At 45.5% G+C, this 288358-nt stretch overlaps 1 protein-coding gene and 1 long non-coding RNA gene across 3 annotated transcripts; both read left to right on the forward strand.

The window, feature by feature from the left end:
- The first annotated feature begins 15233 nt into the window (after window positions 1-15233).
- On the forward strand, window positions 15234-226729 carry MID2 (midline 2). Of its 2 annotated transcripts, none has more exons than XM_083484726.1 (10): window positions 15234-15625; window positions 66265-66983; window positions 171210-171305; window positions 185010-185117; window positions 191787-191935; window positions 195754-195881; window positions 200482-200625; window positions 213954-214115; window positions 220794-221001; window positions 222491-226729. In XM_083484726.1, the coding sequence occupies exons 2-10, from the start codon at window positions 66321-66323 to the stop codon at window positions 222891-222893; spliced, it is 2061 nt and encodes a 686-aa protein (XP_083340852.1). In that variant the 5' UTR covers window positions 15234-15625; window positions 66265-66320; the 3' UTR covers window positions 222894-226729. The 2 variants fall into 2 exon arrangements, with proteins under 2 accessions (XP_083340852.1, XP_083340853.1); XM_083484727.1 differs by lacking the exon at window positions 15234-15625 and adding an exon at window positions 55083-55248.
- A 22888-nt stretch (window positions 226730-249617) lies between these two features.
- Window positions 249618-261698, forward strand: LOC310698096. Its single transcript, XR_014521299.1, has 3 exons — window positions 249618-250265; window positions 259222-259290; window positions 261147-261698. It is a non-coding gene; the product is annotated as an uncharacterized lncRNA (long non-coding RNA).
- Window positions 261699-288358: the final 26660 nt, after the last annotated feature.

Genomic DNA, 288358 nt, shown 5'->3' on the forward strand with positions numbered 1-288358 from the left:
TGTTCTGTATGCTGTACCTTCCACAACCACCTTGGTGTGTTCTGGGATCTGCAGCTGCTTTCCTTGCTCCTCTGGTCCAGAATCAGCATCTAAGGTGAGGGGATGGAATAATTTTTGCAGCCCCAGAGACACAAATTGGCTTCTGGCAGTCCTGTTTTTTGTGACATGTTCCTCCAGGGGTTCACCTCCTGAACTGGGTGATCTTCCTCCTCCCTAGAGGCTGATCTTAATATCTGAGAGGGTCTGTGGGGAAGGAGACAGGCTTTATGCAGATGATGTAGCCCTCTGTGCTCTGGGGGTGTTCTGCTCTAGACTTTTATGTCAAGGTGCAGATGCAACTGAGGTTGCTTCCAGAGTTGGCGAAGGAACGTTTGGAACAAGTACAATAAAGTAACAGCAAATAATGGGTGTGATTGAAGGTTTTGTTCAATTAGAATGACAGGCTGAAAACTGACGAGGGCCCTTAAGAAGTAGAGTCCTTCTGGGTTGGTTGCAAGCTTTAGATAAACACCCTTAGCCTTATGGATGCCAGAACAAGCTCAGAAAAGATGCACTACAGTCTTATAAGCAGTATGTCATCTGATGCAGGAGGGAGAACGTAGGCAGAAGATTGTATGATTGAATGCTTCACAACACTCTGCCTTAGCCTAGTAATCTCCGCAAACAAGGCAGGTACATTCAAACACACAACATCCCTGCCCCGCAAGTCATATCCTGAGAGCTGCATTTTGAAGGAGCACAGTTGCAGGAGAGTGTTCCATTTGCTTTCCCCCCACCCTTGAATGTATATATTGGCTGAACAGTATAGCAGAAAATGCATGCTAATTGATAACCATATCATTTTAAACCAGGGAATAAGAAAACCAGTGTGGTGTAGTGGTTAGAGTGCCAGATTAGGGCCTGGGAGACCAGGGTTCGAATCTCCACTCAGCCATGATGTCCCCTGGGTGACCTTGGGCTAGTCACTATCTCAGCCTAACCTACATCACAGGGTTGTTGTTAGGACAATGGGAAGGAGAACAACTTGAGCTCTTTGGAGGAAAGATGGGGAATATAAGTTTCACCACACCACCCCTCCTTTCCTCCTTCTCTTCTTCTCCAACCCTACACTGAATGCAACACTAATGACTTATATCAAACGTAACTGATTTGCAGAAAAGACTTTACAGGCTGAAAAAGAGACAATGCACGTACTTTTGTAAACCAAGAAAATCTTTATTTTTTTCCTAAATAAATAAATAAAATACACAGTAAAAATAAATAAAACCTCTGGCCCTCTACGTGTTGCTGTATTACAATTCCCTGAGCATTGGCCTTGCTACCTGCTGGAAGCTGCATTCCGACAATATCTGGAGGGCTACTTGGTGGATTAACAGCCTCCAAGTCTGAAATCACTTTAGATAAAACAGCACAGTTTGGGGATAGGATGCAAATGTATGTTGAGCAGAGGATGGGGAACCTGCAGTCCTACAGATGTCATTGGCCTGCACTTCCCATCATCCCTGACCTTGGATAATAGGGTTTGCTGCTGTCTGGGAATAGGAATTCAGCATCTAGAGAACCACAAGTTCTCCATCCGTATGCAAAAGGAATGTGACATCTTCCTCCACACACACTTATTTCACCCCCATCCCCATAATAAGAGAGTAGCAGGCTTGAACTTTGCTAGACCTCACCCCTGACATTCACAACCCAGATGCTGATTCAAATCAAAAGGACAAACTAAACAGGGGCTGAAGAGATTCTCAGTCCAATTGGGAACATTCTCTTGAAGAGATCTTGTTCCTCCTTTATCATTCTTTTGGTGGTGGGGAGGAGGGAAGGCACCTGGGCCCAAAATGCCTGCAGCATTGATAAGCTGCCAGAGGATCCAAACTTCGCATTTTTCCATCCTCCCCTCTTCCAAATCCTGATCACTCAGTTTCCTGCCTTATAAAGGCTTGAGTTTAATCCAAACGAGAAAGGAATGAAAAAACTGGGGCACTGGAAATCCATTCATTGAGCAGCAACACAACAAGGCAGAGAGCAACTGCAGTGATTCTGAACAGCGCTGCATAGTTTTGGCCTCAGGCATCCTAGCCCACCTGCTCCAGAATTGCCAACACATTCTACAAACGAAGCTGTGGTGGCGGCTGGAGTATGTGTGTGTGTGTGTGTGTTTGTGTGTGTGTGTGTGGTGAGTTGTGCAGCTGTCACTGTATGCCGAGTTAATAACTGCATGATGGCTGTTGTGTTGTGCTTTCAAAAAGGGAGTCATTGACACTAAGTCCTTGCAGCCATGACATTGAGGTTGCCTACACACCGTATGTTTAAAGCAGTTGGCTTCCTTAAAGTGTCCTGGGCCTACATTTTACCCCTCAGCAGAACCACAATTCCCAGAACCCCCTTGACAAACTACATTTCCCAGGATTTTGGGAGAGAAGCCATGTGCTTTAAAAATAGGGTATGGATGTGACCTTCGGCTGCTTCCAGGTTGTTGATATTCTGCAGGTGGGATTCAGTCATGTGGGCAAATTCGAGTTGTGCAGTTAAAGTGGATTTGGGCATCAAACTTGTTTCCCTTTACCATTATTATCACCATGCCAAACCCTGCAGCTTTTGGAGTCAGAAAAGTGATGGGAAGATGCATTGGAACATGTCAGGCATCGGTTGTTTGACTCAGCCTGCTGTAACCTCCCTGCACACAAATCAAGGTGAATGCTCAATAAACAGGTCAGCTGGAAACAACCTCAATCCCCAAACTGACATGCTGGTTCCAGGAAGCCAGGCATCCCCATGGGAAAAAAACCCACAACAACTTGAAATAATGTCCATGGTGGTGGTCACTCATCCCCTCTGCCACACACCTAAGCCAAAGACCTCCCAGTCTCTGCAGTGTTTCTAAAGAAATATTTGGGCAGTGAGGGGGGAATGGAGAACTATACAGGTACCTTTGTTTGCAGCAGGACTGGTGTCAGCAATGTTGGTAGCTGTCAAAACCTATGCCCCAGAGAAAGCACACTGCTTGTCTTAGGAACCTCCTGGCCCCTGCTGGGCTGCCAGGAGTAGTCTGAAGTGAGCCAGGAACCAAGAACATACAACATGGGAAGACTCAGGATTGACCACACTGACTGGCTGTGGTTTGCAGGTGTTTCAGGTAGGGCTTTCCCAGACCTAAGTAGAGATGCTAGGGATCGAACTTGGAATTTCTTGGGATGCATTTGTTGTTGTTGTTTAGTCGTGTCCGGCTCTTCGTGACCCCATAGACCAGAGCACACCATACACTCCTGTCTTCCATTGCCTCCCGCAGTTTGGTCAAACTCATGTTAGTAGCTTCAAGAACACTATCCAACTATCTCATCCTCTGTCGTCCCCTTCTCCTTGTGCCCTCCATCTTTCCCAACATCAGGGTCTTTTCCAGGGAGTCTTCTCTTCTCATGAGGTGGCCAAAATATTGGAGTCTCAGCTTCAGGATCTGTCCTTCCAGTGAGCACCCAGGGCTGCAGGTGCTTTTACTACTGGGCTACAGCTTTTCTATTGCACAGAACAAGCCAGAGAATAAACAAGGAAGCAGGGGCAAATAGACAAGAACATGCCAGAGCTCAGAAAGACCATGCTATTCAAGCAAAGCTGATCTGGAACAGGAAGCCCTTTTATACTTTTTCCTGCTCAGGAAGACTGAATGGTCCACAGCTCACCACTGGGGGGCAGCTGCACACAAATCCATGCAACTCTTGAACTGGATTTGGAAGGAGCAGGGACTTCTGTATGCCGTGTCATGTCCAACCCCCAGCAGCGCATGGAATCTTGCCCGCCACTGTCCCTGGGTAGGTTCAAACCAGCAACCTTCTAATCAACAGCCAGAAGCACCGGCCCATTGCACCACAGTGCCTTAGGGCAATGTTGAGGATGCTGTAGTTCTAGATTCCCTGAACGAAGCAGGGAAGTTGGACTAGGTGGCATACACTCTTTGATTCCCAGCTCTATGATTCTTTGTTGAAGAATGTCATCACCTGGATTGCAGTAGGGCAGTGGTTCTCTAAGGGTGTGGAGCACCATACTGGTGTGGCAGGAGAAGATGGCAGGTGTAGATTCAAGGACAATCAAAGAAATATTTAAACATTTCAGTGTAATACAGTGTGTGTGTGTGTGTGTGTGTGTGTGTGTGTAGAATGTGGATAGATATATTTTCAAAACAAGAGCAAGAGCACCAAGAATGTGGGAATGATTCGTGATCTTATGTATCTGCATTGCTTTATATTTGCTGGATGTCCCTTGACCCTCTTATAAGATAGTTGTGTTCTGTTACATAACAAGAACTGCTAGGAGCTGTTTCCTTTGGTTTTCTGATCAGTGAAAAATTTGGTGTGGCTCAAGGAAATTTTTATTCTGAATGTGTGGCCCAGATAAAAAGAAAAGTTTGAGAACCACTGCAATAGGGGGACGAATGGAAATTTGTCAGACATAGAAAACCAGGCCTCCAAAATTCATATAAAACTCAGAAGCCAGGAGGTGGGAAGAAATCGTGTATTTGTGTGCATAGCATTTGGATTTTCTGCCTCGGGCATCAACATTTCCTTGGCATCTCTGCAAACGTGCGCTCACAGAACTTAAAAAGCTGCCTTCTACTGAGTCAGGCCAGTGGTCCATTTAGCTCTGCATTGCTTACACCAGGGGTGAGGCCCCCGTTGTGTTGTTGGACTTCAGCTCCCATCAACCCTGACTATTGCCCAAGTGCTGGGGCTGATGGGAGTTGGAGTCCAACAACATCTGGAGGCTCATCACCCCCTGGGTTACACTGGTTGGCATCAGCTTTCCAGCATTTCCGACATGGAAATGGAGAGACTTGAACCTGGGACATTTTGTATGCAAAGCACATGCTCCACCACTGAGCTACGATCTCTTCCCACTCAAACTGCAAGTTTTAATACAATGATTTCCATATACTGAAAAGCACTCATTGATTTTTTACAGGTCTGTACAAATATTTCAGAAATAAAAACTCTAAAGAAGTTAAGACATGCACAGAGAGAGAGAGATCATAACTGAGTGCATTAATAAGTGGAACGGATGGTTCTAGGCTGGCAGACCTTTCTGCAGTTGCCTACATGCTTCTAAAAATGTATTTACTTGGGCTTCTTCATGGACTGAATTAATGTGGGCTTGGAGAGGAGAGGAATGCCTGTGATGCAGGGCTATCTTACGTCAAGAAATACTCCATATTCATTTTGCATTTTAAAAGTGTTCGTTAAAAATTGATTTTCTCCTTAGCCCATCCACAATTTACAATTTGCATTTCAAGCCATTTAAAATATTTAAATATATTATGAAATGGAGTTCAATTATTTATAAGATCATTAAAATGTGCATTAGAAATTATGTCAGGCCAGGCAAATGATCACGGCCCCTTCCAACGTCAAAAGCTTCTCCTCAAATTTAACTTGCACGTTTACCTCTTCCACCTGGTTCCCAAATAGATGTGCATAAATGATTTCTAAGGACTCAGTGACTGAGGGCTTACCCACACTTAACTTTCCTCTGTGCTTTCCAGGCACAGTCTGCAATTCAAAGCTCCATATCTGAGTGCCCCCCCCCCTTTTTTTTACTCTGGAGCTTTCTCCATGAAAACCTCTTTCAAGCTGAATCAGAGCAAGTATCAACCCTTAGAAAACCTGATTTGTGGTTCATAGTGCTTCAGCCTTAAAGAGAGGGTTTGGAGGAGTTGTGAGGTGATGGAGTTCAATATTCAATTGGTCATTCTCACATGCAAGATGCGGGAACTCATTAAGTGCCAAACACACATGTGTGAACCGGCCAGTTTGCTGAGCTGACAACTACCTCTTGTGCTTCTGCAAATCTTGAGCAGTTATCTTGGTTGCTTATCTATGTTGCTGGTGGAGAGCATTAACAAAATGGCTCTAGTATCGCTGATGCTACTTTGGAAATACATTAGTCCTTTTCTGAAGTTGTTGCTCATAAGTCCAGTGTGGTCTGAGAGCATGTGATCCATCCACCTTACCGATGGCCCTTAGAAACAAATAATGCAGGCGTAGTGAGCACAGCAGCTCTTTCGAGCAGGTCTTGCTCCACCGAGGCAGTTGTGAGGAATGAAGGTCTCCGCTTTCCCACAGCTCTCTAAGTCTCCTCCTCCTCCATGCCCTTTCGAAGAAACCTGATACTTCTCTGCCTTGCCTGTCTTTGCTCTGCCCTTTTCATACCTCTGCGGGTTCTGGGGAACCAGAGGAAGGGGAGCTGGTCTCAGCAGCAGGGGAAGACTCCCTGGCTTCTTCAGCAGACTGCCTTATTGCTGCCTTGTCTTCAGCCTCCTTTTCTGCCTCTGATTCTAGACTGCTGTCTGCCCCAGCCTCTCCCTGCTCACTACACCCTGTTACCTCTTCAGCTTCTGACACCTCCTCCTCCCAGTCGGCTCCTTCTGACCACTCATCATGTTCCCACCACCCAATCCCCTGGCTCTTGGCCGTCTTCCCTTGGGGGGTCCCCAGTTGGTGCCTCTCACCCCTCTGCATCCAGCCGGTTCCACGACATAAACACATTTCTGTAGATTTTTTTTTTTTTTTGGCAAGTGATTATGCCTTAATAGAATGTATTTGTGCACATTATTTTCATGAATATATGCATTTTATGAGAGAACAACATGTTTTACCTTAATGAATGCCTTTTTGTAAACACTGTTTGCTTGGACCGCTGCATTCCAAAATGCGGGGGAGCATGAATTTTGAAGGATAGATGTGCTTTTGGTTCACATACTCTTTTGGAAACTGCAAACTTCACCTTTAAATTCATCTTTAAGTGTGAACTGAACGGGATTTATCTGCCTCCCCTAACTCTGAGTAGAACCTAGTTGGATACAACCCTAAGTAAATATACATGTGCATGGAGGTGCAATTCAGGCCCAACATGACGTATGCCTGCAAAGTAAACCCAGAAAAGTTGGTTGTCTGCAGAGCCTCTGTCTACACCCAGCATCGAAATTTGGGCTACTAGCCTTTTAGCAGGCTAGCAAAAGGAGGGGGGCAGAAAATAGCAGAGAGAGAGAGACAGAGTGATCTGTCTCCTCTTCCATTGCGGAATTCCTGGTCGCCCATGGCATAACACAAGGCTGGTCTGCACCTACTGCTGTATCTGCTGAGGCTTCCATGTCACCTGAGACTCATCCCCAGCATCTCCAGGTTGGGATAGGAAAGACTCCCGCCTGAAACCCTGGACAACTGCTGCCAGTCAGTGTTGACAATACTGAGCTAGATGGACCAATGGTCTGACTCAGTAGAAGGCAGTTTCTTATATTCCTAATATTTGGCATTCTAGCCTTTTTCTTCCGTCTCCTCTTGCTTAGTTTTGGATTTGGATTCCGTTAAATAAAGATACATTTCAAATAGTGGTTGTAGCAATGACCCAAATTTATCCAATAGCCTTACTGCAATGCATTAAACTGCACAGAACATATTTCCTCACTTTCAGAAGTTAAAATATAATCTCATCTATTTCTGATAGGCTTATTGCAAAGAAATTGAATTGGAACTCGTAAGTTTTCACCTACGCTGCAGTGATGAATAATAACAGACTTCATGGATCTCATTTTAAAGTCTCGCCTTGACATATATAGCAAAATGCTGATGGCTTCCTTTAGAATTTCCACTTGCCTTTGTGAATAAGGAAAGCCGTCCTTTAATCAGAGGGCTTTCCAAATTATTAGTCTGCCTTCCCTTTCCACTGGCATGTACTGGGTGGGAACAGCGTGTAGTTTCACTCGGGGATATGCCTGAGCTATGTTAATCACATGATCCTTTTGAAAACTGTTGCTAGAGGCAGAGCCTTCATAGTGGTGGTGTCCTGTTTCTAAGGTAGCCTCATTACAGTGGGGACAGGGGGTGGGGCTTCCAGCCCTCAAATTAATTTAATGTGACCCTGTGAATACTGTCTTGTGAGTTGAAAGGAGGGGGAAATGGAGAGAAAGGGGGTCGGTGGCAGAAAGAGAAAAGGCAGAGTGAGAAAAGGGGTTGGCCCCTCCCATGTTTGACTCTGACTCCGCCCACCTTTGACCCTTGCTCTGCCCACCAGCAGTAGGCAGCCACTAACAGAATACAGTCATATGTTGGATCCCGAATGCCTTGGTACTCGGACGTTTTGGCTCCCGAACGCTGCAAACCTGGAAGTGAGTGTTCCAGTTTGTGAACGTTCTTTGGAACCTGAACGTCCGGCGGGGCTTCCGCGGTTTCTGATGGGCTGCAGGAGCTTCCTGCAGCCCATCAGAAGCCGCGCTTTGGTTTATGAACGTTTTGGAAGTCAGAGCAGACTTCCGGAAAGGATTCCGTTTGACTTCCAAGGTACGACTGTAATGTGGGCCTTGGCTGAGAAAGATTCTCTTTATTTCAAGTACATCTGTTAAGGAGCCACGATGGGCTGCAGCTCCCATTCAAGTGACCGCTCAACAACAACCCCAGGTAATGTGCGAAGCAGTATTTATTCATCATCTTGGATAACATGCAGACACAAAATGTCTGCGTTGGGATAGAGGGCAGGGAATTGTTTCGATCCTACTACTGAAAAGCAGGAGCTCATCCAAATCTGTGGAACTTAAAAAAATCAGCAAATCTATTATGTTTGTTATTAAATATATACTTAATTGAGCATATGGATGTTCTGGGAAGGAGTAAGGCAGAGAAGAGTAAAGCAGCCTTTTAGTCTTTTCACTTTAACAGAATCATCTCAGCACCTGCCCATCCTTGTTCGTTGCTCGTTGCCCCCGGGCTTAACAAAATTAAATCCTTTGTGTTTTGCTGATAAAGTTACAAGCAGAGACAACTGACACCCCCCTCTTCATGTTCAGTAGGTTACCAACATTTGTTAGGGGAAGGTAAGTCAACAACCCTGTGTTGTCCAGCAGAACAAACATTTCAAAATGTAAATATAGGGTAGCAGAAGAAACAAATAAAGTACATTTTAGGATTAGCCAACCTGTGGTCCTCAAGGTGTCACTGGACACCAACTCTCACCACCCAGTCAAGCATGGCAAAGGTGATGGTACTTGCCATTTTCTGACATAACATGCTCTACTCATGCAGCAGAATCAAGGGGTAAAGCTTTTCTTGAATTGTATCACCTCTGCCTGCTTCCATGTTGGATGGTGGGATTTTCTTGCATATATATATATTTTAATAAAAATGAATAAACAAGGATAACAGAATAGGCTTAAGCTCTCACTCTGTTGCACTAATTGTCTATATGTGCCCCGGTCTTCATCAGGTGGCTTGGGGTTCACAAATGGGTCGCAGCAGTGCTGCCACCACCATTTTGTTTCCTGAAGAAAGGCATCTTTCTCCCACCTTTTCTTACTTGAAATCTGAGTACTGTTTCACCTCCTCCTCCTGGCCTGGAGGAGATTTAAGTAGACTTCATAGAAGTTTTCAGGCTGGTGTTAAAGTTGAGGTTGACTCTTCATAGCAGAGGTGGGAAACCTCCAGACTGGAAGCCAAATGTGGCCTCCAGGTCTCTCTTTCTGGCCCTTGAGACTCTTCCCAGGCAGCTCCCCCATCACTTTACTCGCCTTCCTTAAGTGTTTTTGCCTGGCTGGAATGTGCCTAGTTTAGACAATAATGATGCCACTTGCTTCCTTGGTCCCACTGATCATTGACATGTGGCCCCCAGAAGGGAATTTGGCCCTTAGTCTGCAAAACATCCCACAGCCCTGCATTGTTGGGAACTCTTAAACTAGGCATGTGGAACCTGTGGTCCTCTGGATGTTGCTGGACTCCAGTTCCCCAGCTCTAATACCTGCAAAAACAAATCTCAGTTGCACATACACAAAATAGTTCATTTTCTAGGTAATGACAAAAGATTTCCACATGCACACAAGCACACAGTTATAAAAGCCCTGTCTTCTGTGGAAAGCCTAATTTTCCATGCTTGTGGGTGTTTTGACATTTTGCTAGTTTCTGTTGTCACTTGTATGCTTTCAATCAGGTAGTTGAAAGGGGGGGGGGGAAATAGCAAGAAAAGAATGCATAGGAGGAAAATGCTCCATGCACCATTTCATGTGGCCTTCTCAAGCTATCTTGGAGCTTGTTACACATCAAGAGTGTTCAGAATATTGCTTATTGTTCCGAAGGAGAACCAGCATGGCTTCCACAAGAGTCACGCCTGCCTCACTAGCCTTTTAGAGTTCCTTGAGAGTGTCAACAAGCATACAGGTAGAGGTGATCAAGTTGACATTATGCACTTAACACTTTCAAAAAGCTTTAAGTTGTTCACCGAAATAAGTCCAGCAGTCATGGAATAAAAGGAGGGTCCTCTTATGGATCAGTGACTGGTTAAGAAACAGGTAGGAATGTATGGACAGTCCTCCTAATAGAGAGATGTAGATAGCGGATTCCCCTGCGGATGGGTAGTTTTTAACTTGTTCATAAATGACCAGTGGCGTACCGTGGGGGGTGCAGGTGGTGCCGGCAGCACCGGGCGCAACATCTGGGGGGGCGTGCGCTCGCACTCGCAGCTCTCTGCCCCTACCTGGCTCACTCACTCTCTCTCACTGCAGTGCTGGCTGTGCGAATCCGATCTGAGCCGCTGGGTCACCGCCCACTGTGGAGGAGGTGGGTGCCAGGCGTGTGGTGCGGAGAGAGAGTGAGGGACTATCTGGGGGAGGGACAGTGCAGCGGCCGCCCAGCGCAATGCTGAGTGCGGGAGAGAACCACACCAGACCAGACCAGACCAGGCAGCAGCAAGAAGCTGGCAGCAGCAGCAGGTTAGGGGTTAGGGGGCGCAAATTACTTGCCTTGCCCCGGGTGCTGACAACCCACGCTACGCCACTGTAAATGACATAGCATTTGGGGTGGGCAGTGAGGTGGTCAAGCTTGCTGATGACATCAAATTGCTCAGGGTAGTAAGAACAAAAAAGAAATTGGAGGGATTCCAAAAGGTTCTCTCTAAACCGAATCAACAAGCATTAAAATTAGGTGAATATGAATCAATGTAACTAAGTATGCACATTGGGGCAAAAATCCTAATATATATATATTCACTTATGGATCCAAACTGGCAGTGATTGACCAGGAAAAAGACGGGATCATAGTGGATAACTCTTAGAAGGTGCTGATCCAGTATACAACAGCTGTGAAAACAGTGAATTCCATTTAAAGGATCTTGAGGAAAGGGATAGAAAACTATAACTGTCAAAATCACAATGCCATTACAGTGGTACCTCAGGTTACATACGCTTCAGGTTACAGACTCTGCTAACCCAGAAATATTACCTCAGGTTAAGAATTTTGCTTCAGGATGAGAACAGAAATTATGCAGTGGCGGCGCGGCAGCAGCAGGAGGCCCCATTAGCTAAAGTGGTGCTTCAGGTTAAGAACAGTTTCAGGTTAAGAACGGACCTCCAGAACGAATTAAGTTCTTAACCTCGGGTTACAGACGCTGCTAACCCAGAAATAGTACCTCGGGTTAAGAACTTTGCTTCTGGATGAGAACAGAAATTGTGCGGCGGCAGTGGGAGGCCCCATTAGCTAAAGTGGTACCTCAGGTTGAGAACAGTTTCAGGTTAAGAACGGACCTCCAGAACAAATTAAGTTCTTAACCCGAGGTACCACTGTATACAACATTATGATGTGACTATACTTGGAATACAGTTCTGGTCACCATTCTACCTCAAAAAAGGAGGCTGCAGAGCTGGAAAAGGTTCAGAAAAGGGTAACTAACATGATCAAAGTACTGGAGAAATTCCCTTTTGAGGAAAGGGGGTTTTGTGTGTGTTTACATTTGGGGCTTTTTTTGGTTACAAAAAAGTGAAGTGTAACAGAGATGCATAAAATTATGCGTGTGCAGATAAAGTGGGCAGAGTTACGTTTCTCTCAGTTTCTCATAATACTAAAATCCATGAAGGAAGTATACATCACATAGTTCAATTATGGAATCCACTAACACAAGACCCAGTGTGGCCGCCCACACGGATGACTTCAAACTACGCTTAAAATTAATGGAGGATACGGCTATCTCTTGTTACGAACTTTGTTATTTGTGCTAAAGGCAGAATGCTTCTGAATACCATTTGCTGGGAGAGAGCAGTTGCACTCAAGTCTTGCTTGTGGTCTTCTCATAGTCATCTGGTTAGCTATTGTGAGAACGGAATGGAAGACTTAGATGAGCCATTGGTCTGATGCAGCAAAGCTCTACTTAAGTTCTTAAGCAGTATTTTAGAATTAAGGGTTGTTGCTTTTAATTACTGTGTAATACAAATCTGCTTTCAACCACCCATAAATTTGCCACATTGTGGCTTGGATGTGGTCTGCCTTAACTCAGCCTTAACTTAGGGCAGCCAGTGATGTACAGCCATTATTTGGGAATGTGAGCAGAGGCAGAACGGTCCACTGCCTGCTAATTTTCCTTTCTGGATATTGGGATATTAAACTGGGCAATGGGCAGGCGCTAGCTATAGAAATTCATCGGGTTGGAAGCGGCCTTGGAGGTAATTTGCCCCAGCCCTTTCTTTAATGCCTGATGTGCAGGATTCAACCCTTGGGGTAAGGACAGGGATCACCAGGGAACAGATTTTCTCTCCTTCCTAGGATTTCTACTTGATCAGCCAGTCAGTCAAAGAACAGAGCTCGGAAAGGCTCTCAGTGCCAACTACTCACAATGGTGATGTTTTCCTTTTACTCTTGGATGCAGTATCCCTCCAAATACCAGCTAATGGAAACTGCAAGAGGGGAGAGTGCTGTTGTGATCAGATCCTGCTTTCGGACTTCCCAGAGGCATCTGACTGGCCGCTATGATAACAGGATACTGCACCAGATGGGCCATTGGCCTGATCCAGCAGGCTGTTCACTCTTATGGAGGTGCCCTGTCTCGATTGGCTTTCCTTTTGTGTCTCTTGCATCTACTTTTATTTAAATATTGGGCAGGGATGTATCCTTTTAACGTGCACAAAGCACTTACAGTGCAACCCTGTGCCTGTTTACTCAGAAGACTGACATGCAAACTGTACTCCCTTCTTGCCAAGTGCTTTCCAATATATTTGCCCAAGCAGGCATTTTCTGATCAGTAATGTAGAGAAGCCATGGAACATTTTCATCTGCCCGAGCTGCAACAAAACATGTCTCTCTTGTATCGGTCTCTGCAGCCACAGCAGGCACTGAAACTTTCCAACGGTTTGACCTCACCCCACCCGCAGGTACACTCATCCATTGCCTCTCAAGACAGACGGATGCCAACAATGCAGCCTGCACACACTGCTGTCAGGTGAAATAGCATATGCATCACTATTTTATGGTATTATACTGATTCATTGTCTTTGTTCTTTAGCATAATGATTTGCTGTATACCAGCTTGGTTGTTTTTTTTAAATAAGGACTGCTGCCCCTACTCGCCAGCGTTACATACCCTTCTGTCCTTCCCCCTGCCTCTGACCAAATCCTCCCCCTTTAAGCCTCGCCCACCCCCTTGCCTATCCCACCACAGCCACCCCAAGCCCCTCCCCTCCTAAGTCCCTTAAAGGAGGGGGATACACCTTACAGAGGAGCCCCCTTAAACCTTCCTGCATGCATGTTTAATAGAGGGGTAGAAGCAGAGGGATTCTACATGGTGGTTTACTAAATTGCTATGGGAAGGGCCTCACCCACCACTGAACTTTGTTGCAGGCCTGTTTAATGGGTTGGGGGTGGATGGGGAGGCACTTCACAACACCTCCTTATCTCGTTAAGCAGTTTGCCTGGGCCTGCCTGCTGTTTCTCACACTGTTGCTGACACACAGCGTGAAGGCACTACAGTGGTACCTCTGGTTGCGAACGGGATCTGTTCTGGAACGCCGTTCGCAACCTGAGCAGAACACAACCCGCATCTGCGTGTGTCGCAATTCGCCGCTTCTGCGCTTGCGCGTGATGTCATTTTGAGCGCCTGCGCATGCGCGAGTGGCGAAACCTGGAAGTAACCCTTTCCGGTACTTCGAGGTTGCCGCGTTACGCAACCTGAAAATGCTCAACCTGAAGCAAATGCAACACAAGGTATGACTGTATATATTTTTTAGCATGTAGGAAGATAGAGCAGCATATAAATATTTTTAAATAAATAAAAAAAGTCTCGAATGGGACTTAACGCCCTAGCAATAGTGTTTAGGATTGGAAGCCAACAGAACGATCCTATAAATGTCTGCTCAGAAATCCATTGAGTAGAGAATTGCAGCCTTAGTTTAAGAACTGTACAAAATTTACGGCCACAGCTGTTGATACTGGTCACTCTGGTTATCTCATATTCACTTGAGCCCATAGGCAGAAGTTGCAGATTATTGTGCCTTTTCCATTTCATGGTCATTTGGCCCAATTGAAGGCAATACTTTGTTGGGCCTGGTTAGCCAATGATGAGAATCGGTGTGCTGCAGTTGTTAGTACTGGACTGGTACCTGGGAAACGAGTGTCCAAATCCCCACTTGGCCAGGAAGCACACTGGGTGACTTTGGGGCAGTTGTAGGCTGCATAAACGCCATACAGTCGTACCTTGGAAGTCGAACGGAATCCATTCCAGAAGTCTGTTCCGACTTCCAAAACGTTCGGAAACCAAAGTGCGGCTTCTGATTGGCTGCAGGAAGCTCCTGCAGCCAATCGGAAGCTGCAGAAGCCCCGCTGGACGTTCGGGTTCCAAAGAATGTTCGCAAACCAGAACACTCACTTCCAGGTTTGCGAAATTTGGGAGCCAAAACATCCGAGTACCAAGGCGTTCGGGATCCAAGGTACGGCTGTATATTTAAACTAGTTAACCTTTCGTAGAGCCACAATTTCCAGTAGACAGTTCCCAGGATTCTTAGGGGAAGTAATGTGCTTTACACGTATGGTGTGCTCACAGCCAGAGTCTCTCTACCTCACAGGGCTGTTGTGAGAACAGAATGTAGAGCAGAACTATGTAGGCCACCTTGAGCTGTTTGGAAGAAAGTTGGCACATCAATGTAATAACAAGCCCTTCCTGCTTCTGTTGGACAGGACTCCAATATAGGAAAGGCTTATGCCACAATTCATCTGGCACAAGGTGGTGAATCTTGCTTGTCTCTAAAAGGTGCCACGAGACCTGCTTTATGTGTAATTATGAAAGGGGGCCGCCTCCTCCGCCAGGTCGTGCTACCGACTGATTATGCGACGCGAGTTTGATTTAGGATTTGACGTCGCCGCCTCTGCCGCGACGAAGGGCTCCCGGTCCGCTGATTCTCTTCCTCCTCCTCCTCCTCCTGCGGTCTCCCGAAGGCCCTCTAGCGACGGCTGCCGTCCTCAGAGCCAGCACGTGGAGGGCGGCCCCTCAGCCGGCTCCCCTGCTGCCATTGTCCGTCGGCCGGTGCGCGCTTGGAAGTGGACGGTCTGCGTCTCGCCTTCGCTCGGGGGGGACGCTCCGGCCAAGAGGAGGGAACAACGGGCAGGAGGAGGAGTGCGCGGCTGTGGCTCCGGCTTCCTTCCTGCCCTCCCTTTCTCCTCCCATCGGCCGGGCCAGCCTCGCCTCCCTCCCTCTCTCCCTATCTTCCCGCACACGCTCCCCGACCGGCAGCTCCGCGCTCTCTGCGCCGGCTCCTCCTCCTCCTCCTCTCCGCGCTTCCAGCAAGATGACAGCCGGGCGGCAGCAGCGGCGGTGGCGCGGAGATTCCTCGCACCGGCTGGTAAGTAGAAAGGACGCCGCCGCCGAAGGAACGAGCCCTGGACGGGCGGGCGGTGGTCGCCGCCCCGACGAGAGGGCTCGCGCAGCGCGGCGCAAAGGAGGTGGCCTTTGCGCTCCAGCGATCGCCCCAAGAGAAGAGCGGAGGGCGTGCGGGGTAGTGGTGGGGTGGTGGTGGGGGGAGGCTGGGTGTCGCGGACTGGCGGGCCCACTCCAGAGATGGGAGAGAGGTGTTGAACCTCTTGTGCAGGCAAGAAGGGGTTAACTGAGGGGGGCATAACCAAGAGCGGAGGAAGTAGGTTTCCTCCAGGCGGGCGGGGAAAGGATCGGCTCCCACGGGTTGTGAGTACTTGGATTTGGCTTGGGAGAAGCGGAGGGAAGGAAGGGGTTAACAGCCGGTCTGCAGGAATGGCTAGTAGGGCGGCGCGCGCGCGGGGTGTGTGTGTGTGTGTGTGTCAGTTTTAGGTTGCACTGTTTGAAAGGTAGAGAAGTGCGTATTTTGGAGCGTGGATGTGGTGCTTTGTGATGTGCAAGGATGTGAGCGTGAAGTGGCCTGCGCCCCCGCCTTTTGGCAGAGGGGCAACCCTCTCCCGGCCCCCTCCCGCCCCCGCTTCAGAATTTTCCTCAGTATTTTGCAGAGTTGAGTTTTCTGCCAAAGAGCTGAGGTGGTGGTAAGGTGGCCCCTTCCTTTGCCACCCCACCAATCCCCTTTGGCACTGCAGACTTCGGAACACTTGTGCCTACGCACTTCTGACATGGTGGCAGGTGTGTGTCCCCAGCCATGGCCCTGCTGACCCTGAGCTCCCCTCTCCTGGCTGTGGTTCCACATCTGAATTCTTCTGGCTCTCTTCCAGGTGCATACCTGACTCTTGGGAGCGCAGCAATATTGTGGGTGGTTTGCCAGGGGGGGATTAATGGAGCTGCCAGCAGAGCCGAGCGGGAGGGCAGGTGCACCACCAGGTAACACCAGTTGAAACAAGTTTTCTCTCCCAGGTGCTAGCCTGAGACACTGAAGTTGGAAGGGGTGGTGGAGAAAGATAATTGCACGCCATCCACTGGTTGGTTTGCTTCATCTCTTGCCACCCTTAGCTAGCGGGCTGCCCCTGTAGAGGAAGGACAGCATCCTTGGGTTCTTTCTCTGCTTTTTCCATCCTGAGTAGAATATGTGGTTGCAGCATCCTTCCTCTGCCCTCCCCACTTCAGATCTAATCCTGTCCTCTTTCATTTGCAAGTTCCCAGTTGCGTCACTGAAGCAAGGTCCACGGTGTCTTAAGATTATTGTTCTCCTGGTTTGGGTAGCAAACTGAACTGCAGCTTAACTAAATTCTGCAGTTTTGGGCAATGTGAAATTTTCAGGTCGGGCTGAAGTTTAGACAGCAGGTTCTTTTTCTGCTTTGGCACTGCATTTTTTGTCTGGACAGAGGAAAGCACGGTGGATGTATGAGGCTGTCGTGGAGGACTTTGGAAGAATCAATTTCTGGGTCTGTGGCTTGATGACAATTGAGAAGATTTAAGCTGTCGCCTTCTAGGGATTTTGCTTGCACTAACGGTGCCAATGGCTTTGGCACGTATCATGTTTTCTGTGGGCTAAAGACAGAAACTTGATACGGTGCAGAATATTCAGGGTTTAACCTAAGAGCTGGAATTCTCCGAAGCTATTAGGTTTACTTAGGCTTGAAACAAAATATTTACCTGTGATGTGTTTCACTCCACATTTTATATTAGTATTTAGTGACAGACATCTCTGATATTGTTTGCAGCTCAGATGCTGTGGGCTGTTGGATTATTTAGATTCAGCAACCTTGGAGAGAGGTTTGCATGTTAGAGCTTCTGTCTGCCACTCAGTGGCCTTACCTGACCCCAGCAAAGAGGGAGTTACAGTGTGCTAACCCCCCCCCCAATCCCTCTTGCCTTTGTATAATTTGCCATTGTCTTCCCTGAACACATCTTTACATCAACAACTTTGGAATTTGCAGTCTTCAGTGGATGGTGACTTAACTTGGACTTCACAGTCCAAAATAGCAGCTGCAGCTTGTAAGGAGCTGGATATCGTACAGATTTCTGCGAGCCTCAAACTGCTTTGCATTCCTCAAGAGTGCAGTGTCCAGAGAGTTGCTGGTGCTGAGCATTTGAACTTTGGTCCAGGGCCTAACAAGAATCCTTTCATCATCATCTTAACTCCCCACCCACTGCAACATTGCTGACCCAAAAGCATTTTTTGAGTTGAGTCTTCACAAACTGCAGCATTCACTAGGAGTCTTGTTGAAGTTCAAGGGTGATTTCGCAATTATTTTGACTGATCGGAACCAGAATGCAAGCTGTGCTGTTGTGATGTACAAGTGATATAGGCTAATGTGTGTCCAGTGCTTTGCTCTGTGGCTGCCTTTACAGGAAGCCTTTATGATGGCAGGTGGAGTCTTAAAGTGGCACTGGGGAAGATGATAAATAACTTTAAAGTGGTGTGTCTGTATGATTAGCCTCTGCCAACCTGGGTCTTCCAGATGTTTTCGACTGCAGCTCTCCACCAGCCCTTACCGTGGTGAATTGTAGACCAATATATCTGGAGGACACCTGGCTGACAAAGGCTGTGTTAGATTTACTGTTAGATTTTTCATGTTGCCTTTTCTTATCATTCCTGAAACGCGAACAGAACAGAGCTGGAGAAAGGTTGCCATTCTGTCGGCTGCGTAAATTCCTAGGCATTCAAGGGGAGATTAGGAAGAAATCATTGTGCGGAAATTAGCAAAGACCAGTGTACTTCCAGAGAATTGTCTCTGTAACTCCAGCAGCAAGTAGAGTCACTCTTTTTCGTAGTGTATCCTAAGATGCTTCCTCTACTTTTCATGAAAGAGTCAGGTCTGTGGCTACAGCAAGTCTCTCAGTGAGGGATTCTGTGATAAGTTGTTTAGCAAACCTGCTTTTTTAAAAATAAAATAGTTGCTATTGATAAGTATTCTTAGGGACATAGGAAGCTGTTTTATACCAAGTCAGGTTACCGGTCTTTCCAGCTATTGTATTGTCTGAATTGACTGGCAGCAGCTGTATAGGTTTTCAGAATAGAGCTGTTTCCAGTCCTACCTGGACACACCAGAGATGGAACCAGGGACCTCCTACCTGCAAAGCAGGTCTTCTGCCACTGAGCTATGGCCCTTCATTTGCAACATCTCCCTTGGAACATTTCCCTTTGCCAAGTATGATGGAAACCTCCTTGCTTGGCTGACAGGGATGGGCGAGGTGACAGCTGGATGGGTCTTGTGTGCTGCTATTGCACGCCTGTGTCTTGGGACGGAGATGCATGCTTTCTGAGCTCCTGTGGTTGACCCTTGGCTATTTAAAGACCCGGGACTGTCATGTCAACAGCAGATGGTGTAACACGCCTGTTCTGCCTTGGCAGTTGTGTGCTCCCAGCTCGAGGCAGTTGATTTGCTCAATCAGGCAGGGTTGTAAAGAAATTCTTCTGGTCCCTAGTGGGGCTTTTGGTCAATTTTGATGGGGGAAGACTTGAATTATCCCAGGAAGTAAAGTGGAACCTCATGCAGTACTGACAGGCCTGAGGCAAGATTTGCTGACAGTTCCCTCCAGGCTGTGGTTTCCAGGTCCTGGATTTTCCAGGAGAGACTAATGCTCTTGATTGTGAGTGCTTCTGGTTACACTTGAAAAAAATAATAATGGTGTTTTCTGTTGATACATGTAGAATCTCACCATTTGCTGAAGATCAAGTCCCAAATGAAGCTGTGGAGTGAATTCTGGCTTGGAGGGGGGAGGGAGTTCCCCAGAGCACCACTTTTTCTTTGGTGAAGCATATTTAGATTTTCAGGCAAAGCCAAGCTTTCCTTCATTTTGGCTTCCCATAACGGCTCCACTCATGGTGCTAATGGCCTTGCATTTGTTGATCGGGGAATGGGGAACCTGTGGTCCTACAGCTGTTGTTGAACACCAGACCCTGCCAGCATGGCTAGTGGTCTGGGATGGTGGGATTTGTAATCCCAAACTTGGGCCTCCAGCTGCTTTTGGACTACAGTCTCCATCATCCCTGAAGACTGGTCCTGCTAGCTAGGGATGATGGGAGTTGTAGTCCAGAAACAGATGGAGACCCAAGTTTGGGAAACTCTGATCTAGATGACTACAGTTCCCTCATCCCTGCTGAAGATGAATCTGAATGGGAACCCAGAGCCGTAAAGGCAGTCTCTGGGGCGGGCGGGCTGTTTAAAACCTTCTAGCTTCTCTCCTTGATGCCTTCTTGGGTGTTAGATTCTGGGGATAGTCTTCTTATGGGGGCAGCAGAAGCAAAGAAGCCCACTAGGTTGGAGGTAGAATCAGACATGTTTCAGAATGATTTCAATGCAGATACCACCTTTTTCTTTTCCTTCCCCGTCAGACTTTGGTTGGGGTCACCAAGGCTGGCAGAAGCAGTTGTGATGTAGTGGGGAGGAGGACTGAACTTGGACTGGAGGCACCTGGGATGAAATCCTTGCTCAGGATTGGCGTGCCTACCTGTCAGTTGCCTAATGATGTCAGGTGCAAGGCACTGCTAAAATGGAGACATTTCCACCCCCTTCAGTTTAGCAGGAGTTTCCATGCAAAACTTCCTGAATAAGTGGATTCTGATGTAAATTTCTTCCTGAGGTTAAACTTCCATTTAAAGTTTTAACTGGAGGTGCTCAGGGCTGTACCTGGGACCTTCTGCATGCAAATCTTGTGCTCTACCACTGAGCTGTGGTAGCTTCTCAAAAGTCTTCTTGGAATTGCCTAGTTTAGTGTTGTATTCTGGCAAAAAAATGGCTCAGGCCATGCTCCCCAGCTGAGAAGATATTGGCTCCTGTGCTGATTTTGAAGCCAGTAGACATTTGAACCAGATGGTCTTTCAAGCCCCTTGCAATTCCCTGAATGATAGAGAAGCTTGGGTGTGGACCACAGCCCTGCCCTCCTCAATTCATTGATTTGTAAGCCTGGTTGCAGCATGAGTTAGTGTTTTGTTTTCTTAATTTTTTTTTCTCCTAGAGAGCACTCATACACTTCTGGCTTAATGAGGGCTCTGGCTTATTCTGTTTGAACGAACAGCTCCATTAAGTTGTGCTGATTAATGAGCAGAAAACCCAGTAGGGAAGGCAGAGGTCTGAGCTTCCCGTATGTGTTTATGGCTGTGTCTTGTATGCACAGCACGAAAACATAGCTTGGGAACTTGAAGCCTGCAGATGGGTGGGTGGGAATAGATGCATGTCAATGTGGGGAAAGGAAATCTGGCACTGCAATCATCCATAGATGTCAGGGATAGGGTACACTCACCCAGATCTTTTGAAGGCCCCTGTGATGGTTTCTGCCACAATCCTTTCATGGCAGTAAGAAAAGATGTGGGAAAAGGCTGCCCCATGCTGAATTTCTGCACCTTCATTTCCTGGTTAGTGCACTGTGTACACATACTGCTGTGTGCTGGGAGAGGTGTTTGATGTGCAACTACTAATCCTTTCTTAGTGTTACTTGTAAGGGTGCACTGTGAGTTGTGCTTTGTGCACACAGTGAAGGCAAGCAACTAGCTTGCTGCAGGCTGGAGTCAGCATAGGCTAGCATTTTCTTTCTGTCTTCCAGGCTCATGGGTGTTTATGAGAATAGGCTTTGTGGACGGTTGCACCCACACAGAAAGACCAGCGTGGGTGCTACGCACAGCATTGCTCAGGTCTCGGCAATTGAATGTGGGCCTCTGTTTTTAAATGTGAGTGTTGCAGAGAAAGATTGAATCTTCTCCCCTTTGCTTTATGATGCCAGTTGCATCCCTGTGCCTGTCACAGATCTTCACCAGAGCTGTGTGCAGAGACAATAAAACAGTAAGATTTTGCACCCACAGAACGCAAATCTCCAGTAAGAAAGATGACTCCTGAGCTCCATGTAAAGGTAAAGGTACCCCTGACTGTTAGGTCCAGTCACGGACGACTCTGGGGTTGTGTGCTCATCTCACTCTATAGGCTGAGGGAGCCGGTGTTTGTCCGCAGTCAGCTTCCGGGTCATGTGGCCAGCATGACTAAGCCACTTCTGGCGAACCAGAGCAGCACACAGAAACACCGTTTACCTTCCCGCCGAAGCAGTACCTATTTATCTACTTGCACTTTGACATGCTTTCAAACTGCTAGGTTGGCAGGAGCAGGGACCGAGCAATGGGAGCTCACCCCGTTGCGGGGATTCCAACCGCCGACCTTCTGATCGGCAAGTCCTAGGCTCTGTGGTTTAGATTACAGCGCCATCCATATCCAGTGCTCCATGTAAGCTATACAAATTGAGCTAATACACATCATTCTGTACTTTGCACAATCCTGGTCATGCAAGAGCTCTGTGTGGCATTAGTGTTCCTTCCCAGCTAACGGAGAACTTAGGATCAAACTATACATTGTGTGGAGCACCTCCTTACAACTGTCTATACCTTGCCTAAAAAGCTGCTGCCACACCCCACCACCAGCCAGATTGGATTGTGGCACGGGGGAAGGAGTAAATAACGCTTTTCTTTCCATACTGTTGAAAATTGCTTCCGATGTTGCTCTTTCTGAACATTATGCACAGCTTGACCCTTGGTGAGCAATAAGCTCTGCAAACCATTTTTTATATCAAGTTCTGGCAATTTGGTTCTGATTCTTTTCACATGGAGCCTGTCCCTTTTGTATAGACTTGCCTTGTCCCATAATGGCTGCTTGCCCTGCTCGGGAGTGGGCAGCAGCTGTGACCTATCACAGGCTTCCCCTCCATCCCTGGGGGGTGAAATTCCTTTTGGTGTGGCCAGCCATTGGACGGCTGGATAGCCCACCCACATCAATATTTGAATTGGCCAATTGGGCATGCTGGGAGGTGGAGCATAGTTGGAGGACCAGAGTCAAGGAGTGTTCACTCTGGTCCACCGACTGGGAATGAAAGCCGGCTGCACCTGCATCACTTAGCACAAAGATCATAATTGTCCCTTAATGTTTCCTAGTATCTAGCAGATCTAAACCTGTTCTCCTGGCATCACTGTTTTGTCTGCCATTTGAGGCTTCTGAGCTCTGCCTGTCCTACTGGCCTTGCATGCAAAACAGGTAGTATTTCTTGACAATGCTAACATGGAGGCCCTGGATCTTAATATCCTATCCAGCAACTTAATTATTTTACATCCAAGAGCACGCCATTCATTTTTTACTGATGCTGAAGCTTAGATGGCTCCAAAATCTCCTGAATCCCTCTGTTACTTACTTTTATCTGCCTTTATTCTAATGCTTTATTGGTTTTAGGTTGCATTTTGGTCTTAATGATAGCGATCTTTTTTTTAAATACGGTACACAGCTTAAGCGTATTAAGCAGTTTATAAATGCCTTATACATAGTTTAGTCTATACATAGCTTAGTTTAATTAAAAACGTTTATTAACATTTATGTATTTAATGACAGCAGCACGAATACTGTAATTCCCAAAGATGGAAAGGAGGAGAAGTCCCAGCAAAGGAAGAATGGCTTTGGAAAACGTTGGAATACACGGAACTGGCAAGATTAACAGCAAAGATTAGAGACCCAAATGATGAAAACTTCCTTGGGGACTAAGGAACTTTTATAAAGCATTTCAAGTGTTGCTAAAGCGAGATGAAAACGTGAGCAGGACTTGAAATATGAGCGTTAATTTTTTTAAAGATAAATAGGTTTAAATGGATGTATTGAATAGTGCAGGTTTCAAGGGTAAATATGGAAAGCGTGGAAGGGGAGGACGTGAAGTCAACTGATAAAATAACTTACGTTTATGTTAAAATTTGTAGAGTTTTTTTGTTTTTGTGAAAAATCAATAAATAAGTTTTTTTAAAAATTAATTAAAATAAAATAAAACAAATGAAAGTGAATCATAGACAAATTCACCAATGATAAGTTTACTGGTGACAACAAGGCAAGATGGTTATTTGCCACCTGAATGGCCAGTTGCTGGGGGACAGCAGAGGGAGAGGACTGTTGTCCTCATGTTCTTCTTGAGGGTTTCCTATCCAAATATATTTTATTGCCTGCTGTGGTAAACAGGATATTGGAACAGAAGGTGGTTTGGTTTGATTTGGCAGGGTTCTTACAATGCTGACTCCTCCCCTTGCGCTGTCTGGATGATGCAAAGATAGGCTGCAAGACTTTGCAATGTGAGGGCTGCTGTCTTCTGTGGGGCAGTGGACCGCCCTGCTCAGTATTCTCCCAGTGTGGCTAGGAGAATATAAAGACTAAATCCACAGGCTTTTCTGAGTCGGCCATTTGGGTCTGTGGCCACGGGTGGCGGAGAGCTGTTTCTTAGCTTATCCTTGGAGCTTTGTAGGGTCTCTGTGGTCAGAACATAGAGAGGTGCCTTGTGCATAGCCAGGTCAGTGGTCCATCTAGCTCACTACTGTCTAGGTAAAGGTAAAGGGACCCCTGACTGTTAGGTCCAGTCCTAGACAACTCTGGGGTTGCAGCACTCATCTCGCTCTATAGGCCGAGGGAGCTGACATTTGTCCGCAGACAGCTTCCGGGTCATGTTGCCAGCATGACTAAGCCGCTTCTGGCAAACCAGAGCAGTGCACGGAAACGCCATTTACCTTCCCGCTGGAGCAGTACCTATTTATCTACTTGTACTTTGGCGTGCTTTTGAACTGCTAGGTGGGCAGGAGCAGGGAACGAGCAACGGGAGCTCACCGTTGCGGGGATTCGAAATGCTGACCTTCTGAATTGTATGTTTTTTTTAGGATTTACCCTATTCTTTATGTGGTAGATCATAGAATCATAGAATATGCAGCTGTCCCACACGGGGATTGAACCTGCAACCTTGGTGTTATCAGCAGCACCCTCTAACTAACTGAGCTGTGTCATCCCATTTAACTGATTTTTGTATTGTGTCGTTACATTCTTGTAACCTGCCCTGGGTTCTTAAGGTGAAGAGCAAGTAGGAAATCTTAACAAATAAATAGCCAATAAAGTTGGGGTGTTTTTTGTTTTGTTTATTTCCCACCTGCCTAAGGCCAAGGTCTCCTGATATTGTAAAGGATTTTTTCTACTGAAAGATTCAGGCCCCAGATTCTGTGTATTGCTGCTCGGTTTTATTTATTTATTAGCAATATTATTTTATGCTGCCTTATATGCATGACCGAAATATAAAGGCCAATCACAAAATAAAGCATCGAAATGGTTAACACACCAAGCAGAAAGCTTTGGAATACAGTATAGAGAAAGCTGCAGAAAAAAGCATTTTCCAGAGGTGTTTTTAGAAGTAACTACTGTTGCAAGCCACTGCAACCTACTTTATTGACTGTAAGAGAATGATTTGGTCAAGCCTAAATTAAGTGTGTGCCATGGTGGTGGTGGGGACCCTGCAGGCACGAGCTAAGGCCTCTATGGGCTCATATGTGCCTGCAGGCATTGCATTGGTGATCAAGATTATGGGGAAAACTGATCACAGATGTTGTGAAGCAGTAGAGGGATGCTCAAGGCAGTAGCATTAATGAGACATAGATTCATGGAATTGTAGAGTTGGAAGGGACCCTGAGGGTCATCTTGTCCAACCCCCTGCCATGCAGGAATCTCAACTAAAGCATCCGTGACAGGTGGCCATCCTTCATGGCTTGGCTTGATTTACAGAGCTCTCCCTGCAGACCTCAGGAAGGGTCGTTCTCAGTGGCAGAACATCTGCTTTGCATGCAGAAGGTCCGGGTTCAATCCCTGGCACCTCCAGCTAAGGGTGGGGGAGACCTCTGCCCTGACACCCTGGAGAACCGCTGCTACTCAGTGCAGACGATACTGTGCTAGATAGGCCAGTGGTCTGACTCGGTGCAAGGCAGATTCCTTCATTCCAGACCTGCCGCTCTGGACGGATATTACATCTCTTTAGTAGGCATGTCTTCCCCCCTGGAAGTTCTTTTCTGTCCCTTCAGGCATCCTCAGCGATGCAGTCTTCATTGGAGATTGACTGCACCTTATCTCCTTTCATTGCTGCAAAGGATTAAGCATACCTGCCTGGCTCTCATAAGCGTGTGAGCTGTTATAACGAACTGAAATTCATTTTTAATAGCAAAGTTAATCGCAGAGTCCACTCATTGATTCTCTATTTTGCAGCTGTATTAGCTAGGCTGTGCTGCTGCTAATGGTCTAGAAAATCGCCTTTTAATAAAGTCAGGCAGAGGGTGTGTGTTTGGCGGAGAGAGAGAGGGAGAGAGAGAGAGAGAGAGAGAGAGAGAGAGAGAGAGAGATCTAACTAAAAGTACAAGCCAGGATGGCTAAAATTGGAATGCTTCGGAATCAGCCGCGTAAAAGGATGCTGGCAACAGCTATGCATTGAAGCAAACAGAAGCCGTTCAAAGGCTGTTTTCTCACATGCAGGCTTATCACTGAATGACAGTTGCAGCTTCCAGAGAGCTTTCTTTGATACCTTTTGCACTTGCATCCTTTTGTTTGCACTTTTGGTGCAGAGAACAAGTTTGTACTATGTTGAGTAATTTGAGAGGATAGTGCTTTGTTTGCCATAGCTGTCAACTTACAGATTTGAAAATAAGGGACCAGCAGCCAAAATAAGGGGCCTGCAGCCTCACCTGTTCCAGGCACTCCAGTCTTCCTGTCCTCCTGCAGTCTGGTCAAACTCAGGCTGGGTAGCTTCGAGAACACTGTCCAACCAACTTTGTAACCAGAGGTTCAATTGAATAGAATCTGAATCACATGCCCCACAAGGCTTATGCAGCCTCAACTTAAGATGGCTCACCGGCCTGGCTTCGCACTGCAAAGTTTGCAGCAGCACGTGCAACAAAATGGCATCCAGCATTCAAAAAACCCCTCAGCTTGCATTAACTAGCCACACACAAGGCATGCAAGCTCCACCCCCCAGTCGTTCTTTGACTTCTTATTGGGTGAGCAACACAGCCAAGCAACACAGTTGGAGCCTCCCTCATCCCTGGCCAGCAGGGAGGGAGGGAGAGGAGCTGCTTCCTTTGAAATTTAAGGGACATCATTTAAGGGACATTTAAGGGACATCCATCAATAAGGGACAGCAGTGGGACATGGCGCTGGAATAAGGGACTGTCCCTTCAAATAAGGGACACTTGACAGCTATGTTTGCATCCTGATATTTGAGGAAGGAAGACAAATTAACTGAGGGCTTTATTTTGCTGTCTCTCCAGACTGAGGAAAGATTGCATATGCTGATGGTGGAGCTTCTATGTTAAATTAAAATGCAGAGAGGTTCAAAACTTTGACTCTCAGGGTTGGGTGAATTGCCGTTTGCTGTCCTCAAGGTATGTGGTGATTTTCTGCGCAGGCCTTCCTTCCCTCTTTGTCCTATAACTACATTTCCCTGCTTCTGTTTAACGTGCTTTCGAAAGCTTTGCGTATATCTGGATCTCACACAAATAATCACGTAACGGTTTCACCATGTGCACAAAGCAGAACTCAGCCCTCATCCATTCAAACCGCAATGCACAGCCATTTATAGGCAGCAAGAATTGTTTTTTTGCTTGCCCAGTGTGAGCGGAACAATGGTTATATTTTCGCAGTAAGAAGCTTGTGCTGATGAAAGCCAGCGTGGTGCTAAAAGCAAGAAAAGCCATTCTGGATTAAGCCAGTAAGGAGATACCACAAATACATATATTTGTGATAGGTTTTCGCTGTTTGTACAGTAATATTTCCCTGCATAAACACTTCCCTGTATTTCACTGGGGATGTAAAACCCAACCATTTTATATAATCGCATTAGAACCAATTTAGCGCGGCTGGGATTGCTTCTTGCACTTTACAGGTGAAATTCTGCTGAGGCTGGCAGGAAATGGTCACTTCCCTAGCTTCCAAACCTTACATTTGCTCCCATGGTGTGGACTGTAGCTACAGGATTGTGGTTAGCTAGGCTGGAGGACTTCAGATGGTAGCTGCGTTTGCATCTATTGGTACAACACACTTGCTGGCTTATCTGGCACGGGCAGTGTGCTAGTGCAGGCTGCCAATCTCTCCCACTTTGTTCCTTCCTTCATGCAAAGCGGATCAATAAACTAATAAGTATTTGCTCCAATTACGCCTTAACCAGGGTTGTAGTTTATTGTTCTCTAAGAAAACATGGTTGCTAGTCAACCAGAGGACATGATTTAAAGTTGGTTATTTATTTATTTATTTATTTATTTATTTATTTATTTATTTTGTTACTTACTGCAGATAACGTTTCAGAGTAGACTCATGGAAAGGAAGGGACCTAAATTAGCCATGTCTATTAATTTCCATGGGTCTACTTAGCGCTGGATACAAACCACATAATAACAACTTCAACAGGATAAAACAACAGTATTGACTAAAAATGCTCATCCTGCAGTATTATAAAATACAAGGTTTATATTGCTCTTAATGAAACCTTCTAAGCGGCTGGCATACAACAACATGAAATACTGATTAACAATATTGATAAAATAAAAAACAAATTGACATACGAAGTACCCAGGTATGGATAAAACCAGCAGTTTTGAAAGAAATATATCTAATAAACCTGGGAAGGCTTGCCTAAAGAAAAAGATTTTTAGCAGGTGCTGAAAAAGGTACAACCAAAGCATCTGCCTAATATCAATTGGCAAGGAGTTCCAGAGCATAGAGGCTTCCACACTAAGGGATTGATGCATTGCAAGTGTGGAACAAGCATTTTGCTCTTCCATAGTTCCACAGATGAAAATGGATGATAGGGCATATACCCTTGTGCAAATTAATTGAAACAAAGCATGTTTTGTATCTTACTCGTAATCCTGTACTCAAAACAAACATGAAAAGTCAGTTGATCATTATGGTGTTGGCAGCCTGCAGCCAACAGAAGGAGTGATGCACTCGCTGCAATATATTGAGGTTCTATGAAAGAGAGTTATTCCAGAGCTGGAAAAGATGTATCCTGACAGTACTGGGATATTGCAGCGGGACCTAGCCCTCTGTCACACATCGAAAGTGGGGAAGAAGTTCATGACAGAGCAGCAAATACAGGTACTTGATTGGCCAGGGAATTCGCTGGATGTAAATCCCATTGAGAATTCATGGGCTATATGCAAAAGTCGCTTCCGTGCTGTAGACTGTATAACTATGGAGAAACTCATTCAGGCGCCGATTCAAGTGTGGTACAGGGATCTGAAAATCAACAGTAACTGTTTGAAACTAGTAGACTCCATGGCAAATCGTGTTCAAATGCTGCTTGAAAATAGCAGAGGTCATATCCGTTAGTAATGTACGTATATGTGAGTTTTGTACAATAAACTACATTGTTTGTTTCAAGTAATTTGCACAAGGGTGTGAATGGAATAAGGCAGTCCTTCAAGTAAGCTGTTGATGGCTTTTATTGGCTTCCTGATCATGACTTTGGAGAGCAGCAAACCGTGATCCTGGTTCAGATATAATTAATTAATATACCGTTTAATGCCAAAACAGCTTCTAAATGGCTTACAAAACATAAAAAACAATTGCACAATGTTGTTCAAATATGGAATAATTAAATAACATAACAGTTCCAGGGAACAATAAAACAACCCCATTAAACCATTTACAGTATAAATATCCGTGATTTTAAAATGCAATGAAACATTAAAACAGCACAGCAATTAAAACAGGAAACTTGGGTCAAGAGATCAAGGGAACGCCGGTGTAAACAGGTGCATCTTCAGAAACTGGTGGCATGCCAATATGGTTGGGGCATTTCATATTTCAATGGGCAGTTCATTCTGCAATACTGTTGTCACAGTACTGTCACAGTGCTTCTTGATTTGTTTATCCTGCTTGCAGAAGAGGAGCAAAGTAAGAGTGATCAAGAAGCGTGCATGGGCATGCTGTTTCTCCAGATAAATCATGGTAAGGTAGGCACTCTGGCTTGTTGTGTGAATGCAGCAGCTTGTCACCACACTGAACTGCAATGACTAGAACAACAGAGGGAGTATTGCAGATGAAATCTGAACATTGTTGAAAACTGATGCTATTATTTTCTGGGTCTTTTAAATAATGCATCAGATGCATAACCCTGAAAACTGGTTTTCAGTTCTGCCAATAATATTTTGGTGACCAAGAGTAGCTAATTAGACTGCATTCACAGGCAACTGGAAAGGCTAATAATGGTCCTGAATATTTCTGCAATGGGTTATTCATGGGGCATACTTTACTGTCTGTGCTGCCCACGTTCCTCTTGCATACAGAAATAGATCTCCAGCTCTTTCACTATAAGTGATATGAGAGTTCTTCTCTCCTTGTTGTTGAGCTGTGGTGGGTTGACTTTAATCTCACAGTCTAATTTAAAAATAAATCCATGTGGTCTTCCAGTCTGCATTTTTCACCGGGAATGCATGTGCAGGATCAGTTAAGGGGTGACAATTCTGTTTTAAGAGATTCTTGCTTAAGAGCATAAGAATTGCCTGGTTGGGTCATGACCATGATGAAGCTTGCTCAGCATCTATCCTCAAAGGTTTTCAGTTCACCATAATGAGAACTGCTTCCTTTAGGGCGAACCGGAAGTAATTCTACTCTTTGTGGCAGAGCTTTCCAAACTTTTCATGTTGGTGACACACTTTTTAGACATGCATCATTTCACGACACAGCAATTCAGTTTTACTAGCAAACCAGAGGTTAAACTAACCCCTTTCCATTCCTGGGAGGAGCACAAGGAGCGTGCTCACCATTAGCGTGACACCATTACACACTGCAGCCGACACACAAGCATGTCACAGTTTGGAAAGCTCTGCTTTATGGCATCGGGCATAATAAAAGTTATTGCTGAACATGATGTGCTTATGACTCCCAAAGCTGTACTGCTTGAATGCTAGAAGTATATGATCCTTGATGAAGATTTGGAGGTACTCATGTGCTTATTTCAATCAAGACTGTTGCATCCTGCTGGAGAATCCTCAATATTGTTCTCTAGAAATATTTGGGTGGGGTTTCAGGGTTTTTTATTGGTATAATATTAAGCTAGCACATTACAAAACCTGCGGTTCTCCAGATGTTGCTGGAGAACAGGCAAATCCACGTCATACATTTAAAGCAGTTTAAATGGGAACAGTAGTTTCATCCCCACTGAGCTGCAGTCCCCGCCAATAAACTGTAGTTCCCAGGATTCTTTGGGAGGAAGTCATTAATGTACTGAATCAGCTTTAAATGTCTGGTGTGGATGTCCCATACATCTCGCATCATCCCTGACAGTTGGCCATGCTGTCTGGGGAAAGGGCCATATAGGTTCTTCATCCTTTTTATAAAAAAGCCACAGATGTTCAGGGGTGAGGGATCTTTTTTCTTTTTTCTTAGCCCAAACAGCTTATCCCCTCATGGATGACCTTTTGGGGTCTTTGTGACAAAAACAGGTGGTGCCAGATGCAAAACTGGGTGGAGTAAGAGGTGTGACTCTTATCTTCATACATTAGGCTGTATTCCAATTACAGTACCCCCAAAATCAGAGGTTTCTACATGCGCTCAACCCACCACCTCTCTTGTTTCATCTAGACAAGCAAAAGGCATTGTCCACAATTGTAGCCAGTGCTGTTGTAGAAGGTGCACCATTGAGGGGGATAGGAAGCTTGGACTGAGACTGGTCATGACCTGGGAACAGTCCTGAAGGACTGATGGAGAGCCCTACAGGGCTGCTTTCAGCGGCCTGAGGTTCTCCCACCCATGAGATTCAGTAACAAAATGAGTTTGTCTGTCAGCATAGCTGTCAACGTTTCCCTTTTTTAAAGGGAAATTCCCTTATTCTGAATAAGTTTCCTCACAAGAAAAGAGAAAAGTTGACAGCTGTGTCTGTCAGTCATTACAGTTCAGAATTTCATGGTTGTGTATATCCATCTATGCTTTCTTTTTTATGATTATTATAATGTTTGTCCTAATATGCAGTCTTAAATGCAGGTAGAGACCACAATTTGCCCTTTTCTCTGAGAAATACCAAAACTTTTCTTACATCTCCTTACGTTCAGTGGGTCTGCTCTAAGCATGACATAATTCTGGCTCTTTCCTATGGACTTAAATTGAACTGTGTTTTCCACTCTGTTTTCCAATGCAGAGTACAGAGGGCTTTCAGTTACTATAGAGGCACCAGGTATACAGCAATGCCAGACTTCACCCTTAGAGAACCAAGGCCGATGGCAGCTTTCAATCTAACACCAGAAATTCAGACTGAAACCCACTACGACAACCAAAGCTGATTAAAAAAAACATCTATACAAATAAGAGAGGTCTTACAGATTGTGCCCAACTAAGAGAGGACACAAGTACCCAAAACTCATTAAATTAAGGGGCGAAAGCCTTGGTAAAAGGCAAATTTTTATTATGCGTGGATGTGCTCTGAGTAAAAATTAGTTGGATACAACTCAGGAATTCAGAGAATTCAAACAAATAAAAACAGAGTCTGATCTTGTGGAGCAGGGAAGGCCTGGGCAAAAAGACAAACCTTTACAAAACATCTGAAGCAAGTGAAGGTTGTTGCTTTTGCATATGACAAGGGGATTCTATAGTACAGGGGCAATAGCAGAAAATGCCCATTTTTGGTTCACCACTCTGATATTTTTGGGAGTGTGGTGTTGTGAGGGGAATTTCCACAAATGATTTAAGTGATCTTGGCAGGGTAAGGCCTCTGCAGGGGGCAGATGGTTTCATGTAACCTGGCTCCAAGTTGCATTAAGAACTTTGTATGCCAGCTGCCACACTTTGAACATGTGCCCCGGAAGCTGATCAGTGGCAGCCAGCGCAGTTCATAGCTGAGAAGGGCGGAAGAAGATCAAACTCTGAGAAAATGATTTCTATGCAGAAGATGAGCTGGAGGAATATTGGGTGAACACAGACTGCTCTACACATCGCTTGTGTTGGGCTTCCCAGAATGGGCCTGGAGCGACAGCAGGTGGCCCGTGTCGCTGTTGTAAGATGGAGATTAACACACTCTCTCGTCTGCATGAGAGCATTTTGTTTATGCTCAGGCATCTGACAAGTACTTAAAGCTCCCACTTTAGAGCCTCTCAAATTCTTCCAAGGCAACACTCCCTGGAGCAGCGTTTGCTCACATTGTCTCGCTCCTAAACTTTATATGTAAACCTTGAAAGCTCATTTAGTCGAAGGCTGTGAAGTATCCCTCCCTTTTATTGGTTTGCCTGAGAGCTGGCTTATTTTGGTTCCTTTCTGTGAGAATCTGACACAGGCAAAATGCAAGCCTGGTTTGCTTCCTCTGGAGCGGGGATATTTGTGCCAGAACTTTTAAGGAAAAACCCTCAGTGGCTAGAAAGTGTGTGACACACTGCTCAGAAACTTTCCCTCTGCCTGTTGCTTCTAACATGCTGGGGCCTGCCCTGTACAAAAAAGGATAAGGGAACAAGCTGTGAGGAATTCCATTTGCCAAGCCAAGTTGGCTGCGGTGTTTCAGGGAGGGAGGGTCTGGCAGGCAGGTTTGGTTCTGCTCCTCGCAAGGCCTGCTTGTTTTTCTTCAGGAAAACGTCTTCTGACTTGGTTTGGGGAGATTTTCAGTTTTAAACATTGCGATAATCTTACAGACATTTTAACGTTTCAAAACTTGACTTCCTTCCCCCTCTTTCTGCGGTTTTTAAAATTTATTTTTTAATATTTTCTGCATATCCAAATTAATTTGTTCATTAATTCATCTACTTTAAATATACAGTCATACCTTGGATTACAGACGCTTCAGGTTGCGTTTTTTCGGATTATGGACCCGCCGAAACCTGGAAGTACTGGAACGGGTTACTTCTGGGTTTTGGCAGTCGTGCATGCGCAGAAGCGCTGAATCGCAACCCGCACGTGCGCAGATGTGCTGCTGCGGGTTGTGAACACTGCGGGTTGCAAACGTGTATCTCACACGGATCATGTTCGCAACCCGAGTGTCCGCTGTATACTCTTATGAAACTGCAGGTAATTACAATCATCCTGCCAATGTTCTTATCTGTTTACAGCTTGTTTGTACATATTCAATAAATCTTTTCCATTCTTTTATAAAACATTTGTTATCTTGATTTCTTATACTTCCCTGGCTGAAAACAGGTGACCCTGCTTGGGGATAACATCTTTTGGGGGGGTCAGATTGAGGCCTTTGCATGTTGCCTGACTAGAAGTTCAGATGCTCAAACTTCTATCTTAACTTCATAACCCGCCTCTGCTCCCATCCTGGGTACTACTCCCATGTCCTTGGTGGGGACAGCACAAGTTCAGCGGCAGAGTGAAGTGGCAGTACAGGATCTAGGATTTGCAGTACAGGATCTAGGATTTGTATGGGGGGGGGGAGAGAGACAGGGTCTAGGGGAAGCAGTTATCAGTGGTGTCTCCCTCCCTGAGTGTGTCCACACATCCTCCTTGTGACTCTTGTGACTGTACATCTGCTTGCCTTTCCCTCTAGCCAAATCTGCACCACCTCGCAGAGGAACAAGTCACGGTGTGTGGTAGGGATGTTAGAAGGCATTGCTTCCTTTTCTGTCCTGTATTCATTGCATGCAGTGTCGCTTCCGTTCTGCTACAGTTCATCTTCGGCCAAAAACCCCATTATTTGTCTCATTATTCATGGTAGTGAAATTACATAGCTTATGTAATTTCTGCGATCTATTACATCAATTAGGCAGGCTATATTGCCGTCATGTTATTCCACCCCATTAATTTCAGTGCAGAAGGAACACTATGAAAATTGGGGAGTGACATAATCTATTATTATTATTTTACCCTGAAAGCAAAAACCATGAAGACTATGGTAATTATATTTGCTGGATTGATTTCTGTACCAGACGTGGAACAAAGAAGCGAACATTGGCAGTTTCCACACCTGTTTCTGTTTTCATTGTAATTCTGTAAATCCTTAGTGTGTGGAGATTGTTGCTCCTTTTTCTAGCACTTCTCACTGGTTACTCTAAGAGGGCAGGTAAATAGACCAGTGCTGCGCTAAAACCTGTCATCCAATTTCTCAAAAGCTTTCTTCCGCTGTGAAGGAGACATTTTTCTGCCTCATTCTCTCTGGGAAATTTTCAATTTTTCTTTAGCCTTCTGGTCAGTGCAAGGTTTTGAATGCGCTGTATTGTTGCAAGGTGACAGAGAGTGCTGTGTGTGTGAATGCACACTCTTGCTTTCTTTCCAGTGACTATTTCTCTGGCACTTTGCAGCTTCCTCGGCTGCCCAGATCAGGTTCTGATCTGAAAAAAGCCCCATGGGAGGAGTTCCTGTCCACCCCTGGACTTTAATTGGAGTGTGAGAATGAAAGAAAGGAGACTTGCTAACACCCCTTGGCTGCCTCAAAAGTATGGCAATCACAATAATAACCACATACCCCACACATGAGAAATTCACCAAATTTCTCTCTCTGTGTGTGCTTCAATTCATTGAAGGAAGGTGGTTGGGGAAAATGCAGGAGAATTTTTTTGGCACAGATAGCAACTGCGGGGAGCACCAGCAGCGGGGCAGGGGGCTCCAGGATTTGGCATAGATCCCCCTACTCGGTCATAGGTCTTGTCTGGCATCAAATGATGCTGACAACGGGCTTTGAAAACCCATTGGTTGCTTGGCTGGGTTCCACACATAACATACAGGCTTGCCTTAATTATTTTTCAATAGTTATTTCTCATAATTACCGTATTTTTCGCCCTATAAGACGCACCTTTTCCCCTCCAAAAATGAAGGGGAAATGTGTGTGCATCCTGTGGGGCGAATGCAGGCTTTCGCTGAAGAGAGAGGGAGAGCTGCGCGGCTTGCGGAGAGCTGCCTGCACCCTGAAGCCTAGGGCGCGCTAAGCTCAGCACGTCCCAGGCTTCAGGCTTCGCGCAGCTCTATGCTAGTCGTGGGAGAGCTGCGCGAAGTTGCGCAGCTCTCCCACGGCTTGCGGATAGCAGCCTGCTCTGGGGGCTGGGGCTGGGGAAACTCGAGCTTCCCCCGCCCCAGCCCCGCACCTGGGGGAAAAATATTTTTCCCCCTTTATTTCCCCCCCCCCCAAAAAAAACTAGGTGCGTCCTATGGGCCGGTGCATCCTATGGGGCGAAAAATACGGTATTCATAATGAAAAGTACTGATGAAATTTTCCAAAGATACAGTGAAATTGAAAGCTTTTAAAAATTCTTCTCCCCACCCAATACTGGAGTGACCTTGTGCATTTTTTGACAAACTACCAGTGCATAAAACTTGGAAATAGACAGAGCATTAATATCTCTCTCTCTCTCTCTCTCTCTCTCTCTCACACACACACACACACACACACACACACACACATATACACACTCTTGTGTGTATTATTCCTCTCCCTCTCAGTTCTCATGCACACACCTTCACACATTTCCTTCACGCAAAATGAATTGAGAAGGCTCTTCAAAACAAGAACCCATTGACTATTTTTCCAGAAAAACAAATGATCTTGCTAAGAAATTCAGATTTTGAACTGTGTAGGCAGCTGAGCAGAAAACAGGAATTATAGGCTTGGAGAGGAAGAAGGGTCGATTTTTTTCCAGGCTGTGTTCTTTCCACAATTGATGGTAAAATCATTAATGGTGAGGTTACAGATCGGATGGCAATGCAAGTTGCCAAAAGACATCACTTCCCCATGGATCAATGAAGTTATACACTGCTCTCTTGTAAGCATTATTGTAGAGATATATGGTGTCTTTCTTAAGAAAGAGTAGCCATGGACCCAACTGCATATTTTCTCCCTGTGTTTGGGGTGTGTGTGTTTGTAATTGTTTTAAAAAATATATATTTATATTTATTATTTATAAAATTTCTATACCTCCCTTCATCCGAGGATCATAGGACGGATTACAATATAAAAACACAAACATGCATACTATAGTAACAAATGAAAAGAATGCGCCCATAGTTTAAAAGGCCATAGATTACTTAATTAGCCAAAGGCCTGGGGGAAAAGGAGTGTTTTTGCTTAACATATAAAGAGATGTAATGAAGGCGCCAGGTGAGTCTCCCTGGGGAGAGCACACCCCAAATGGGGAGCCATTGCCGAAAAGGCTCGTTCTCATGTCATGCCAACCACCCAGACCTTTCATGGAGAGGGCAGTTGAAGAAGGGCCTCAGAGTATGGGCACAGGGTCTAGGTTGTTTCATATGGGGAGGTATCCTTGAGGTATTGTGGTTTTGAACTGTTTAAGCCTTTATATGTCAAAGCCAGCACTTTGAATTGGACCCAGAAACTAATTGACAGCTAGTACAGTCGGGCCAGAATTGGTGTAACATGCTCAAACCATCTTGCCCCAGTGAGCAACCTGGCCACTGAATTATGCACTAGCTGAAGTTTCCGAACTGCCTTCAGATGCAGCTCCACGTATAACTCATTGCAGTACAGGTTACCAGAGCATAGACCACAGATGTTAGGCTATACCTGTCCAAACAGAGACACAGCTGGGCAACCAGCCCAAGCTTGATAGAAGGCCGCCTGAGGTTCAGGCTACGTACCTGCTCCTTCAGAGGGAGTGTAACTCCATCAATACCAAAGCCCAAAGAACTGTTTCTTCTGTGAGGTTTCTTCATTTTCCTTTATTGGGTTTGCAAAAGGTAGATTATTTTGTCTTATTTTTATCTCCTACTCCCCCTGCGAAGTTCATTTTTATATTTGTGTGGGCAGACTCAGAAGTGGTTACATGCCTAAGCCCATCCAATAAAGAGTTGAGCTTGGATTTGAACCCATGTATTCCTGGTTCAAGTGGAATGCTCTGTATCTCTATGCCTTTCCTACATATTTCCCCCTGAGACTCAGGATGGATGATAGTCAGTGCAAAATATCAAATCATAACATACAGAAATAAGGGAGAGAATCTCCTGTACTTTCCATCATAATGTGTGCTCTAGTTTTGTTGTTTCTTGCAGAGAATAACCAGACTCTGACTTCAATGTCATCCAAAGCCAGATATTATCCACCAGGAAATGGGACTATGGGGAGAGCTATCACTGGGTGGATATAATTGAATTCTGTTATTTGACCAAGCTGCTGCTGTTCTCCATCCAAACTTAAATATGCAGGAAGCTGTCTTATAACAGATCAGACTTTGTCTACCTAGGCTAATATTATTATTGACTAGCAGCAGCCTTTTGGAGTCTTGAGCAGAGGTCTTTCACATCATCTGTTATGTCAGTGGTGCACCAATAAAACAGCCAGCACATTGGCAAAGCTAAGTAGGGTCTGGTATGGTTTCAAGTTGGATGGGGGACCACATGTTGAGATTGCTGCATTGCAAGTTCAATTAGATAACCCTCAGGATCCCTTCCAACTCTACAGCTCTATGATTCACTCTGAAACTTATACACCACCCTGATGTTTTGTGAGAGGGCAGTGTTTAGATACTTTTTTGATGTTGATGGAATTATGCGTGGTGGGGGTAAGAGAAAAGTTTTTCTTCCTCGTAATATTAGAACTTGTGAACATTCAATGAAGTTGAATGCTGGATGATTCATGAGAAAGAAAACAAGGTACTTCCCCACACAGGGTGCATAGTTAAACTCTGGAATTTGCTCCCACAAGATGTGGTGTTCACCACTTACTTGGATGGCTTTAAAAGAGAATTTGACAAATTCACAGAGGCTGTCAGTGGCCAGTAATCCCGATGGCTATGTTCTACCTCCACTGCTGAAAGTAGTAGTAGTAATAATAATAATAATAATAATAATAATAATTATTATTATTATTATTATTATTATTATTATTATTATTATTATTTATACCCTGCCCTCCCCAGCCAAGGCCAGGCTCAGAGCGGCTTACAAGCAATAATAAAAACAAGTTGAATGATTACAACTTAAAAACAAAATTAAAATACAACATTAAAATATTGAAATATTAAAACATTAAAATGTAGCCTCATCGCAGGAGGAGAAGGAAAGGAAAAAAGAAAGAGAGGGAGGGAATCAAATTGGCTAGGAGCCAAGTGGCTTCTGGGACCTGGCTTCTGGGTGCTGAAACACCGGGGGGAGGGGGTCAGCAACATGTTTTATTTATTATTTTGATAAGCATGAATTAATTTGCAAGTTACATAAGTGACACATTGTTAATATCACATTTTAGCAGAAATTATTAATACATGTTTAATTTGGTGTTGACAATGAAAATATTGGTACCATATTTCAGTTTTCAAAACACTCCACTCTCTATTCTTAAACTCCTTAATATATTGTCTATCCTTAACATATACAGTACTTCAAGGCTTGAAAGCACTATACATTACAGTAATTCTTCCGCGTCAGCCAGGCGCAAAAAATGGCACCCAGACTTTTAGAGGTGCTCGCAAATGGAGAATCTTTAGGTGCAAAATATGCCTGGCACCCTGTTAATTTTGAACCCTGATAAGAAGGTATCATTTCCTGTAATGCCCTGTATTTATTGTGTGTTTCCATTTCGCTGCAGTTTGTCCTCCCATCAAAAACTACATTATTTGTCTTGCTGTCTGCAGGTTGTGTAATTCATTAGATATATTAATTATTCTACTGCATTCATTTCAGTGCAACAGACACACAATGCAAAGGGGTGGGGGATGCAATCAGTTACAAATCATTTGCAGACACAAAAGCGAATATTGATCATGTTCGCTGGATTGATTTCCATTCTGGTTATGGGATGAATTGGAGAACATCTGCAACTTCTGCTATCTTTTCCATTTTCGTCACAATTCTCCAACATTCTCCACCTGCCACCAAGGGACAAATCATTCTCCTGTATCCTCTTCACCACCCCAAAGCTCTGCTGTTCTGGTTTCCCTTGATCACATCTAGCAGTGTAGGGAGGGAATTTGGAGATGGCTTGTCTCTGGGGTGAGCCGAGGATTGTTTGTTGTTGTTTAGTTGTTTAGTCGTGCCCAGCTCTTCGTGACCCCATGGACCAGAGCACGCCAGGCACTCCTGTCTTCCACTGCCTCCTGCAGCTTGGTCAAACTCATGCTGGTAGCTTCGAAAACACTGTCCAACCATCTCGTCCTCTGTCGTCCCCTTCTCCTTGTGCCCTCCATCTTTCCCAACATCAGGGTTTTTCCAGGGAGTCTTCTCTTCTCATGAGGTGGCCAAAGTATTGGAGCCTCAGCTTCAGGATCTGTTCTTCCAGTGAGCACTCAGGGCTGATTTCTGAGAATAGTGCAATGGAAAAGGCAGGAGATGGGGGTGGGTGGGAATGGGACTCTGCTGCCCCCTCTCTCACCATTTGCCCTCTGGAGCTCTTTGGCGAGCGGCGGGTGTTTTCCCCCTTCTTCTTTCCCATGCCATCATCATGATTCTGCTTCCAAATGATAATATTTTTTATGATACTGCTTCTAATCCGTTTCTAGTTGCAGTGTCCTTACGCACAGCTGGATGATTTACAGGCCTGTTTATAAGCCTCTCTCCCTTTTGGCAGAAAGGAGTTTCGAGAGCTGCGATTTGTTTCTGCCGCTTTCCCATCCGGGAGACAAACGGCCGATGTAAAAGACAACGAGGAAAACAATAATAAAAGGTTGTGGTTCTTGGCCAGCTGGAAGCAACAAGATCCTCACAGCTGGGACCAAGGGGTGCATACACCCTATAGGAGCACTCGCTTACACTCTCCATGATTCTGCAATTGCGTTGCTTCAGTGCAGGCATTTGGCAGTGGGCCTAGGACTTGGGGATAGATCATGTGTTACCTTACATGCATGACTGCTACCACATCGTATCCCACCCCCTGACATTTCCCTGATATCTCACGTGATGTGACATCATGAGTCTCAGTGTTTCCCACCTCCACTCTGCTTCACTGTCTGCCAGTTTTCTCTCTCTCTGTGTGTGAGTGAAGTGAGCAGAATGACATCATGTTACGCATCATTTTTCAATTGTTTCAAGGGAGATGCAGGAAAAGATGTAGGTCAACAGCAGGCATGAGTTCTACGTGTAGTTTAGTCCCGTCTCGTCCCCCACCGAGTCTAGTCCTTAAGTTTGCAAAAAATAGCAATGCCGAGTGAGTTACAGATGTCAGAGGGTGGGTAGAATCCTGTGTTCAGAGGGGGTTATTCAACTAATACATATTCTGTATTTAATGATTAAATGGTCATTTAATTCATGTGCTGCACCTTGGTGAAGTGGAGCTGGTGGGAATATGAGAAAAGTTCTTTTGGGTGCCAGGGTCCAGATAATGGAACTCTGCCCTGAGAGATTCATTTTGGCCCTTCACATATGGTATTTCGCCTTTCTGTGTGAAGAAATGTTTGTTTAGGCAGGCATTGGGCACACCTGTTTGGATTGCTTTTACCCCCCCTGCTCATAGAAACATAGAGTTGGAAGGGATCCCAAGGGCTGTCTAGTCCAACCCCCTTGCAATGCAGGAATCACAGCTAAAGCATCCATGACAGATGGCCATCCAACCTCTGCTTAGAAACCTCCAAGGAAGGAGAGTGTACCCTGTCCACTGTTGAACAGCTCTTGTTAAAAAGTTTTTCCTGATGTTAATCAAAATCTCCTTTTTTACCATTTGAATCCTTTGTTTTGGGTCCTGTAGAGCAGCAAAAGCAAGCTTGTTCCATCTTCCATGTGACATCCCTGAAGATCTTTGAAGTGGAATATCATATAATCCAGGGGTTGGCAAGGTTTACCTTGCCTGGGCTGGTTCACTCCAGTGGAAATCCCTCCGTGGGCTGGACCTTGTGTGTGCCCGCGATTTCCGGCATCTGCGCAGAGGCAATTTCTGGCATCTGCACAGATGCAATTTCCGGCGCCCCGGAAACGAGTCCCCATGCTGCACTGCACCAGTTTAGCGCAGCGTGTGGGGACTTGCCAAGCGGGCGGCTTGGTTTGTGGGCAGTTTGTGGGCCAGTTAAACAACCCCCGTGGGCCACTTGTGGCCCATGGGCCTTAGGTTGCCGACCCCTGATATAATCTCTCAGTCTTCTCTTCTCCAGGCTGTACATCCCCAACTCTCTCAGCTGTTTCTCATACCTGGTTTGGTTTCCAGACACTTTATCATCTTGGCCACTCTACTCTGCACAGGTTCCCACTTGCCAATATACTTCTTTAAACTGTTGTGCCCAGAACTGGACACAGTACCTCGGATGGGGTCTGACCCGGCGGTATAGAATGGGACCATTATTTCCCTTTATCAAGTACTTCTGTTGATGCAGCCTAGAATTCCATTAGCAATTGGGTGTGTTCTGTGCTTTCTCTGCTGCTGTTTCGTTATTTTAGCATACTCTGATTGTTAGTGTTTCGTTTGTTTGGTCTTAAAAATATTGCACAATGGCTTGAGCGCTTCTGCTGAAAGTCAAAAGCTGGGGTATTTGGCAAACAAATAAGATTATTTCTTCAGACCACTTTATGGGGATAATGGATACAGCTCATGCGTGCAGAAAGCTGCTTAGTTAAAATAACTCCAATTGCACTTGTACAATTCAGCTTTCCTTGGTACAGGATCTGTGCGCAATTTTGAGATTGTGTGGTTCCTTCTAAGTTCATAATTTACAATATCTGGCTTGTATTCCTTGTTAATGGACTAGCATGTTAGACTTAAGGGAAGAAGACCTGGGTTCAAGCACCCACTAAGCTGCAAAGCTTTCCCTGCTGACCTTTAGACAGGCCCTATCTTTCAGTTTAGCCTACCTTACAGGGTCGTTGTAAATAAACACCCCTGGTCTAATACTCTGGAGAGTCACTGCCACTCAGTATAGACTATACTAGGCTAATTGAACCAATACGTAGTCTGATTTGGTACGTATTTGGTGATTGGTTGATTGATTGATTGGTTGATTGCATTTGTATCCCACCTTTGCTCCAAGTAGCTTAGAGTGGTGTACATGGTTTTCCTCTTCCCCATTTCATCCTGAGAGATAGATTAGGCTGTGGGAAGATAGTGTCTGGCCCAAGGTGACCCAGGGAGCTTCATGGCCAAGTGGGAATTTGAACCCTGGTCTCTGAGGTCATAGACTGACACTCTAACCACTACACCACCCCTGGCAGCTTCCTGTGTTTCTTTAAAAACAAACTGCTGCTATTTAAATTTGTGTTGCTTCCCTCACCCTTTTTTTTTTTTTTTTGGAATAGCAGGTAAAATGGTGAACTGGAGCTATCCTTCCTTCCTTCCTTCCTTCCTTCCTTCCTTCCTTCCTTCCTTCCTTCCTTCCTTTATATCTGTATACCCTGCTTCCTCTTTTTTTATAGAAAACTCCCTCGCAAAGCAGCCTACTACTAGCTCCAGTAAAAACTGACCCTACTTAAACAATAAAATATAAAATACAGTCACAGATCAATAAACCAGCATGAAGTTTGGAATTGCTTTATATATATATATATATGTATAGAAATAAATGGAATCATTTTGTTTTTAATTTGTTTTTATTCCTGGTGTTTTGTCACTGTGAAATCGCTTCAGGATATTTTATGGGAGGTGATTCAGAAATGGAATTGAATAAATGATAAATAAGTGGCTTGAAGAAATGAAACTCTTCATGTTATAACAGGAATCATAAAGGCTTTATGAAGACGTAAAAACCAACGAGAATTAAGAATTGCAGAAATAAACATGATCTGAGTTCTTGTTCTAATGAGCCTAAACAGCCCAGCTCATGCACAAGATCATGGGTAGGCAAACTAAGGCCCGAGGGCCGGATCGGGCCCAATTGCCTTCTAAATCTGGCCCGCAGATGGTCCAGGAATCGGTGTGTTTTTACATGAGTAGAATGTGTCCTTTTATTTAAAATGCATCTCTAGGTTATTTGTGAGGCATAGGAATTCGTTCATTCCCCCCCTTCAAAATATAGTCTGGCCCCCCACAAGGTCTGAGGGACAGTGGACTGGCCCCCTGCTATAAAAGTTTGCTGACCCCTACAGGAGAAACCTGTAGTTGGGAGGCTGATTCATTGGGGTGAGTGGAGCTCTGTCCTCCCCCAGGAAACCCCCACCTGTCTACCTCCTCACTTATAACCTGTTCAGAAGGTGGTCCTGGTTTCCAGTGCCCTCCTTGCCTCAGTGTTAGTGTTGATTTGGTAAAACTCAGCTCGGAGGAGGATGGAGAGAAAACCAGAACGAGTTAGTTCTGTCTGGCTTTGGCTTTGGCTCTGTCCCCTGTGGACCTTCCTGCCCTCCTGCCCTACCTGTTGCATCCTCCTCCACTGGTTCAGCAGGTATATGGGCACTGGTTCAGCAGGTATATGGGCACCTGGAGTTCTGCAAAAAGTCCTAAAAAATAACCTTAGGAGGAAACAATCCCAAAGGGGGGAGGCAGAAACTCAAAAACATCCCATGAGAACTGAGCATTTTCAATGGGTTTGGGAATAGTGTGTGTGTGTGTGTTTGTGTGTGTGTGTGTGTGTGTGAGAGAGAGAGAGAGAGAGAGAGAGAGAGAGAGAGAGAGAGAGAAATGGAAACCTATGTGGGTGTGTTAGGAGAGGAAGAGAATGTAACATACTGGGAAAAGGCATAACTGGCTGAAATTCCACATTTTGTTGTAGGTCCAACTTGTATGCACCGTTTGGTGTTAACTGGATTTATATAAAATGGTACCTCTGGTTACGTACTTAATTTGTTCCGGAGGTCCGTTCTTAACCTGAAACTGTTCTTAACCTGAGATACCACTTTAGCTAATGGGGCCTCCTGCTGCCACCACGCTGCCGGAGCACGATTTCTGTTCTCATCCTGAAGCAAAGTTCTTAACCCGAGGTACTATTTCTGGGTTAGCGGAGTCTATAACCTGAAGCGTATGTAACCTGAGGTACCACTGTATTTGAAAACGTGTGTCTATGTATATACAGATATATATCTTGTGTGAAGCAAATGTTCCTAGAAATAATCCTTGCAAACACTGATGTGCAAATTGGTATCAGTATTTGTATGTTCCACATCCCACAACATTGAAATGAATCCAGCCTAAGACTGCAATCCTAACTCTACTTTCCTGGAGGTAAGCCCCTTTAAATTCAACAGGACCGCTGAATAAACGTGGTTAAGATTGCTTTGTAAATTAGTTGAACTCAGATCCTTCTGAGATCAATGGGGTGGGTGCAAGTTAGCAACTTAGTCAGGGTGCAAGTCCATTATTTACAGCTTTCATGTTTTTGTTTTGAAAGCAGAACTTGGCAAAAAGACTTTAAAGTATTTGGATTGCTTTTTTGAGAGTGTTAGGTGGGAGAGGAGGGTGACTGAGTTTAAGTGTTTAGTAAGCGGACGGAGTAGCAGCCATGGAGCAGTCTTTCAAGAGCCAAATGAATTGCAATGTTGAGAGATCTGTGGTTTGGAACTTGGGATTTGAAATTTTCCTCTTCCCTCCCTGTCCATTTTACCTTGTGTGTCTTTTTTATTATTATAAAGCTGTGAGCAGGTATCATCTAGGCTTAGTGGTATATAAGCCACACCAGGAACTTTTGTGGCTGAGGAGAGGGGAACAAATGCTAATCCAGTCCCAAGCAAAGAAAAAGAAAAGAATACACAGGGGCAGGGTCTTTTGCTGTTTATCCAATTTAACTCCCCACCCTGCAAACTGCTTGTAGACATGGGGTGGGGCAGGTGAAATCAGCGTAGCTCAAAGACATTTTGCAGTACAGTGGTGCCTCGCAAGACGAAATTAATCCGTTCCGCCAGTCTCTTCGTCTAGCGGTTTTTTCGTCTTGCGAATCAACCCTATTAGCGTCTTAGCGGATTAGCACTATTAGCGGTTTAGCGGCTATTAAAGGCTTAGCGGATTAGCGGCTAAAAGGCTATTAGCGGCTTAGAAAAAGGGGAGGGCAAAAAAAATCGGAACACTCGCAAGACGTTTTTGTCTTGCAAAGCAAGCCCATAGGGAAAATCGTCTTGCGAAGCAGCTCAAAAACGGAAAACCCTTTCGTCTAGCAGGTTTTCCGTCTTGTGAGGCATTCGTCTTGCGGGGCACCACTGTATTTTTTCTTCCTCTCGTTCCCCACCCCCCAAACTAATGGCAGTTTTGGATTTAGATTGGGGAAAGGGTAATAATAATTAAGCACCACTTCCTCTCTCCTCAAAGAAGAAATGAAAACGCCAGATACAGTGGTACCTCAGGTTAAGTACTTAATTCGTTCTGGAGGTCCGTTCTCAACCTGAAACTGTTCTTAACCTGAATCACCACTTTAGCTAATGGGGCCTCCTGCTGCCGCCGCGCCACTGGAGCACAGTTTCTGTTCTTATCCTGAAGCAAGGTTCTTAATCTGAAGCACTATTTCTCGGTTAGCGGAGTCTGTAACCTGAAGCGCATGTAACCTGAAGCGTATGTAACCCAAGGTATCACTGTAAACTGGGAGATCTTTATTCCTGTCAGTTTGCCCTGAATGTTGCAATACAAAAATCTCTGAGTTAGCCCACGTCCTTAGGCCTCCCAAGAATGGAGTAAAGGTCAGCACCTAGTTTTCAGGAGGGGGCCCCTTCTTAAATGTGGCCAAGTTCCACAACTTGTTTCCAGGGACCACACCTACAGCATAAAGTCAGAACCCATTGGGTTCAATGGTAGGTGGGATTGCCTAAGTCATCTTTCCCAGAATCCTGCCCCCTTTCCACTCCTTTTAATTTTTTGCCACATGTGTAAAGTTGAATACTTAATGTGCGTAAATTGTGGGCTTACTCATATTTTGCTGTTGGCACCTATCTGTTTAGAGAGGCAATGGAGCATGCCTCTGGGGGTGAAGTCAAACCAGTAACAATAATTTTCACAATAAAGTACCGTATTTTTCGCTCTGTAGGACGCACCGGACAATAGGACGCACAATAGGGAGAACAAGAAAAAAAAAATTCCCCTCTCTGCCCAGCGCCCCTTCAGCGAAGCGAAGCGGCAGGAGGCGCTGCACAGAGAGGGGGAGAATTTCCCCCCTCCCCCCTCTAAAACAAGGTGCCGTTCAAGGTGCATTCAGTCGCCTTCAGGCGGCGACCTTGGAAGCCTGGAGAGCGAGAGGGGTCCTTTCGACCTGCTCTTTGGGGCTGGCAGGGGGAAGCCCACCGCCAGCCCCAAAGAGCAGGTCGGGGAGCAGTGGAAAGGTGCGCAGTGGAGAGGCTGCTGCCATAGCTGCTTCTTTAGCCCCGCGCGCGCTCTCCCGGCTGGTGAGGTGGCGCACGGCTAAAGAGGCTGCTACCATAGCCGCGCGTCACCTCTCCAGCCGGGAGAGGGTCGCTGGGCTATGGCAATACACCCACCTCCCGCAAAAGCCCGCAGGAGCCGCGCACTCTTTAAGGAGCACGCAGCTCCTGTGGGCTTTTCTATGCGGAGGGAAAAGGGACTGACTGGCTGTGTCAGTCCCTTGTCCCTCCTGAGGAAAAGCCCGCAAGAGCCAGATGCCTATAGGAAGCCTGTACAGGGAATCCAACACAGGGATTCCCCATGAAGGTTGGGTTTGGCTCATGGGCTGTCAGTTGCTGACCTCCAGTTTAGACTTGAATGGATTCAATGAATCCTTCTGGGGATACCTCAGTAAAGTCTGTTGGGCAGGGAGTCCTCTCCCTGTGGCCACTTGGCTTGCCCCTTAATGTCAACACCTAGCAATTTTTAGTGGGGCAGCTCTGCTCTCTGTCCCAGCAAAACCAGAAAACGCTCTTGTGGCATCTTAATGAGCCGCTGTGGACCAGAGCCTGCTTTGTCAAATACATGGTAGAATCCATAGGATTTCTGCAGTTAACAAGTTTCGTTTGCCTGGTTTTGGCAGTTGCAAGCATCAGAAGGTGGAAGGAGCCCATAATCTCCTTTCCCCATTCCACATAAAACTTTCATGCACAGGTAACTGCTGTCAAGTACCATTCTGTTCTCTGTCTGTCTGAGAGCCGCCGATTGTGGATGTTGCTCCGTTTTGACTTTTACAGCCTTTTCTTGAAATCCTAACAAATGTACTGTGAATCTTACCACCTGACGCCGTGCAAAAAAAAAGAAGTGCTTTTTTGTGTGCGAGTGTGTGTTCTATGCACCCACTGAACACAGATGAGCATTGCTCTCTGGGTTTTCTAAGTGGCATGTCTTGTATCTGGAGTGGTGTGACCTACTTAAAAAAAAAAAGTATTTGCTTCCCGGCAAGGGCTAATCCAATCAGACTAAGCAAACAGAACATTAAACATCACTGCTAAACATTAGGCGAAACATTTTATTGTTAGGAGCCCTGCCTCGCAAGCACATTTGCCAAGTCAAAGAAGTGTTTGTTTTCATGCCATCAGGGGAAAGGTTTGATGGTGTCAGAACAAACAGCATAATCAACTTCCTTTTGGAACAAATTATAATTGGCGCATCCGATCCTACTCAGAGTAGACCCAGTTAAAATTAGTACACATGGCTTTACTGAGCCCCACAAATTTCAGTGTGTATCTATTGTGAGTAGAAGTCAGTTGTGTACAACCATACTGTACTTGATCTTTTTACAGCATATATCCCAGTATATAATGCAGTATAATGTTTTCCTAAACAAATGATACGTTATCCTTTTGGAGCAAGAGGGGATGAAATGGTGGATAAAAAGGTGGCCTGGCTGGCACTGTGAGCAAAAAAAGACACTGAAGAGCTTTTCGGTAATTGTATGACCCCTTGTTTGATGAGAGAGGCTGTGTGTGACTGTGTGTGTTGGCAAATTGGGAATGTAAAAAACCTGCCTGGGAACACCGAATGATCTGAGGACACCAGATGCAGCAGCATTGCTGAGGCTATGTGAGCCTGGGTCTCATTATTTAAATGACTTTATAATGGGGATGGATTGGGTGTACTTCTAGGTCTGTGTCAGTTTCACATATGTTCAAACAAAAGTCTGTTCCATCTCATTTTCTGCATTGTTTTTAATAACACACACACACACACACACACACACACACTCATACACACATACAGAAAGAGCATTTGAAGTGTGTGCATTCCCCCCAGTATACTTCCTAAAATACTCCCCTTAAAAAGTATGCATTTTTTAGTGCCAACAACCGGTTTGCAAAATTCATGGAGATGAACACAGTCCATGGGATAACTGTGTTAACCTGGGAAGTGTGAATCAGGCTGGTTGGTTAAAAGAAAAGTGATCTGAGTGAATTTCTCAGTAGCTTTGCATTTAAAGGGGAGTAGAATAATCCGTGGAGGTGAGGTTTGTCAATGGCTGTGATACCTAAACAGTCTGGCTGTACTGAGGAAGAATACCTGTGAATATCAGATGCTGAGGACAAACAACAGGGGAGGAGGGGGCTGGTTTACTTCATGCGCTGCTTGTGGGTTTCTTAGAGCAGGGCTTCCAAAACTGTGGTCTGTAGGCCACCACTGGTGCACAAGTATCTTTCAGGTGGTTTGCAATGTGCCAGTGAAGAACGGTGGGAACAGCAGCTGTTAACGCCAGGTGCAATGCATTAACTATTCATACTGATTTTTAAATGCATTTTCTAGTGAGTCTTTTATCTCTTAAATTGTATTGTATTATTTATTATGGCATTTTATATTGTAGCCAATGGGATTCAAATACAATCCAATACAATACTCCCAAAAAACAATAAAGCAATAAAAATTACAATTAAAAAAATCATAAAGCACAACTGCTACAAGAGGGAGAAAAGTCATGATTTGGCCTGCATTTGAAATATGGCACTGCATGTTACAGGCTCAGAGTCCAGACAACAAGCCAAACCATTATTCCTCATGATTATGTACTAATTTTAGTTTCATTTTTTAAATGGTGAGCTGTCTAGGGGATTTTCCAGTTCTGGAATAAAGGCCACGCAGAATGAGTATAGCGGGTTGCATGTCTTGGGTGTAGCAACTCAGTGCAGATTGAGAGGTGGTGTTGTGGTTGTGGTGTCAGGCTAGAACTGAGGAGACACGGGTTCAAATTTCCACTCATCCATGAAGCTTATTGGGTGAGCTTGGACTAATCACTTGTTCTCATCCTAAGCTACTTTGCAGGTTTGTTGTGAAGATAACATTGGGGAGGGGAACTGTGTATATCTCCTTATTCTTATTAGAGAATTTTTTTTGGGGGGAGGGTTAAAATAAAAATTATGGTACCAAAATCTGGATTTATTCATTCATACATACATACATACATACATACATACAGTGTGCAGTCTAAAAACAGAGCAATATATCATTAAAAAGTGCAACCGAATCTTGAAATGCAGTAAAGCAGCAATTTAAAAATTCATTAAAGGGTAAAAAAAAAAAAAATGTAGCCAGGGAACTCTTGTTGTTGCTATATGTATCTAGATACTTTTACTTCATGGGATTTTGAACGAACCTAGTGTTTCACAATACAGTGGTACCTCGGGTTAAGTACTTAATTCGTTCCAGAGGTCCGTTCTTAACCTGAAACTGTTCTTAACCTGAAGCACCACTTTAGCTAATGGGGCCTCCTGCTGCCGCTGCGCTCCTGCAGCAGGATTTTTGTTCTCATCCTGAAGCAAAGTTCTTAACGTGAGGTAATATTTCTGGGTTAGCCGAGTCTGTAACCTGAAGTGTATGTAACCTGAAGCGTATGCATATTTTAATGTCCCCCCTCTCTTTTGTTACCCCCCCTTAGCAAGGAATGATTCTATTTTATTTTTAAGTTAACTTAATAAAATGTATAGGCTGCTTTCAAAGTGGAATACGGTTATAATTAATGTGTGATTTTTAAAAAAGAACAAAATGATCAAGAACGAAAAGGAGAGAACAATCAACAGTCAAGCCAAGTAAAAAGTTGGCTTTTTGTCAACGGGGTACCAAAATCAATCCAGACGGAAGGACAATTTAAATAATGCAGTGTTTGCTAACTTTTGAAAGCATAGGCCGGTGGGGGGGGGGGAGATGAGGAACCTGCGACCCTCCAGATGTTTCTGGACTCCAGCTCCTATCAACCTTAGGATGCCTCCTGCAGGTTTTCTGCAGTTAAAGCACTAGACTTTTCCTGTGGTCAGGAAAGTGATGGTGAAATGGCACCGGAAAGTGTGGGATGCATGTAGCACATTGCACAAGCAATTTGGATGTTCGCTATTGTATAACCTCCCTGCAAACAAATCAGAACGAATGCTCAATAAAGCCCAGCCATAGTCTAACCTTTGTGTAAACTTCATGCAAGCAAATCATGATGAATAAACAGATCTTCTAGCGGAGAACTTAGCTGACCTAGCCTATTGTCAGGGATGGTGGTAGTTACAGCAGCATTTCCAGGGCTGTGAGTTTTGCAGTGCTGGGCTAGACAGGCAGGACTTCTCCTCTGTGACTCATGATTGGAAAAAAATAAAGATTGACTGACTGACTTACTGTCAGGTCTCTTGGGGGGCGGGACTTCCTGAGTCTTTGTACCACAACTGCAAAGGATTTGCCTCTTGCACCCACCAACAGAGAATGGGAGCAGAGCCTCCCTGGCATAGCTGCCAACGTTTTCCTTTTTAAAAGGGAAATTCCCTTATTCCGAATAGGATTCCTCGCAAGAAAAGGGAAAAGTTGACAGCTATGCTCCCTGGCATATCTCAGAGGGAGAGCAGGATCCTGCCTTTGTAATATAGATGATTAGCATTTATATAGCACTTTACATTCATCAAAGCACTTTGTACCCATTATCTCAGGAGCCCTTGCAACAACCTTGTAAAATAGGTCAGTAATTCGTATCCCTCTATTTCCGATGTGTGTGGGGGTGGATGATGGGGGCAGGGTGCTGAGGCTCGGCGAAGGTGGCTTGCATAAGGCCATTTAGCAAGCTCAAGGCAGAGGTAATTTGGTGCAGAAAAGGGGAAGTATTTTTTATGTAGCTGGTACACACAGGTATGCATGATGATGTGTTTGGGAGGCGGGGAGAATTCACCTATTCTGCAAAGGGATGCAAATGAGGGAAAAGGGAAAGGGAGCACACCTTTTAAAATAAAAAAATGTCTCTGATCAGCTGCTGATGCAGACTTCTGAAGAGTATGAGAGATTATGACAGGTCCCTTGGGGACAGCTGAGACAAAGTGGAAAATCCGGAGTCAGCACACAGCCTTTGTAGCAGATGTGGTGTTGCCTGGCGATGTGCCCTGACATGCAGTCTCTGTTCTGTAATGGCAGCTATTGATAAACATTCATTATTTTGTGTGTATGTGTATCAGTAAAGGTATCGCTGAGCTGGTTCATTCGTTAGGGGCAGACTACATCTGAGAAAAACAAAAACACCCTGCCCTACTTTCCCATCAGAGAGGTTGGATTGCTGAGGTCATGGAAAAGGCCCCCGGCAGCAAAAGGTTGGAAGCAAAATAGCCAGTGCATGGGGAGCTGGGTTTGCAAGCTCTGTGAGTCAGAAATCAGGTAAGTTGGCTGTAGAAGGCCTCAGAATCGGCACAAGGCAGCTGAATAGGTAGCTTGCAGGCATCAAGATTCTGACATCTCTGATGAAAAGGGTTTCTGGTCTCAGATCTAGGAATGAAAAACAGGTAAGTCACTGTTGGTAATAAAGTGGTACCTCGGGTTAAGAATTAATTCGTTCTGGAGGTCCGTTCCCAAACCTGAAACTGTTCTTAACCTGAGGTACCACTTTAGCTAATGGGGCCTCCTGCTGCCACTGCGCCGCCGCCACCCGATTTCTGTTCTCATCCTGAAGCAAAGTTCTTAACCCGAGGTACTATTTCTGGGTTAGCGGAGTCTGTAACCTGAAGCATATGTAACCTGAAGCGTCTGTAACCCGAGGTACCACTGTACTCTGCTAAATGGATCAGTGGTCTGACTCAATGTACAGCAATGACTTGCCTGCTGCCAGGTGGCTGCAGGCTATCAACATGGGCCGTACCTCAGTGGCAGAATGTGCCTTGCGTGCAGGAGGTCCTGGGTCCCTATTATCTCCAGATTGGGTTGGGAATGTCCCCTGTTTGAAACCCTGGAGAGCCTCTGCCGGTCAGGGTGGATAATACTGAGCTAGATGAACCAACGGTCTGACTCAGGATACAACATCTTCCTATGTTCTTAGGGCTGCTTAGCCTCATCTAGAATCTGTGCACCCAGTAGGGGAGCCTTCCCAAAGTAATCCCACTTGAGTTAGACATGTGGGGGGGGGGTTGGTGCTTTTGTGACAATGTACATGGAGTTCTGCCAATTGTCTCCCTCTCTGCTCCCCGAAATGTTCAAATGCTGCTTTAAGAGGCTTTTTCCAGCATGACTCTGTGCCGGGGCTATTGCCGGGGTTGATCTCTGGTGCGCAATGCGTCCTGCTGCCTTGTAAGCCTTGTTAATATTTTATCATTTTGATACACGGGGAATTAATTACTGTCAACAGAGCAGATTTTAATCTAATCAGCTATTCCATACACCGCATCGGGTTGCAGACATCAAAGCCAGCATCAAAGTGTTGGGAATGAAAGTGCTCTGTGAGCTTTCCAAGCAAGAAGCAGCTTAATGCACAAGGGTGCCCTGCGTGGATACTATCCTTGGGCGTGCCCTCCTTCTTCTGTATGTTCTTCCCCAGGTGGTGGATCTTTTGAGGCGTTACCAGTGCTAAAACATACAATGGTGCCTGGAAGGGTTGGCAGTTTCCCAGGAAAAGAAATTGGCACAAGACATTAAATCAGTAAACAAGTACCAGTTTCAACCTGACTTCGTATTTTTTCTGAACTTGATTTTTAGCAGATTGAAAAACTTTTTTTGCATGCATGCAGCCATGGCTGGGTCAAAGCCCTGGTGTAGGTTGGTTCAAAAAGTTGGGTGCAAGAAGATAGGCAAGGCAGTAAATCCCAGCTGTTTCCTCTGCCCACCCCTGAGACCTTCTGATAACACCAGCCGTTGACCATGCACATTGATCAATTTGGGGTTCTTGCCATAGAGACAGATGCCTTAGTTACAACTGGATTACTACAACATGGTTTATGTGGGGCTGACTTTGAGGGGGAAATGCAGGGAGCATATTGTTGCACCGCACTCCAGTCTCCAAGATTCCAGAGGTTCCAGGCAGGTTTACCCAGGGTTTGGTTTCCTTGGAATGAGGGACATCCAAGACTGAAGTGTCTGTCTGATATAAGGTTTATTTACACATATATACAGCCTGAGCCTACAATGGAGAGGCTCACAGCATTAATACCCCTAGAAGGTCTTGCTTCCCCCATCGCCACAGCCTTGGATTCCAGCAGAAATCAAGCATGGCTCTGCCTCACAGGATTCTTCCTGCAGCCAGATTCTAGATCTCTTACACATTTCAAATCCGACCCTTATCCTTCTCACTAATAGCCAGGTGCCCCATACTCAGAGGGCTATTAGCTCAACAAGGAGCTAACCTGGCTAATTCAACCATCAAATCCTTGCTGGATCCAGGAATTAGAAGGGACTCAGGCATACAGCCTAACCCCTCAACCCCCACGACCCACAACATTAGGATTCTTGGGTTACAATAGCTAATACTGGCTGCCAGTCTGTTTGGGCACAATTCTGAGTGCTGACTCAACATACTCGTGCCTTCCCTCATAGTTGTGTGCAGCTGCACATGTCTTTCCAAAATGTGCAGATAATAACAGCCACAACCCACACCTGCAAACACTCACCTGGCTGTGTGGAGTTGAATGTACTGATTTTGGGCAGAAATGAGTTGCTTAATTTCGGTGTATTTGTGGCCCAGTGCTTTTCCCCCTCTAAAAGGTGTGCATAAGAGTATCAAGGGACTTGCAGAGAAAATGAATTTAGATCACTGCTTGATGTTTTGCTGTGCTTTTATTATGTTGGAATCCTCCCAGAGACACCGGGAGCTGGATGGTGGACAGCCCTCTAAGCTGTTCTGGGCTTCCCTTTCCTTCTCCTCCCCTCAGAGCCTTATGGTCTTTAGGTAGTCCTGTGGAGGCAGCTGGATCAGGTGACACTTTGATTTCCTTCAGACCTTTTGCTGCATTTTGTGACCATGGTCACTTATGAGTGCTGTGTTGCCATTGTTTGGCTTTTGGCACAGAAAATTGATTGAATTGGAACAACTGGTTTGGGCCAGATGGTCTGAAGGACTATTTGTATCCATACAAATCTACCCAGACCTTAAAATTGACCTTCTGGGCCTGCCATCAGTATAGTGGTACCTCAGGTTAAGTACTTAATTCGTTCCGGAGGTCCATACTTTAACCTGAAACTGTACTTAACCTGAAGCACTATTTCTGGGTTAGCGGAGTCTGTAACCTGAAGCGTATGTAACCTGAAGCGTATGTATCCTGAGGTATCACTGTATCAGTTAGATTGGTGGGTGCTTAGAGAGCAGGACTGCCTTTGTGGTGGCCCCATATTTGTGGACCTCTCTAATTTTGACCCCATCTGCATTGGCTTTTAAATGCACTTTGAAAAGCCATTTATTTATAGTTGCTTTTAGATGAGAGATTGTGATGACTTTTATTATTTAACTACAGTATGTGTTTTACACTGTTTGAGATGAGTGTGCTGGGCTGTGAAATTTTTTTTAGACTACTGTTTCAGCACTCTTGTTTTGTTGGAATGAAATGCTTTAGTTTCTATATTTTATTTAAGTATGTAATCTGCCTTTGGAGGGCTTTGCTCTGACAAGGCGGCATATTAATATTTGAAACAAAGAAAGAATCTAGTTGCGCTTGAGTCCATGCGCAGTTTGCTTGTTTGTTTAAAAAAAACTCTGTAAACACCAAACTCTGCATTGTCAGCTAAACCAGAATCTTGTGAGGCTACTTTACCAGAGGAGATGTAGCAAGTCTTGCAGATGCCACTAGCCAATCCTTGGGAAGGGCACAAGCCCTTTCGGTTGCCTTACGCCGTATGGTTTCTTGTGGTGGTGAAGCAGACAGGAAAAGCAAAGGAGTGGACCATGATGATATCTGCCAGAATGCCATGCTAATTGGCAGACTCTCCTTGCGTTGGCAGATAAAGGTGGTGATAAAGAGGCTTTCAAGTTTTATTGTTCTTTGTGGAAGATTAGCATAGAGGAAGTGAGGAAATGAAGAAAATCAGGTAGGACAGGGTTGGGAAACCTTGGGCAGGGGACACATGCAGACCCGCCAAGTGTCCCTATTTTCCAGGGACAGTCTCAGATTTACAGAAGCCGTCCCGGTTTCTGATTTGATCCCAGAATGTCCTGTTTTTCTTTAGGACATACCTATTTTCACTGGAAAAATGTTGGAGCGGATGGATTTATGTGACCCCTGAACCAAGTTCAGAACATTTAGAAGGCATCTGAAGGCAGCCCTGTATAGGGAAGTTTTTAATAAAGTTTTATTATGTTTTTATATTTGTATGTTGGAAGCCACCCAGAGTGGCTGGTGCAAATTCAGTAAGATGGGTGGGATATAAACAATAAAATCATTGTCATTGTTGTTGAATAGGATATCCCTATTTTCATCGGAGAAACGTTGGAAGGTATGCAAATTTGGCCCTCTATATCTCTTTATTCTGGTCCTTGGAACTAACCCTAAGCCACACAGCCTCTTCACATTTTATTTGCTTCCCCCCTCCCCTGCTCCCCATGGTACAATGTATTTGCATTTATGTTTATTAATGCAAATTGCTTAGAGACATTTTAGGTAACGTCACTAATACATTAAATAGCTAGCTAACTAACTAGCTAACTAGCTAACTAAAACAGAGGGTGTGTGTGTGTGTGTGTGTGTGTGTGTGTGGAAACTAGTGTACGAAGGTGAAATTCTCATTTATTGGTTCACCCACTTTTGTCTCCGGGCCCCACCTACCTACCGCTGGTATATGGTCCTTGGAAGGTTGTCAAGGCGGGAATGTGGCCCTTGGGCTGAAAAGAGTTCCCTGCCCATAAAGCAGAGAGAGGCTGAATAGCCCCTTTCCTTTGATAAGTTTCTTACATTATGCTAACTGCTGCAGTGGCAATATGCTTTACATTTCTGTAATATGCTTTACATTTCTGATTATAAAAGCTAAAGGTTGCATTTCATCTGGCTGAAGCCTTTTGTTGAAGCTGGACCTTTGCAGTAATTGCCACTGAGTTTAGTGGAGCTTACAATGCATAGGATTGCAGCCATAGTAGTCTTAATAAAGTGGTTTGTACGCTATGCATGTACACACACACACACACACACACTATATATAATAACTGGACCAATCTGTGAATTCTTAAATTCGGTTCACCCCATTTCCACATCAGTTTTTTTAAAAGAAATACCTCACAAAAGTTTGTATGCATTTCCCACATGCATTCCTGCTAATATACACATTTTCGCATGTAATTTTACCTTATATACTATATACATTTTTGCAAGTAATTTTCCCTAATATGCATTCCTGGTAAAGGCCCTTTACAGTGGTCACTCCTTGTGTATGGAACTACCAATCTATTGTAGTTTTAGGCAGTTAAATAATATGTGTCCTTTTCAGTGCTAAGTTGGAGGAAGAAAGATCTGATTCCTACAGCTCTTTTTATTTAAAAAAATTCCTTCCAGTAGCACCTTAAAGACCAACTAAGTTAGTTCTTGGTATGAGCTTTCGTGTGCATGCACACTTCTTCAGATATCTGAAGAAGTGTGCATGCACACGAAAGCTCATACCAAGAACTAACTTAGTTGGTCTTTAAGGTGCTACTGGAAGGAATTTTTAAGGTGCTACTGGAAGGATTTTTTCAGATATCTGAAGAAGTGTGCATGCACACGAAAGCTCATACCAAGAACTAACTTAGTTGGTCTTTAAGGTGCTACTGGAAGGAATTTTTTTATTTTGACTATGGCAGATCAACACGGCTACCTATCTGTAACTCTTTTTATTTGTAATTGTTATGTGACTTGTTCTGTGTGTTTAAAGGATTGTGCAATATTTTGTGGATCTATTTTTTACGTATTTGCCTAGTAAACCACCTTGTGGCTTGTGCGGAGGGGTGTGTGTGTGTCTGTGTCCAGAGTGGGTTTGCAGAAAGTACTGTTTGATGTTTATCTTCTATAATATAATGCATTTTGTATGTTTTCACTAACATATAAAGGTAAAGGGACTCCTGACCATTAGGTCCAGTCGTGGCCGACTCTGGGGTTACGGCGCTCATCTCGCTTTATTGGCCAAGGGAGCCGGCTTACAGCTTCTGGGTCATGTGGCCAGCATGACTAAGCCGCTTCTGATGAACCAGAGCGGCGCACGGAAACGCCGTTTACCTTCCCGCCGGAGCGGTACCTGTTTATCTATTTGCACTTTGACGTGCTTTCGAACTGCTAGGTGGGCAGGAGCAGGGACCAAGCAACAGGAGCTCATCCCGTCGCGGGGATGCGAACCGCCGACCTTCTGATCGGCAAGTCCTAGGCTCTGGTTTAACCCACAGCGCCACCCACGTCCCTTTTATATGTAGACATAAAAGGCATTTTGTAAGTTATTTTTATTATTTATTATATTTGTTGGTTGCTTCCCCCCCCTGAATGACCCAGAGTGACTTACATTAAAACTAATTGAGATCAATCAATAGAAATCTAGAAACACAGCTAGACGTATAAAAGGCAAAACTTGCAGATCTCAGCACAATGCCAAAAGTGCCAAAAAACCTGGGCAAAGAGAAAAGTCTTTCTCTAGTGCCTAAAAACAGATGAAGATGGTGTCAGGAATCCCTGTGTCACTGGTCATGTGAAAAGTAGTCTCCCTCACATCCTTGAAATAAATTATGAAGGAGGCAACTCCTGTGGCTTCAGGGTTTGATGCTGTTCCATAGTCCCAGAGAAGGACCTGTAGGGAAGGTGGCAGGAATCTTTCCTGCTCATTCTTTTCTTCTTTTCTTTTTGAAGTATCTTCCTAGCATAGGTGGAAGAAAGGCAGGCATATGGAGTACTTCTGTCTGTAGTTTACCTTGCTTAGCAACAGGGAATGGAGCAAAAAGGTCTGGTGGGATGAATTATTTGCAGCACTTACTTACTTTGGCAGCCAGTTTGTGTATTTGTGGTTTTCTGAGAAGATGGAGGAGGTGAGAATTTAATTAGCACTGGGCTCTTAAAAACAAAGGCCTCCTGTCCCAGTCTAATTGGGCTTTCTCATCAATAAAGGGTGCAAAGCTGGAGCCAAGTGCAGTCACAACCAGCCTCAAAAAGGTACAGCGTTCATGTTCATTTGTTTTGGTGGCAGGTGTATGTGACTGCACATATATGTGCATCTTTGCAAGGAAGTGCATCAACCAGGCCTCTTTCGCTAATGTATATATTTATATGCACCCTTTCTCTTTATACACTTTTTTAATTTTTTTTGGGTTGGAGAACTGTGTTGTAATAGAGAAGTGTGGCTTTTGAAGGTTAGCTGTCTTGGTTCATTTATTGTTTTGGAAAATGCCAACCATTAAAATGAGAGTTGGATTTCTCCTCAACCCTTAATCCGAATCTACTTTCTGTCCAACCTGTAGTAAACAGTGATTTATTGGCTTAAGATCGTGACATTTGAAACATGCCTCATTCTTTTTATTTTTAATACACAAATTTCATTACGTATTTATTACAGATTATTTACATCTGTGGCCTATACCATCCGAAGCATTCAGGCCTCTACGGTCTGTGCCTCACTGGGATCTTTTGCACGAATGTCTTGTTGAAATGGGTGTTGGGTTGTTGCAGGATTCACTTTGGTGAGACTCTTAACTTCTATTATCTTAAAAACAAACATGCAAAGCAGTTATTTGCAATCATTAAAGGTGCAAAGATGGGTTTTAAAACTGTGTGGTTAAATGTGCTTGCGGTGCAATTGGTTTCACTTCGGTTTGTGTTTGAAGGACTAGTCTCCTTTAATATTTGCATACTGGAGGGAGAGATCCGTCTTGGCTGTGAACCAGAGGTAGATCAAAAAGGCAGGGCCTTTTCCCCTGTGCAGTTTGCTGTGAGAGAAACGCCGAATGCTTGTTCTTCCAGGTAAGGGAAGTGAAATGTAACAGGTCTTCCAAGCAGAGCTTGTTTTTGTGGGCTCATTATCGGCTGAAAAAGATTTAAGTCTGTTCCTTGACCGTATCACTTGAGAGTGCAAGTTTGGGACTCACGTGATACAGTGCTTCTCCATACAAAGATAAAAATTTAAAATCTCTGTGCATGAGGAAGTAGTGTGTTGAGGAGAAGGCCAAGGCTAGAATATTTTTTGGTCTCATTTTTATGTGTGGGGATTTTGCTATTGTTTTATTTGGCCTGGAGAAGCAATCAGTATATGAGCTCCGACCTTCCATCTATGAAGTGGTGCAGTCCATAAACCACTTCACTGCCTGTGTCTTAGATGTAAGTCTCACATTGGCCTTGGCCAACCTGGTGCCTTCCAGAAGTTTCAGCCCCAGCCATTTGGCTGTGGTTGATGGGAGATGTAGTCCAAAACATCTAGAGGGGGGCAGGTTGTCCAAGGCTGCGTTACAGCTTATGCCCTCTTCCTCCCACCGGTAGAAGAAGATTTAAGAAAGCCTTTCCTTTCCTTTTCCTTTCTTTTTTGAAGTGGCTTGAATAGGAAATTTGGAAATTAAGGGGAAATGGATGTAGCTTGATAGTGGAGCACAGCTATGCATGCATGAAGCCTCAGGTTCATAGCTATCAACTTTCAGATTTGAAAATAAGGGATCAGCAGCCTCGAAAATGGGACTGCACCACTTCATAGATTGAAGGTCGGATGCGGGTGGTGGATTGAGGGACACTGGTGGCGCTGTGGGTTAAACCACAGAGCCTAGAACTTGCCGATCAGAAGGTCAGCAGTTCGAATCCCTGTGACGGGGTGAGCTCCCTTTGCTCGATCCCAGCTCCTGCCCACCTAGCAGTTCAAAAGCACGTCAAAGTGCAAGTAGATAAATAGGTACCACTCCGGCAGGAAGGTAAATGGTGTTTCCGTGCACTGCTCTGGTTCACCAGAAGCAGCTTAGTCATGCTGGCCCCATGACCCGGAAGCTGTACGCCGGCTCCCTCGGCCAATAAAGCGAAATGAGCGGCGCAACCCCAGAGTCGGCCACGACTGGACCTAATGGTCAGGAGTCCCTTTACCTTTAGCCTTGAAAATAAGGGATCAGCAGCCTCACCTGTCCCTGGGACAGTCTATGGGATTTCTAACGATCCGGGATAGCAGCGGGAAGCAGTAGGAAACAGCGCTGGAATAAGGGAATTTCCCGCCAAAAAAGGGAAGGTTGACAGCTATGCTCAGGTTCAATCCCTGGCATATCCAAGTAAGACTGGGAAAGACCTCATTTCTGAAACCCTGGGAAGCTGCTACCAGCCTTATGCTCTTCCATCCACTGTCTTGTAATTAGAGCCACAAAAAGCAATTAGCCTGAAAAAAATTCTAGCCTGCTGAGACTGGCAGAGGAGGGACAGAGAGATTCCATCCCACTTGTAACAAACAGCCTGCTGTGTTTGTCATGGTTCCCTCTGAGCACCCTGATTCAGAGAGGAGTGGGAGGTACTTGAAGACAACAACTTGGGAAGGAGGGGGAGGGGTTGAGACGGCGCAGCAGAGACCTCTTAGCGAATTTCTCCCTCTGTCCCTGGAAATGCATGGAAAGAAATCTTTAATAAGAATTATTATTATTATTATTTAAAAAGGTGGGAAATGGGGATAAGAGGGGGAATAAGGATTGTGAGGGTTCAGTGGTAGAACACACACTTTGCAGTTCCACCAGCCTCAAAGTTCCAGTTTAAAACCCTGGCACCTTCAGGCTAGGCTGTGAGAGAGACCCCGGACTAAAATGCTGGAGACCCATTGTCAGTCAGTGTAGGCCATACCGAACTAGGTCACTGAGCTTCAGTAGGCGGGTTGTGGACACCTTATTGTAGTGTTTCTCAGACTTTGGCCCCCCAAGCTGTTGTTGGACTACAACTCCCATCATCCCTAGCTAGCAGGGCCAGTGGTCGGGGATGATGGGAGTTGTAGTCCAACAACGGCTGGGGACTCAGGTTTGAGAAACACTGTGGTCATAGTTGAATTCTAAGGTGGGTTGTTGCAGCAGCACATTTCCACCATATAAATATATGGTCAAACAAACAAACAAGAAAGCTGTCCCTCAGTGCATGTTTGGGTTAAAGGGCATCGCTGAAGACTGCTCAGCTAGGTGGGTTCATTGTAAGTAGAAGGCAGATTCCTATATTCCTGTATGGCCTTCCGTGCATATGTGACATGAGGAATGTCTACTTTCCAACAGTTACCGTATTTTTCGCTCTATAACACGCACCAGACCATAACACGCACGTAGTTTTTAGAGGAGGAAAACAAGGAAAAAAATATTCTAAACGAAATAGTGGATATATGATTTTTGTGGTTCATGCTGTGGCCACAGACATGTGATCTGACAGTGAGTTTGGAGTAGCCCAATGCAAAAATCCCGAGGATCCATGTGGATCCATGCTTTGTAACCACAGAGGAGGGAAGGAAAGGGAACCATGGATCCTCTGCTCACGACTGCAGCAGATCCCCCCTGCCACCCGCAGGCATTCGCTCCATAACACACACAGATATTTCCCCTTACTTTCTAGGAGGAAAAAAGTGAGTGTTATGGTGCAAAAAATACGGTACTTATTTTCTTGGTGGAGAACAGTATATATATGGTCAAACAAACAAACAAACAAACAAGAAAGCTGTCCCTCAGTGCATGTTTGGGTTAAAGGGCATCGCTGAAGACTGCTCAGCTAGGCGGGTTCATTGTAAGTAGAAGACAGATTCCTATATTCCTGTATGGCCTTCCGTGCATATGTGACATGAGGAATGTCTACTTCCCAACAGTTACTTATTTTCTTGGTGGAGAAGAGTATCTGCACACAGCTGCAAAGTGGGACATGAGCATAGTGAGTCATTGACCCTCACCAGAGCAAGCGAATGAATCCCGGAAGCTTCCTGGCACTGTTGGTTGTGCAATAGACCTGAAGGATGGAAAGTGGCTTCCGCAAAAACCAAAGCAGAGATGACAGGGTTATGAAACTAGTTGGAAGAGCAAGCTTCATCCCTGAGCCAGCTGGTTGCAGGTGTGCGTCTGTCGAATTGGCATGCCTCTGCATGGGAGTGCCCAACACTGTACTGCTGGAGGGTTGCCAAAGCTTAATGTGGCTGTTGGTGTATGTACGTTTTGTATGTGTGTGTTTGTGCAGCGCTTTTTGTGATGGTGCTCTCGGTTATGGAGCACTGTGACCTTTTTTTACTGCCTGTGGCAGACATTTTGTGCTGGCGCCCAAGGCACATTCATCAAGATCCAAATACCTGGTATGTGTGTGTGTATATTTGTTGTTGTTGTTGTACCCCCGCCCATCTGGCTGGGTTTCCCCAGCCATTTTGGGTGGCTTCCAGCACATTAAAAATGGTAAAATTTCCCAATACAGATGTTTTCGAAAAGCTCACTCAACCACTTTGATCTGCAGAAGTCTCACTTGTAGAGGTACCACATAACGCTCATTCCCAGTGCTATTTTTCTAGAAAAAGAGGTGCTGGAATTCACCATGAACACCTCCCTTGTTCGGGAGTTGCACCCACCTGGGAGGTGCCGGAACTGAGTTCTGGTGAGTTCCAGCTAGGAAAAAAGGCTTGCTCACTCCACATTTGTAAGACGTTGATATTTTAGTGTGGTAGCACCCACACTTTGAAACTCCCTGCCTATTGACATCAGGCAGGTGCCTTTCCCTTCATTATTTTTTAAGCCTGTTAAAACACATTTCTGCTTAGACAACGCTACCCAGATGGGTGGAATGTCAACATGCAATGTAAACTTATAATTGACTTTAATTATTTTTGAATGCTTTGATTTTTTGTAAACTGCTTTGAGGTTTTATTACAATTAAGTGGTATATAAGTATTGGGCAATAAATTATCTCTCTCTCTCTCGCTCTATAAAAAATTTATTTATTTCCCAATACACTCTCTCTCTCTCTCTCTCTCTCTCTCTCTCTCTCTCTCTCTCTCTCTCACACACACACACACACACACACACACTAATGCATTTATGTTTTTAAATACATTGTAAACCACTTAGACACCTTTGGGCAACAAGTGACTACAGTGGTGCCTCGCAAGACGAAAAGAATCCGTTCTGTGATTCTCTTCGTCTAGCGGTTTTTTCGTCTTGCAAAGCAAGCCCATTGACGGATTAGCGGATTAGCGCTATTAGCGGCTTTTAGCAGCTTATCGGCTTATCGGATCAGCTGATAAGCGGCTTAGCGGCTTAGAAAAAGGGGGGGGAGGGAAAAACCCCGCAGGAACTCGCAAGACATTTTCGTCTTGCGAAGCAAGCCCATAGGAGATTCGTTTTGCGAAGCACCTCCAAAACGGAAAACTCTTTCGTCTAGCGAGTTTTCCGTCTTGCGAGGCATTCATCTTGCGGGGCACCACTGTACCAGGCATTGCTGTCAACTTTCCCCCTTTTTTAAGGGAAATTCCCTTATTCCGAATAGGATTCCTCGCAAGCAAAGGGAAAAGTTGACAGCTATGCTACCAAGTCAAATAAATGGTGTTCTGGGTTTGCAGGGGCCAAGGATCCCTTAAAATTCCTGGGTGCGAGTTTCTGCCCATATTTTATGAAATTAGTAAATTTGGCGTTTGAAGTCAAGCCAGCTTCCTCAGGAGCTAGGCTTCTCTGGCTTGACTTCCGTAGAGGGGAGATAGCAGAGTCATTATCCTGCCAAAAGGTGAGACATTCAGCATCAGACAAGAAAGGGGGAGGCTGCCAGGCTTAGTACAGGGGGCAGGATGTCACCACAGTAAAAAAAAGAAGAGAAAAGTGCTTTTTGCAGGAGGCTTTTTAAATGAGGTTGCCAGGGTGACAGAGGGGATGCTGGAAGCGGAAGGGGAAGAGTTGTTTTCTGCAAAGGCTGTTGGGAAGAAGCAGACGGAAGTGGGCAGAACTCCATGCATGCTGGCTGGGAGTGGCTGCTCTGAGAGACGGGGGCCGTGGCTGGCTGCTGTTTTGGACCCAAGCTTGTTGAAGCCACAAGAGGAGCAACAAGAGACACTCTTGGGGTGTCATGTTCTGTGGCCCCTCTGTGGAAGGCTTTAGGTGTCAATGTGTGTGAACAAACCACATTTCTAAGACACAGCAAACTCCACTGTGCCTTGATTTTGCAGTGGAAACAAACCCTGGGTGAGTGCCTGGAATCCCTGGAATCTTGCTTCCATTTGACAGAGATTAGGGGTGGCGTGTAGTGATAGCAGCAACAAAACACAGTTTGCCAATTTGCACAGAATGTGAGGAATAACCTCTTTCCAATTTCCCTCTTTATTTCCCCCTTCCCTGTTCCATACTTCAAGAAAAATCTGAGTAATTCCTGGGTGTTGTATTTGCAGAAATGGGAAATCATTCATTTTTTTGCTCCTACTTTCCATATGGCTGGGGCTCTGTTTGAAAGCAAAAGTACCCCGGTTGTCTGCTACCTCCTCCCATACACCATCTTAAGTCTTTCAGCAAAGCAGGTCAACGTGTCTTGATAAACGGCAGCAGACTTTCTCTCTCTTCTTCCCTCTAATGCCTTTTAAACATCTGATGAAGTGTTCCGGGGAACTCAAATCTTGCACTCAACAGTTTCATAACATGATTGAGCTAATATGAATTGGAAATTTGTGTTTTTTTTTCTTGTAGGCCATCAATGGCCATCTCTAACCTACATAAATGTGTCAGTTCAAAATCTTCATATCCTTTAATTTGTGGAATATCCACATGGAAGTACCGTATTTTTCACCCCATAGGGCGCACCGGCCCATAGGACGCACCTAGTTTTTTGGGGGGGAAATAAAGGGGAAAAAATTATTTCCCTCCCAGGTGCAGGGCTGGGGCGGGGGAAGCCCAAGCTTCCCCCAACCCCAGCCCCCAGAACAGGCTGCTATCCACTAGCTGTGGGAAGTCGTGCAGCTCTCCCACGCTAGAGGAGAGCTGTGCGAAGCCCGAAGCTTGGGGCGTGCTGAGCTCAGCGCGCCCCAATCTTCTGGGTGCAGGCAAGCTCTTCGTGCAGCTCTCCCACGGCTAGCGGAGAGCTGCGCGAAGCCCGAAGCCTGGGGGGGCGCTGAGCTCAGCGCGCCCCCAGGCTTCGGGTGCAGGCACCTCTCCCCAAGCCGTGGGAAAGCTGTGCGCAGCTCTCCCACGGCTTGCGGATAGCTTCCTGAAGCCTGGAGAGCGAGAGGGGTCGGTGCGCACCGACCCCTCTCGCTCTCCTGGCTTCAGCGAAAGCCTGCATTCGCCCCATAGGACGCACACACATTTCCCCTTCATTTTTGGAGGGGAAAAAGTGCGTCCTATAGGGCGAAAAATACCGTATTTAGCCACACGGACTGATGTACAGTGAAGGTTGGGGACCACAGCTCAAAGGGAAACGAATTGCGACCCAGTAGCTGAGCACATACGTTTGTATGCAGAAGGTTCAGCCCCTGGAATCTCTTTCCCAGCATACCCTCTTGGGTTTTAAGATCAGCAGAGAGAGCCCTCTTAAGAGCTGCGCCACTCTCAGAAATTTGGGGGTGGCCCAGGTGGAGCATCCTCTGTTGCAGCCCTTAAGTTGTGGAATTCCCTCTCCCGGCTTCATTGTATAGTTTTTGTCATATGCTGAACATGCACTTCGTTACCCTGTACTTCGACACTTGAAATAGATCTTTTAGAGGGCATATTCTAATTGTGATTTTAAGTTGTTTTAATTCTTTTTTTTATGTTGCTCTAACCTGTGAAGAGACCCCTCTTCACCTCACAAAGGTATTAACTGTTAAACCATCATGAGAAATGTATCTCTGTGGGGGAATAGGGCTTCCCTAATATTCTCAGCACCCTTAACAAGCTACAGTTTCCAGGATCCTTTGTGGGGGAGGAAACCATGACTGCTTAAAATATATGATCCTGCTTTAAATGTATAGTACAGATGTGAGTGCTCTCTCTCTCTCTCTCTGGGGTCATTGTGAGGCTAAAAATGCCGTTCTGAGCTCCTTGGAGGGAGGGCGATAAATGAAAGCCTATAAATAATTCACTGTCCCCTCTTGCCCTTCTTTCTTTCCCAGGTGGCTAACCTGCCTCCTTCGTTTTTAGTGCTGAAGCCAGATTGCTTTAACTAAAGATGGAAACACTGGAGTCGGAACTGACTTGCCCAATTTGTTTGGAATTGTTTGAAGACCCCCTCCTTCTGCCGTGCGCTCATAGCCTCTGTTCCAGCTGTGCCCACCGCATCCTGGTCTCCAACTGCTCCGCCGGAGAGCCTCTTGAGCCCATCACCGCCTTCCAGTGCCCCACCTGCCGCTATGTCATCTCCCTCAACCATCGGGGCCTGGAGGGCCTCAAGCGCAATGTGACCTTGCAGAACATCATCGACCGCTTCCAGAAGGCCTCCCTGAGCGGGCCAAATTCCCCCAGCGAGAACTGTCGCGAGCGGCCATACCGCCACAGCCCAACCATGTCGGCGGGCGACAGGATAGCCTGCCAGTTCTGTGAGCAGGACCCTCCGCGCGACGCTGTCAAGACCTGCATCACCTGTGAGGTGTCCTACTGCGACCGCTGCCTGCGGGCCACGCACCCCAACAAGAAGCCGTTCACCAGCCACCGCTTGGTGGAGCCTGTGCCGGACGCCCACTTCCGTGGGCTGACTTGCCTTGAGCATGAGAACGAGAAGGTGAACATGTACTGTGTGGCTGATGACCAGCTCATCTGTGCCTTATGCAAACTGGTGGGGCGGCACCGGGATCACCAGGTGGCATCCCTGAGTGACCGGTTTGAGAAGCTCAAGGTAAGAAGGGGCGGGGTGGGTTTTGGGCACTGATTGAGGTGGCAGCAGCTGTGTGTGTTGTGTGGTTTGTGTCTGTTTTGCTCCGTCCTGCACGTTCATAAGTAAGGATTCATTGCAAAAACCACACGCCCCAAAGTGACATATGGAGAACGTGCTCTGAGCTGCTGTTTCACCGCAGTTGCATCCCTCAACCACTGTGTCATCTCTGAACTCACTTTTCAGTATCTTTTGCATCAAAACACTAGGAGGCTGTTGTAAACTGACTCAGGCTGTTTACTCAACTAGCCCAGTTGTATCCATTGACTGGCAGTGGCTGGCTGTCCAGGGTCTTGAGCAAAGATCGTTTCCATCATCTGCTACTGGATGCTTCTGAAATGGGGATTCCCATAATTCTGCAACAAAGCTATGAGCCACACTCCCGCTACAACAGAAGAAGCACTCAAATTGGTTTTGTGGTGGAGCAATGAATACAACACAACCCCCCATTTTTCTTACCACACTAATCTGGTCGTGTGAATTGGCTTTGGTACTAACCGGGTAACTGGAGTCAAGGTTTTCCTGTGTGAAAGGAAGCAGACTGTTTCAATAGGTGTTGGCTTCCATAATTAGGTTGCAGTGGCAGACGTTGCCTGAAGCTGCGGGGCCTGGATGGAGGCAGGCAGGCAGGCAGGCAGGCAAGCAAGCAAGCGGGATGGATGCATGGTTTGTCAGGGGCTTGTTTAACTCAGATGAATCTGTACTATTTGTGGGTGTGGGAATCTTGGTTAGCACTGCATGTTAGCTGTGTGAAAGGCCTTATTGAAGGTTTGAGGTGGTATTCCCCTTTATGAGTTATACAAAACCATAAGACTAAGGGTTCTGAGCTTAGTCATCCCCCTCATGCTGATCTTCACACCCAGCCTTAAGCCCCTTTTTCTTTGTGAGATCAAACCGCAAAACACAAGAGTAAGCCTCCACTTAAAAGTCAGCATGTAGTAGAGCCTACAGGAGTGGGAAGCAGCAAAAATATTTGGACTTTAGAAAGGGTAGAAGTGGGGCCTGCAGTGGTGGAGCACAGCTGTTCAGAGTTCCACCGGACCAGCTATGCCTTTCTCTAGGATTTTGCATTTCACTCCCCTCTCCCCCCAGTTTTCTGGTGTTTCTTCTGCCATCCAGCAGTTAGTCACCCATTTTGTGGGTGGTGAGACTTGGATTGGACTGGGGTTTTTTAAAGTGTGTGTGTGTTTTTGTGCATCTGGAAACCTTAGTGTTCTCCACAGCCTGTAGCTACCCCCTTTTGTGTGTGGATAGATAAGGACCAGCACTTAGGGATATGAGTTCACTATGGGTATACAGCAGGTGTGAGTGTGAGGTATCTTTGGCCCTACAGGTGTTGCTGCACTATAACTCCCATCATTCCTGGCCATTGGCCATGCTTGCTAGGGTTGATGGGAGTTGCAGTCCAGTAACACCTGAAGAGTCACAGCTTCCTCACACTTGGTATATATGATGGTCTGCATGGGGAATGGTGGGTCAAGGTGCACCCAGTGTGATAATGAGCCAGGGGAGAGATAGAGCTGTAAAGGGATGTAAGCAAATGCCCAGGGTTCCTTTGTTGTTGGTTTTTTTGTTTGAGGAATTCTCCGCCCTGTCAAAACACTGGAATTTTAGTATTTTCAGTGCTGTTTATCCTGGTCCAGGATGAAGTGAGAGGAAGTGTCCCACTATGGAATACATAAGCTATGGAATAAGTTTTGATAGGGTGTTGTGGTGGCCACAGCCAAAAATATATTATCATTATTATTATTATTATTATTACCCTGCCCATCTGGCTGGGTTTCCCCAGCCACTCTGGGCAGCTCCCAACAGAAAATTAAAATCATGACAAAACATCAAACATTAAAAACTTCCCTAAACAGGGCTGCCTTCAGATGTCTTCTAAAAGTTGTGTAGTTTTTTATCTCCTTGACATCTGATGGGAGGGTGGTACTGCCAAGAAGGCCCTCTGCCTGGTTCCCTGTAACCTCACTTCTCGCAGTGAGGGAACCACCAGAAAGGCCCTTAGCACTGGACCTCAGTGTCTGGGCTGAACGATGGGGGAGGAGACACTCCTTCAGATATACTGGGCATTCTGTTGGTGTCTTTAAATCATGACATTAAAAGAAAATTCAGAAAGAAGGGGTTCCCATGGGCATCTGGTGGGCCACTGTGAGAAGAGGGATGATGGACTAGAAGAGCCATTGGACTGATCCAGTGGGACTCGTCTTGTGCTCATATCTCTCATTATCAAATACTGAGGGAAAAGAACTGGAGATGGCAGTTGCCATCTTGGCTTTGATTGCAAGCTTTCCTTGGTCCATTGTATCTGTATCCTGGTTTGAATTGCCCACAAGTTCCTCGCTGGCCAGGACTTTGATGTTACCACCAGAAGTTGTTGGGCTGAGACTCCCGTTAGCCCCAGTGAGCAGGCTGGATAACCAGGGATGTTGGGATTTGTAGTCCTACGGCACCTGCAGGATCATGGATCCCTTCCCTGCCTTATATCTTCAAGGTGAACATTCCTAGAAAGGCAGAGTAATTTTTTAGTTTTGGGGGTGGGGGGGTAAATATTTTTTATTTCATTCCATCATGTATATAAAACAGAGAGAACAGTTATTTTAAAAAAGCAGATAAAAGTAAAGGATGGAAAACAAAACTATAAAGTAGGCACATAGAATAAGTGCAGTAGTTGCATGTGGGTTAAAGTAACAAATTCCAAGTAATAAAGAAGTGCGAATAAATGTTCTCTTCTCATAAAGAATATTAGAGTTATCTGATTATCCAGTACAGAGAGGCAGAATTAACTGAGAAACTTCTGGTGCTTGTTGCGAGAACCTTATTTCTTCCTGGAGAGTATATATCCTCCTGTTATGGGGTGAGTGTGGGTGAGAAAGGATTCTGTTCTCCCTTCACTCAAGCCAAGATTGTCAGTGCATATTGATGAACTACCCTGAGCTTCTTGAGACAGAGGAATCAGGCATCTCTGTGTGCTTCCTGGGCCTCTATTGGAATCTTTTTATGCTTGACTTTTTACACAGTTATGGAGGCTCTGCTGAATCTGACAGGAATCAGAATAATGTCTGGTTCTTGACCCATACGAAATGAGACATCTCTCTTTCTCTCTTATGCATTGCACCGGGGGCTGGATCTGCAAAATAATGCTAGGTTCGGAAAAATCTGGAAGCGCTCCCCGGCCATATCAGAGAAGGTGGTTTGATGGCCAGGTCTCTTGAGGAACCCAGGCTGTCTTATGACCTGAATTTTGTAAAAAAAAAATTGGAAAGAACACATTATGGAGACAGAGAGTCTACTCTGTAGGAGTCTTTGGAGCCAAACTGTCCTGGAAGAAGCATTTGGTTCAGACCAACTTTACATTAATATGCTGGAGTTGCACCATGAGACGACCTAGTATTATTTCAGCTCCTTGGGAATGTTTGCAAGTCAGATTTAAGCTGCACAGCATAATAAGCATTTTAAGCCATCCGTGTCGAGGAAAGTTTATGTCTGATGCTTTCAAATTGTGAAGAGGCGGAGCTTTTCCAAACAGTTTCATGTTTTCAGGAAGCAGCTGGTTCACTGCTGACTGCATTACAGGATTCTTGTAGATTCCATTGGTTCAGTAATGTTTTTTGGTTTGCACCTGCTCATGGAGGGATCTACAATTCCCAGAGTTTAAGACACACCTCAGTTTAAAACAGGAGTATTAAAACAGCATTATAAACAATAATTGGGGATGAGGCAGCCTCAAATGCACTTTTAAACAAAACCATGTGAATCGTCTTTCTGAAGGCTGGAAGGGAATGAACTAAACAAAGCTTTCTGAAGGAGGAGTTTGGGATCTTATGCAGTACCATGGAGAAGGCCTTGTTCCATGTTCTCATCAACTTCACTTTGGATGGTAGCAAGTCAGAGCCCAGAGGCTCCCAGAATAGCTTAACAGGCAGGAAGAATCAAACAATCTTTGTGCAGGCAGGAAGTAGACCGTGTGACGTAAGATGAGGCAGCTGCCTCACATGGTGGAGGTTACAATGGGAGATGAATTTGACTCACATGGGATGATTCACTGGGAAGGTCTCCTTTGCAAGTTCTCCACAGAGATAGAGAACTGAACCGGAGAGACAGTAATTTGGTTAAGGCAAGGACTGGTTTGGCGCACAATTGCATTGTGCAAGCATTTATTTTTTAAAAAATATAGAAATGTTAAAACTAAAGTGAGACAAGTTTCTGGTTGTTAAGAAACTCATTGAGACTTGCAATCGTATGAGCAGATGATGTTGAATTCTCACTATGCCTAGCTGAAACTACTGTAATCACAGTGCCCTGCATTGTGCTCTCTCTCTCTCCATCTCTCTCTCTCCTTGCTAACCAGAGCTAAATAATTTGTGCAAAATATGTGAACACAATTAAATTTCAGGGCTGCAGCGTTTTGACTGATCAGTCAGTAAATTGGCTTAAAAGCCTTTGCTCAGCTTACAATGTGGTGACAATCTATATGCACTCATAATAACTATTTAGTACAGGTACTTCCAAAGAACAGCAGGTGCCAAGTACAATCTTTACAGAGGCATCCCTCCTTTTTTCTCATACAGGAGAGTGTGCTTCTTCTAAGATGATGCCTGCTGCGACGCACAGGTGCATGATCCAAAAGGATGGGCTCTGATCCAAAGCTACTGTTTGGACTTGCATGCAAGCGTAATCAATGAATCGATTCCTGGCACTCACAGAGTTTAATCAGCTAAGATTTCTTCAGTTTGGTTGCGGCCCCATTAGATTTGCATAATTTAGGCAGGTCGCAGAGTTCAGCTTTTCCAGGGGCAGATTTTTCATGAAATGCTGAGTGCATTTAATCAATGAGTACATTTAGTACTGCCCAAGATGATGGGAGGGAACCAGTTGCTGGGCTAGGGCTCAGATGCAAGTCCAGATCTCTGTCTGTGATAGTTATCATTAAAAGTAATTAAAATCCTGCTGGATTGGTTTAACACTCACCCAGATAGCTCTCTGAGGGCAACAAACTTTGCAAGTACTTAACTTTTTTGAGGAGTACAGTGGTACCTTGGGTTAAGAACTTAATTCGTTCAGGAGGTCCGTTCTTAACCTGAAACTGTTCTTAACCTGAGGTACCACTTTAGCTAATGGGGCCTCCCGCTGCTGCTGTGCTGCCGGAGCACGATTTCTGTTCTCAGCCTGAAGCAAAATTCTTAACCCGAGGTACTATTTCTGGGTTAGTGGAGTCTGTAACCTGAAGCGTCTGTAACCCCAGGTACCACTGTACTGTATTTGTGTACTTTCATTTCTTCTTTTCCTTTCTCTTCCTGTTACCTTTCCTCCTTTTAGTTTCCCCTGTCTGAAATATGTGAATGGCAACAAGCAATTTTGGGTTTATAATAAGCGCTTTCGAGATGTGCCAATCCATTAGGTAATATGGTATCCACACTTCCACCTTCCACTCTTCAGCATGCAGTTGTGACTTGTCCCAAACTGCTGTGTTATCTTGCCAGATTCAAAACAGGTTTTTGTGACTGGGAAGCTTTCCGGATACTCATGGGTATGTCAAGGATTACCCAGTGGAAACCTTACCATGGGACACCGATTTGTGCAGTGTTCAGTGGGAATGTGCAAATGCACTTTGCACCTGCTCAGGGATGCTTTGCCTTTATGTCTTTATATCTGTTGGAAGCCATCCAGAATGGCTAGGGAAACCCAGTCAGATGGGTGGGGTACAAGTAATTAATAATAATAATAATAATAATAATAATAATAATAATAATCTTTCCCTTGGAGGGAAAGGAATGCTGCCCATGCTTGGAGGGGGATTCTTGGTTAGGGCTGCCAGACCTTCTTGTAAATGAGAGGGCAGTCCTACAGTTGAGACAGCTTTTTATCATTAAGTGAAACAAATTGGTATCTCGCTCCAGAGATAAGAATTCTTCCTGGGTTTTATGATGCTAAAATACTGGTGGGAAAACAAGTTTCTTATTTGTCTTAGAAAAATAACTTCATTGCACAGGAAAATATTGTTAGTAATAGACAACAACATTTGCCTAGGCAGGAAAATTATTGAGTTACTGGATTTTCAAGCTCCGGAGAATCTACAGTTGGGCAGTGCGTATTATTAGGAGGCTTAATCAAAATGTCACAAACTTGTGGCATGCTTCTGGGTTTCTCAGAACTTTTCATCAGACAGTGTGTTCCATTCAGCCAGCAGTCTCCCATCTTAGAACTGAGGCAGCATCTGCACTATACGTTTAAAACAATGTTGTGCCACTTTGAACAGCCATGGCTCCCCCTACAAAATCTTGGGAACTATAGTTTATTTTGAGATTTGCAGGAGACACCTGTCCCCTCTTACAGAGCTACAGTTCCCAGAGTGCTTTAACAACTGATGCTTCTTTGCAGGGAACTATGGGAATTGTAACTCTCTGAGGGGAATAGGGGTTTGTTGCCTCATAAACATTTTTTTGTAGTTTTTAATTTATTGGTATGTTTCCTTCTTTCTGTCCGCCCCGCCCCCCATGCTTTGTGCAACATCTCACCTAATGAAGAGTCCTGGAGAACACGGAAGCTTGCCACAAATTTGTGATATTTTGGTTGGTCCTCCTAATAAATGTATTGCCCAATTTTGGATTCTGGAGTCTTTTTCTTTTGGCTCAACATGACTATATTTTGTTTATCCTTCTGCCCAAATGAAGTCGGGAAAGGCGGACATTAAAGCAGTCATGCTGGCTTGGGGCTGGTGAAAGTTGGAGTCCAAGAGCTTCAGGAAGGGAACAGCTTCCTCCCCTCTGATCTAAACAAACATAGGGCACATCCACACTTCTGGAAAACTGCTAGGACCTGTGGACGAGCACATGGCTTCATCTCTTAAGATTGCAATACAAAATGCAGCAGCCGGATTACTGGCTGGGGTTCACTTTTAGTCTTGCATAACTCCAGTTTTAAAATAAGTGAACTGATTGCCAGCTTGTTTCCAGGCCTAATTCAAGGCACTCACATTAGTGTTTTAAAGCCCTAGAACGGGTCAGGCCCCAAATACCTGAAAGACCACTTCTTTCCCTCTTGGATGCTGAGATTGGCAGAGGGGAACTTCTTGATAGTTCCTCTAACCTCAGAGGCTTGGGGTGGTGGCAGACCAGGAGAGGGCATTCTCTGTGGCAGCCTCTAGGTTGTGGAACTCCCTCAGCACAGAGGTGTGTCTTCATTATACAGGTTTCGGTGAATGCTGCAGGCACACCTCTTTACCCTGGCTTCTGACATACTGTATTCTTAGGAAACACTTTATTTCTGTGATTGTAAGTTGTTTTAAACTGTTTTTAAACTGGGAGTAAGCCTCATTGAATTCAGTGGGATTTAGTTCTGAGCAGACATGGTTGGGATTTTGCTGCAAGTTATCTTCTGGGACATAGGAGTACAGTTGCTTGGCTATTCTCTTTACACCCCCCACCCCACTCCAAATAAAGTTTTCCTACTGAAGCCTTGAGGTCAGGTTCAAAAGTACCATATTTTTCGCCCCATAGGACATACCGGTCCATAAGGCGCACCTAGTTTTTTGGGGGGGAAATAAAGGGGGGGAAATTATTTCCCCCCCCCCAGCCCCCAGAACGGGTCCCAGAGCGATGGCAAAGTTGTGTGCAGCTTCGCCATCGCTCCCGGAGCTTGCGGGGCTGGGGGCGGGGGAAGCCTGAGCTTCCCCAGCCCCCAGAACGGGTCCGAGAGCGATGGCACAACCTCGCCATCGCTCCCGGAGCTTGCCAGGCTGGGGGGATAGCTTCCTGAAGCTTGGAGAGCAAGAGGGGTCAGTGCGCACCGACCCCGCTCGCTCTCCAGGCTTCGGCGAAAGCTTGCATTCGCCCCATAGGATGCACACACATTTCCCCTTCATTTTTGGAGGGGAAAAAGTGCGTCCTATAGGGCGACAAATACAGCATTTTGGGTTGTTTTCTGATTTATTATACCAGGATCAGGATGGTACAGTGGTACCTCGCAAGACGAATGCCTCGCAAGACGAAAAACGCGCAAGACGAAAGAGTTTTCCGTTTTTTGAGTTGTTCCACAAGACAAATTTCCCTATGGGCTTGCTTCGCAAGACGAAACGTCTTGCGAGTTTGTTTCCTTTTTCTTAAAGCCGCTAAGCCTCTAAGCCGTTAATAGCCGCTAAGCCGCTAATAGTCGTGCTTCGCAAGACGAAAAAACCGCAAGACAAAGAGACTCGCGGAACGGATTAATTTCGTCTTGCGAGGCACCACTGTAGTAGGAAAAGATGCCTTGAAATTTATACTTTCAGATAACACGTTACACTGTTTAGACAAGGAACCTATTCATGTGCTGAAGAGACACGTCTCTGCTCTGTCCTTTGACGTGTGACAGAGACGTATTTTAGGACCCACTCCAGTGGGAATTGCAATTTGTTTTAAACCAGCCAGGCACCATTCGCCTTTTGCGACTGGATGGAGATATCCAGGAGCCACTCTTGGCACCTGGCATCTCCACCTGCCTGGCTGCAGTCAGCTGGTCTGCCAGGCACAGCGGCAGCAGAAGACGTGTGTCTTTTTCTGCAGCACAACCCCCACCAGACACCTGATTTCCCAACAGTGCAGCAGCAAAAGGCACATGTTTATTTATTTTTTGCTGCTGCTGCCAGCTGAATCAGGTGTTTGGCGGGCTAGCAAAAGACGCCTTTCCTTGTGGCCATGCTACGCTGCAGACCCCTTGATTCATCTGGCAGTGGCAACAACAAAAGTTTTTTAAACAGGTATTTTTGCTGCCGCAAATCAGATGTTTGGCGGGGTAGAGTGTTAGCAAAAGACGCATCTCTTGTGGCTGCGCTAATATGCAGACCCCCTGATTCACCCAGCAGAAATATATATATATATATATACCGTATTTTTCGCTCTATAACACACAGTATTTTCCTCCTGGAAAGTAAAGGGAAATGTCTGTGCGTGTTATGGAGCGAATGCCTACGTATGGCAGGGGAATCCGCTGCAGTTGTGAGCAGTCCGTGGCTCTCTTTGAAACTGCAAAGCGGGTGTAAGCGGCTCCTGTCAGCGAGCCGAGCCGGGGAGGAGGGAGAGAAGCAGATCGGGGTTGGATCAGGGTTGGTTGCTTTAAAACAACCCCGTGCTCTATGTCCCTCTCTCTTCTCCAGTGAGCTGCTAAGTAGCAGCAAAGCTTTTCAGCCAGCCTAGCCGGGAGGAGGGAGAGAAGCAGATCAGGGTTGGATCGGGGTTGGTTGCTTTAAAACAACCCCGTGCTCTATGTCCCTGCCTGCAGTTTTTTGCTGTCCAATTTTGGATCAACCACTGTAGGGGCTGTGTGTGTGTGTGTGCTTGAGCTATCGTTCTCCTCCTCCTCCTTCCTGTTCACTCTCCCAGCGCCCCTGCGCTCTCCTGCGACTTTAGGATTGATACTGTGCGTGTGTGAGAGAGAGGGGGGGGATCGTTCTCCTTCTCTTGCTTCCCACTCCCAGTGCCCCTGCCTCTTCTGCGACTTTAGGATTGATACTCTGTGTGTGTGAGAGAGAGGGGGGTGGATCGTTCTCCTTCTCTTGCTTCCCACTCCCAGTGCCCCTGCCTCTCCTGCGACTTTAGGATTGATACTCTGTGTGTCTGTGTGTGAGAGAGGGATTGTTCTCCTCCTGCTTCCTGTTCACTCCCCCAGCGCCCCTGCGACTTTAGGGCGACTTTAGCATGGATCCACATGGATCCTCAGGATTTTTGCATTGGGCTACGCCAAACTCACCGTCAGATCACATGTCTGTGGCCACAGCATGAACCACAAAAATCATACATCCACTGTTTTGTTTAGAATATTTTTTTCTTGTTTTCCTCCTCTAAAAACTACGTGCGTGTTATGGTCTGGTGCGTGTTATAGAGCGAAAAATACGATATATATATATATATATATATATATATATATATATATATGCATGCATGCCCCTTTGCCCAATGAATCAAGCGTTTGGTGGGGTAGAGTGGTAGCAAAAGCCGTTTTCCCCTACTATGCTACCCTGTGGACCACCTGATTCCCCAGCAGCATTCCTGCCCCCCCCCCCCCCGGTGGGCTGCCTGGTCTGGTAGTGGGGCAGAAAAAAGAAAAAAAGTATGAAAAGTGGGGAATTTGTGGAAGGGAATTTGGGTCGACTTTAGAAAAAGGATTTAAGAATGAACATTGATGTATAAATTTTGATGTTGAAAAAATGGTCTTTTAAATTCAACTAAATATAAAAAGGTTAAAAATTGGGGATAAGAACTTGTTGAATTAACAATTTGGATTGGAATATAAGAAGGGGAGGTGTGGGGAAGTCAGAGAAATATGTTATACAAAAAGAAGGGTTCTAAACTGTATATGTTTTCTTTTTTTCTTTTTTCTTTTTGGTTTTTTTTGAAATGGAAAATTCTTAATAAATATCTATTAAAAAAAGGAAAAAAGAAAAAAAGGGGGGAAACACCTAGACATTTTGTTTTGACACCCACAACCTAGGTCCCAGGAGCCACATGGCTCCTAGCATTCCTATCCCAGTTTCTAACACTGTTTTAAAATGTTTTTAATGCTCTATAATATATTGCTGTAACCCATCCTGCTGCCTTCTGCTGAACAGTGGGTAATAAATCTAACAACCACCCCCTGACTTCCACTCATTACCCATTTCAAACTAAAGTTTCCAGTCACTACCAGTTTCAAATAATTTTTGTTCACCTTAAACTGGCAAAACACTCTGAAATATTCATGCTGGGTTTTGCATCGACAGGCATGTCATTTCAATCATAAAAAGGACTTTATGCTATGGATTTTCATCTCAAATACCAGGGATGTGAAAGAGAGAGAGAGAGAGAGATATGCATAAAGCAAAGAACAAAACTCTCACTGGCTTTAGAGGGATTTGCTTTGTAAACTGGTTATACAAGTCTGGGTTGAGCTTCTTCTGCAAATTTACTTTGGTAGTATAAAATGCTGGGAGGAGGTTTGTTTCGACAGAAGAGTTATGTGATGAATTGGGAGGATAAAACTGCAGGAGAGAATGGTCTGGATTAGAAGCCGCAATATGAGACAAGAAAAAATGAGAGACATTGGATTCCATTTATCACCTAGATGAGTCAAAAATATAACATGAGCAAGAATTCATATAAAACTTAGTTGTTTCTGTCATGGAATATTATAAAAATAGCCATGCAGCTTGATGCCCTTCAGATGCTGCTGAATTCCCCTCACAGTTATCATTTCCAGAATGGTCAATCCCTCTTCCCACAGAGTTCTGGGAATTGTATTTTTTTTAAAAAAAATTTTTTTATTGGTTTTACAGATTTTTTAAACATAAACAAACACATAAAAACAAACAAACACATATAATTTCATAACATTTTTTCATAAGCTTCTTTTCCGGGACTCCCCCATACCCCCCCTTTCTGCATCCCAATGTCCAAAGTATTTTTTTAGCAACTTCTAAGTATACCTTTCCAAGCTCTGTCATCTTAGTTATCTCTATAATCTGACCTTATTTCACTGTATCCTTTTGTTCCTGAAAACCACAACACTCTAACATTCATTAAGTTTATAATAGTCCTTAAGATAACTTTTGAATTTTCTCCATTCTTCTTCCACTGTCTCTTTTCCTTGGTCACGGATTCTGCCTGTCATCTCGGCCAGTATCATATAGTCCATCACTTTCATCTGCCATTCTTCCAGAGTGGGTAGATCTTGTGTCTTCCAATACTTTGCGATGAGTATTCTTGCTGCTGTTGTGGCATACATAAAGAAAGTTCTATCCTTCTTTGACACCAATTGGCCGACAATGCCCAAGAGAAAGGCCTCTGGTTTTTTGAGGAAAGTACTTTTGAGTACCTTTTTCATTTCATTATAGATCATTTCCCAGAAAGCCTTAATCTTTGGGCATGTCCACCAAAGGTGATAGAAGGTACCTTCAGTCTCCTTACATTTCCAACATTTATTATCGGGCAAGTGATAAATTTTTGCCAGCTTGACTGGGGTCATGTACCACCTATAAACCATTTTCATAATGTTTTCCTTTAAGGCATTACATGCCGTAAATTTAATACCGGTGTTCCATAACCATTCCCAGTCAGCTGACATAATGTTATGACCCACATCCTGTGCCCATTTGATCATAGCCGATTTGACTGTTTCGTCCTGTGTATTCCATTTCAGCAACAAATTATACATTCTTGATAAATTCTTAGTATTGGGTTCTAACAATTCAGTCTCTAGTTTTGATTTTTCCACCTGGAAACCAATTTTCCTGTCCTGTTTGAAAAATTCCATTATTTGATTATATTGAAACCAATTTTGTACTTTATGTTTCAATTTCTCATAACTTTGTAATTTCAACTTATCTCCATCCTGTTCCAAAATTTCCCAATACTTCGGCCATCCGACCTCCATATTGAGTTTCTTCACTGCTTTAGCCTCCACTGGTGACACCCATCTAGGGGTTTTGTTTTCCAACAGATCTTTATAAGTTCTGGGAATTGTAGCTCTTTGAGGGGAGTTCCCTTCTTAGTAGCTCTCAGCACCCTTAACAAACTACAGACCTCCAAGATTCTTTGAAGGAAGCCATGACTGTGGTATGATAACTGCTATAAATGTATACTGCTGATGAGGCCTTAAAACTGGTATTTTTACTTGTCTCTCTCCAGCTAAACAAGCTCTCAAAGTGACTTATATATATTTAAAAAACCCTACCCAAAAAACCTTGCATATTATAACAAGAATGGGGAACCCCTACTGATGTTGATGGACCCAACTCCCATCTGCCTCAGCTAGTGTGACTAATGGCGAGAGATGTTGGGAGTTGCAGTCAAACAATCTTAGAGCATCTGATGGTCACACATGCGTTATTACAGGGTGGGGGGGCACCCATGCATTATAACTTATGTTAATTAACACAATAATACCTTTACTTACTCTTCAGCAACCTGGAATTCTATGAAGGGTTTTTGGTCAAGGATTCTCAGTTATTTCTCCCGAACTGAAATTCCCAAGATTCTTTGGGATCCCAACGTAAGTTGTCATATATAGGTTTATGACATGTGCAGTTCTTGAGCAAGTATAGTTGTCAGGACTGAGGATATTGAAAGTGAGGGTGACCTTGTAGTACTTTACTACATTGGTCTTCAATGGTGGGTCGGGACCCACGACTAGGTCACTTCCTGATCCAAGGGCAAGTCACAGCAGCAGCCCTGCCACCATGCAAATATATGGTGAGAAGTTAAGAAATGGGTCCCCAAATGCGTGTTTGAGTTAAAGGTGCATCCTGGGTATGAAAAGGTCGAAGATGGTTACTGCTTTACAGGACAGCTGCCTCCAACGTGCAGCTGTTTTGTTTCACACACAAAAGGGCACACCCACACCATATATTTAAAGCACCTGACTTCCCCCAAATAATTCTGGGAAGTGTAGTTTGTTAAGAGTTGTTGAGCGTTGTTAGGAGACCCCTATTCTTACAGAGCTACAGTTCTGAAAGTGGTTTAGGACTCAGTCTCTCTTCCCTTCAGACTCTGATAAATGTTAAAGTGGCATAAAAGTGCTTTAAATGTATGATGTGCTTGTGACCAAAATGAGGAAGTAGATGGGTTGGTCCATAAGAAAAATTCCAACATCCACATTAGGCCAATCAAAATGATACTAAATAATGTGCAAACTGATGAAGATGCTTTTGAGAACTTAAAAGTTTGCACAAAGTTTTGCAGTGCTTTCATCAGGCTATTAAAAGTATTGCCCTAATATGGATTTGGGAATCTTGTTTGTTTTTAACACTTTCATCCCACCTTTTTGTGGAATAAAAATATAAACCCGGAAATAAAATAAAACTGCTGCACTAAAAAGAAAAAGAAAAAATGCAAATATGCAGCAATAGCAGGATCATAACAAAAAATTCCCAACAAAATATTGCTATTGGCTTTAAATAAAAAAGAATGCCTGCCTAGATAAAACAAGCTTTAATAGCCAACTAAAGAGTTGGCAGATTAATATCCTTTTCCAAGGGTCTGTGTAGCTCAGGGGTACTGACAGTACAGTCATGGCTTATTCTTGGAGACTGTGTCTTGAGGGGGCAACACACACACACACACACACACACACACACACACACACACACTGCTTTGTCCTGCAGAGGGGATTTTTGTAACTTAGTGACTCTTGCCAGCAGAGTCTCCTTTTTTAATCTAATTAGCAGCGTTTGCATTAACATGGGTTTTCTGCCTCTTTGTCCTTTGAGGAGGGAGCAGGCAAAACTGCCTGGGTAAACATCAGCTTAACAATGCAACTTGAATTTTCCTTTGCTTCCTTTGAACATCTCAGCCTAAGAATGAATTCTATATGACTCAGCGGAGGTGTCTGTCAGCTCCTGTCCTCCGAAGGGATCGGTATGGCAACGTGATGTGTTAATTCATATTGATAACCAGCTCTATTTCTGAGGCTTCGGATTTGGTAGTATTTTTAAAAAAGGTCACGATGAATCAAGTAGAATTATTGAAAATACTAAAAATATGCCCATGCAGTTGTGCCACAGATCTCTTCTAAGGCTCCATGAGTAAAAGTCTGTCTTGCATCACTTGTGAAAGCTGCCTGGATGTGAGCCAGATTCTGTGCATTCTCTGATTTCACAGTGGCAGTCCAGAAATTGGTACTGAGTGTAGAATTCATTGGGCTGTATCCATTGTTAGTTCTTTTCGGACCAGACCCACTGAACTTAAAGGATATGACTAATTTGGCATGATTGATGTGTATGGAATTATGCATGGTGCTGAGAAAGTGAAGAGAGAAAAGTTTTCCTTTCAACAGTAGAACCCATGGAACATCTACTGAAACTGAATGTTGAAAGATTCAGGACAGACCAAAGAAAATACTTATTAAAAATATGAAATTTGCTGCCACAAGAGGCAGTGATGGTCACTGATTTGGATGGCTTTTAAGAAAGAACGGGGCAAATTTATGGAAGTAAGACCATCAATGATGGCAGTGGCGTACCGTGGGTTGCCAGTGCGAGAGAGAGGAAGGGGGAATAGGAAGAGAGAGTGCAAAAGAGTCTTAATCCATGCCTGGAAAAAGAAGTAAATGATCTCATACATTTGAGGTGCCAAACCATCATGCTAACTTCCTCCTGACTCTCAGGGTGTGTTTGTGGAGAGAGAGAAATGATGGCCAGTGCTCACAGCTGGTTGGTGGTGTTTTGGGAGATGATGGTGTCTTCGGAGAAGTAGGGGGTCATAGGGGGCTGTGGGGTCCCCGTCACAGAGTGCAGAACATGGCCAAGGCATGCGGCACCAGGCCACATGGTGGGGAAGAGAGGAGAGTGGCTGTCTTGGAGCCAAGGCAGGTGGGCAGGCAACTAGTGCCCATCTGAATGAGTTGCTTGTGCTCTGACGCTAGTGTGTCTCTGGAGTGCCCGCCCTCCTGCCCACAGGCCTGGCAGGTTATGCAGTGCACAAGGCCAAGCTGGCTTCACCTTGCCTCTTGGCCAGCCCAGGGGTGGGGTGTGTAAGTGCCTCCCTTTGCTGGCCACAAGAGAGAGGGAGGCATTGCCACCACCCCAGCCCTGAAGGGTCAGCCTAGGCACAGCTTGCCTCCCCGCAGCTCTGGAAGGTGAGAGCAGTTCAGCCACTCGGTCTTGATGTGGGAGCCTATCATGCGGGCGCCTATTGTGCTCCTCAGAATTTTTAACCTGGGGCAATCGCCCCTCTTGCCCCCTGCATGTTGTGCCACTACTTCTCAATTCCAATTCCTAGAAACTACAGGGTTGGGAGAAGGATGTTTGGCTCACATCTTGCTTGTGGGCTTTCCACCGGGAAAGCATCTGATTGGTCATGTTGAGAACAGAATGCTTTGCTAGATGAGCCGCTGTCCTGATCCAGAAAGACTCTTCTTATGTTCATTTCAGTGGGTGTACTCTGAGTAGGATTGGGTAAGCTGCAACCCATTTTCCTGAGTACCTCCATCATCATTTGGGCTGCCCTTTTCTCAGTGTTTTCAAGCAATTCACCATTCAGAAGAGACAGCCAGGGGAACCATACACAACATTCCAAGTCGAGTTGCACCATAGATTTGATTAATGGCTCGGTGATATTGGCAGTTTTGTTTTAAAGCCCTCTTACTATTGATGGCTTATAGAACTCAGAGGTAAGATTTCAGTTTTGAACGCTTACAGGTTAAAACCCTCGACAAAGGGGAGGGGGGGTAGCATGAGAAAGGGTTGCTTCCAAAGGCATCAGCGGGGTGCCACCTGTTGTATTCAGAGCTGGCATGACGTTCCACAGAAGGAAGCGGCTGCGAGAGTTTCAAGTTCCCCAGCTGTTTTTTGGTTTTTTTGCCAGCCTAGATTTCCCCAACCCCGCCCCTGCTGTGATTCCCCTGCATTTCTTTTATCTAGGTCAAGCTATTACTTTTACTCATAATCTACATTAATTTTTAATTTGATCTTTAGTCCTAATTCTTTAGCAACTCTGAACAGGAACCGGCTTTCCTTCCTTTCTGCTGTGAGAGGGGTTGCTTTCAATGCTAAGCTATTTGCTGAGCATGCAGAAAGAAAAAGAAAAGGGAAAAAAGGAGCCAGGCAAGGAAAGAAGAGACACACTTTGTTCTCTCCCCCCCTCCCCCGCACTCCCCTTAAAAAAACCTAGCATGGACCAAATGAGAAGATGTGACTGGGCCAGTGTGGTACAGTGCCAGCAATGTTAGACCGGGACCTGGGAGTTCAGTGTTTATATCCCCACTCAGTACAGTGGTACCTTGGGTTAAATACTTAATTCGTTCCGGAGGTCCGTTCTTAACCTGAAACATTCTTAACCTCCCGCTGCTGCCCGATTTCTGTTCTCAACCTGAAGCAAAGTTCTTAACTCAAGGTATTATTTCTGGGTTAGTAGAGTCTGTAACCTGAAGCGTCTGTAACCCAAAGCATCTGTAACCCGAGGTACCACTGTATTGACGCTCACGGAGTGCCTTAGGCCAGTCTCTGTCTCTCAGAGTGGGGAGGGGGAGAACCACCTTGGAGGGGGGTGGTGGGAAAGGTGAAATATAAGTGTAATAATACACAAACCATAGGATAAGGGAAGTTGCCTAGCAAGTGGTACCGCTGTTCCATCTACAGTGGTACCTTGGGTTACATACGCTTTAGCTTACAGATTCCGCTAACCCTGAAATATTACTTCGCGTTAAGAACTGTGCTTCAGGATGAGAACAGAAATCGTGTTCTGGTGGCGCAGGGGCAGCAGGAGGCCCCATTAGCTAAAGTGGTGCTTCAGGTTAAGAACAGTTTCAGGTTAAGAAAGGACCTCCGGAAAGAATTAAGCACTTAACCCAAGGTATCACTGTAGTTCCCTATTTTCTCCTTGACTATCAGCAGTTCAGTTATTTCTCCCTTTCTGCTTTTCCTGACTCTCTTAATACTGGAAAAGAGCTGGGCAGAGGGGGAAATGTCTGGAGTGAACTAAAGGCCAAACAATGACTAACGGCAGTTTCTCAGTAGTCTTCAACGAAACTTGAATAGGAGAATTATTCCACCTCATGTGTTCCATGGCTTGTCTCAGGCACTTCTCACTTAGAATGTTCTGCCTGAAGCAGCTTCCTCACATTGCCTTGTGGTTGGTCTGACTCAGGATGATTCAGGTGTGTGCCCATCCAGTGGAAAGCCGGAAATTCAGCAGTCTATGCAGTCCCATGGTGGCAATCAGATTTGAAGGGAAAGTGCCTTCTGGGCTCCCGTTAATGGAGTAAATGGCAAGGAAACATTATTGGGCATGGCTTGTGCTATAAGATCCAGTGAGGACCAAGTGTCGAATGTCGCATTCTGTTTCAACTGGTGGTGGCAAATACTGAAATGCAGGTGCGAGATGCAGGTACCTGGTTGTGTGCATTGCTGGTTGGCCGCTGTGAGAACAGGATGCTGGACTGCATGGGCCACTGGCCTGATCCAGCAGACACTTCTTACATTCTTATTACTTGGCTGCCTAACAAGTAGCAATGGGCAGTGGGTTGTATGGCACATCTGCATGGAAGTATATTGCAGTTAATGGGATGTTAGGAGATATGAAAGCTGCCCCTTTCGGAGTTAAATCTATGATGGCTCATTCATGCATGCAGATCACCACTTGAGGAACATGTATGTATGAGCTGGTCCTGTCCTGGTGGAGACATAAAGCTGGCTCGGTGTAAACCGCAGTTAGAGAATTAGAATACATGCCCTCTTTGCCAACCCCTTTCTCTTTTGTGGGCTCTAACCACGATTCAGTGTTATGTCTGCACTGATGGTAACCTGTGAAAAATTCTGACTAGATTTTGCAAAGCTGCTTCAGTCCTTGAATTCAAATTCTGGATAAAAGGAGAACCTGATTAATGTTGCCGTGCTTAACATGAGTGTAAATGTATTAGGGAACCGTGTTTGTAGTTCTAAAGAATGGAGAGGGGAATTCACGCTAGAGGTGATGGAGAGAGTGTTCATTCCCGAGGTGGACTCCCAACCTACAAACCTTGGTTTGCAGGGAGCCAACTTTATATTGCACAGGAACCCATGAGAATTGCAGATATAGGGAACTGTGAAACCACCAACTCTATGCACCATGAAAAGAGGAGCGGGAGAGCGAAAGAGAGTGATTGCATGCACAGCAATTATAGTACAATTCTGCAGCAGGAGACTTCAGTGTGTCTTAAGCCTGAGCCTCTCTCCAGGCACTGCAATGATTTTGTGATTCTTTCATAGCCAGTGGGTTAATGTGGCAAAACGCCACCTCCCAAAGTACATTCGAAAGCTGGCCTTTGAAGCTCTGACATTAAGCAACAAAAGCTGGAAAAGTTGTTGGGGAGGACACCTATCGGCTTTAATTTATTTAACATCGTGAGTCATATTCAAATTAGAATTTCGCTGGCCTAGATAGCTTGAAGGGGGCTTGGGATAGAAATAAATTCAGGACACGGCTTAATATGTCCCCAGCCTGTGAAAAATAAAGCTGTCACTGGCTGTTGCTTGATTTTTAATTTCAGCCAATAGTTTGCAGGGCCTTAAGGCTTGGGAGCAGGTGCCGGGTGTCACCCTTGATGCCAGGGTCCCTTGCTTCCTTCGGACGAAGAGGCAGAGTGTCATTTCCACAATAGCAGTGGCCTTCAAAATGCCAGGAAGGTCATTGATACGTGACCCATGTGAAGATGCTGCTTTGTCCAAAGGGTGTGCGCAGAGCCAGGCTCGATATCTGGGCCATAAACCCAGCAGTTGCATATCATGAGATACAAGTAGGCAGCAATACCTGCTCTGACCTGTGCTTGTTATGATCACCGCTATTTCTCTTCCACTGCAGTTTGATTTCTGCCAAATACTATGTTTTGCTGTCTGCCATTTAGTGTGAGTTAGGTAAATTATGTAACTGTTTACATAACTTACATTCCATGTAAAGGAAATGTCAAAACATGTAAACAAAAACAACCACCCTGTCATTATTTAAGTATCGTTTGGGGACTTTAAAACATCAGCAACAATGCGAACAAAGACCTATCATACTCGCTAGACTGATTTCTGTTCCAGATTACAGAAGAACATATGAACAGCAGGAATTTCTGCTTCTATTTACATTTCCACTGGAATTCTCTGACATCCCTATGCATAGCAGCTCTGAGTGACTTAAATTCCCACTTTAAGCATTCGTTTTGAGTGTTGGGTGATAATCTACTTTGCACTTCATTCTTACCCATTTTTATTGTAAGTATGCCAGTATGACAGCGTCAAGGTAGTTAAGCTGCATGTACTTAGCGTGCTATGGAAGAAGCCACGCCATAGTTTTATTTCCAGGAGTGTTGTGTGTGTGTGTTACCCTCCTTTCCTGCAAAGGCAACTGAGGTTGTTGCCTCTTGCTTTGCTACAGGCTACTAGTCTCTGTGTTTTTGTTTTTGCTTGCTTGCCCAGCTTGAACTTCTCACAAAGTTTTCAAAGTCAAAACACTGCCCCTGTAGTAGAAAAGAGCTGCGCCAAGCTGAATAGTGAGGTCAAATGCTTTGAGGGAGAACAGCCAGCCATCCTGCTGGAGGGCACAAGCCTTGAGTAGCAGGAATAACTTGTTAGCTTGGAAGGGTGAATGGCAGATACCTTTTTGTCTCCAGGCCTTTTGTTCCTACTGGAGGCCTCAGGTGATTTCTGCTGCTAGATGAGGACAAACCGGACCGATTGGACTGTAGGCTTTGGCACAGTCTGGGTGCACACAGATGGGGCAACAACAATAATTATGGTACATATTTTCCCAGGGGCTGAGTCTTTGTTTCTTTTGCATCTGGAATGCCATTGACAGGTATTCAAACTGAAAAATTGAATAGTGACTGTCAATTCTCTCCCCCTACCCTTGCTTCAGGCAGGCTGTTCATTTTTTAATTTTTAAAGTGCAATACATACATTCATTCAAATGAAAATATTCCTTGCCTTATTTAAAGCACGTACCCATGCATGCTTCTTTCAAAGTTGAGCAATCAGTGCTGTGCACTTCCCACCAAGTTTCTCATCAATTTAACCCTTAAAAAAAGGTATACAAAATCTAGTGAGTGGGCTTCTGCATTAGGATCTATGCTCAAATAATGCTCAAATATATAGACATGCCTTCAAGAACAAACCATGAGTGGGTTCAGTGGTCAAGAAGGCAGTTTCTACACATGCTGTAGAGAGAATTGAGGGGCAGGTGGGGCTCATCAACCTGGAAAGGTAGCCCATCTAGGAGAAGGAAAACTCTGATCCTAAACCTCCGCTGCCTTGCAGGATATCTTCAGAGAAGAAAAGGCTAAGGAGTACACCCAATACAAAACTGGAGTAGAGCTCCTAAGATGGTTGGATGGCGCCTTGTACGCCTTCTTCAGGCAACTCCTGCAGCTAAGCTGGTGCCAAACATATTGCTCTGCTTTTGTTTGGACCACATCAGTGAGGCTGAGAGGGGGGTCTTGTTGTCTGGGCAGCCTAGGACTTCCATACACACTGCCCAGGCTCGCACCTTGGGAAGGTCACTTTGGTGCTGCAAATGCAGCTGTTTGACTTCCCTCTCGGAGGCGCACTCCATTGTCTCTCGAGACCACAGCTGTCAACTTTTCCCTTTTCTTGCGAGGAATCCTATTCGGAATAAGGGAATTTCCCTTAAAAAAAGGGAAATGTTGACAGCTATGCTCGAGACAGATGGATGCCAGAAACAACTAAAAATCCAATACTCTACAGAAAAAGCTATCTCTATGTAACAATCATCAGAAACAGTTCTCATAAAGGAGAAGTAATTTTTTTCCAAAAGTTATAACAAAGATTAATCAAAACTGTACAAAAAAGTCTATTGAAGCACAGGAAAACTCAACCCAGTATAAAATTCTTACAAGTAGCAAGAATGAAATGAAAAAGTCTTCCAGATAAGCGATAAGTTACAATAATAATAATAATAATAAAAGCCAAAAGCCAGCTTGTGTGGAAAAGGGATGAAGATTTAAGATACAGGCAAGTGAAGAAACTGATGCTCTCTGATTTGCAGGGATTTTTTCAGCCGGAACTCACCAACTCAATTCCAGAACCACTCAGGTGAGCGCCATTGCCATTATAAGAGAATAAGGGAGGCGTTCATAGTGAGTTCCAGCACCTCTTTTTCTAGAACAATAACACTAGATTTGTGTTATGTTTATCCCTCTCTTCACTCACAACCAAAATTTGATTGTCTATTGGTAAATGACATCCCAAGGGACAGAAACCTGTAAAATCCATTTTCCATTGTTTTAGGGAATTGAAATGTTCTTGAACCTTATCAGGAAACATCTCAGCCCATGATGTTCACTTAGAACTGCTACCCGCTAGGCGTATCTTTTTCACACTGGTGCCTTGTCTTAGTTTGACAAAGGCACATTCTCAAATTCTATAGTCCATCTAGAGAAAGATTTCTGCTCTTAAGAAAGACATCCATACCTGCTTAGCCATAAGCCAGAGTTTCTTGACTGAAGTTTGTTTCCATTCTGCACCATTTCTCTTTGGGGCTATTATCTCCTTTGCCACACACCTAAATTTTCCCCAGACATGACCTGAGCAACATCAGGTCAGCATTTCTGAAAAAAGAGCCCTAACCAGCACCGGAATAAGCACAGGCCCAGGGCTTAGTCCAGTGTCACCAGTAAAGGTCCCCAGTTATCTTACTTGTGACTCTCGGTGGCTCAGACCTCAAGGGTGGTGAGGGATCATGCTGAAGGAGCCCTACAACACATCTGTCACCAAACTTTCAGGTATAAATCCCAGAAAGAGCAATAGGTTTAAATTCGTATCCTAACCACACTTATGCTTACAATTCACAAACCATCTAGTTGGCCAGTTGGCCAAAGGGCTCGACCACACTTTGCTTGTCCTGCACCTAGAAAGCACTCCTCCTCTTCTTCTTCTTCTTCTTCTTCTTCTTCTTCTTCTTCTTCTTCTTCTTCTTCTTTTGCTTGTCCTGTGCTTTCAAGGCACAGGTCTGAGTGGTTTCCCATTTGCCCTGCTGCTTTCCCCCTGGGAAAACCTGCTCCTTACTGCTGTATTGGAGCAAACGTCAGTATGGTTTCCCGTGGATTGATGTTTGTTCCAATTCAGCAGTAAGGAGCGGGTTTTCCCTGGGGGAAAGCAGCGGTACCAGCTGAAGCGTGAATGGGCCCTAAATGTAGTAGTGCAAGACCTGAAGCCAGAGTCCCAGCAAGTGTACATGACTGCTCCAGAGTTGACCTTCCTGAGCCTGCTGCCTTCCAGATGTTTTGGAAAACAGTTCTCGTCATGTTTCCTGGGGCTGATGGAAGTTGGGAGTCTAAAACATTTAGAAGGCACCAGGTAGGAGAGGGCTTGCTTAAGCCTAGCCATCATAACAGGAGCACTTTGGGCACACAAATTCCATGTTCACTTTGAGAATAGTGGAACTTTTTAAGAACAGCCTTTGTAAATACAGTTACTAGCATTGAGAGAAGGTAGCCAATGCCATCTGTATGGCTTCTCTTCTCTTCCCTGTCCAATTTCCCTTTGATTGTAGAGACAGAACTTGCTCTGAGTTTGCTTCCCTCGTCTTCTCAGTCATCCTTCATAACCATGAGAACTTCTTCACAAAGAATAAACATCAACATTGCTCAAGGTGGGGACAGGGACTGTCTGAGGTTTCTTTTAATTTTTTTCAGAATAATGTATGAATGTCTGTTTATAAATGCCTTATCTGCTACAGAGAGTTTTCAGATAACAAATATGGCAGTGTCCTTTTAATCTGTATGTCTAACCTGAAGACTTCCTAAGCCTCAGGAGTTCAAAATAACAAAATAGATGAAAACTCCAGAAATCAGCTTTTGGTATGTTATAGAAACGCGGTATCTCATTTATAGCCTACTTGTTGGTTCCCGAAGCTGTCTGCAACTCATTTAGACTTCCTGCGGTACAACAGATTTATTGCAATGACAATGAAGTGATGTACGCAGATATTAAATTGAACTATTGACAAAAGCTTTATTACTTACTGTATACTCCCATTATTTTTATTTTATTTTATTTATCCTGCGTAGAAGTGTTTTGTTTTAAGCAAGCCTGCAGTCATGTAAATTTTGTGGAAGATTTTGCCCTCAAATTTAACAATGCATATCTATGCTAGTTGGCAAAAGAAGGCGTTAAGGACTCTAGATCTCTACATTTCTAGAGAAGGCTTGGCTAGGTCATGCCCCCTGACCTTTGAGAAGGGGGGAAGTAAGGGTTGAGTCTTGTCTGCCCCGGCCCCCCCTTTCTCTTCCTCTCTTCCTCTTTTCTTTGAACCATGTGTCTGACCAGATGTCTGAGACTGGGGCTCCAGTAGCGACACCAGCAACCCCTTATGTGCTGAGTAAAGGTGCAAATGTCTACACAATCATACCTCGTGTTGCGTTAGGTTCATGTTGCGTCTTCTCGGCTTGCGAATGCGGCAAACCCGGAAATGTATACTTCCATGTTCCGCCACGCATTCATGCCCTGAAGCGTTCTTTGCGCAGAAGCGGTCTGCGCACTTCGCACATGCACAGAAGTGCTCTATCGCGACCCGCATGTGCAGAAGCAGTGTACTAGTTACAGACTTTTCGGGGTGCGAAATGCACCCCGGAATGGATCGAGTCCGTAACTAGAGGTACCACTGTATTTAACTTTAGCTGCTTATGGCAAGGAAAACACTATGGCAAAGAATGTAGTAGCTTCTTAATATGGATTAAATATCAGTAGAAAGTGATGTCATTAATTGCTAACAGGTTATATACCAAGCTCCCCTGCCTCTGTTTGTGACTGGCAGTCTCCAGAAGCTGTGTTGTGAGAAGTTTTGAGGGGTTTTGTTTGTTTATTAGGCACCTAGTAATTGAATAAAAGAACTGTAGAATTGGAAGGAACCTCAACCCCGCTGCAGTACAGGAAGTCTTTATGACTTCGTCAAATATGAGCAGTACCAGAAAGTTTGCAGGAGTGGAGATAGACCAAGCACGCCAAGACATACGCAAAAGATATCCTGACAAGGAAACACTCTTCCTAACTTCTCATCCAGTATTTCTCAAACTTGGGTCGCCAGCTGTTTTTGGACTACAACTCCCATAATCCCTAGCTAGCAGGACCAGTGGTCAAGGATGATGGGAGTTGTAGTCTAACAACAGCTGGGGATTCAAGTTTGAGAAACACTGCTTTCCCTGCTGACTTTCTGCTGAAAATTTCCCCTAGGCTGCAGTTCACCCTTTCTCAGATTCTAAATGTACTGTATATTTAGTTTACTGTTAGAAATGTGAATTGGGAATCCTATGTCAGCCAAGCAGTTTGTCACTGTTTCCCACTAAAAATTGCCGCTTTCTTAAGCTCCTTTTCATTTCAAAAAACTTTGGAGATTCTAGATGTGTTTGTGTGTGATGTTTAGCTTCACCCTTTATAATGGACCCAGCATTTCTTGTGCCTGTAATGCATTTTTCTGAAACTTAGACGTCATTCTAAAGCGATTTCCTTCTCCTTTCCATCCTGAGTTAGCATTCTTTGCTTGACCACACAAACAGTGTACTGCACGTTCACGACAACTTGTGTCCATGATGCTTTCAGGGCGGTCACACATGATTCCTCTTTCAGGGCTGTTTGTGCTTGCAGAAGTTTGGAGGTGGGCGCCCTGCGTCATTTCCAATCAGTGCATACCCTGTAACTTTTCATAACATTGGGGAAGCATCACAGAACAACTGATAAAGCAGGATAAATCCACCAGTAATACATTATTATTGTGTCAATAACATGTTGCAGTATACACTTGCAATAAAACACCAATCTGGATGGGCCTGAGTGTCAGGGGGGCAGGGGGCTGCTGTGTGCAGTTTTGAAAGACCCAAAAACCTATTTCAAAAACCTAGATATCAGCATCATTTTCTGTAGTAGCCAACTTGAAATATTTAGCATCCACACCTGTACAGTTCTGAAAATATATATCAAATTTGAAATTGCCTAACTCGGTTTTTCGGGACTCTGAGCAACCAGGAAGCTGGGTATATTTTCAGCCCTTGCTTTTCTGGCAAGGTACCAATAATGCCTTCCGCTGGGAAATGTTTGGGCAGCCGCTGGTAAATTTTTATAGACTTTGACTGCAGCCAACTTGCTTTTTGTTATGCTGTTAATTTTCTATGGTGATAATAATGCTATTTCCTGTTATATTTTTCCAATCCCTTGTGGAGTTTGTGTAGTATAGTGTACCAACTTCTCCCTGCTTGGGTATTATTCCGAGTCTGTTCCTATCCCACGCTTGCTCTGATGCTGGCAGCAGCTAAAGCCCTGCATCCCTGGGGAGGGGATTGTTTTGGGGTGGAATTTCAAGTCCTGATTTCCAGGTCAAGTTGGGGGCAAAGCCCGTGTGTGTGTATGTGTATGTGTGTGTGTGTTGGCTGTGAGAGAAGACTGAGTTGATGCTTTCTTTTTTTGAACAGATGATGAGAGCAAGACCTCTCAGGAATGTGGGAGTCAGTGGTAAGGGTCAGGAGACAAGCAAAACAGCCAGGTTTTGGTTGGGTTAAATTTCCTGTTCTGGAAAATTTAGGGGAGGAAGTGAAGTGCAAGGGAGTTTTGATGCTAGGAGCTCCGTTTCCTAAGCAATTAGACTTCTGGCACAGTTTTTGCATCTTCTGACTACTGTGTCTTACTTACTGATTGATTGATTTTGGAAGTGCCTTGTGTGAAAATTGTCCCCCTTCCCTGACTCCTTCTATCTTTAAATCCAGGTGGTGAACATTTGACCCTCCAGATGCTTCTGAACCACCTCTGCCATCATCCCCAGACAACATAGCCAGTAGTCAAGGCTGCTGGGAGTTGCAGTCCAATAATATGCTTGAGAGCCAAGTGTTCCCCCACCCCAGCTTTAAATTCTTGGCAGACTTGAGGGAGATTAGGAAAACTCCCCTTGATGCTTTTTGGGATAAGTGGGAGCAGGAACCTAGGAGTAAAAAGAATATCCTGCTCTGAAGAGTTTATGGCAAAAACGAGGATGTGGAGGAATATGCAATCACTTGTGCATAATTGCCAATGTGACTTTGTTGCTGCTGCGCCATACCCTTCAGCACTTAATACTCTTGCATTGTTCATATCTTTCTAAGCCAGGTGAGCGGGAAGCACAGTTTGCCTCCATTTTACATGGTAATTTCACTTAGCTTGGCCTAGCTAAGTTCAGCCCAGATGTTGCTGAACTACAACATCCACCATCTCTCTGGCTGTTGGCTATGCTGGGAGGGGCTGATGGGAGTTGTAGTTCAGAAGTATATGGGGGACCATTGGTTAGCCTCCTCGGGTTTAGAATGCGGGCTTTTCTTCTGAATTGTGAGATACAGAACTGCAGGTGGTTGCTTGGGAATAAATGTCCCTGGACTTTAAAGCCTGTGTGAAAAATGAAAGCAGTAGAGGTAGGCTGAAAACAACTCATTTGCTGCTCCGATGCTACCCGTAGAGTTTGCTATTGTGGTGCGAGGGGTGCGTGCGTTCACATGCACGCGCGTGCACACACGCATGTGCGCAAAGGGGCAAATGATACTGGAGTTTCTAGCATATCGGGGAAGAAAAGCCAGCTGCGTTCCTATTGGCTGGTGCCTGTGGTGTCACATCCTGCTCTTCCCCCAAGTTCTGAAATAATTTTGCACTTGTTTCTAATATTCGCTGTTTGTTGTAATGCAGATTGTATACATATATGTATGTACATTTGCATACAGTTCTTTCAGATGTTATTTAGAAAAATCAACAAGACGGACCAGTTTGTCTGAAGTTCGAAGAGAAGGGGGCAAGAGTCAAGACTAGAGAGCTGATCCTGCATTTTATGTTTGTCAGATTGGTAACAGACGCCTGCTGAGCCCTAGAATAAAAAATAGCAAAGCTGGGTTCACATTAAGGATGGATCAGTCTGTTTTCTGTTCCATGTCAGTTGTGTGTGCACTCAGTCACAAGTCTGTTCTGTTTTTGCTGATTTTTTTTTATTTTAAAAAAAGCTTGGTAAATTTGTATTTAATATAGATATTCTTTCGCTTAAAGTATGCTTAAAGTTTGCATTAAACCTTTCCCTAAAATACTGCTGTCTTTGTAAGAGGCTGTTGTCTGTGTGCCTCATCGGAGGGATGTGTGGAGGCTGGCTACCCAAGAACAGGCTTCATCAGTGATATCTCCCTGCCATGTGTAAAATGTTCTCCCTAAGAAAGTTTTGCTGTCACCATCATTGTCAATTTGTAGGTGCCAGGCTAAGTTTTTTTTTTTTTAACCCAGGCTTTTGGTAGGTTGGGATGCGGGTGGCGCTGTGGGTTAAACCACAGAGCCTAGGACTTGCTGATCAGAAGGTCAGCAGTTCGAATCCCCACGACGGGGTGAGCTCCCGTTGCTCGGTCCCAGCTCCTGCCAACCTAGCAGTTTGAAAGCACGTCAAAGTGCAAGTAGATAAACAGGTACCACTCCGGCGGGAAGGTAAACAACGTTTCCGTGTGCTGCTCTGGTTCGCCAGAAGCGGCTTAGTCATGCTGGCCACATGACCCGGAAGCTGTACGCCGGCTCCCTCGGCCACTAAAGCGAGATGAGCGCCGCAACCCCAGAGTCGGCCACGACTGGACCTAATGGTCAGGGGTCCCTTTACCTTTACCTTTACCTTTGGTAGCTTAAGTTACCTTCTGCTCTGGTGACCAATTTTTGGAGAGGTTGTGAGGACTTGTCCTTGTTTTCTTGTTGGAAAGTTTTGTATATAGAAGTTTTGTGTTGTACATTGCTTTCTTTTTGGATTTAATGTTTGCTTTATATCTTACTATGAAGTAGCTTTGAGACCATTTTTTTATAAATGCTAACAATAATAATACACACTTAAAAAATACTTCTCAAAGCATTTCCCCCTTAAAAAAATCAGCATTTTTGTTAAAAAAGAAAGGAAAACCACAAAACAGGCATTTTTGTGCACATAAACTACCCCTCTCCAAAATTAGGAAAAGTGCATAATCTGATTTATGTGTTCGAATCCACACATAAGTCGGCCTGGCAAATTAAATTGGTTTGCTTTAAAATGCAGACCAAACAAATTTCTTCTCCTCCATCCCTAGTTCATATCTGCAAGGGTAAAAGAATCTGCAGAGACTGAAGAATGCAATGCCGGAAATTCGTTCTTGCTCTGCAGCAGGGCGGGGATTCCTAATCAGACCATGAGGGCACCAGGTGTTCTGGGCTTCCTTACCACCTTCAGCTTTTGATAAAGCATTTAATATTCCTGCCATAAATAGATGAGATTTAATATTCAAGATGCTTCTTTACTGGCAATGATGAATATTCAGCATGCAAATTAGCACGCTGCAGTTCATTCTGCAATGGGTCGCAACTGGAGGCATTCCAAAAACCACCACATTCTTGAGAATCATCACTGAGGTACAGAGTTGCCCAGGACTGTTGTGCACTTGGAGTGTGGAGGATCAGGAAGGGAGAAATCTTATTAATATGCAACCCCCCCACCCCACCCCCACTTGTTAGTACAGCCTGGTTTTCATGTTCAGGGCTTTGAATTGCTAGCAAGGGCTCTTATTGTGCCATTCCAGATTTGCAGGTGACATTGGGGGACTTGTCTGACAGTGACATGCATCTTTAAAAAGTGTAATTTGAATGTCATTTTGACAGATAAATTGACATGCTTTTAAAAGAATTTCTTGCGCAGCACACGAGGAGGTAAAACCTCTGCTTCCCACTCCCCCCTCTCCCAATTTGGGTTTAGATATTGTAAATCCACAATTGATAAAGCTTCTGGAGACAGGATTTGCACCTAGCACATTTTAATTCCCGCCCCCCAAAAACTGTAGCATATAGCTCAGGCCCCCTCACTTGAAATCATCACACACACCTAGTTCAGTTTGTTGCAATGATCTCAGGGAATGTGATGAAGAATCCTTGGAGAATACACTGGGAAAGGAGTTAAGACTAAATGTTCTTTTTGGCCCACTCCAGCAGTGAATTTGTGAAGGGTTCCCCCAAACTAGTATAGGACATGCATGCACATGTGCCAGAACCTGTGGTGGCTGGTGTCAAAATTGGGCTACGTTTTGTGGGGGAGCAGGTTGAGCTGATGCAGTGGTGAATCAAAGTAAGGGGTGGAGCCAGGTAAGTGAGAACCGAGCACTCAGGTGTGGCGTGGAGCACTCAGGTGGGGCGTTTTCCCCACTGCACTGAATAGGTACTGAATTTACTTAGCAAGGCTAGAAAGTCCGTCATCAATGACTGCTCTCATAAATGCTCTTTTTTCAACTAACATTTTTAGACCCCTGGCTACTTGTCATGATGGCCATGTTCCGCTTCCATTGTCAAAGGCAGTATGACCCTGAATACCTATTGTTGGGAATCACAAATGGGGAGAGTGCTGTTACACTCAGATCCTGCTTTTCGGCTTCCCACAGGCATCTCTTCTCAAAACTGGATGCTAGACTTGATGGGCCATGGGCCTGATCCAGCAAGGCTCTTCTTAGGTTCTTATCATGCAAACATTTGAACAGAATTGTCGCAGCCTGTGCCTCTTTCATTTCTAGACCTTTGGGGCTCACAATGTACATTCCTTCCACTTTCTATCTTTTTGTGTGTGTGAAAGAGGGAGGGAGGGAGAGAGAGAAGAAAGAAAGAAAGAAAGAAAGAAAGAGTGTAGACAGTCAACTGAAAACACCAGAGCTTCCACTTCCAATGACGTGGGCTGTAGCCCATAAAAACGGATACCGCAATAAATCTATTAAGCCTTTAAGGTGACACAATATTATTTTTATGAGTGTTAACTACATCCTGTGCTGCATTCTTTTTTTCTCTCTCCCTTGGTGATGTTTGGCCTTGTTTGTTCTGCTCCATTGATCTTGAGATATTGATCTGTATTACTTAGTAGACTTGCTTGTTTTGCTCTGTTTCGTATCTGTGATTGCCCAGAAGCTAAGAGCTGCATGAGGTTACTAGGAGATTTGATCTTGGAATGCATGAAAAAGGGAGAAGAAACAGATTCAAATGCTGTTGATGGGCTCCTTCTACCAGGGCTGGGTATCCTTGAGTCTGATATCCACAGTAAGAGGGGAAGGGGCGATAGCTCATTGCTCCAGCACCTGCTTTGTATGCGGAGCAGTGCTGCGCATCTACAGCTTTTTTTTGGTAGGGCTGAAACCTTGGAGAGCTAGTTCTAATCAGTGTAAACGACACCGATCTCTCCCATAACTTTAGAACTTGGGGACATCCAATTAAGCTGAAGGTTGGAAGATTCAGGCCAGATGAAAGAAATTACTTCTTCACACAGTGAGCAGTCAAGCTGTGGGATTCGCTCACACAAGAAGTAGTGATGGCCACCAGCTGGGAAAGCTTCAAAAGAGGATTAGACAAATTCATGGAGAATGAAGCTTTCGTTGTACCTCCACCGTCAGAGGCACCATTCCTCTGAATGTCAGTTACTGGGAATCAGGAGTATGGAAAGTTCTTCTTTGCTCAAGCTTGCTTTTGGGCTTCCCCATGGCATCTGATTGGCCACCATGAGAACATGATGCTAGATGAGATGGGCCATTGGCCTGATCAAGAAGGCTCTTCTTATGGATAATAATAGTAATAATAAGTGGGACGCGGGTGGCGCTGTGCGTTAAACCACAGAGCCTAGGATTTGCTGATCAGAAGGTCGGCGGTTCGAATCCCCGCGACAGGGTGAGCTCCCGTTGCTCGGTCCCTGCTCCCACCAACCTAGCAGTTTGAAAGTACGTCAAAGTGCAAGTAGATAAATAGGTACTGCTCCGGCAGGAAGGTAAACGGCGTTTCTGTGCACTGCTCTGGTTAGCCAGAAGTGGCTTAGCCATGCTGGCCACATGACCTGGCCATGCTAAGCAGCACACGGAAACGCCGTTGCGGTTCGCGGTTCGAATCCCCTCGACGGGGTGAGCTCCCGTTGTTCGGTCCCTGTTCCCGCCAACCTAGCAGTTTGAAAGTACGTCAAAGTGCAAGTAGATAAATAGGTACCGCTCCGGCAGGAAGGTAAACGGCGTTTCTGTGTGCTGCTCTGGTTCGCCAGAAGTGGCTTAGCCATGCTGGCCACATGACCTGGAAGCTGTACGCCGGCTCCCTCGGCCAATAAAGCGAGATGAGCGCTGCAACCCCAGAGTCATCCGCGACTGGACCTAATGGTCAGGGGTCCCTTTACCTTTACTCTGCCCATCTGGCTGGGTTTCCCCAGCCACTCTGGGTGGCTTCCAACAGAACACTAAAATGCAATAACCTGTAAAACGTTAAAAGCTTCCCTAAACAGGGCTGCCTTCAGATGTCTTCTAAAAGTCTTGTAGTTGTTCTTCTCTTTGACATCTGGCTTTCCACAGGGAGGGTGCCACTACTGAGAAGGCCCTCTGCCTCGTTCCCTGTAACTTGGCTTCTCGCAGTGAGGGAACCGCCAGAAGGCCCTCGGCACTGGATCTCAGTGTCCGGGCTGAATGATGGGGGTGGAGACGCTCCTTCAGGTATACAGGACCGAGGCCATTTAGGGCTTTAAAGGTCAGCACCAACACTTTGAATTGTGCTTGGAAACATACTGGGAGCCAGTGTAGGTCTTTCAAGACCGGTATCTTGGATAGTTCCTGTGATAATGCTTAATATTCAACATTGGTATGAAGCTTTGCATGCTCAAAGCACTTCACATATATTTTCTAGTTGTAATTATTACAGAAGGGGCGGGCAACCTGTGGTCCTCCAGATGGTGTTAGATGCCAACTCCCATCAGCCCCAACCAGCATGAACAATAGATGATGGTAGTTGTGGTCCAAGAAGAGCTGGCAAGCTTCGGATTCCCCACCCTACCCTATAGTAACACTATAAGGCAGGTTAGTGTTATTATTTCCTTTACTACAGATAGTGGCAGAGGGTTGGGAAAGCCTAACACCACGTAGTGAGTTTATGGCAGAGGCGAGATTTGTATCGTGAAGTTCCTGATTCGCAGCTGAATCTCTAAGCCACTATGCTATGAGTGTCAAAAGGTTGCTAAGAGTAGTTGCAAGTGGAAGGACTGAGAAAAAGTCTTGAGAAAAGGATAAGAGGCAACTTGATTATGGTGCATAAGTACCTCTACAAGAAAGAGGAAACCAAACAGTAATAGGGTCATTAATCTGTGAGAGAAACCAGCAGCTGGAACAATTGAAGGCTAGACAAAAATCTCATTCTTGTACTGTTTGGCAGGGAAAAGAGACCCAAGTTGCATGTTGAAGGATGAGTTTCTTTCCCCCTCCAGTATTGTTGTGTAAGTGGCTACCCGACATTGTTAGAATTTGCAAGTCTAAGGAGTGACGGATACAAGCAGGCCATTAGTTTGGACATGTGCACTGCACATAATCTCTGATTTCCGTCGCTTTCCGCTGCACTGCACTGCCACGTAGAATAGTTTTGGTGAAAGGTAAATTTCCACAAAGCAAGCATTTCACAAGTAGTTTCCTACATGGAGATACCCTCAGCTAATGTTAAATTTGCAATGACATTGTATGTGTCTAATTTTTTCCTTGCTGATACCTCTGGTTTACAAAATAATGGTTCACATTCACAGGTCTCTGCCCACATTTTCAGACTTTCACACCAGGTGCATCTAAGATGGTTATTGGAGTCTCTGCAGTTAGGATGCTTGCTATTGTACATAGCTTGATCCAGCCTGGCAGACTGGAATTCCATGTGATTGAGCAGGCTTGCAAAGGATTCCTCCACCCTTCCTTTGCCAGACTGATTTGTTTCCATGCTTGCCTCAGAGGAAATAAAGTTGCTTCCTCTGCAGCTAGCATGGAAATGCAGCAACCTGGATGCAGTGCTCCATATCTCCTTTGCTAGTCCACTGATTTTTAATGGCTTGCTAAGAGGCTAGTAGCCTGCAATTCATAGCTGGCTGCTCCTCTGCAGGCAGTATGGAAGCAAAGGTTATTAGCCTCTTAGTAGGCTAGTAACTTTAGTTGGCTTTCTTACAAAGCTGGCTCTATCGATCACTCTTACAACACAGCCTGTAAATACTATTCTGTACAGTACAGATAACCTGGCATGGCTTACAACAGCTTCAAGCCCGGTTTATGGATGTTGGTTTCAAACATTCTTATTTCCCCTCTGACCCATATCATTGCTGGCAGGTAGGGCGGAATTTGTCAGTTGTACACAGCAATTGAGAAAGGAGGCTTGGAAGAATGTTTGCAGAACAGTAGTTAAACTGTCAGGTGGTTTTTGGCTGAAGCCATATATATTTATGTTATGGCACACTGCATTCTTTTCAGCCCGTGGCTGATGTGGGGTTGGGCAGTGGTGGTGATGGGACAAGGATAAGAATAACAGGTATGCATTTGGAAAGTGTTTATTTTGTGTGCGTGTGTGTGTGTGTGCGCGCGCGCGCATGCGTGCATGCATGTATGCGCTGAGTGGTGGTCAAGGATTCTTCCATAATGGCAGAAAAACCAGATATGTGGGGGTTTTTTGCCTCCAGAGAGGTTGACTGGGATAATTGGTTGTTCCATGCTGTGAATCTCCTTTTAAGTGGCGCAATTAGCAAATGCCCTTGGGAGATGGTCTGTGCTCATGTGGAGAGTGGCATGACTTCAGAAGCCTTTCTGCAACTTGGTCAAGCTCTGTGGACATTAATTTATTGGTCTCTTGCTTACCTTTGTGGAATCTACAGGAGGAGAAGATAATTACTTGGGGGCAGGAGAGGGTAAAATCAGGGAGAAAATTCTAACCTGGCTCCTACCTGACTTGCGTATATACCAGCTTTATATGGGGTGGGGGGCTCACACTTTATCAGGGAGACTGCTGGGCAAGAGAGATGGTCTTTAAAGCAGCAGAATCCCTAATATTTCTTGTACACCTGGTGTAAGAAACACTCTAGACCAGGCACGTCCAACATCCAACAAGTTGCAATTCACTATCCAATATCAAAAACTGGCAGTGATCTACCACACTTTCTCTTTGTCATTCTTCAACTTAAGCATATTATATTTCACTGGGGAAACCCAGCCAGATGGGTGGAGTATAAATAATAAATTATTATTATGATAAAAATAGTAACAAATTATTACCCCCCACACCAGCCCCCTCTCAGGGCCATTGGTGCACACTGGAAGCCAACATGCCCCGAAGCGTCCAATTCCCCCTTTACTGGATGGAAGAGCTCCATATGGGGGGGGGGCAGTGGCTTAATTTCAAATAAATGCAGCTAGGCTGGAGCTGGAAAGGTGGGGAAAGTTAAGCATCCATGCAGAACTAGGAGGGAGAGCGGCTTACTTTCGCCTCCCTGCCGGGGCTGTGGCTTGCAGGGGTCAGAGGCAAGCGCCTCATGCCTTTCTGGCCAGCCAGCTGACTGGGCGTCAGGCAAAGCCGGTGGCCAAGCAGGGTGCTTGAGACGACTGTGATCAACCAAAATCCTCACGTGATCCCTGAGTCGATTGTGGTTGACGCGTTGGACATACATGCTCTATACCATGTCTGTCCAGCCGTTTGATCGCAATCTACCAGTCGATCGCGGGGTATCCCTGGTCGATCATGGTTGATCGCATGATCCTAATTGATCGCTCCCCCAAAGAAGCTCAACAACTTTGATGAAGCCTCCCCAAAAGAAGCTCAACAACTCTGATCAACCCTGCCCAAAAAAGCTCAACACTGCCAGTTTTTTATAGTGGGAGTAGATTGCAGTGTCTTGGGAGTTGGACATGCGTGCGCTATACCATGTGTTTTTCAGCTTTTGGTCCCTGGACATTGTTGGACTACTCCCATTGGCTAACCTTCTCAAGACAATGAGAGTTGTAGTCCAACACCTGGGGCCCTAAGGTTGAAAAACACTGCTCTGGACCCTTCTTTTTCTTTGGCAATAACTCATAGCTGAGTAAGATTGTCTTCCATGCACTAGACCAGTAGTTCCCAACCTTTTTTTGACCATGCCCCACCTAAGCATCTCTAAAATACTGAAACCCCCCCCCCCCGGTGACATATAATTCTTATTATTCAAAAAGTGAACTCCTGTTCACCTGGAGGATGCCTAAAAGGCCATTAAGTTGGTCTAAACAAGCTTCCAAGTTGTCCCCCTTAAAAATCAAATTGTCCCCCTCTGTGGAGCGTGTGCTGCACGTTGGGAACCACAGCTCTAGACCTAGAACCATACTCAGCTGGACAGGGAGTCTTGTGAGAGAGCGACCGTTCCTGTATCTGTTGAAAGCGATAGTCCCTTCGGATTCCCCACCCGCCCATGCTGTTGTAGAGGACTGCCTTTCAAGACCAGCTCTCTCTGCATAAAGCAGGATGATGTTTGCTTTTTAGCTTTGCACATTAACTGGGCATCCTTAACTTGGTCTGCTTAATTATGGCTATGACCAAAGTGCTGGCAGTACTTTAAACCTTGTATCCTTGATTAATCTTACTTTCCATACTTCTCATGAGATGTTAAAGGCTCACCCTTTCTCTCATTGCCACTGCTTCTTCTTCTTCGCTTCCTGCAAGTTTAAAAAGAAAAAGAATGCTTTTATAGTGGAGAATTGTGTTACTGCTGCTACGGGGATATTTATTTATTTTATTTAACAAAATTTATATACTGCTTGATTGGAACAAAACCTCGATAAGTGGTTTACAGGAAATATTAAAGTCATCACTAATTGCTTTAAAAACAATTACAATCAGCATTAAATTGAAAGAGATCAAAACATGTCAATATGTACATGTCTGGATACGTTTGGCTAGGAAAAAATGCATTAATCAGGCACTGAAAATAACACAATGATGGCAGTTGCATGATATCAGTAGGCAAATTGTAGGTGGTACCACACTGAAAGAATGATTTCTTACATGGGTGGAATGAGTCGTGTGTCGCACCTGCAGCAGAGCCTGTTCCGCAGATCAAAGCAGTCGAGGGGGCACCTATGGAGTTAAGGCGATCTTGCAAGTTCTCTTCTCCCAAGCTGTAAAGGGCTCTATATTCTAATAGTGACACCTTGAACTTGGCCCTGTAGCAAATGGGCAACCTGCACAGATCTTTGAGCTATTACATGCTGACAGGGTCTCACTCCTGCCAGCAAACACACTGCAGCATTCTGCACCAGATCAGACTCAAGGGAAGCTGCATGAAGAGTACACTGCAGTAATCCAATACTGAAGTCACCAGTGGCTGAACTACAATGGTCAAGCTCCCCCAGTCCTGGATAGGTCACAGCTGGTAAAAGGTGCTTTTAGCCATTGGAGATACCTGGACCTCCAGTGACAAATCTGGGTCTAGAAGCACCCCACAGACTGCATACCTCCTCCTTCATGGGGAGTGAAACCCTGTCCAGAGTGGGCAGCTAACCAGTTTCTCAGACATGGGAATCACTCGCCCACAGCGTCTCCATCTTTCCAGGATTCAAGCTCAACTTATTTTCCTCAGCCATCCCACCACTGTCTTCAGGCACTGGTCCAGGGCCCACGTGGCATCTCCTGATTCAGATGTTATGAAGAAATAGAGTTGAGTATCAGCAGCATATTGATGGCAACCACCCCCGAAACTCCTGGTGGCTGTTCCCAGTGACTTCATATAGATATTAAATAGCATTGGGGATCAAATGAGGCCCAGCAGCATCCCATAATGTAACCACCAAGGGACTGAAAAGCATTCTTCCAGTGCTTTCATCTGAACTTTGTCCCATGGGTAGGACTAGAACCTCTGTAACTACAGTGGCCCTAGTTCCCATGCCATAGAGACGGTCCAGAAGGATGCAGTGGTCAAGGGTATTGAAACTCTCGGAGAGATCAAGAAGCAAAAGCAAGGTTTCACTTCCCTTGTCCTGCTGTCTGTAAAGGCAATCATGGGCAGGCCTGAACAGAAGCTGGAAAGGATCTCAATAATCCATGTCATGCCGGGATGCTTGCAGCTGCTCTGTCACCACTCTGTCCACCACCTTCCCCCCAAAAAAGAGGGTGTTTGTGATTAGGTAAAGGTAAAGGGACCCCTGACCATTAGGTCCAGTCGCAGATGACTCTGGGGTTGCGGCGCTCATTTCGCTTTATTGGCCAAGGGAGCCGGCGTACAGCTTCCAGGTCATGTGGCCAGCATGACTAAGCTGCTTCTGGCGAACCAGAGCAGCTCATGGAAACGCCGTTTACCTTCCTGCCGGAGCGGTACCTATTTATCTACTTGCACTTTGATGTGCTTCCGAACTGCTAGGTTGGCAGGAGCAGGGACTGAGCAACGGGAGCTCATCCCGTTGCGGGGACTCGAACCGCCAACCTTCTGATCGGCAAGTCCTAGGCTCTGTGGTTTAACCCACAGCACCACCTGCGTCCCGTGTTTGTGATTGGTTGATAGCTATTCCAATCCAAGGGGTTCAGAGCCAGATTGACACTCCCCTGTCAAGTTTGTGTTGGTTTTTCCATTTACAACGTTCCACCTGTCTTTTCTTTGAATGGCTTACAATAAATAATGCAATTTAAATGTTGCTGTAAATGAAACTCTGCATGATCTCCTGCTGATTCTTGATGTATCTTCATTGTTTGTCCTTTTCCCTGTGTTCCTTCCTTTAGGGATGCAGCTGTCAGCTCTTTTGCTGCTGGTTGAGTGTTGTATGCAGCTATAAATATGTTTACCAGTAGCAGGGGTGAAGAACCACAGGCCTAGAGGCCAAATGCGGCCCTCCATGCCCCTCTTTGTGGCCTTTGGGACTCTCCCCCACACCACAGCCCCTCCCACAGGCCACACCCTCCAGGAGTTCTTTGCCTGGCTGAAACATGTCCTTGACCTGCGATGATCACTTCTCCTTGCCTGGAAGGAGGGTGGTTGGTTGGTTGGTTGGTTGGATGGTTCATGTGTGTAGAAACCTCTGGCTTTTGCATGTCTGTAAGGTAATCTGTGGTACACAGGTGGGGAACCTTTTTTTTTCCCCTCCAAGAGCCAAATCTGACCCCATCCCATGGGACAATCTTGTTACTTGGGCGAGACAACCCACCAGTCCATCTTATGCCACCATGTGATTGACAGGCGGCTTTTGTCTTTCGCACCTGCCAAAATACCTTTGGTAAGCCTCCTTGGCAGAAAGGCAATACATACCGGTAAATGCAGTAAATAAATAAACATTGGTCCTACAATTAACAGCTAGAACTTTTTTAAAAAAACAACAACACCTGTCCGTCCGTCCCCCATCACCCACTTAGAAATAATATTTCAGAAAATCTGTGCTGCTTTACAAAAGCTGTTAGTATGCAAACTAAATTCATTATTGGTTTAACCTTGGTCTGGTGCCTTTATTTTCACCTAATTGCTTCACCACACTCCCCAGGCTTGGCTGGGTCAGTAAGAAAGTTAGCAGAGGATAAAAGAGCTGTTTTAGTGAAGGCATCCAGGGAAGCTAAAGAGGGTTTACCTGGTGGTGGCGGCAGCAAAAACCACAGGAGAGCTATGCTTCCTTCTCCCTCTTACAGCGCATGATGTAGCCTGTAAGCATAACAGCAGGGAATCTTAAAAGTTTGGCTAGCTGAAATTTGGGGCCGTCCACTTCATGCAATTGGATGCAGCTATTTTTGTTTGGGCTGCTGCAAAGAAACATGAAATACACTTTTGATTCCCATATTGTACATTGTATTGATGATGTTTGTCACTGCGCATTGCTTGTTTTTGTGGTTGCTCTCTGGGGTTCCTTTGTGTGCATTTCTTTTGCTTACTGGCCGATCGGTTATTTTATTGTTTTGGGTGTTCTGCTTTTATGCTTCGTCTGAGGCAAGCAAAGAGAGCTCAATATGAACTTTTGTATTTGTTCTTCCTGGGCTCTGCAATCTCTCAGTTGCGTGGCTATTCCCTCCCCCCCACAGGTGGAATAAATAAAGACAACGGACACAGCGATTTAGGTTTAATGGGCGAAATTGGCCACAACTTTATTGATTACAGGAAAGAAGGGTATTGGCTTTAGGCATTGGCCCCTAACCGACTATCCGGTCTAACCGGGAAGGGTTAAACACCAACAGGGGGAGCCACCCGAGATGCGTATCCCTAGGCGCTCCCCGAGGGGTTACCGCTCGGGGGCGCGCTTTAGGCCCTAGCCTCCGTAGGTTTCGGACGAGGCGTCGCCCCTCGGAGTCCTTTAACGAACTACCCTTCAAGCATTGGGGGAGGTGATGGCGTTCCTCCCCCCCAACCTCATCTGCATGACAATACCCCGGCCAATGCCTACCGCCAAAACCAAGGGAGTTGTGACGATTTGCTACGAGGTAGGCGAAAAAACCAAGTGGCTCACAAAACCAGCCAATTAGCCAAATGGAAAAACTCCTACCAGGCCCCTTGCGGCGACCAGCCGAAGCCCATAGCAAGATCGGTGGCAAAACCTAAAGGGCGGGTGGGTGGGAAACCGTGTCGTCTCCCGGGCGAAAAGGGGTGAGCCGAGGGCTGCCCCGACCTTAAGTGGCCTTTCTAAGGCCCGCCCCTGCCGCCAGCCGATTGGCTGGCGCCAAGGGGATGTTAAATGGGGGAATCCCGGCGGCCTCCCGCGAGGCTGGCACCAGCCTCGCGAGGGCGAGTGTGGGTGGTGTCGTGATCCCGCAACCCCCCCTCCTCCTGACGATCGGAAGGGGCATTGCGTGGCTATTCCCTCCCCCCCACAGGTGGAATAAATAAAGACAACGGACACAGCGATTTAGGTTTAATGGGCGAAATTGGCCACAACTTTATTGATTACAGGAAAGAAGGGTATTGGCTTTAGGCATTGGCCCCTAACCGACTATCCGGTCTAACCGGGAAGGGTTAAACACCAACAGGGGGAGCCACCCGAGATGCGTATCCCTAGGCGCTCCCCGAGGGGTTACCGCTCGGGGGCGCGCTTTAGGCCCTAGCCTCCGTAGGTTTCGGACGAGGCGTCGCCCCTCGGAGTCCTTTAACGAACTACCCTTCAAGCATTGGGGGAGGTGATGGCGTTCCTCCCCCCCAACCTCATCTGCATGACAATACCCCGGCCAATGCCTACCGCCACCGAGCCGCAAGCCGGCTCGCCGCCAATACCCTTAGACCTGTAACCAATCCCTCACACCTTGAAAAATATCCGCCAACCAAATATCATTTCCCGCATCAGATAGATGCACGCCATCCCAGCGATAAAGCATTTCCTTATCAAACCGTATACCTGGGTGCTGAATGACCCGACCTCCCAGTGCAACCACTCTGCGCGCCACCGTGCGCTCCACAATCCTTCTAGCCTTATTCACTGCCACGGGCTTCTCTGCGTCCCGCCAGCATCGCCTTTCCAGCAAAGATGACCAAATGATTGTAATGCTTTCATGGGATGCCCTCAACAGTTCCAAGTCATTGATAATGTTCCACATCAAGTTTACCCCTTTCCTATATGCCAAGTCGTTCTCGCCCAGCTGGATGACCAAGGCATCGGGAGGGCCCTCGGCAGCGATTCTTTTGGATACAACTGGGAAAAACTCTTCCCAACGCATACCCCGCCTAGTGATCCAAGATAATTTGACCCTGCTGGGTAGCTGTAGCTCTTTAACCCAGCCCCTCCGTTCGGCGCGCCGCTTTGCCCAATAAACGATGCTGTGGCCGAGGATCCAGTCGAACCACACCAGTACCTGAAAAGAGAGAATTGGAGAACCGGATCAGGAGGAGTGCCCTAGGGGAAAGCTGGGGAAAATTTGAAGGGCTAACGGATATAACCCTGGAATGCATTGGATTTCCAGCGCCCCATGTCCATGATTCTTTCAGCCGGTAAGCCCATATGGGCGGCGGTAGTCGCCGCCCCGATGCGAAAGGAGTGCGCGGCATACTCCTCCTGGGGAAGCCCGATGGCGGCAATTGCTTTGCGCATAACCCTCGTGAACTGCTGCTTTGAGAGGGAGGAACCGTCAGAATGCAAGAAAAAGGGGCCACTGGATTTTGGTCTCACACACAGGTATTTTCTAGCATCCTTTACTGGGCAAGGGCCCGCCTTTTGAGTCGCCTGGAGGCGTACCAAGGCTCCCCTGCCAAGCTGATCAGTCTTTGAACTCCGGATTTTTAACATTACATGCGAACTGCCCACCGTCACGTCCTCAAGCAGTAGCCCCTTAGAGGCTGTGCGGTTCTCACATACCACTTCACCTATGCGTAGCGCGCCAAAGAATGCGAAAGAAAATGCTGCTGAAAATAGTCTTGCCTCATATCTTGACCAACACAGGCCCCTCAACTTCCTACGAATTTGGGTGAGTATATCTAAAGTTATTGGTCTTCTCCTGTCCCTGCCGTGAGGCCTGGACCTGCGCCAGCCCTCAAGCATCTTGCGCACCACGAAGTGCGAACAGGGATCCACGGAAAATAGAGTTTTAGAAAAGAAGGATATAGCCGCTGAATGGATATTGAGGGTTTTGGGGGCCCGGCCAAGATCTCTAAGGTGGACCAAATACTCTATGACTTCGGACTTGGACGGTGGCCTGCCTGGCTTGGACCGTCCCTTTCTGATGCGGAAGGATGTGAAGTCTAGCCATGCCTTATTATACGATCTCAGGGTAGAAGGCGCTAGCGCAGACAATACTCCCTTTATTGCTTCTCGTTGCCAATATTCCAGAGGTGCTCCGGGAATGGTTGCGGCTGCTGCTGCGCATCCGGCGCCAATGAGCGAAAGCGTTCCATCTGGAAACGAGATAGAGCATCCGCGATGTTATTATCAATACCAGGGACAAACTTGGCTGAAGCGTGAAGGTTCAACCGCAGGCAGGAAAGGACAAAGTACCTTAAAAGGGATGCTACTCTGGGTGAGCGTGACGTTTGTTTATTCAAAACTGACACCACCGCTAGATTGTCCGTCCAGAAACAGACCCTATGGTTTTTGAACTGGTCCTCCCATAAGTGAATTGCAACTACGATGGGAAAGAATTCTAAGAATGTCAAGTCGCGTAGTATAGGTTTACCTTGCCAGGAGGGGGGCCAGTGCTGGGCACACCACTGGCCCCTGAAGTATACCCCAAAACCAAGGGACCCGGCTGCATCCGAATGTACTTGGAAATCGGACTGCAGCGCCAAGCTATCCTGCCACAGCGATATGCCGTTGAACCCTTCCAGGAATTGTAACCAAATGAGGAGGTCCGCCTTTACCGCCTTAGAAAGGCGTACCCTATGATGGGGTGACCGTAAGCCCATGGACAGCTTTGCTAGGCGGCCGCAGAAAGGACGACCGGGGGAGATCACACGGCAGGCAAAGTTGAGGTGCCCCAGGAGGGATTGAATTTGTCTCAAGGTGACCTTCTTAAGGGGCAGCATTTGGCCGATAAGCTCTCTTAAGGCAGCCAACTTTTCAGCCGGTAAGCGCGAGGTTTGGGCTACGGTGTCGAGTTCAATGCCCAGGTAGGTCATAGTAGTGACCGGACCCTCGGTCTTCTCACTTGCCAGAGGGACGCCCAGTTCCCCAGCTAAGGATTCGAAGGCCAGGAGGAGAGACCTACACTCCCCTGCGTCGCTTGCCACTAAAATAAAATCATCGAGATAATGACCCACCCCTAGAGAGCCAGTTCTAAACTTTAGGGCCCATTCCAAGAAGGTGCTGAAGGTCTCGAACGCTGCACAGGCAATAGAACAACCCATGGGCATAGCTTTGTCAATGAAGTATGCTCCCTGGAATTTGAAACCCGACCAGCGGTGGTCTTCCGGATGAACCGGGAGTAAGCGAAATGCTGACTCGATGTCGCATTTTGCCAAAAAGGCGCCCTTGCCAAAGCTCCGTACTAGCCGCACAGCTTGATCGAACGAAGAGTACTTCACCGTGCACATCTCTTGGGGAATGGCGTCATTAACCGAGGTTCCTTTGGGATAGGACAGGTTGTGTATCATTCTAAATTCACCTGGGGCCTTCTTTGGGACAATACCCAGCGGGGAGATATGAAGCCCCTCAATAGGCGGAGTTGCGAATGGGCCAGCTACCCTGCCGGCTGTTATTTCCTTCTGTATCTTTTTAAGCGCGATGTCGGGTCTTTCTAACACTGACTTCTGGTTAGGTGGGCAACTGGAATTGGGTGTAAAAGCAATCGGAATTCTAAAACCTTCAGAAAACCCTTCCTCAAGTAGGTGAGCTGCACGTCTATTTGGATAGAACTTCAAGAGTGCTCTCAAGGGCTCCAATTTTATCGGAGAGCACGCGAGGCCTAGGGATACGTTAGTACCGAGCCCCGGTTGGCCCTTGGGCGGGGGCTGCAGATCCGGCGGAGCCACCCCTGTTTCCCCGGGAGAGGTGACCCCTGCCCCCCCGAAAGGGCTGCTGCCTCCCTTTGAAACAGTTGACCGCAGGGTGGCTGCCTAAGCACCTCTCGCATTCGTGCAGGTACTTACAGGTAACGCGCTGACAGGTACCCTTGTTGAAGTCCCAGCACTGTCTACGGCGTTGGGTCTCCACCTTACCAACTTTTGGCTGTTGAGCGGTCTTCTTCTCGATATTGGGTCCCACATGTTCAAACCAGCAGTTGTTGTCCTTTTGGTCCCAGCGGGTTGAAGACAACAGCGAGGCATTCCTCCGAAAGTCTTCATCATACGCCAAAGCGGCCTCATCACCTGCCTGCTCCCGTGCCCTCCTGACGTGTGCCAGGTAGGACACGAGATGCGCGCCCCTCTTAGGATAACAACTTGACACCACAGCCATAAACACTTGATAGCCATTAAGCCAATTCTCAAAAGATCGCTCTACCCGGGGTACCCTGTACCTCCTTTTCCCATAGTACTTAATTTTCTCCCCTTTTCCCTTTACCTGAGCTGGGGGCAGCAAGGAAAACATATCCACGTAATTGCCATTCAATATCTTGTTCCTCTTCCTCTTAGAGAGGTGGTTCCCCAGGATAAAGTCAGTGGCAGCGTTGGTTGAGACTTTAACGTCTGGGACCAAAGCCCCATCCTTCCAATCAAGCGTGCCATTAAATGCCTTCCTGTGAGAGTTGGCCCTTCGTTCATGAACCCATTGGGGAGCTCCAACTTCCTCCCCCTCCCCCCAATATGTCTCCATTGGAGCGTCACTATCCCCATCTGAAGAAGAGGTACCTGTTTCCTCCTCGGAGTCCGAAGTGTCCCTCTTTTTGCTTTTCTTCGACCGATGCTTCTTCTTCGCCTTCCGCTTTCCGCCCCGTGGAGCGTCGTCACGGGGGGCCTGGTCGCTGGCAGCGGCCACCTGCTGAGGTGGCAGCTCCTCCTCGGAAGATGACTCCTCCGAGGTGCTTGGCTGACTAGGGTTATCCTGGAAAACACTGGGAACGTCAATCACCTCCTGGCGCGGGGCTGATGTAGAGGCCACCGCTGGCCTGGCCTTTTGCGCGCTCGACCTAGGTTTTTTAGCTGGTGCCTTGCCTTTTGGTGGACCTGACTTAGATTTTTGAGTTTTGGCAGCTTGTAAGCGCGTCCGTGGCCTGATGGGGGCCTGCTCAACCACGCTAGCTGCACTAGTGGAGGGACCATCCTGACCCTGCTGGCTGGGGGGGGTGTCTGGTATGCAATCTTGTGGCAACTCGACAATGTTCGGTGAGGGAGTGATAGGTGCTCTGCACTGCGCATAGAATGCTTGCAGCGCGGAAAAGAGCTGAGCCACGACCTGCGGGTTACCTGGGCCTGTTGGCATTAGGGTATTGCCAAGCTGAGGCTGTTGGGGGTTGCCGTTGTTCTCCATGTCCCAGCCGAAAGCTGCGCCTCAGGGAGGGGCGAAGCAAATCGGGTAACTATTTTATTTATAGCTTATCTACCTATTTTTTATTTATTTATTTGTTTGTTTATTTTTTTTTATTTTTTTTTTATTTTTTTGAAAGCAGAGCCTCAGGGGGGTGGGCGCAAGACAAGTGACTGATTTTTTTTTTTTAAATTTTATTTTATTTTATTTTATTTTATTTTATTTATTTATTTTTAAACTTTTTATTTTATTTATTTATTTATCAATCTATCTATTTATTTATGTATTATTTATTTATTTGCTTATATTTGTTTGTTTATTTATATATTTATTTATATCTATATGTATATGTATATGTGATTGCTTATTATGCTAGGTTAAAGCCCAGTAAACCAAAGGATAACCCAGTAAATTATAAACTGCAGTGAAATAAACCAGAAAAACCTGCTTGCCACACCTAAAATGGCCGCTGGGGCCTCTCACCACACCTAAAATGGCCGCCGGAGCCTCTTGCCACACCTAAAATGGCCGCCGGAGCTTCTCGCCACACCTAAAATGGCCGCCGGAGCCTCTCGCCACACCTAAAATGGCCGCCGGGACCTCTCGCCACACCTAAAATGGCCGCCGGAGCCTCTCGCCACACCTAAAATGGCCGCCGGGGCTTCTCGCCACACCTAAAATGGCCGCCGGAGCCTCTTGCCACACCTAAAATGGCCGCCGGGACTTCTCGCCACACCTAAAATGGCCGCCGCTAAGCAAGCCACGTGGTTTTAAAATGGCGCCGGTCGCCTAGCAACGTGGCAACACAGGCTCCCACGTGTACTGCCTGTGTTAAAATGCCAGATGAGGGTAAACACAGAGGAAAAATGCCCAGCAAAACCCCCGCAGCAGCAGATAGTACACAAGTAACCCGTTTATATTAAATTGCAAAATATTAAATTGCAAAATACCCAACAAAGCCCCCGCGGCAGCAGAAAACGCACAAGTAACCCGTTTATAATAAATTGCAAAAAACGCTCAGCAAAGCCCCTGCAGCAGCAATCTTTTTTTTTTTTTTTAAACAAAATATATTCTGCCTTTTTCTAATAATCTGATATTGAACTTTTTAACACCACGTCTCCCATCCAATTTGAAACCACCTCAGACCCTGCTTAGCTTTGCAAATGTGCTAGCAGTTTTATTGCTGCACCACCAGGGGGACTACAGGAAAACCAGCTAAATTAACAAGCCATAAAGTAGGATACGACCTGCTGGAGGATATGAAGACTCCGCTTCAAGGAAACACAGTAAAGCCACGTGGGTTGTAGAACTGAAAGGGAGGCTGCAGGGCTCGATCAGCTGGCAGGCGGGAGCTCCCGCTGCTGCTGCACGGAGCTTCTTCCAGCGATGAAGGAGCCGGTGGTGAGTCACGCTGCTGAAGAAACCTCAGAGAAATAAGCCCCCCGAGGAACCTGAGCGATTTCTGCCTAATAGCCTTGCTAAGCGCAGGAGGAAAATTTCTCCTGTGGTGATTTCAGCTAGAGTAAAAAAGGCAAACGGCAAAAGAACGTTCAGAAAGGCTAAGCTTGCTGGTGTTCCACTAAGGCTTGGAAGAAGGCTCCAGGTTCCACGAGGCTCCGAGGATTCCAGCGAGCGGAAGGATCACCTAAACAAAACCGTGTCGTCTCCCGGGCGAAAAGGGGTGAGCCGAGGGCTGCCCCGACCTTAAGTGGCCTTTCTAAGGCCCGCCCCTGCCGCCAGCCGATTGGCTGGCGCCAAGGGGATGTTAAATGGGGGAATCCCGGCGGCCTCCCGCGAGGCTGGCACCAGCCTCGCGAGGGCGAGTGTGGGTGGTGTCGTGATCCCGCAACCCCCCCTCCTCCTGACGATCGGAAGGGGCACTGTGGAGAACCAACTAAGGAAGGTTTTAATTAAATTTTAGGAAAGTTTCTATAAAGTTATATGTCTGCTGTATTTTCTCTACTTTAGTAGGGCAAAATCTCACTCTAGTTTATCCCAGCTTTAGTAACTTGGGAAGCTTTGGCAGGTAATTATGATAACCCTGTTTAAATTTCAGAAGGAGAAAAAATAGGATTGGTAATTTTTAATGTACATATTTCAGTGCTTTCAGTGCCGTGTTTACTCATTGGTGCCATTTGTTTTACTGAATTTTATATATTACGCTTGACTGGGGAAAAGCAAATTAAGACTATGAGACTCAAAAGTTTGGACCGCTGGGAGATATTTGAGGTCTCTCAGACCAAGTGGTAGAAGCGTAAAGGAAACCTTGACAGTGTAGCCCTGTCTAGGGAGCTATTTGAATTCAGCATGGCTAATGGTTCAGATTGGATTTTGAGAACTTCCATTGCAAGGCCAATCTTTTTACCCCATGATTCATTTCCTAATGTGTGATGCTCTCTTGGCTTTAGCGAGCTCTTGCAATCTAGGTTTTGCACAGGAAGAAAATCTGGATCTTGAAGTTTGACAGCCATGGCATCCGAAGAATGCTTTGAACTGAAGACAAAAAGGCAGGGCCAGTGCCCAAAATTGGCATTGCTGGGCCCCTGCTGAGACCTGAACCCCAGCAGGGCCCCCACTGCTGACACCCACAACCCTCCCAAGCAGTGATGTGGACTCTCCCCTCCTGCAGTTCCCAGCAACTGACATTCAGAAGCATACTGCCTCCAGCAGTTGAGAGAGAACATAACCCCCGATAGCCCTATCCTCCATGAATTTGTCCTAATCCTAAACCAGGCATGGCCAAACTCAGCCCTCCAGCTGTTTTGGGACTACAATTCCCATCATCCCTGACCACTGGTCCTGTTAGCTAGGGATGATGGGAGTTTAGTCCTAAAGAAGCTGGAGGGCCTACCCTGAGGGCAACTCATTTGGATACACTCCATAGTGGTTGGAGTGTTGGTCTAGAACCAGGGAGGCTTGGATTCAAATCCCTTGTCAGTCAAAATGCTCACAGCGTCATCTTAGACCAGTCACAGAAACTTGGCAAATTGCCCTGTGATCTTTGGATGGATGGATGGATGGGTGCCTCTAAAGAATTGTTGTGAGGATAAAAGGGGTGGGGTAGGAAAGAACTGCATACATAGCCTTGACTTCCTTGGAATAAGGTTAGGTTTTAAATAAACAAATCCTGTTTGGTGATTTCCTCTCTCAGGTCTGCCTCTTTCACTCCCACTCCCTTCTCATATGCCTTCTCCACTTCCCTTAGCTTTGTCAGTTCACTTTGCAAGTTCCACCTTTTTAATTTGCATTTCCTGGCCCTGTATTTTGAGAGAGTCTGCCTTAGTTATCTGTAGCCAGTCTGAGCGCTGATGTTTTCCAATATGTAGCTTCACTCCAGCTTTTTTGTTTTGCATCCCACATTAGGCAAAAAGTTCATCCTTTGGGTTGGCTTGTTTGTTCTGTTGACCAGAGGGATGTTTAGCCCAAGGAGAATGTTATTCTGTTTAAGAGTTCCTTCCTTCTCTGGAGTTACGTTTCCATCCTCTAGTGAGTGCTCTTTTGTGGAGGGAATAATACTATCGTCTGATTATGCAAGATCAAAATTATCCTGTCACTCACACTGATTTCCATCTTTGCCTCTCCTAATGTTATGACTTGCCTTTTTTGAATAGTTCGTATTCTACATTACAAGAGTCCTCCTGATTGATGCAAATATTACCAGAGATGGACAGATGCCCAGTTTTTTTGTGTTTCCTGCCTGAGGACTTCTGTTTGCCTCTCACACTCTCTCTGGGGCTGAGCAGCTCATCCTTCACCCCTGTTGACCAGATGACTTGCAATCTCATATTTTTAAAAAAAGGCTCTAGTTAAAGCTCTCCTGGTTATTGTCCTGAGGAGCCTTCAGTGTTACCAGTTTAATATCTGCCTAGATGTGCTGCTGCTGCTTCTTCTTCTTCTTCTTCTTCCTGGTTTGGCCAGCACTGCTCTGTATCCTGAGAAAGCCGATTTAAACATAGTGGACATCAGTTGCTTCATGAACTAATAATTAGGCAAGTATTGCTGCAGGAATCCGATGTGACATAGAGGGTCTGCTGTCTGCTGGGGGTGTTATTTATATTGCATGCCTCTTACCTTCGATCTTCGATGGTATATTTGTAAATATACCAAATATTACAAGCAATTTTCAAGATTTGCAATTTCTCTTTCGCTTGCAAGGAACTCCTCATTCAGTACTCTTTAGAACTCCCTGCCGAGTTAATATTTGCCCCTTTGCTGTATTGTCTTCCTTACCTGCTGGGAGAAATAATCTTTAGGCAAAATACAGATAATTTTCATATGTGTATCTTTTTTTAAACCTGTCGCTTTTATCTATATTTTGATGAATTTTATGCATGCTTGTTTTCAGAGTTGATTTTATCTGTATTTTCTTCTGTATATTTAATATTTTTAAGGTAAGCTGTTCAGAATATTTTGTTTTATTAAATGGTGTATAAATCTGATTAAATAAATATTACAGCAGTTTCATAAGTTGGCAGTGATCTCCTCTTCAAGTGGAAGCCAATCCTGTCCCTGGAATTTCTCACTGGTGAGGGTTGGAGTAGTGGATGCTTAAAAAAATTACCTGGTGGGGGTACTGGGAATAAAATATCCAGGTGTCCTCTTGCAGGAGTTCTGCCTTGGAACATTTGACATTATTTTTCTCACTTTTCCTTCTACCCCTTCCTCATGCCATCTTGAAATGCACTGCCTTCAAGATTTCTCATCTCTCTTTTTTTGAAAAGTCTTATGCTATTTAAAGTTGTGTTATCCTTCAGCTGCATTCATTTTAGAAACCAATCAGTTGTTCTATGGATTCTGGGCCAGCTGGGAAATGTAGGGTAAAAGTTCCCCAAAGACAAGGGGAGCTTTGATCGGTGTTTGTGTGTTTGCATGCTGAGCAGTGGGGAAACAAGGGAGCCTGAGCGTGCGGGGTGCTTTGGCTCCCAACATCTAGCGGAGAACACCTGCCAAAGGAAATCACAGCACAGTGAAATTTAATCAAATATTTTTATTTTTCTCGCCTGCCTGTGATCTCTGCTCCAAAAGTAGGTAAATGAGAAGAATACATACATTTTTGTTAAGGCTTTAGCCTGCCAACCAGTTGTTTTGCTGCTATATAATCAATCTCGTTGTAGGCATGTTACCTTTCAGCAAATGTAGAAAATCTACCAAGCCTACCTTCTCATTCCCTGCCAAGTGGCCACCGTGGACCACTTATCATTGCCATCTGCTCTGTTGCAGTTTTCATCAAAGCAGCTCTACTCTTGTGTAAAAAGGGGTCATGAAAAAAAAAAGTGAGCTACAGCAATAGGTCTGGGAAAACCCTAAGGACCTGGTTGCTGGAAGACTGAGAAATGTCATGCTGGTTCCTAGGGAACCTATCGCCTATCGCCTTGTTTTGGAAAACAGTAAACGCCTATCGCCTTGTTTTGGAAAACATTTGGTTTTGCCAAACCTGCTCATAGAACCCTTTAACAAGAAACTTATTTTTGCAAAGTGGTGTTGGATTTGGCATGGGTAGGATTTTCATATCTCTTGCTTAATTGGAAAAGGTAACTCCTGGGTATGCTCAGCAACATCAGATTCAGTTTCCCATGCCTAAAGCGTTCCCCCAGCCATGTTTTCCTCTTGTGTTGGCAGTGTGGGAGCTTCTGCAACACGGCACCTTTTCTCACCACTTGATTCTCCTGAGAAGAACTAGGCTATGTCTGTGGCTTCTGCCCTTGGTAGCCTTGGCTAGAGGGGCGATACTGCCATGGGAACAGTCTACAGTGTGGACTTCTCCCATGCGACAGGAGGCTTCTCAGGTTATCTGAGATAGCTGTGTAGCAGCCTGCAAATATCCAAAGAGAACGGGTCCTAAAGTAGTACAGTTCTTGAGCATTTTAACCTTTGTGATGAGTTCTTAGTGTAGGTTGAGCCTTACTCAGTATTGTGAAGGCTAAGGATGCTTGTGCCAAGGAATTTTAAAATAGGTTTCTAGCCCTCCAGTGGAATAGTTACTCTTATGGAGTCCTTCTCGGGTAATGATATATATCTCAAGGCAATGTACACAGTATAACAAAAGCAGCTAAAAACAGTTCAAAACTGCACACACACAAAACAGTAAACCAATTGGGGAAAATAATACAAGAAGATACCCATGTTAGAGACCTATTCATTTCAGATGTTTTTGGACTCTGATTCCCATCAGCCCCAGCTAGAGAGGCCAGTAGTCAGGGATGATGAGAATGGTAGTCCAAGAATATCTGGATGGTTGCATAGGCTGTTTGTTTAAAACCATTGATAGCTATGGTAGCATAATTTGCCTTCCTCTGCCCCACTCTGTGCTAACGAATGACACAGTGTGTGTCCTTAAGGTTATACCCAAACAAACCTGCTTTGCCTGTTGACTTTCAACCTGCCTCTTGCTGTGTAGTCATTCTTCACTGCCTGGTTGGCGTTTGGAAAAGCAGCTTGCTGTTGTGGTTTAAAACATGTCCGTGTGGGCAACTTCAAAAAATGATTCCTTAAAGCCTTTAGTCTCAGAATTATTGGGACAGAAAATCGATATGTCAAGTGCTCTGCTCTGCTCCGTTGTTTGGTGTGTTTTTCCCTCCCTTACCCTCAGCCAGGTAAATAGAAAGATCAGCCCAAATTCCACTGACTTTAGTTCCAAAGTAGAAGTTGCAGAGAGGAGGGACTCATGACAGCCGTTGAGGCTTTAAGGCTGGTTTTCAGCGCCCTGAGATGATGGAGAATGGCAATCCTCCATCATTTCAATGCCATTTGAATCAAGGTGATAAGCTTGGCAGTCTGACAACCTCATGTGCAGAGCAGTGGTGTTTTCTCATTCACCTCTTTGAACCAGGGGTGACAGGCCCCTCTTGGGACTGCTAGGGTTGGAAGTGGGCAGCCCCACAGTAGGTGACGGGCAGAGCCAGTTTATTGTAGTTTTGCCCCCATCCTTCTCTCTCCTGAGTTCCACAACAGCAAGACTGAAGTTGATAAGCCAGTGGCGTCCCTGAACTGGTGGTATGTAAGAAGGCAGGCAGGTAGGGGTTGGCTGAGGGGGGCAGGCAAAGGTTGGTGAGGCAGTGCCCCTATCTGCCCAAATGAACCAGCCTCCAGTGCTTTGAACACTACTCTGACTTCTTGTAAGTCAGTGTTGGCACTCTTCATTTCACAGTGATATAACACTTCGTTTTGTCAGGAGTGAAAAATGCTCATGTTCAGGGTCCCAGCAAGCCAGGAGCATGCTTGGTCTTCAATGGGCGTTTAGGTTTTCCCTCCCCCCCCCCCCACTTTTAAAAAGTTTTGTTCTTGTACTTCTGCAAACCTTTGGTCTCCTATGAGACTACTGTTTTCTTTGTGGTGCAAGGTGTGCGTGTGGGTGAGCAAAGTGTTCCCTTCATGCACAGAAGAATCGGTGGGCACTTTAGCTTGTGTTTCTTTTCTGTTTGCTACAGCGAGCCTGACTTGAGTGATTACTTAGGTGCAGAGAGCGTGTTTGTTGCATTCATCTCTGTTGCATCTCCCACATGCCTAGTAACAGCTGCCTGTGATGGGAACTGACAGCCCAGGGGCAACCACTGCCCTCAAATGCACACATGCATCTCCCGGCACAGGCTATAATCTGGAGGGCTAGTCTCACTCTAGCAATGTATTACTCTTCTGGAGGACGTTCAGCTGAGCTGGCAGGGCGGATGAAAGCACTTTGCTGAAGAGAACTCCTCCGGGTGTGAAGCTCAGGGGCACGGAGGCCTGTTGCCTCTGGGATGGTGATATCAGTTTGCCAACACCTGTTGCACCTGTTATCTGGTGTGTTCTGGATGCTGGAATTAAGCAGGTCAGGTTGCAATCCCTTGCTTGCATTGCTCAGCTGAAATTATTGCTAGCATACGCACTTGAGCTTTCTTTGTCCACCACAGTGATCCTCTACTGCAGGTGTGCAGAACCTTTGTCCCACCAGATGCTGCTGAATTAACTCTCATCAGTTCCAGAAAGCATGGTCAAGAGCATTTGGAGGGCCAAAGGTTTACCACACCTGTTCTAGCATTATGGCTCAGAGCAAAGGTAAATGATGCACATGGTTACTGGGCATGTGCAAAGTTCCACCTGCACTGAGCTTTTCAGTAACAACACCTGTTCTTCTTCCATTTAGGCAAGCCTTATCACAGCACTGTCACAGTTCAAGGACACTGAAACACTATCACAAGTACACAGAAGGCCTCAAGAAGGGCACAGAGCTGGGCAGTGAGGGGTGTGGCCTGGGGGATTGGATAGGGAAATCTAGAGGGTTGCATCCCATCTGTGGGTCGGAAGCTCCCCAATCTTGGTCCAGTTCCTTGGGCATAGTGAGCTAGCATATCAGGAGGGAGGCTACATTGCTTGACCTTCTTTCTCCTCAGCATCTTAGTTTTGCAAGTGCAGGATATATATTTTTTCCTGTTTCGCTTGTTGTGAAATGAGACTGTTTTACCTCCACCGGCGGAGGCAGTATGACTGTGAATGTCAGTTGCTGGGAATCGCAAGTGGCAAGAGTGCTGTTGTGCTGATATCCGTCTTTTGAGTTTCCTATAAGCCTCTGCATGACCACTGGTGGGCCACTGGCATGATCCAGCAAGGTTATTCTGGGGGAAGCAGTCAAGCATGCCATCTCTTCCCACTTGTGATTTGAAATAGTATAGTTTGGCAAGAGGCACACTGAGTAAATTTTCTTCATCACGTATTTCAGCTCTTAATAGGGTGCAGAGACATGGTGGGCTGTCTATGGTTTGTTCATTGGCACTAGAAATGTGCATAAAAATCAACAATTTCTCTGCTATGCTTGGTTCCTTCCTGGGAATAGCCAGGAGATTGTCCTCGCAGAAGCATTGGCTGATTGGAGGTGAATCTCTGGGTTTGGCTGTGGCCACCTTTTTGTTTTCATTCTGTTTTGTCACCTTTTGGCAAGACTACGAGGATCTTTTCTTTCTCTTGGCATGGTGGTAGGAATGGAGCAGCCCTAGAAATTCAAGAGTGCAACAAAATGGGAACTGACTCCGGTGATGCCTATTTCTGTAAGCATGCTGGAAACAGCCCTTTGGATTTGACTTTGGGGAGCTGGCTCTTCTCTGCTCCGATTTTCTTTCTTTCCCCTTCAACACTTTCTTCTGTCTTTCCATATCTTTCTGCGAAGCGTGGCTTTCCAAAGCATAGACTTGGTTGAAGGCCCTGCAAATAGAAAACTGGAAACAGCAAACAGCTTCTCCAAGTACCTCTTTCCTCACCATCAAAATACAAGGAGTGGTTCCTTCAGGGGTTCACATTATATCATGCACTGGTTAGCATCCTGCTTCTGTTTCTGCCATTCGAAGGCCAGAGCAGAAGAAGCGTTAGATTTCTGCACTGGGAAACACTAGATTCTCCAAGCAGAATGGCTTGGTTTTGCAATCAAAATAAACATGCTCACCAAGCAAATTAAAGTCCCTTAATTGATTTTTGTTTTTTCAATTGGAGTATGACCAGAGTGTCTGTGGTTTGATGAACTTTAAACAGATGATGTGTATGTAAAACAGGAGTTCTCCCAGTGCTCTCACTTAGCAGTTTTCCAGCTGTTGTTCATGTGCTTCAGGCCACATTAGTATGTAAGCACTCAGTTCCCTTTGCTGTATTCCCAGCAACTGGAGCTGTTGAGGCCTTGTCTGAGGAATTCTGCTAACTCCTTGTCTCTCAAGGGTGAGTTACACATGCTAACTGTATCCCACATGACACATCTCCAGTCTGACTGTAATTAGAGCATATGAAGCTGCCTTGTGCTTAGCAGAGGCCGTTCCATCAGGCTGCAGAACGGATGGAGAAGAAAGAAGCAGGCTTGTTCCATTGGCTGTGCTGAGAAGCCAGCTGCTTTTGGCTCTCCATCTGTCACCGAGTAGCAGCTATTCCATCAGGTTGCAGAACGGAGGAAGGAAAAAGAACCAGGACTATTCTACCAGCTTTGCTGAAAGACTAGCTGCTTTCTACTCTCTGCCTCATCTGTCATTTAAGAGCATATTCTATCTGCCTTCCTTGAACAGTTTCCACACCAGCTGGTTATTATAAGAATTGCAAGCCCAAGCTTGATTTTTTTCCTTCTCCTCTCACGTTGTGTTTTTTAGATCATGAGGTAGAGTGCTGGGACAATATCGTTTTGGGTGTAAGTGTAAGGCAGGCATAGGCAAACTCGGCGCTCCAGATGTTTTGGGACTACAGTTCCCACCATCCCTGACCACTGGTCCTGTTAGCTAGGGATGATGGGAGTTGTAGTCCCAAAACATCTGGAGGGCCAAGTTTGCCTATGCCTGGTGTAAGGCCTTCTGGGAGCCTTTGAGCTTAAAAAGCGGGGTTACAACACTTAAAAATTTAAAGTTTAACTAAATACATAAATTGTCCTGATCCAGATCGTTCAGCTGTCTAGACTAGTATCATAGAATTGTAGAGTTGGAAGGGACCCAAGGGGTCATCTACTCCAGCCCCCTGCAGTGCAGTCTTGCTTTATCTAGTCTGATGGTGAGTGGTCCTTTTAAGTTCTTCCCAGCCTTGAGATCTTTTTTAAATGAAGATTGGATCCAGAACCATATGAAGAGACCTGCTGGGTACCCTTTGCATGGCAAACAATTGGCTTAGTACCCATCCCATGTAGCCTGCTTCAAATGAAAGCCCCAGGCCTAATTGACCTTTTCTTTGCTGCTTGACCCGATTGCATGGAGAGTTTTGGGGTGCTTGGGTGTTTGTGGGCACATCTGCCACTGATGTGGAAAATTGCCTGTGATTGGGATGCCCCACACACTAGTTGTTAACCAGCTGGGTGTGGAGAGTCACCAGATAGAAACAGCTTTGTTCATAGATGAGGTCTCCTATGTCAGTGCTGCTTTGCTAAGGTGGAGAAACCAACTTTTCCCCATCTCAGGAGCAAGGCTTTTTTCAGCCGGAACTCGCCAGAACTCAGTTCCGGCACCTCCCAGGTAGACACCATTGCCATTATAAGAGAACAAGGGAGGTCTTCATGCTGAGTTCCGGCACCTCTTTTTCTAGAGAAATAGCATTAGATAGGCTGAGATAATCCAGCTGCTGTTCACTCATTCACACTCCTCTCAAGACAAACAAGGAGGGAAGGTCCTGGTGGTTTTTAGTACATGTGTCACATGCAAAAGGTCCCAGGTTTAAACCCCAGTATTTCCAGGCAGGGAAAGACATCTGTCTGAAATACCCAAGACTGTGGATTATTGAAGACAGTAGTACTGAGCTAGGTGCACTGGGCAGCTTCCGACTTTCACTCACGGCTAATGTGGGTCAATCTTTTCATTTTAAGCAGCTGGAACCGCCTGTTCCCATTACAGCACATCAGAAACAGCCAAGCTGTGCTGCCTTCCATTTGCCATTTCCATCGTCTTTACAGCTATATTTGCATTTTATTTTCAAGAAGTCCTTTGCTGCGGTTTCATACATCAGGCTTGGTGCTTCTCTGCTGATAGGAGAGCCCTCTGTGAGGTGCTGCAGTCAAGCGCATCATTGGAATAAATTGACTCATAAATTATCGACGCAACCAGCATTCTCTCTCTCTTTCTTTCTTTCTTTCTTTCTTTCTTTCTTTCTTTCTTTCTTCTGTACCTTCTGTCTGCCAGACAAGCATCAGCAGAGCCAGGTGGCCAAAGTTGATGGAAGACACCATATGGACACCTGGAAGGGTTAGTAAATTGGCATGGATATTTTCCCTGCATGTAGAGAGAGCCCAGAGCCAAGAATCCTCCAATCAAGGGTTGGATGTGGACAGGGGGTACCTGGGTTCAAATCCTCGTTCAGCCATGTGATTTACTGGGTGACCTCTGCGATCTGGTTCACACATCATGCTAAGCCAAACCACAGCTTAGCACAAATGTGTATGCTCTGGGAGAGGAAATCAGAGCAGCTTTTTCTCTTCCCTGGTCATTCTGTTGCTCTGCTGTGCTAAAGCATTTTATGGCTTAGCATATTGGCCAATTCCAGGCTCATGGCTTAGTCCTTTCCTGCCTAATCATGAGCTTTAAGCAAAGTTTGCACTATGGTTAAGAGCTCAACATTTGTCCTGGAATAATAAGCCATGAGCCCAGGTTTCGACAGTTCCCTAAGCCAAACCATGGCTTAGCTCAAAGCAGCACAACAGCAGAATGACTGGGAAAGAGAAAAATGGCAGTGATTTCCTCTCCCGGATCCTGCATGCTGTTCACACTATGACATATGAACCAGGCCACTGTTTCTCAGCAGAGCCTACACCACTGTGCGGATAGTAGGTGAGGTCCATAAGGTCTTTAGAGGAAGGGGCTAAGACTATAATGAATAGGATCAGGCATTAACATTAATATGTTTTAAAGCAGGGGTTAGATACCTGTAACCATCCAGATGTTGTTCCTATGCTCATCAGTCCCGGCCAGCATTGACAACAGTCAGAGATGATGGAAGCTGGGGGTCCAACATCTGGAGGACCATAGGTTCCCTATACCTGCTTTAGAGTGTGATGAAAATTATGACCATATTTATCTGTATGTAGGTCTTGCTCATACTAAATTTAGTATCCAGAATTTCTCAGGAACTGAGAATTGTTGTTGCATATTGATGATTTGGTTCTGATTTCATTCAACACGTGACTGGTTTGTTGAAGGACATCAGAACGTATCAACATACAACAATATTATATTCAGAAGCTAGATTTGACTAAAGGAAAGAACTGTATATGGTGGTGTTAATGTTCTGAAACCAAATGATTAACACACCAGCTAATTTGCCATGGTTGCCCAGAAACTGAGAATAAAGCTTGTTGAAATGCATGGGACAGGTTGTTAAAACATGCATCTGTATTAGGTTTTCATGTGGATACATGCAAAGCAGTCATCTGTCTGTCTGTCTGTTTCTGGTAGTGTAGGCACCTTTCAGTTAATAGTTAACTGATTTGACGGGCAGCTTGGCTTGAGGTGTAATCAAGCAAAAAGATGGGCAGTGTGTCTGTTCATGAGCAGACTGAGGCACATTGCCTCCACTCAGAGCATAGCAGACTTCTCAGCAGACTTGTGTCTCCTGCATTAAGCATTCTGAGCACTGCAAGCGATCTGTGGAATGCAGGGGAATTAATTGATTGGCCCAAAATTCTTCTCACTGTATCCAAATTCAAGGATGTTAGTGGAAACGGTTCACTTGCTTGCTGGCAGCTCAGGGAGGAAAACGAGTTTTGTAAACGCAACTTCTCCCCTCCTCCCAAAACACACTTTTCAACTTTGATCAAGAACATCAGGGAAAAGGCTGGAGAACGACTTTTGAGCCTAGCAGTAGCCAAAGTGGATCCCCTCCAGCTTTTTCTTTTTTCTTTTAGTGTAGCAGAGGAAAAAAACCTTTCAAGAGTTTTTATCTGGAGCATACGTGGCAATACTAGGCGTTGTTGTTTCATTGGAAATCGGTGTCAATTGCAGAATTGGAAAGCAAGGAATTCCGGAAGAATGCTGGATCCGGCTTGCAAATTGTTATATGGTTAAATAAAAAAAATATTTTTTGGATTTATATACCTTCATCAAAAGATCTCAGGGAAGTTCATAAGATAAAACAAGAGATAAAAGCAGAAATAAATAGTTAAAACAGAAACAACCAAACAATATAATACCCCCCCCAAAAAAAACACAACCATGCACATTCAAAAGGCTGTAGAATATTAATCAGCCCCAAATCACTCATGGTGCCTATTTTGGGATATATTTATTTTTTGGCAATGGTCAGGTTCTTTTGTTCTTCTCTTTGTTTACCTGTTCTACATGGCACAAATTGCAGATGCAAGTGAGGTAGTAACTCCACGGATTTCTTTGCAGAGTTATAAACAGAAATAATATAATACCACACACACATGCCAACCATAGTGAGTGTGCCTGTCTGTTTATCTAAACAGGACAAACTTACGTCTGTAAACAGATCATTAAAAAATTCCAAAAGGAACCAAAGGGTTAACGCTGAATTTATGCTGGATCTGGGCTTGTGAGTCGCAGGCACAGAGTATAAACAGACCTGTGCATAAGGGAGATAGGAGCTCTTCAACAGACATTTTTGAACCTCTCAGGGACCGCGCAACACCTCTCCTTCCTTTCTTGCTCCAATCTTTTCTGTTTCTTTGTTCTTCTCTGCTGTTGTTGTTACTGCTTTTTGTGTATTAGCAAGTGAAAATAAAAACATGTCGTCCCCCCCCCCCCAAAAAAAAAGGGATCTAGCAGTGTTGGATTCTTGGATTAGAGGTTTGGCAGTCCTTGTTGTGGGTACTCTGGAGAATGTTGTTTTTGGGATGGCAACAAAGGATTTGCCTGTGCATTTCACAGCTAAGCAGGGAGGTGCAGTGCGCAGGGAAGAGAGCTATTTTAACTCTGCCTTCCCCATCCTGGTGCCTTCCAGATGTTTGGGACTACAGTGGCCATAAGATCCAGCCAGTATGGCCAGTGGTCAAAGGTGATAGGAGCTGTAGTCCAATAACATCTGGAGGGCACCAGGTTAGAGAACACTGTTTTAACCTCAGCATGTTCAGTTTTCCTCACTCTCTAGCTGTTGGGCCTGGTTTTAGAGGGTGAAGGTGGATCATTTGCAGATGATCTGACAGTGCTATCATTTCCACGTCGCACAGAGTATTAAAGAAAATAAATTTGCTGAAGTAAATTTTCACTTTCCATACCCTCTCCCAGGTTACAGGTGGGGAATCACTGTAGATGCTATGCCTGAGGGCTCCCCAAGTTTTGGAGCCAGCACAGAGCTCCCACAAAATGAGGAAGGGCAGTAATTGAGTGATCAAGCTTGTGCTTTGCATGCAGGTAGTTCCTTTGCTCAATTCCTGGCATCTCCAGGGGGTACTGGGAACCCTGGAGAGCTGCTGACAGTCAGTTTAGACAGTACTGAACTAGAAGGACCAATTGTCTGGCTCAGTAGAAGTCAGGGTTCTACGTTCTTATGTAAAACCATCTCAGCAAACAGTTGTGCATTGCAAACTCACTTGCTTAGAAAGCATATACTCTTCTTTTCACTGCAAAGAGGCATTAGCTGATTAACGCAGGCCATATTGGAAGATCAAATTGGATTGTGCAGAAGAAGGGCTTCTTGCTTCTATGCTAGAAAGTGAACTGTAGTTTGTGAAGGGTGCTGAGAGTTATTAGAGACCCCTGTTTCCATCACAGAGCTACAATTCCCAGAGTGGCTTAACAACCAGCCCCTCTTCCTAGAGAACTCTGAGAGTGGTAGCTCTGTGAGGAAACAGCAGTCTTCTAACTTCTCAGCATCCCTAACTAAGGGACGCGGGTGGCACTGTGGCCTAAACCACAGAGACTAGGGCTTGTCAATTGGAAGGTTGGCGGTTCAAATCCCCGCGATGACGGGGTGAGCTCCCGTTGCTCGGTCCCTGCTCCTGCCAACCTAGCAGTTCGAAACCACGTCAAGGTGCAAGTAGATCAATAGGTACCGCTCCGGCGGGAAGGTAAACGGCATTTCCGTGCGCTGCTCTGGTTTGCCAGAACCGGCTTAGTCATGCTGGCCACATGACCCGGAAGCTGTACGCCGGCTCCCTCGGCCAATAAAGCGAGATGAGCGCCGCAACCCCAGAGTTGGCCACGACTGGACCTAATGGTCAGGGGTCCCTTTACCTTTCTCAGCACCCTTAAACTACAGCTCCCAGGATTCTTTGGAGCAACCTATGGCTGTTTAAAGTGGTGTGATACTGCTTTAAGTTTGTAGTACAGATGGGGCCTCATTAATTTCTCCTCCTCTTCATCATCTCAAAAGTTAGGCTCAGAATTTCCAATGATGGACTATTCTTTTAGATTTGAATTTTGTTCTCCAAGCTATGGGATTTGACGTGTGTGTGTGTGTGTGTGTGTGTGTGTGTGTGGTGTTAAGTTTTCAGTGGATTTTGGGAAGGAAAGCTGTCTATTTTTAAGGAGGGATGGAGTCAATGAAAAGTCACAACCCTCTCTCTTTCTTAAGTTGCTTGTTCTTTTAAGCAGGTCCTGAGCAGCTTCTGCCTTCATAGAGTCCTGGTTTTATTTTAATAAACAGCACTAAAGGGCAGGTCTGCAGGGTATACATATCTGGGAGGCCTTATACAACCATCATGAACATTTCAGCTGAGGAAGCTGCAGGAACTATTTTCCCACCTCCTTTAGGAGAAGACACAACCGTAAAACCAATTTGCATTTGTGGTGCAGATGTATCCCTAATGCAAGAGATATATTCCATAGTGTTCTTACAAAAAAAGAAAGAAAAAGTTTTCAAGTATTTCTCAAAGAAAAGAAAAAAAGAAAGCTGACTTCTTGAACAAGGGACTTGCTTTGTAAAGCCTCACTAGGTTTTTATTCTTATTATTTCAACAAAAGACAGAGAATCGCAGGCCTGCTTGCCAATGTGCACATTAGCGTGCCACCTGAGAAAACAAAAAAAAATCCCTGCTAGCAGAGATTAACTCCGAACAAATGAAGATTATATTTTGTGTAGAGTAATTCTGTTGATCAATTTCCCTACTGAGAGGAAATCCACAGCAGCTTCTGCATTGAGAAACTGTACTGGTTAGTCAAGAGAAGGCGTACCTTCAAATGACGGTCTCTCCATGTCTCAGGAGATGGACTGGCTACTTGCTGTCAGATTTCACTTTGCTGTTAGGGATGGGCGAATATGTCAGTGCTGGTTTTCTCACTGTTTCTCATCTTTCCAGTCTTCAATTCTCCACATTTCCACATTAGTTAGCAATTTATTTAAAATCCCCCATGGAAATTCATCAGATTTTTGTGCTCACATTTCTTCAACTGCATGCAATTTCATCTTAATACACACATTTTTGTAAACCAGTTTTCCTTAATGTAATGCATATATATCATGCTATTTTCACTAATATATGTATTAATATGCACACTTAACACCAGTATATGTATTTTTGTATATGTAATTGGTTGAAGAACTGCACTGTAAAATTTGGAGAAGTATGAATTTCAAAGGATGTCTTTGGTTTGGTTTGCATACTGTTTAAGAAAAGTGCAAATTGGATTATGTTGCCTTTAAATGCCAACTGAATCAAATTTCTCATCCTTTCATATCTGCCAGTACATACAATTAACCACAGTTTAGTGTGTCAGGCCAGATCCATAACCCATAGATTTAACTTTGCTGCTTTTGAATAAACCATAGTTAAGATTAATCATATTTTGTCAGTTTTGGATGACATGACAGGTTGCAATTAATCTGAGATGGAACAGAAAGCTTCTGAACTTCTCTTTGCAGCTGCACTAGAAGAAGAAGGCAGCAGCATGAATGCCCGAGGTTCACTGCTCCTTGTTTTTATCATGCTAGCTAAACTATGGTTTAGAATAATGCCTGAATGCACCCAACATGGTCATGTCTCCCTGGTTGACAGCTCATCTTCTTAGACCATTGCGCTACATTGCCTATTCTTGATTTCTTTCTGAAGGAAGGCAATCCAACCTGTTCTTTTTCTGTATTGAGTGTCAAGCATGGTGCTGGCTTGCTCGTGGACATCTGGATGTGGCAGGTATACCTTGATGTTGACCTCAGTTTCTCCGCACAGCCGAGAATACTTGGCTAGAATACTTGGGTTCATATCGTTGCTCAGCTATGAAACATACTCATTGGTCTTGGGACAGTCACTCTCTCAGCCTCACAGGGCTGTCATTAGGATTAAATCGTACCTGGGGGGGGGGGCAGCATAATCATGTACCCTGCCTTGAGCAACTTGGAGGAAGCGCGGCATAAAAACACAACTATGCTGAAAAGAGAAACCTGGGTCCACTTAACATGTTGTATATATACAGTTTTGCTCTTGTTTTCTTACTAGCATCTTACTGTTCCAGCCCACATAATATTGTTTTAATTTCTGGGATATTTAGGAAATGCCTCTTCCAATAAGAGCTGGTGTCCCTTGCAGGGGATGAGGCTCATGGACTCCAGGGCTTGGCATCCTGGAAATCACTCTGGCACTCCTCTGGGCTATGCTTGGATGGTGGTGGGATGCTGCAGCGGGAGCTGAACTTCCCTCCTCCGCTTAGCTCCTTCATTGTATGCATCAGTGGGCCATTAAAGCAACATGGGTAATGGAAAGTGATGCTGCATGAATTAGAAGGCATCCTGCCTAATTGCTTTCCAGGAGACTTTGTCAAGATAAATGGTTGCAGGCCTGAGAGCTGTTGCCTAATAAACCATATTTGCCGCAGACGTGCCCCTCACCCCCCCCCAGTAGGCTAGAAACTCATTTTCAGAGTTCCTCCCCTCATTATTTGGACATCATAAGGCCATTCCCTCCTCAGGAGAGAAGGCCGTCCGGCTGTGCGGAGAAACTGAGGTCAACATCAAGGTATACCTGCCACATCCAGATGTGAACGACTTCTTCTTTGTGGCATCAGCTAAGAGGTTATTGTGCCATCACTCATGGGGGTTGGTGGCGAGGAGCTGCAGGGCGTTCTAGAACTTCTTTCTAGTGGTGGTGTACCTGGGGAGTAAATTAGGAGTGGGCAATGGCCTGCTTTCATGGGGATGGTAAGGAGGCAGGAAGAGGATTGCAGAAAGAGAGAGGGGAACGCGGGTTGCCTCATCCTCCGTCATAGCTGTCAACTGTCCCTTATTTGGCGGGAAACTCCCTTATCCCAGCGCCGTGTCCCGCTGCTGTCCCTTATTGATGATGTCCCTTAAATTTCCCGGGTTTCCTCTCCCTCCCTCCCTTCCTCCCTGCCAGCCAGGGAGGAGGGAGGCTCCAATTGTGTTGCTTGGCTGCATTGCTCACCCAATAAGGAGTCTAAGAACGACTGGGGGGTGGAGCTTGCATGCCTTGTGCCGATCAAATCGACCGCGTTGCCTGGGGACTCGCCTTTGCTCAGTGCTTCCCAGCGGAGAGGTGACAGTGGTTTTCCTTGCTGCATCCCCTCTGCTGGGTTGCTGCGCTGTGGGAACCACTGCTTGAGACTTCGTCTGGCTGTTGGTTGACTAAAATCCCTTATTTTGGCTGCTGATCCTTTATTTTCGAGGCTGCTGGTCCCTTATTTTCAAGTCTGTAAGTTGACAGCTATGTCCTCTGTGGATTTAGCACAATACCACTGGGGGAATGTAGCTGTCAATAGAAGAAGGTATGTTCACTTCTGGACTAGATAGTTTTTGTTTCAGGACACAATGCCTTAAAGGAGGAAGAAGGTGGCAGCAGCCTGGGTACAGCCCTAGGTGACCAAGGGTCCCTGGTTTCAGGAAGTGCCAGTGCCTTCTCTACACTTTGAATGAGTTCCTACTGGGGTGTTTGCCAAGTGTGCTTCTGTAGCATATCCGCAAAGCCGGGTGGGAAGAGGCAAGGCTCTGCACGAACGGCATGCAGCCTCGGGGCTCCTCTCCCTGCTCTTGACGCTCCTGTGCTGACAAGTCTCTTATGCAGCAGCAAAAGAACACTGTAAGCATGCGCACGAGTGAGCAGGCACACTTGGTTTCATCCTAGGCTGGCGGCAAACCTGTCCACCTGCAGCCATCACTCCTGCAGTGCATGGGGATGGGAAGTGGCATTGCCTGGAATGGTCTGGATTTCAAGGGTGGCTGCCCAGAAAATGACAAAACTGTGTTAAATTACACCAGCCAAGTTTGGCCTGAGCCTCCTGACTTTGCTAACTTTGCAGAGGGACAGTACATCCTTAGAGTCTTTGTTTCTGTCCAGTGCCTCCTGGTGCTCAAAGAGGGAAAGGAACAGTGGTCTCTTTCACACGTAATACTAAGCTAAACTGTGACTTAGTGAGAACAAGCAAACGTGTGGGTATTCAGAATGAAAATCATGACCACTTCCCTCTTCCCCTAATCCTTCTGCTGCTGTACTGCACAGAGTTAAGCCATGGTTTGCCTTAGCATTGCATGCAAATATGGGCTCCTGGTTTATGCCCAGACACGATGAGGGATAAAGCAAGAAAAACCTGGTTACAGTTCATTGTCTGTTGAAAGTGAGACAAACCACAAACTTGGCTTCATACATAACCCATGAAAAGCACAGAAAAGCTTCCTTGCTCTGGTATAAAGAATTCATATTTTTCCCCCCCAATTTGGCTGTCTGTCAGGATAGAGATTTCAACAGAAGACAATGCAAGAACAGCAAGGCCAGATCTGATTGGTGCAGTCAGCACAACTGAATGTTCTGCTGTTGCATTTAAGATGCCCAGATGCTCAGGGTTGAAGCATGCTGGGCTTTACCATTTGAAGATCTGCCAATAGCCTCCGTACCACCCTACTACTGTAAGCAAGGGCCTTAAAAAGGTAAAGGGACCCCTGACCATTAGGTCCAGTCGTGGCCGACTCTGGGGTTGCGGCGCTCATCTCGCTTTATTGGCCGAGGGAGCCGGCGTACAGCTTCCAGGTCTTGTGGCCAGCATGACTAAGCCGCTTCTGGCGAACCAGAGCAGCGCACGGAAACGCTGTTTACCTTCCCACTAGAGTGATACCTATTTATCTACTTGCACTTAGACGTGCTTTCGAACTGCTAGGTTGGCAGGCGCAGGGACCGAGCAACTGGAGCTCACTCTGTTGCGGGGATTCGAACCGCCGACCTTCTGATCGGCAAGTCCTAGGCTCAGTGGTTTAACCCACAGTGCCACCCATGTCCCAAGCAAGGGCTTTAGTTTGCCACAAATCTGAACACAGCATCCTGTAATCCAGAAGGCCAGTTCATGCAACTTCTTCCTGAGAAGCATAAATAATGCAAAAATAAGAGGATTTATTGAATTGGATTTTATCTAGTTGACATGTTGGAATTGCTCTATTACAGAGGAAACTTTGTTTGGCATCAGCACGTATATGGCCTTTATTACAGATTTTTAGTTGGTGGACTCTCCTTCCTTGGAGATTTTTAAGCAGAGGTTGGATGCTTATCTGCCATGTATGAACTAGTTGAGATTCCTGCATTGCCAGGGCTTGGGCTTGATGACCCTCGGGGTTTCTTCCAACTCTACAATTCTATGAGGAGATGGCGGCATAAGAGTTCTAATTGCTTCCTATGGCCTCTTCACACATTGCATTGTTTAAATATTCACCTGAAATGTGTAATGTGTGAGTGTAGCAAGCAAATATATAATGCAAAAATGTAAGGGAGCACCCCTCCTGGTGCCCTTTTTATTGTACATCCGTCGTGATTTGTTGTCATGGTGGCATTAGAGTGAGGATACGAAACCTCTTCCAATGCTGTTTGCACCTGAAAAAGGTTTGGGGGCAGATATGCTACTTTGTTTCCAATCGGGGACACATTGCGTCACTTCCTGCTGAAATCATATAACATCACAAATGTCCATGTTGTTGTTTTTTTGGTCCAGCATCTGTTGGGGGAGGCATCATACAACAGCTCACAAAGTAGAATAAGAAGCATGGGGGTGTCCACCATTAATGCACTGCCCAATGGCTAATCTGAATCTGCTGCTAAGACATGATTACTTCATCAGTGACATGTTTCATAGTGTAGTGGCGGGGGGGACGGGGGGGGGGGACGACGGCGACCAAAAAGCAACTCCAGTCTCTAGGGGGTCCTGTGAGTCACTGTCAAGAGCCCACTCTGTGCCAAGCGTAGGCTCCCTGTTGTGCAATATCTGAAACAATTTCATTGGAGCTACTTTGCAGGGGATACTTGTCTGCACACAAATTAGGCTAATGTGGTGTTTTGCATCTGGGATGAACCAACAGTTCCCAGCACGTCGTAGGGTAGCCTTGCAGAGGCAAGAGCAGATTTGAGGCTGTGTTCCCGGGGGGGGGGGGGCTTCAATAGTTTAGGCATAATTGTTCCTCTTTGTCATAGTCTTGTTTCTTGCAGGGCACTAATTAACAAACAGGAATCCATCCTCTTCTTAACTCATTCTTGGGGTTCCCCTGAGCCACTGTGTGTAGCAGGGAGGTTTTACTAAAAGGCACTCTTGTTTTTGGATCGGAGATCAGGCAGCAATAAACAATCTGGAAAGATCCAAACGAGGGTAGCAGAGTTGTCTCTGCAGCTGAAAGCCCCCATCTCCTTTTTTTGCCAGGTCTAGCTGTGCACACTCCTGTTTAGTACAAATAAAGAAACATTCTGGACTGAAACAAGCTGAAGACTGATTTACATTTTCCACCTAGCAAATGCAGTTTTGTTTGCTTATTGTTCATATTTCTATTTCTACGAATTAAAGGGAGTGAGGGGGAGGACAACAGAAATTAAGTAGGGTACTGAAGCCTTGTTCCCTGGTGACTTTTAGAAAGAAGCCTTACTTCTGAGATGCCTGCGTTCATTTGACACCACCTTTGCCATCTTGCTCTTCTTAATTTTGGAATCCAGGATTCTCAGAGTGCTGAGTTTTGCCTTTTCATTACATAATGGTAGAGTATATAACAGTCCAAGTCGCGACCATGTTTGGAGAGAACTGACCTTGTGTCATGGACTAGTGGCACCCAGTCTGAACTACTGCCTGGCTGCTGGTTGGGGCTGGGCATTTGGAGCATAGTGCATTTACATTGCACTAGTAATTCTGGTTGCCAGTGCATGTATGGGCTTGATTAAACTCCTGAATGGTTTGGAACCAGGGTACTTAAGAACTGCCTGCACTTATATCAGCCTGCCTGGGCCCTCAGAGGCTCTGCCTAGGTTCCTGGGTGATTGTCTGGTGGCCACATGGAATAGAGCCTTCTTGGTAGTGGCCCTACAGTTGTGGCATTCAGACCCTTGTGTGATCAGGCAAGCCCCAACCCTCAATACTTTTTAAATGGGCCTTGGAGACCATTTCTTTGTCGCAGTCTTCGCAGCTAACTGTAAAGGGAGCTTTAGAAATTTTGTATGCTTAAGTCAAAGATCGCCAACTCTTCCGAGCCCATGGACACATCTGGAAACCAGAGAAACTGTCATGGGCATCACACATGTGCCCTGCTGCAACCAAGCACACACCACAGTTTGTTTTGTCTGCTACAAAGGAAAGTCAGTTTCAGCTTGGGGAGGGGCCCGTTTCTAAGATTCTGAATTTAAATTACATTTAATTAGGTTTCTTTTGCTTTGGTTCTTTTTTCCTTTTTTCTTTTTAGTGTCCAAGGAACATCTCTTGAAAAAGTGGGATATAAATTTGTTAAACAAAAAAAAAGATGGCTCTGCTATTAGCTGCTGTCATGAATATTTCTGGCACCAGGTTAATACTTGCTTGCTTGCCCAGGCACTAAGGCATCAGCGAAGAACATAAACTGTGGAGCAGGTAAAAACAGGGTTGGGCTGTATGATCTGTGGCATTAGCAAAACCCTAGTGATCAGCTGGTTGTTGGAGCTTGTCCCTGTGTGGCTTAATTTCAAACCACATTGAAGAAAGCATCTCCCCTGATGTCAATGTGATGCCAGGGGATTGGCAGGCAGGTGGCACTGCCCACCTCTCATACTTGGCCCACCATGTGTTTGGCAGCGGCAGCAGCAGAGGGAGCATCTGGCTCGTCAACTGGAACCGATTTCCCACCCCTACAATTGGGGGTTACTTTTGTCTGCCTGCTTTTTAGCTATAGCTCTTTGTTTTCATTTCATTATTCCGTCCATCGCCCTCCTGGAATCTGTCTGGATGAAGGGTCATTCAGAATTCTTTAAAATAAATAAACTGTAGCTGGTTTCCAGCTGAGGGATACAGTCACTCCTCTGCAAGGGCGGAGTTTGGTGCTTCTTTTTCTCTTCCTCCCTCCTGATCCCCTTTTCCTTTTGTGCTGTCTATTTTAGATTGTAAGCCTGGTGCTTGCAGTTTTTATTGATCTGTAAACTTGTCTGTGTTCCTTTTTGGAAAGGCAAAAATCCTTTAAATAAATATATGAGAAAGAGTCCATCTCAACCCACCATTTTTTTCCTATATAAAGGATGCTTATAGGAGTGAGGAGGAGGGGACAGCTTTGTGTTAACTTCCTCTACGCATTTGCTGATGGGCCCCCAATTTGTGTGATTTTGTGTAGGGTGGCCACATTTACATTGGGTGAATTTCTGGGAAGTAGGCATCTGATTCTATATACAGTATGCATCGCAGGACGAATGTAGCCTGGAAGTGGGTGCCGAAATGCCCCTGCTGGATTTATCCAGCAATGCCAGGGAGCTAGCATTCTGTCTCAGCTCCACTGCACATCAGGCAAAATTCCTATTGCACATTAGCTAGCTCCAGATCACATCAGGTCATTATCTACCTCATTACAGTTTCTGAGATTAGCAGAGTCTTGCAGGGCGGTGGGGTGGGGAGCCCCAGATAGGCGCAAGCTCTGTGGTTTTTCCTCCGACTAGAATAAGTGATGATGTTGAGTTGCAGCAGCATGTGGGAGCCTGTATAGCCTGGAGGGCATCATCGCTGACACAGCCTGCACTTGGCACAGTCAGTGCCTCTCTGGTAATCTCTGGTGCTCAAAGGAAAGCGTATGTCTCTATTCTTATGTAGCATGGAATGTCTCCACATAGAAGGGGAGGACTGCAGGTTAGAAGACTTTCCCCCTCCCTGTCCCCCCTTCCCTGCCCCTGGAAAACTGAGCCTGATGTTGCTATTTATATCTGCTTAATTAGCACTGCTAATAATCTGATCAAGGCGCCACAGTTGTAATTACACGTCTGCTTAGCATGTGCACTCTCTCTCTGCTGCTTTAAAAACCGGCGTAATTTCGTTTGACATTATCCTTGCCACTATGTTTATTTGTTGCGTGCCAGGAAAGGACATGTTTGTCCTCCTAGATAGCTAGGCATTTAAGGGACGCAGGAAGCTTGTCTTATACCAAGTGAATCAGGTCATCTCTGGCCTGTCAATATTTTGCAGCATGGATTCAAGCACATACCAGGAAACGTAGGTTTCTGCAATTAAAGTGGATTAAAGCGCTCTGTTGTCCCTGTGCACAAATTCACATTTTTTTTAAAAAAAAAGAGAGGGGCTTTTCAGTGACGGGGAAGTTCACTGAACAGTGTGGGGTACAGTAGATGAAGGATTATAGTATGATAAATATTTGTTGCTTATAGCCATAAGCCATTGCAGGTACGATGAAATACAGAAACGCCCGCTCACTTGCCCAAACTAAAGATGCTTTGGATATAATTTGGGGCTTCCTACATGCATGTGCACTCAGATTGAGCTGTGGTTGCTGCCCATTTGAGCAAAGCCTCTCTCCTGATACAGATGCAAGAGGCCACCTAGCAGGCAGGGGGACCCTCTCTGTGGACACTCTGAGCTTCTCTTAAAACCCACCACTTCTCTTTCTGCCAGTGTGGGAAACATTGCTCAACTTCAGGCAAGTCACCTCAGCACACCTGTTTCACGTGCAGCCTGGGGGGGGGGGCGGGGCGGCAGGTTATCACCTGTGGAATGTGCAGTCCCAATTGCAGCTGCTGTGTTTTCTTAAGATGCTGACATCTGCTGATGGGGGTACAGGTTGAGTATCTGCACCCCTGACGGCACACTCTTCCATTGTCTCCTGAGACAGAGGGATGCCAACCACAGTAACAGCAGAGAAACAAGCAGAGACAGCAGTGATGGGCAGGAAGGAATTGAGGTTTGAAGGGTCATTATAGGTACTTAAAAGCCTGGATGGATTCAACCTACCCTCCTCCGTGAATTTATCTAACTCCTGCCTTTAAAGTCCACCATCACCAAATCTTTTGGCTGTGAGTTCCATAAATTGATGATGCATTGTGAAAAGGAGGGCTTTCCTTTTGTGTGTCCTGAATCTCCTACAAATCAGATTCTTTGGATGACCTAGTTAGAGGGAAGAGGAAAAAATCCACACTCTGGAAAGTGATGGTGGGAGGTGGACTGCCTCATGTTCACGATCAGGTGCTGAAGGTGGAGCAGGAGCAGAAACTGAGCCGGGAAAAACTGGTTCAAAGGTGCTGGAGATTAGTTGTTTAGTCGTGTCCAACTCTTCGTGACCCCATGGACCAGAGCACGCCAGGCACTCCTGTCTTCCACTGCCTCCCGCAGTTTGGTCAGACTCATGTTTGTAACTTCGAGAACGCTGTCCAACCATCTCGTTCTCTGTCGTCCCCTTCTTCTTGTGCCCTCCATCTTTCCCAACATCAGGGTCTTTTCCAGGGAGTCTTCTCTTCTCATGAGGTGGCTGAAGTATTGGAGCCTCAGTTTCACGATCTGTCCTTCCAGTGAGCACTCACTGATTTCCTTAAGAATGGATAGGTTTGATCTTCTTGCAGTCCATGGGACTCTCAAGAGTCTCCTCCAGCACCATAATTCAAAAGCATCAATTCTTCGGCGATCAGCCTTCTTTATGGTCCAGCTCTCACTTCCGTACATCACTACTGGAAAAACCATGGCTTTAACTATACGGACCTTTGTTGGTAAGGCGATGTCTTACCATTACTGGAGATTAGTAATAACCTCAAAAGGGAGCTGTTAACCTAGCAAAGATCTGGAGGAAACAGAGATTTATATAGCCACTGCTAATTCTGCTTCTGCCTAGTCTTCTACTGGGTCATTGTGTGGGTCTTCCTCCTCCTTCAGAGTATAGACCTGCCATCCCAAGTAGACTTGTGGCAACAGAGCTGTCTGATTACTTCAGTAAGTCTGGGTTTCAATAAGTTTTGGAGTGGATGGGTTGTAGCTCCATGGAAGAGCATCTGCTTTGCATATAGAGGGTCCCAAGTTCAATCCCCGGCATGTCCAGGTAGGCCACGGAATGTCCTGCGTGAAACCATGGACAGCCACTACCAGTCAATGTAGACGGTACCAAGCTAGATGGGCCAGTGCTCTGAATCAGTATAAGGCAGCTTCCTGTATTTCTTTGCTGCTGAAGTCCAGGAGCAGGGGGATAGATGAGCATCAGGAATCAAGGCACGGCTTGGAATGGGGTCCAAGTGTTTCTTGGGGTACTCAGACAAAGCATTCCTGAAATGGGTCTCTTTGGGTTGGCTTTGCACTGCTGTGGGTTCTCTGCAGTGCCTACAGGGTCTGAGCTAGACGCAATCCTAACGTTGCCCGTCAAAAGCACAAGAATAGCATCTGTGTCCACAAAAGCCTAGCATCGCTCTGCTGAAATGGAACCAGACTGAAGAGGGGCAAACTTCCTTGTTAAAACTGATCCTCTTGCTATCAAGAAGAAGAAAAAGCTGTGTGAGCAGAATCCTGCCCATCGGGCTTAGGGCTTGTGGATGGAGTTTGTCAGAGCCACCTGGTTGGTTGGACCCTCCCCTCCAATTTTTCTCACCCATCCATTCTTGCTGTGGGAGCGCTGACAATATAAAATGCAAAGGTTGCATATTTATAGAACAAAAGGAAACGGGACTCAGTTGCATTCCAGAATGAGCAATGGTGCAATTTTCACCAGAGTTTAAAACAATTAACAAACAAAAGAGTGGGGATTGTGGGAGCTGCTTATGCTTGGGAGAGATCTCCAGGTGCTCCCACATCACCACACAATTGGCTGCTAAGGCTGTGCACAGATGTGGGTTTTCTGCTTTCTCTGCTCTCGCCTCTCAATTGATGCATGTATGGATTCAGAGCTGGACCCCCCCCCCCTGCAGATGGGCCACACTTTTTGACTGGTGTGTTTTTCCTTCCTTTTCAAGCCTACTTGTAAGGCTATCTGCAAAAAAATGTGTCCTTCACTTTAAAAAAACAACCCCAAAAATATATTCACTTAACGCCCCTCAAAAAAACCCCCATACTTTCAAATCTAATTCAAAGGTGATGGAGAGGGCGGGGCAGTTGGCACTGTGGTTGAGGGTGAAACTACACATTGTGGATGATCTGTAATCAGATCTCCTGATGTATTTGTTATTTTTAAGGCATTGAGGAGGTCTGATTTGGTCTGGAGCCCCAGTATGCACATACATGCATACCCAAATCAGGCGAAGAATTAATCCAGAGCAGTTTTGCTTTTTGACTAATTAGAATGTTTCTAATAATGGATGTACCTCAATATTTGTTCCAGCACTATTGCTTACCCGTGATACTTGCACTCAAAAACCTATAAATAAAAGTTTAACAAAGAAAACAATTTGTACAATAAGCTGCCTTATATGAATATTGGTCCATCTAGTTCATTGCTGTCTACACTGACCTGCTTACCAGGAATGGGTTTTTGCTTTTACTCTTTCCCCCGTGCCAATACCCCATTGCAAGCCCCCACAGTAATCTGCTATTAGCCAAATGCAGACCCTGCAACTGCTAATGCCATGGCAGATAGCAGCTTGTGTGTGTGCGTAGGGCAGTTTGTTTCTGGGGAATTGGCAAAGAGGGAGGTCCGCCCTTTGTGCAATCTAGCCTGTTTTAAATAAGAGAGAAATAAATATATTAGGAGCCTCCATAGCTTGGCCATTCTCTTGGCTTATGCCAAGAGAATTTTTAATTTTTCAGATGTTGCAGGGAATCCCGCTGGTTCTGAATTGCATGGGCACTATAACCTGTTTCCAGCTATGAAGCAGTCATTTTTATTAGAAGAGGTGAGGCTGTGGCTGGCTTCTGTTCTTCCCCCCAGTCTGCAGTTAATGAGTAGCATTAAGGAAAAGTCAGTCAGGAACTATCATGGTGCCATCAGTTGCTAATTAGTGTATGAAAGACTAATTCAAGGTATGCCATGCTGAATCCAAGAAAGGTGAATTTTGGGGCACGGTCATAAGAGGAGCCTTGGTTCCCCTGGCAAGGAAGCTTCCTTCAAAGCATCTGCAACCAGATCACAGGGTGACTTTTTTTGTCGCTGTTCATTGACGCTCAACCCAATCTACTTAAAATGCATGAGTTTTACATTTCCCCCCATGCTAAATTTGTGTATTTAATTCAGAGCGGCTTCCTATTGTTTATGAGAAGATTGTACTTTCTGAGTCATCTTACAGGATTTTCTTTTCTTTTCTTTCTTTTTTCCCTTTTTGGTTTTTGAAAAAGCGCAGTGGGTACATCACATGTTGACAAAGCAAATGTATAACATCAGAGCCCTTCATGAAATGCCTCTTCAGGTGGGAGGGGGGCTTTGATTGATGCAGGCACTCACGGCTTTAGGAAAGGAGCACCATTTATTTATTCAGCCAGCATATTAGCTAGCCAATATTGTTCACATCTGTCTGTCACAAGAGACAATGGAGTGTGCCTCTGGGGTGAAGTCAAACCACTGCATCAGCAATCCTGGGGAGTGTGCATGGAAGTCCTTAGCTGCAAAGGTTTAGGATCAGACTTTTCCTTCTCCTAGATGGGCTGCCTTCCCAGGTTGATGAGCCCCGTCTCAACAGCATTTGCAGAAAGCACCTTCTTGATCGTTGGACCCACTATTGGTCTTGTCCACTCAATCTGCCAGAGCCTGTTTGCGTGCATGAGAATAAGTCCCCATCACCTACCCCCACACCTGTGTGTCAGCTCCTAATGCCCCAGAGGATGTGAGTTGGATGGGGCAGGGATATTATGTGTAAAGGGTGAAGAACTCCTCCTTGACTTGCTGTAGTGGAGCAAAACTGGGCATTGGCAAAACAACAACAACAACAGCAACAACAACAACAAAAGCAAACCAACCAACCAACCCAGAAGTACTTCTTATTAAAGAAGAAGTTCCAACTCTGTTATTGGCTCAGTCTCTGTTCTGGAGGAGAGGCTGTTTGGTTCAGTTTATTAATGGTGCAAGTCACAAGGCCATCATATTAAAATACCATAAAAAGAAAGAGGTGCCAATTTATAAGCTGTAATGCATGAATTTTAAAAATCCAGTAAAACTAAAGAAGGCAGGGACAGTGCCAAAAAAACAAAAAGCCAAAGTAGTGACAATCATGCTATAAGCCATATTTTAAAACCAAACTGTAACACTAAAAATTGTCAGTCGACTGTCTAGCTCCTAATAGCCCAAGCATGATTGATCTGCAGAATGTACCACCTTCCTTTACCACAAATGTCTCGCAAATTTCAAGAGTAGCAGCAGGAGCAAAATGAAATAAAATTTAAAATAACATAAAATTGATCCCCTGGACATTACTGCAGCTGCCGTCTGGCCCATGACCACTCAAAAACTTTATACTTCTTGGGGCAGAATAATGTGTTACAGAGCACCTGATTGTAGTCTTTGCTTTGCAAGGTGAATGATGGGTGATGGATGGAGATTTGCAGGGGGCGAATGAGAGGGTCCGTCCACCTACCAATGCTCTCCTGCAAATCCCCATTTATTAGCCTTGCTAACTTGCTGATTTTCCCCTGCAAGTAATGTCCCTGCCTACAAGGTTGGCTTTGAGTCTGGAAATAAGGCCAAATGGGAGAAAGGGAGCCACGTTTTCAGGGGAGATTTGAGTATGGGATTGGTTAATCACTTCTCTTTATCTTGGCCACAGAAGGTTTGGGAAGGTAATGCTGTTGTACCTTAACAGTTAAGCCCTCTTGCAAGCCTTGCACAACCTTGTTCTTTTAGCTTGTTTTTGCTGCGGCAAATGTGGTCTTAGGTTGTGGTTGTTGAGCTACCATGTCAGATTTGTGTTTTGCAGAATCTGCCATGAATTCCGCTATAAGCTGTGAAATAGATTTGCATGTACATAACACAGACTAGTGTGTACCAATCAATAATAATAATAATAATAATAATAATAATAATAATAATTTATTATTTATACCCCGCCCATCTGGCTGAGTTTCCCCAGCCACTCTGGGCGGCTCCCAATCAGTGTTAAAAACAGTACAGCGTTACATATTAAAAACTTCCCTGAACAGGGCTGCCTTAAGATGTCTTCTGAATGTCAGGTAATTATTTATCTCTTTGACATCTGATGGGAGGACGTTCCACAGGGCGGGCGCCACTACCGAGGAGGCCCTCTGTCTGGTTCCCTGTAGCCTCACTTCTCGCAATGAGGGAACCGCCAGAAGGCCCTCGGCGCTGGATCTCAGTGTCCGGGCTGAACGATGGGGGTGGAGATGCTCCTTCAGGTATACAGGACCGAGGCCGTTTAGGGCTTTAAAGGTCAGCACCAACACTTTGAATCGTGCTCGGAAATGTACTGGGAGCCAATGCAGATCTCTCAGAACCGGTGTTATGTGGTCCTGGCAGCCACTCCCAGTCACCAGTCTAGCTGCCGCATTCTGGATTAATTGCAGTTTCCGGGTCACCTTCAAAGGTAGCCCCACGTAGAGCGCATTGCAGTAGTCCAAGCATGAGATAACTAGAGCATGCACCACTCTGGCGAGACAGTTCGCGAGCAGGTAGGGTCTTAGCCTGCGTACCAGGCGGAGCTGGTAGGCACTGCCCTGGACACAGAGTTAACCTGCGCCTCCATGGACAGCTGTGAGTCCAAAATGACTCCCAGGCTGCGCACCTGGTCCTTCAGGGGCACAGTTACCCCATTCAAGACCAGGGAACCCCCCACACCAACCCGCTCCCTGTCCCCCCAAAACAGTACTTCTGTCTTGTCAGGATTCAACCCCAATCTGTTAGCCGCCATCCATCCTCCAACCGCCTCCAGGCACTCACACAGGACCTTCACCGCCTTCACTGGTTCTGATTTAAAGGAGAGGTAGAGCTGGGTGTCATCTGCATACTGATGAACACCCAGTCCAAACCCCCTGATGATTTCTCCCAGCGGCTTCATATAGATATTAAAAAGCATGGGGGAGAGGACAGAACCCTGAGGCACCCCACAAGTGAGAGCCCAGGGGTCTGAACACTCATCCCCCCCCCCCACTTTCTGGACACGGCCCAGGAGGAAGGAGCGGAACCACTGAATGACAGTGCCCCCAGCTCCCAGCCCCTCTAGACGGTCCAGAAGGATGTTATGGTCGATGGTGTCCAAGGCCGCTGAGAGATCCAGCTGAACTAGGAAACAGCTCTCACCTTTGTCCCTAGCCCGCTGGAGATCATCAACCAGCGCGACGAAGGCAGTTTCAGTCCCATGGTGATGCCTGAATCCCGATTGGAAGGGATCCAAATGGTCCGTTTCCTCCAGGCGTGCTTGGAGTTGTTCAGCAACCACCCGCTCAATCACCTTGCCCAAGAATGGCAGATTTGAGACTGGGCGATAGTTGGCCAAATTGGCTGGGTCTAAAGATGTTTTTTTAAGAAGCGGTTTAATGACCGCCTCTTTCAGCGGGTCTGGGAAGGCTCCCTCACAGAGGGAAGCATTCACCACCCCGCAGAGCCCATCGCCCAGCCCTTCCCGGCTCGCTTTTATCAGCCAGGATGGGCAAGGATCAAGGAGACAGGTGGTCGGTTTCACTTGTCCAAGCAGCCTGTCCACATCCTCGGAGGTAACAGATTGGAATTGATCCCATGTAACAGGACCAGACAGAACTCTAGCACTCTCCCGCCCTGGCACTGCTCCCACGGTGGAGTCTACCTCCTTCTGAATCTGAGCGACTTTATCTGCAAAAAACTTTGCAAAAGCATTGCAGGAGATCTTGGGGTCCCTACCAGGCCCCGGTGGTACAGGTGGTTCCGATAGATTGCAAACCACCTGAAAAAGTCTCCTGCTGCTGTTTTCTGCAGATGCAATGGAGGCGGCGAAGAAGGCCCTCTTCGCCGTTGCCATTGCCACTTGGTAGGCTTGACGTTGAGCTCTAGCCTGTGTCCGGTCTGATTCAGAATGAGTTTTCCACCACTGGCGCTCTAGCCGTCTCAGTGATTGTTTCATCGCCCTCAGCTCCAAGGAAAACCATGGGGCTGTCCGGGCTCCATGCAATCGGAGGGGGCGCTTCGGAGCCAGACAGTCAATAGCCCTGGTTAACTCCGCATTCCAGCGTGCCACCAGGGAATCAGCTGAAAGGCCATCAACTTGGGATAAAGCATCCCCTACCACTCTCTCGAAGCCAATTGGATCCATTAAGTGGCGGGGGCGGACCATCCGAATCGGTCCCACCTCCCTGCAGAGGGGAAGGGTTGCAGAGAAGTCCAGTTGCACCAGGAAGTGATCTGACCATGGCACTTCTTTTGTTTTGCTTTTAGTTAGTGTGTCAGATCACCAACATCCATAGAGGTGAACACCAAGTCTAAGGCATGTCCATGGCTATGAGTTGGGCCAAACTTATTCAGGGACAGCCCCATGGAGGCCATGCTTTCCACGAAGTCCCGAGCGGCCCCTTGTAAGGTCGTGTCGGCATGGATGTTAAAATCCCCCAGGACAACCAAGCTATGTGTCTCCAGGAGCATATCCGCCACGACCTGAAGCAGCTCGGGCAGGGAATCCTTGGTGCAGCGGGGAGGTCGGTACACCAGTAGGAATCCTGTACTGCCCCTATTGCCCAACTTCCAGAACATGCACTCAGAAAACTGGGTTTTCGCAATAGGACGCCTGGTGCAGACTAATGACTTCCTAAAAATCACTGCAACCCCCCCTCCCTGCCCACATGACCTGGGTTGCTGTGTGTAAGAGAAACCTGGTGGGCAAGCAGTGGCAATGACAGGCCCATCTGCTTCATCCAACCAGGTCTCTGTCACACATGCCAGGTCAAATCCTTCATCCACAATCAGGTCGTGGATGGCAGTGGTTTTATTCATCATTGACCTGGCATTGCACAGCAACACTTTCAGGTCATGTGGGTTTCCCTGGAGGAGGTGAACATCTTGAACTTGCCAAGTTTCTGGCTGTAGAGGCTATTAATTTTCAAAGCAGCCTTTCTGTTCTAGATAGCATCCCTGGGTGTTTCCAGAGGTGGACAATTTATCAGTTTAGCAGGCACAGTTGAGCATTGCTGTTGCGCTTTAATCTACAAGCGGAATAGCAACTCTTGCTTCTAGACTTGCTTCTAGACTTTTAGAATCCAAATAACATTGCAGAGGTTGGACTAGATGACCCATGTGGGATCCCTTCTAACTCTACAATTCTGTGATTCTATAATTCTGTGATTCAACTGGTCAGCTACATCTGGGGAGATTTTGCAGCTGTCCCATTGTGTTAAAACAAAAAAAGTTGGATTTTCTGAGCTTGGGGGCATAGGGGAGGAAGGAAGCTGAATGGGGGGGGATAAGAGGCGGAGTGTTTTTTTCACAGCTTCGTGTAATTGGCTTGTAAAAACTGAGTGAACTAAATATGGGTATGTCACAATAAATAGGCACGGCGGATGCAGCCTTGGTTTCTTTGTCACGTGCATGCAAATTCTCATAGTCTTGACATAAACCCTTTAAATATTTCATTGACTTCACCTGCCAAGATGATTTTCACTTTCATTACCAAAACTTTTTCATCGTTGCCTGGTTCCTTCCAGCTGTCTTATTCGTATCTTTGATTCCATGCTCTCCAATTCATTGTGTGCATTTTAAACTACGCAAATGTGGTTTTGATCTCTTTTACGAAGTTTCAGTTTCCCTTCTTCTCCTGGTTTTGGAGTCTCCGAGCCTTCTTGAGGCCTATCAACATTCAAAACAACACCCCACTGCAATGACTTTCAAGGCACCCACTACTAATTTTCCAAGATATATATTTTTTAACAGAATAATTTCTCTACAGCCCCAAAAGAGCAGCTGCTTGTTTTTGAAAATATACCCTAGAACTCTTGTGGAGTTACTCTATGACTTGCTAGTCCTTTTGCTCCAAGGCTAGCAGGACCTGCTTGATGTGTCGGGGAGAAAAGTATAGCTCCAAAGCCCTGGGAAAGTCTGGGACTTGCAAATGTCCTATTCATGAACAGGGCAAGCCAGGAATAGCATGCTCAACTTTGCCCCATGTTGCTATGCCCATCACTCTACATAAGTTGGACTGCAAAGTCTGAAACATGGAGTCTCCTCTGTCTGTGAAGGCACCCCACCTGATTTAGAACCCTGGAAAATTGATTGTATATAATGTGGGCAGCCTCCACCAATAGACTCTCTGCTTCAGGGTGTCAGCCAGTCTATTTGTTCTGTTAGCACAAGGAGTTATGCTTTCACAACCCATACTCCCCCTTCCCATCCCTCTCCGCATATGCACCCTATGCCCTCCCCAGATCTACCCCAGAGGGTTCAAGGGAACCCCCAGAACAGATTTTAGGGGGTATGTGGGGGGAACGTCTGCTGGAGAACAGGATAATGGGCCACTGGTTTGATCTGGCAGAGTTGTTCTTATGCGCTATATTCAAATGGGATAGAACAGGGTCCCTAGAGGTGTGTTTGGAGTAGCCAAGCCAGGGGATTTATTTTCTAAGTAAATCTTGTAGCTGGCATCTCTTTTGGTCCTTCTGACAAAACTTGAGCACTTTGTCAAGTTCTCCAGAACCTCAAGAGATTTTGTGGCGGCAGCTGAATGTTCTGCTTATCGTTGCTCCACAGCCTGTCCCCCCCCCTCCCCTTATTGCTGAATTGGGTCTTGTTTTTCTCTCCTTATAATGATTTAAAAAAAAAATCCCATGCATGCCCCCTCCCCAGCAAAAAGACACTCCAAAACATAAAGGAAAAAATAGCAACTGTTTGAGGAAGAAGGTTGGAGGTCCTTGCTATCCGAACTGCCACACTTTGGGTAATGAGATTCTGCTAAGCACCCCTTGGGCATCCCTATTCTTGAAGTGTCACCCAATAAACAAAAGTATGAGCAGACTTTAAGAGGAACATAATTGGTCCCCTTGTGTTGCTGCCAGCTAACTCTCCCTCAAGCTGATTAATGAAGTGTTTCTTGCCCAGGACACTCTGTTAACTGCCAAGGGTGTGTAGTTGGAAAGAACGCAAGGCTATATGTTATTCGGCCCCTAGCCCAGGTCTTCAGGCAAAAGTCCAGGGTAAACTCACAGCAGAAATGTTGCCTAAAGTGGGATTTAGCTTTCATTTTGTTGTTCAGCGTCCTGTACCTTTGTTTCTGGGTAGGCACTGCAGCTGCCTGGAATCAGGCTGTTGTTGATAGCTTCATCGCTGTCTTTCAGCCAAGTTGATGTAAGTGGATCTTGCAGTAGCCAAAAGGAGGAAACATCAAATTTTTGTATTACTATTATTATAATAAGCAGCCAGGTTGTTGGTCTGCACATATTGCACCTGTGCTCTGGAAAGTGTGCTGGCTGCAGATCAGCTACTGGGCCATGTTCAAGGTCTTGTTGTTAACATACAAAACCCTGAACAACTTAGGACCAGGATATCCAAAAGACTGCTTACACTTGCACCTATAAAATCACTTAGGCCATTGGAGGAAATTGCGCTCATAGCATTGCATCCTACAGAATATCAGAGGGCAGTGACCTGGAATTGTACTGTGGAATATCATCAGATCACTATCCATGGTTGGCCATGAGACAAACCTTAACAAAAGATGGGGCTTCCAAAGAAATTTTAAGGACAGGATGCCATTTGTGGCTGTCTCTAGATCTGACTTCTAAGGTGTAAATCTGCAGTTCTGCTTTGGAAGGGAGAATAAATTTATCTGCAAATAGCTTGACAATGTTGTGGACCTGGCTGAACAACAACAAAAAAGGATGTGCTCTGAGTCTGAAGTGGCTTATCGCTTTAATGTGCATGAGTACTGCCTTCATCTTCCAGAGTGAGGTCTTTGCAATCCTTGACATTATCCTCTTGGAACTGCCGAAATCTCAGCAGGAGAAGCAGCCAGAGTCATGTTGTTTCCTGGAATGAATGTGCATTTTCATCTATTCTCATAGTAAAGTCTTTGTCTCAACAAATTAGTAGATGAAAGTGAGACGCAACTTGCTGACATGTTGTGTATGCGCATGGGAACTAGGGCATGGGGGCATCATAAAGCAATCTGCTCTGTTTCAAAATCAGAGTCCCTTGTTTGGAAGCTGCCATCTACAGTACTAGATCAGACTATTTGTCCTTCTAGGCCAGTTGTGTCTGCTCTGTCAGCAGCTCGCCAGGATCTTGGACAGAGGTCTTTCCATTGCTTGCTACTTGGTCTCTTACATGGAGATGCTGGAGATTGATCCTAGGACCTAAGGCATGCAGAGCATATGTTCTGCTATTGACCTATGTTTCTTACCTTCTCAAGTGTTCATGACTGTGTATTCATTGCTGCACAAATGATTGATTCAAATAAGAGGCTCTTTTGTGCTTAAGCCTTGGGAGAACTGCCAGATTCTAGAGAGGTGATCAATCAACCATATTTCATGATGTGCAAAGATGGTCTAATTTCTTTAACAGCAGATGTGCCAGCTCAGTAGCCCATTGATGAGATTGCTCATTGATGAAAGCATCAGCTCTGGCTCACGAGTTTTAGTTCCAGAGTAGTTGTTGTTGTTGCTGCTGCTGCTGCTGCTGCTGCTGCAGCAGCAGCAGCAGCAGCAGCAGCATCTGAACATAAAAGGCTTCCAACTTCTTTTCCCTTGCTTGTGCTTCCAGCCACAAGGATCCTTCCTGAACCTTCTGCTGTACAAAAGAAACATGGAAGGGCCATTGATAATCCTGAATTCATTCTACAAGAATGGGAAGTACAGAAAGCAAGGCATCCTTATTTATATTGAACGCATGCAACCATATGGCCATTGCACAGCAAATGCTTTGCATATATGAGGTTCAAGGCCAAAATTAGATGTGGCGTTTGAAATAGACGATCAGATCTCCCATTTCCTTAAAATAGCTGTGGGCAGGCGGTAGGGAACAAGATTTGGACTGTAGTGTTGTGGGAGGCTTTTTCCAAGCACAAATCAAAGGTGTTTCAAGATCTCATAGCATCTTGACACTTTAGAATGAAATTTAGGCTTGTGAAAATTTTCATTATGAAATATGAAAGAAGTCCCAATGCAGTCCAAGTACAGCTTAGCCAAGTACAGGATAATAAGCCCACCTTATTATCCCTTATTAACCCAGTCGATTGTTTTTGTCTGTTGGAGAGTTTCCTCTGCAAGTTTCAAAGATCTCCTGCAGTAACACAGAGCAGGGCTTTATGTGTGGCTGCCCCTGTTCTGTGGAACAGTATTGCTGTTGAGATATAACAGGCGCCCACTCTCTGCACTTTCTGGAAATTGTTGAAGACAGTTTCTTTCGACAGGCTTTCCCAGCTGGATAAATAGGTATTCACCATGAGTATTTGATAGAGAGGCCTGGAGGGCAATAGAAGTGCATTAGCCATGGATTTATGTTGGACCATCCACACATCATTTGACTTTCTTAATTGTTCTGTGATTCTTCTCCAATGTTACCCCATCATTGCCTTCTGGAGGGTCACTCCTGTACTATAGCAGGGCAGAAGATAAACTGGAACATTTGTGGTATAAGAAGGGAACAGACACGAACTGATTGGAAACAGGAGCATGACCACCCCTAAACCTTTGCAGGTGCAAATAAATTTTGAAAGCACTGTCGTGTATAACTGCCCCGCTACCATCATGAGCGCAAACCATTGTGAATGCACAATAAAAGCTGCATGTCTGGAGGGACCCTTAATCTCTGTCTGCATTTGGAGCTTTCCTCCAGTTTTGTGGTGTGTTGTTTTAATTCTGTATCCTGTAGAAGCCAGTGACGCAGAAAGGCAGCAAACTGTTGCTCAGTGTCGGGCTTTAACTGGAAAGGAAGGAAGATTATTGATGCCGTGGTTTATATCAGCATTTGGCTTTCTTCCGAGTAGCTGGGGAATCTGACTAGGGGAAAAAAAAAATAAGCCTGCATCAAATTGACCCCTCCGTCTGTGAGACTCGGGCGGATCGATATGTCATTTTCTCTGCTGCTAATTTGGGTGGGTGGGTGGAGGGTGTGGGAGACTGCAAGGCACAACATTAAAATGAAAAACGGGGCCAGAGTGGGCGGCAGGGGGGAGGAAAAGAGAGGGAAACGGTGCTCAGGAGAACTACTCAGTTTTGCTGCCACGTGAGGAGGAGATAAATCGGGTTTTGCACTTTGGGAACTGCTCCATCTGGCTTTCCCAACCCATCTGCTTTCATTGACACGGTTTGGGAGCTGTGCAGTTAATTAGCCGAATGCCCTGATAGAATGCCTAAGAAGTTGCCACTTTGGGGGGTTGGGGTTGGAAAGGAGGGTTAACACTGCTCTCCGCTTCCCACAGCAGCAGCAGCAGCAGCAAATAAGAACAGTTGTTGACTTTATACCTGGCATTTACATAGCTTGTTTCCAAATGCTACACATACGTTATCTCAATAATCCTTCCAACAATCTTGTAAAGTAGGCTGGGGGGTGCAGGAGATGAGGATCTATTTCATGAGTTATTCGTTTCCAGGTACCTATAGACTGCTTTTCACCATAGATGGTCACAGAGCAAGTCATACAGCAATCTAGAAAATAATCCATGAATCAGAAGAATATGGTGTTGAAAGCAAACAAAACCCAGCAGTAAAAACATAAATTCAATAAATAAGCGCAGCTTATTAGAATGCATGTCGGGGTATTGCTGTTGCACTCAGACACTGGAGAACGGGAGGTTGGGCTAGGGGTGAGCCCTGGCCTGATCAAGCCACTGGCTCTTACATTCTTATCAAGGGTGGGGAGTATTTGGTCCTCAAGATGTTGGACTGCAGTGCCCGCCAGCCTCAGACAGCCTGGTCAGTGATCGGGAATGCTGGGAGTTGTAGTACAGCAATGTCTGAATGGCCGTGAGTTTCCTGTTCCTACTTTAGAGTCTGCTATCTCCCCACTTCCCCACCCGGACCCAATATCAAGAAGGGCATGCATTTTCTGACTTAAGCAGGATGAAGAATGGAACTGCTGGGTAGCTCTCTGGCAGAAACTGTATGGAAAGCACTAATGGGACAAAAATCCAATATGTGCTAATTAGTCAAAAGCTCAATGAGGCACCCTGTACAACATTGCCATTCTGTAGAACGCTTTGGCTTCTCACTCTTTGTCTCTCCTGTTTGCCCTGTTAAAATCAATTTCAATTCAAAGGCACTTCATTGACATGACGATACACAAGTGCCTCCAAAAATTATGGGGAAGTCTAATTCCCAAGATACCGCGACACCTGTGGCTACCTGCTGAGGTGCAAATTTGGTTTAAAGCAGCTACTGTTCTTCTTTAACCTGCGGTCCTAGATGCCCTTTTGAGTGGTGTTTGAGATCACAGGAAAAATAGCTGAGAAATGTTGTCCATTCCAGAGCTGATTAAAAAAATAAATAAATCACAGAATAATTCCTGCTTCATTCTCCATATTCCAGTGCAGCTTCATTGTACATCTGGGTAAGCAGCCCTAAACGGGTAGCACCTTGACTGTCAAATGCCCCAGTGACATGAAGCACATACTGACAGCATCCCTTGCAATGCTTGTAAGAACATAGGAAGCTGCCTTATACTGAGTCAGACCATTGGTTCAACCAGCTCAGTTTTATGCACTGCACTGACCAGCAGTTCTCCAGGGTTTCAGGCAGGGAATCTCTTGCCCCCGTACCAGGAGATGCTGGGGATTGAACCTGGGACCTTTTGCATGAAAAAAGCATGTGCTGTTCCACCAAGCCACAGCCTTTGTCCTTCTACTTCACATGTGTAAACACAACTGCATTGGAGTGCAGATGGAGTTGCCTTTTCATTAAGAATTGTTTCCCATGTATAGTTGCTGCAGCAGACTTTGCCCTTGTTTGGTAGAGATTTGGGTTTCTCATTTTTCCAGTTCAGTTTGTGTTGTTCAGCACTAATTCAGCATTTCTCCTAATATGCACATTTTTTTGCAAAGTTTTCCTAATGCATTTTTAATGTTATTTTCAGTAACATGCATTTATATTGTATTGGGTTTGCAGGGGAGCAAGAATACCTGAAAATTCCTGGGTGCCGAGTTCTCCCCATAATTTCTGAAATTAGTAAAGGTGGTTGTTTGATCAACCGATTTAGCAAGGCCTAAAAAAATAAGTTAAGGCAGCTTCCCCAGGAGTTTGGCTTAGAGAGGTGTCATCAAAGAGCAAAGAAAGGTGATGACAGATTCATTACCCTGACAAAAGTTGAAACTTTCAGCATCAGACAATAGGGGTGTGTGGAGTTCCTCCTCCAGCTGCAATGTTAGTTAGCAAAATGCAATAGTAGAGTTGGGAGGGGTCAGTTGCCAGGGTGACAGCGGGTGTGATGTCACCACAGGAAAAAACGTGCCCTTTTAAACAGAGGTTTTTGAGCAAGGGTTTTTGGGAGGAAGGGGGTAGGAGCCAGAACTCCATTCAATTCTGTCTGGGAGAGGCTGAGTAGCATAGGTGGCTTCCACTCTGGAACCAAGCCTGCTGAAGCTATGAGGGGAACAAGAGACGCTCTTTGGGTGTAAAGTTCTCCACTTTGTCATACGTAAATATGTATGAATAAACCATATTTTATAAAGACACAGCTGTATCTGTCATGCCTCATTCCAAAGAAACACAAACCCTGGTTAAGTGTCAAGACTGCTGGAATCTTGCTACCACTAGGTAGAGAGTGGGGTGGTTTATAACAATCTGCACACTTTCCCCTAGGATATGAATTTTTGTACACATTACTTGGCTGGAGAAGATGCAAAATTCGGAGAAGGTGGCAGCCATTTGGTTCATGTATTGTTTCAGGAACTGCAAATTCAATAAGTTCGCCTTTAAATGCAAAGTGAATTATTTCTCCCCATACCTAATGTCAGGGAAATGGAGATAAACTGTTGGCTTTAGTAGGAGGGAGTGGGTATACCTCTCTGGTTTGGATTCTGAAATATGTAGTCACATTTTGAGCTGGCTGTCCTGGATCTGATTTCTTCTTGGGGGGTGTGTGTGTGTGTGTGTGTGTGTGTGTGTGTGTGCACTCTCTTTGCTTCCAGCATGTGCATTCAAGTGAGGAACAAACTAGGGAGAAGCTCTAAGTGGAGCAACTACTGGGGGAAAGAGCTTGTTACTGCCAAGCACTAAAGAAAAGCAATGAAAGGAGCTGAATGTTGCTCAGCAAGCACCGAGCCCATAAGCCAGGCTTACATGTACTCTGTGATTGTACCACCCAAGTACAGAAAATGATAAAGGGTACCTAATTCAAAGTCCTGAGAAACTCACTTCTCATACTAATTTCTTGTCCCTAGGATTGAAGTGGTGTGAGCTGCTTCTGGCCACATGGTCTGGGAGCACATGTTAAAATTACCTTTGTGAAATTTAGCAGGCCTTGGTCTGGTCACTTCCTGGATGAGAAACCACATAGGAACCCCCATGGATATTGTCTTGAAGTTCATGATGAGAGGTTGGAATATAGAGGCACTGTAAATGTCAGACGCCAAATGGAACCTGAGCAGGATTTTCAATGGACAGGAGGCAGAGAGCTATTTAATATCCTGCAATAAATTGACCACTCCCCATACCCCAGAATAAGCAGGGTGATGCAGTGAGAGAGAACAAATCTATCCTTGGTTTGCTGTGTCTTAATTCCACCCATGGCAGAACTTGACCTGTATTGCATTTGCACACAGCTTGGGTTTCCTAGGTGTAACTCCCCACCCCCCCAGTGCCCCCAATTTATATGTTTAAAGCACAGGGTGTAATGTGCACAGACTTGCCTCACAGCACACAAGGCATTTGGTCTCCCTCTTTTGTGCATTTAGCCTCTCCCAAAAGGGCTTTAGGAGAATGTACAAAAGCGCTCTTCCCTTTCTTTAAATTACAAGCCAGTGATATATTAGAGGCCCCTTCTTTCTGCTCCTGCAAAATGATTGGTCTTACTTACTGGAGCATCCTCTGGCCATGTCATTGCATTTATTAAAGCCATATTTTTCCTCCAAGACATTCTGCTGGAAAGGCTTGGCTGACAGTCCCCTCGGAGTCCTTCTCAGCTGTAGTCCTGGCACTTCTCTTTAACCTCCATTGCTTTAGTCACCAGCAGTTTATTAATGTTGGTCCCTCCTGCCGGTCTCCCAACTCGGAAGTGTTATATGTTGGCTACAACTCTTCGTTTCCAAACAGTCTGCTGTGATGTGCTAAATGTGTGCTTAACACCCAGCAGATGAGGTGCTCCTTTATTTATAAGTGACAAAGCTTGATGCAGGTTCTCGTGGCGTCCCTAAGTGTCTGTAGACTGTCAGGAATCACTTTTGGTGGGAAAAACCTATTAGGATTGCTGTGCCCTCAGAGCCCCTTCCTGCCCGTCAGCTGTTCAGCGGTCAGCAGCTGAGAAGGAGAAGGCCTTTGATGCTGTGCAAAGTGTTCAAATGTAGCTCCTTCCTCTGCAATAGTGAAATGCCTCAGCAGAGACCTAGGTTCCTTGCAAATATGCAAAAATTGCCCATGCATTTTGTAATTTGATGCATGCAATTTTTGGGATACAATTGCATTTTGGAGTTTGCCTTCTTTTTGCTTCTTGCACAATTAATGCAGGAAAAGGAGAGGTTTTTTTAAAGGGATAAACAAACCACATACCGTATTTTTCGCCCCATAGGGCGTACCGGCCCATAAGACGCACCTAGTTTTTTTGGGGGGAAATAAAGAAAAAAAATTTATTTCCCCCCCAAGGTGCGAGGCTGGGGCGGGGGAAGCCTGAGCTTCCCCCGACCCCAGCCCCCAGAACAGGCTGCTCTCCGCAAGCCGTGGGAGCCCTCCCGCGGCTTGCGCAGAGCTACCCAAAGCCCCGGCGCGACTGCTCAGCGCGCCAGGGCTTCGGGATAAGAGGCAGCTCTGCGCAAGCCGGGGGAGCCCTCCCGCGGCTTGCACAGAGGTACCCGAAGCCACGGCGCGACTGCTGAGCGCGCCGGGGCTTCGGGATAAGAGGCAGTGCTGTGCAAGCCGCGGGAGGGCTCCCCCGGCTTGCGCAGCGCTGCCTCTTATCCCGAATCCCCGGCCGCTCAGCAGTTGCTTCGGGTAGCTTCAGGATAAGAGGCAGTGCTGCGCAAGCCGGGGGAGCCCTCCCGCGGCTTGCGCAGAGCTACCCGAAGCCCCGGCGCAACTGCTCAGCGAGCCGGGGCTTCGGGGTGCAGGCAGCTCTGCCCAAGCCGTGGGAGACCGGGGGAACTCCTGCGGGCTCCCACGGCTTGCGGAGAGCTTCCTGAAGCCTGGAGAGGGAGAGGGGTCGGTGCGCACCAACCCCTCTCGCTCTCCAGGCTTCAGCGAAAGCCTGCATTCGCCCCATAGGACGCACACCTTTCCCCTTCATTTTTGGAGGGGGAAAAGTGCGTCCTATAGGGCGAAAAATACGGTACTCCATAAAAAGCATATGAAGAAAATGGAAGGTGAAACTTGAGTGGAGATTATAATAGTTAAACATGGACCTCTATGTGCATCGGATATAATATATATGTGTGATTGCTTGTGATTGTATGTGGGTGTGGTTCTGACCCTGCCGGCTACTGGAATGGGACTTCCTGTAGATTAATGCAGCCTGATAATGGTTCCCCACCCCTGTGTTTGAGCATTTGAGGACAAAACACTTACAGAGGTGGTTCAGACATGAATGCCAAACCATGGTTATGTGAATGATTCTTTAAGGAACCCTAGGCTCACATGCTCTTGTAAGCCACAGTTCCCTGTCTCCCTTCCTGGTTTCTAAGAAAGTCGGAAAATATAGTCTAATACAGGGGTACCTCGGTTTAAGAACAGCCCTCTTTACAAACTATTAAGTTTACGAACTCCACAAAACTGCAAATAGTGTCCCGGTTTGCAAACTTTACCTCGGTCTAAGAATGGAATCCGAACGGTAGAAGGGCACTGGCGGCGGGAAGCCTCATTAGGGAAAGCGCACCTCGGTTTAAGAACGGCTTCGGTTTAAGAACAGACTTCTGGTGCAGATTAAATTCGTAAACAGAGGTACCACTGTATTTCATTAAAACTGGCCAACTGATTCGTTGCTTTCCCAGCATGCCAAAATTGGAATCTGCTATTTGTTTTGGGTTTATGTCTGAACCAGCCCATGGTGTCTGATGGCAGGAAGTGAAGTAAAGCAGATATCTGTTAGGGACAGGGCCTTCTCAGTGATGGCACCCCAGCTTTAGAATTGCCATCCCATAGGGTTTAACTCGGTGTCAGTGCTAAGTTTTTGGCACCAGGCCAAGATAATTTTATTCACCCAAACTTTTCATGTAACCTATGTTTTTATAGTCTTGGCTTCTCTGTCTATTCTTGCGTTCCCATTTTATTTCTTCCTTATGAAAAAAGAACCGCTTTATGGTGTTTTGAAACTGTATTTTATTACTTTAATTTTCTTCGTGCCACCTAGAGAAAATACAGTATTGGATTGCTGTATTGTGAGTGAACATATAAATATGGTATAATAAAATAAAATAAAAATAATTCTGACAGAAACCTGGATGTTCTAACCAAACGTGCCTCAGACATAGGCGGGAAATGCAAGAGGAAGTTCACCAGCTGATATTATGGGGGATCAGCATGTTCATAAGTGAAGAGGTGGTCTTCCAAGGTATCCTGGCCCCAAACTGTTCAGGGCTATAAAGGAAACAGCAAGTTGGAGCTTGGGAACAAATTGGTCGCCAGTCCAGTGGAGCTCTTTTAAATAATATTTAGGTGCCTCTTTATTTTTAAAAACCTGAGTACAGTCTCAAGGATTTGAATATATTTTCTTATCTCTTTGCCTTCCTCAGCACGCAGAGAAGTCTTTAGCACTATCGCTCTTGAAAGCTCCCAACCCCCAAGGCCGACTCCCGCACCCTGCTGCCCAAAATAATGAGATTTCAGAAACAGATATCAGTCTTCTTTTTACTTGCCTCTAGGTGTTACTGGAACAGTGCTTTTGAGTTTTTATATGCAATCAGGAGAACCTAGAGCCCTTTTAAAGAACTAAATGTTGATTCTCATTATTACAGTGTCTTTTCTTTTCTTTTTTGAGGAAGCACCTTGAAAGATGGCTGCGAGAATTAGAACTGGCTTCGAGAATTCACATTGCAGCAAGCCTCTGGGGTGAAATGGGTCAAGTAGCATTGTCAGTTTTTAGAGTTCTGTTTATGAGGTGACTGTAGCCCTACACAGGCGTTACAATCCTAGTGCAAGTAATCACAGTGGGGGTGAGAGCGCTAGTTCTGCTCCTCCCCCCAATTGTTTCAAATGCCTTCCATGAATTGGCGAAGGTCTGCAGTGGGGAGTCTTCTGCCCCCGTTACACCCTCGAAAATGTCCCGCACATGTATGGCTGCACATTCTTTGAATGTGCACAAAACAGGAGTTGCCGGTACAACAAAAGCAATTCAAAACGGGTGGGGGGGGATTAAAACTGTGAATAATGCACAATACAGTAGTACTTCGGGATGTGAACGGGATCCGTTCCGGAGCCCCGTTCACATCCTGAATGGAACGTAAGACGCGACAGCATGTCTGCATGTGCGCGGGTTGTGTTTTGCCGCTTTTGCGCATGCGCGTGATGTCATTTTGAGCGTCTGTGCATGCGCAAGCGGCGAAACCCGGAAGTAATGTGCTCCGTTACTTCTGGGTTGCCGCAAAGCGTAACCTGAAAGTGCTCAACCTGAAGCACATTCAACCTGAGGTATGACTGTACATAAAACGTTTGCCCAATGACATAAATAAGTCCTACCCCCTCCTCTAAAAGGTGAACACCACCAAAGAGGCAAAGAAAGCCATGGGGAACAAAGAGAGCTTAGCCTGATGCCTGAAGACTGACAAGGATGGTGCCAGGTTCATCTCCTTCAGGAGAACAATTATGCATACAGGGGAGGGGGCACCACCGGAAAGGCCCCTTCTTATGTTGCCACGCTTCCAACTTCCCTCATGTATGGCATATGGAGAAAGAGCCTCTGATGAAGACTGTAGAGGTCAGGCTGGTTCATATCATATGGGAAGACACAGTCCTCGAGGTATTACAATCCTGAGCTGTATAGGATTTCAAAGGTCAAAATTAGCACTTTGAATTGAACCAGATGCTAATCAGTACCGAGTGCTATCAGAACATAATTGGTGGAATATGTTCAGACCTTCTGGTCCCAGTCAACAATCTGGCCGTAGAATTCTGCGCAAGCAATTCCACTGCACTAGCAATTTCAATTAAGCAATCTCACACTGAAATTATCTCAAATGCAGATGAGCCCTGTTCTCTTTTACATCTGGTCACCCTAGATTTGTGATAGATGGTGACAGAATTCCCCCTCCCCCTCCTTGTGCTTGGGCAAGGAGAATTGTACTATATGTGGAACAGTGAGACAAACTCCCAAAGAGAGATTTGTTGTTGTTTCTGATTTTGATGAGCCTCAAACAACTTGGAGGAATCTGTTTTTCATTAAAACGGCTGTTAGCTTGCAGTGAATTGCTGTTCAGCATAAAACAGGCTGCTTTGCACTAAGCCATTCATGAAGAAAAGCAGGTCCCTTGCAAATTTTTGTGTGCTTGCCTGGGTATGTTGCTTCTTGGAGAATGCTCCCCACGAATTTTGTTTCATTAGCTGCATTAGAACATTAAAGAATATCTGTCCCTGTTTCAAAGCTGAAACTTCTGAGCTGCCAAGCTGGCGATGAGAGAGATAATTAGCAAGTGAAATGTTCAGTGTTTTTAGTCAAATTATGCACTTAATAACATTGAGTTGTAAGAAAACATGATTGCAAAGGACCGTAACCAGCTGGCTTTAAAAAAAAGGGGGGGGGGAGATCAATATTGGTTTGTTTAGAACAGCAGATTCAACTCAATGAAAACAGCAAACATACTATGTACCCCTTTGCTTGCGTGGGGCATGTTTAAATAAATACACTTGGTTAAACATTGTCAAAGAGTTGGCAAAGTCTTTAAATAATTCATATTAGAACAGGAACAAGGATCAGAGAGAATCTTGATAATTACACAAATGAAGTATTGTCTTCTTGACCAACCTGTCCTAATTTGATACCCTCCAGATGTTGAACTGCAGCTCCCATTATCTCTGACCATTCACTATACTGGCTTGACCTGATGAGTACAAAACTTATTGGCAGGTGGGGGAAACAGGATGGGAAAAGCTATTGTAGAAGGTTTCAGAGCCCAGTGTATTCCTCTCTTCTCCTGCCCCACCTCTGAAGTTTGACACAACAGTTTGCCTAGGGACATGGAGACCTCGCTTCTTTCTCCAGGGTGGTGACATGTCATGACTCATGCCTCCTGAATCTGGTGTAGACTTGACATTGGTATTTTTGGGCTGGCAGGATTTTGCTTGGAGTACCACAGTGTTCCCAACCCTACTAGCAGCCTTGGAAATGGATTGATGTCCCCGTCCCCACCCTAGTGCACTACTTTCAGTTGTTAGGTGTGCACATCCTGGAAGGATCATAGGTTCATAGGAAGACACTGTATACCAGGGTATTTTGTGACTGGTGGGGTGGACGGCAGGGAGACCAGAAGTAGATAGAACCAGACCTAATGGGAGGCACTTCCACACTGCTCACTGCATCATCATTTATTATTTATATGTTGCCCGTCTGACTGGGTTGCGCCAGCCACTCTGAGAGGCTTCCAACAAATTAAGACATCAAGCACAGTAAAGCATCAAACATTAAAAACTTCCCTATACAGTGGTATCTCAGGTTACATACGCTTCAGGTTACAGACTCCGCTAACCCAGAAATAGCACCTTGGGTGAAGAACTTTGCTTCAGGATAAGGACAGAAATCATGCTCTGGCGGCGTGGTGGCAGCAGGGGGCCCCATTACCTAAAGTGGTGCTTCAGGTTAAGAACAGTTTCAGGTTAAGAACGGACCTCCGGAACGAATTAGGTACTTAACCCGAGGTACCACTGTACAGGGCTGCCTTCAATGTCTTCTTAAAAGTCATATAGTTATTTATTTCATTGACATATGATGGGAGGGCATTATCATATCACATTCTTTTCTGCAAACAGTCCTGGGGCGAGGGGTGGGGATAGAATGGTTTGTTGCACAAGAGCACCAAATCCACTTTAATTGTGCAACCTGAATTGGCTGGTATACGACCGAATACAGCAGGCATAGGCAAACTCAGCCCTCCAGATGTTTTGGGACTACAACTCCCATCATCCCTAGCTAACAGGACCAGTGGTCAGGAATGATGGGAGTTGTAGCCCCAAAACATCTGGAGGGCTGAGTTTGCCTATGCCTGGAATAGAACCTGCAAAACAGCAACTTTCTGGAGCAGCCCTGGATTTGTCTATCTCAGTCCTGTAAGCTCAGACTGACAGTGGCTATCCAGTAGATGCAGATCTTTCTCATTACCTTATTCTTTCATAATCAGAGGTTATAAAACCCCAGGATTAAACCTGGGACCTTCTTTATGCATAGCATGTGATCCATCGCCAAGACCCCTAATTATAGAGGCAGGAGAGCAGGCCTATAGCTCTCCTACTTAATATAGCTGGAGATGCCAGGAATTGAAGCTACAGTCTACCTTACTTTATGGAGTCTCCTTGATAGGAGGCTGGGAGGCATGACCGAAGAGCCTCCATTCTATACAAACTTGAGTATATTAAAATAAAAAACCTCCACAGGGAAATCCTCCTTTGTCTCTGGACAATGCAATATTAATGAGAGATCGTTTTCATGACACATGGCACAACAGGTTGCCAGTGGTTTCTTATAAAATGTATTTCTCTCTCTCTCTCTCTCTCTCTCTGAGTGGAATGTGTATTTTTTTAAAAATGGAAATGTAATGTCACTTTAATTATTGATAGCTAGAAATACACGTCCACTGTGTGTCCGCAGATAGTTTAAATTGTTTCAAATGGGCTGTTCCCATGCTAGGCTGGGCTGCATTTTTGCTTCATTAATACTGCATAAAGGAGCACTCCATGGGAAAGATGGCAGCCGACCAGTGGTTCGCACAAAAGGCGCTAGAGATAAGCGAGCCTGGAATCTGCCTTCCATCTCCTGAAGGTGGATCGCCCTGGACCTTTTATTGACAACAGATTGCTTGGTGCTTTCCCCCCAGAGTTTATTATCATGCTTACCGTTTTGTTTCTCTTGGTTTCTCGCTTTTCCCCGTCCTGAGTTCAGTTCTCCCCATTTCCACACCAATTTGCAGACTGATTTTTAAATACCCCTCATGAAAATTTATCTGTATGTTAATATGAAATTCTCCTAATGCACACATTTTTGTATGCAGTTTTCCCTAATACAGATGTTTTTGCCAAGAAGCCCCATCCCCCATTATAATGCATTTTTGTGTAGCATGTTTGCTAATACATGCCTCTTTGTATACACTAGACCATGGTATGTGTATGTTTATGCATACCACTTGGCTGTAGAACTGCATAGAAAACCACAAAGTGCATATTTCATATGACGGCTGTGTTTTCTTTTGTGTATTGTTTCAGGAAGTGCAAATTAGGTTGGTTTGCCTTTGAACGTGAACTGAATATATATCCCCCCCCCCCTTACCTGAGACTGACTCTTTATTCTGATTAGTCACTCAGGATGGAAGGCTGGAATAAAACAGCGCAAGACTTACTTAGTGTTTTCTGCTTAAGCCACTTTGAGCCAGGAGGGGTGTATGAGTCACAAGCATCTCATACCCCCAGGCTCCCTTTTTGTGGAGAAATGCAATTGTCATGGTTTGTAGGTGTGTATATGTGTGTGTCAGAGAAAGGGGGGAAAGAGAGAGAGACACAGAAAGTTGGAGTGTATGCCTTTTGAAAGGATATGTGATAGGCATCTTCAAATACAGTAGTACCTCTGGTTGCAAATGGGATCCATTCCAGAGGCCTGTTTGCAACCTAAAAGAACACAACACGCGTCTGCGCACGCGCGGGTTGTGATTCTTTGCGTCTGCGCATGTGCAAGCGGCGAAACCCGGAAGTAATCTTTTCCAGTACTTTTGGGTTGCCGCGGGACGCAACCTGAAAACGTGCAACCTGAAGCAAACGTAACATGAGGTATGACTGTACATAAAGGACTGTCGTATGGAAGATGAAGCAAGCTTGTTTACTCCTGCTTGGGGGGGGGGTAAGACCCAAACCAATGACTTCAAAATACAATAAAGGAGATTCCAACTAAACCTCGGGAGGAACTTTCTGATGGTAAGAGCTGTTTGACAGTGGACTGTTTGACACCTCAGAAGATGGTGGCCTCCCCTTCACTGGAGGAGAATCATATGATTCTATGATCCCCAGTGTGTCTGTGTGTAGTTATTAATTCTTTATTTGGTGCCATCAGTCAGCATGGTGCTTACAGCGTTCAAGAGGGCATGCTCCCTATCCCAAAGAGCGTATATTTTCAAATTCAGTACAAGGGACATAACAGAGGAATGGAGGTGGAGGCAAGGGCAAACAATGAAGCTTGTTTCAGTTGCATGTGCTTAGACCAGGGGTGGGCAACCCAAGGCCCATGGGCCACAAGCGGCCCATGGGTTTTTTTTAACTGGCCCATGGACCCCCGCCACCTGCTCGGGGACCCCCGCTGTCCACTCAGTCGGCTTCTGTGCACTGCGCTAAACCAGTGCGGAACAGAACGGGAACTGCCTTCCGTGATGCTGGCCGGCTTCCCATTGGCTGCAGGAGCTTCCTGAAGCCAATGGGAAGCTGCGCATGCCTCCTCCGCACCGGAACGAGTGTCGAAAATAGCGTTTGCGCATGCGTGTGTGCACGCACACTCTGGCCTGCCGCGGTATCTGCGGGACCGTGTACCGGCTCCAGCCACAAAAACTTTGCCGACCCCTGGCTTAGACTTAGTTACAGTCAGAGTTATAGTAAGGCATGAGATCTAAGAGGGCTGTGCTACAGGCTTTGGAGGAGGGATCTCAAGAGTGTTCTGTGGGGTAGTTCAAAGTATGTGGAGGAGCAAGGAAGAAAATGCCATTTGACAGAGCAAGAGACCTTCAATGAATGGAAGGTGGTGAAGTTTCAAGAGTGAAGATATAAAAGCAGGGAGGGATACATAAAAGAAGAGAAATAAGTGCGATGAAAGCCATGTAGGGCCTTGAGTTGTTATGGAGACAAGGTTTGTGAGAAAGGCCAAGTAACGTGTAATCTGTTCCAATTAATTTTTTTAGGACTTTATGCTCTAACTATAAAATCTTAAATTTGGACTGGTAATGTGTAGGAAGCCAGTGCAATCCCCAGATAGTTGGTGGCAAGGGGGAAAATAGGTAAAAGGAGAATTCCTGGATGCCTAGATCCAAGCTTGGAGCAAGTACTTTTTGGTGAGATTTAAAATAACAAAATACGCAGCAAAATGAAGCTTGGAAATATAGGCTGTTAGACTTATAGAATGGCCCATTGTAAGTTCCTTCCAAAGTCCCCCTCTTCCCTTTGCACAGAAAAAGAAACCCCACACACATTTAGTAAGTTAAAAATGATATACTTACAAACTCCTATGTGCATTTCAGAAGAAGTTTCATAGGCAATAAGTCTTGGCTAAGTTACAAACTGGTGAAAGTTCCTAAATTATTGATATAGGAACTCAATAGTGGCTTTTTAGAGCCATGTGGTCTGAGCTTGAAGCAACCAGCTCAGATCTGTTTACACAGAGCATTTCTCAGCCAGTGCTTTTTTTCAGGGAGTACTCAAGGGTATGCAGTACCAGCACCTCTTGTTGTTGTTGTTGTTGTTGTTGTTGTTGTTGTTGTTGTTGTTGTTAAAAAGTGTGGCACTTACTGTAACAACTTCATGGCGAGTACCAGCACCTATTTTTCTAGGGGGGAAATCATTGACTGAGGGTGAACAAAGGCGTTGATTATCTTCCTCCCAAAGTGAAGGGGAGTGACCTAGTCAAGCCGTGAAAGGTATTAATCCCATTGTGTGTTAATCAGATTTAAGCCTGTTGGTTATGTGAGACTGGTTATCCCACAGACATTATGTACAAAAGGTGTGCTGCTGCATTCTGCAGTAGTTGCAGCTTTCAGACAAAACATAGTGCAATAATCCAGTCACATGGCTACTAATGCATGGGCCAATGTAGTTAAGCAAAGCTAGATAAAAAAGCAGGGTTGTACCCAATCCCAAGTCGTACTCAGAGTAGATCTACTGAAATTAATGGACATAATTGACTTAGGTCCAGTCATTTCATTGGATCAACTCTAAGCAAAGCTTATTCAGGCTCACATTATCAAAAAATGATTGCATTTGTTTTTAAAACAACTTTATTTGGACTTCATAAAACACAGGTGCAACATAAGAAAATCTTGATTTCTATTTGCACCTGCTTGAATCTTAGCTTTCCTGTAATTAATGAAAAGTCACTAGTTTACAAAGAAGAAAAATATTATACGTTTAGTCGGGTGGGCAGGCTTGTTACTTGAAGAGCTCCGAAATAAGAAATACTTTGTGTCAATGCAAGAAAATGATGCATTACTTGTTTCAGAACCTTAACATCACTTCGTTAGAAAATGCAGTCCTAGTAACATATTAAATTAAAGTTGCTTTTTGCAGATATGATTCATCTCAGAAATAAAGAAGCTTCATAAATAAGGAAGCCATTCCTTGAAATAAGGAACCAGGTTGGAAAAGCCCAGATGTGGGAATCTGAGTAATTACACCCACCCACTCACCAGCTAATTAGATTGAAGGATAGCAAGGCCATATATTAGAACTGGGTGGTGACAAGTTCCTACAAAACAGGTGGTGTGAGGCAAAATTGGGGGGGTGCCCCTGCTTTTCACACCGAAATAGTCTCCCCCTGCTATTTTTTCTCTTTTTTTGGGGGGGGGGAATGTCTCTGTCCATTATTTCTTGCTTTAAATGGTTCCCTTGCATTCTCCATGTTGGTGTGACTCACATTCTACTGCACAGTTATATGTAGTTTGTTTTTTTGGGGGGGGAGCCCACACCAGTGTACATTCAGTAAACTGATTTCAAAAAGATGGTGCAGGTAGTAAAGTGTTCACCTGTGTCAAATGCAAGCTTTAGAACATGGGTAGTCAAACTAAGGCCCGGGGACCGAATCCGGCCCAATCGCCTTTTAAATCCGGCCTGCGGGCGGTTTGGGAATCAGCATCTTTTTACATGCATAGAATGTGTGCTTTTATTTAAAATGCATCTCTGGGTTATTTGTGGGGCATAGGAATTCATTCATATATATTTTTCGAAATATAGTCTGCCCCCCCCCCCAAAGTCTGAGGGACAGTGGACCGGCCCCCTGCTGAAAACGTTTGCTGACCTCTGCTTTAGAACAAGCAAGCAAACAGACCACCTCTACCAAATGTTAACAGTATATGAATTGGTGCCAAAAACCCAAACCGGAACATTTGTGGTACGAATGTTGGGTTTTTGCCAAATTGGTGCCAAAAACCCAAACCGGAACAATTGTGGTACGAATGTTGGGTTTTTGCCAAAAACCCAAACCGGAACATTTGTGGTACGAAAAGTTGCAAGATTTCAGCAGGAAGTAGCACTAAGTGCACTGATAGGAATTAAAGCCATATGACCGCCCCAATTTTTTTGCAGACGCAAACAGTATCAAACGTGGGTTCACGTCTAACTACCTCAATACCATCATGAGCACAAATCATCACGAATGCACAACAAATGGAGGGGCCCTGTGAATATTTTATTTATGGGTGTCCCCCTAAAAGTAGGCTGATATTCATGTTTTTCATGGAAACATGAGTAAAGAATGGTCTGGCTAGGAAGGAAGACATCGGCAACAAGCCATATTGCTTGTTTGTACTTGAGTAAATGCAGGGCTCTGTTTCCCTTGAATGACCACCACTTGCATACGTCTGTTTTACCCCCTCAGTTGCTGGTCTGAATCTGTCCCATAGTTGCTCCTTACTGGAGACACAGCTCTATACTGAAAGTGGAAGGACATCAGGGAAGACAAGACACCCAGAATGCACAGCTCTCGTTGTCTCTACATGCCTGGCTTACTTGGACAGTGAGCTGCAGAAGGGAGTCAAATGTCATCTTCCTTTTGCTTCTTCCAGTGTTTAAATAACACTGAAATGTTTTTTTGTTATTCAAGTACAGTTTGTGTCAGGGAGAGTTGGTTCCAGCCTTCCCTATCTTTTCTGACAGCAGTCATCTTATTGGCCCATGTTTTGGCTATTGGAGCCGTCCTCAACTGGACATGCTTTACGTAAGAACCTAAGAACCCTGCCTGATGAGGCCAAAGACCCATCTAAGTACAGCATCCTTGTTACCTTAGTGGTCAAATAGATGTCTTTGGGACACCCACAGACAAGACCTGGGTGCAGTTGTGATTCCCAACAGCTGGCATTCAGGAGCACACTTTGCCACACTTCAGCACCTCATAGAAACTATGCTTGGGGGTTCTTTGTACAGGCCAAATGCACACATGTCTGCCTCCCAGTTAAGAATGTCAGATGAGTCATTCTAGATCTAGTCCAGCTTCGTGTTCTCATGGTGTCCAAACACCTATGGGAAGCGCACAAGCAGAACTTGAATTCAATAGCACTCTTCCTACTTATGACACCCAGCACCACCTGAAGGGATAAAAGCTTTTTCTTTTTCTTTTTAACGAAGGATCTTTGTGGAATGTGGTATTAGAGCAGCAAGCAAATGCACAAACCTTTTCAGGGGAACTTTCGGTCTGGCTATCCTTATCCAACCTTCTGTGTTCCAGTGTGTGTGTGTGTGTGTGTGTGTGTGTGTGTGTGTGTGTACCTTCATTCCCATCTGTTGATGCTGTTAGGTTGATATAAAGGAAGTGCTGGATGGAACGGAAGACGAAGGATAGGGAGAATATGTAACACGCTGATTTCTCTAGACACCCCACCCCTTGATGATTCCATTTTGGAGCTTTCATGTAGGCTGCTTTGGTCTTCCTCACCAGTCAGAGCTGAAATGACCCTGCTTTAGCCAGTCAGTCATTCTGCTCTTTCTTTTCTACCCTTTCAGAAATAATCTGTGATAGATTATTTAGGTTCTTGGGTGGTTCTGCATGTCTCATCTTCACACCCTGCTTTGTTTCATAGTTTGTCGGCATGTTGTATCTACCCAGACCCAAATGCTTTGTTAGATTGACAATGCTTTCAGTAGTAACATCTCTTGAGCTAAAAGCAAAATTAATTTGGGGTGTATGTGTCATCATCACCCCAACAACTGACCGGGCTGTCTGGAGCTGATGGGTCAGTGTTGCAGTTTAGCACTATCTACCTGGAGGGCTCCAAGATGGCTATCCCTGTTGTAACGAATATGAACAAGACGGCAGATCCATGTGATGCTGGCAGGCGTCAGGGAATCCGATCCCACCCACGATAGGCTGCCAGGAATAGATAGACAAGGTCTTTTATTCAATATTCACAGAGAGAGGCTTAGAAATGCAGCCTTGGAGTAATGACGATGCTCCGAGTAATCACCACCACCCCTTCTCTCCTCAATCGTCAACAGCACCACCCACCTTACGGTGGCCACTTAGGGACATTTGTCTCCAAGCCCTTTGCTCTCCTACTTTTATTGCTCACCGGGTTCTGGGAGAAGGGGGGGGGGTCTGGAATGCTTTCTAGTGATAACATGTCAGCCAGCTGCTCCGGCTCTGCCTCCCCCTCCTCCTCTCCCATCTTTGCCCCTAATCTACCTCTGAGCTATGACCTCCTGCAAACCACTGTTGTAAAACTATACTGTCTTCCTCTTCTCTGGAAGGTTCAGGCTGCGGAGGCAGTCTTCACCATTCCTCCTCTGCCCAGTCCCTGACAGATGCTGGATTTCTTGCAGTCATGGCAATTGAAGCTGGCTTTTAAATATTTTATCAATGTTAACTCAATATGTGAATAAAAGTTGTAGTATATTGAGGACCATCTGGTGATTTCTTCCTTCCTTCCTTCCTTCCTTCCTTCCTTCCTTCCTTCCTTCCTTCTCTACTTTTCTTCTGCCCTTCCATCTTTCTTCTTCTTTTCCACACTTTAAATTAACTCTTGTTGTGTTTATGGAGATAGATGTGTGTGCCTAAATGTATGAAAGGTTCAAAGTATCTTAACAGGGAGGAGCTTCTTTATGGAAGAAGATCAAAGCTGTAAAAGATGGATAGAAAAACCTTGCATGTTTTCTGCTGATTGATGTGTTTGCATTACAATTAATAATCTCAGAAATAAAAAAGGAGGAAGCTAGCTGGTTCGTTGTAGTGTGAAGTTTCCTAGGTAATACTCTGCTTTATCAGATTGGTGATGTTGATTTGTGAAGGTTGATGGGTTATGGCTTTGTGGAAGAAAAGAAAACAATTTAACAAGGCGGAAACCAAAGGCTGTGTTGCCTTGGCGCAGAATTTATTTTCTTTTTAGCACACTGTGTATACATCCCTGACTGGAGATAACAGGAATGCAAAGACCACATTCTGGTAGCTGGGGGGCAGACAGGAATAAAATGCATAATCTGAATATTTACTGGTGCAACAAAGCATGAATGCTAAGCAATTTCTGCAGCAACAAATGGGAGGCAATTATATTTTACAGCACTAGAACCACACATAACCCCTTATTTAAACATAGGAATCACAGCCAGGTATGCTAACAAACTCAAAAGTTCTTGTGTCTCAAGTGGCTTCCAACATTTTTGATGGTAACACAGGAGAAGGGAGGTGCCTAAAAACCTGAAATCTGTTTCTTTCCCCCATCCTCAAGTTTGATATGTTTCCTTTCTTTTACATGTAAATAGAACATTTTCTGTGGAAAGAGTTAAAGAACTGGAGGGGGGTGTTGATTCCCCACCCCCACCCCATGTCACTGTTTTTATTTAACACAAGTAAAAGCAGACTCCTCATCCCCACCCGCTCCAGAGTGATGGTGAGAGGCTGGGGCCTACATGCCTCCACCCATTTACATGTGGAATTTCCGCACCTAAAGAAGGCTTAGTTTGGCCTTTGTACATACTATGCACCCCCCCTCCCAAGAATCCTGGGAACTGTAGTTTGTTAAAGATCCTGGAAATTGCAGCTCTATTAGGGCTAAACTACAGTTCCCAGAGGATGTGGGTGGTGCTGTGGTCTAAACCACAGAGACTAGGGCTTGCCAATTGGAAGGTCGGCGGTTCGAATCCCCGCCATGGGGTGAGCTCCCGTTGCTCGGTCCCTGCTCCTGCCAACCTAGCAGTTTGAAAGCATACCAGTGCAAGTAGATAAATAGGTACCACTCCAGCGGGAAGGTAAACGGTGTTTCTGTGCACTGCTCTGGTTCGCCAGAAGGGCTTAATCATGCTGGCCACATGACCAGGAAGCTGTATGCCGGCTCCCTCGACCTATAGAGCGAGATGAGCGCGCAACCCCAGAGTCGTCCGCGACTGAACCTAACAGTCAGGGGTGCCTTTACCTTTACAGTTCCCAGGATTTGGGGGGGGGTATGCTATAACTGCACTTTCACTGAATGGTGTGTTTGCAGCCTTGGACTGAGATCAAAAACTAGATTTGCCTTTTATCTCCCTTGGGTCCCTCTGATTCCTGTGGCTTCCTGACTCACAGGCATCAAAGCAGGGCTGACTCTAAATTTTGAGGGAGCTCTCAGTAAACTGCCCTCTGTTAATCTCCTTTAACTCTGCGTACATTGCGGCTCAGAAGTTGCAGGCAGCGAAAGGACGCCAATGGAGCAGACATGACATAGCATCAAGGGGATTGTGGAGAAGCTTAACTGGCAACTCCCAGAACCTCTTGAGGAGAAACCTTGTCTGGGGCATTGTGGGAAATGAAAATGGCCACTCCTAAACTCAGCTGCCTGGTGTGTGTTGTGGGGGAGGAAGGCTGAAATGGGGACGCAAGGCAGGTATCAGTGTTGGGCCTTGTCAGGTTGTGGGGTACTCCTTCCTGTTTCTTGGCCCCATGTGGGGGACCTGTGGCCCTCCTGATGTTGCTGAATTACAACTGGTCTATGCTTGGAATTGTAGGAAAACAACTTTTGGAGGGCCAGAGGCTCCCTATTTCTGCTCTTTGTTCTTTTGCGAAGTCTTTAAAAAAAGAAAAAAAGGTCAGACCACCTTTCTCATTTGCTTGTCCTTCCCTCTTTCCCTCAATCTTACCAATTAAGCATATCTCAGATCCATTTATTATTACGTTGTATTTTTACACCATTTAATGTCAGCACATCTTTTGATCCAGGGAGAATCTGAAGTCTATAGGTCAGAAGGGGGCTAATCAGGGTTGAAAAGAACCTCCGCTGAGACTAACCATCAGAATAGACAGTGGGGGGCTACGTGGTTCAGTCATCTTGACTACTTCTTTTTTGTAAGGAGTTCTTAAATTTTCTCAAAGCTTTGTCTACTCTGTTTCCTTTCCTCGCTTCTGACATCCCTGTCCTCTTCCTGAACCATTTTTACATGGCTTCCTAGCACTCAGCCCACAGTTCATATGACATTGTGTAGGTTTTTGTTTCCCTCCTTTGCCAACTGACCCCTCACTTCCTTCCAGAACTGAAATTGTTTAATGCTCTGCAACCTTTACTCTCAGAAGTTAGCACATCCAAAGAATATTCCATTACAGCAGCTCAGCCAATAGCAGGAGAGAGTGGAGCTTTAAGAAGACATGCTTATTTTTGTTGTATATAACTGCCCATATTTCGCTGCCCTGTATTTGAGTCTCCAGGGCACATTGTTTCATTGATCTTGTTGCTTGTGGCTTATTGATGTTTATTCTTTGTTCTGCCCCCCCCCTTTGTCTCCCCTCTCCTTTCTGTGCCTGCAGCAAACACTGGAGATGAACCTCACCAACCTCGTTAAACGCAATAGCGAACTAGAAAATCAGATGGCCAAACTGATACAGATCTGCCAGCAGGTGGAGGTATGTGTTGGTTGCAAATTTTTCGATGGTGAGGGCATGTTGGTGTGTCTTGTATGTGTGTTGGGGATCAGGTGGGAGAGCAGTTGCTGGGCGGGGGGGGGGGGGGGTAGGAATAAAACTACACTGTAGACCACTCACCAGACTTTCTGCAGTGTGATGCAAGAGTATGCAGCGGCACCCTTCCAAGCTGGTTCCACCATCATGGACAACTGTTGAACATATTCCAAGTAACGCAGGGTGTAAAGTCAGCACCTTTGCTGAAGCTTAGCAAGTCTGTTCAATGTCTGGATGGACCTGTGCCTTGCTTCAGGTTCCATTATGGAAGAGTAAGTAAATATATAAAATAAAACAAAACAACCTACATGCTGCAAGTCCAGCTGCTGTGAATCAGCATGTGGGGGGGGGGCTCATCCAGGGATGGTCCATGGGCTTTCCTCTCCTTGCAGGGAGAGAGCAGCAAATGTAGAACAGGAAGAGAAGGCGAAAGTTTGCCTGCTCTGCAGTTGTAGAGCTGCTGCTCTGCTCCTACCATTGCTGGCGGTCCCTCATGTAAATATATTATGTTTATATCTCCTCCTTTGCTCCAGGGAGCTCAGGGTAGAAGTTACGTTTCTCACAACAACCCTGCAGAGTACACTAGGGACCTTGGCATGCAAAGCACGAGTTGTGCTACCAACAGACACGAGAAGCAGAACCTTCCCTTTTACACAGTGTGTAGGCTCAGATGGGAGTGGAAGTTGGTTAGACTGCAAGGCAAGAGGGAAGCAGCAGCATGCGAAGCAGGAAGGGATGAAAGAGGAAAGCCTTACTCTTTATTAAATTTCTATCCCACCCTTCCTCCCAAAGGAGCCCAAGGCAGCAGACAGTAAAGCAGCAAAACAATGCAATTTAAAATAAAATATGGACATGATAAGAACATCTTAAAAATTTTATTATTATAGTAAACTTGGAACTTGCACCACTTTCACTTACAAGATCTCAGGTTTACGGGGGTGAGGTGGAGGAAGAAATACATAAATGGAGAGTGGGTATCATTGGCCTTGGGAAGGAGGTGTGAGGGCTCTGGGAGGCAGCCTCTGAAAGCCTTTATGTCTCAGAAGATGCCAATCAGGCACCTTTTGTTTGGTTTTCTAAGGGTGTCTTGTCTCCCCTACCACATGCCTTTTCTAGCTGCTCCCAGCCCTCTCATTACACCCTGTGAAAACCAGATGCCAACAGATTAATACTTCCCTGTAGCTATTAAGTGGCAAGAGCCATGACTTCATCAACAATGAACCCTCATCTAGTACATCTGAAGGCAAGAGAGCACTTTAATGCTGTACTATTTCCAAAGGCAGAACAATTAATAGTGAATTAGTTCGCTGCTTTGTTTACCAAGGCAGTACACTGGGAGAAGCCATAGCAATTAGTTTCTTCTTAATGGGCTATTGATTTTCAGTTACTAAATTAAGAAGTGGTTCCTTGAACAAGCTTCTTCTTCTCCTTTTTAATAATGGAAGTAGAGATACTGATCTATTGCAGTGGAATCCAATTCGATAACTGGTTATTTAGTTTACTTGAATTAGTTTCCTCTGGAGAAGCCACCTTCCCAACCTCTGCATGCACACCCACTGGTTATCTTCCTAACAAGGCCAGCCCAACCATTAAGCAGGGTGAGGCAGCTGCCTCAAGTGGCAGATACTTGGGTGTGGGATAGGTGGGAAGGAGAGGTGCTAGAGAAAAAGGCAAGTAAGAGGTGACATAATAGATGTTCATAAAAGCATACATAGCATCAAGAAAGTGGATAGAGAAAATATATACAGTGGACGCTCAGGTTGCCAATGTGATCCGTGCGGGAAGCACATTCGCAACCCACAGCGTCCACAACCCGCAGCGCCGCGTCTGCACATGCACGGGTCACGATTTAGAGCTTCTGCACAGGCGCTGAAACCCAGAAGTAACCCGTTCCGGTACTTCCGGGTTTGGCACAGTGTGCAACCCGAAATCGCACAACCCGAAGCATCTGTAACCGGAGGTATATCAAATGAAGCTGCACTGTGATCTTGCTTGTTCAGTGACCTTTGGTTGTGAAGCAGTTTATAAACCTACAAATAAATAAATAAAGTAAGTAAGTAGCCTGTGGTCCAGTGGTCAGCCACTGGTCAGTTTCCAGTAGGCTACCCAATGCCTGTTGGTTGCTGGGGCTGTGGTAAAAAAATGCTCTTTGTCTGATCCTCCTTAGAAGGATGAGGAATCTGTTGCCCTCCAGATGTTCCTGGACTCCAGCTCCCATCATCCCTGACCATTGGGCCATGCTGCCTGGATCTGATGGAGTTGAGTCTGGAGGGCCCCACAGGTTCTATGCCAAGGGCGTGTGTACACATGATAACTTTAACAGAGACCAGTGATACTTTAACTGTCAAGAGACCCAGAGTCTTCATTTTCACTTTGTAAATTTTAAAGAACAGTTGGCAGATAGTGGGCTGATCAACATGATTCCACGTTTCTCTCTTCCCAAATCCTTCCTCAGAACACACCTTTCCTGAAAAGTTTTTGTCGTGACCAATTAATCCTTCTTCCCAACAGCAACAAAAACCACAATACATTCTAACCTAGTTTGATCCCATTTCGCCTTCTCCTTTGTTGTTGTTGTTTATTGTCAACATTTAAATTTTAAGGTCCTGCTGTTCCACTTCTAACCTACCCAATAACTGGGGTAGTAAGCATCCCTCTGGATGTTGTTGGACTACAACTCCCATCATCCCATATCACTGGCCATGCTGGCAGGGGTTGATGGGATTTGGAGTCCAGCAGCAAAAACCTTGTCTTCCCTTGCCCTATAAAGCTCAATGTGCAATGATAGCACTGTTAAAATAACACCTAGGGATTGTCACACAATTAAAGAAATCTTAAATCAGTTTGGTTGTGGGTATTTTGATGATTTACATACAGCAGGGCAAAACTGATAGTTCTGAAGATAACATACTTTTTAAACAATGCACATATTTGTTTCAGTCAAGATCCTATTAGCAGAGGCATTGCATGTTCTCTTTAGCACAGGACAGAACTCTCCTTAAAATGATATTTGTTCTATATGCAGCTTTATAAGTTGTATTAAAAAAATAATATATATATATATATATATATATATTTAATTAGGATGCCTTTTTAGTTGGTCAAAAAGCTGTTAATCTAATGGATTAATCAACCTAAATTGCAGTTTTCAGCTCATTTAACTGGGAGTAAGCCTCATTAAACACAGTTGGGCTTCTTTCTGGGTAAACACGTTAATAATGTAATTATTGCTGTCTTTACTCTTTTTGCATTTACTTCTGACTTCGCTGTTTACAATTCCCCACTTATAGTATGTACTATATCTGCAACTCACAACAGCACTTCATGCATCTGATGAAATGGGCTGTAGTTCACAAAACCTTATGCCTCAATAAATGTGTTACGTGTTTGGCTATGTACGCGTTCCTGCCTTAAAATGCAGTTAGGGAATTACTTTTCTGAATTTGGATTGAAGCTGGCTTGGGAGAACACGCATCCAAATGCATCTGTATATTTCCTAAGAAACACCCAGGTAATTGCAGGATGGATATGGATTGTGACTCACGTTGTGTGTATACTGCTCCCCAAATCAGTGCTGGGAGTGCACTGGGTGCAAAATAAATGGGAGCACCACAAGACTCTTTGATGTCAGTGCTATCTCTGCCACCACTGCAGTTTTTACTGTCTCTGCCCACCACTGTCACTCCCTTGAGGAATGCCTTGTTCTTGTAAAGCAATGCCAGTCCCCTCCTAGTAAAAATCTCCCAGTTTCAGCCACTCTGTCCTCTGGGAAAGGATTTAATATTTGCAGCAATTTCATTTTCAGACAAAGCTCGTCGTGGAAGAGGTATAAGTCTCATTTCCCCATCACCAACCCTCTCCAACTTCTCACCATAAAGTGGTCAAAATGTGTGTCCCGAGTCCCTTCGGCAGGCTGTAAAGCTAAATACAGTAAATGAAATAATCGTTAAGTGCCAGCCCAAAGCAGGAGGGAAGGACTCACAGTTTCAAATCTCACAAACGAATTTATTGGCCCCAAGAGGCTACTGACAGGAGGGCAGTTATGTGCCATTGAAGTGGTGTGGTTTATAGAAATATAAGGAAATGCCTTATATTGAGCCAGCCTAGTGGCCTTTGGCAATGTTTCCCTGCTTATTTCAGTTTAACAAACCTTCTGTGCTATTTTAACTCCTGTGCACTGCCCACACTTAAATTCAGCTGCTCAGTTGCATTCCCCGACATGTATCTTCCAGGTGTAAAGTCCTTCGCACTTTCTGTTTGTTTAATTATTATTTTTTTGAACATTTAAAGCATTTTGGGCTTTTTACTTTAGATAAAAGGCAAGCAACAGGCAACATCATAGTGCTGCATAAAATTATGCATTGCATGGGGAAAAGGGATAGATAAAGGTGTTCCCCTCTCACATAATACTAGAATTTGTGGATATCCAATGAACCTGAATGTTGGAAGATTCGGGACAGATGAAAGGAAAGTACTTCACGCTTTCACATAGATAAAACTATAGAACTTCCTCGCATAGAAGGCAGTGATGACCACCAATTTGAGTGGCTGTAAAAGACTATGAGATAAATTCATGGAGGATAAGAATATCCTCCATGACAGCTGCAGCACCTGAAAGGTGTGCCCAGGGGTAAGCAAAATTGTGCCTTCCAAATGTTGCAGACTACAACTCCCTTCAGTCCCAGCTAGCTAAGGCCAATGGTCAGCCCTAAATATTTTGGGCCTCAATTATTTGTTAAGCTGCCTGCACCTGTACCATCCTGTGCTCATCCCCTAGATACGTGGAGTTGGTGGCCATGAGAAACAGGACATTTGATGTCATGGCCCCGCAGTGTTGGAATTCCTTCCCTGTAGATTTGCAGTTGAGTTGCTAGACTCCAGACATTTGGAAGGTCTCTTTCAGTTGGCTTCCATTTAATAATTTCTCTTTTTCCCCTGGCTGGATTGCAGGTAGAATTGGTTGTGGTATGTTTTAATGGCCAATGGGTTTTAAAATTTGGAATTGAATGGGTTTTTATTATTTAGTATTTTTTGTCATTCTTATGGGTTTTTTTGCATATTGGATGGGCATCACTCAGAGAGAAAAAGAGATGAGTAGAAGCAAGGAGAGAGGAAGACTTCAGAATCCCAGATAAAGGATCTGTAAGGTATAAGGCAGGGGTCTGCAACCTTTAAGACAAAAAGAGCCACGTGGACCCGTTTCTGAAGAAAAAAAAACTGGGAGCTGCAAAACCATTACGACATTTAAAACAAATATATCTCCAGAGCCGCGATCTGACAGCGGGCGGGAAGGTGACGTCGGGACGGTGCGTGACTAACGCACGCACCGCCCCCATGCGACGTCACAGCCAGTACAGCGCCCGCCACAGTGGGGAGTGTCGGGGCGCACAATGCGCCTCCTCCCCTCGCTAGTATCCGCCCCGGAGCCGCAGCAAAGGTGTAAAAGAGCCACATGCAGCTCCGGAGCCGCGGGTTGCTGACCCCTGGTATAAGGATAAAGTCATAGACTTAGGAATCCAGGAGCTGGAAACCAGGAGCCAAGAGTTGTGCTGGGGAGTCAAGAGTTGAGGGACCAATTCAGGAGTCAGAGCCAAGCCAGAGTCAAAGAGCACATCAAAACACCATCACATCTAGGAAGACCATTGTTTCTCAAGCAAAGTCCTATCCCAGACGGGAAGTCTTATTATAGCCCTTCCTGTCCAGAAAGGTTCAATAGCCAACCTGGGTGGAGGGCACAGATCCAGAGGCTGAGAATACTTCAGTGCCTTAGGCTAGAAGATGCTTCAATCTGCGGTTCTGGGCATACTGGACAGGGCAGTTGTTCACAGAGGTACAGCAGTTTCTTTAAAACAACCTCCTCTAACTAGGTGTCAGTAGTGGCTGGTACCCAGAGACAGGGAGGCAGCTGGTGTAACCAGAACCAAGGCAAGGCAATTAAACATTCAAGTTTCATCCCCATCCTCCTACACACTGCTAAGTCAACATTGGGACTATGGTGGAGGAAGCTAACAGGCAATGCCACCTCTTGGTCTAGTTGCAAGTAAGACGCATGTGAGGACCAGCCGAGGGCGGACTGAGATTGGTGGGATGGTGCTCCATTTATACCAGTGGACCAATCCCCACTTCCAGTGCCCTCCAAATGTTTTTGACTACAACTCCCATCAGCCCCAGACAACACTTTAATAGAGCCCAAAACACCTGGAGGAGAGCAAGTTGGCGGAAGGCTGTTTTAACATAATATATTGCTGTTGCACTCTGCTGAGATATTGCTGTTGAATCTCTGCTGAGAATCCAGGTGCTTACCCAAGACTGTTTTGTTAGAAAATCAAGGCACAGTGGTGCAGCCTCTCCCACCCAGCACACATTGTGTTCTCGCTCCATTCATCCTCTTCCCAAAAGAAAGACAGCCCAGGCTCCATTCAGCCACTCTTCTTTTTCCTTCAGCCTATGTCATGCAAGCTGGAATCCTAAACCCATCTCTGCCCACTGTAACCCTGGCAACTCACAGATTCTAGGGTCCTCCCTTGATGTGCTGAAGACTGGGTATCAACATCTTTGCATTTCTTAATGGCTTATGCCCAGGTGTTGCTCCAGCAGGAAAGGCCAGCTTAGTCTGCATTTCTACATTGCTAAAGCCAACACCTGTCATCTCACCTTAACTCTCAAAGCACTGATTAAGCCCCAGCGCCCAGGAGCCTGGAAGAGGTCAGGGTGCCCACAAACCCTTAACAGTATGTTGCACCAGGCTAAGGAACATTGGCTCACCTCTGGCCTGGCAGCTGAGCAAGATTTCAACCCTGGCTACTGCCACCCAGATTTCAACATTCTTGCCACTAAAACTTCCTGGTTCCTTCCATCTGCAGCTCCTGGTGTGTGTATATATGATCATACTGCCTCCTACTCAGCTGCTTTCTGAGCCACCTGTGAGATTCATCTTCCTCCTGCTGAGGCATCATCTTCCAGTGGCTCTGAGGCCTGGGCCATGAACTGCCATTGAAAGCGGCTGCCGCACTTTGTGTTTCTGCTTACCCAGCAACTTGATCAAAAGCGAAGCAGATGAAAGGGATCCAAGCAGCCTTTTCCTCTCGTTAGTCTTGCTGAGAGGGCAGCCTAGCCAAAGGGGAAACAGTTCCCCCTCTTAACTGCTTCTGGCTTTTAGCTGTGCTTCTGAAGCTGTTTTCATTCTGGCAACAGTGCTAGCCCTTTGCTTTCCCGTGTCACTTGTGGCAGACAAAGAGAAGGGAAGGCTAGCAAGGTAGGATTGATTTGAGCATCAGAGTTCAACTCTGGAATCAGCTTTCCAGTGACAGGGTTTGCCCTCCAGACCACAAAACACTGTAGCATCTATAGCAGGGGTGGGGAAACTTTTTTCCGGGCAGCCCCCTAGGGGCTGCATGCCAGTAGTGAGTGAGGCCATAGGCAAAAGTGGACAGAGCAAAGAACATACTTTTTCTCTTTGTGCAATAAGGTCATTTTAACCCATTTTCACAGACCGTTCTCTATCCTCCATCCAAGCAAGCAAGACCATTACAAGAGTTCAAAGGACACATTCCAGCCAGGCAGAAACACTCAAAAGGGGTACAAAACAGAACTGCTGAGGGGTGTGGCCTGTGGAGAGTCCCAGGGGCCAGGCAGAGAGGCCTGAGGGCCACATTTGATTCCAGGAACTGGTGCTCTCCATCACTGGTCTAAAGGACTGCTTACTCCAGGGATGTGCAACCTGAAGCCCTCTGCCTAATTTCCTAGGATGCTTGGCCTAATTGCAGAAGCAGAAAGTATAGGACGCTGCCATATATCAAGTCAGACCATTGATCCATCTAGCTTAGCACTGCATACACAGACTGGTAGTGGCTCTCCAGGGTTCTCTCCTAGTTCTACCTGGAAATGCCAGATATTGAACCTGGGACCTTGCAAAAGAGATGCTCTGCCACTGTGTCACTGTCCTTCTGCACAGAGGTGATGGAGAGGCCCTTTCTGAGAAGATACAGGGCCCATGCTGCTCATCAAGCATCACTTGAATATCTGGCTCTCCCTCTGCAAGTACTAGGCAGCCAAAGCTTTCTTTAGTCCTTAACATTTCATACTTCTGGGCACTTACATTGAAAGAGAGCACATACATGCATGTCCCCCCCCCTTCTTCCCATGCACCAGCTGCTGCATGTTGCCTCAAGACCTATAAGGAGCACACCAAATGGGATTTGCTATTTTCTTTCAGTTGGGGAGTTTCAGAATCCCTTCCAACCCTGGGCTGCATTTTTCCATTTCATTTAGAAGCTTTAAGCTCTGCCAATCACGCCTTCCAGCCTGTGCAGCCAAGGAAATGCACATTTTCTGTCTTAGTGAGCTTGTATCTTGCCAGTTGTCAGATGCAAAGGCCTGAAAGCCAGCAGAAAACGAGGCAGCAGGAAATATCTTCAAAGCTGGGGAGAAACCCCACTACAGTGGTACCTTGGGTTAAGAACTTAATTCGTTCTGGAGGTCTGTTCTTAACCTGAAACTGTTCTTCACCTGAAGCACCACTTTAGCTAATGGGGCCTCCTGCTGCCGCTGCACTGCCACCGCACGATTTCTGTTCTCATCCTGAAGCAAAGTTCTTAACCCGAGGTAATATTTCTGGGTTGGCGGAGTCTGCAACCTGAAGCGCCTGTAACCTGAAGCGTATGTAACCCGAGGTACCACTGTATCTCTGCTTCTGTGGTGGTGTAGTGGTTAAAACTAGGACCTGAGAGACTTGGGTTCTAATCCCTGCTCAGTCATGAAGCTAACTAGATGGCCTTGGGCCAGTCAGATTCTGTCAGCCTAGCTTACCTCACAGGGTTGTTATCAGGGTAAAAAGAAGAGAACCATATGTGCCACCTTGAGCCACTTGGAGGAAAGGTGCAATAACAGTTTAAAATAATTTAATTCTCTTATTTCCCCTGCTCCTTTTTACCCGACAACCACACCTGACTTTGTATTTAGGCACCCTTTGCAGAGAAGGTGAAGCATTAATGCCCAATCTTCTCCTTCTCTGTTCCATTGCACAAAGCCATGCTATTCTTTTTCTCCTGCCCCTTTTCTTCCTGCTTCCCCTCACCTGGTTTCCCTTCTTTGCTGCACCTTCTCTATTCCAGGCTAGTATTGCCTTGGCATTTAATTTTTTGTCCACTGGTCAATTAAGCACAGCATATAATGAAAGGTCAGTGTGGGATTACTTCCTGATGCAAACAGAAGCTTCAAATGAGCAATTTTCATCAATACCACACTTAAGATTACTCCACTTCTCTGCCTGCTCCAGTCCCAATAATTATCAGCGTGTGAGTACACACAGCGGGGGCATGTTAAATTCAAAGATGCTTTTATTGTCATGGCATCAGGAAGTATTTTTTATTTGCACTGTGCGTTAAATCCCATTTGCCATTTTAAGGTTCATTCACTCCATTTAGACAGATCCTGTTGGAGCTCTTTGCAATCCCACTTTATATTTACCAGCTTGAATAACTGGGTGTCATCCGCAAACTTAGCCATGTTAATGCACACCTGCCGGGGGGTGGGGATGTCCTGTAGCTTAGTGGTAGAGCATCTGCCTTATAAGCAGAAGGCTGTGGGTTCAATTCTCAGCATCTCAAGACAGAGCTAGGAATGATCATTGCCTGAAACCTTGGAGAATTGCAGCCTGTCAGTGTAGACGCTACTGAGCTAATGGTCTGTCTTGGTTTAAGGCAGCTTCCTGTTTTCCTGCAGCTAATTTGGCTCCAAATGTGATGTCAGGAGCCATCCATGCTTTGCCCATATAAAACTATGGCTTCTTAGCTGTCACAGAAGCTAGAGCACCAGCAGAGAACATACAAAGCTGTGCATGGGCTGGGACAGGGAACTTCACATATTTACATTTGAATAATCATTGTTGAGAAATTGGAAAAATAACCAGGAACATTATGTCTGGGAAACGGGGTCAATTCAGTATAGCGGATGGAGTTTTGGACTTACTCCTGGGAGACCTGAGCAAACCATGAAGCTCACTGGGTGATCTCATGCCAGATGTTGTGTCTTGGATTAACCTACCCACAGGGCTGTTGGGAGGACAAAATGTAGGATAGAGACCAGGGATACCTCCTAAAAGGGATTGCTCCTAAAAATTTAATGAATGAGTGAAATTTTCAGCAGTCATGTAAGTGGGGTAGAAGAGGTTCAGACATGTTGCAGTGCACTTGTATAAGAGCCAGAACCACAGCCCACAGTGTTCTTTAAGAAAACCCTCTCTTCTCTCACATTTTGCAGAAATGACTACAAAACAACAACAACAAAAATAACCTCTTTTGTGTAACTGCCTTCTCATTTCCCCTCAGCACTCAACTTTTGACAAGAAGACCACTGAAAAGCTGGCTAAGAGGCAAACTAAACATTACATAGCAATGTGTCTAACAAAGCACAAATTGATTTTCAATGAAAAGCAGCCATGGGGGAGTGCAGTTTTGAGCAGATTGGCAGTGGGGGACAAGGGGATGTTCCCAATGGCTCAAAATCTATTGCCCTGTGGGGGAAGATAGAAAGAACAGCCTAGAGAGTGGCTCCCTGTCTCACTTCTGCTGTTCGTACAGAAGGCCCCCGTAGAGGTCCATTTTATTGTATATTCATGATATGTGGTCATGATGCTATTTGGGTCACACTATTTGTGCCTGCGAAAGTTCTGAGGTAGTCACACTGCTTTATTTTCATTTAGTGCATATCCTGTAACTTCCTGTGACTTAACCATACCACAGAAGTTCCGAGTGGTGGTGTTTCCCCACTTTTTTTGCACTATCACCCCTCCAGACACCAATAATATGGTAGCATTGGGGAAGCCTTGAAGAACAAACTACCTGAAAAATCACATCTCCTTATACAAATCTTCCAGGGTGCTAAGGTCCTTGGGCAAGCACCTTCTCTTAATCCCACCAACATCAGCATCACTGTTGGTGGTGACACAGGAGGGAGCCTTCTCTGTGGCTGCTCCCATATTGTGGAATTCCTTCCCAAGAGAGTTTAGATGGCTCCCTCTTTGCTATCCTTTTGCCAGCAGGCTAAGACCTCCCTATTCAGACAGGCTTTTGAAAATGAAAGGTGCAGGCGGTGCTGATCACTGGGTTGCTGTCAGGGCAAACTGTATTTTAATTTCTGGTTCTAAATGTGTTCTGGTGTATTTTAATTATTGTTTTTATCTAGTTCATTTTTATTACTTTGCAGTTTATAATGTCATTTTTAAATGCTGTAAGCCGCCTTGAATCCCAGTTCGGGAGAAAGGAGGGATATAGATACATTAAATAAATAAGCAAGCAAGCAAACTAAAACAGAAATAATCCACCACGAATGCACTATTATTGTGTCAAGAATTTGTCGCAGGATGCACCTACAATAAAATAAGGGGCTCTTTGGTGGCCTCTGACTTCCCCGACTCCTGCCAAAGGGCTGCTCCAGAAGCACCTTGCCTCAAGGGGCAGAGAGAGCCCGGCTCTTTTCATTGTACCTCACCTTGCTGCTTTATTATACAGTTTTGATTGATGCTTTAAACATTCTTATAAAAAAAATATTAAAAAGTACACTAAAAATTGATGTTAGGGTTGCTTGAAAAGCAGCTTATGAATACTTTAAATTTCATTTGTTTATTTGCCTTGCTAAATTTATATACCGTTTTAGTGTTGTAAGACATCCTCAAAGTTGTAAGACATCCTCAAATGTTAAATAGAACATTTAAATTATCGATAAGAAACAGTTAAAATCAGGCATTCAAAAGATGATTAGAATCAACATTAATTAAAAGAAATGAAACACACACAACTTCTACATAGCTGGATAGACTTACCTAAATAAAAATGGATTTCAGCAGGTGCAGCAAAAGTGTGTGTAGGGAGACAAAAGTTCAGGAACTTAGAAAGTGCAGTTACTGCCACACTAAGAAACTGACTTCGTGTAAGCCAGATGAATGTTTTGTGGCACCTGTAACAGTGCCGAATAAACAAATAAAATCACTCTCACACATACTTCTGGAATATACCACAGGGGTACCATTGCACAGCTTTGAGTGTGGAAAACAGCTAGTAGAGAAAGAGTGAAGAGTTCTCTCTCCCCCACCACTCCTCTGCTCAAAATAACCACCTCCTGAGCCTTATCTAGGGTGGCCGTGAGTCCTGCTTTATTGAGGACAGTCCTCTGTTTGAAGAGCAGGCTGCTCCAAATCTGGTTTAAAAATAAAGAGTCTTGAAGTTCTCGATCAACAGCACCTGGACAGCAAACTGAGCAAGCAAAACAGGTCACCTGGTCAAAATCTTCGCCAATATGGTGAGATATGTTGTATTTCTATTTAAATTATAATTCTTCTAAATTTGCATCAATACATTTAAAATAAATACATGCAAATATCATCCAAATGTACACACTCTTTTCTCCTATTGATATATTCCTCTTTTGTGGTGATGCGTCAGTGGCAAGCCAAGGCTTATGTAGGCTGTTTGTTTCCCTAGCTGTCTGTTTGTCCATCCATTCCAAAAAGTGGGAGGAAGAGACTTTATCCCATGTAGCACTAAGTAACTCATTCCATTGGCACAAGGATTTCTCCCCTTTTTTATTAATAGTTTTAAACTGAATTTTCCAAAAAGGAAACAGAAACAATTGCAGTCAAAAAATACAAACTGAATAAATCAAGACAATATGTACTATGTATGCGAGTTAGGGGGAGAAGGGGGGAATGGCTGGTGGCCCACCCCACCCCAGTACTCAAGACATTCAAGCAAATAGCTTTGTATAAGAAGTCCATATATCTTCCCATTTTCTTGTGTTTACAGAAGGTCACCTCCTCATATGCTGCCAGCTGAGTCCTGTCCTCTGTCTGCTGCACAATCACAGCAGTAGGCTCTTTCTTGTTATCTTGAATGGTTAGATGTTAGACCATGAGTCCTCTTAGAAGCCAGTCCCTTAGAAGACAAGTTCCAAAGGACTGGTATGTAACTCAGTAGTGTAGTAACAGCTGTAAGGATTTATGCCCAGTTACCTTCCCTCCACTCTTTCCAGGCACAATCTACACTTTAAAGCTCTGTGTCTGAGTACCCTTTTTTTTCTCCTCCAGAGCTTTTACCATGGAAACTCGCTCTTTAAATCTCAGTCAGTGCAAATGGCAATCTGCAGAAAACCCAAATTGACATTTGTTTTGATTGAGCATTAAAGAACAGGTTTTTGCAGGGAAAGTTCCAGGGCAAAAAAGGAACAATGCTCAGACACAGAACATTTAAGCATGGACATGTGCCTGAAAGTAGCAGGGCAAATTGCAAGTGTGGATAAGCCCTAAATATCAAGGAGGTATCCAAATCCATATTTATGCTGCTGATGACTTCTAACCAAAAGACTGTGACTCTAGCAGAAGACCAAATCAACAATGATTCACACTTGTGCAGTAGAACTTCCTATACCTGTGCACGCACACAACCAGTCTGTTCTGGTTCCCCAATACCAATCCTATGGAGCAGATTTGGAGAGTGGGTGAAAGTTCTGCTCAGCAAGCATAAATCCTTGCGCTAATAGAATGAGTGCATTGGATAACACCTGAAGTCAAGGCTTTCTTCCTTGAAGCATTTGCTCCATGAAGATGAGAAACAAAATCCTGTTCCATTCTTCCCATTTGGCTTGTTTTTCGGCTAGGTGAACACAGCCATGCATGAGGCCAAACTGATGGAGGAGTGCGACGAGCTAATGGAGATCATCCGTCAGCGCAAGCAAGTGATAGCCGTCAAGATCAAAGAGACAAAGGTAGGACCATGATGCCTAATTTACTGTTGCCCCTCTGCACTCTGGTATGACCTGTTACGTCACCCTTCATTCTGTGAACCATTTGCTTGTGTAATTAATTTCTTTATTTTTCAGTGGCTGTATATCTTTCGAAATTTCCCACTGAGATGGGAATAAAAGGCTGTGTATTCATCATCCAGAATTGACCTCCACAGTCATTTACGGACACATGGTTAAGACTTTTTTTCAGGGAAGACAATCTTACTTGGCTATGAGTGATCGCCAAAGAAGAAGAAGATACACCATACATGGCTTCCCCCAAAGAATCCTGGGGGCTGTAGTTTACCAGTAACAGAGTTATTTTAAAAAAAATACAGTTCCCAGGATTCTTTAAATATATGGTGTGTACACAGCATTTCAGACTCATATTTAGGGAAGCAGATCTTTTCTATCAAACTTGCCTTTGATGGCCAGAGATAAGGGTGGGTTGAGGTAGCAAATAATCAGCATTCTGAGACCCATTGTGATGGAGTGGGCTGCAAGTCAAAGAAAGAAAGAAGGTGCATATTTATTAATTAAGTGCACAGGACCCCTTTCTTCATAGAAGAGTAGCTGCTTACAGTCCATGAAACATTATCTTACTCTTCCTTTAACCCTTCTGCAATATTGGGTGGACATTACACCTCATATGTTGCAGAGTCTAAAATTGTGAATTTATGACAAGGATGAAGAGAGGAACATAAAAGCCCTGCCACAGGCTGTTCCCCCCACCATGGACAGTGCTTTTAGAGGCCTTGAGCAGAGGGGTGTGTGTGTGTGTGTGTGTGTGTGTGTGTGTGTGTGTCCCTAATTATATAGACAGTACCCAAAAATTGCAGTTTGTGTATTGGAAAAGAACTCTGTTTTTTTCCCCTCATCACTTTCTCTCATATCTATATCTATATCATCTATATCTACACACACACACACACACACACACACTCCTTATGAATGCAAAGATTTGATTGAAATTACATGTGAATTTCCAGTAGAATCTCAGGAGCCAGGGGGTTGGCTAAATAAGATTGACAGTGGTCATGAGCTAGGCTTCAGCTCCCATTATTATCTCCCTGCCATGACTAGCAAAGCCAAAATGAATTAAATAAAGTCTACAAATAATTAAGAAAAAAAAAACATAATTTATCCAAGTTGCAGAATTCAGCTGGGGTGGGGGGCAGAGTTGGCACAGGATTTTTATGTTGTCTTTTAGCCGGGAATGCATACATCAACCTGGCCTTGGGTAAAGGTAAAGATAAAGGGACCCCTGACTGTTAAGTCCAGTCGCAAATGACTCTGGGGTTGTGGCCCTCATCTCGCTTTACTGGCTGAGGGAGCTGTCGTTTGTCCGCAGACAGCTTCTGGGTCATGTGGCCAGCATGACTAAGCCGCTTCTGGCAAAACCAGAGCAGTGCATGGAAACACCATTTACCTTCCCGCCGGAGCGGTACCTATTTACCTACTTGCACTTTGACATGCTTTCGAACTGCTAGGTTGGCAGGAGCAGGGACCGAGCAACGGGAGCTCACCCCATTGCGGGGATTCGAACTGCTGATCTTCTGATCGGCAATCCCAAGAGGCTCAGTGAGATTGCTGGTTGATCCTGAGTAGTGTTTCATAGCAAAATAGCTCTGATATGTGAAGATGGTGCAAAGGGGAAAAAAACAGAGTGAGAGATTGGTTGGGGGTTAATGTGCTTTGGCTTTGAGTAGCAACTTGCTGAGTTAAGAAGCTGCCTTTTAGTGAGGAATCTGGACCTCGATTCTTAGAAGGCTGAATTTGCAATATCCAACACTTAATCCTATGATGCTCCAGAAATGACAAGGCAAAAACTCTTGCTTCTGCCCCGTTACCTTTCTTGCAGGGCCTTCCCTGCCCAGCAACCCAACTCTAAGGAGGAGGGAGAGCTGGGCACGGTGCCACTCACCTCCTCACCATGCCAGGTGTTTGCAGCCTCTGCTTTTTGGAAGCCCTCCTTTCCCCCTTCTTTCCTTCTGATCGTTTTCTTGATGAGTCTGGGCATAAACGAACCATCCATCAGCCCATTAAATCCCAGCAGGAGAGTCATTTCCTTGTGCAAACAACCATTTGAAGTTCTGGTCTGCCTGCTGCTAGCTGGAATGAGCGTCTCTCTCACTCCCTCTCGCTCCTGCTTGGCATCGGCTTTGACATTTCCAGTAATGATGAATGAAGGTGAGCAGGGGAAGATTGGCAGGAGCAGAGCGTGGCAGCAAGGAGACGGGAAAGGCATTAATTGCTCTGCACCTCTGCACTTAGCAAGCTTTGGTTTTTTCCTCCCCATCCTGTCATCTCAGAAAGGGGAGCTGCACACCCTCAAGCACCCCCCCCCAAATAATCATTGGAACCCTATTGTAGTAGAGACAACGTTCAGTAGTGGTTCCAGTGGCAATTGCTAATGCAAAGGCACCTTCAAGCTGGGATGGCTGCAGGATAATAATAGGTTATATCCTAGGAAAGGAAAGCCCAAGCTCTTAAGTACAGCCCTGCTCCCTGTAAATTCAATCTTCTCCTTATACCACACTAGACTATTTTGTCCATCCAGCCCAGGGTTGCCTACAGTGACTGACAGTAGCTGTCCAGCAGAGGTCCTCCCTATCACCTTCCTTCCAGTCCTTTTTTCAAACTGGAGGTGCCAGGCATTGATGCGGCAACTTCCTTGCTCCAAAGGAGTTGCTCTTCCAGGAAGAAAACCATCACTGCATGTGCTGTTGCTGAGCTGGAATGCATTGCTGTGGTGGAGGACGTACAGTCCTGTGGCCAGCAAGCATTTTCTTGGGAGCCTGCCATTGTGCTGCTTCCTCCGTAACCCTCCAGGGGTGTTGCAGTACGCAGTTACGAATTCACAGCGCATTTGACACCAGCGTTCATTCCATCTCAGAGCTCGAACAAGACAGCTCTGACTTAACAGCCAGTGACTCTGCATGTATGAAATTCTTGCTAGTTGAGTTTGGCAGGGCTATTACTGGGCAGCACTGTTACCCCAGGCCAAAGTAATGGCAGAAATATCAGTCATAAATCAAACTTGTCATCTGGTGTGAACACAGCTCGATCCCAGAGCACATCCGCTATCAGCACAACCTGTGCCTGCTTCCATGCATCCTTCACTCTGAAAGAGAAGGATTCAGACAGCGTGTGAGGTTTGCTTGCGTATTTATTTAGTCACATCTTAGAATTCCCCGGCAGTATGGTCCCTGTTTGAACTGGAATTTGAAACTGTGGGATGAACCCATGCAGTAAAAACAAAGGTTTGGTCCCATCCATCATCATCATCATCATCATCATAGGCAAATCTATTTATTTAAAGAATTTATATCCCAGTTTTAATTACAACAGCCCTTAAGATATCCTGGTCTAAGTTGTTCAGGACTTAGTACACTGGTACAAGAACCTCGAATGGAGCCCAGTAGCAGGTCTTTTAACACTAGTGCCATGTCTTGGTGGTGGTTTATTCCTGGGTTTGATATAGTTCAACCTCCATTCTTTTGATGTGTGTGAGAAGAGAGAGTCAAACCAGATGAGACCTTTACAAAACCTGAACTGTAATTTGGAAGTTTCTCTAGGTCGAACCCGAGTCTGTTGGCTTCAGGGCTATTTTGCCTAGAAGAAGTTCACAGATTTGAGGTTTCCCCACTTAAATTCTACATCTGTGTAAGATTCTTAGTTTATGTGTTGCCTGCACTCTTTGGGTGTTTGTGATTTTAGTGTTTAATCAATTGTTTAATGTATTCCCCCCCTTATATTATTTCTTCCTCTTCCCGTACTAAATGCTTCTTGACATTTCAGTTGTTGGTTTTCTAGCTCCCTGCCCCCCCCACTGGATTTATTGAGCCTCCAACCATGACTTGTGCGCTAACAGCTACCTCTGCATAAGCAATAGGCCCCAGCATAGCCAATAGTCAGAATGATGGGAATTGTATTCCTGCAGCATCTGCAGGGCCACAAGTTCCCCATCTCTGTTTTTAGAGCTAATCCAAAAACAGCACTCGTTGGTTCTTTTATCAGAGCCAAACACTTAAGCAAGTTTTGAGTTCAGCAGCACTCTTTTTCAGGCTAGATATTAAACTATCACAATGTGATGGTGGAATATTTATGAATTCTAAAGTCTGTTCACTTCTTTGTGACATACTTATTCAGCCTAAAAAAATGTATTGTGCTACTGTTGCATTGGGGATTTCATTCTCTATAATTCAGGGCTGGGAAACCTTTTCTGTTCTGAGGGCTGTTTCCCCCCATGACGATTGTCTGGAGCCATCAGTAAAAGCAGGCAGGGCAATAGAAGCGCTCCTTGCCTCTATACAGCAGACTACATTCCAGCCATGCAAAAGTCACGGGTTTCTATGCACACCCATACATACCTCTCAGACTCTCAGACTTCCATCCAGGTAAGCATGAGGCAAGATCAGTGTTCAAGGACACATTCCAGCCAGGCAAAAACACTCCTGGAGGGTCCAGAGTGAGGCTGTGTAAGGAGTGTGACCAGCAGAGAGCCCCAGGGGCTGGGTAGAGAGGCCTGGAGCACCACATTTGACCCTTGGGTCAGAGGTTCCCCACCTGCTGTAATAGGTAGACAGCATTTCTTGTTACAGGGTGGGCCCCTTGAGGACTGGTGAGGAAGTATCGGATATAGCATGCTTTCTTGCCCTTTACTCTTTTGAAGTTGGAAATTTTGTTGGTTCGTTCTTGCTTTAGCAAACGTTGGGTACCTGACCTGAATGTAAATTCCTGAACAGGAGAGTGCAAAAAAAGTAGGCGAGAAAGCTGGATCAGTGCAGCGGAAGTGCATCCTTGGAATGGATTGCTGGTGATGAGGTTGGCATCAGGGTAGGGGTTAATTATACCCTTTCTTGATGGAAGTGACAGGCATCCAGAGAGACGGTGGGGCGGGGAGGGTGGGAGGGAGAGATACTGCAGCATTTCTGCCCATCACCGGTGGGGGCTCTGCCATCTTCCCTTCACTTGTCAGAGAAGGGCTTCAAACTGACAGGCTGCCCCAGGGCAGCTACTCCAGCTCTGATTTAGAAGCTGACAAGGAAGAGCGCTGAGAGCTGCTGTCATTTGGGCTTGGTTGGGCTCTGCACGGCACAGAGAAGTACCCAAATAATTCAGGGGAGGGAATCAGAACAAGCCATCTGTGTGGGTCAAGCAGTGCATCCCTTTTCAGCATTCAGACTGTCCAGCTGCTACTGCAGTCTGAAAAATAGACAGCATTAGGATGGATTTATTGAGAGAAGGGGACAAGAGAAATAATTGAATGGGGAGGGGGCATGCGTGTGTAAGAAAGGGAGGGTGTAGGGCAGTTCTCGTCCTGCCCACCATTGATATGAGGACACTGGAAATGTTTGCATAAGGAAATGCAGACCATGGGCTGAAATAGCTTCTCCACCTGTTTTATATCCTGATTTTCCTTCAAGGAGCTGAAAGTGGCATATGTGATAGTAGTGACTGGCCCAAGGCCACCCAGGAATCTTCATGACCAAGGGGTGATTTTGAAGCTGTGTCTCCACTGTTCCAAGCCCAGCCCTCTAACCAATGTGCCACACTGGCTCTGCTGCATGAATGGGACGAGAGTTCTTTTGCGGCAGGAAGAGAATTCTCATGTTTGTCTCCCAGGGACATGACTGGACAGCTCATGTCTAACCTTTGTCCACTTTCTAGTGTCAGTACTTTTTTTAAAAAAAATATGCGGTGTATGTGCACCTGTAGCTATTTTCCAGCAGGTGTGTGTCCAGAACTTTTCTCTTTTTAAACCATATTTCCTTGAAATGGACTTCATGTGCAGCTGCCTCTGGGCACATGTACATAATTAATTGAGCATAATGAATAATTAACACAGAAGACACAGCCTAAAAGGGAGAGACAAAACGATAGAGATCCAGCTATGTTGCTTGAGCTTAAGGCAGCCAAGGAAGGATGAAACTTGAAGGTCAGTCAGTCTGAACAGGCTGGCAGAAGGCCAGACTAGGATGTGGTACCCTTCACACAATTAGCAATCACTGGAACTGCTTTATTTTTAATGTAAATAGCAAGTGTGGGGTGGGGGTTCTTAGGTGCATGAATAGTTCCATGTCTTCTTTGGCCTTAAGGTTGGCATGATATGGGCAAAGGAAACCAGTTTTATATAGCAACCATTTCAATGTGTTTCTTCTTGTTGATTTCCATTGGTGGAGTAGTTGTGTCCTATACAATTTTGGTCCTATTGACTTGCTTTGCCATTGAAGATGCTGGAGAGATGAACACTGAGCGAGCAGCAGGGGGCTGAGGTGGCCTATTCTGATTCCAAGCATATAGATGCGGATATCCTCAGAGCCTCTAAGAGCTGTTCTTTCCAGTAGGGCCTCCAAGGCCTAAATTCCTCACAGAGAAAGACCTTGCCTGGGGACACCACAATACTTCCCCTCTTCCCATGGTAGTTCTTTTCATCTGCTTGTTCATTCTGCAACCTCCCTTGTGAGGTCACTTCATTTCTCTCTCCCCACCCCATGGTTTTTACTTTTGATGTGCTTGCCAGTATTTCAGTGATATAAGCCACTGCCTTTGAATGTTACCTGCCTGCTTCCCTGTGCACTAATGAGGCTTCAGTTGTTGCTTCAGCAAAACCTGTTGTTTTTTCCCCCGTCTGCCCATTTCTCCAAGGTGATGAAGCTGAGGAAGCTGGCCCAGCAGGTAGCCAATTGCCGGCAGTGCCTGGAGCGGTCGACTGTCCTCATCAACCAGGCTGACCACATCCTGAAGGAGAATGACCACGCACGGTTCCTGCAGACAGCAAAGAACGTGGCAGAGAGGTATGGCCTTTTACTCCTTAAAATGACTGGGACAGCATGCGGACCTATCTTGCCCACAAAATAATGCCCACATGCTCTACCAGTGAGCTTTGTCCCTCTTGTTGAACATAGAAATAGTCTTTACCTCAAGTCAGACCACTAATTTATCTAGCTCAGTACACAGTGCCTAGGGCAGGGATAACCAATGTATTGGTCTGCAAATGTTATTGGAATGCAGTTCCCATCAGTCCCAGCTGGCGAGGCTAGAATTGAACACCGCCCTGGGATTTTTGGACAGTATGTAAATCTAATAAATAAAATAAAAATCAAATATACCCACAACTCCCATCAGTCTCAGCTGGCTTGGCCTATGACACTGGTCTTCCCCTGGTGGGTTGGGACCCACTAGTGCAGCCTTTCTCAACCTGTGGGTCCCCAGATATTGTTGGACTACAACTCCCATCCTTCCTGAGCTCTGGCCTTGCTTCCCATCACCCTTAGCTAGCAAGGCCAGAGCTCAGGGATGATGGGAGTTGTAGTCCAGCAACATCTGGGGACCCCCAGGTTGAGAAGCACTGCACTAGTGGGTTGCAGCCTGATCCAAGGTGGGTCGCAGCAGGAGCACTAGCACCCTACAGATATATGGCAAAGGATTAAGAAATGGGTCCCCAAGTGGACATTTGGGTTAAAAGTGGGTCTGAAAAGGTTGAAGATACTTAGCCTGTGATCAGGCACCATGTTGGCTGCTCTTAGTCTAGAGTTTCAAGAAAGGGTCTTTCTCAGCACTACCTGAGTTGATCAAGGGACCTTCTACATGAAAAATATGCACTCAAACACTGAGCCTACAGCCCCTTTTCTGTGGATGGAACCACCATAGATGGAGGGAGTGGAAGTGGCAGAATCTAGCAGGCATTTGCAAATCGATTCAGGATTTAATGGTTGATTTAATGAGAATCCCATACTCCTGCTGTCTCCTCACCTTGACCCATTGCCTCAGACAGAATGTCACAGGAATTAAAGCAATGCTCGCGATCCGTTAAAACTGAAAGCAGCTGTTTGGGTGACGGCGGCCTCAATGTTTGTGTTTCATCTGCCTGCCCCAGGGCCTAAAGCTTTTCTTAGGGTTCAAAGCACAATGGTCTTGGGATGACAGCTGCAGCTGCAGGTGTTCTTTAGAGGGATTCAGTACCAGCATCAGCACATGCCATCTTTGGGCAGCTGCCAGGACTCACCGCTGGTTGCCTGCCCTGCCCCCCAATGGCCCAGAACTCAGCAGCATCAGGCAGCTACATTTAACCACCCTTTAAGTGTCCCACAAGACCCACCCAGGCCCAATGACAGCAGAGGAGACCCACCAGAGACTACCTCCCTCAGGGGCCCTGGCGGATTTCATCTGTTTGCTAGAGAAATAAAGGACTGAATCTGAAGAAGGAGGGAGGAAGCTGCGTAGAGGGCAGGCACTAGTGTTAGTGATCCTTACTATAGCAACAAGAGTTTTCTCCAGTGGCAGTAGCGGGCTCCTCTGGGCAGGTAGCCACCTTTGCACGGATGTCTGTACGTGACCTTGAATCTTTTCAAGCACTTCGGTTTATTTTCAGTTCTTCTCCTTTCCCCCCAGACTCTATCACACAAGGGAAGGAGGAGTTTTGGGTTTTGTTGCTTTCAATTATTTACAGATTTAATGTGAACTTTCTTTAAGTACACGAGAGCGCCTCAAGCTTGGCCAAATTAACAGCTTGGAGTGGGAGCTGCTTTTGCAGCAGCGTCAAAACGCCAAAGAGATCAGAGAGAATGCAGAAGTGGGCCATCCCCCCATCAGGCCGGGGAAAGAGACCGCAAGCGCTAGTGTGAATATGCTAGGCTGATTGCTGCCAAATAGGATCAGACTCTTCACTGTCATCCCATGAGCAAGCCACAGTAGTCGCTGGGTAGTATCTAAAAACAAAAAGGGTGTAGGGGCTCAACACCTTCTGGGAGGCTGTTAGGGAACAGGGAAACCCTGCCTTATACCCCTGGAACATAGGACTGATTTTTAGTTATCCTGTGTTATGAGAAGGTAAATGCTCTGAGAGTTCATTTTCCTTCTAATTTCATATGTTCACAGATTTTGGGATGGCTACTCTTGCTGTCCACTGGATTGCAGTTCTTCTTTGAAGCATGGGTTAGTTTGAGACATGGTTCACTCTTGAATCAATTCCAGGCCCTGGATGTAAAATATGGCCTCATCTGCACTGTACATTTAAAGCAGTATCAAACACTTTAAGCAGTCATGGCTTCTTCCCCCACAAAAGAATAAAAATAAATCTGGGACCTGTAGTCTGCTATGGATGCTGAGAGTTGACAGGAGTCCCCTGTTCCTCTCCCAGAGCTACAGTTCTCAAATAGTTAAACAATCAATCTCTCTTCCCAGGGAACTCTGGGAATTGTAGCTCTGGGATGGGGAATAGGGGCTTCCTAGCAGTTTCCAGCACCCTTAACCAACAACATTTCCCAGGATACTTTGAAGGGAAGCCATGACTGTTTAAAGCAGCACATACAGCTTTAAATGTTCAGCACAGATGGAGCCTATGTGTGAAGCCCAGAGCACTGGTCCATCCAATCCAGCAATATCTATTCCAGCCTTCCCTAGCCTGGTACCCTCCAGAGGCTCTTGGACTCCAACTCCCGTCAGCTCCAACCAGCATGACCAGTGCTCGGGAATGATGGGCATTGTAGTCCCAAAAAAATCTGAGGATACCAAGTTGGAAAAAGTTATTCTACTCTAACTGGTGGTAGGTTCCTCTGCCTCCAGGCAGATACTTTGCCAGCACTCGGGATCCTTTTTAACTGGCAATGCCAGGGGGTTGAGGCTAGGACTTTCTGAACGCAAGGCAGGTGCCCCTCCCCCTGTATTCAATGCTAGGACTCAAATATAGGGATTCAAAACATCCCATAGTGAGGGCTAAGGTACAGTGGTACCTCGGTTTAAGTACTTCATTTGTTCCAGAGGTCTGTTCTTAACCTGAAACTGTTCTTAACCTGAAGCACCACTTTAGCTAATGGGGCCTCCGGCTGCCACCGCACCACCACTGCGTGATTTCTGTTCTCATCCTGAAGCAAAGTTCTTAACCCGAGGTACTATTTCTGGGTTAATGGAGTCTGTAACCTGAAGCATATGTAACCTGAAGCATATGTAACCCGAATTACCACTGTATTGGGAGCTTGGTGGGGAAGGGGAACATGACAAGTATTTGACATTGCTATAAATTTTGAGAATCATCTAGTCCAAATGCCTAAATAAACTGGGTCATAACCTGCTCTTAGATGAGTTCTACCAGGGTCACTCTCTTCTTTTATATTCTTTTATAAAGTTTTTAAGTGAAGGAGAGGAAGGGAGACATAAAGATGGGGGAACAGTAGGAAAGATTGTGGTAGAGAGAGAGAGAAGGAGAAGCACAAAGGAGGTAGGGTAAAAATATTAAAAGTGAAGTATTGAAGTTAAATGTGGTACCAGGATCTGAAAAGGTGATGGATACTGATCTGGAGGATTTGAGCCTCCAAGGGCTTCTGATTTCTACCACCTCTACAAGCGAATGGGATGCATATGGCTCTTGTGGAGATCAAGGAAGGATTTGGGAATTGGGGAGGGGAGCTCATTACACAATCTTCCAGCTACCAGACTCTTGCACGGGCAATTGAGGTCCTGAATTTGAAGCCTGAGCATCTCTCCTCCCCTCCTCTTCCTGCTGGTGGTTATATCACTGCCAGGCTGTTTTCAGCTCTTTAATCAAAAATCAAAGTGCCGCCTGGGAGTTACAAACACCACCTAATGTATATTGATGCTCTCTTCTGTCTTTCAGGGTCGCCATGGCAACAGCATCCTCTCAAGTTTTGATACCCGATATCAATTTAAATGATGCCTTTGAAAACTTTGCTTTAGATTTTTCCAGAGAGAAGAAACTGCTGGAGGGGCTGGATTATCTAACAGGTTTGTGCCGATTCTGCAATCCCAGCTCACCCTCCGCACATCCCTAAACTTTTCCCCACTCCCAATTTGACCTGCTTTCTTTGTAAACCTGTCAGTGGAAATTTGGGGGCTGGGGGGGCGGGATATGGCTTCCTTATCATTTGTTTCTTATGCTTTTTGGGTAATACCAATGTTACAGCTCAGCTGGCATTTCACGGGGCTCTGATTCCACCAGTGCAGAACACAATGTTATCTGACTCGTCTTCTGCTTGTTTAGAAATCCTGTGGAAGGGGGCAAGATTCCCTTCCACCAGACTCAAGCACAAATGGAGAGAAAAAGAGAGTCCCAGGGGCTGGCTAACAATGTCTTTTGACTCATCCTTAAGAGGAGACTCTGTTCTGCTTCATGGCAGCTGTAGTAGCAATAGGTTTCTGGTGAGCAGAGGAGGCTTGCTTACCTGCGGAACAGCTGCTCTTCCCTGGTAGGCAAAAGCAGCTGCTGCCAGAGTATGAAACATCAGCAGCTTCATAGCCACACCCCTTTGCTATATTTGTTAGCCAAGAAATTGAGTAGGTGGGTGATGTTTACTCCAAACTGCAGGTGCCACTAAAGTTCATTATCCAGGCCTGCAGGACCTGGTCCATGTATGCAGGTGTCCTGCATCCACTTGAGGTGATGGGTGGGCATATGGTGTTTTGAATGCTTCCCTACATATAATACTTCCTGCAAGTAGAAAATAAGGAAAGTCCACTTCTTGCTGTGCTGGGTTTCTGCATAGGAGCATTTCAAAATGGGGCTTTCCTCACTTTCATCTTGAGATGGTAGAGTTAGGGCCAACTCAAGGGGGACAAGAGGGTCATTTGTCCTAGGTTTCAAGCTCAAAGGCGTCCTCAAATTTAGACACTTCTTAATGTGAGGGGATTTAATAAGTTTTGCAACTTGTTTTTATGCATATCAGGCTAAACGTGATGTGTTCTGTCAGCTTAGAACTGTAAATATGAGCAAATGCTTTAAGCAAACATTTTAATTTGGTAAAAAACTTACATGTTTTTTGTAAACTGATGTAGAATTTGTCGTATTAAAGAGCTAAAAATGTCTCTAAATTTTGATCTGAAAAGTCACTTCCAATGGCACAAGATTGTGATGAGCATGTCTTCTCAATTAGCTGATTATGTAAGCAAGCTATTTACTCTTTTTTTTGGTGCCTTATTTTCTTTTCAAGTGCTGCCATTTTTTAAAAAGCTTTTATTATGATCAGGGGCTTCCAAAACTGTACATGGCCCCTGGTCTCTCTGGGCCTCTGAGGGGGCCTGTGCTCAGTCTACCATATCACCTCATTCTGTTGAACATTGACCAAGGCCATAGCTCACTGACAGAGCACCTGTTTGCATGCAGAATGTCGCATATTCAGTCAAAGACATCTCCTAGGGCTCATTGCCTGAGACACTGAAGAGCCACTGCCAGTCAGCGCAGCCTCTCTATGGCTCCCTTAGAAGCATGCATCTTTTAGGAGAAATTCTACAGGTGTCCTTAGGCCTCTCAGTCTGTAAATTCAGTTGCTTATTGTTTCAGGGCATGTACAAATTGGCATAGTGCAGAGGAATGTGACTTGTTCCCAGGGTTTCAATTAAAAAATTCTGGGTTTTTTAAAATTCCTTTTATTAAAACACACACATTCACACAGAGAGAGACATTCACACACAAGTTTTGACAGGACAGCTTGGCTTTAATTAGTTTATTAACCTGATTATGTCCAAATGTCTTGAGTCAGATTTCATTGTTTCAGCCTTAATATGTGATCTCTCTGTCTTTCGTGGACAGGAGGCCCTCCCAGCCATCTGTCGCATTATGCAAGGGGCCACGGATTGATTCTGATGAAATTTCCCAGTGGACTGAAGCTGCAGAGAGAGAAAATTAAGCAGTGTGTTAATATCTGGAGTTAAATGGATAGTAGTAGATCCACCAAAGAGGGGTTGGGAAAGGAAGCAAGTGGCTAAGAGAGCTTGCATTGCCGAGGGAAAGCCAGAAAATAAAGCCTTCCTGATGACAATACGCAAGGAGTTACAATGTGTAGGTGCTGCCATGCTAAAAAACTGATTTCAGCTGTGGGACAAGTATGTGGCACCTGTGACAATGCCAGCTCCGCAGATCAAAAGGGTCAAGGTGGCATATATGGGGTAAGGCGATCCAGCAAGTGATCTGGTCCCAAGCTATTAAGGACTTTGTATATACCATATTTTTCGCTCTATAAGGTGCACCCAACCATAAGATGCACCTATTTTTTAGAGGAGGAAAACAAGAAAAGCCAGCAAGAGCCGCAGACACGCTCGCTCAGCACAGCTCTTTAAAGATAGAGCGGCTCTTGCTGGCTTTTCCGGGAGGTGGGAGAAGGGACTGACGGGCTGCCCTCCGTCCCTTCTCTTACCTCCCTGAAAAGCCAGAGGAAGCTGCGCAGCTATCGCTGAAGCTAGCAGAGCAAGAGCTGCGCAGCACCTCTTGTTCTGCTGGCTTCCTAGCAAATCGGGATGAGGGACGGAAGGGGCTCCGTAAGGGCTCCCTTCCATTCCTCCTCCCGTTTCTCTGAAAAGGCACTGTGCTGCTATTGCTGAAGCCAGCAGAGCAAGAGGGATGAGGAATGGAAGAGAGCCCTTACAGAGTGCCTTCCATCCCTCATCCCGCTTTGCTGGGAAGCCAGCAGAACAAGATGTGCTGCACAGCTCTTGCTCTTGCTCTGCTGGCTTCAGCGATAGCTGCGCAGCCTGCATTCGCGCCATAAGATGCACACGCATTTCCCCTTACTTATTAGGAGGAAAAAGTGCATCTTACAGTGCAAAAAATATGGTATATATAAAGGTAAAGGACCCCTGGATGGTTAAGTCCAGTCAAAGGTGATTATGGAGTTGTGGCGCTCATCTTGCTTTCAGGCTGAGAGAGCTGGCATTTGTCCACAGACAGCTTTCCAGGTCATGTGGCCAGCATGACTAAACTGCTTCTGGTGCAACAGAACACTGTGACAGAAACCAGAGTGCACGGAAACCCCGTTTTCCTTCCCGCCACAGTGGTACCTGTTTATCTACTTGCACTGGCATGCTTTCAAACTGCTGGGTTGGCAGGAGCTGGGACAGAGCAATGGGAGCTCACCCCCTCACGCGGATTTGAACCGCCGATCTTCTGATCAGCAAGTCCAAGAGGCTCAGTGGTTTAGACCACAGCGCCACCCGCGCCCCTAAGGACTTTATATACCAAGAGTAACACACTGAACTTGGCTCAGTAGCAAATAGGCAACTAGTGCATGTCTGTGAGCACAGATGTTAAAGGGTCTTGCTCTTCAGCAACTGTGCTGCAGCATTCTTTACTAACTGCACCTCCTGGGTCAAGTGCAAGGGAAGCCCCACATGAAAATGCATTGCAGTAATCCATATGGGAAGCCCCAAATTCTTCACCCCCTTTATTAAGAAATTCAGACAATGCCGAGGCAAGGACACAATCTTTTGGGAACAGAGGAATTACATTATACCTGGCCTACCGTATGCAGTATTTGCTCCTCTGGCTGACAGTAACTTTCCAAGTTTTCAGGTGAGGGTCTTTCATATCACCTGCTATCTGATTTTTGGTTTTTTTTTAAACTGGAGATGCCAGAGCTTGAATATGGGACCTTCGGCATGTTAAACATGTGGCCATCACTGAGCTACAAGCTGGTCTGCTCAATGGTAGTCTGGCACAGCTCTTGTTCGTTTCACTAAGACTTTCACAGGAGAACTTCCCAGGGCATTGTGCTCTGTTTTTAACTCGTAGGACATACAGGATGCCATTAGGATTTTTTCCTCTGGTATCTGAATGCCCTGTGTTATCCCTACCTATCACAGGTAACAATGGCATAAGATAAGGTCTTTGGGGAAATGATGTGTTTGGAAATCTGCCAGTTAAACAACTTTAAGCAAATTAGATGTCTAGCTTTAGAAGCTGAAGAGCCTGTCAATTAACTGATTAAAGGAGCATGTAATTACATAGAGCAGCATTGCTTAAATGAGTCTTTTTTATCATTGTGAATGAAAGTGACATCCTGTGAGAACTTAAAATTCCCAGCTACCTGCAGCCTTCTGAAGAATTGTTGAGAGGGCAGCCCCATTCTTCCCCCACCATCATGATGGTTTACTCCTCTGTTTTCCTCCCCACCTCTATATACTTCCTGTGGACACCCCTTATATTTTATTTTAGTCCTTCATGTATTTTGTTAAATGTTTGTCCATCATTTTATTTTTTTAAAAAAGGAAAAGTTATGTTAAAAGAGTTGCAGAGCGGGGGGGGGGGGGTTTGCTATGGAATGGTTGCAAGCCAATCAGTGCTATACCAAACTAGCTTCTGTTGCAGTCTGACAGAACAAGTCTTCCGTGAACTCAATCTGCAAGAGTAAACTGCTCACCTGAATTTTGACTCATTGATTACAATTTCCACAGTGCTGGGCTGTTCAAATAACATACTTAATCTAAGTGGATCACTTCTAACCTTTTTTCGCCATTTCTAGTGCTTTTTATATTTTCTGGTGGCTAACATGACTTCTTTAAGGCATCTCTGAAGCTGCTAACTTTCTGCCTCTTATGTCAACTGTTGCCCCCACAGCACCCAACCCACCATCGGTTCGTGAAGAGCTTTGCACTGCCTCTCATGACACCATCACTGTCCACTGGATCTCAGATGATGAGTTCAGCGTCAGCTCGTATGAGCTCCAGTACACCATCTTCACTGGCCAGGCAAACTTCATTAGTAAGTAGCTGTTGGCTTCCATCTATTTCCTGGACATGAAGTTCAACTCATTCTAGATGGGCCTGCAGTATTTTCCTGTATTTTATACTTTCACCTTTTCACAGCTTTTGCAAATCTTCTGGATCCAGAGCAACCAAGGCTATAGTTCAGAAAACTGAGATAGGTCAGGACTGCTGTTGCTGAAGCAAACAGCTATTGAAATGACAGAGGTCCAGTAAGAGATTCAGTAAGTGGCTGGGGATTCCTAAGGAGAGAAAGGGTATATGGAGTATGTGTGACTCTCTTCTTTAAGGGCCCCTCCAGACTAATTTTTCTGTAGGTATATTCTGCAACGTACCATTGACTAATAGTAAATTAGTGGTGGATTTATACTGGAATGTCCACATTTTTTTCTTAAGTGACTGCTCAGTGTTGCCACATTATTGTAATCTAGAAGGATGCTCTTGCACTGTAATACAACAGATATAACCCCGCCCCCCTCAAACCCCCAAAACATTTGTGGAATGAAGTGTGTCAGGATTTCAGCAGGAAGCTATGTGACATGTACCAGTTGGAAATAATACTGTACGTGCACCCCAAAAACGTTTGCAGGCACAAGCAGTATCGAACGTGGCTTCATGTATAACTGACCCAATGCAACCATGAAAACAAATAATCATGAATGCACAATAAAAAGGATGTCCCGGGGGATCTTAAGTAGTAAAGTCTTTCTCTCCCCCACCCCTAAGTAGTTCCAAGTCCTGCTGCTCAGCGACACTTATCTTTGCTCTGTACTTCCTAGGCAAAGGTCCGGACTTTCCAGGCCTGTGTTTGAGCAGTTAGAGCAAAAAAGCTGTGTTTTGCCACTGAATCGGAGCAACAGCAACCTGCTCAAAACCTGATTTCCATTTGCTCTCATTCAGTGGTAAAACACAGGTTTTCCCAGAGAAAGTTCTGGGATCAAAAAAGCAACAACAAACCATAGCTCACTTAGATATGGACCTGGGAAACCCAGACCTGAGCCTAGAAATGCAGCAAAAAGTAAGCGTGGGTGAACCTTTGGTGGTGGTGGTGAAACACACTGAAAGGTTTGGAGTATATAAACTCAGAGGAAGCCCTGGGTCAGGCTATAAGGGTGAGTGTTAGCAAGACTACCAAGTAAACCTTTAGCCTCAGTGTCCCGATGACAGGATCTGCTCGAAGGTTATCTGCTCAACATGGTTGCCTATGGGAATCTTTACTTACCATGGTTAAAATTGGCTTTGAGCCATGTCTCTCCTGCTTTATACAAGCAGATATCAATTCTGAGCAAAGCCCGCAGAGCAACTGCATGACTAGAATAAATATATGAAGCAAACCTAAAAAAGCATGAGGTATTCTTTATTAAGCTGTCTATATTTTTTCCCCTAACTACATTCTGTGCTGTGTAAACCAGAGGAAATTCACCCAACAATATCAGCGTGTTGAAAGTGGATTGAGGGGGGTGCATGCAAAGTTTGACACATGGAAAAGGGTTTGTCGGAGGCTTGCTGTTTGACCTGGGCCTTCTGTACCATCACTGAGCTTCTGAAAACTTGAGTGGTTCTGTGGTAAACACAGTTCTGTTGGCACTTGGAGAAGCTGGCATCATTCAATGGCTTCTGCACTCAACCCAAGACTCTCTGCACAGCAATTTGATTGTGAATCGGCCCCTTAGCAAGGCCAGAATATTGCATGACTGTGATTACAGAGTGGAAAGAAGATGGTGTTGTTCGTGAGAATTTAAAGTTAATATTGTAAAGGCAAATTCCTGAGTAGCTTGCTTTATTTCTGGTCTGTAATAGTTTGTCTCCAAGATAGCCCATCAAGAAAGTAATGGACTTAAACTGCCGGGCAGAGAAGTGTAGCGGCCACAGGTTAACAGGATGTGATGGAGAGAGGGCAGGAACGCTGATTTCCCAAGACAGTTGTTGTTTATCGGTAATGAAACATGTCCACAGAACAGCCAGCTTCAAACTCTATCATTGCATATCCCTTTTATCCCTCCCCTTCCTTGCCTATCTCTCATCAGTTAAAAATCTTTTTAGTTAAGCAAACAAGCAAACTTTTCATTTGCTAGTTAAAAGTCACTTTAGATAACGTGAAAAGACGCCGTTTGTATTTTTCTTTCTTTGTTATACAAGAAAATCTTTAATAAAAACTATTTTTTTAAAAAAAAAAAGTCAGTTCAGATGTTCAGGGGGAAATTAATATAGTGTCGTCCTCAAAAGAATACATTGCTTTAGAACAGTGTTTCCCAAACTCGGGTCTCCAGCTGTTTTTGGACTATAACTCCCATCATCCCTAGTTAGCAAGATCAGTGGTCAGGGATGATGGGAATTGTAGTCCAAAAACAGCTGGAGACCCAAGTTTGGGAAACGCTGCTTTAGAATATAGGTAGAGTAAACCACATGGTTGAAGCCTCACCCCGATCTGCTATGTTCCTGTATTCAGGGAGAGGTTCAACATGGAGAAGTGTTTGAACATGTGAATTCCTATCTGCATTCTGAAATGGCACATTCTTGAAATGTCTGTACTGTTTTTTCCTCAACGCTTGTGTGTAATCCATGGCTGGCTGGCTGAAACATTAACTAGGTATCCATTGTGCATACACCAAAGAATCCCATGATTCCCAGCACCCTTTGCAAACTACAGTTTTTGGGATTCCCTTTGGGGGTGGGATGTGCTTTAATTGTATGGTGTGCATGTGGCCATTGTGGTGCAGACATAACATTGTGGAGCAGTACACCAATTTAGTGCGAGGAAATAATGGTTACAGTATTTGGGAACAGATCGTACATGGGACTTGTGGAAATGAACAGACCTCTTCTATGCTTTCCTTGTCCTTTCTCTCTTTCCACCAGTGGGAAGATTGCATATCTTCTGTTCCATTGAGGATTGGCCACTCCCAAGGCAACCTTAGCAGAGAGGGTGTGTTAGTGAGGGGAAATGTGAGTTTGGCAGAAGCTTCAATAAGGGTTCCAGGGAGCACAAATCCAGGCAGCCAGGGGGAAAAAAGATGAAGAAGAGGAGAGAGTCTGAAGTTCTGCTCTTCACTCTGCTTCTCGATGGGTTGACGACCCAATTTAATTGTTGTGTGCACAGTGGTGGGTGGTCCAGTGAATCACTCCATGTAATGAAACCTAGTCTCTGGAGACCAGCCGTTCAGGGAGTTGTTCTAGCAAGCATGCATTACAGCCCATTTAGAGGTGCGCTTACAGTCAGCTAATAATAATAGGATCGTGTGAGGGTTTGATTAGCTGCTTGTGCGTGAAAACGTGCTCCCTCAGAGTTTGTGCGACCCCACAAACCTCCGTGTGTGACGGAGCTCCTCAGACATGTCTGCTCTAGTCACTAGTAGAGTCCGACAGTGGCTGTCTGCGGAAGCGTTTCCAGCAAAGAAGTTCCTTAACGGAAACGCGTCTCCTGGACTCACGGCGTGACAGTTTCCTGCGAGGTGTGGGTCTCCCTATGGGAGACTCCGATACCTCCCCACTGTTCTCGCTGGAAGCCTCCCTGAGCCCTCCCTCCTGCTCGCATTCCCTCAGAGACCCACTCCTCCCCCTGCTGGTCCCTGCTTCAGCAGTTGAGTCTCTTTCATCCTGCCTGAGTCCCTCCACCACCTGATGCTCTGATGGCAGTTCCCTGACATCCACCTCCCCTCCAGGGCCCCCCTCACCCCCTCCCAATTCCTCCCCCCTGGGAGGTGAAGGGCTAAAACCCCGAAACGAATCTTCCTCATCTTCTGACGTCTCGAACAATTCTCTCCATCGATCGTCGTCCTGGCCAGCTGAATCCTCCTCCTCTTCAGAATCTGGGAACCCCTCCAACTCCTCTTCCTCGTCGGTGGTGGCAAAGTATTCCCTTCGGAACCTCGCTACAGGCTGAGGTTTACGTGGGAACCTCTGATGAAAAGTCTCTATTAAAACCTCGTCATTGACATCCTCTGCCCTAACCCAGGTGTTTTCCGACTCCGGTTCCCCTTCCCACATTACCAAATACTCTACTTGATCTCCCTTCCACCTGGAATCGAGGATCTCCGCTACATGGTAGCTGTGTTCCTTCTCCTCCATTGCTGGTCCCCTAGTGACCCTCCCCTCACTGTCTCCTCTATACGGTGACAGCAACGACCTGTGAAAAACTGGGTGCAGCTTCATGTGGTTCGGTAACCGGAGCCTGAAAGCCACTGGATTGACCTGCTGTATGACTTCAAACGGACCCAGCCTTTTGGGTCTTAATTTCTTACAACCTCCTTTGAATGGCAACCCTTGGGTTGACAGCCACACCTGGTCCCCCACCCTGATGCTTTCACCTTCCCTTCTGTTTTTGTCTGCCTGCCTCTTATATTCCTCCTTAGCCCTGTTTAAATTGAGTTGGAGCTGGCGATGGATCGCTTCCATTTCTTCCACGAACTGTTCTGCAGCTGGAACGCTCCAGTTCTCCCCCTCCCCCCCTGGGAAGGCTCTGGGATGGCACCCGTGATTAGCCAAAAAGGGGCTCATCCCCGTGGACACGTTCTCTGCATTGTTGTAGGCAAATTCTGCCAACGCCAACTTCTCCACCCAATCATTCTCTCTGTCATTAACATAACACCTCAAATATTGTTGGAGAACCCCATTTGCTCTTTCCGCCTGCCCGTTGGTTTCAGGATGACGGGCCGTCGAGAAATTAACCTCTACATGCAGTAAGCTCATGAGCTTCCTCCAGAACCTGGAAGTAAATTGTTTCCCTCGGTCTGAAACCACCCTCAAGGGGGCGCCATGCAACCTAAACACATTCTCTACAAACAATTTGGCGGTTTCTTCTGCTGTAACCGCATGTGAGCAGGCTATGAAGTGGGCCATTTTAGTTAACAGGTCTACTACAACCATGATGGCTGTTTTCCCTCTAGACCTTGGCAGATCAGTCATGAAATCTATTGCCACTGCTTCCCACGGTCTCTCAGGTGTGGGCAGTGGTTCTAATAAACCAGCCGGCGCCTGCCTCTCCCCCTTGGCTCTTTGGCATTGTTCACACCCTCTCACATACTCCCGCACATCTTCCCTGACCTTGGGCCACCAAAATTCCCTGGTAACCAGCCACATGGTTTTGTGTTGCCCAAAGTGCCCTGCTGTGGGGCTATCGTGCAGCTGCTTGAGTACCTTCTCCCTCAATTCCCCTTCAGGTATATATAACGCTCCCTTATAATACAATGCCCCATTTCTCTCCTCAAAACCACCGGATTTGTCTTCCTCCCCTCTGAGATCCCTGAGTTTCCCCTGGGCGTATGCATCCTGCACCGTACCCTCTACCAATTCCCTTTGCCCCACCAAAGTCGCCCCACACACCCAGCGGTCCTCTGGAATGATATGGGTTTCTTCGGGTGCTCCCTCCCCCTCCAAATATTCAGGTTTGCGTGAGAGAGCGTCCGCCCTAACATTCTCTGGGCCTGGCACATAACAAATCTCAAAGTTAAATTTGGAGAACTCTTGGGCCCATCTCAACTGCCTTTGGTTGAGCACTCGCGCCGTTCTCCAGTACTCTAGATTTTTATGGTCCGTGCACACTTGCACTTTATGTTGTGCACCAACTAGCAGATGCCTCCATCTCCGGAACGCCTCATGAATAGCAAGCAGTTCTCGGTCGTACACCGTGTAGTTCCTCTCGGATTTGTTCAGCTTCCGCGAGAAGAAGGCACACGGACGCCACTCTGACTCCTCCTTCCCCGGCTGCAGAAGAAGCACCGCCCCTATGGCTCTGTCAGATGCGTCTGTTTCAACCCTTAGCTTCTTTCGTAAATCCACATGCAGAAGTTGTTCTTCAGAGGCGAAGGCCCTTTTCAGTTCCTCAAACGCTCGCTCCGCCTCCGCCGTCCATACAAACTTCTTTTTACTGCTGAGACAGTCAGTGATGGGCGCCGTCAGATGGGCGAAGTTGCGGATGAACTTACGATAAAAGTTTCCAAACCCTAGGAACCTCTGCACATCCTTCTTGGTTTTGGGTGTTTTCCATTCCAGCACTGCCTGTACCTTGCCGGGATCCATGGCCAATCCCTTGTCTGACAGGCGGTACCCCAGGAATTCCACCTCCTTGGTATGGAACCGACACTTCTCCAGTTTGACCCACAGCCTGTTGGCTTGCAGTCTGCTCAACACTTCTCTGACGTCTCTCACATGTTGCTCCTCATTCTCAGAATACACCAACACATCATCTAGAAAGGCAACGCAATTCTTGTAGAGCAAAGGGCCCAGCACGTGGTTCATAAAAGATTGAAAACACGCGGAGCCTGCTTGTAATCCAAATGGCATAACGAGGTATTCAAACGCCCCCAAAGGGGTAAACATGGTGGTTTTCCATTCATCCCCTTTCCTTATGCGTATCAGGTTGTACGCCCCCCTTAGATCCAGCTTTGTGAAAATCTTTCCCTTCCTCACCCTGGTCAAAATATCATCAATTCTGGGCATAGGGAACGCCACCGGTTCAGTCACTGCATTCAGCCGCCTAAAATCACATACAAGTCTCGGCTTGTCCGCATTTTTTTTGTCCACAAAGAACACTGGGCTCCCCCCTGCTGCTTTGGACTCTCTGATGAAGCCTCTCTTCAGGTTCTTGTCAATGAACCCTCGCAACTCCTGCATTTCCCTGTCTGACATGGCATACAACTTGCCCACGGGAAGCTGTGCTCCTGGGAGTAAATTGATCTGACAATCAAAGGGTCTATGAGGTGGTAGTTGGTCAGCTTCCTTCTCGCTGAACACGTCGCTGAGATCTGCATACTGTGGTGGTACCTTCACCTTCCCCATTACTTCAGTCCCTGCTAGGGTGGCTTGGGCCCCTGCTGAACCCTTCTCCCCTTTGCAGTGTTCTAGGCAATGTGCTGAACCAAAGGACACCACTCTTTGATGCCAGCCAACCAGCGGATCATGTAGAGCTAGCCAGCTCATTCCCAAAATAATGGGAGCGCCTCCCAGGGTGGCCACATTAAACGCTATCAGTTCTGTGTGCCTTGCCACCCTCATTATCATTGGGACAGTCTGCAAGCGGACTCCTCCTCCCAACAACTCCCTGCCATCAATCGTGGTCACCTGCAGGGGGTTGCTTAAAGGGATGGTCTGTATCTGGTGTTCAGCAGCAAACTCCTTGCTCATAAAATTGCAGGAGCTGCCTGAGTCCAATAGCGCCTTTATTTTTAGGGGGTGCCCATTCTGCAGCTCTAGCGACACTTCAATCACTAGAGCAGGTCGAGGAGCTTCTGGCACGGGCACTTTCACTGCTCTTTGGCCTGGCTGCAGTGCCCCAATTGTGGCAACCAGGCGTTGGCTTTTACCTGCTCCGCTCCCCCTTCTTCTCCCCCCTCAACAGCTCCCACCATCCCTTGCCATTCCTTCCTCTGGGGGCAGACTCTGGCAAAGTGGCCTGGCTGTTGGCAGAGATAGCATTTCCGGGGGCCCTTTCCCTCCTTCTTAGCTCCCTCGCTAGTTTTTGAAAATGCGCGCGCGCGCGCTGTTCCGATTTCCATCGGCTCTGCCGGCGGGAAAGCTGGCTCAGGAATGTCTGGAATGCGGAACTCCTTCCAACGTTCCCCTCTCCCTTCCCGCCTCTCCAAGGCTCTTGCCTCCTGCCGCGCTCCTATGGTCAGCGCAGATTTGGTCAGCTGATCCATAGACTCCGCCCTGGGGCTCCGTGCCAGCTCGTCTTTCACCCCCGAAGAAAGACCTTCTTCAAATAGCATTTGAACGGGTGCCGCCGATAAATCCCAACTCAGTCTGTGAATCAGCATGGTAAACTCAGTCCAATATTCACGGACAGATCGACTTCCCTGCTTACAAGCCATTAGCTGTCTGCGCACCACCCCTTCCTCAATATCGCTGGAAAACATGATATCCATTGCACGAAAGAACTTCATTGTGTCCTTTAGTATGTCATTGTGCGTTGCCATTAGGGGTCGAACCCAGTCTCTAGCCCCTTTCTCAAGATGCCCAATTACAAAAGCAACTCGCGATTCCTCATCAGGGAACTCATCGAACTGCACATTAAGGGCATATTGCATCTCTGTCCTAAAAGCATGGTAGTCCTTGGGGTCCCCCCCAAATTTCTGCACCAATCCTGGTACCTTTCTGGGGAATTGCGTGGCTCTCCCCTTCTTGTCTGCATCCTGAGCCCTTCTCTCCTCCAACCTCGCCGTCTGCAGGGCCAGTTGAACCTCCAACGCTCGGTATCTATCTTCCAAGCTTGGACCAGCTCCAGCCCCTGCTCCTCCGGTTCCGGTTGGTTCGCTCATGATGCCTTCTCTTGCACAGGCAGCGTACAAAGACTGTCGGACTGCTGTGAGGGTTTGATTAGCTGCTTGTGCGTGAAAACGTGCTCCCTCAGAGTTTGTGCGACCCCACAAACCTCCGTGTGTGACGGAGCTCCTCAGACATGTCTGCTCTAGTCACTAGTAGAGTCCGACAGTGGCTGTCTGCGGAAGCGTTTCCAGCAAAGAAGTTCCTTAACGGAAACGCGTCTCCTGGACTCACGGCGTGACAGTTTCCTGCGAGGTGTGGGTCTCCCTATGGGAGACTCCGATACCTCCCCACTGTTCTCGCTGGAAGCCTCCCTGAGCCCTCCCTCCTGCTCGCATTCCCTCAGAGACCCACTCCTCCCCCTGCTGGTCCCTGCTTCAGCAGTTGAGTCTCTTTCATCCTGCCTGAGTCCCTCCACCACCTGATGCTCTGATGGCAGTTCCCTGACAGATCGATTTACTTTTTCTCCCTGAATCACATCACAATTCTTATAGAAAACGTCTCTCTTGTCTAATTACTGCTGCGGAAACTTTGTTTGGCAGGGAAGGGATTAACAAGAGGTTGCAAGTGAGAGCTGCCAATGCCTCATCGCTTAACATTCTGTGAAGCCTGTGAGCAAGGAATTAGCACCTTATGGTTCCATGTCTTGATCTCTGTATCCTATATTTGGGGAGGCAGAAAGGCAGGTATGCAAAAAGTATGGCCAGTAGTTCCATTTACAGGACTGTTTCATCAGCTGAATTTGCTCTACTTCTGTAGCCCCAAATTTTGACCACAGTCACCATCTAACTTGTCAGGCCAGGAAACCCATTTTCCATCCTGTTCTAAAGCTTGGGTCATATCCACACCATTGAAAGCACTCTCATACCTTTAACCATAATGGAGAATCCTGGGAATTGTAGGGTTTTTTAAGGGTTCTGGCCACTGTAGCTTTTCTCAGCCTGGTACAGAGAACGATCTTGGACATGGTGTTGGGGTTTATGGGAGTTGTAGTCCAAAACATCTGGAGGACACCAGGTTGAGGAAGACCTACCTAGAGTAGGGATGGGGAACTTGTGCCTCTCTGGAAGAAACAGAGCACTCTGTCTTTCTCTGCCACTCACTTACCTGTGTGAAATTTCCCATTGGGTCTCTTGAACCCACAGCCTTGTAGAACAGGAATGGAGAACCTGTGAACCTCCAGATGTTGGATTACAACTCCCTTAGTGTGCCTATCTTATGGCCAGGGATGGTGGGAAATGTAGTCAACAGCATCTGGAAGCCCCCAGGTTTCAAATTCCTAGCCTAGAGGAAAATAAAAAATGGTGGTACTGTTGTGGAACCCAGCTTCACCCTCTTAGAAATCTCATGTCATATTGCAGCAGAACCCCAAGAGGACCTCAGCAGGGCTTGGTGAGAATTTTCAGAAAATATACGCACAAGCCAAGCCAAGTTCTTTGTTTCCGCTTAGAGCTGTGACTTGCCCTGCCAGTACTGTAGGAAAGGCAATGAATCTCTCCCAACCCCCTTTGTGAGCCACTAAGCTTACTCCAGGCACACTGGTGTGTACAATTATCAGTTTGTTAATTAGCTAGTCTAATTGACTAAAAAAAGCAGATCCCTTAACAGAATTCGACATCTGCCCCTTTATTTTGTTTTACTACTCAATCTTTGCAAGAGAGCCACCCGCAAAGCTAGTTCAAACCCAATATATAACAAGGGACTTCGGTGTCCTACCAGTTGGGTTAATCAATTTTTAACAAACCTTTGGAATGGCTGAAAAGGTGTTCCCGTTTAATCAAGTAGCAGGGACTTTAGAAAAATGTTTTAAGCAAGTGCTTATAAAAACTGGAAGTAGCTAGTGCCATCTTTAGAAGCAACCTCTCAGCTGTTGCCAGACAAGAGCAACTGCCTCCTGTAAGGCAATGCATGGCGTACATGCACACCACCTGAAAACAAAGAAAATACTTCAGAAATATTGTTTCTATTAGCATGCAAATTTGTGCAATTTAATTGATAACTAATTTAATTGATATAATTGTTAACATTCCGATAATTGGGTTGCAGCTCCATTAACTTTTAATACCCATAGCATACATATAGATCACATTTCAAGCACATCCCTCCTCAGACAAACAAACAAAACAAAACCATCCTAGGAACTGTAGTTTAAAGCCTTCCAGAGCTACAGTTCCCAACATCCTTAACAAACTACAGTTCCTAGGGATGGGTGCACATTAGCAAACATCAAGCCTCTCTAGAAATACTTTCTTCTTTTATACAGAGCAATGCTGTGCTAGACAAAAGCAGCACTTTTCCATGTAGGCCTTTGTGCCACACAAGTACTGCCTCCCAGATAGGACATAGCAGTTCTGGATCATGACTACAGTGAGGCATTTGCCAGTCTGCTCTGGAGCCCAGCATTGTGTTATCTGAATACACAGCTTTGGACTACCTACTTTTGGGTTAAGGCTTGTCTCCTTGCCAAGGCTGAACTCTTCCAGCTTGTACACCCTCTCATTATTAACCCAGGTTATATTTGCAGCAACCTTTCAAACACCTTGCATGAGTGTTTATGCCACCCTAATTTAAGGAATGGGACGTGGGTGGCGCTCTGTAAACCACAGAGCCTAGGACTTGCCGATCGGAATGTCGGCGGTTTGAATCCCCGTGGCGGGGTAAGCTCCCATTGTTCGGTCCCAGCTCCTGCCCACCTAGCAGTTCGAAAGCATGTTAAAGTGCAAGTAGATAAATAGGTACCACTCTGGCGGGAAGGTAAACGGCGTTTCCGTGCGCTGCTCTGGTTTGCCAGAAACAGCTTAGTCATGCTAACCACATGACCCAGAAGATTTCCGCCAGCTCCCTCGGCCTATAGAGTGAGATGAGTGCTGCAACCCAAGAGTCATCTGCAACTGGACCTAATGGTCAGGGGTCCCTTTACCTTTAAGTTAAGGAATAAAGTACTTATGTACAGTTCCCGCAGCCATGCCTCTGGGAATTAGATACAGGCTCTGGGAATTAGATAAAAACAACTTTGCACCCAGGCTGAAAAGCGAACATGTGTCTTTCCCATATCCCTTTGCTTTGAGAAAGTATGAGCAGCATCACTTCTACATAGGATGCTGCGCTCATCCATTTGTGCCCAGGAGGACAGAGGGAGATATAGTACAACCCTATGCGCATCATGTCTACTAAGCCCCATTGAGTGCAGTGGGACTTAATCCTAGATAAATGGGAATAGAATTGAAGAATCACACTCTTTTCAAGATACCTACATCATTAGTATTTCAACCTTTGACAGGGAAATCAGTATTAAGCTACTACTGGATCTTTTGCTGCCTAACACTAAGATACTACTGATGCAGATGTTGCTTTTTTCAAACAAACAAACAGGCTTTTAAATATCGTATTGAAATTTCCATTTTGCAGTTAAAAATCTTGTACGTTTTTTGCATGTCCTTTTTTTTTTTTTTTTTGTCTAAGAACTCACCCAGATCTTGGATTCCTTTAGGTGCATACACTGCTTGATGGCTGTATCACCCTCTGGGTCTCACTGGGTTACATGATCCAGAGTTACAATGGGAAGGAAGAAATTAGTATTGCTGGGTCTGCTGACCCAGGCAGTTAATAATACAGCTGTTATCTCCTATTGCTGCACTTCTTCCAGGGCCCTTCAGGTTGTAGGCAGAGCCAGATAATCCACTTCCTGCATTTAGCCTGCACATCTTATCTTCTTCTTGGCTTTGTTATCTCCCTGCCGACTTTCATAGATGCTTCACTGTCCTGCTAGATCAGGCCAGCATCCTGTTTCCAAAAGTAGCCAGCCAGATGTTTCTGGGAGCCTCCCAAGCAGGGCATGGAAACAGCAGCCCTCCCTGGAATGTTTTTTGATCCGTCTCCAGAACTCTTGCATGTTTTCTCCTCAAGCAAGAGTTATGACAACAGGCTGCCAATGATGTGACCTCCAGCCCGTTTGGCCACCAAGGGGCCCTCTTGGCTGGGCCAGCTTGGCCTTAATGAGCTTAGTTCCCATGGCATAATGAAATGAGCCACTCTCTGCTGCTGCTTTTATTTTGCTCTCCCTCCTGCAGGCTCCTCTGAACCTGCCAGGCAAGAGATTAAATCAACTGAAAAGATGCACACTCTCAGCCTGCCTTGCACTTGCCTCCTCCATTGCTTTCTGTCTCTGTTACCAGATGTTAGACCACTCTCTGGATTAGACAGATTTATGGGGGGGGGGGGGGTAGGTTCCAGCAACAGGCAGTGGCCATGATAGCTAACTGTAGGGATGCTGGTGATAATGTAATTTGGTCCACGTTTTTAAGTGAACCAGCCTTAATCTACACTTCCCATACTGACAGTGCAGGCGCTCGTCACATTTTCCAGTGCAGGTATCAGTTTTTTTAAATAACAAAAACAAAAACAAAAAGTCTTCCAAAATGCATATCTTGCAGGCTAAATGTGTCATTGAGGGAGAAATGTGTACAAAATGCACATTTTGGGGCAAAATGTGTGCCATTTAAATGCTCATTTTTGTGCAGGCTTAAAAGCAGGAAGGGGATGGGTGGGAAACAGGATAGAAATACAGTGGTACCTTGGGTTACAGATGTTTCAGGTTACATACGCTTCAGGTTACAGACTCCGCTAACCCAGAAATAGTACCTCGGGTTAAGAACTTTGCTTCAGGATGAGAACAGAAATTGCACGGTGGCGGCGCGACGGCAGCGGGAGGCCCCATTAGCTAAAGTGGTGCTTCAGGTTAAGAACAGTTTCAGGTTAAGAACGGACCTCCAGAACGAATTAAGTATGTAACCAAAGGTACCACTGTAACTTAATGGTTGAACACCTGCAAAACTGACATGGTCCGGAAATTGGTTGATCTGTCCCTCTCTAGCTAATTGGAACTTCTGTATCCTGAGAGAGGATGCTTTGGAATTCCAGTTGCTGGGGAATGAGCGCCGAGGGGCACCTGGTGCTTGCTTGCTTCCTTCCAAGAGCCACCTTGTTGCCCCTTGTGGGAGGCAGGATGCTAGTCTCAGTGGGCCTTTTGCAGACCTTTTCTGATATCCTCTGTGCTCCCTCCTGCAGGCCTCTACAATTCTATGGACAGCTGGATGATCGTCCCCAACATCAAGCAGAATCACTACACAGTGCATGGGCTGCAGAGTGGCACAAGATATATCTTCCTCGTCAAGGCGATAAACCAGGCTGGCAGCCGGAACAGCGAACCCGCCAGGCTCAAGACAAACAGTACGTGTCTCCAGGCATGCCTTTCTTCCAAGCAGCAAATGAGGAGGGGAAGTCATGGTGTGAATGGGTTGCATTCAAAGCTCCTTTACAGATGCATGGTTTGCTCAGGGCTGTAGTCTTAGCTCAGGAACCCCCCTGCAGTGTGTGTCACCTTTGGGGAACCCTGTCCATCTCGGCAATTTCTACAAAGTGGCCAGTTATTCAGAACTCATTCCTAGAGATGCCCTGGTCCCTGGATTTTTGGCCGCTACTGAGGCTCCATGAACAATGGATCTCTGTTTAGGGATGCTGGGCTCACTTAGTGTCTCGATTTAGGCTGCATTGGGCTCCTTCTGTTGGCAGGATTGTTGTGGTCCCTAACTGCTGGCTTGCTAGTTCTTTTATGGTAGACGAAAGCAAGGTGGGGACAAGGGCGAAGATACCCCTGCTGGCTGCAAAAGGGGATGGGAAGGCAGTGTTGGGATGAAACGGCCAGGGGAGCAGAGACACATGGTGACATCCAAGGGCCTGACATACACTGGGCATGAGTAAATGGATGGTGAAAATAGTGCTGCTTCTCCATAAAATTCCACTTGGAACATTCTAAGTTCCAGACTCTGAACCATTCAGAGGCAGTGCTGGCTTAGGCTAATAGGAGTTGTAGTCGAAAACATCCAGAGGTTTCCAAGTTGGGGAAGGCTGAGTTCAAGGGTCTCTGCACATAGCTAGATGGATGCAGCAATTGTGCCATTATTATGACATTGACTTCCTCAAATTAAGGAAGTTCATGGGAGGGACGTTTCCCGTGGGGTGTTGGAAGCTGCCTTGCACTGAATTAGACCATTGACCCATCTAGTTCAGTACTGACATTCCCAGCCCTACCTGGAGATGTCAGGAATTGAACCTGGAACCTTCTGCATGCAAAGCTCTACCACAGAGCTCTGGCCCGTCCTCTTCTCCTTCCTTTCCAGGAATTCCCCCACTCCCCATCTCACTTTACTCAATAGGGACCCCAGTTCCTCCACAGAGGCATTTGGGGTGTCACAGCTGGCTGCATTGGGGAAGAGGAGACAGGAAGCTTTTCTTCTATGAATTTCTATAAGAGGATCCAAGTCACTAGACTTTTGACAGTAGTGTGAAGGGAGGCAATGCATGTAGGGAGAACAGAGGCAGAGATGGAAGGTGTCAGGTTGTACAAGATTTTCTGGTGCGCCATTCTCTATCTTATAATTTGCCTCAGCCTTGCACAGCCAGCAGAAGCTGAATTTTCTGTGGGGACCCCCCCCCCCAATTTTCCAGAAGCTTTGCCTCTCTCTGTTTTGCTTGATGTTTCAATCCTGTCCTACCTGCTGTACTTGACTGGGTGTTTAAAAATGATTTATTTCTTCCTACCACTCCCATCACTCCCTGAGAAGGCACATTGCGTGGATATAAATACCAAATAAAACTTGCCCCGCATGTTGGAGACAAATGGCTCAGCTTTGATGAAAAACCAAACCATAGACCTCACTCTCTTTTTATGATTTTAATCACTTGGATTTTTGTGTGGGCTCCAAAAAGGATTGAATTGTTAGCTTGACAGATAAGCCGAGTGCTAACAGACCACCTCCCTCGGAGGGGAGTAAACATGCGTCAATAAATTGCTGAGAATTAAGGATATGGGTAAGGTGGGGTGGCTAGGCCAGCCGCCTTTTCTGCCAGTCAGCTGAGAGATTAGGATGCAGCTAAGTGCTCTGCACAGAGAAACTCCATTTGCTAGATTAACTGAGCACCCAATCAAAGGCTTGGTTCAGATTCTTTGCTGTGGATCTGTCAGCTTTTGACTTCCTACGCTTGTCAAATAAGGAGCAAGAGATTGCAAGAACGTGCTGCTGAAATTCCAAGTCTAGCGATTATATTGCCGATTTGAAATAAAGAGTCTTGTTGCAGAAACAGTGCTGCTCCTCACCCCCACCCCACCTCGCTGTCACGCCAGGAAGATTGCTTGGCCTTTGAAACTGTACTGGCATCTTCCAGCCCCCGAGGGGATGAGTAGAAGGGCATTCGAATGGAGAGATGCACAATCACTATTGTGGCTCTCCGATGTTACCCGGCCTCTTAATTAAAGTTGTTCCAAGGGGTCCTGCCGGACACATCTGCAAGAAAGAGTTCCACAAACTAGAAGGGTACTTTGCCAGATGCCAGGATCTTGTGAAAGGTAGCTTGGCCATTTTCCTTTGGGATGATGTTCCTAGGTGGGCTGCAGATGCTTGCATTTGATTTTCTGTCGGGGTAACTGGATAGAAAGCAAAGAGTAGTTGTTCCACTGAGACCATTCTGAACTCAAGGAGCAAGATTTGCTCAACTGAGCCATTCATACCCAACCCAAAGCTTGCCTGTGCCTTAATTTCAAGCACTCCCAGTGCTTGCTTTTCCCAGAAGGCAGGATTTGAATTATGCATGGGCAATTGGCAGGGCACTTTGAACTGTTCTCTGCATGCCATCTTGTGACTATTGCTGAACCACTACATCTTTCTTGCCATTGGTAATTGGGAGAGTAGGATACCTACTTATCATCATATTTAGAAGATATGTTTCCCCCTCCTTGAAATAAACCCTGCCATCCAATCCTGCCACATACCTCCTGTTTTTGTACTTGTGGCTTGCATTCATTTATGTGTTTAGTATTTTTCATCTTTTCCTAAAATATTGTCTTCCAAGCACTCCAGGGAAGAGTGCTCACAGGCACTCTTGCAATATCAAAAGTCTGTAAAAGCCATTGATAACAGGAAGGGGGGAAAACACATAAAATAAACATTCAACAGCTTTAATGCTCAAAAGCCCCCCACCCTCAGTAGATGAGTCTGACAGCTCCCCACCCCCACAGAAAACCAACAGAGATCTGCTCAGGTGGGCTTTGTCTGCACGTCTGCTTCTGTTGAGCAATAGAAGTATTCTGTTATTGCCCCTCAAGAAAATGCACATGTACACTCTCCTGTCATATAATTGTTCAAGAATTTGCAGAACTCGGCTACGACTGAAGTCAGTAACTCCACAAAGCTCAAGAACACCCTCGAGGGGGAGCTGGCATGCTGCAGTACCAGCTGGGCTCAGAGACCTGCCCGTTATCATCAGCAGCATATTAACCAGGATAGGTTCTGAGGAACTCTTGAGATGTGCAGCTGCAGATGGCCAAAACTGGCAGATGGGCGGCAGCCCCGCCCACCCCCTCGGAACAGCCTGTCTGGTGGTGCTTTCCTCAGGTTGCACAGTCTTTCCCAATGTGATTGCGGTGGAGATGGTGGCTGCAATGAATCTTGTGAAGTGGGTGGAGAAATAGATCTGCCCAACAGCCCCACCCCCATGAACCAACGTCAGGTGTGGAGCAGATAGAATTCTGATGGAAACAAGAGTTGGTATTTATGGTTGCTGCCTTCTGCCTCCAAACAATACATAATTGATTATATGTCCCCCCCCCCATTTTTTTAATTTTTGCATTGTGTTTTCTATGCATTGAAATGAGTGTGGTGGAATAACGTAATGGCAATGTAACTTAACAGAATTTCTATAATAAGTTGCATAGGTTAGGTAACTTTGCCACAGCAGGGAGCAAGATGAATAAAGTGGATTTTTATGGAGGACCAACTGCAGAGGCATGGAAACTGTGCTGCATGCCATGAATACAGGACAGACCTGAAAATGATGCCATCTTACATCCTTAGGGGGCAGGTGGGCATAGTTTAGACTCATGCGCTGGAGATTCCCCACTGCTCTCATGAGAATTTCTTTTATTGGAGCTGACCAAAGTTCCAACCAGTGCTGCATTCTGTCTCTTAATGGAAGGCTTTAAAAAAAGGGCTAGAGAAACTCATGAAGAATATGGTCACCTGTCTACTAGCCATGATGCCTACGTTCTACCTGCACTGTGGTAAGCAGTATGTCTCTGAATGCCAGTTGCTGGTAATGACTAGTGATCACAAAGCTCATATCACAAAGCTTGGTAATCATAAAGCTCATACCAATAACAAACTTAGTTGGTCTCTAAGGTGCTATTGGAAGGAATTTTTGTTTTGTTTTGTTTCGACAAGTGAGGAGAGCTGTGTTGATCTCGGGTCCTACTTGTAGACTTCCCATAGGCTGACCACTGTGAGAATAAGATGCTGGGGAAGACGGGTGGATTGTTAAGCCAAACTGAGAATTTTAACTCCATGAAGGGACTCTTCATAGTCTCTTTGCAGACTACAGTTCCCAGGATTCTTTGGGGGAAGCCGCGGCAGTTTGAAGTGGCGTTATTCTGCTTTAAATGTGTAGTGCAGACGGGGCCACTGTCTTAAGCAATGGAATATTCCCCCCTCCCACTGTTCTGCACAGGTTTGGAAAGTGTGCACTTTGATGGCTGAGGGCTGAGTCTTGCCATGGTCGCCTGGCAGAATCTACAAAAAAAGCCCCTCATTTTCTGCCTTTGATTGGTTTCTGCAGCCTGAGCCTGCATGTGAGGAAAAGTCCCTTGAAGGCGAGACCTTCCATCGGTGCTGGAAAAATTACTGTGAAGCCGCGAAGGCGTGCTTTCCTGTAGGATGTAATAACAGAGCGTCTGTTGTGGGGAGTGACTGTGGATGTGGGCGAGAAGGACTAAATGATGCATTGATGGTCTCTGCCGCTCTGTAAGACTATTACACCAGCACTTAAGGGGGCTGTGCTCTCCCTGCAATGTGCCTGAATAACTCCCATTAATGTTAATAGAGAATAAAGCCCTTAAGGAATTCACTTAGATCCGACTTTCGCCTGCTTTGCTGGGTCTCCATCTCCATTTCTGTCCCTTGCACAAATATCTCCCTGGCTGTCTGTTAGCAACCACAGAGCAGAAAGATCTGTCTTTAAAAATGTGAGGAGGCTGTAGCTCAGTGGCAGAGCATCTGCTTTGCAATGCAGAAGGTCCCAGGTTCAGTCCCCAGCTTCTCCAGGTGGGGAGAGACTTCTGCCAGGAAGAAATAAAAGAAGCAATAGAAATACAATTGAAAATCAACATTAATGTTTAATACAATGGACGTGTGCCATCTCCCTTCTTCAACTACAAATCAACAGACATATATGGACCACCTGGATGAAGCTTAGACCACATGCAAGACTTGATAGATATATTAGCCCTGTTGGATCTCTGGAATGGAGAAATGACCAGGATGGTGGACATGATCACTTCTGATCATCCCCTCTCATGAAGTGGATCCAAACCAGCCTCCTGGTTCTCTGGGGAGCTAGTGACAATGAATTGCATGAGACGGCAACTAGAGTGATGTTGGTGGAGTCTCTTTGAAGACCTATTCTGTAGCAGTGTGAACTGTGAATAAACCTTTTTCTCTATGCCTCCATTGCATCAGTGAGGAGCTGTCCAGCACAGCTGTTTTCAGTGCTCAGGGATCTTTTACACTCTGGCCCACATAAGGAGAATTTAGACCACTTGAAGGCCTGCTGTGAACAATTTGCTCAGCACTTCTATGACAAAATCACCCTTCTGACTTGGATACTATAGTTGATACAGGTCTGGTGGATGTAACTTTGGCCTCTGCTTGTCCAGTGTTAATGATACATTCCAATTTGTACAGCCTGAGGATGTGGACAGGATCCTTAGAAATGTGAGAACAAGTGGAAACTTAATTCAAATAGGACGGGTGCTGTTGGTCAGCTGGAAGGCAGAGCAGGGAATAGGGATTCAGCCTAGGCTGGATGGGGTAGCCCTCCCCCTGAAGACACAGGCTTGCAATTTGGGCTTGCTCCAGGACTCAGCCCTGAGCACGGATGCCTAGGTTTCTGTGGTTGCCAGGAATGCACTTGTACAGTTAAAGCTGGTGCGCCAGCTGCGCTCATTTCTTGAGATGCCTGATTTGGCCACATTGACACATAAAATCGTAGAGTTGGAAGGGACCATGGGGGTCATCTAATCCAACCCCCTGCAATGCAGGAATCTTTTGCCCAACGTGGGGCTCGAACCCACGACCCTGAGATTAAGAGTGTCATGCTCTACTGACTTGAGGTATCGCAGCATGCCTTAGTTACATCCCTTTGGTCTACTGTAACATGTGGAGCTGCCTTTGAAAAGTGCTCAGAAACTTCAGCTGGCTCAAAGAGCTGCAGCCAGATTGTTGACCGGGGCTGGTTATAGGGAGCCTTCTATAGTCCTAAAGTGGGCACTTGCATTCCCTTCCTTAAAGCCAAGCCAACAGGGACAATAGTTCTGATTGGAAATGAAACAAACAAACAAACCTGGGAGTTTTGGAACTCCTTGTCTTAGGAGGCTCATACGCCTTCTCATCCAGCCTCCAGAAATACTGCATTACCCATATTTATTTATGCTACTGCCTTATCCCCAGAGCATGTTTATGATTATTCAACCTTTAGTAAGCTATCTTCTCATAAATTGGTTTTGTTTTTTGTATGTAGGTATGTATGTATGTATGTATGTATGTATGTATGTATTTTTAGAATATTTGTACCCCACTCTTCAGCCAAAAAAGGCTCCCTGAGTAGCTTACAATCAATTAAAATAGAACTTATCATTACAATTATTACTATGGTTGTAAGCAGCTCTGGGTTCCTCTTTTGGGCTCTGAAAGTGGGAAATAAGCAAAGCAAGCAAGCTGCTGGGAGGGGTGGGGGCCTCTGTACCTTTTTAAAGTTTCGCTTTGCCCTGCGTCACCTTCGTTCTCTTTCTGGTCCTCATAGGCCAGCCCTTCAAACTGGACCCCAAAATGGCACACAAGAAGCTGAAGATCTCCAACGATGGGCTCCAAATGGAGAAGGACGAGAGCTCCCTGAAAAAAAGCCACACTCCCGAGAGGTTCAGCGGGACAGGATGCTATGGTGCCGCAGGCAACATTTTCATTGACAGTGGCTGCCATTACTGGGAGGTGACAGTCGGCTCCTCCACCTGGTAAGTGGCTCTGCTGTTGGTGCTGAGCCTAACCTAGAATAAGCAGGGACACGGTGCCTGGGAGGAAGAAGGGGTGGGCCTGTCTCCCTTTCGTTTACTCGGAGAGCTGAGTCACCAGGCTTATAGTCCAGGCATAGATTGCTGGTTTATTGTGCCCATCAGCAAGGAACTTGCTACTTCCCAATGGCCCTGCCAGCCAGGACCCCTTTGCAACACCTGTGTAGGGGCAGCAGAAGCTGTTGGGAACTGCTCTTGCTTTGAAAACGCATACCTCTAAGAATGCCGTTTTCATCAAGTCTCTTTCGCTGAAGGGCTTCATTTAAAAGCACACGTCGGCAGCGAGAGCAGCGCAGGCTGTGTGTGTACTCTTCCAGGTACGTGAGCCTCGGCGCTGCTCACTCTGCGCTGCAGGGAGGGAGGGCACATATAATTGAGCCAGGGAACGGCTGCTGTGATTCAAAGCGAGCCTTGGGGCACGTGTCACACAGAAATGCATTGATCAAAGGCACAGCGGGGGGTGGGCAGGGGGGTGGGCTTGCATCTTCCAATGGTTACCACTGAAACATAGTCTCTTCTCTCTCTCTCTCTCTCTCTCTCTCTCTCTCTCTCTCTCTCTCTCTCACACACACACACACACACACACACACCAGTTTTCCAATTGAATTGCCCTCCTCTGAGCCAGCATCCATTCTTATTTTGTCCCCACCCGCAACAAAAAGCGCTGGGTTCTACCTGGTTGGTCCATGGCCAGAGAACCACTTCAAATTTTGCGCAAGCCCATTGTTTACACTTTGCTCTCATTGCATGTATTGTCACTGAGCCTTAGCTAGGTGCTTCAGTGGTAAGTTTGATCAATGGGTTTTGATTTGTAACCTGCCTACAAAGGCTTAGAGTGGGGAAGGACTGCAGCTCAGTGGCAAAGCGTCTTCTTTGCATGGAGAAGTTCCCAGTTTCACTGACCGGCATCTCCAGGTAGGGCCAGGTGAGACAACAGCAGTATAGTTGGATGAAAACGAGCAGCTTATTTGAGTTGCACGATTGAGATGGTTCTCCTTTTTCAAAAAGAGAGTGGGGATTTAGAATCTGGTCTTCCCTGGTTGAAGTCCAGCACCTGGGTTGCATGCACAGCATATATTTAAAGCATGTGACTTCTCCCAAAGAACCTTTGGAACTGTAGTTTGTTAAGGGTGCTGAGAATTATAGCTCCGTGAGGGGTAAAATGCAAACTCCAGAATTCTTCAGGGGAAATCATATGCTTTAACTGTATGGTGTGTACACAGCCTTAGACTCTGTGCCAGACTGATTGAATTGATTTAGACAGCAATACCCTGCTCACTTACCTGGAAGTAAACCAGGTAACTTGAATGGGCTTACTTCTGGGTAGACATGGTTAATTTTAAGATTGCACCACCAGCCCATGACTTCCAGTTCTTATCTCTTGTTTCAGCTATTCTCTTGAATGCCACTGTTTGTTTTTTTGCCTCTCCAGGTATGCAATTGGCATCGCCTACAAATCAGCCCCCAAGAATGAGTGGATTGGCAAGAACTCCTCCTCCTGGGTCTTCTCCCGCTGCAACAACAACTTTGTGGTGCGGCACAACAACAAGGAGATGCTGGTGGACGTTCACCCGCAGATGAAGCGCCTGGGCATCCTCCTGGACTATGACAACAATGTGCTGTCCTTCTACGACCCGGCCAACTCTCTCCACCTGCACACCTTCGAGATATCTTTCATCCTGCCGGTCTGCCCCACCTTCACGATTTGGAACAAATCTTTAATGGTCATATCAGGTCTGCCCGCCCCAGATTTCATAGACTACCCCGGGCAGCAAGAATGCAACTGCCGACCGCAAGAGTCCCCATACGTATCAGGGATGAAATCCTGCCATTGAGTCAGAAAGGCCCTTCCCTTCCAGCCCAAGCCTCAGGAACTTCTGTGCAACTAGGCTGGAAGGTGGGCTTCTGCTTCTTATCGTGGTGAGCAGCATCTTGCCACACTGGGCTAGCTTATATCCTAAGGAAAACCCACCTCTTTGGCACACCCTCTTGGAGCAGTGTGGGTGGTGTTTCGTGAACTGGATTTTGTTTTTGTTTTTATTTGGTAGCACTACTGAATTTTCTCCGATGGGAGTTGGCATGCCTTGTTCATTTCTGGTGGGGAAAAGGGTGTCATGGCAGGGCTTTGGGTGGGTCAGTCCCTTCTTGGTTGCCAGGAAGTTGAAAAGCAAGACCCTTTTTTTCTTTTCTTTTTTCCTTTTTTTCTTTTGTGTGGAAAGAGTGTTCTTGGAACACCTAGTAGTTCCCAGCCCGCCATTTTGAGAGGGTGCCAAACAGAATTGGAACCCAAGCTGTTACCTAGAAAAGACAAGATTGTCACACATATTTAGCGTCACAGGTATCAATCTTAGAGATGGGTCGTCTTGCCCACATGCAGGTGTTGCCTCCATGCATTTGGACTGTGTGTGGAGGAGGAAATGGGACCACAGCTGATATACCCACTCACAATACTATATACCTGAGTCTGGGAACTCAGCACATGGTCTGCAAAGGGCCATAGGCCTTCTGTGCCATTGGAGCTCTGATCACGTGAGGACCTACACAAGTACTGCTGTGTTGGCTCCTCAGGCATTGCACTGAGCATGCATATGGCAAGCAGCTCCCTGGGGTGCCCCGTTTCAGGGCCGGAACCAACAAGCAAAGTCCTACACACAATCCTCCACACATCACCCAGTCATCTGAAAGAGCTCTGTACTGATAAGAATCCTGTGGCTCTGCAGAAGTTGGTGGATGACAACTCGCAACATCCCTGCCCCTGGGCCATGCTGGCTGGGACTGATGGGAGCTGGGATCCAGCTACCTCTGCGAGGCCACAGTTTCCTCATCACTGTGATAAAAGACATGGAGGCAACATCTGCAGAGGATTATTGTATAAATGGACTGTGTACATGCTGGAAAGCCTTGGCGAGTCGCAGCAAGTCCATGCATGTTCACCCCGAGTAGGATCTGGTGATCCCATGTGGCATTTTACTGGCAGATTTATTTTGTTCCCTGAGCAGAAGTGCCTTTCATGTAAGGGTTTTGTGAACGTATGAAACAGTCCATAGTATCACAAGGAACATGCTACGTTCAGAAAAGGGGAGGCGCAGTCCACGAAGCCTGAAAGACCATGACTACTGTGCCATATCTGGCTTCTGAGATGCAGTGGTGTCTCCCTTTGCTCCCTGGACAACAGGGACTCTTTCAAGCATCTGTCTGAGTTTGGCAGGAGCTTCACCACAGGGAAAGGGGGTGGTTGTTTTAAAAAAACCTGCGCACATTTAAAACATAAGAAGGAAAGTTTAGCGCACACTCTAGTCCAGTGGTTTACTTGTTAACATGGGATCCCAACTGGCAGAGGCTACTTCTTTGTCCAGTGGCTCCTGCTTCTTTCAAGACCATATCCTGTGTGTAGCAAATGTCGTCACTGGCTTTCAGTCTGCAAAGAGTATCCTGGAGCCTTTAGAGCACAGCCAGGAGCTCCTTGTTGTTTCCAGAGACGTTGTGCCAGATGACACAGCGACCCAAAGAAGGGGCTTTGGGTGGGAATTCTAGGCAAAAGCACTGGATGGAGCAGAGTGAGAGGTATTCCCCCTTTGCCCAGCGTAAGCGGAGGGAAGATGGCACTGTTTATGCTTTCTTTTCGGGAGTGGCTGGTGTTAGTTCTGTGGCCTGTAGCAGTAGAAGAAAGCAAACAAATCCTAGGAGTGGAATGTACAGGCTCAACTCCCGTCAGTTTCAGAACCTGTGCCCAGCAAGTGGGTGGCATTCCTCTCTGCGAAATCGGTAACTGTAAGATGGTAGCAATGGTGCTTAGATGGCCTTAAAGTGGGCTTAGTTAAATTTAGTTTTTGTTGCCTCAAGGCTACTGGCAGGATCCTGAGGCACGCTCTTGTGTTTGCTGCTGAATTTATCTGCCAGATTCACAAGGCATGACTGCCTTTCAGGTTTTTCTTTCAATTGTATTATTGATATGGACCTCAGCTTTAAAAACAGAGGTGTTTTTTTGTTTTGTTTTGTTTTGTTTTGTTTTTTGTTTTGCTTTGTTTTGTTTTGTTTTGTTTTGCTTACTCCAGAAAGGAGATCTAGAGCATTGGTTTTCAGCTGGTGGGTTGAGATTCCCTTTTGGATCTGATCTAAGATGGGTCACAACAGCAGCACCAGTACCATGCAAATAAATGACAGTGTATATAGATATATATAGATTATTATTTTTTAAATCCCCAAATGCATGTTTGGGTTAAGATGGGTCCTGGGTCTGGAAAAGTTGAAGACTACTTACCTAGGGAATAAGTGAACCTAGAAAACACACACACACACACACACACACACACACACACACGACCGCCAAAAGAAGAAGAAAAGAATCCACATCCCCATAATGATTTTGCATTTAGAAATCCAAGATCACCTTCCTTAATGCTAATATACAGTTATTCTTTTATCACTTTCAATTCCATGGTGCATGGTTTTGCACAGAATCCAATAATCTGGCTTGAATTTCTGAGTATCTCAGCTTTCTTTGAGAAAGGGGGATAAAAGGGTAACTAGCCACCAAATAGTAGTCACAGAAACATTGGAAAGCATGGGAGCGAAAAAAATCAACAGAGATTGCCACAATTTGAGAGGTAGAATACTCATTATTGGCTTTTCTTTCTCTGCCGTGTGTCCTCCAATTGTGCTTCTGGACCACAACAGATCCTCATGTCTCCTTGCATTACCCACTTTCTGGGAACATTCCCCTCCCCTGCCACACACACACCCACACACACCAAAAAGAAAAGAACACCTGGAAATTCCCAGTGCTAGGATTGAGCTACTAAAACTGGGACATTATGCAAGATAAGGAAGCGCTCTGTTCAAACGTAATAATGCATTTGCATCAAGAAACAGCACAATCTAAAGTCAGAGTAAATTATGCAGAGTTTGTGGGGAGGGAGTTGGATATCTTATCTGAACAGCAGCATCTGTGCTGGGGGGTGTTCCACTCCTCTCCTTTTCATCCATCCCCTGAAAATTTTCTTTTCTTGAAGGGAAGAATTTGCTCTCTTTCCCTGCCCCTCCCCTTCTACTGTGTGTTAACACAATATGGCATTCCAGGTGTGTGTCAGGCATGGTGGGAGAAGTGAGTGTGGTGTTTGCCAGCAGACCAAGGTGGAGGATTCAGGAGTGACCTCCAGCTCATCCATCCTTGGCTCCCAGGGGGAATGGATTCGTGACCTCCCTAAGATAGGATTGCCATACACCCGGAATTTTGCAGACATACCTGGAATACTGCATTTGGAAGCTCAACAGCTTTGCCGAAAAAGAAAGAAAGAAAGAAAAAACTCAACAGCAGATTTTCACTTTTTGAAATATGGCAATCCTAACTAAGGCAGTACCACTTTGGAAGGTGAGTCCATGGACTAGATGCTCCTCCATACAGATTCCCTGGATGTGCACAAAAAATGTGCCAGAACTTGTCTCTCTAACATGCTTGTTTTGGTTTTTTCTTTTGGTTTTGTTTCCTTTTTGTTGTTTTCTGTTTTGTTTTGTGGATTGCCTTCCTGAGGCCCACAGTAGTGCAGCTCAGACAGCAAGCAGCCTGTCACTGCAGTGGGGAGAAGGAATTATCTGCCCAGTAAGAGCAGATTAACACTAAAGGCCTTTCCAGGAAAAGATATGCTTTACCATTTATTTAACTTTTTTTTTTTTGGAAAAATATGATTAATCAGACCGGCAGGTTTCCCGGGTTGGGGGGGGGGGAAGGGTTTGGGGGAAGGGAGAGTCATCCTAAAGAAAGCCCCAGTCTGTATTTTGCTTGGTTTTCACAACCTCAGTGAATGGTTCTTTGCGCAGGGAAGGGGGCGGATGCAGGACTCCAAACATTGGACTCCATCAACCTCAGAGCCAATGGTCTAGGTTGATGGGATGGTGTCAAGCAGTATTTGGAGAGCCACAGCCCCCTACCTAAACACTAGAGCTGCTTTAATGAAGGCTTGGGCTTACAATAAAAGAGGCAGCGTAGATGACTGCTACTGTAGATAATGCCTGCTCTAAAGTCAAGAGGTGACCAGTGATGGGGGTCCTGACATGACCTTTTGCGACCTGTCTGGGCTGTTTTGCACTGCCTGTCTTCCCTCTGCCATCCAAGAGGCTTGATTCCCTACATCACAGGCACTTTTCTTTGGGACCCCATTTTTGTCCTTCTGCCTCTTTTGTCCATTGCAGCATCTCACAGCCCATGCTTGGGGTTTTGACTGTGAAGGCCTTAGAGCGCCTCCAAAGGGTCCAACCCAGGGCCTCGACTGAATCCAGCTCTCAGGGCAAGCGGGGAATGTTTTTCTGAAGCTGGCTGCTGTGGTTGCAGTGAGGGATGCTTTTTCATCAACTCTGAATTGCCTGTGCTAATGGCAGCAGGGTGATAATAGCTTCTCCTGGGAGCAGGAGATCAGAACGAGCTGGAGCGCTTCCCTTGCACAGTGTTTTCTACATCTCTTAAAGAGTTTTTGAGGCTGGCTACTTTAATGAAAGCAGGAGAGCACACTGCAGCTGCAAGCAAATGACACCACCCTGTCATGTGTTGGGAAATTGTGTTTCTGTGTGCAAGCATCTTTGGGAAATAAACATCTGCTCAGACCACTGGTGAGAAGGAACAGGCTGGGCATCTGAGAGCATCACAAGCCAGTCACACAGGCATTTGCACCCTGACTTCCTCTTTCCTTCTCCAGCCAAATGCAGTGAGAACAAATAAAAATCGTCACCTGGTGCTTCAAGTCTTCTCTCTCTTGGAGTGGCTGGTCACAACATTCCAGCTCAAAATGCCTGCATGTGTGCCTGGCTAAGGTTGCGGTGACAGGGCGGGCTTGTTTTCTGATCACCCCAGCGGCACTGATGAGGACTACCAGAGAGGGCACATGGCCTCCATTAGGGCCTTAGCACAAGGACCATTGAGCATAGCACTTGATCAGTTTTACACTGATTAAAGTGGCACTGGATAGAGCCAGTCTTCTGGCAGGCAGCGGAAGGGAAGAGGCAACGGGTGGTGATGGCTGAGTGCTGATGCTTATGACTTTGGTCCAGCTAGTAGGAAATGTCTATTTCCTTTGCCTTGTCTGCTAGGAACCAAGCTGCAGCTGTGTTTTGTACCAGCAAATATATGAGGGAAAGGGAAAGGTACCTGCATCTTCCTCCATCACTATTTTAGCAGTGTGCTCAGTTTGGGGAACTTCTCCAGCGGCTTTTGGCTTCATAACTTCAGGCCAAATCTGCACCATGCATTTAAAGCATGTGGTTTCCCCTAAATAATCCTGGAAGCTCTTGATTACCCCTCCTCACAGAGCTATAGTTCTCAGCACCCTATAGTTCCCAGAATTATTTGGGGGAAAACCATGTTAAATGTGCTTTAAATGTGGATGCAACCTCAGTCCCTAACAGCCAGCCTGCATGTTAATTGCTCCACACCTAATATGTAGCATCCTCTTGATGTGGAAACAGCCAGTGGTGCTTATGAGAGAGTCTGTGTCCATGACAGAAATCCCTGGGACCAGAGGGCTGTGTACTATTGGCATGGGGGGAAAACTATTGCATGGAGTTTCCATGTAGCAGAACCACTGGAAAGTGACTCATGCTATTGTTCAAGCAGTGCATAGCCCACTCTTTAGGGAGCTGTTGGATTGGTGAAAACAGCCCAGTGTTAAACGTGAGACAGCATCCCCCCGCCCCTCGGCCAATAGCAAGGCCCTCAGTGCTTCCTACAGTCATAACATGGTGCACTTCTGCATTCAACCCCTGCCTACTTCAGTGGGGTCAAAGAAGTGAAGTAATTTGGAGCCCACTTAAAGAGCTTTTCTCCCTGGAGACATCTGTTGGCTCTTCCCTGACCCCTGACCCTGTGCTGCACTTGGCTACTTGTATCATGTTAGCTGCATTGTAATCTGATTTTGGGGATGTGGTGAAATGTTGGTTACCGTGAAACCTGTCGGACTTTCTTTTCATATGTAACATAATCAGGGGTTTTGCAGCTTTTTTGTTAATGTGTATATATAAAATATAAATATATATATATATACATAAAATATATAATATATATGTATACGTTCCAGGTGTGTCTTTGTGTGGAGCAGAACATTGGGCATTTGGGCTAAATTGTGTGGTTATATTTCGGGCGCAGACATTTCATCCCCTGATGGCAAAAGGCATGCTCAGGATTAACCAGTGTTAAATGTGACTGTGTGGACACAAACACACACACACACACACATTCGCCAATTGGTTCTCAGCACTTCCTGTGTTCTTCTGCCCACTCCATGTTGGCGGGATCAAAGAGGTAAATGGACAGCTCTGGGTTTAAAGCAGCTTCCTAAATATCCATAGCATCTTTCTTGTTCCAGACTCCCCATCCCCAGATCAGAGCAGGCAACCAGGAGTCTCCTCAGAGCACCAAAACTTTTTCCTTCAAAGAGGTCTTAGTGAGCCCTTACCTCTTAGTAAAGGAATATTGGGACTTTTCTCATCATTGAGCTTTCCCTGGAGTACTCTGCAAATTTCTATCTCCCTCCCCTCCTCCCCTCGGTATTTCAACTATTACACTGCTGCCCCCCCCCCAGCTTCTAAGGAGTAAGAGAGGGTCCCAATCCAGCTACATCAAGCCTCTGCCAACCCCTAGCCACAGTCAACATCTGATAGTATCCAAATAGGAGGAATGATTCAGAGGCCTCTCTCGTGTTGAAATCAACAACAACTCTTTTTTTTTTTTCATGCTGGCTCAGTGTGACCTGTGCCAGCACAGCCTATTTTGAGCATGTCAGAAGGGGCTCCATGTTTGGATTGATGCAGAAGAGCTGCTAAATACTTAAAGGGCACAATGCCCATGAGACAAATTTGCATGTACTATTTTATACGATAGATGTTTCTGGGAAAATAATATGGTGAATGCCTGGGGCACTGCACTTTGCAGTATGTCCCCAACTGCTCCATATGGCAGAATAAAATACACACACATACAATTAAGTTTAAAAAAGAAGAAGGGGCAAGAGATTTAGGGCCTGCTGGAAAAAGCTCCCTGAGCCGCCCTGTTTTGATGTACGCACATGTAGAATTCCTCTGCAGGAGAGGGCATCCACCTTCTTTCCCGCTTGTGCTGAGAAGCTCTACATTGGTACACACATTGAACTGCTCCTGACATGCTTTGGATTGTAGAAGCACAGCAACCAAGGGTGAGAGGGTGTTGGCAGTAGCAGCTGGTGTGCAGGGGCACCAGCGCTTACATGACCTCCCATCACTGGAGTCACTAGTCCTTTCTGTCAGAGGTGAGGTGGTAGGGATTTTGGCACAGTACTCCCTTTCACATGTTTGCACCATGCAATTCTCCCTCCTAGAACATCGCAGTGATGGGACCTTTAAGAATGTGCCACTGCCCCTCCACACCAGGAGCTAATGGGTGCAGGGCTAGCCCAAGCACACATCTCACTCACATACAGGGGTGTGTGGTTATCTGAATTCCCCTAGTGTTGATACCTGAAGCTGTGTTCTCTGCCCACCTTAAGAAAGGCTTGCAGAATTAGCCCGAAGACCTATCTAGTCCAGCATCCCATCTCATGCAGTGGCCAACCAGATGCTCCAGGGAAGCCCATAGGTAAAGTGTGAGGGTTGCTCAAAGCGATCTCTTTCTGGGTACTTTGGAACTTACAGGGTGGGTGGGAGGGGCAGGGAAAGGATATGTCTCTCCCAAGAAATGTTTCTTTTAATGTGCTCTCCATAGCTGGATCGCAATTTCAGAGGAGCTCCTCATACAGTGGTACCTCGCAAGACGAATGCCTCGCAAGACGAAAAACGCGCAAGACGAAAGAGTTTTCCGTTTTTCAAGTTGTTCCGCAAGATGAATTTCCCTATGGGCTTGCTTTGCAAGACGAAATGTCTTGCGAGTTCTTGCGAGTTTGTTTCCTTTTTCTTAAAGCCCCTAAGCCGTTAATAGCCGCTAAGCCATTAATAGCCGCTAAGCCGCTAATAGCCATGCTTCGCAAGACGAAAAAACCGCAAGACGAAGAGACTCGCGGAATGGATTAATTTCGTCTTGCGAGGCACCACTGTATAAGAACAGAATGAGGGCAGAGGAGTCGTTTTGGTCTTCTTTTTCGCAAAGCCTAGTGTACATTTTCACACATCAAGAGATGCTCAAAAATCCTCATCACCAGTCTCAGAGCCCTGTTCATGCACACATAGGAAAGCCACAGAGGAGAAGAGGGATTGGATCTTGCTGGCAGAAACAGCCTACATGCAGGCTTACCTGGAGAAAGGAACAGGTGTAGATTTGTTCCTATGGGAAGATCTCTGCCTTTCCCTTCTCTTCCCTCTTGTACTGACACATGTACAGCCTCAAGATGAAAAGATGTTACACACACACACCATTTCATGTTCCAGGGGGGGTATTTGCTATGCTTGCTTTATTTCCATGCACTGGTTATTTGCATCCATGTTTTTGTTTGGTGCTTTTTTAAAAGGGCTTTACACACAAGAGGGAGAGACAGAGAATGTGCATGGGTTTTGGTTACACTTTCACAACCTCTCACAGAAGGAGGGGCATTTGGAACCATGACTGACAGAAAAGCCAGCCTATCAACAGGGTGCACAGCCCTAATCGGAGGACAAGAGTAGAAAGTTTCAGGACTGATGCAAGGGTTGGTCAGCTGTGCAAATCCATCTCGCTTGTAGCACAAAAACAGGCTCCACTTAAGCTTGATCCAGAGGAAAAGATGATATGTTTCATAGACATATTGAGCGTGGCTTCATCTCAGACTCGCCACTGAAATGTACATTACTCCATGTATCCTTCTTTGATTTCCTGCTGGGATGAAGGTGACTAATGGGTGCCCAAAGATGGGTGGTGTCACTTAAAGCTTTTGGGCATTTCTGGCTCTGCAAGTGTCAAATCATACCTGGCATCGCCACCCTCTGTAATAACAGCCACTGCACAAGAAAGTAGATGCATGATTTCACTTGTCTCTAATCCAAGAGAGGAATGGTGGGGAAATTTGTTTCACTTTGCATTTAAAGGCAAGCCTACCTGTTCCACACTTTCTTAAACAATACAAGTATTGAAACACAGCCATCCTTCAAAACTTGTACCTCTCTGGATTTTGCTATGTTGTTCTCCAGCCTTGCAATGTGCACTTGCAAAATGCATTTACTAGGGTAAAATTTGCGTTAAAATACCCATATTGGTGAAAGTAACATACAAAAGTGCATTATTTTAGGGGAAATGGCACTGGGGGAGAAAATGAGTATATCAGACAAAATTATGTACAAATGTGTATATTAGGAGAAATCCACATTAAAATACTGATGATTTTTCATGGCCTTTTTTTATGTCTTTTATGTGAAAAGTGGAGAACTGAATTTAAGACTGGAAAAATGAAAAACCAAAATTGACTTATTCGCCCATCCTAATCCAAGGATGAACCCTTCTCTCTCGTATCAGAAGAAGTGTGCATGCACACAAAAGCTTATACCTAGAACAAACTTAGTTGGTCTTTAAGGTGCTACTGGACTATTTTTTAATTTTTTATTCCTCCTCTCCGTTCACCTAGTTCAAGGACAGGAAAACTGGCGCTCCAGATGCTGTTTGAAGTACAATTTCCAGCATCCCTGACCATTGGCCATGCTGGCTGAGAATGATCGGAGTTGAAATCCCACAGCACTGGTTAGCCACAGGTCCCCCATCCCTGACCCGGCTGAACACTCCACCTTGCTTAATGTACTGTCCCATGTTTACACCAGCATAACCACAAAGAACAGCATCTGAGCTCTTGAGCTTGAGGTGCCCCAGAAAGTCATATGAGAGCCAGAGCAGGTAGGGCAACACACACACACCTAGACCAGCCAGGGTTAGTTCTTGAGCCCACAATTGTCTGTAATCCCATCAGAGTGCCACCACCATTCCTTGGCCACAATGGAGGAAGGATATACCAGAAAAAGACATGGGCCAGAGAAAGACATATGATAAGGAGTAATTCTCCACTTTCACTATAAAAGATCCTGTCAGGCTGTTCTGAGCAACAAGGAGACTTTTGCTTAATAAAGATTCTTGACCTGATTAACAGGATCCTGTCCTCCTCACAGGTATGCAGGTGTTTGGGGATGCAGATGGCGCTGTTCCTGGGTCACATCCCTGCTCAGTCAAATATTCTTGGATGGCATTCCCAAACCATCCAGGAACTGTTTGGGCTGTGGCTGCCATGCAAGCAATCAGTGAAAGGAACTTTGTCTTCCCTGGATGAGACATTGGCTGGCTGGCTGGCTAGCAGGGAGGGAGGGAGGGAGGGAGAAGTGGTGCTCCTGCTGTTTTGGGGAATGAGATGCTCTGATGCCACCTAAGCCTGGTTGAACATAAGTTTGTAAAATATTTATAAAGTTGGGAACATATGGTGCAAACCCACACAAAATATAAAACATTTTTTTCTTCTTTATTCTTTGCTCAGGGCTTTCTCCCATGAAACATTAATCTCTGAGATGAGGCGAAGGATCAAATAGCGGCTGCTATTATTGGGATGAATCCACGGCATTTTCAAAGGCTGTTTGTAGGGCTGAGCTCAGAACAGCAGCAAATGAGGCTCCTGTGCTATGAAGAACCCAACTGCACATTTTGAATAGGGGTGGCAAGATGATAGGGGTTACTTCAACCCCTTTCTCTCTGGTTGGGGATGGGCAAAGAAGGATTGATATAGAAAAAGGCAAGTAACTTTGAGCCATCTCAAAACTTTCTTTCTAAAAGTAAGAGGTGAACATAGGAATATAGGAAGCTGCCTTATGAGACAGACCATTGGACCAATGATCTCAGGAATGGATGTCTATACAGTCTGGCAATGGTTTTGCAGGGTTTCAGCTAGGGACAGCCCTATCGGGAAATGCTGGGAACTAAACTTAGTAAGTTCTGCATGCGAGACATTCTCTACCACTGAGCTGCAGCCCTTTCCAAAGATGGCAGAGGGATCTCTTCCCTTTGCCCATCTCTGCTTAAGCTTGGGGACTGGAGGTTCTTCAGCAAAAGCAAAAAGAACTCTAAATAATGGGGCACCCATTATTTCATGGGTTCCTGGCAAGAGGCCTGACACTGACTACAAGGAAACCAATTTTCACTCCTAAGATTAGAAAACTCAGGTGTATAAGGGAAAGTTGCCATCTCATGCCACTGCAGTGATCTCTCTCAGTGTCCTTGTTTGTATGTGCCACATAAGAATGTTCACACATTACATTTATTGAGTGCACAATTTGTGTACCTGCATATGAAAATAGTTATTCATATGTAGCATTCAACAAGTGTGCACAACAGTTGAACTATATACATAAGTGCAAACTCTTTCACACAAATACCTGTAGATGTGTTAAGACAGGTGGTACCTGTGTTAAGTGTAATGTGTGAACAAGCCTATCATGTCAAGCTAATAAAAATATGCTTTACTACTGAGCTACTGCTCCTCTTTTATTCCACAACTGACCTCAAGGCAACATGCATGAAGTTTCTATGACTGGGTTTTCAGCATCTCCAGGCCCTGGAAAGTCAATGTAGACAATACAGAGATAGAGGGGCAAATGTTCTGACTCAAGGCAGCTTCATATGACCTTCCATAATATCTAATTCATCCCAGGCCCTTAAAGCCAGCTTCCCAGTTACTGTGCATTCTCGGGCTTGGTCTGTACTCAGAGTAGCCTAACAGTTTGGCATGAATGATTCAGCTCCTGCAATCTGTCTCTGCTCTAAGGAGGGAGTGCTTGTTCTCATTCTTCTGACATTATGAAGCAATGCATTTTTTGCAACTGGCTGCTGTTGCCCTGCAGAATAGGCCAAGCAAATAAGTCCTCCAACAAAGCTATTGAAGGACATCAGAAAGCAGTCGCCTTTTGTGTGCAAGTGGCAGCTTCTGTGTTTTGGACCCAGGCCAAATGCTGGACGACGGGCATAGCAAACAGCATGCTGCTTACTTAAGTGCCAGAGAACATACTTTCCTTCTGAAAGGAAGGCCCAAGGCTCATTTCCTGGCATCTCTTATGTAATGGATTTCAGGGACCACAACCAAGAACTGCATGGAACAATGACATCCCATCATTGTCTGTTTGGTCCTTAAGCTAGCTCCACCAGGAACTGCTCATACATTTGCAAGCATATCTTCAGAAACTTAAAGAACTAAACTTAAATAAATAAATATCCTCAAGAGGTGACATGCAGCCCTACACCTCTGGCTCCTGCCTTAAACTGTAAGAATGGACATCTCTAGTACAGGGGTCGACATGGTTTACCTTGCCTGGGCCTGTTCACTCTAGCGGAGATCCCTCCGTGGACCGGATCGTGAGCACATGCGCACCTGCAATTTCCGGTGTCTGCATCTGTGCGGATGTGCTTTTCGGCATCTGTGCAGGCGCAATTTTCAGCGCCGTGAAAGCAAGTCCCTGCGCCGTGCTGCGCTGGTTTAGTGGGGACTCGCCGAGCAGTCAGCTCGGTTTGGGTGCAGCTTGGGGGCCTGTTAAACGACCCCTATGGCCCGCTTGTGGCCCATGGGCCTTAGGTTGCCGACCCCTGCTCTAGTAACTCTTCTTATCTAGTATGTACTCCTTAGTTTGTTCCACTGTTCAGTGGCGGGTCCAACAGAAATGTTGGAGTCTCCTGGTGACTCCATTTCCCCTTCACATTTATATGGTAGGAACTTATACTGTAGGAACAGTAGGAACTTGTGCTTTTGACATGGGGTGAGCAGAGTTTCCTTGGTTCCATCTGGGCGCTTCCAGACTGTCACTATTTCGGGGTGGGATTCCATCCCTTGTCAGCAAGCTCACATTGTGCAATTAATGTTGCTTATGACAGCCTGGCACAACATACCCACTTCCCCCCAAAATATTTTTGTGGTAAAGAAAATGATAGGGAAATTCATTGGGGATGACTGCATAACACTTGCTTTGATACAACATTATCTAACCTCCCCAGAGGCAAATAAGGATAAATAGCCAACATCATCTAATCTCCCTGCAAACATAAAAAAGGCTCAATAAATAAGTTGTCTGGAAGCACCCCATGCCTGTTAACATAAGAATGTAAGAATAGCACTGCTGGATCAGGCCAAAGGCCCATCTAGTCTAGCATCCTGTTCTCACAGTAGCTGACCAAATGCCCCAAGGGGGAATCACAGCACTCTCCCCTTCTTCTTTTTTAAATTTGTTTAATCATTTTTTTGATACAAACAAAAGCAAAAGACACATACAACAAAAACCATAATAATAATAACACAATTTGACAATTCAGATTTTCATACACTGATATACCTATGACTATACCTTTTTAACAATATTTTCCCGCCTCTCTCTCCTCCCCCTACTTCCCACCACTATCTGCCTTATTGCTTAAATATTCCTTCCAGATTTCTTCATATTTATCCATTCTCATTTTGCGTCGACATGCAATTCGTTTGTATGTAGCTAATCTGTCCATATTATCAATCCATGTGCTCAATGGAATCTTTTTGCGGCTCTTCCAACAAGTTTTTTTGCTTCTAATATAGCACAGTACATCCATTTTTTTTGACCCCTTGAAATCTCCCACGCTTCCAGAATATAATTTAGAATTAAATTCAGTTCCCCTAAATAACAATTTCTTTTTATTTATTTATTTTTAAATGATATTTATTGAAAAAAGATTTTTTTAAAAAAATACAAAGAAAAAAGACAAAAACAGACAAAAACAGAAAAAGAAAAAGTAAAAATAACACCAACATTTTCAAATTCTCCACTTTCATTACCTTCTTTCCATGACCTCCTCCTCCTCCCATCTCTTGTATCTTAATTAATAATTATCACAGCAAATCCTTTACAATTTCTTTTTATTACTCTTGCTATAAATATCCTCACCTTGCACCAAAATGATCTTATCATCAGGCAGTTAATCAACATATGTACTAAGTTCACATTTTTACTCCCACATCTCCAGCAGCTGTTTGCACTTGTTATTTTCCTCTAGTATAATTTTGCTGGAGTCCAGTGGAGTCCAGCACTCTCCCCTTCTGTGATTTCCAGAAACTGGTATTCAGAAGCATTACTGTGTCCAACAATGGAAGAAGAACATAGCCAGCATTGCTATAGCCAGCTACAGTCATACCTCAGGTTGAAGTAGCTTTGGGATAAGTATTTTTGGGTTGCGTGCTGCAGCAATGGAAGTAATGGAATGCATTACTTCCGGGTTTTGCCGCTCGCACATGCGCAGACAGTCAAAATGACGTCATGCACATGCGCAGAAGCTGCAAATCGCAACCTGTGCACGCGCAGATGCGCGGACGCAGGTTTCGTTCGCTTCTGGATGCGAACAGGGCTCCAGAGCGGATCCCGTTTGCATCCAGAGGTACCCCTGTAGTCATCAATAGGTTTCTCTTCCAGGAATTTGTTTAATTCGCTTTTGAAGCCTTCTAGGTTGGTGGCTATCACTCCCTCATGTGAGAGTTCCATAGTTTAACTTCTCACTGCATGAAGAAGTCCTTTCATTTGTCTGTCCTGAATCTTCCAGCATGCAACTTCATTAGAAGTCCACAAGTTCTAGTGCAGCGGTAGGCAACCTAAGGCCCATGGGCCAGATGCGGCCCAATTGCCTTCTAAATCCAGCCTGCAGACGGTCCGGGAATCAGAGTGCTTTTACATGAGTAGAATGTGTGCTTTTATTTAAAATGTATCTCTGGGTTATTTGTGGGGCATAGAATTTTTTTCATCCCCCCCCCCCAATATAGTCCGGCCAACCACATGCTCTGAGGGACGGTGAACCTGCCCACGGCTGGAAAAGGTTGCTGAACCCTGCTCCAGTGTTTTTAGAGGGGGGGGGGCGACTTTTCTCTATCCACTTTCTCCTTGCCATGCAAATGTTTACACATTTCTACCCTGTCGCATCTTCCTCACTTTCCCCCTAAACTAAATAGACTGAGAAGCTGCAACCTTTCTTCACAGGGAAGTCACTCCCATCATTTGGGTTGCGCTTTCCTGAACTTTCTGTTGGATGATCCATATAGCACTGAGCATATGGCAGCTTTTTTTATATAAAGCACAGCTCTGCAAGTGGAAGAACCCAGCCTCTTCTCTGTGTTGCACCCATAATGGTTGTTAATTTGTCAAAGCAAGTCTAATTCCAAATCTGCCCACTGAATTTGGAGCAGACCTAAGCTTGGAGGAGGAAGTGAAGAAGACTGGGTGGATGATACAGTGAGACTGATGTCAGTTAAAGGCATCGCTCCTCTTCAAACCCTCCGCTGTCTTCCCTGTGGCTTCTTCACGTCCCTGGTTTTCAAATCTTTTCACACACTCTGACTGGCTTTCTGACAGATGCCCCCACTGGGCTTTTGCAATGGAACAGAAGGACTGGGCTGATGTTTGTTAGCAGCAGTTTTTGTCTAGAAAAGAAAAACTTGCTGTGGCTTATTGCCCTGACAGGAGAAAGCTCTTTCTCCCAAACACACCCACCCACCCACCCACCCACCCATCCACACACACACACCATCAATCTTTGATGGCAGCAGCTTCAGGCTCAAGTGATAAACCCCATTGCTTGCTTCTGCAAATGTTCCAGCTGCAGTAAAACAGGTTTGGAATTTGACCACCAAAGAGGTGGAGTGAGAATAGATGATGGCAGAAAACAGCATTGCCCGGTTCTCCTGGTAAGTATTAGAATAATAGGATTGAAGAATTTAAAAGGAGCATTAGAGGTCATCAAGTCCATGCAAGAATCTGCGAATACAGCTCCCCTGTTGTATTGCTGCCCAGCCTCTGCTTATACACCTCCAGTGAACTTGCACCTACCCCACCTCCCAAAACAGAATCATAGAATTGTCGAGTTGGAAGGGACCCTGAGGTTCATCTAGTCCATGGGTAGGCAAACTAAGGCCCGGGGGCCGGATCCGGCCCAATCGCCTTCTCAATCCGGCCTGCGGACAGTCTGGGAATCAGCATGTTTTTACATGAGTAGAACGTGCCCTTTTATTTAAAATGCATCTCTGGGTTATTTGTGGGGCATAGGAATTCATTTTTCCCCCTTCCAAAATATAGTCTGCCCCCCCCCACAAGGTCTGAGGGATAGTGGACTGGCCACCTGCTGAAAAAGTTTGCTGACCCCTGATCTAGTCCAACCCCCAGCAGTGCAGGAATCTCAGCTAAAGCATCCATGGCAGATGGCCATCCAACCTCTGATTAAGGACAAAGGAGTGAGTTTCCACAACCTCCCAAGGGAATGTGTTCCACTGCTGAACCACCCTTACAATTGGAAAGATATTCCCAATGTTTAGTCAGAATCTCCTTTCTTGTATCTTGAAGGCATTGAAGGTTTGGGTTGGGTGTTTATCAATATGCAGATGATACCCAGCTCTACCTCTCTTTCAAATCAGAACCAGTGAAGGCAGTGAAGGTCCTGTGTGAGTGCCTGGAGGCGGTTGGAGGATGGATGGCGGCTAACAGATTGGGGTTGAATCCTGACAAGACAGAAGCACTGTTTTGGGGGGACAGGAGGCGGGCAGGTGTGGAGGACTCCCTGGTCCTGAATGGGGTAAGTGTGCTCTGAAGGACCAGGTGCGCAGCCTGGGAGCCATTTTGGACTCACAGCTGTCCATGGAGGCGCAGGTTAATTCTGTGTCCAGGGCAGCTGTTTACCAGCTCCATCTGGTACGTAGGCTGAGACCCTACCTGCCCACAAACTATCTCACCAGAGTGGTGCATGCTATAGTTATCTCCCACTTGGACTACTGCAATGCACTCTACGTGGGGCTACCTTTGAAGGTGGCCCAGAAACTACAATTAATCCAGAATGCGGCAGCTAGACTGGTGACTGGGAGCGGCCACCAAGACCACATAACACCGGTCTTGAAAGACCTACATTGGCTCCCAGTATGTTTCCGAGCACAATTCAAAGTGTTGGTGCTGACCTTTAAAGTCCTAAATGGCCTCGGTCCAGTATACCTCGTCCAGTCTCCAGTATACCTTGGTCCAGTCTCCACCCGCATCATTCTGCCCGGACACTGAGGTCTAGCGCCAAGGGCCTTCTGGCAGTTCCCTCACTGCGAGAAGCCAAGTTACAGGGAACCAAGCAGAGGGCCTTCTCGGTAGTGGCACCCGCCCTGTGGAACGCCTTCCCATCAGATGTCAAAGAAATAAACAACAATTGGACTTTTAGAAGACATCTGAAGGCAGCCCTCTTTAGGGAAGTTTTTAATGATTAACAGACTACTGTATTTTATTACTTTTTTGGAAACCACCCAGAGTGGCTGCAGTAATCCAGCCAGATGGGTGGGGTAATAATAATAATAATAATAATAATAATAATAATAATAATAATAATAATAATAATAATAATAATAATAATTGGCTTCGGTGTTAGTTTATTCCACTATTGTATTGGAAAGCTTTCAGTGTTAGGAAATGTCTCCTCAACTTGGCTTTCCCTGAAAATTTTAAACCGGTGGTTCTTGTGGCATTGATCATAATGTGTTCCAAAAGCTAATGCTGCTTCCTAAAAACATAGGTGTCCATTAGTAACCTTACCTGGCCTTAACTGGTCATTACATTACACCGCCTTCCAACTGGGTTGCTTTCAAGGACATTTCAGAATCCCTCCCCTTGCTCTTTAATTCACCCTTCTGGAGAACGCCGCATTTCGACAGCCCTCCTTGATGTCTGAGCACAGGCATCTTGATAGATCTAATCACCATCCCCAACCTAAGCTGCTGACCTGGCTTTCTGCAAGGAGGGGGTCCAGTGCTTCTCATTCACAGCTATTAGCCCTGCTGTCAGATAGGATTGTGCTCATGCAGGCCCACCCAAGCCATAGAGCAGGGCAGTCGAAAACAAAGGTAGTGATGGAATAGTAATTAAATTGCCATTAGATGGATAGCAGATTGTCTGGCAGCTGACAGTGAGTGAAAATGTTCCGTTCTGTCATGTTTTATCAGCATGGAAACCATTTGCAAGTTGCTCTAATTACAACCCTAATTGCCAATGTGATTAGGGGCCCTGCAGCTGTTCATTAAATGCATGTCACCCTCAGCCAGCGGGCTGTGAAGGGAGTATTTACTTAATGGAATTGAGCGCAAGGTGAGGGCAAGGAAGCCATGCCAAAGGAGCGAGTTGTTTAAGCTTCAGGATTCCAGTGTCAGGTTTGCCAGGAGAGCCTGCTGGCAGGGCTCAGAGTGCCTGGAAATGTCACTGTGCAATTCACACAACCTGGGGCCAGCACTATGGCAGGACTTGTGCAAGACGCATTCAGGGTCTATCCACCTCCTTCTCTTACCAGTTGCACCCAGAAGCCCCTGTTCAGGATTCAACCCAGTCTGCTCAACCCCATTCCCCCTACATCTTAGTTTTCCTCCCCACTCCCACTGAGCACACTCAGTCCTTTATGAGCTGTTTTTGGTGTATCATTTTGCCTGAAGTGTTAAAGCTTTCTTAAAGCTTTCTAGTACTTCTACAGACCTTGGTGATCCCCAAAGCCTATTGATCCATGTGCTTTTTGACTTTTAAAAAAACCCAACCAATGGCAGTTGCATCCTGGAAACTGGAAATAGAGGGAACAAGCCAGATCTGTAACAAAATGTTGCAGCTGTGGTATGCTTCTGCTAAGGATTCTCCATTACATTTCCTCCTCCCTCCCTGTTCGTCACCATTTTACCATCACCAAAAGTCAGCATTAAGTTTCCGCTGAGCAAGACCAGTCCCCACAGTCTGTTTCCTACAGATTTCCTTTGTACTCTGTGGGTTCTACCCCAAACCTGCTTCTCTGTGGATAGTGCTGTTTTAGCTACCTAAGGACTGGAACTCATAGAATTCGGTTTCCTGTTGGCATACAGAGGGTGGTATTTCATGAGGATTCCATGACCAGCATTTCCTGTGCATTCCCCCCCAAGCTGGGAGCAGAATCCAGCAGTACTTGTTCCCGGCCAGCAAGAATTTAAATAAAGAGATATACATGAGGGAAAGAGGCGATTCTGAAGAAAGGTAATTAAAGCTCAAAGTTTGCCCACAGCCAACGAAGCAGGACTGTGCAATAAAGTGGCAGTTGGAAACATCTGATGCCCCACAGTTATTTTGCCCCATTTAGAACCATCCGTTCAAAAGACTCAATGCCACGCTGTCAGGGGGGTCCCTGGAAAGCACTCGCACTGTAATGGAGAGGTACAATCACTCAGCTCCTGTAGACGGAGTAGGAGCAATGTACATGAAATATACTTGGAGTCCTGTAATGATTTCATGCTCTTTATTGCAGCTTGTAAACAGTGATTTTAATTCCCACCCAAACCTCAGGCTTTTATATACATTATTTACACAATGAGTTCCGTCTGATTGGCTGATTCTGCTTCCCTCCTGGAGCCTGATTGGTTTATTCCTGCAGGCCAATCAGTTGTTGCATTCTAGGATCCTACCAGCCTAATAGGTTGATTAACTTCCTCCTGGAGCCTGATTGATCTATTCCTGCAAGCCAGTCAGTTGTTGCATTCTAGGATCCTACTTGCCTATTGTTCTTGGATCCAAGCTTCGTACAGTGGTACCTCTGGATGCGAACGGGATCCGTTCCAGAGCCCCGTTCGCATCCAGAAGCGAACGCAACCTGCGTCAGCTTGTCTGCGCGTGTTGCGATTCGGTGCTTCCACGCATGTGTGTGATGTCATTTTGAGCATCTGCGCATGCACAAGCGGTGAAACCCAGAAGTAACGCGCTCTGTTACTTCTGGATCTCCGCAGAGCGCAACCCAAAAATATTCATCCCGAAGCTACTTCAACCTGAGGTATGACTGTACAGTGGTGCCCCGCAAGACGAATGCCTCGCAAGACGGAAAACTCGCTAGACGAAAGAGTTTTCCGTTTTGGAGGTGCTTCGCAAGACGAATTTCCTATGGGCTTGCTTCGCAAGACGACAATGTCTTGCGAGTTCCTGCAGGTTCCCCCCCTTTTTCTAAGCCGCTAAGCCGCTTATCAGCTGATCCAATCAGCAGATAAGCCGCTAATAGCGCTAATAGCGCTAATCCGCTAGTCCTTCAATGGGCTTGCTTCGCAAGACGAAAAAACCGCTAGACGAAGAGAATCACAGAACGGATTCTTTTCGTCTTGCGAGGCACCACTGTACCTAACAGTACACCTGCCCCAGGACTCAGAGGGCCAGCCCATGACTAAAGCAGTTGGTTCATCACGGCCCACATCCCTGGCTTGAACTCAATGCCTCAGCTGCCAACCCAGACACTGGCGCCATCTTGAAACCAAAGACACTGGGCTAATTGCTCCCCCACCTTGCTCAGGCCACTTCAGCCCCCCCTTGTGACCATATGACCTCAGGGATTTTCTTTGCTGGGTGAGTGGACTACTTGGACAAAGCAGGGTAAAAACGAGCGCCAGAACTGTGATCCAGGGCATTCCAGCGGGGTGGGGAGGGAGCCCTGGCGCTACAAATCCTAATGCTGCTGGCAGAGATAGGCTGGACAGGCAGCAGGGAATAAAAGAGCTGTTGGCAGTATCATCATGGCCAAGCAGATGCAGGCACAATGAAAGGGAAGCAGTTGCAACAATAAAATTGTTGTTGCACACTACACAAGCAGTGAGAAACTCCAAGGGGTGCCAGCTGGCGGTTGGGTGTTTGGGAATCTTCAGCACCCAAAACAAGGCAGGATTGATCTCCCCACATATTTGATAATGCATGGGGAGGTCAATTCAGCTTTCTGCAGGGCTTCAGTGTTCAAAGAAAAGCTCCCAATGGGAGATCTTTCTTGCAATTTGAACCAGGCACGGTTGCCTCCTGTGTGTGAAAATATGAGGAATGTTTATTCTGAGGAAAATCCTGCCCTTTGCAATTTTTATCATAGGTAGGTAGGTAGGTAGATGCTTAATTAACTAGGGGCACGTTTATCATTTATCAGGTTTTAACACTGATTAATCTGACTGGACTGATTGACTAGACATTGCAGGGCAGAGTCACAATACTCAAAATCCCAAAGGCTGTCACATAAATTACGTAGCAAAATGGATTTCCTTTGGGTTTCCTGAGCCTAGGACCCGAATCACAGGTTCAAATGATGAAAGGGGATTTCGGCTGAACGTTAGGAAGACTTTCCTGATAGTAGGAGCTGGGGGACTGTGGAACAGACTGCCTCAAAAAGTTATGGATTCTTATTGGGTTTGGTTTTTTTAAGGGTTTTAATAAGTAGGTGGATGGCTGTCTATCAGGGATGTTGTAGGAGCAGGTTTTCTGCACCGGGAGGGGCTTGGCTGGATGACCTTTTAGATCACTTCCAACTTCACTTATTCTCCATGGCCCTGCTTTCATGGGAACACTTTAAAATGTAGCTACATGTAGAAAAAACTTTAAAGTAGGGCTGACTGCTTTAGAAACAAAAGGTTCACGTGCTGGCTGTTTAATCTGGATTTATTAATTTGCTGTGCAGTTTTCATGCTCGTGTTTGCATCCCTGGTTTTGTACATCAAACAGTTGTTTACAATACATGAGCCATGAGGTGATTAAAGACTCTTGTAAATAAATCAAGAGACAGAGCTATTGTCTCAAGCCTTAAGCTGCTTCCACAGAGACACTTACAATCTGTTTTTAAATTTAGCATGTCTCTATTATGACATCACACTGATCCAAATTATGCACATCCTAATATTTCATGTTTATGTGCCCTTAGGAATGTCACATCTACCATTTTATAGGGTGAAAAGAAAAATGAAGATTAAAGTACATAAAAAGGAACAAGGACTATTGCGAGGAAGGCAACTATTGAACGGACCGTTCTGAAGAGCAGTAAGAGAGGTAATTAAATGCTGCAGGGAGCCCCAATACTGCCTGTCTCTGAAGCAAAAAAATACTCAACATGGAAGCAAGCATGAGAAGTTAATTAAGCCAAGTCAGGGAAAGGTGCTAATTACCCCCAATAACAAGCTGCAAACACACAGCTCTCTTAATTGGGAAAAGAATTACTCATAACACAAAATGCATGACTCAATTATTGCAGGACACTGCACTGTGTGCTAATGATGCCAGGCCCAGTATGGAAAAGAGAAGGTTAGATTTGTTCTGTTTTTCTAAATGAGTGTTTGGGGAAGTGGAGTGGGGTGGGGGTCATGCCATACACAGTGCTTAGGTTCCTGAAGCATTGGTAGCCATTTTACTAGATCCAAGATGGCTGCTGTCTGGGGTAAGGGGAAACTGTCCTGAGGAGTTGACCTGGCACAAATGGTGTTGCCATCACTACATTTTACTGCAGTGGGGGAGTCCAGTGACCGCTCAGCATACAATGAAATAAAATGTGGGTGGTTTTGTCGGGGGTGGATCACCTTTGTCACCAATGTTTGCAGTGGCAACACCAACCACCATTTACTGCAGAGCTTTCACGACACATTAGTGTGTCAGCTGCAGTGTGTAGCTGCATCGTGCAAACACTCCCCATGCTCCTCCTGGGGCTGGAAAGGGGTTCGTTTAACCTCCGTTTTGCTAGTAAAACTGAATCACAAAATGACGCATATCTAAAAAGTGTGTCACCAACACGAAGAGGGTTGAAAGCTCTTATCTACACAGTCGGCTGGTGTGTGAAGGGGCTCCTTGTGTTTGCTGATGCATATGTGTACAACTTCACATCAGAGAACGCTTACAGGTGTTTCATACCCTCCTAACATGTTGAATTCCAAAACTGGGACTCATGTCTTTCTGTCCATGCTCCTGCACAAGTCACATGACCCATGTGAGATAATAGAGCCCAAAAGGCACACTTGGGGGGGGGGCATGCTCTCACATTGCCCAAAAACATTTGTTTTGGAGTGCTCCATGATATTGCAGCTCTGAAAAGTGCTTTCTTGGGGTGGGTGGGAAAGATCTCAGTGCAAAATCGTGGCGTCCCAAATGGCTGCTGTGCTCTCAAAGGAAAACACTTGGATATCCTGCTTTTTCCAGGACACTTGCAGGCTATGGGGCTGGTATGCGAATTGAATGCTTAGTGCACAGCTGAAGCCACTGTTATGTGTTGGGTTTAACACATTTTATGTTACAAGGCGCGTCCTAACCAATCGTAGAAACGTTGGTAAACGAACGTTCTAATGGCAAGTAAGCACATGCTCTTCCAACTGTCAACTGTCAACTGACGGTCCATGCTTGGCATTATTATCATGTTTTCCAGTCAGTTTGGTCCTATGTTTCTGTGAGGTGTGTAAATCAGCCATCGCACATGCTCAGCTTCAGTGAATTGCAGTTCAGCATGGGGAAACAATGCAAGTAATGGGCATCAATTGAAAACACGCATGCTCCCCTCCACCCCCAGGCAACACAAAAATGGAACTTGAAACAAAAGCAACTTCACTGTGTTTCAGGCCACATAATGTGCAGATAACTTAAAGACCGGGGAAACCTGAGCTCAAATCGCCACTAAGCTTTCTGAGTGACCAGTTACTCTCAACCTACGGTACTCTCCCTCAGAGGGTTGTTGTGAAGAAAAAACAGGAGGAAAAAAGACCCGTATATGTCATCCTAATCTAACTGGAGACAAGATGAGGTAAACTCCAGAGTTGTTTAATGCTGTTGGATTATTTTGCACGCAGGCACACAAAACCATAAAGCAGACACTGCTGTTTTTCACCATTATTTTACTAGTGTTATATCCGTTTACTGTTTTAACAACGAGGTAGAGTAAGTCACCCTGGAAGTTTTCTTTTCGGGGTGTCAAGTTTTCGAAACAAGCAAACAAATAAAATCCTCCTGCGCAGTCAACATGCCCTGAGGCGCCTCATCCGGGTTCCCAACTTGCCCTTGTGGGTTGATCCCTGTGAGGCCTCTTGCCTTCCCCACTCCCCACCCCAAAACAGCACACACACCAGAAAAGGTAGTCAGCTGTCCCTTGACTTTTTGGGTGCTTGAACAGTCTCCCTCTCACTCTCTCGCACACCCTGCAAGCCACTTGCCCTTCAAAAACCTGCTGGGAAAAAGGAGTGAATCTTTAGTTAAAGGAGGAGGAATGGGCTCCTGATTCCCCTTCACTGCCTTCGCTTGGTTGAGGTTAATGAGATAATTACTCACACGTTGCCAGCTTGTCAGGCCCCAACAACGCCAAGTTCACCAATTATGAAAAGCTGAGCTTATGTCACACTATTTTAATTCTACCCCTCTTGCTTGGATGCCCTTACACACAAACACAAAACACACAAACTCCTTTTGTCATGCAGATGAGGCCATTTCTTTCCCACAGTTGGGGCAGGGAAGCGGGGAGAGCATCTGAGGGAATAAATTAATGATCACTGGGTTGGGGTTAGTTATCGTTAATGTCTTGAGGTTTTCTCTGTGCCTTCCTTTCATGCTGGCCAGCTAACTGTGTGATTCAATTATGATCTTCGTCCCCATGAAAGGCGGCCTCCCCAGCTCACTTGCCACCCAGGATCAGAAAGGTTTGCTTCCGCGCCTGGGAATGCTGTGCCATTTTGTCATTTTCCTCACCTCCCCAATACACAGGTGAAGACAAAAGTCTTTGAGGGAACTAGAGTTGCCAAGTCTCCAGGTCTGAAATGTATACCCTCCAACATTTATCCGATTAAAATAGGGACGTCCCATTCCATAAGGATAATTTTACTATTTATACCCCACACATCTTACTGGGTTGCACCAACATATATAAAAACATAGTAAAACATTAAACTTTTTTGTAATAAAACTTCCCTATTAAAGTCAAAGAGTTCAGAGAAGCAGAGAAGGGGGTCTGGATACTGACCCCCCCATGCCACTTCCGTTGGAAAAGGGGTGTGGTTTAAGCAGCCCGATCACCCCGTCCCTTCCCATTGTACTGCAAGGGTTCTGGTGAATACAAAATGCCTTGGGGTGCAGCAATCTTTGGGGGGGCCTGATGGAGGGTGAAATGCTAGTGGGATGATGGAGGGGGAGACAGCAGGCAGGGTAGCTGCAGGGCAGGTGGGGGAGGGAGACCCCTCCCCCCAAAAATGAAAGGAGGTGGGTGTGCAGCTGAGGTCCCTCCATTTAGAGTATTCCAAATAGCAATATGGATGCTATAAACACATGCAGAAATACAAGCATTTCATAAATTTCAGCTGAGTTTCCAGCATTTCAGGGGGTTGGACAACCTATTTCTTAATAGGTTTAATTGGGTTTGGTGCTTTCTCTCTGCATGTCGTTCCTTGAACAGCTTCCTGTGCAAAGATAAGGCTTGCTTTCATTGCTCTGTTCATTTGTACATTTGACTAGTGTTGTGTGGAGGGAAATGCAACCACTGGGCTGAAAAATGTCCCCCTCCTGCCCTCCTGTGTTTGAAATTCTAGAATAAGAAACTGCTTCTTTCCCCTCAGTCGCTATGTCTGTTTGTGACATCACAGGAGACCATACATAGACAGGGCTGGGGAAACTAGGCCTCAAGGGGGGGGGGGCGGCACTTGTTAATAAAGAAAGATGACAGAGGACCCCCCCTCCCTTGTGACGCGTGTGGCATGTGGACTCCATGGCACCCTCAGAAACCCTCCTTAGCACCCACCATGGCCCCCTGACCCATTTTTAAAATTTCCCCCCAAAATCTGTTAGTTTTTACAGTGCTGCAAGACTGTTTGTTTCGGCAGTTGAGGGATTGGTATTATTTATTTTGCCCTTTCTGAGAGATAAATAAACTGGTTCCTTTGACTTAAGGTCTCTGGATCCTTTTAAATAAAATGATCTACAAAATGAGTGAATTAGGAAACCTTTTTATTATACACACTTGCAAGTGGGGTAACCCAAGATCAGGCACAGCTTCATCAGGAAAAACACATCTTAAAAAGTTACTTGTCTGGCCGCAAGTCCCTCCTTCCACTCCCACAAGAAGGGGTGTGCCAGTTTACAGAAGCATCGTGTCCGCCTCATTAACATTTTACCATTCCACATGTTAATCATAATACAATACAATACAATACAATACAATACAATACAATACAATACAATACAATACAATACAATACAAATACCTTTATTGGCATTTCTAGTTAAGACATTTCAAAATGGCATGAGATACAAAGTCTTCTTCCTGTTTCCTGTTTCCACCTCCCTTTATTTTGGGGGGGGTATCTCTCCCTCCCCCAACTGCCCAGCTTCCCTGCCTGCTGTCTCCCCCTCCATCATCCCATTAGCATTGCATCCTCCCCCCAGGCCCCCCAAAAGATTGCTGCACCCCAAGGCGTTTTGCACTCACCTGAACCCTTGCAGGGAAGGGGGCAGGGCACAATGGGAAGGGGCCGGGTGACCAGGCTACTTAAACCATGCCTCTTTTCCAACGGAAGCTGCATGGGGGGGGGTCAGTATCCAGTACCCGCTTCTCTGCTTCTCTTGAACTCTTTGACTTTAAGCAAATTGTGCAATCAATTTTAAGATTTCCTGGATGATTTAAGCATATGAGTTGTGTGGATGGCTTCTCGAAGACCTAAACCACTTCATCTGGTGCAGCTTGTAGAGGGAGAACATTTGCTCTTCTGAAATCTGGGCGCTCCTTTTTCAGCTTGTCATAGTCCGCGTTTACCGCATAGAACTGGGAGAAGCGCAGCTCTTAGGATGACAAGCGTTATCTCCCTCTTGGACTACTGCCATGCGATCTACTTTGAAGGTGATTTGGAAACTCAACTAATCCAGAATGCAGCACTGGACTGGGGGCTGGGAATGGCCACCGGGACCATATAGCACCAATCCTAAAGGCTCCCAGTATATTGCCAAGCACAATTCAAAGTGTTGGTGCTGACCTTTAAAGCCCTAAACGGCCTCGGCCCAGGATACCTGAAGGAGCATCTCCGCTCCCATCATTCATTCTGGACATTGAGGTCCAGCTCCAAGGGCATTCTGGCAGTTCCCTCACTGTGAGAAGTGAGTTTACAGGGAACCAGGCAGAAGAAGAAGAGGAGGAGTTTGGATTTGATATCCCGCTTTATCACTACCCTAAGGAATCTCAAAGCGGCTAACATTCTCCTTTCCCTTCCTCCCCCACAACAAACACTCTGTGAGGTGAGTGGGGCTGAGAGACTTCACAGAAGTGTGACTGGCCCAAGGTCACCCAGCAGCTGCATGTGGAGGAGCGGAGACACAAGCCCGGTTCACCAGATTACGAGTCTACCACTCTTAACCACTATACCACACTGGCAAAGGGCCACCTCAATGGCAGCACCCTCCCTGTGGAACGCCCCCCCCCTCCCGTCAGATGTCAAGGAGATAAAGAACCACAGAACTTTTAGAAGATACCTGAAGGCAGCCTGTATCAGGTAGTTTTTTATGTTTAACATTATTTTTTATATTTTGCTAGAAGCCGCCCATAGTAGCTGGGGATAAGTAATGAAATATCATTATCATTTATTTAACTAAGAGAAAAGTTATGAACTAAGCACATGAACAAGATATAGCATGTGCACCATTTCATGTTTTACTGGAAAACCTTAGGTGACTGTTAACTGGTGGGCAGGGTCTGGGGGGGGGAATTCCCCCTTGATCTGACTTATGACTTCAGCACTGCCACTACAGAGTGACAGTGTCATCACAATTTCACCATGGCAACCAGCTGCTTCATTTCTACTTATTTGAAAGGCAGGTCATTGAGTATTTATTTTATTTATTTATTTTTGTATATAATATTTATTAAGTTTTCCATTTTAATTATCCAAAAAGAACCACATTAAACCATTCCAAATTACAATACAATAAAAAAGCCAAATATAAATGCCAAATTATATATCTTTGGGTGGCTTCCCAAGCTCTGAATTTCGCAGAGTGCTAATAATCTAATATCACATTGCATTTCTTAATTAGTCAATAAACTATTCCAATGTTAATTCTTCACTTAATTTTCATGTTTTGCTGCTTCTTACAAAGATGTACTCCTTGCTGTCTGCCTCTTGTCATGTTTCTCTGCCTGGCTGGGACAAAAAGAGCAACCTAGAGCAGGCATGTCCAAAGTCCGTTTCGGAGGCCTAATCTGGCCTGCCGGTTGGTTTAATCCGGCCCCTGTGGCAGTTTATTTCCTGAGGTAAAATCCTAAACTAAAAAAACCTCAACAACTTCAATCCTAAAAAAAGGCTAACAACTTTGGTTGGCCATTTGGTCGGCCTTCCCGGCCCTTCACTTAACCAATCTGGCCCTTTTTGAAAATGTTTGGACACCACTGCTATATAGGATTGCCTTCAGATGGCTCGGGGGTCGGATAACTCTATACTTTCCAACATTTCTCCCATGAAAATAGGGACATCCTAAGGAAAAGTGAGACATTCTGGGATCAAATCAGACACAGGGACAGCATCTCTAAATCAGGGACGTCCCTGGAAAATAGGGACACTTGGAGGTTCTGTAAATTAAGTCTTGAGGTCTGCTTGGCTACCTTCAGGTGGCAGGTGGAGGGCTTAAATCTCCAGGTGGGCAAGGGTGCCTTTAATAATGAAGATATAAGTAATTAAGAAAGTTGTGTGGGTGCTGCTATGTCATCCAGGATACGGCTGCTTATCATAATATCTCATGGTGGGCCACTATCGAACTCTGTAGGGTCCCAGTGTAGCAAATGTTGTCACACAAAGCTAGCACTTGGCCGAATTGTACTCAAAGTGAGGGGCACCTCCTGCAATCCGCCCCCTCCATTTGTTCCACTTCTGAATGCCCTATCCCACCCCCTAAATCTGAGTCAGGACCTAACTCAGAGCCAATCAAAATGTCACAAAATGCTAAGCAATAAATTGAGTCCTCCACAACACTTTATCAGAGCAAAGAACAGTAGAGGGAGGAGGCAGGGGAAGGAAAAAAAGCTGGCTTGATATAGAAGCTATGGTGTCTGCCTTTAGCTGGTGTTAGAAAGACTGCATACACACTACAGTGGTATCTTGGGTTACAGACGCTTCAGGTTACAGATGCTTCAGGTTACAGACTCCGCCAGCCCATAAATAGTACCTTGGGATAAGAACTTTGCTTCAGGATGAGAACAGAAAAAATGCAGTGGTGGCGCGGTGGCAGCGGGAGGCCACATTAGCTAAAGTGGTGCTTCAGGTTAAGAACAGTTTCAGGTTAAGAACGGACCTCTGGAACGAATTAAGTTCTTAACCCAAGGTACCACTGTATACCTTTAAAGGACATTATTTCCCTCAAAAACAAATCTGAGCACTATTGCTTGTTAAGTGTTGCTAGGATTTGAAACTCTATAAAGGGCGAGCTGCAGTGTCCAGAATTATTTGAGGGAAAGAGTCCATATATTGCCCAGCTATGGATTTTTGCAGAGTCTTTTAAGGGTAAAGGGACCCCTGACCATTAGGTCCAGTCGTGACTGACTCTGGGGTTGCGGCGCTCATCTTGCTTTATTGGCTGAGGGAGCTGGCGTACAGCTTCTGGGTCATGTGGCCAGCATGACTAAGCCGCTTCTGGCGAACCAGAGCAGTGCACGGAAATGCCGTTTACCTTCCCGCTGGAGCGGTACCTATTTATCTACTTGCACCACGTGCTTTTGAACTGCTAGGTTGGCAGAGTCTTTTACCATCTTATTATGTTCCAACGCATCTAACTTCTCTCCCCCCCCCCACCCCACCCCCCAGCTGCTCCCTGCTTCCCCTTCTTGTCCTTTATCTGAATTCTTCTTGTTTGCAGGAGGGGTTGTAAGTGGTTCACTTATATGTTATAGTTACTGTTTGCTGCTAAATAGGTAGTTAAAGCTATTGTTAGGGATGGGAGGGGGGTCATTACAGAAATAAATTGGTGTGTGGGTGTGGGTGCGTTAAGGATTGGTGTTATTTTCCTGTTTTTGAGGGGAAGCTAAGAAAGACGTTGTAGGGTAAACCATAAACCCTCTCAGCAACCTTCTGTGGCTCACAAGGTTATATAATAACCTCAACCACCTGCCAGGGTGAAAACTCAAAACTCTTCCTCAACCCATCGGAACCTGAAGGAAACCTCTGTTAACAGTGACATGCAAACACATTTGTGAGATTTAACAAGACAGTAAAATAAGCTAACAGATCAGGGGGAGATGATGGGTTGTCTGTCAGCATTAGCCTCACCAAGCGAATGCAAAAATAATATTGTTTGGCTGACTCTTCTCCAAATTGCGGTACGGAAAAGCTGTTGGAATTGTGTTTGCTGTTGTCCTCTGTTGTGCAGGCCCCTCCGGAAGTTAAGGCCTTTGGGGGGGGGTGACTGAGGTGGGCTGCACTGCCCACTTTTGCTTCTGGCACTGTCCACCACCAGCATGCCAGAAGGGTATGTTGACCCTGACTGGAAAAGCCCTGCGCGATGCCTGCCCTAAACTATGTGAAGTTTCAGTTAATATTTTAGCAGGTCAGCTTACTTGCTAGGGAGGAATAATGGGAATTTTATGGTGATAGTCATATATCCTTTATATTAAAAGACTCAATATTTTCTCAACATTTCCTTATATAATAATTTCCACATTTTATGTGTTCTTTCACACAAACACTTCTGGAGAACAAGCTGAATCTAGCAGGAGGTTAAATGCTTATTTCTGTGTTATTTGCTCCCAGAAGACACAAAAATAGCATGCAAGCCCATTAACCCAGAAAACCACATACAGTATATATATTTTCGCACTGTATTTTCACGTGCTGAAATTTGGTACAGTATTCCAGCACACAGTTCCTGTCAGCATCGCCTAGAGCCAGTGCACCAACTGGACTCATGCACCTCAACCCCGACTGGGCTAGGCGAGCTGGGTAGCACCGCCAGAGACCTCCTTTCTTACAGTAACAGGTCACAGTGCTGTGGACTCACAGCTTAGAGCTGAGAGCACCGGATTCACTGTCTCAATAATACAGTCGTTGCGCAGCAGAGTTTTGCAGAGTCTTGCAGAGTATAAACCACTCGGAGAGCAGCTCTGTAGAATATCTTCCTTTTATTCTGTAACTACAACTATGATACAAAACTATATACAGAGCTGAATGTTCTAAGCATAAATCAATGCTACACTGAGAGTCTGCAGCTGCACTTAGCAGCAATCTTATCTCTAGGATCTCTAACACTCTCACTTTCTCCGATACACTGACTGACTGACTCTCTCTCTCACACACACACACTGATATGTTGCTGGGCAGAATAAGTAGATAGGCAGGACACGCCTCCTCCTCTCTGGAGAGTCAGCAGAGACCATCAGGAGATCATCAGGAGATTCTTGGGTATGGGAGGGGTGAAATCTCCTCAGTTCCTTCCCACGAATTAAAATTTAGTGTGATATGATGGCACAGTATATCAACTGAAAAGTCGAAGTTCCATCATTCAACAGGAACTACATTCTGGAAGGAAAGTTAGAATTTGGGATAGGAGCACTAGCAGTATATTCAGGAAAACTATCACAATAATAATAGAATCATGGAATCTCACATTCTCAAACTTTTATTGGCATATATGAATCACAAAATTGTAGAGTTGGAAGATATTACAAGGGTTATCTAGTCCAACCCCCTGTAATGCAGGAATCTTTTGCTGAATGCGGAGCTTGAAGCCACAATTCTCATGCTCTACCAACTGAGCTCTCCTAGATTGCTACATCTGAATGCACCCCTTATGTAATCAAAATGGCACCATCCGTGATACATCCATAGCAGCAGGCTATGAGGAACACCATGGTTTGGACACATACCACTCACAAAATATTTGCGCTCGGGGAGTCCCAGTGGGGTGGGGTGGGGACCAAAACAGCTGGATGAGAACCAAGCATGCTTGGTAGGCATTGAATGATGCACCTTAGGGGAAGGAAATGGAAAACTGGTAGTGGTGATGGTGGAATGGAATGTCCCAAAAAAGAGCATGGCTGTCGGCCTGGAATTCTGAACATGAGCGCTCCTCCACACCACCACATTTTGCTGTAGTTCTCACTTACACATTGCTTCTTCCAGAAATATATGAGTTGGGCAAGTAGGAGGTGCCCCCCACCACTCCAGAAATCATACTTGCTGCACAGCCAGTGCTCATATTACTGCTGGATATGCAGGGTGGGCACTTCATGAAATTGTGCCCTCTGATGTCAGGGCAGGGCAGAATGGAGCCTCAGAGCCTCAAAGGAAAGCCAGCGTTTCATTCAAGAAAACAGTATACAAGCAGCGAGTGCACAGGCATGGCTGCACTCAGTTTTGACGTTGCCAAGACTTGCTCTTGGGGGCCCCTGCTTCCTCCTCCTCCAGATGTCTCCCAAGCTGTAATAAACTCTGGTGGGGAGCACCCCCCCATAGGCTTCTTGAGTTTTCTGTTCAGCTACATGCAAAGTCCTGTGGGACCTTGGAGTCAAATGGAGAGGGCAGCTTACTACAGTGGGACCAGGCTGCTGCTGCAAAGCTGTTGCAGCTTCTGTCCTCATCTCCTCTCTTTCAGGTCTCCCTCTGCACTCTGTGCTGCCCTAGAAGGGCTTTCTGCCTCTGCCTCTGCCTCTGCCTCTGCCTCTGCCTCTGCCTCTGCCTCTTCTCTTTCCTTTGAGCCTGTCACCTCTTCCGCCTCCCAGCCTTCCTCTTCCTCTGTCTTCAGAATCCCACCACCCTGACAGTGGCGGACCTTCATGCTCCAGCACCGGCGAGTGGAGAGCAGACAGGTGTGCATCCTGGGGGTGGGGTGTGCTGCCCGCAGGGGTGTGATGCGTGTCTTGTCGGTGTAGCATGCCATCTGTGGGGCCATGATACCCAGCGCGGGGGAGGAGCTGCGAAGGCACCCCACTGGGATCGCGCTGCCAGGGGCAGTGTGTTCCCCCCGCACCCCTCTTCCTCTGCCAGTGCACCCTGATCCTGGCTGTGAGCCTTCCACCTCTGCTGCTTCCCTAGGGTGTTCTTCAGCCTCCCACTACTCCTCTTCATCCAGGCGGTCCCTGACATCTGGCAGCTGCTCTCCAAGGTCTCAGGCAGGAGACCTTTCCAGTCCTGCCTGGACATTTTGCATGCAAAGAATGTGCTCTGCTACTGCACTACAACCCTTCCCTCATGTTTTGTCGTGAAAGGGATGGGGATTCGAACCAGCAACTCTAGAAGCATGCCAGTGTGTTTGTGCCTGCTTTAGCAGATGGCACCACAGAATTCTCTGGAGGGGTGGGGGTTGAGTCTGATTAATTGAACATGCTGTTTCTGGGTCCCAGATCCTAGTTCCATCACTTAGTCTTGAGAAAAATTAACTCCTTAGTCACTTCTATAACATCCAGCAGCCTCTGAGCTGCCTTTGAGTGCCTAAAAGCATCAGCAGGGAGGCGCAGCAAATTTACCACAAATACAATTTTGTACCCAAGAGGAAGCTGCCAGGCACAGAATTGAAAACTAGGTCAGCTGAGTGTCTTCTGGCCTGTTGCTGCAAGGTTGGAGACCTGTATTTGATATCCTCCATTAACTTGAATCTTGGCCAATTTGCAACATGTTCATGTGAGGTTTCCTTCCTGAAATGTCTAGGAACAAAGGTGCCCTCTTTTCACTGAGCATCAACCTGCTGGAACCTATGGTTCAACTGCTGACTTTGGTGAAAGGAAAATTGGAAAGATTAACAAGCCACTTTTTTCTGCTGTAAAACCTAATAGTGAGCAATGAATTTGCTTAGGCCCTGCACCAATTTCTGACAAAACTTTCAATGAATAATTTTAATACACATGCATTACAATTTTTTTTAAAAAAAATTATTTGATGCAAGTATAAAAACATAGAAAAGGAAATCTTCCTTTGGAAGAGATAAACTGAAGTTTATCTTAGCTATGGTTAATGTAAAGCAGGAAAGCTTTGCAAACTGTGATTTGAAATTGGCTTCTTTCCGCCAACCATCATTAAGATCAACCACATTTTGTCCAGCTTGTTTAAATTACATGACAAGGTGAGACGAATAAAAAGTGGAAGCAAAAGCTTCCAAACTTTGCATAATGCTAAACTATGTTTTAGGATAGCAATGTCAGAGATATTCATTAAGTTTACATTAATGCATGAAGTTGGGGTTTTCCAGTGCCCCGACGTCTGCCATGGAATGCTCTGATTTGCTCCACCATTTCCTAGGATAAATTATTATGCTTGGTTTCTGTTTTGTTTTGAACAAAGCAGCATGTGAGCCTGCTAATGTCTCCATTGTTGCAACTTCCAACTGGCAGGGCATTACAAGCACATATTGACAATGATGTCAGTGCAGTTCTCTTATAGCACCTTCAATAAAAACCTAACCAATATGTTATACTTTGATACAGCTCTGGTCACTAGTAAGGGTCCTTTATTTCCTTTTCTTGCCTTCTTTCCCCCCACAGATTTGTTCTATGCACCTGACTATATGAGTCCCCCATGAAGTCCTCAGACATAGTTCTTAGGGGCTGACTGGAAACGCAGCAGAATTATTGAGTGAGCAGTGACTGAACCTCTTTACCATGCTGATAATAGGCCAATTTACAAAGCGGAAAACATCTGTTCCATTGATAATGGGATGTTTGCCCAGCTACATTACAGGTGCATGGCTGAAAATGTTGACTTTGCAGCTAATGGACATTTTGCAAAGCATTTTGCATTTACATGTTGAGTTCCAGAGCTAGTTGTAGTGACCCAGAAATCCCCAGTCTTGATTAAACCTGCTGCCTCGTGTTGTCAGCAAGGGGAGGAATTTTAATTCCCCCAGGGATGCCATACCTTTTGAAGATGTTATGTGGACTTCTTATTAAATTGAGGATACTGAGGCATGGGAAGGAGTAGCTGACCATGCTTCATGGGGGCGGAAGGAATGAGCTTGTCAACAAGGAAATAGATAATTCTCTTGTGTGAGCATCTTGCAGTGAGAGTTGCTTTTGAACTATTGAAGGACATCTGCAATGAGTGTGTATGTCTGTCTCCTTATTTCTCTTGGAAGGAATATTGGCAGTTCTGTAGTGGAGGGGAAATGTGGGGGAGAGAATAACTCCAGGCCTTTATTATCATCTTACATCTTCTGCGTAATCACAAGGATAACTGACAAAAGCCACCTTTTGAATGGCTTTCAAGTTTTACTATTGTTTGTAAGAGATTAGCATAGAGCATGGGTTGCCACGCCTTTTATGCCAGAGGACATATTTAGAATGGGTGCCATGCAGTGCTGTTTTTCTAGAAAAAGCAGTGCCAGAACTCACCATGAACGTCTCCCTTGTTCTCTTATGCTGGCAGTCTCCAGCATGATTACAGCCAAAGAAGCCCTATGGCTATGTGTGTGTGTTCCCCTTATTTTGGATATATATTTTACCTATTAGATATTTTGAGAAGAATTGTATATTTCTACAGCCTTGTCCTGCATCTTAAGTGGGGAGGGTTAGCACTGATTAGCCAGCCTCATCCCCTCTTTGGTTTGCGAGGCTGAAGCAAGTACTTCCATGTCTTTTGAAGTCTTCTTCCGCTGTGTTTAAAAGAAGAAGCAAAAAAACTCAGAGAATGACAGCTGAGTTTCAGTCTGAAGGACAATCTTATCCAGCTTCTTTAGCCCTTTCTCAATGGATTTAGCTTTGTAGATCCCTTATCATCTTCTTAGCATCCTTTTCAGTTTGTCAGCATCCCTCTTGAATTTGATGCTCAGCTGAGATCAGAGGAATCCAAGTACAGTCTTGGCTTTGGTGGGCATTCTTGAGTTCTTTCAGTCCCCATTCAAAAGGCTGCTGGGAAGGGTTTATGATCCAAACATCAGACAGGACCCCATTCCTTCTTTCCATTTTGAAACGGCTAGCGTCGCTCCTCCCATCTGTCCTGGCTGTTATCTACTCCGCCTTTGCTCTCCTCTGTTTGGTTCTCCCTCTTTGTTCTCAAGGAGAAGGATGTAGGTGGAGTGTGTGTGTGTGTGTGTGTGTGTGTGCACGCACACACACTTTCCTTGCTAGTAAAGCAGTCACAAAATTGCAGTGTTAACAGAGCAGTTTTACAAACACAGAATATTGTTTGCACAATACCACAAGCAGTGAAAAATTCCAGGAGTTGTCACCTGATGAAGTTAGGTTTCCTGTGCAAGGAGATCACTGGAGGCTTATTGTCTCTTTGTGATGTTTGCGTATGTGAACAAATATACAGCTTAAGCTTTGATGGAGAGAGACACAGCTTGAAATTCCAACAGATAGCCAAAGCCCACTGCTCTCACAGTGGGGGCCCTTCTAGACTTCTGTATTTCAATGGGTGTATTCTGCAAAGTGTCACTGATGCAATAATAGTGCATCGGTGGTGGGTTTATTCTGGACTGTCCACATGTCATTCGGCTTTATTAATTATTCTCCTATGTTTTTCTGCATTATTGCAGTTTGGAGAGGTACTCTTGCACACCTCAGAACATTTGCAGCATAAAATGTTTCAGGATTTCAGCAGGAAGGTAAGGAGTTTCTGCTGTATAACTTTCTTTCAGTGTCTCGTTTTTTTCCATTTTTTTTAAAAAAGTGTGAATTTTGGTAAGTTTATCATTAAATGGGAACTGAATCAAACTTTCCCTAACTCCCCACCAAGGATCTAATTAGCCCTGTCTATGTCTAGCCTCATTCCGCTCTATGTGCCAAGTCTGGACCTGCTTTACCTGTTGGAAGTTCACCTGCCTGAATATGACTCTAATGCATCTGCTGCTAGGTCATTTAGTCAAGAGATGCTGCAAACGTATCTCACTTTCCTAAAAGCTCAAAGCTAGCTGGGACGCGGGTGGCGCTGTGAGTTAAACCACAGAGCCTAGGACTTGCCGATCAGAAGGTCGGCGGTTCAAATCCCCGCGAGGGGGTGAGCTCCTGTTGCTTGGTCCCTGCTCCTGCCTACCTAGCATTTCAAAAACACATCAAAGTGCAAGTAGATAAATAGGTACCGCTCCGGCGGGAAGGTAAACGGTGTTTCCGTGCGCTGCTCTGGTTCGCCAGAAGCGGCTTAGTCATGCTGGCCACATGACCCGGAAGCTGTACGCCGGCTCCCTCAGCCAATAAAGCGAGATGAGCGCCGCAACCCCAGAGTCGGTCATGACTGGACCTAATGGTCAGGGGTCCCTTTACCTTTAGCTGGGGCAGGAGAGGCCAACTAGGTTATACTACCTTGTCTTGTAGCCCTGTTGGAAGGTACCGTAACAATCATTTTATTCTTTAAGTGTGAGAGAGCAGGTTTAGATTTGGCCATTTGCCAGGGAAACCTGGGCTCAAATTCCTGCTCTGGCTTGAAGGCTGCTGGAAGGTCTTGAGCCAGCCATTGTTTCTCAACCTGAACTACTTCTGCAGGATGGCGGTGTAGATTTATTACATTTAAATCCCACCTTTCTTCCATGGAACTCAAGGGTTTCCCAGGCAATCTCCCATCTGGACACCAACCAGATAAATTCAAGCCAGCCAGCTTAACACTCTCCAGATCTAGTAATAAAGGCTGAATAAAGATCTTGGGGATTTTCAAGCATATGCAGGAGATCTCAGAATTATGGAATAGCTGCAAGAGAATCCCAGGAGACCCCCAGGTCACACCCAGAAATGTCTGGCAGGAGCAAAATGCCCAGCACCCTCAACACTATTTAAAATTGTTTAATTCATTCACACCCTTCTTTCCTTTTACCAAGGAATTCATAATGGTGTTCATGAGTTTCCCATGTACTCTCCTACCCAGGCACTGAGCAGACCAAATCTGCTTAGCTTTGGCAAAGCTACTTGTATCGTACGTCTCCAAAGTGTACAGACTGTACCATGGGATGAAGTGGGTCAATGGCATGTATCTCTTCCTGTGTCCCTTGGTCAAATGGCAGGATACTAATGTGATAAATAGAGCAAATGCATTGTAAAATTGCTTATCTGAGGGCGGCTTAGAACTGGTCATAGCCCAGCAGCAAAATATGCCAAGCTTGAAAGGGCAATGCTCATAATTGGGGAAACAGTGCTCTTAGCTGCTGCAAGAAAGCTCAAAAATTGCATTTGTCAAGGGCTGGAAAAGCACTGAATAAACACACATTGGAGTTTATTAAAAAGCCAAGACTGTTCACTGCTGCTATCCACATGGTAACAAAAGCTAGGGTAGGTAGGTGGGGGCACATTCTCCCTATGCCCAATGGAGATCAAGAGAGCTCAGGGCAGACAAAATGAAAGGAAGAATGGTCAAAATGTTGAAGCAGCACATAGAGGAACCTGGCTGCAGAAATGTAATTACTTGTATGTGAAACTTATTTCTTTCGGTTTCTTTCTTTCTTTATATAAAATTGTAGTGCTTTTTTATGTATAGATATAACAACAATACATCAACAAAAGGAACAAGAAATAGAGCTCCATTCCTGCCCATCTTCTTCAGCAACTGTTTGGACATTTCATGCTGTTTCTTCAGTCCACAGAGCAGCTCCATTAGTCCCACAAAATATCCAGTCATGTCAGGTCAATCCTGTCTTGAAAGACTCATGGGTAGCTGGCAGCCTTCTGACACCAGCCTGTATATTTATATAAACTAATAAAGCAAAACTGCATTTCGCCAAAACCAGCATAACTGTCCTGATTTCGCAATGCTCGCTTCTCACTTTCCTTTACTCTTTCATAATTCTAGGGAAGGTGGTGCCAACGCACAGTAATGTTTTGCCGTCACCATTCTTGCCACTACTAATAAAAAAAAAGGTTATTAAACCTGTCTTCACACATACCCTCCAACATTTCTCCGATGAAAATAGGGACGTCCCATTCCATAAGGATAATTTTACTATTTATACCCCACACATCTTACTGGGTTGCCTCAGCCACTCTGGGCAGCTTCCAACATACATAAAAACATAATAAAACATTAAACATTAAAAAAAATCCTTCCCTGTGGAGCATTGCCTTCAGACGGCTCAGGGGTTGGTGTTTCCTGCTTGGCAGGGGGTTGGACTCGATGGCCCTTGTGGTCTATTCCAACTCTATGATTCTATGAATTCCATACCTTCCAACATTTCTCCAATGAAAATAGGGATACTGTCCCTGGAAAATATGGACACTTGGAGGGTCTTTCTCACTAACCATCATGTGAGGGAGGGGGCCATTCCAGCACAGAACAGCTTCCTTTGTTATACTAACAACCCATACATAGGCCATTAACTCATGAAGAAGCTTGCCTAGCTAGTTCAACAATGGAGACCTCTTTTAGGTTTTAACCCCTGTTGGATCCCCCAGACCCCAAGAATTACAAAGGACTCAGGCATCATGCAGGCTCCCCTCACCCCCTCTAAAAAACCCTCCTCACAATATACATGCCCCAACATTTCTAGATAAAAAGCACCCTCTGAAGACTGCAAATTTTATTTTATTTGTTTATATGCAGCTTGATCAAAAGAATATGTCTAAGCAGTTCACTTAAACCATTTAAAAATGTTCATTTAAAAATAGCAATAAAAATAGATATTAAAAACAGTAGACATATTATCAAAATATAGATATAATTCAAGTCGTGGCTGTTTTAAGGGCAAACTGGAGTAGAAATGGAGTGCATAACTTTTCTTATACACTTGTGTTCACTTATAAGAAAAGAAACATAATTTTCTACTTTTACCAGTCTCTTAATTGCTGCTCAGTATCTGCAGCCGATAACCTTGGATCATACAGATAATTTGAATTCCTGTCATCTTCTGTTTAAATTCTTCATTGATTTCCTTAAAGACACATTTCTAGTCTCTATATTATTGTGCATTTTCTTGTTTCTTAAATAATATATTCAACTGATTTATCTAACAAAATTGAATATCTGGGTAGGCTCACCTAATCAAGAATTTTTTAAGCTGGTAGCATAGAGGAGTCGTGGAGGGAGGATTAAGAGGTGCTTAATCATTTTTCTCCCTGTCACTTTTCTGATCAAAATATAACACAAGCTGCTCTCCTGAGATACAAGGCTAGGTAAGGTATCTAGTGCAATACTCAAGGGTGGGGGAAGGGAGCTGGAAGGCAGCTTGAAGCAGAAAACGGGTATTGGGGAAAGAGTTAATACTGAAACTGAGCCGAATAGAATCATAGAATCGTGGAGCTAGAAGGGACCCCAAGAGTCATCTAGTCCAACCCCTGCAATGTGGGGGTGGAGATCTCAGATAAAGCATCTGGAACAGATGGCCAGACAATCTGCTTTAGACAAATGCAGCCATGCTTGCGCCTTCGTTCTCCCAGGATGGATCGAAAGTGACCTCTTAACTTGAGGTCTGAGAGAGAAGTGTGAGGAGGAGTCGGGGGGAGTTGTAAGGAGGCTACAACCTAAGAGGCACCAGCCTAACTTTAAAGATGCCTTTAAAGTCAGCAAAGAGGCCAAAGGTACAGGGATAGCCTGGGAATCTGGGGGTCCCTTGCTCTATCTCTTACAACCCCTCATGCAAATTGTTTTTAATATTGTTTTTAATGGTGGAACCCACCCCTGGACTTTAAGGTGAAGGGTATGTAAAGAAGAAGAAGAAGAAGAAGAAGAAGAAGAAGAAGAAGAAGAAGAAGAAGAAGAAGAAGAAGAATTTCACCCAAGCTTCCAACAGTTAAGCAACTTGTTAAGCAGGACAATTGTTTTATGCTACCACTTCTTGTAGTCCTGCTGAAAGGTAACAATCATTTAGTTTTTTAAGTGCAACGTAGATGTAGTTTTGGCGATGGACATAGGAAACCTAGGCTCAAATCCCTGCTCTGACTTGATGGTTGCTGGATGGTCTTGGGCCAGCCAACCTGCTTTCTTCATCCCACAAAAAAAGAATAATTGCAGCCTTAGGGGGCTGATTTATATTTTAAACAAAATCTCTGGGCTTCTGCAATGCATTTTGCCTCACAAGTGTGTGTGTGTGTGTGTGTGTGTGTGTGTTTAAGCATGAACAGAAACCCAGAGTTCTTATAAACAGGCAAGCAGCGAAAAGCTGTATTGGAAAAACAGGGCCATTTTTCACATCTTGGCACTTCTCTTGTTCATAACTCCAATAACCTTCTGAAAACAGTTTAATAAAATTATCTGCTCCTGGAATCCCCTGAGAGTAGGAGGGCACTGTACTGTTTCACTGCGATGTTCCACCATCTCCATATATTGATTTGATTAATTGCAGAGAGGAGGGTAGAAGAACTAAAAAGCAAGAGTGCGAGAGAAAGTAAAAACAACAAACAACAACAAGCATAAACTGTCAGCTCACTTTTGCAAACAGGCACTGAGCTCCATATAAATGAACTACTGGCAGGCAAGAGTTAGTCTTCCAAGACCAGCAGTGGGGAAACCTTTTTATCCTGTTGAGAGATGCATTCCCAGGTGTGCATACATGTTTGCAATTTGTGTTGGGGGGCAGGACGGATGCCCATATGCCAGTGGTGCAGAGGGCTAAAGTCAGAGACCAAGGTGGAGAGAGCCATCCCTCCACCACCCCTCTTTCCCTCCAACCAGCAGGCTGCCAGGTGAAAGACATGTGGCTTTTGCTAGACTGATTGCTTGAAAAGCGCCATAGGACTGTAGGTTGCCCACCTATTCCCTAGACCAGGGATGGGGAACTTCGGGTCGTGGGTGGTGGGGTAATTAATCCCTCTGTGCCTCTCAGTCTGACTCTCAGGTGATACACTCTCTCCCCAGGCCAAACCCCTCAGTGGTCCTGCTCCACAGCCTCTGCCAGCTCTCTTGTCTGGACTGGAATAAGTCTACCTGTTTGACCAAACAAGGAACAATTCCTTGCAGTCCTGGTATGGCTTTAATTTCATCACCACAATGTGAACAGACCCTCCAAGTGTCCCTATTTTCCAGGGATGTCCCTGATTTAGAGAAGCCGTCCCGGTTTCTGATTTGATCCTGGAATGTCCCTCTTTTCCTTAGGGCATCCGTATTTTCACTGGGGAAACGTTGGAGCTTGAGTGTATGTGAGGTGGCCTAGAAGCAGACAGAAGTCAGAGAGACAAAGCCATGCATGGTTTCTGTTTGAATCCAAGGCTGTGACTGTGGGAGAAGCAAGACCTTCTCTGGGGTGTTAATACTGTGATCCGCTCCATTGTAGGCTCAGGCTGTATATATGTGTAAATAAACCATATATCATAAAGACACCACAGTCTCTGCTGTCTCTCATTCTGAGGAAATTGGAACCCCTGGGATCTCACACCACTCTAAGATTGGAGTGCCATGCAACAGAATGCGTTTCACACTTATCAGCTTTTGCACTTCCAGAAAAATTGTGACTTCAACCGTCGTCCCTGAAAACATCAACTTATTTAAATAAATAAAATAAAAAGTATAGCCCTTGGAGACTACTTTTCATCTGGAAATGTTTAGGCATTGGAATGCGTGGTTTTCCCTTTTATCAATCTTTGCACTTCTGCGAAAACATTGCATGAATTCAATAATTGTCCTTGCAAGCACCAACTTGCTACTCTGGAAAGGCCATGGTGGTGCAAGCCGGCAACAGCACAGCACACAGTATCCTAAGTATGTTTGTAAGTATATTTGTTTACTTATAATGGCGTGCTCTGCCCTAAGGACGTGCTCTACGGGGAGCTGGCTTCAGGCACCAGGACCATTGCCAGACCATCTCTGCATTACAAAGATGTCTGCAAATGATAGACAGATAGGTTGTGCATCCCTGGCAGTGACTAGAGAAGGAATAACAGCTGGGAAGAGCGCAGAGAGAAGAAACGCTGTGCAGTAGCACAACCAGACACCTTCATCTGCCACAAGACAGGTGTTGTAACCTTCCAACAGTTTGACCTCAGCCCCAAAGGCACATTCCTCCATTGTCTTCTGAGACAGACAGATGCCAATAACTCGTAAGGAGGAGGAAATCTTTTAGCCCATCTTGCTGGGATGTCTACCAGTATGCTACAGTTAGCTGAGAACCTACATTTCCCATGCACAAACATTGCAGATTTATTGCAAATTTCTTTTTCTTGTTTTAAAAAGTTTAATGTGTGTACCTGCCTCAAGTTCCTTTGCAATTAATGGGGGGATGGGGAGAGAGAGAGACATAAGCTCTAAGCTTGACAGTGCAGCCCTATATATGTCTGCTCCATCAAAAGGAAGTCTTGTTAGTTCAATGGGGCTTGCTCCTAGGTAAGCAAATATAGGATTGCCATTTAAGAAGTGTTGGTTTCAGGGGGATTTTATTTGATTATTATTTTTTCAATGGCAAAGAGCAATACATTAACCAACATTTCATTACACAAGTCAACATATACCAGAAAGGTGAACTATTTCCCCCCAAGAAATCAGCCTTGAAATGTGGATGCAAAGCAGCCCTAATTTGCATAAACGTTGTGTCCATTTAAGCATTTCCCACACTTTCTCTTAAGAACACAGGCTAAACTTGGCAGGCTGTCATTATGAATAAACAGGCCTATGTTTAACCTGGATCGAACCCACAAACGCATGATAGAGTTTGTATAATGTCTGATTTAACAGATGCTTCTCCCATTTGCAGTTTTGCCAAAGTGCTTTCGCTGCTTAATCTGGCCAAAATAATCCATCTGAATCCAGTTAAAGCATCTAAATCCTCTTCCCTGTGATCATCTTTGAGGGCTGGGAGACATCCCCCCTCTTTGCAGACACTTATTGGACAAATCACTTACTTCCCTTAAATCTGTCATTGATCAGACTGAGCCAATTTGGGTGCTTAAGAACGACAAGACCAATTTCTCCTCCTGTGCCTCATCTCCAAAAACTGCTAGCAGAAGATCCCTTCCGCTTGGTGTTGGAAAGTCACCACCACTCCATGCCAGAGAGAATACTCAATGTTGGCTGAGTAGGTCAGGCATAGGCAACCTAAGGCCCAGGGGCCAGATGTGGCCCAATCGCCTTCTCAATCTGGCCCGCAGACGGTCCAGGAATCAGCGTGTTTTTACATGAGTAGAATGTGTCCTTTTATTTAAAAAGCACCTCTGGGTTATTTGTGAGGCCTGCCTAGTGTTTTTACATAAGTAGAATGTGTGCTTTTATTTAAAAGGCATCTTTGGGTTAATTGTGGAGCATAGGAATTCGTTCATTTATTCCCCTCCCCCCCAAATATAGTACAGCCCACCACATGGTCTGAGGGACGGTGGACCGGCCCACGGCTGAAAAAGGTTGCTGACCTGTGGAGTGGGACAGAAAGTAGACTGCCCAACCGTAGCTAGAGGCAGAACCAATGGATCCATCTAACACTGGTCTTCCCTATCGAGTCCTACAATGGCAGCACTGAGACTGAAGAGGAGGAAGCTGGCAGACACCCCCACCCTGGACTAGATAAAAATAAGAAGGCCAGTGGGTGGGAGCTGGCTGAGGCTGGCTGAGGTTGATGGGGCAGTACCCCATTGGTCCTAATGAACCATCCACCATTGGCAATGCCTAATAATTAAAGGGCGGTTTAATCTTGCTCATATGGTGCAGCAAGAAAATTGCTGGCACATTTTCAAAGCTAAGCAGGGTCCAGTATGGTTTCAAATTGGATGAGAGACCATGGATTGAGATTCCAGCATTGCAGGGGATTGGATCCTTGGCATCCCTCCCAACTCTGATTTTATGAACTAATATTCACATGAGAAAGATCCAATGGAGTTCGGCAAGAACACTGTATGTATGTAGTTTTAGTTAGTTATAATAAGTACAAAATGTGTTTTGCGCAGCCAAACTACCAAAGTTCTTACTTTAAAAGTGTGTGCCTGGCAAGCTAATTGATGGCAACTTAATCCATGCCCTATCATAACTGTGCTGCTCTGCTGTGCAAAGCAAAGCAAAGCAATGGCCATCTTGCTAGGCTTTGGTAGAGCTTGATAGCTGGAGATGCTTGCCTGATGGGCAGTGCTGGCCAATTTATATTCCTAGAACCTGGAATGCAGATCATAGCCTACCTTTCAAGCTGCTGGCACTGAACTGAATGTTCTTCTTGTTTATGTATACCCCAGACTAGGTAAAGGTAAAGGTAAAGGTAAAGGTAAAGGACCCCTGGCAGTTAAGTCCAGTCGCGAATGACTCTGGGATTGTGCTGCTCATCTCGCTTTACTGGCCGAGGGAGCTGATGTTTGTCCACAGACAGTTTTTCCGGGTCATGTGGCCAGCATGACTAAGCCGCTTCTGGCAAACCAGAGCAGCGCATGGAAACGCCGTTTGCCTTCCCGCTGGAGCAGTACCTATTTATCTACTTGCAATTTACATGCTTTCAAACTGCTAGGTTGGCAGGAACTGGGACCGAGCAACAGGAGCTCACCCCGTCACAGGATTCGAACCACCGACCTTCCGATCAGCAAGCCCTAGGCTCAGTAGTTTAGACCACAGTGCCATCAGCGTCCCTACTCCAGACTAGAGGCAGCATTAAATGCATACAGTGGTACCTCGGGTTACATACACTTCAGGTTACGTACGCTTCAGGTTACAGACTCCGCGAACCCAGAAATAGTACCTCGGGTTAAGAACTTTGCTTCAGGATAAGAACAGAAATCGTGCTCTGGCAGCATGGCAGCAGCAGGAGGCCCCATTAGCTAAAGTGGTGCTTCAGGTTAAGAACAGTTTCAGGTTAAGAACGGACCTCCGGAATGAATTAAGTACGTAACCAGAGGTGCCACTGTATTTGCATTTAACATATACTTTTCTAAATTAACTGGGATTGCAGCAGACAGGGAGGGGAAGTTTAAACATTGCTTCTGTTGGTTTGGTTGTGTTGCAAATTCCTCTCCAGAAACTCTTATTTGCATTAGGATGAACTCTCCCATCAGCATGAAATAGCAGCTGTGGAGGTTTATCTGAACCACAGCAAAGGAGGGCAGGGTTAGTTTTTCCCCTCCACATCTGCTCTTATTCCAAGAACTATCACACTCAATCGGCTTCTCTCTCTATATATATATATAATCTAGTTATGGGGTTTGTAGGTGCTTTCTTGGGTCCAGTAATTGTTAGAATTTAATTAGGGCTTGTGTGTTAAAATTGCGTGTCAGACTACCAAGTGTCAGAACGTTAACTAGACCCATGTGTATTACTGTGTATTAAGCACTGTGTTTGGACCCACTCCTAAGCCTCTGGAATTATCGTGTGTGGAGGGCTTATGAAGCTGGACAAACTTCCTGAACTGTTTATTAGACACCTCTTTAATCCTAGGGAATCAACATGAGTTAAGTGTTAATTGAGTCAGACTAATTTCCCTTGAGGTAATAGCCTAGGATAAGGATCCATTAGAACCATAGAGGATTAAAGGAGTGGGGCCTCTCCCTATGTTAGAAAAGACTAGAGCTTAGGCTCAGCAAAGTTAGAGTAAACTGCACATAATGTGACCTAGGAAGGCAAGCTGCAGAGCAGGGATTCTTCTGCGTCTATGGGAGAAGCTAGAACCTCTTGGAATGTGAGTGCTGTGAGCCCCTGCCTCGTAGGCTCAGGTTGTATATATGTGTGAATAAACAATATATCATTAAGTCTCTGGTGTCACTCATTGTCCAACAGGAAACGCAAACCCCAGATAAGCCCCTGGAACTTCCCAGAATCTTGTACTGCTGTGGATATTGGGGTGGCATGTAACAATATAATACACACATTAAATGCAAGGAGACACTCAATGCCTCATCTAGTTTGGAATCAAATAAATACGTAAAATGTTTACTGTGCTCATGTGGGAGAGGTATGTGGGTGTGGATCTGCAGGACAAAACGAGAAGTAGGAGCTCAAAAATCCATTTGGTGAAGGATCCGCTGCACAATATCTTATATCACAATATAAGAGCTGAGGCTATGTGTGCATTTTTTAAAAAAACAACAACAACCCACCGATCAGCTTTCTTTTCATTTTGCTGTCCCCTTTCCCTCACTCACTCCCTGCACTGCTGACACCAGCCTGGCTCTACTCCTCATCCATCTTTCCATGTTATATTTTGAGAAAAAGGATCAAACCATGACAAGAGCATGGTTTAGACACTGCGGTAAAGGACTGATCTCCTTCCTGACAGCTAATGCCATCAGGGACTGTCAAACAGAGTCTTCTATGAAAAGTGCTTCTCCTTTTTTTTTTTAAGTCATAAGGAAAGGAATGTACTTAAAAACGAATGTCTCCTGACATCCAGTTATTTTAATGCTTTGTCTGATATCTCCTCCAGTTAAATATTCATTTAGCTATGTTTCTTACACAGTTGTCATTGTTACTTATATTCTGCATTAGGTTGAATATTATATTATGCATTTGTATTCTGCCGTGTTGCTGTGCCATGCCTGTACTTGCTCTCCCAAAAGGTTAAAAGCAGTTTTTGCAGGTGTGGTGATTCAGTCTTGATGGGGTAAAAGGGTTAAACATCCCTTCCCCTTTTGTCACAGCTTGACCTCCCTCTGGATGCTTTAAATAAGTAAAAGGAGATTAAAAGGTCAGAGCATCTCACATGTTATGCTTGATTTGACCCTAAGCCTGGAGATCAACGCCCTTTCAGATGGAGAAATAAACTAATGTAGAGTTGGGTATTGTGGCAGCAGTCTCTGTCACCAAACCTTGCACAGATTCCATTGGTAAAGGTAAAGGGACCCCTGACCATTAGGTCCAGTCATGGCCGACTCTGGGGTTGCGGCGCTCATCTCACTTTATTGGCCAAGGGAGCCGGCGTACAGCTTCCGGGTCATGTGGCCAGCATGACTAAGCCGCTTCTGGCGAACCAGAGCAGCGCACAGAAACGCCGTTTACCTTCCCGCTGGAGCGGTACCTATTTATCTACTTGCACTTTGACGTGCTTTCGAACTGCTAAGTTGGCAGGAGCAGGGACCGAGCAACAGGAGCTCACCCCGTTGCGGGGATTCAAACCACCAACCTTCTGATCGGCAAGTCCTAGGCTCTGTGGTTTAACCCACAGCGCCACCCGCGTCCCTTCCATTGGTGGCCAGTGCCTAATGGTAGGCTGAAAGGAGAGGCTGGCCAGTGGTAGGCAGAGGCAGAGCCAACAGCAAATGGAGTCAACTTATTCTCCTTTTGCCCACATCCTTGTCCCTGCTGAGTTCTACAAAAAGATTGCAGATCGGGAAGCTGATTGGCAAGGCTACCCGCGGGCTGGCTTGTAAATAGGAAGGCAGGTGGGCTTCAATGAGCTGGGAGTGAAGTTAGTGGGGCACTGGCCCCATTTTTGTCCTATTGGCACCTGCCTTCACTGACACTTTGGTTTCAAAATTTCTGAAATTAGCCCATACACCCAAGCCAAATCCCAGTATCCGCTGCTCCCCAGTGCAATTGCCAGAAAAGGAAAGGAACTGTTTCCTTTGCTGCAACCTCCTGCCCTGAGTTCTACAAAGACAACACTGAGACAAAGGAGGAGGAAGCTAGCAGCTGGGGACACCTCCTGGACAGGTTGTAAGCAGGAAGGCAGGCAGGTGGGGTCTGGCTAAGGGCAGACTGAATTTGGCGGGGCAGTGACGTGATTTGCCCTAAAAGACCACCCTCCACTGCCTCTGAGCATTTCGTGTTGGACAGTCCAGACTGGTGTGCACCACACTAATTGCTCATTGCAGACAACCAGGGTTTTGCCTCACTGCATAGCTCACAAAGTGAAGCAGTGCAAAGGTGCCAGCTATTAATTATCAGCTGAGCACACTAGCCAATCCCAGCTTATGTATGCATATAGCATCCTGACTTCTGAGCTGGAGCTGAGTTGTTGCTTGCTAAGAGCAGCACCAGCATCCTTGTTCTATACTTTGGTTATCTTTAGAGCCATGGCTATGCCAGTCTGGTCCACACCTCTGGCTCCTATTCGGCTTGTATTGGCCTCACTCTTGCCTCTTGGGAACACACTTTTATCTAGGCACCCAGAAAGGAAGGTAGTCCACAGGCAATGTCAATGGCAAGGTGTCATGGACTGGCTGGATGCAGAGGAATGATGGGAGGAACTAACTTGGGAACTCTCAAGGAAAGAAGGCTACCATTAGAGCCTGGGGATTGGTGGTGAGGCAATAACGAGTGGTCACAGGGGAAAGGATTGGGAAGAGGAGGTGTTGGAAGCTGAAGAGGTAACAGGGCTTAGTGAGCAGGGAGAGTCTGTGGCAGAGAGAAGTCCAGAATCAGAAGCTGGAGCAGGAGGATGGGAAGAGGGAGATCAAGAAGCAGAGATTAGTCAGGCTGGTGAAAAGTCATGGGTGTCTCTCCTTTCCCTGCTGTGACAAGCTCCCTTCCCACCTGGTCACCCACAACCAGGAGAGGCACGAAGGGCGGAGGATAGGTTGATTGCACACAGGCGCAGTTTCCGATTGCTTGGGAAAAGCCCTGGAGAGGAGAACACTTAGATGGCTGTGAGGAGGCAGAGGCTTCCAGTCTTGGCAACGGATTTCATGGAGTAATAATGAGCTGCTGTGCTCATTAGACCTGACACTCAGAGAAGTCTGTGGAGATCATGTTTTTGCTAATGAAGAGTCAACTCCAACTTTTAATTGTGTGATTACTGACCAGCAGGCTCCTGTGACACAAGGGCATTCAGGAGCGTTTGTGTCCATGGCTCTAGATTGAGGGCCTGCTGGACTATTGCTGAACTGAGGCAGCCTCATGATTGCCATGGATGCTGTGAAGCCCCAAGCCAGCCCATTTGAGGCAACTTTGGCATGGATATTGGAGTGCCCCAGCACCACCGTGTGAGGAAAAGAATCCTTCAGTAGGTTCTGGAGAGGCTAATTGGCAACTTAAATGCCTTAAATTGCATCCCCTCCCCATTCCACTCGTAAAGGACACTAATAGTCCAGTCATTGGCTCTCCATAACATTTGTGCGTTCTAAATCAAGCTGCCAACACACATAAATGGGCAGTTAATTAATTTTGATCTTAACATTAAACTATTACTTCTGCTCAGTCTTCAGGGAGAGACATTAATAACACTGGTTCAGCAGCCTCCTCTGTGCCCAATGGTGGAAGGAGAATAGCCAGGCACATCTAAAGAAGGTGGAAAGTACCCAGTGTACCATATGAACCAGCTGTGAGATCAAAACCTCAGTTCTCAGAGCCACACCTGATGTTGGAGAAGGTGTGCAGTTTGTTCGCATTTCTGGCTTTCTGGTGCCTTTAAGCATAGAAATAGTGAGCCGGTGGCCCTCTGGATTTTGCTGGACTACAAGTCCCATCACCCCTGACAACTGGCCAAGCTGGAAAGAACTAGTGGGAGTTGGAGTCCCAGCAACACGTGCAGAGAGCAAAACGTTCCCCATCCACATTCTGGCAGATTTTTGAGAAGGAAGCACCTGGGACATCTCCAGGATGAGGTTACCTCTGAGAAGGAACGGTCAAATATATCAATTTCAGTTTATTGAAATTTCTTATTTTTCCAAGCTTAAGTTCAGTCCTCCACATTTCTGCATCAGTTTTTCTTTTTCCAGTTCTCATGAAGATGCCCCAGCATTTTTGTGAAAAGTTCTCCTGCTATGCACAATTTTATATGCAATCTGACTGAAATACACATTTTTGCAAAGCAATTTTCGCTAATATAATGCATTTTTGTAAGTTATATCCACTAATATGTGCATTGCCATAGTGTATGCATTCTTGTACATTGCACTGCAAGATTTAGATTAGAATAGATTTTGAAGGATAGCTATGTTTCAGTTCATAAAGTCTTTCAGAAAATGAGAATTGGGTAAGTTATCCTTCAAATGCAAACTGAATTGCATTCCCTACCTTCCCCTACAGGAAGGCAAACACAGACACACACACACACACACACACACACACACACACACACACACACGCCTCTGAAACTCACTTACAGATAATACCTAACACCACAGAAACTAGCGTTGATACGCCCAGGAACCTCACCAAAACACTAGAGAGGCTGCACCTCCACAGGCACATACCTCCACACGTGGTGGGTATATCCCAAAATCCAAATCTTCTGGACAGCAATCATACAAGAAATAAGCACTAGACGTCACCCCAGTACTGGCCTTACTGGACATCTTCCAAGATAACAATGCCCACTATAAAGATCTCATAAGCCACCTACTATCAACAGCAAGAAACATCATAGCCAGATACTGGAAGGACCTGTCAGGCATAAACATGGAACACTGATATCAAGTAGTATGGGAAACAGCTTTACTAGAAAAGCTAACCAGTTGACTGAAACTGACATGGGGAGAAATAGAAGAGGATGCCTTCACTTCAGCATGGCTCCCCTTTATCACATACACAGCCCAACAAGACAACAACGCAAACCCACTGATAGCATATGATTTGTTATGGCAGACTCTTGAGAGTCCCATGGACTGCAAGAAGATCAAAACTGTACATTCTTAAGGAAATCAGCCCTGAGTGCTCAGTGGAAGGGCAGACCGTGAAGCTGAGGCTCCAATACTTTGGCCACCTCATGAGAAGAGAAGACTCCCTGGAAAAGACCCTGATGTTGGGAAAGATGGAGGGCACAAGGAGAAGGGGACGACAGAGGACGAGATGGTTGGATAGTGTTCTCGAAGCTACCAGCATGAGTTTGACCAAACTGCGGTCCATGGGGTCACGAAGAGCCGGACATGACTAAACGACTAAACAACAACTTAACCCAACAATCCACCCCACGCACAAACAAATCAACTGCAGCCAGCCAAAGACAATCAACCACACCCCAGGCCACCCCAACCTCTCTCATCACCAAGGAAACATAACAAGCGAATAGAAAGAACACCTACCCAAGTAACGCTGACACAAAACCCCAATGCATACACTTAGTAAAAGAACATAAGCTTTACCACCCCACCCACTCTCTCCTGTACCCTCCCTCTTTTATCCCCAACCCTATACTGCATATAACACCAATGCCTCACAACAAATGTAGCTGATCTGTAGAAAACACAACCAGAAGAAAGAGACAATGCACATGCTTTGAGGAAAATCTTTAATATTTATTTTTTTTAAAATACACATTTGAACCTGATCCAGTCACAATGTCGCCCACCCCATCCTCAGAGTCAAGTTTATATTTCATATCAATCATTTTGCTTTGGCATTTTAAAGTTGTAAAGCACCTTGGGTCCCTTGGAAGAAAGGCGGTATATGAACATAATATAATAAATAAATAAAAGTTTATCCCAGCTCCGGAATATATGGCATCCCTGATGCTATGCTTGGCTAATCTGTGTGCAGGATCCTGGGTGCAAGTGTTTTGAAAATGTAACTTTCAGTGGGTCTCTTATGTTTGTTTGGGGCCTGGCATACTTTTGACGAAACCCATTTGCTTTGCATTCAGTGCTGTGCAGAGCTCATTAAACCTGGTAAACGATCAGCGCTGGGAAGATAATTAGCACCCAATAATGGAATAAGAATAGATTACAGAAACAATAACATTTTGCAGTTCATCTACCGGAAAAGAGAAAAAAGGGGGAGGAAATGAAAATTGCAGTTTTTCTGTTAGGTAAGTCGAGAGCTTGTATAATCTCTCATTACTGAACATTAATGAGGATTGACGGAGTCCTATTCAATTCCAGAGATAACCATCAAATGCTTCTATATTGGGAGGACGGCTCCGCTCCCGCCCCCTCCCCCACCTCCAAGGAAGATCAGGCAGCATTAATACCGACTGAAAAGAGAGAAGGGAGCGAGATAATGCATTTCATTTCTCCACTTGTCATCGTCGTCAGAGTTGCCTTATGCTTCGCCATCCTCCCTCCACCAGTGAAACAGAAAACATTCTAGCAAAGGCATAGAACATACATTTCTTCAGGGTGAGCCAGCCAAGAGACATTACCAAGATGTATTTCCCCCTTCTTCTCATCTCAAGATAATCTCTCTGCAACGAGCTTTCATGAAGAACACTCAGATCCAGGGGTACAGAAGTTTCAGCTCAGGGACCAAATGCCCACCTCTAGGAGGTATTGGCAAATGTGTCGGTTTGGGTTTCTTTCCCTTCATTGCACCAGAAACCCACCCATAAAAAGGTGGGCTTTTTACAGTAAGGAAAATGGTAAGAGAAATGTACTGGGAAATATAGGGTAGAAGCTGCCAGATGCGATGTTGTGTAACCTCTCTGCAAACAAATCGAAATGAATGCTCAATGCACAGGTGATCTGGAAGCAGAGTTTGGTCATTTTACTGACTCCAGGACCCACCAGAAGATGCCAGGAATTGAACCCAAGACCTTCTGCATGTAAAATGCATGCCATACCACTAAACTACTAAGATGAGTTTAAGCAAACGTATGAAAGTATGCTATGCTGAGTCAGATCACTTATGCCAATAGTGTCTACTCTGGATGGCAGGAATCTTTTCCAGTCCTACCTGAAGAAGTATAGCTAGGGTTGGAAGAACCTGTCAGTTTCAGTTTCTCTTAGTTTCTCATTTTTCCAGTTCTGTTCTCCATATAAGTTTGCATATATGTTTTTTTAAAAGGGCTCATGAAAATTCATCAGCATTTTAGTGACATTTCCCTGCTATACAGTTTTATATGCAGTTTTGACTACACATTTTTTGCAAAGCAATATTCTCTATTATAATACATTTTCATATATTGTTTTCACGAATATATGCATTTATATGCACACTTTACTCTAGCGCATGCATTATTGTTTTTTACACTTTCTTTGTCTGGAGAATTGCATTGCAAAATTCGGGGGCGGGGAGCATTTTGAAAGCTAGCTTATTTTGAAAGCTAGTTATTGTTTCAGAAAATACAGATGCATAAGCTCACCTTTAAATGCAAACTGAATCAAATTTCTTGCCCATCCCTACCCTGCAGGCATCTCTAATCTAAGAGTGGGCAAGTGGCAATGTTCTATCTCATGGGTAGGCAAACTAAGGCCCAGGGCCCAGATCCAGCCCAATAGCCTTCTAAATCTGGCCCACGGATGGTCCGGGGATCAGAGTGTTTTTACATGAGTAGAATGTGGGCTTTTATTTAAAATGCATCTCTGGGTTATTTGTGGGGCATAGAAATTTGTTCTTTCTTTTTTTCAAAATATAGTCCGTCCCCCAACAAGGTCTGAGGGACAGTGGACCGGCTCCCTGCTGAAAAAGTTTCCTGACCCCTGTCTGATAAAAGGAATGGATTCTAACCTGCTCAGGAGTCAGTATGTTCTGGGACCAAGTCACACTTTACATGCTCCAGGCTGTTTGATACATGTTGATATTTGTATGTCAGAAACCAGCCAGCAGTAAATCACATGGCGTAGGAGACATTAACTCTTTATTAGGGGGGGGAAGGATGTGCTCAGCAAACCTTCCCAGTAGATCTTGCCTCCTATGAGGCAGTTGCAAAGTCCTCCCACAACTGCCTAAGTCTCTTCCTCTCCAGGGTTTTCTGTAAGCAATCAGAAACTGTGTCTCCACATCACCAATCTTTCCTCCGCCCTTTTCACGCCTCACCTAGTTCTGGGATATCAGGAGGGAAAGGAGCTTGTTGTAGCAGGAGGGGGAAACACCTGTGACTCTTCACCAGCCTGACTCATCTTAGCCTCCCTCCTCTGACTCTCCTGCTCTCTGCCACAGGCTCCCCCTGCTCACTTAGCCCTGTTACTTCTTCAGCTTCTGACACCTTCACTTCCCAATCTTCTCCCTCTGATCACACATGGTTGTCCCATTGCCAGTCCCCACGCTCTGACCCTTCTTCCATTGGGGTTCCGCAGCTGGATCCTCCCATCGTTCCTCCAGCCCATGACATTGTAGCAGTAAATCCTGTAAATAAAGTGTGAAGCTCCAATGCATTCTATTGATGGAAGATAAGGCTATCAGCTATGCTCTGTCTCTGTCCTAGGAGGCAGTATGCTTTTGAATACCAGTCGCTGGAACTGAAAGTGCAGAGAGTGCTGCTGTGCTCAGGTGCTGATTGAGGGCTGCCAACCAGAAGAGACATGTTGTTGGCAACTGTGAGAACAGAGCATTGGGTTAGATTTTCTAGACTCTGGCCTGATTTAGCAGGGCTCTTCTTATGATGACAAAGGAGAAGGGAATGTAGATCTCAGTATGTGCTTAATTTGCCCACCAAAATAAAACGGGGTGTTTAATGAATATGTGTTATTTTGACGGGATCATGTTCTTATGTTTCAACTGTTTTAAAACTGGATTTTCTCTCCCCCCCCCCTTTTTAACATAACAAAAATTTCATGCATCAGATGTCGGTTCAAACCCTAAATGAAGTTCTGCCCAATTTTGCACTGTTTGCAAAAATTTCATTCAAAGTCTCAAGAGCAGGAATGGTTGCCTATGAAATATTTGAAAAACATACCCAACACCATCCAGAATACATATCTCAAGCTTCAAATTAATATAAAACACTTTGCATTTAAGTGCAATTCAAGATACATTGTGGCCAAAAACATTTGAATGTTTGATTCCCCCCACCTTAAAAAAAAAAAAAAGTTTGAGCATTGCCATTTTTTCCACAGAGTGGTTTTATGCACTACAGGTCTGAATAAAACTCATAGAACATGCTTTTGTCACTGTTTTGAGGTATAAAACATAGCCCTGCCCATCTGGTAATTGTGGAAAAGTCCTCCACAATTACCAGATGGGCAGGGTATTTAAAAAAAATTATTATTATTATTACCATTAAGAGTGGTATAGCTGCTGTTTTTTCAGGTTTTCTTTCTGGTACCCTGTCACATAACATCATATTTATTCATATAATAATCTGGAATAATGTGCTTTTTTAAAAAAAACAACAACAGCTTTTTCTTCTAGCACCAAAATATCCAAATTTTGTGAAAGATCTGGAACGGATTCTCAGTACTTTCATTTGAGTGGCATGTATACAAACACTGTCCTGGTTGGTTTTTTGGTTTTGCTTTTTGCTTTTGAATTGGTGGGTGTGTTTTTGGGAACATCTGTTTCATGCCACTTCCCTCTCACAGGTCTGGGCTGTCAGTTTGCGAGCTCAGTTCAGAGGAGAGATGTGGCAGACAGAGGCGACGGTAACTAGATCAAAGCACTGCTCACGATAGCAAGCGTTATCTGCAGACAAAATTACATCACAATAACCAGGTTTGCCATAGCTCGGACAAACACTCTGTTCCTCTTAGAGCACTGGGCATTAAATGCAAACAGGGAAAGAAGATATGGAAAGGCTATCCTTGCGTGCATACTCATAATGCTGACGTTTACTGGCTGGAGGAATACCTGGGTACCTGAGCGGGTGCCTGCAGCCGCAGAACTTTTCTCAGTTCAGACACAAGCAACCAGTCGTGTAGGAATCAAAACTCAACTCTATAATAGCCGCTACGTGCGACCACAGGTACAGAGCTACAAATTCCCTCCATAAAATGTTGGCTCAAACGGCAACTACATATGGTACGTCGGGGGAAGCCCTTAATCTCCCCCCAAAAACCTGTTTGTGAAATGCGCAAGGTGATTTCGTGAATAGATGACCAGCACCACCTACTGGCCGGTACAGGAATATCCATTCAAACACCCTCTGAGAACCAAACAGTACTGCCAATCTTCCAAAAAAAGGTTACTCCTGGCTTTGTCTGTGTTTTGTAACAACAGCAGTCAGTGCTGTTCCCAAGAGGTTTTGCTGGACAGTGATTGTGGGGGAGGCAGCAGAAGCTGGCAGGGAGGAGGGTGGTCATGATCTCCCCAATTTCCCTGTTTGATTCTTCCTTCTACCCTGATTCCTGTATTGGAGGACAAATGTCTGCAGTGGAGAGTCTGCTGTATTTATTGTGGTTCCCTGCATGAATTAGAACAGTGCACCAAAGAGTGCAGAACTAGTCAGCACATCCCTATTCTTCCTCTTGCCATGGGAGAAGCAATACCTGAAGAGGACGTAATTTTAACTTCACTGGATTGCCAGGCCAGTAAACCTTAGAAACTGAAATATAAGTTTCCCAAGGCGAAAAAAACCTGCAGCAAAATTATAATGTGAAAGTTTAGGGAAACTGATCAGTGGTGCAGTGTGGGATGCGAGTGACGCTGTGGTCTAAACCACTGAGCCTCTTGAGCTTGCTGATTAGAAGGTCAGCGGTTTGAATCCCCACAACAGAGTAAGCCCCTGTTGCTCTGTCCTGGCTCCTGCCAACCTAGGATTTCGAAAGCATGCCAGTGCAAGTAGATAAATACCATATTTTTTGCTCCATTGGACGCACTGGACCATAGGACGCACCGGACCATAGGAGGGGGAGAACAGGGAAAAAAAATTTTTCTTGTTCTCCTCCTCTAAAACAAGGTGCGTTCAAGGTACATTCACCAGAGCTTGTGGGGCTGGCGGTGGGGCGAAGCGCTGCTTTCCCCCACCGCCAGCCTCAAAGATCCCTGAAGCCTTTGGAGCGCAGCGCCCCGCTGCCCTGCAGAGGTTTGCGCGCAGCCGTCCCCAAGCTAGAGCAGCGAGATGAAGCCCTCCGTCTCACTGTTCTGGCTTGGGAACAGCCTTGCTAGCTTCTGCAGGACAGCGAGGTGAAGGCACCCCGCAGCCCTGGAGAGGTTTGCGCGCAGCAATCCCCAAGCTAGAGCAGCGAGACGAAGCCCTCCGTCTCGCTGTTCTGGCTTGGGAACAGCCTTGCTAGCTTCTGCAGGACAGCGGGGCGCTGCGCGTTTCTGTGAGCTCTGGTTTCCATCACAGTGTTCCATTGTGCCAGAAGCAGTTTAGTCATGCTGGCCACATGACCCGGAAAGCTGTCTGTGGACAAACGCTGGCTCTCTTGGCCTGAAAGCGAGATGAGCGCCGCAACCCCAGAGTCGCCCTTGACTGGACTTAACTGTCCAGGGATCCTTTACCTTTTACCTTTTCCATGCAGAAGCTCCCATTCCTGCCATCTTGAGTCAGAATGAAATATCTACTGAGAAAGGCCTCCTCTTGAAACCCTGCTGAACCACCTGTCAGACACAGCTGACACAGAGATTGATCAGGTAGAAGGTGCATTTCTCTGCGTGAAATGTGGGTACTCTGAAATATTACGGAACTTCAAAGATGCAGCCCCCCCAATTGTGGCATAGGAAGTGCAATCTTCTGTGAGTCTCCACCTCCAGGCATTTCCTTACTGATGTGATTAGATTCCTTTCATAACCAGTTATTTGCATGGATGAGCTGGCCGCAGTTACTTCTGCATAGGCACTCAGTCTGATGCTAGCCTTACAGATGATGGTATGAAGAACAAAGGATGCTGCCTTGTACTGAGTCAGAGAAGGTCAATATTGTGCACACTGACTGGCAGCAGCTTCCCAAGGCTTCAGGTCCTACTAGAGATGTCAGGGATTGAACCAAGGACCTTCTGCATGCAAAGCAGGTACTCTGCCAATAGTCAGGTGCCAGTCATTTAGACTGGGGGTTGGTGACTGCAGGCCAACTTTGACAACCTGTCCTCTGTGCAGCATTTCCCAAGCACCCGACAACCAATTAAATGTTGTTTGCTTGGGAACTATAGTGCAGCCTGTGGACCACAGGGATCAGCTGTGCAATGGGGTTCCTTGCAGGAAATTTGGTTTTACAGCCAGTCCAGCAGGCTAGAAGTCACTGCCCATCAACTGTTGATCAGCGGCTTGAACTCACCCCCCTCACCCTGACTTTCCGCTGCATCTCTGCCATCACATATTATATCAGTTGTGGGGAAGGTGGGTCGTTGTTTGGAGGCCAAATCAGGACCCATCCAAGGCCAGATTTGGCCCATGGGCCAAAGGCTCCTCACCCCTGATTTAAGCTTTTAGCAAATCAAAACCAGCTCTCTCACTGGTGCCTGTCTGGGAGCTGTTGAGAGGCTAATGCAAATATTGGCCCATCAGTGTAATGTGCTCCTGTGGTCTCGCTGCTGAAGCGTGTCAGCATTCCTCAAGGGGAGCCCCACGTGGCACACCATGCAGTGCTCCAACCTCTAAATGCGCTCATCGTGCTTTAAAAAAAAGCCTGTGGGACCCAGGTGCTCACTTGACTTGCATTCAATCACCATAAACAGAACTGACACTGATTGATCACCATTGAGTGACACTTCTCTCCCTTCCGCATGCTAATGAGAGAAAATCAAAGTAGTGCTCAAAGCAGGCTGCAGCAAAAGGTGCTGTTCCTGCCTGGGCCCCAGACGCAGGAACAGTGATCACATTTCACTGAGGCTTGGTCATCTGTCTTGCACTGAGCTGTGGAAGAGGCTGCTGCTTTTATAACATAAGGTTTTCCTTTCTTTTCTCTGCAAGTAGAAACCAGCATAATGCTCTTGCATGGATACAGCAGTTTTCAAATACTAAGAAGGCTTTGTTTCCTTTTCCACAGTTGTTGCACGCAGAGCCATTTCCGTTCTGCTGCAGTTTGCATTCCACCAAAAATTATATTATTTGTCTTGCTGTCCGATGAGGCAAAATTACACAACCTACACAATTTCCATAATTAATTACATAACTTAAGTTGTCATTACGTTATTCCATCCCATTAATTTCAAAGGGAAAGCAACACAAATGTGGGGTAAAAGTAATCTATTATGTGTTGTTTGGGGACTGAAAGCAACAACTACAGCAAATAGTGATCGTATTTGCTGGATTGGTTCCCATTCTGGAGGCGAGATGAATAGGTCAACATCAGCAATTTCCACTCCCATTTAGATTTCTGTCCTTCTCTGACATCCCAAGGAACCACTCATATTAATAGGCATTGTCTATGTGAATTCAAAACAGAAGTCTTTGCAAAAAATATTGCTAGCCAAAGAAAATTTGAAAAGAAAAGGAATCAGATTAAAGACACCTGATTTAGAGTGACAGCTAGATTCAGATCCCTACTCAGCCATGAAGCTCACTGGAATACTCAGAAGCATAATTTACCCATTACAGAACTACAATTTCCAGCACCCTTAACAAACTACAGTTCCCAGGATTCTTGTGGGGGTGTGCTTAAAATAAGCTTTGGATGTATTATGCATACACAGGCTGGTGGGAGGTGCAGTCCAACTACAACTGGAGGGCCCTGGAAGCTGCCCTGGCGTCTTTGAGGAAGGATTGATGCAAAAAAAACCAGTATGTTGACCCAGCATTTAAACTCTGCCCATGTAATAGCTTATCTTTGGCCACAAAATCCAAACCCAAATTGCAGCTGTATGTAAATGATTCCCCTGGATTCCAAGTCTCTCTAAAAACTCATTCTGCACTTCTAGAGGGAGAAAGATAATAATAAAAAGGAGCCTAAAAGAACTCTTCCCTTGGAGTTGTAGACTACCTCCTGCAAATGCTTGGTGTATGTTGATTCTTTCCATTTCAGCGCTTTCCAGGTAAGTTGCAGTGACATTAGTCTCAGGAGCGTGGCTGTGCCTCAACACATAAGCTGCAGAGCTGCATACACCTTCCCTTTGGCACCTTCCAGAACTTTTGTGCCCTGCAGTTGAACCTTCCTGTTTACTCCTTGAGTTATTTCCCAGAAGTGCACATGTCCAAGGATCCTGCATTTGTGTCTCCAGATTTTTATCAAGCACGCACAGATAAGGCCTGTCCGCATTTCTGGACTCTGGTTTTATTCTCTCTTATATTCTCTTTTCCCTTTTCTAAACTGCTTCTGTTCACCAGAATTTGGAGTTCCTTCTAACAGATTTTAAATGTTTCCCCCCCCAACATCATTTTCTTATAGTGCTGTGATTATTTTTCATCCTGCTTTACATTTTTTAAATGTCCCCCCTCCCCTTGCTACTCCCCTTCCTCCCATCAACTCTTTTGTAGACATTTGTTGAAGGATTTATAAATCAGCAGCTTGTCTTGGGAAGAGTCTCCTTCTGATCCATGCACAAACCCATATTTTTACAACTTTCCATTTGTGTAGTGAACAGCTCCTTACATTCAGACAAAAAGGTTTTTAACAAGTTCCAGGTCCTTCATTATCATAATGAATCACCCCTCAGTTGGTAAGTCACTCACTTTGATTGTCTCCATTGATTAATTATCACTTCCTCCTTTATATTTGGCAAGTTGTAAGACAGCTCAGGGATCTACTTCTTGCATCTGGTCATCCAGCAATTTGTCCTTTTCCAAAGATTCCTCAAAATGACCCATAAACACAGAGTGCCTCCAGACTGTTGGTATTTTGCAGGAGGGATTCAAGTGCAATTACGTTTACACACTTTAAATGGCATCTCAGGTTAATGCCTGAGAGTGAGTAGGATCAGATAAGAAAAAATATCCCACCACACTGGTGTGTTTTTGCAGGTGCATTCTGCAACAGATTAATGCAATAACAGTGCATAGCTCAGTTGGTAGAGCGTGAGACTCTTGATCTCAGGGTTGTAGGTTTAAGCCCTACATTGGGCAAAAGATTCCTGCATTGCAGGGGGTTGGACTAGATGACCCTAGTGGTCCCTTCCAAGTCTATGATTAGTGGTGGGTGGTGATCAGCAGTGGTGATCAGCAGGAAGCAATGGGATGTTCACCAGTTAGGAACAAAGCAGTATGTCCATCTCCAAAATATTTGCAGGGCACAAACCGTATTGAAAGTGGGGTAGCGTAAAAACCACCCTGATATCACATATCATCATGGATGATGTGGAGAGGCTCAAAGTCTTGGGAGGAGGAGCTTATATTAGTCCCCACTCCCCCTGTTTCCTTCTAAGGGACAAGATGGTGAATTTATAAATAAGGGGGTCAATTCGTTATTCTTCCACCCGTTGGAGGTCTGGGTTTTTGGAAGCATCTACTGTATTTTTTCACTCCCAATACACAGACTTAACTAGTTGTAGGAAAGGAACTGGAGTACCAAACAGAGGGTTCTTCTCTTCTTGACAAGGGTTCTTGAATGAGTCAGGACCAGTCGTGGGCAGCATGGTAGGGTACCACCACTCAACTAACCTCCAGTCGGTCACATTGCTGCTACTTAGTATGAGGAAGCAGGGGGTTGCAAAATCAGCAGCAGGAGAACAGGATTGGTTCTGCTACTGTGTTCGCACCTTGCCACCACCTTGACACTTGCTCTCTACTTCCTGGTAAGCAACAGAGACACAAATGACCAGAGGTCAGGGGAGTGGATCTCCATTCTGCCCACTCCTGGCAGGCCACATTGTACCAACACTTAAGAACTGTCAAGATCCTAGAAATTACAGACAAATCAGCCTAACTGATAAATCATCTAAACACGGTGTGAAGAATGTCCTTCAAGTATTAGCTACCTGGGCAGAAGAGAATCCTATATGTTGAACAGCAGGCTTGACTCCAGAATAGCAAGATGATTGTTTTACAGTATTCCACTTTATAACTAATATACGGCAAAAGGCAGCCCGGCTGCATTTATTGATTTAAGTGCAGTTTTGATTCTATAAATAGAAGTTGTCTCTAGGAGGAATTATTTTTTAAAAGCAAATATTGATTTGAGACTTCCTTTCTAAAATAAGGGAGCTTTGTGTAGAAATATGTTTGACAGTTCAAACAGGCTGGAGATGTGTTCTTGCAGAGCTTCCTGCATGTAAATGAGTTCAACAAGGCTGGATTTTAAATCCATTGTCTTTTCATTTTTATATGAAAAAATATAGTTCTACATTCGTATAAAAAAATCCATACGCCCAAGATTCTGGATAGACTTGTAAATGTACTACTTTGTGTTGATGATATTATTTTATTTTTGACATCTTAAGACGGCATGAGAAAGTTATTGAGACATTTATTGCTTTCTGTACAAAAACGATTCTAGTTATTAATGGTGCTAAATCCAAAGTAGTGGTCTTTGGTAAGGGAAAAAACTTTGCACGAATGGTAAATGCTCTAAAGAAATAGAGCAGGTGAAATTGTACTGCTGTCATGGTATACAGTTTTTCTGCAGAAACCAGTTGCTTGCATATTTAAGTTGCCTTAAATAGACTCCCAGAATTTAAGCTCATGGGATCAATTTGCCCAATTTTAAATGCCTTTAGAGCAATGCTAATTTTGGGTGCAGAAATTCAGGGCTTTGTAAACATCACAACAGTGAAAAGCACCTTCTGTGTATGTTTTTAGATGTATTACAATCTATCCCTGCTTATTTAACTAGAGTAAAGTGTTGAAGAGATTTCTGGACTACTGCATGTTAGCATGTTTAATTACTGGTGCAGAATAATTCAAATTATTCTTCATAAGATCTGCCTTGAGGAATAGATGGGTGATAGGTTAAGGTAAAGGGGCCCCTGACCATTAGGTCCAGTTGTGACCGACTCTGGGGTGGCGGCACTCATCTCGCTTTATTGGCCAAGGGAGCTGGCGTACAGCTTCCGGGTCATGTGGCCAGCATGACTAAGCCCCTTCTGGTGAACCAGAGCAGCACACGGAAACGCCGTTTACCTTCCCGCCAGAGCGGTACCTATTTATCTACTTGCACTTTGACGTGCTTTTGAACTGCTAGGTGGGCAGGAGCAAGGACCGAGCAACGGGAGCTCACCCCGTCATGGGGATTCGAACTGCCGACCTTCTGATCAGCAAGCCCTAGGCTCTGTGGTTTAACCCACAGCACCACCCGCGTCCCTAGGTGGGTGATAGTTTTGGGTAAAATTCAAATTTACTACTGCAATATAAATTCTCGGTGCAGGCATTGAATTCATTTGGAGATGTATTTTTTATTTTATTTATTTAAAACACACACGTGCACATATATACTGCTTGTATAAAAAAACCTTTTAGCTGTTTACAAAAATATAAAATAAGATGTTAAAATGTGTTTGTTTTTTTAGAAAAAGAAAAGTAGCTATTTTAAAATATTCAAAAGATGAGTAAAACCAACAGTAGCTAAAAAAGAAATAAAATATATGTAACTTCTATAGGTTTGGATAGCCTTGCCCGAACAAAAACTGTTTTAAGCAGGCACTGAAAAGCGTGCAGCGAAGGTGTGTGTCTAATTCAATGGGCAGGGAGTTCCAAAGTGTAGGTGCTGCCACTCAAAAAGATGTATTTATTACAAGCGTGGAATTAGCATTATGTGGCATCCATAACAGTGCCAGTTCCATAGATTGAAGTGGTTCAGTGTTCATACATCGGGCAAGTTGATCCCACAAGTAAACCAGTCCCAAGCTGTTGAGAGCTTTTTATCCTACTAGCAACACCTTGCAGGTGCTTGCAGAGTGTGGGGCAGCCAGGTACACTTGCCCTGGGCCTTGAAGTACTGAAATCAAAGCTAGCATTATTAGTATTTGACTGTCACCTGTTTAGGAGATTTCATACTTGACAATGGTGGAGGATGTGTGTGTGTGTCCCATTGGTGAAGCGTTGGTGGAATTTGCTCTTGTTCTGATAGGAAATGCTCAGAGGGGGAGGACACAAAACGAAGGGTGATCGAGGAGGGTCTGGTGGGGGGGGTGGAGTGAAAAATGTCCCTATTTTCATCTGAGGAATGTTGGGGGATATGGGACCTGTTCCTAGAAACACACAACAAAATGAAGTCTGGATGAGCCCCTAGATAGATTCGCCTTTCAATGTGAACTTAACTGAATTTCTTCCTAATCCCTAATCATGTGAATAATGAAATAAAGAGGGTGTGTGTGTTCTGCTTCAGCTGTCAGCTAGCCAGCCAGGCTGTTTGGGATACAGTGGTACCTCGGGTTACAGACGCTTCAGGTTACAGACGCTTCAGGTTATAGACTCCGCTAACCCAGAAATAGTACCTCAGGTTAAGAACTGTGCTTCAAGATGAGAACAGAAATTGTGCTCCGGCAGCATGGCAGCAGCGGGAGGCCCCATTAGCTAAAGTGGTACCTCAGGTTAAGAACAGTTTCAGGTTAAGAACGGACCTCTGGAACGAATTAAGTTCTTAACCTGAGGTACCACTTGCCTTAATATTAATGGCCAGCAGACGGCAATCTAAAACTGTTCAATAAATTATAACCATCGCCCTCTCATTTCATTTCACTTTGTGCACTGGAAGATTGCATTTTTGTCTCCCGAGTATGCATTGTTCTAAAAGTATCACGCTGGAAGTCAACTTGCAGGTGGCTGGATGTGGAGGAAAAGGAAAGATCCAGCAGAAATAGCGGTGGAAGGACCTATTGAAATGATATACCACCACTGCCCTCCCCCGCCACACTGACGTTAGAAAATGTGAAAAGAAACAAGGCCACTGTTGTTTTTCACTTAGTATTTGTGTATCACCATGAATGTGCTTGGTGCTTTAAGGAGTATAAGAGGACAGGCCCCCATCGACACCCCCTATCTGAATGACAGCAGAAAGAAGAACAAAAAGTGACTTAGAATTCTGAGCACATACAAAGTGCTAACTGGTGGTAAAGGTAAAAGTAAAGGTACCCCTGACCGTTAGGTCCAGTTGCGGACGACTCTGGGGTTGCACGCTCATCTCGCTCTATGGGCCGAGGGAGCCGGTGTTTGTGCGCAGGCAGTTTCTGGGTCACGTGGCCAGCATGACTAAGCCGCTTCTGGTGAACCAGAGCAGTGCACGGAAACTCCGTTTACCTTCCCACCAGAGCGGTACCTATTTATCTACTTGCACTTTGATGTGCTTTCGAAATGCTAGGTGGGCAGGAGCAGGGACCGAGCAACGGGAGCTCACCCCGTCGTGGGGATTCGAACCGCCGACCTTCTGATCAGCAAGCCCGAGAGGCTCAGTGGTTTAGACCACAGTGCCACCCTTCACAGAATTACCTCATAATGTGGCACCCACATTTCCTCAGTAATGCTTTTAGCTGCACAGTCTCAATCTGAAGTCAACTTTAATTACTATGGGCGGAATTCAATGCTGAGCTCTT

The sequence above is a fragment of the Podarcis liolepis genome, assembly GCF_965112155.1.
Source record: "Podarcis liolepis genome assembly, chromosome: Z".
NCBI lineage: Eukaryota > Metazoa > Chordata > Lepidosauria > Squamata > Lacertidae > Podarcis > Podarcis liolepis.

Coding starts and splice junctions, on each gene's coding strand:
- MID2 (XM_083484726.1), top strand. CDS start 66,321: ATGGAAACACTGGAGTCGGAACTGACTTGCCCAATTTGTTTGGAATTG. Junction 171,306..185,009: donor AGATCTGCCAGCAGGTGGAG/GTATGTGTTGGT, acceptor TTTTTCGGCTAG/GTGAACACAGCCATGCATGA. Junction 221,002..222,490: donor ACAGTCGGCTCCTCCACCTG/GTAAGTGGCTCT, acceptor TTGCCTCTCCAG/GTATGCAATTGGCATCGCCT.